Below are 288,358 nucleotides of genomic sequence, written 5' to 3' on the forward strand. Positions count from 1 at the left end.
TCACTGACAGCACACTGTTGTGATCTAAAGTTTTTAGAAACTAAGCTGCAAGCCTTTTTCAGTGGTATTTCAGTGATATACCTCTCTGATCTTCTTTTTTAATAGAAATATTTTCTACACATCTATTGTATTTTTCCAGTAAGATGAATATGAATGAACAATACATTGTCCTCATAACTGTTTAGACACCATACTTCGCTATTTTAAGGTTCAGAAAATCTCTCACCTTATTTTCGAAAACTAAGTATCTATATCATCCCCATGGTTTTTTATTATTCTTTGTTTAACAGAGTTATTATTCATTGATCTGTCTCCTTTACAAATTTTATATTAACTAGCAAAGGACAGTTAATGTAGAGAAATGTATCAGTGATGATAAGGGTGTGATGGCAACTATGACAACAACTATTACAGGAAATGTTAAGAGAGCTGGGAAGAAACTTTTACTTAGCAAGAGTGACAGGATACAAGCTGCAGAGTATCTGAAGAGTCAACATTACATATTCAGTAATGAGAACGAAGATGTGGAGCACAAATGGAAATAAATTCAGAACCATCATTCAATATGCCTTAGACAAGTATGTTCCAAGCAAGGTCTTAGGGGATAGGAAAGACCCACTGTGGTTTAATAGCCGTGTTAAAAAACTGCTCTGTAAACAAAGAGAGCTTAATCTTAGATCCAAGGGAAGTCAAAACTTAGATGACAAACAAAAGTTGAAAGAAACGAAAATGAGCACAAGGAGATCAATGAGAGAATTGTTCAACGACTTTGAAAGTAAAATTTTGTCAACCTATCTAGTAAAAAACTCTAAAACGTTTTGGTCTTACGTGAAATCAGTAAGCAGTTCAGAATCATCTATTTACTCACTTAGAGACCATACCGGCACTGAAATGGAAGATAACACAGAGAAAGCCGAAATACCGAATTCAGTCTTTCACCATGAAAGATCGTAACACAGTCCCTCCTTTCAGTCATCATACAAACGTCACAACGGCAGTTATTAAGATAACTAATCATGAAACTGAAAAGCAACTACGGTTGTTTCATAGTGGAAAGGTATTAGGACCAGATGACATGTCTATAAGTTTCTACAAAGGTTATGCGAAAGAACTTGCTTCTAACGGCAGTTTATCGTAGATCACTTGAAAAACAAAGGGTACCTAACGATTGAAAGAAGTGCATGGCATTCCCATTTTCAACAAGGACCGCATGACAGATGCACACAATTATAGACCTCTACCATATACTTGCTGAGCAACCTTTACATGTTGAGCAAGTCAGTAATGCATTGGCCCACCCCTGGCCCTTATGCAAGTGGTTATGCTGCTTGCCACTGATTAATAGAATTGTTAGATGTCCTTCTGGGGAGATGTAGTGCCAAAGTTCTGTCCAATTGGTGCCTTAGGTCGTCAAAATCCCAAGCTGACTGGAGGGCTCTGCCCACAATGTTCCAAAAGTTCTCAGTTGGGGAGAGAGCTGGAGATCTATCTGGCGAAGGTAGTATTTGGTAAGCATGTGTGAGTAGAAACTGTTGCCGTCAGTGGGCGGGCATTATCGTCCTGAAATGTAAGCCCAGGATTGCTTGCCAAGGAGGACAAGAAATCGGGCCATGCGGGATTACCCGAGCGGTCTGCGGCGCTGCAGTCATGGACTGTGCGGCTGGTCCCAGCAGAGGTTCGAGTCCTCCCTCGGGCATGGGTGTGTGTGTTTGTCCTTTGGATAATTTAGGTTAAGTAGTATGTAAGCTTAGGGTCTGATGACCTTAGCAGTTAAGTCCCATAAGATTTCACACACATTTGAACAACAAATCGGGACATAAAAATATCGTATATGTACCGTTGTGCTGTAAGGGTGCCACAGATGACAACCAAAGAAGTCCCGCTATGAAAAGAAATGGCACCCCAGACCATCCCTCCTTGTTGTCAGGCCGCATGGTGGGCGGCAGTCAGGTTGGCACCACTCAGCTATATGGCGTCTTCAGGCACGTCTTCACTGGTCATTATGACACAGTTCTAAGCAGGACTCCTTACTGAAGACGATTCCTCTCCAGTCAATGACATTCCAGGTGGATGACGTGCTCAAAGACGCACTGGACAAAGGTGGTACACTAACCTGACAGTTGTCCAACATATGGCCCAGCAATTAGGAGTGATAGTCTGGGTGCCATCTCTTCTCAAAGCAAAACTTCTTTTGTTGTATTCTGCGGCACCCTTACTGTACGGTGGTACGTCGATGGTATTGTATGCCCCATTTTGTTGCCCTTCATGACAAGCTATCATGGGTTTTCATTTCAGCAAGATAATTCACCCCCCCCCCCCCCCCCCCCCCCGCTCACGGTGAGAGTTTCTACTGCTTCTCGTCGTGCTTGTGTGTGTGTGAGTTCTTAAGGGACCAAACTGCAGAGGTCATCGGTTCCTAGACTTACACACTACTGAAACTAATTTAAACTAACCTATGCTAGGAACAACACACGCACCCATGCCCGAGGGAGGACTCGAACCTTCGTCCTTGCCAAACCCGACTATGATCAGCATTGTGGCTGGCTCTGTGCCCAACTGAGAACATTTGGAGCATTATGGGCAGGACCCTCCAACCGTCTTGAGATTATGATGATATAACGCGACAGCTGGACAGAATTTGGCACCATATCCCTCGGAAGGACATACAGAAAATCTATCAGTCAGTGCCAAGCTGAATGACTGTCACATAAAAGTCATATATGGACTGACGCATTTTTGACTTGCTTAACTTGTGAATCTCCTTCTCGTGAAGAAAGCATGCAAATTTTCTGAAACTGCAATCAATACGTCCAGTCCATGAGAACATATATTGCATGAATAACTATCAGTGGTGGAACACAGCTGAATGACTGTCACATAAAAGTCATATATGGACTGACGCATTTTTGACTTGCTTAACTTGTGAATCTCCTTCTCGTGAAGAAAGCATGCAAATTTTCTGAAACTGCAATCAATACGTCCAGTCCATGAGAACATATATTGCATGAATAACTATCAGTGGTGGAACACAGCTCTTCTAATTTCTCATTTTTACAGAATGTGGTTACCAGTGATATTCTTAGATGAGACTTCTTGTAGGAGTCAGAAGTAGTCGTATACTGTGGATGATCACAGTATTCCAACAGGGACACGTAACAAAAATTACTCTGAGCAGTAGTTTACAATGGAAGACGTTGGAACACAACAACATATAGTTAGCTATATGTAAGTGGGGACCATCATGTTAGTCCAGGTAGGCAGCTTGGTGTCATCCATGATGAACTATACATGACTACCACTACAAACAATGCAGGGGAGGGACTGTCAATAGGACGTGGCCCAACCAAGGAACAACACTGGCAAGTGACAACCGTTGTGCATCAGTTCTCGGGTACATTGAAATCTGGAGAGAGAAAAGATAGACTGAACGGCCCATGGTAAAACACTGCATCAACTGTGGGAATCATCTACTAACTAGTCAACGCTCATATAGAGTGCCGCAAGGTGTACATCGAATAATCGCCGAGGAAGTGGAGAAGATGCTCCAAGATGACGTCATTCAGCTTTCAGAGAGTCCTTACTCCTTCTCTGTGGTAATTGTGAAGAAGGACGGCACATGACGTTTGTGTCGACCACTAACGACTAAACAAAATCACAAAGAAAGATGTTTATCCATTGCCCTGCAATGATGACACCCTAGACTGCTTGAAAGGAGCAAAGTATCTCTCAGCTGTGGACATGCAGACAGTCTAATCGAGTTTGATTAGGCTGACCAGGAAAAACTGGCCTGATAATACTTGATGGCCTCTTTGTTTAAAAATCTGCTATTTTGACTGTGTAATGCACCGGACACCTTCTAGCGTGTAATGGAAAACCTTCTTTGACACCTTAAATGGACGGTGTGTCTTTACTACCTGGATGGCTTTGTCGTTTTTTGACGACATTTAAAGAATATCAAAGATGCGTGACAGCTGTGTTGAAGCGTCTTCGGACTGCAAGTCTCCAGCTGAATCCTCTTTGTCGCCTAAGAATTAGAAATATTTGGGCAACTAGTGGATGGCGATCCAGAGGAAATAAGAATAATCACACGTTTCCCAATTCCTCAGCACATTCGTGATGTAAAAAGACATCTCAGAAAGTGCTCATACTACAGGCAATTTATGAAGGTCTTCTGTACCAAGTCATGCGCCTTTCAAGAACTACTGTAGGGAGGTGTCAAATTTTCGAGAAAGTAGATACAAGAATGATCTTTCCTTACCCTTATGGGGGAGCTAACATCTTCTCCAATTCTAGCATTGTATGACGAGAATCCCGAGACCGGACTACACAGTGACACAAGCGGATATGGAATGGAGGAGGTTCTAGTACAAATTCAGAAAGATGCCGAGAAGCTGACAGCTTATCATTCCCGAATACTCTCAAAGGCCTAGGTAAACTGCTCTTCAACCAACAAATAGTGCCCTGCAGTTTTTTAGGCCATCAATAAGTTGTGGTAATATTTATTTGGCAAACGATTCACTGTTGAACCACTGTGTTCTGTGTTGCCTCATTAACTTAAAGGACCCGTCAAGTCTACTGTGATCCAGAACTGCTGAAAACCATAGATGCCTTGAAGGAGGAGAAACTTAACAAAGGAGAATTCCAATTACCAAACAGAGCATTGTGTAAGAGGAACTGTGATTGAGTGGTGCAGAAGTGGTTGCTCATCATTCTATCTCATTTAGGGCTAGTTTTCATGAAGTACTTACATTGTGTTCCCATGTCTGGTCTCCTGAGATTCATGAAGTTTCTGGACAGAATTAGGCGCAGGTATCTCTGGCCAGAACTTCACTGATACATTAATATACTATGTGAGTCACTGTAAGAAATGACAAGAATGGAAGCAAGTGTTACACTTAGTACGAATCCTATCTGCAGCAGTGTCATTCTATAGAAATGGAATCGATCTTTTGGTGAGGTTGCCAAAGCATACAAATGGAAATCGTTGGATAATAGTCTTCACAGACTGCCTCACCTGCTATGCTGTTAGCAAGGCTGTGGCAACTGCTGAAGGACCAGAAACTGCGAAGTTCCTTGTAGAAGAAACCATTTGGAACACAGAGCACCCTGTATGATTGTCTCTGATCATTCAGTTGAGACGAGTATCAGAGGAAATTTCGCGTTGCGTCATCACCCACACGATGAAAACTGCCTATAATTCACAGACAAGTGGCATCACAGAATGGTTTCTTAAGATATTGGAAGATTTGCACATTGATGTGCACTGATGTTGAACAGAGAGATTGGAATACAATACCACGTGTTGTGGTATTCACATACAATAGAATATGGCAAGATTCTACAGGCTGCACGTTGTTCTTTCTTCTCCACAGTCACAAGGATAAAACAGGAATGGATACACTGTTACCATTTCAACTGGATGACACTAATAATGACTGCGTGAAACACCTCGTACCAACATGTATGAAGCAAGACAACTCACTAGCATATGGGCACTCTACAGCTAGGAGAAAGACAATGAGTGCTATAACTCCAACCACCGGCCAGTGAGATACAGTGAGAGAGACTTGCTATGGATTTTTACATCTGTGGGGAAAGTGAGGCTATCAGAAAAGGTACTAAAGCGCTACTCTGGGCTGTATTGTATCCTTCGTGGCTTGTCAGACACCACAATGAAGTCAAGGAGTATGTATCTTCATTAAGAAGACAAAAGCTCAGAGATGTCCATGTCCACTTTATGGGGCCCTACTACATTCCAAAGGTGCAGATCGACGATGGGATGGCCTTGGAAAGTGAAGACCCATTCAACGATTGTGGAACTTCAATGGGAGGGCTTACCTTTCATGTCATCATAGTGAAGATGATGTAACTTAACAACCCGAACAGAATGTGAGGATCAAACAGTACAGCCATACAGAGGGCCATTGTCCAGATCTATATCCAGGATTCTGTACTCGGCTCGAATGAGAATTTCTGAAACAGAAGGTCACTGTTTCCCTAGAAGAGGGAGCAGTGCAGTGAGATGCGGTTTATGCCATGTCATCATAGTGAAGATGATGTAACATAACCCGAACAGAATGTGAGGATCAAACAGTGCAGCCATGTAGAGGACCATTGTCCAGATCTATATCCAGGGTTCTGTACTCGGCTCGAATGAGAATTTCTGAAACAGCGGGTCACTGTTTCCCTAGAAGAGGGAACAATGCTGTGAGATGCGGTTTATGAATCATGGCGTCGTGGTTAGCATAGCTTAATGTCATACAACTGGTCCCCAGATCAAACCCGACCATAAGCAACTATTTTTTATGTACTATTAACATTTCTGGAAGGTTTTTTAAATATCTAGTGCTTTTAATGTCTTTATATTCTGGAATATCCAGATTCAGTCATAGCTGGACATTCTATCTTCACAGGATGGTCTATAGATTATTCTGCCGTGGGAATCTTCATCCCAACGAGATCTGTCTAGGAGTAAGTTATTGAAGAATCTGTGGAAATACATTTGGTGGAAGGTCTTATTAACCACGACAGTGGCTTTCAACTGGATAAGGTAGCAAACCCAGTAGTTACCGTACCTTAATATGCAACAGAAGAAAACATTTTATGCCCAATGAAACGGCTATTGGCGATTAATTTCATTATCTTGACTCCTGAAATTTAATTCCGTGGGCACGAATTCTGACAGATGGTGTGCATGTAACATCACCATAAGGCATGCCCTGTGACTTGAGATGGAGCGACATTTGAAGAGAGTGATAAACTAGACAGAGGGCGCACATGCAGCGGAAATCTACGCACATGTGCCAATTTCTGATGTAAATATGGCTATGTGCACCAGCCATCTCCAGTGCAAAACACTCATATGAAGATGGCTGAATGGTTGTCATTCGAAACATTTTGGCAAGCTGTCAGCGTCATCTGGCTGCAATCCAAAAACTAGATATCAAAATGGTTCAAATGGCTCTGAGCACTATGGGACTTAACATATGAGGTCACAGTCCCCTAGAACTTAGAACTACTTAAACCTAACTAACCTAACGACATCACACACATCCATGACCGAGGCAGGATTCGAAACTGCGACCGTAGCGGTCGCGCGGTTCCGTTCTGAAGCGCCTGGAACCGTTCGGCCACAACGGCCGGCAAAGTAAATATCATATCGACCTCTAATTTAAACCTCTGGTTTGGGTTTTTGGATACACCTGGAACGAATTTGTGATAATCAATCAATGAAAAAGACATTTTAGAGGTATTTTGGAACTGAAATTCCATAACGCTGAACTAAAGGTATTATTTAATTTTGTAAAATGTTACTGTACAATCTGTGCTTTAATTCATTGCTGAGATTTAAAAAAGTTAAAGAAATCGAAATTATTAAGGTGCCAGTATTCATCATGCTTTATTAACATAGCTATCAACAACAATTCTTAAAAATGAACGAAAAGCTGACCAAAAAATTTCATCAATGCTTAATTCAAATGCAGTACTTTCCCAAATATATATTTCTAAACCTGTAAAAGCAATTTTAAAATACAAGTAGAAGAATAATCTAAACAAAGACGAACATATTTACGAAACTAGAAGGGGTTGTGACTATCACATGGCAAGGAATAACATAAAAGCCGCAGAAACAGCTCCTATTACTTCTACATCTATATTTTTCAAGACACTGGATGACAAAGGGTGCTTCCATTTGTATCATTTACTAGGGCTTCTTCCCGTTCCACTCACATACACATCATAAGAAAAATGATTGCTTATGTGCCCAACAGTGCACTATAATAAGTCAAATCTTGTCTTTGAGATAGCTATGATAGTGATTCTGGGGACTTACGTTATATTCATAGCTTCTAAATTCCTAGCTATCTCACTTCATGGTGGTCCTTGAAATTGGGTAATTAGGCTTTTAAGGAATAATTGACGTCTTATCTTAAGGTGGCTACCAGTCAGATTATCTAACAAATACTAAAACGGTGGAAGTGGTCAAAATTGCCCCTGTCATACTTTTTTCTTCATTTTAATATCCAGTTACATACTTCGTTAATAAAATAATATGGCTTTTGATAATTTTGTCTGCTCTTTACGATGATGTCTTAGGATTTGCAAAATATTTATATCTTCTTCGACATTTCATCCGATATATACTATGTGATCAAAAGTATCCGGACACCCCCAAAAACATAAGTTTTTCATATCAGCTGCATTGTGCTAGCACCTACTGCCATGTACTCCATATCAGCGACCTCAGTAGTCATGAGACATCGTGAGAAAGCAGAATGGGGCGCTCCGCGGAACTCACGGACTTCGAACGTGATCAGGTGACTGGGTGTCACTTCTGTCATACGTCTGTACACAAGATTTCCACACTCCTAAACATCCCTAGGTCCACTGTTTCCGATTTTATAGTGAAGTGGAAACGTTAAGGGACACGTACAGCACAAAAGCGTACCGGTCGACCTCGTCTGTTGACCGACAGAGACCGTCGGCAGTTGTCTAATAGGCAGACATCTATCCAGACCATCATCACACAGGAATTCCAAACTGCATCAGGATCCACTGCAAGTACTGCGACAGTAAGGCGGGAGGTGAGAAAACTTGGATTTCATGGCCGAGCGGCTGCTCATAAGCCGCACACCACGCCGGTAAATGCCAAACGATGCCTCGCTTGGTATAAGCAGCGTAAACATTGGACGACTGAACAGTGAGAAAACGTTGCCTAGAATGATGAATCACGGTACACAATTTGAGGATCCGATGGCAGGGAGTGGGTATGGTGAATGCCCGATTAACTTCATCTGCCAGCGTGTGTAGTGCCAACAGTAAAATTCGGAGGCATGGTGTTATAGTGTGGTCGTGTGATTCACGGAGGGGGCTTGCACCCCTTGTTGTTTTGCGTGGCACTATTACAGCACAGGCCTACATTGATGTTTCAAGCACCTTCTTGCATCCCACTGTTGAAGAGCAATTCGGGGATGGCGATTGCATCATTCAACACAATCGAACACTTTTTCATAATGCACGGCGTGTGGCGGAGTGGTTACACGACTATAACATCCCTGTAATGGACTGGTCTGCACAGAGTCCTGACCTGAATCCTATTTAACACCTTTGGGATACTCTGGAACGCCGACTTCGTGCCAGGCCTCACCGACCGTCATCGTTACCTCTCCTCGGTGCAGCACTCCGTGAAGATTGGGCTGCCATTCTCCAAGAAACCTTCCAATACCTGACTGAACGTATGAGTGCGAGGGTGGAAGCTGTCATCAGGGGTAAGGATGGGCCAACACCATATTGAATTCCAGCATTACCGACGGTGGGCGCCATGAACTTGTCAGTCATTTTCAGCCAGGTTTCCAGATACGTTTGCTCACATAGTGTACCTAGAACAGTGGAAGGGATCAATTTGACCCCACTGTGATTTCTGTTCTGAATATATTTAAATTATCCAACAATGAAGCGGCAGTTGTAAGCAGTCTTACAGAGCAGTTGCTGCTCATGCTTGCAACTTGGTGAGTGTAAATTCCCATCTACCACAGTTACTATCGTACCTTCCGAATAATAGCCGAACGTTTTCGAACACGTATCGTCAGCGTGGTCATTCTGAAGATCAAGTGTTACATATCTTCGTGAATAACGAAGTTGAATCGGAAATTGACTTCACTGATGAAGATGATGATTATGTACCTGAGATAAGTGAAGATGAAGAAATTGTGAACAAGGAGCGATTAGTGGAAGAGATTCATATGCTTTCACGTCAGTCTTCTCCTTTTTATCACTGCAGGCACAGTTCGAAGCGACTACAAAGATGGTTGGTTGCTACGGATAGAACCGTGTGGGAGAGTGTCAGTTTTTCATCTTGTGGAAGAAGGTTGGCTGTGAACGTCTTGGAGGAGGGACGAGGTTCCATTGCTTACACTTCCCATCGAGTAGACGGCTCTGTCACCTGTGCCTTCCGTCTTATTTTTGACGAGGCAATGCTACATCTCATGAAGAAATACACAGAATCAACTGTTCGAAAAGTGCTAGAAAAGAATGACTGGACTGTGTCACTTGAGGAACTGGAGAAACTGGGAGCCGTCATGTATGCTCAGGGTGTCATTTGTACAAAAGTTAAGTCTGTGGATGATCTCTGATCCCACCCTTGGGGTCCTACTTCTATCATTATGTCAGGGGTAAGATTTCAGGAGCTTCTCAAATTTCTCAATTCGATGAAAAATCAACCTTAGCTGAACGCCTGGCAGCCAACAAATTCGCTTTTGTATCTGGAATTTGGTGAAAGTTAATTGAAAACAGTATTTGTTCTTACCGCCCTAGAGAAAATATAGCCATTGATGAACAGCTATTACCAAGCAAGACAAGCTGCACATTCACTCAATTCATGTCCAACAAAACAGAGAAACATGGTCTCAAATTCTGGTTAGTTATCGATGCAACAACGAAGTATATACATGTAATGCTTTCCCATACCTTGGCGAGGAGGACATGCATGGAGAGAAGCAGCCGCTTAGAGAGTATGTTATTCTGCGTCTCATGGAGCCATTTGTAAATCAAGGAATAAATGTGACTACAGACAACTTCTTTACGTCCCTTGAACTTGCTGAGAAACTCAAAGAAATGAAAACTTCATTAGTTGATACAACGAAAGATCCACCGTGAACTCCCCAATGAAATAAGGAAGCCCAATGCTGAAATACACTCCTCACCATCCTGCACCATAGTGGGAACACAGACTACACCATGACTGTACACCAGGAAAATAAGAATAAAAATATCATTTTTCTGAGTACTCTGCCTGTTCAAGTAGCAGTAAGCAAGGAGGGAAAGAAGAAACCTGAAATTATAACATTCTATAATGCAACAAAGCATGAAGTGGACATGGTTGCTCAAATGACCTGTAAATATACTATAAAGGTTGCATGTAGGAGAGGGCCAGTGCATGTCTTCTACAACATCTCGGACATGGCGGTAATAAATGCATGGGTCATCTACAACGTAGTTATGAACAAGAAAACGGAAAGGGAGAAGGTTTTACCTTCAGCTGGCAAAAGAACCCAGGGGAACGAAACAGCAAGAATATTAGACAAAGGAAGAGGACACAGGACTCAAACCACCTATAAAGCGGAGGAAGTGATAAATTAGCCTCTGCAAAGGCAACAAGACCAGCAAAAAGTGTGTAAAGTGACACAAAGCAGTGAACAGAAATCACCTGTGCTTAGTGCGTCTAGCAGATTCCATTGACTTGGGTGAAAAATGATACAAAGCCATGTGTAGAGCACATGCGAGAGTAATGTGGACTAAATATACTAAACGTATCTAGAAGATCATACAAATAGTTAATATATGAAAATCTACAGTGTAGGGAACTTGTTAGCATTAGCAACAATAAATTTATAACGTTTTGGGGTGCTGAAATAAATAATTATTAATTATTGTGTTAAATAATTATTGTCATTACTAGAAAAAAGGTATGGATTAACAAACACTAAAACAAGGTTCTTGTTCACGTCAAAAATGAAAATATTTTTTGTAGGGTTAATATGATCACTTTCCACCATTTTAGGAATGCAGAAATTCAGTCATTCTCGTGTTAAAAAGTTTAAGATAAAGCTGCTATGATGTGCACAGTAGGAGTTTTTCCTAATAAGTGTTTTGATAGTATTATAATGAATTCCTTTCAGAGATATAGATTATCTCCATCTGGACTATATTATTTATAAGTCATTTTTAGGCAGGTTTATGACACGAATTGTAACATACTCTATGTGATCAACAGTATTTGGAAACTAGTGTGTATTGTGACACTGAGAACTAGATGTCACAAGAGGTGGAACCACAAGCAAAAAACGTTTCAGGAAGTATTGCATTGTCAGTAAAGTAGCAGCTACAGTAGAATGGGTCGGTCAGAAGATTACAGTGAGTTCAATACGCACTAGTCACTAGACGACACCTAAGTACCAAATCCATTAGGGACATTTCAACATTTCTACTGTTGCCTAAGTCGACTGTTGGTGATGTGACTCTGAAATGGAAATGCGAAGGAACACACACAGTTGAACCAAGCCCAGGTAGATCTCATATAGGGACGGACATGAAGTGCCTAGCATTGTGGAGGGCGTTTGCAAAAATTTGCATGAACTCAGAGGAAGGAATCACTCAGGAGTTACAAAGTGCTAACAGCAGTCTAGTTAACGCAATGACTTTGTGTAGGGAGTTAAAAATAATAGTGTATAATGCTGGAGCAGTCCCTCTTATGCTACACATCTCTGTAGTCAGTGCTAAGAAAAGCTTGAGTTGATGTAAAGTGCGACGCCACTGGGTAGTGGATGACTGAAAACGAGTGATTTGGTGTGATGAGTCAATCATATGGAACGGTCTGGATTTGGCGAAGGCCTGGAGAAGGTTACCTGCGTCATATGTAGTGCCAACAGTGATGTACAGAGGAGGTGGTGTTACAGTGTGGGTTCTTTTTCTTTCACAGTTAGGGTGTGGCCCCTTAAGAAAATGGTACATACGAAAGGCAATGAACACATGTTACAGCATTGTGTGGTGTGTACTGTGTATAACAAATGAAAAGTCCAGAGATAGTGATTGTTTGTATCAGTATAATAACGCAACCTGTCAGAAAGCCCCATCTGGCAGCCAATGGTTTGCAGATAAGAACTTTCCTAAGTTGAACTGGCCTGCTCAGAGGCCTGACACGAACCCAATGGAACATCTTCAGGATGGGTTAGATCATCGACTTCGCTTCAGGCTCCAGCGTATCACATCACTACCTTCTCTGGTATCGGCTTGTGAGGAAGAATGGATTTCCATTCCTCCACAAACATTCCGACACCCCATTTAAAGTATCGCCAACGGAGTTCAAGTCCGGTCATAAAGATGAAGGGAGGACATACCCCATATTAATGCCCCTTGATATGTGTCCAAATAGTTTTGATTATGTAGTGTATGATCACTATCCAAACTAATACTGTATTGCTGTACGGAGAACATAAAAGTAAATTCCAGACCATGACTCTTATGACGCTCTCATAGATGTTACTTTGTCTTTGAGGCACTGTTTTGCTTATACTGCTTCTAGGTTTCCTCGGTGATTGTCTAGTATTAAATTTTTTTAAGTGTGGTGCTGTTTCTAAAAATGAAATTTATTGAATTTACTGAAATGCACCTTATTCAGTTCTACTTTTGAGCTCATTGTAAACTCATATTGATGTAGTGACCATAAAATTCCGTGTATGTGAACTCAATAGAACACCATCGAGTACCAGCTTTGTGGCCACGAACTCGAACTCGTAATTTATGAGAATTGGGTGACCTGAGCGAAGACATCTGGCTCCACATATCTCAAGGAATCTTGCAAGGACCTGTCGAATCCATGCCATACAGAATCAATGCTACACCGCAGGTGGCTTTCGTTTATCAGTGTACATACTTCATATATTTGTCTCAATATTCAACTTAATCTTGTAATGTAGTTATGCTTCATATTTCATTTATTTTCTCTTGTCGATAAGTCTGCATATTTCATATTGCCAGCAGAAATATACAGAAACAGAACAATATCCTTTCATTTTCATGTCTATAGTGGTCTCTTTTGAGTTTGAATTTATTCATATTACGCTATTGTTTAAATGTATACTAATAATTCACTTCCCTTGGCAGGATGTGCCATTCTGTCGGATGCTGGTGGGGCGATTCAAGCAGAATCGAAAATCCAGGAAGCAACTGACAAAGCTCCGCACACAGCCACTGCGTCAAGCCATTCTTAATAATTACATGTGTAAGGTAAATCCTCCCAAAACATGGAACAAAAAGAGGGTGATACGGGAGGCGAAGAGGAAGGAGAAGGAGATACATCATTTGGTGGAGGAGAATCATTATGATGAGCTAGAAGATGATTGGTTTCAGGTAGTGGGAGATGTAGCTGGAGAGGTAGAGATAGAGGAAGAAAAAGTGAACGCGGAAAAGGAGGATATGTATGAAGAGGAAGAGGTGGAGGACACATTAGAGGAAAAGGTAGAGGAAGAAGAAGTGGAAGAGGTAGAGGAAGGAGAAATGGAATATCAAGTGGAAGAAGAAGATGATGATCTCCAGCAGGAGAAGGTGGAGAATACACAGGTAGTGGATGAGGTCGAAACGGAGGAAATAAAAGAGAAGGAAAGTGAGAAGGTGAAAATGGAAGCAATTACAGGAGACAAAGAGACAGATGAGTACTGTTACTTACAGGAAGACATCAACACTAGAGAACAGAATTTAGAGACTGATGAAGACCTGATAAGTTTGACCCCTGTTAAGGTAAATGCTCCCAAAACATGGAACAAAAAGAGGGTGATACGGGAGGCGAAGAAGAAGGAGAAGGAGATACATCATTTGGTGGAGGAGAATCATTATGATGAGCTAGAAGATGATTGGTTTCAGGTAGTGGGAGATGTAGCTGGAGAGGTAGAGATAGAGGAAGAAAAAGTGAACGCGGAAAAGGAGGATATGTATGAAGAGGAAGAGGTGGAGGACACATTAGAGGAAAAGGTAGAGGAAGAAGAAGTGGAAGAGGTAGAGGAAGGAGAAATGGAATATCAAGTGGAAGAAGAAGATGATGATCTCCAGCAGGAGAAGGTGGAGAATACACAGGTAGTGGATGAGGTCGACACGGAGGAAATAAAAGAGAAGGAAAGTGAGAAGGTGAAAATGGAAGCAATTACAGGAGACAAAGAGACAGATGAGTACTGTTACTTACAGGAAGACATCAACACTAGAGAACAGAATTTAGAGACTGATGAAGACCTGATAAGTTTGACCCCTGTTAAGGTAAATGCTCCCAAAACATGGAACAAAAAGAGGGTGATACGGGAGGCGAAGAAGAAGGAGAAGGAGATACATCATTTGGTGGAGGAGAATCATTATGATGAGCTAGAAGATGATTGGTTTCAGGTAGTGGGAGATGTAGCTGGAGAGGTAGAGATAGAGGAAGAAAAAGTGAATGCGGAAAAGGAGGATATGTATGAAGAGGAAGAGGTGGAGGACACATTAGAGGAAAAGGTAGAGGAAGAAGAAGTGGAAGAGGTAGAGGAAGGAGAAATGGAATATCAAGTGGAAGAAGAAGATGATGATCTCCAGCAGGAGAAGGTGGAGAATACACAGGTAGTGGATGAGGTCGAAACGGAGGAAATAAAAGAGAAGGAAAGTGAGAAGGTGAAAATGGAAGCAATTACAGGAGACAAAGAGACAGATGAGTACTGTTACTTACAGGAAGACATCAACACCAGAGAACAGAATTTAGAGACTGATGAAGACCTGATAAGTTTGACCCCTGTTAAGGTAAATGCTCCCAAAACATGGAACAAAAAGAGGGTGATACGGGAGGCGAAGAAGAAGGAGAAGGAGATACATCATTTGGTGGAGGAGAATCATTATGATGAGCTAGAAGATGATTGGTTTCAGGTAGTGGGAGATGTAGCTGGAGAGGTAGAGATAGGGGAAGAAAAAGTGAATGCGGAAAAGGAGGATATGTATGAAGAGGAAGAGGTGGAGGACACATTAGAGGAAAAGGTAGAGGAAGAAGAAGTGGAAGAGGTAGAGGAAGGAGAAATGGAATATCAAGTGGAAGAAGAAGATGATGATCTCCAGCAGGAGAAGGTGGAGAATACACAGGTAGTGGATGAGGTCGAAACGGAGGAAATAAAAGAGAAGGAAAGTGAGAAGGTGAAAATGGAAGCAATTACAGGAGACAAAGAGACAGATGAGTACTGTTACTTACAGGAAGACATCAACACTAGAGAACAGAATTTAGAGATTGATGAAGACCTGATAAGTTTGACCCCTGTTAGAATATGCCAGGACAAGAACTGTAGCTGTTCCACTTTATGGTCTTCTAACGAATTACCCAATAGTTATCAACAGTATTATTACGAAAACTGGCACAGCAGCGCTTTTCCTGAAAAACAAGTGTTCACTGATCTGGCAGAGTGCATGTCTTCGCCCGTACCTACTGATGGTGAAGACTTTAGGTATTACACGTATCTAGAGTCAGAGGACGAAGAGATGTTAGAAAAGTCATGGAACGAATGTTTTGAAACTCAAGAATCTCATCTAGGGCAAGATGCGGTAGAGGCAAACATGTCTACTGGATCAGTTACGGATAATGAAGGTGTGAGTATTCCGACTAGAAACGAGTTCGAGGATTTGTCAATCACATTAACGACAAGATCTTGCAGAAAAGAGGAAGAGGGGATATGCAGCATGAGCAGTTGAACAAACGCTATTCTCCACTACTTTCTGAACATCACTAAACCATTTACACTAATGCCATTTCGAAACGACTGAAACATGCAAAAATTGTGAGATACACGAGTATTTACCTCATAAAGTGCACTATCCAGAGACGTGTTAAGGGTATACTGTATCAGACACATACGGCGAAGACACTAGACCTCAGAATAGATGTAGAAATGATGGACATTCTGTTATGTGACTGTTTGGGGAGGCACAGGTTATATCAGATACAAGGTTCAAGTACCCTGACTGAGTGCTTGTTGGTCATGTCTCAAAAATTTTTTGTATGAATCTTTTGAAAACGACACATCATGTACATTGATGCTCTGTGTTTTCGCTGTATAAGAAACCTATGACAAAAAACGATTTGCTTTATTGGGAATACGAAAACAAGGCAAGCTTCAAACAGTATGCATTTTGACTCTAAAACTTATTCCACAGTATTGCACATTAAGCAAATTATGGTTTCTGAATGTGTGAAATTTCAAGCAGGTTCATTGAACACTAACAAAGGGAGGGCCTCAGACATGGCCAACCCATTTGGGTCATTATTGACAGGTCGTTTGAGCGGCACCTAAAATGAAAGACTCTGAAATGTTCTGGCTCAACATATCCTTCCCTGTCCTCCCTCAACCCTGCCTTTGACAAAACCATCCTTAAAGTTCATGACGCGCAACCGTCTCTAAATTGACAGAATCGATAGATAATTGAATATATACACGAGTGTCCACAAACGAATATTTTCCCAGAAATCGACTAAAGAAATTTTTACGACTGCTTCTTACGTACATGTAAGTTGAGTAAGGTGAGAGTACCACTAAACATAAGCCGCGCTGACGTAGCGAACAAGATTCCTAGCTGGGGAATAGAGAACACCTGCTCGATCCCACTTGGGTTTAGCAGACTTTTTTTTCATTTCTGTTTCTTTTCGTTTCGAAACTGGTAGTAATAGTAGGGTTAATAAAGTAACTACATTAATAGAGATAACGAAGAAGTAAGCAAATAAATTTCCCAAACGACCTGCATTAGTACAGAATAGAAAATTTAATCCTAGTCGCTTTACAGCGGCTCTTTAAGTAACACAGTTTCATGTCCTCAGTTCCCTCGAAACAAGTAGAGGAATGGTACTTGTCATTTAAACAATCCAAGCAAATCCTCTCGCATGACCAAGAACGTCTAATAAGTGGGATCTTCGCGCAACAAGACAAATCGGTCCAAAGATTAGAGAATTAGCTTTGATACGTACCACGCATACCTGCATACCTGCTTGAAAAATCGGTACTGGAAGTTGGTTATGAATTATGTTGTGCGTCGTTATTGAATCCGTCCGTGTCGGTTGACTTTCATCATTATAAAGATGCTATCATACAGGTCAGCATTTGCTTGTCCACTCTAGGAATCCGATATCAGACAAAACTTGTTCTCAGCGGCTATGGGTTTACAATGTGTCAAGTTCCCAGGTGGTGCAAGTGAGGTAAACTTTTTTTTTAACAAATCTGTTATACGACTGATTTCTTCCACACACTGAGAACCAAATTAATCACTAGTCTCTTACAAGCACAGGAGAACTGCAGGCAATAGTTTTCCAGACGCTGTGATGCAATTTTGCGCCGTGTGCGAATGCGTTATTTTATATACACACGTATATCTAAATGCATTATTTTATCCATAGTTCCACCTGAGTGTATGAGGGACAGTCGTAACAGTTTCTTTTCTAGATTTCTAAGAAAATATGTGTTTGTGGACAACATATGTAATGGTGAAAAATGCTCAATTTCCAGTTATTTACCGATTCAGTAAATTTTGAATTGATTGCGCGTCATGGTATTTAGTGGTGATTTTCTCAAAAACGGAGGGCTGTTGAGCCAAAATATCTTAAGAGTCTTTCATTTTAGGCTGTACACACAAGCGCTGTACAAAATATGAGCCGAACTGATTGGTCGTGCCTAAGGCTCTCCCCTTGTAAGTATACATAGAGGGTGCACAAAAATACAGAAACACCAAAAGACTAAGACATTACGAAGTTAATACGGTGTAGGAAAACTACTAGCGTTCGAAATAGTTTCCAGTTGTCTCGAAACGAAGAGGTACAGGTCCTTTTGGTTTCAAGAGAATCTTATACCATTCTTCCTGCAAAATAGTGACAACTACAGGTAAGTGTGCTGGAGGTGGATAACAACCACGCACATTTCTCTTCCAAGTTTACCAAACACGATCAATACTATTGAGATCTGATGACGGTTATGACTGGGGGAGATGCAACAATTCATCATCGTGCTCAAAAAAATCGGTACTGGACGCTACGATCTACATCTACATCTACATCCATATTCCGCAAGCCACCTGACGGTGTGTGGCGGAGGATACCTTGAGTACCTCTATCGGTTCTCCCTTCTATTCCAGTCTCGTATTGTTCGTGGAAAGGATTGTCGGTATGCCTCTGTGTGAGCTCTTATCTCTCTGATTTTATCCTCATGGTCTCTTCGCGAGATATACGTAGGAGGGAGCAATATACTGCTTGACTCCTCGGTGAAGGTATGTTCTCGAAACTTCAACAAAAGCCCGTACCGAGCTACTGAGCGTCTCTCCTGCAGAGCCTTCCACAGGAGTTTATCTATCATCTCCGTAACGCTTACGCGATTACTAAATGGTCCTTTAATGAAGCGCGCTGCTCTCCGTTGGATCTTCTCTCTCTCTTCTATCAACCCTATCTAGTACGGATCTCACACTGCTGAGCAGTATTCAAGCAGTGGGCGAACAAGCGTACTGTAACCTACTTCCTTTGTTTTCGGATTGCATTTCCTTAGGATTCTTCCAATGAATCTCAGTCTGGCATCTGCTTTACCGACTATCAACTTTATATGATCATTCCATTTTAAATCACTGCTAATGCGTACTCCCAGATAATTTATGGACTTAACTGCTTCCAGTTGCTGACCTGCTATATTGTAGCTAAATGATAAGGGATCTCTCTTTCTATGTATTCTCAGCACATTACACTTTTCTACATTGAGATTCAATTGCCATTCCCTGCACCATGCGTCAATTCGCTGCAGATCCTCCTGCATTTCAGTACAATTTTCCATTGTTACAACCCCTCGATATACCACAGCATCATCCGCAAAAAGCCTCAGTGAACTTCCGATGTCTTCCACGAGGTCATTTATGTATATTGTGAATAGCAACGGTCCCACGACACTCCCCTGCGGCACACCTGAAATCATTCTTACTTCGGAAGACTTCTCTCCATTAAGAATGACATGCTGCATTCTGATACCTAGGAACTCTTCAATCCAATCACACAATTGGTCTGATAGTCCATATGCTCTTACTTTGTTCATTAAACGACTGTGGGAAACTGTATCGAACGTCTTGAGGAAGTCAAGAAACACGGCACCTACCTGGCACCTGTGTCTATGGCCCTCTGAGTCTCGTGGACGAATAGGGCAGTGAAGAGGGGCCCTATCGTCTAAGAACATAGCATTATGATTGGGGAACGAACATTGTGGCGTGGGAGAGACCTGAATAGTCAAAATGGACACATAATTCCTGGCAGTAATGCGACCTTGTAGAGTAACCAAGGTGTCCATAGAATACCATGGTATGGCTGCCCAAGTCATCACCAAATTCCCGGTATTGTTCACTCTTCGGACGTAAACTCGTCCAGAAGATGTAAACAGTGTGAAAAAAGACTCCTCCGGTCGAATGACTTTCTTCTATTGGTTTATAGTCCACGTTTTATGCCCTCGGAACGCTTCCCTGTTACACGTATTTGCTTCACTGATGACTGGTTTTGGAATTCTATCTCGGCCTGTAGTTCCCTACTTATGGAGCACCGTTAGCGTTGTTTTGGTGCTGACAGGGTTCGTAATAGAGGCATTCAGTTATTCAGTAAGTTTGCAAGGGTCGGCCTCTTAGTTTTCCTCACAATCCTCTTCCATTACTGTCAATCACGAACACTCAACACTCATTTTCGTCAGTGTTGTGACTTATCGGGTGGTGTTTTTACCCTTTCCAGTATGTGGTATAAATCTTCGATATGGTGGCTCTTGAACCATCAGTCACTTCGGCTACCTCAGTTAAGGATGATGATGATGATGTTTGGTTTGTGGGGCGCTCAACTGCGCGGTCATCAGCACCCATACAAATTCCCATTCTGTACACAGTCCTGTCTAGCCATTTTCACGAATGGTGATGGAATGATGATAACAGCACAAACGCCCAGTTCCCGGGCAGAGAAAATCCCAAACACGGCCGGGAATCGAACATGGGACCCCGTGATCCAGAGGTAGCGACGCAAGCGACTAGACCACGAGTTGCGAACTTAGTTATGGAAGTGCTCACCATAAGAGCACCAACGATTTACCTACATTCGAATCCAGTTAGCTCCGACATAAAGCACTCACAACAACACAGACCACCGTTCTGACTATGACAGACACACGCAAAGCATTGAGAATGTTGCGCAGATGCCGATTGTGGACAAATGCCATAGTGCAACCTGCAGGCGTCGCTAGCGTCTACATTTATGTTAAAGCATGCATTTCTTGAGGAGTTTCCGTAATTTGTCCTCAAACCCCCCCCCCCAACCTATGACACGTATTTTGGTCAACAGATGCAACGTCTCAAATAAAAGAAAGTCCTTAGCAAACTGCAAAATATTTCTTCTCTATTAACTAAATCATTTACGTAAGTTTAGAAAGTGAGGCAGGTTTCTCCACTTGCGATTCGTACACATGATAAGTGGCCTCCTAGCTGTCCAACTCTGAAGTTCGTTGCATTTCAGGTAGAATGCTAAATATTGTAGCGTAGACTATTTTTAATAGAACTTGGCGTGTAACGTGTCCAATTTATATTGATTACAGTGTAACAGCTGTTAGACAGAAATCCAAACAAATGCCTCACAAAAAATGTTGAGCAAAGCAGATGATTAAATTCGATGATGATTTAGAGAAGTTCACATACTTCGTTTATTGTGTTTATTTTTTTTTTTTTAACATCTCGCTTTCAACCACCCCCAGAGCCATAAATCGAAATGGGTAAGGACAGGGGATTTTGGTGGCCTACAAACGTGACCATTCCTACCGATCCATCTTCCGATAATTGTAGATATAGATATAGTGTCACCACACTGGAAGAATATAGCCATCTTTGTAGCTCTGTAAGTTAATATGCCATACTAGTATTAGGGCAAGGGGGGTTTTGGCGAGAAGTACCGTTACCCAAGATATCCGCGATGACGTCATCCAAGATGGCGGCGATAACGTCATTCAAAATAGCGGCGATGACGGTATTCAAGATGGCGGATTTTGGCGGGAAGTTTCAATTTTGGCGGGAAGATAGGTCAATTGGGCAACCTCTACTAACCTAACCCCTCAGCCCCTCACCCAGAAAAACGGCGAAAAGTTCAAATTCCAGCAGGATAATGCATCACACCTCTACTAAGCTAAGGAAATCGCGGGAAGATAGGTGACTTGAACGTGATATGTTAGCGGTATTTGCGACTCCCTCACGCCGCCCCAAGTAGATACTTCTATAGGACTTGTAACGTATTCTGACTCAATGCCATTTCAGAGATTCTGTGATATATCCACTGAGTTATAGGAGATGGCTGATTGAGAAGATCACAAACAGTAATAGTAGATGATGTGCTGATTGAGGTCGTAAGAAAATGTACACTAGCTTTTCAGATGTCTGGTGTTACGCTATCCGCTAGAAATGATGTCCATTGTTTGGAATCAAGTCTTTCCATTCAAGCAGATACTTGCACGGATCACAGCCACAAGTGAATCGTATTTCTGGCATTCTCATGTCAAGAAACGAGTCACCTTTCTCGAACCTGGCTGCTGCAGTAAAATTCCAACGTGGTTTTAGCCACCCCCTACGCACCTTGCAACTGCTCCCATTTCTAGAACTTTCCGCATGTGATCGTTCCAATTTAAGTCGGAACTGAGCAGAAGTCAGAGAAAGCCATATCCACCACCTTCTGCAACCCGTGTAGAAACAGAACGACCGGAATTTGACGATTCGGTGGAAATGCACTCAATGTGGTACGTCCCCAAACCAAATAAAGGTACTACAATCCGAAGCAGATCCGCTCCCATTTCTACAACTTTCCGCATGTGATCGTTCCAATTTAAGTCGGAACTGAGCAGGAGTCAGAGAAAGTCATATCCACCACCTTCTGCAACCCGTGTAGAAACAGAACGACCTGAATTTGACCATTCGGTGGAAATGCAGTCAAAGTAGTACGTCCCCAAACTAAATACAGGTACTACAATCCGAAGCAGATCCGCGTCCATTCAAATTTATCAGCCCAACATGCCATCATCGTTGTTCTCTACCCCCCAACAGAGAAAAATTAAAAACATTAGACGGTCCACTAACATAATCTGATATAGAACGCACCACGCGATGACGTGTAGCTGCGGTGCGGCCCAGTGCGGAGAGGGAGATTTCGCGATGCTCCACAGAATAGCGTTCCTAACGGGACACCCCATCGGTCATGGCAACCTTCTGCTGCTGCCTATGCAGAAAGATCCTATTAAGTATACAGCTTTTGATCCAGTGCAGAGGGCAGCTTAAGATTTCATCACCCATACTGTAGGGTGATAACCGTATCCCGCAGGCTATACTGTAATTCGCAAGATGCGCACCCTGTGACCACATGTCGTTGTTTGAAACATTGTTTTCTAACACGCTTTGTACACTGCCATACGTTTTGTTTTTCTGCCACGACTTCGAGGTCTGCGTCAGGTCATTAACTAACATTAAGACGCTCTGATCCACGGCCTCTCGCAAAGAACTAGACATTTCACACTGTAAATCATTTTCTTATGGCGGCTACCATAACATCCCATACACTGGACGGATCTAAATAAAAGGCAGTTACAACATAAGGAAACTGGAAGAGTTTCACGTCTTTGTGGAGAGTTTCCAATCCGAAAGTGATTGACGACCACTGTATTTAAACTCATCTGTCACAATGACGGAATAGATGATGGCTCTGCGTTCCATTTTGACTGATTCCTCATATTGCACTCACGTGAGCGATTACAATTTGGGTGTAATACAACCCAGAAGGTGCTGTCCATCCACCAAAACTCTTTCCCCAACTCAAACAAGTGCTGTCAGTCAATCATGATGTGGTAACCAACAGCATGCCAGTCCACGGATGGGACGGAAAAGACACCAGCTATGTACTCCGATAACAGCCATCACAGTTGATAGTGCGAACAATTTTACAGTAATTTCAACACCGGCCAATGATGTGACAGCATGTTTCCCCAATTTCAGTATTATAGCTAAACCGCCTCTTCTCTACTTTGCAGGCATCATTGAAAATGCAGATAGATGACTGCGCAGTACGTCTATTGAGTGTTAATTCTCGAACGCATAAATCATCAAAGTATACCAGACTGCGCTCTACATATTTCTGACACCTTGAGTGCATTGCTTAATTTATGATCTATCTCCCTGCGTATGACAGTCGCAGGGCATTCTTGCTGTCTTAGTGTAAAATTAGAGAGTGAAAGACCCTCCTCACACTGTCATTGACCAATCTGCCCTGCAGCACCGTTACCGAATTAATCTGCAACCGATCAGAAGTAGACAGCTACACTGGACGTCACGTCAATGAATAAAACTTTCCGAGTCCTCACCCATCCAAGTGCATGAGATTTCTTGAGATGCGCCCATCTCGAGGAGCTTAGCACTCCTTATCTATGTATAGTAACAGATTTCAAAGTGTCGTGATGCAATAGCAGACAGTTAAGAACAACAAGAAACAAATGATTTTTGTGCCTGATGGAGCTCCACACGGAGGGAGATCGACGCATTTTTACGTAAATCAACCAGCCTATCAACTCTTAACTATTGTTCTAGAGTCTAAGATCGGTACCTGCACTTAAAACGGGCTATAATGTTACATTGCCTGCGTTTCCAGCCTATCAGTTGTATGGAATGTAGCGCTGTTAATATTCGAATGTAAGAAATATATTTCAAGAGCATGACATACACCGTTCTTCCCGGTTTCTCTACGATAAACTATGTTATCGAACCGTAAAACGAAAAAACTACTTCAGTAAAACATTTGCTCTGCATGATACGAGCACAGTATAGCTTTCCGGAGACATATAGCGTCCACTATTCACATCCAGTCACAGTTCAGAAATTATACTATGCCTGCATCAGGCCTATATAAAATGATCGTTAGTAGCGGGGGATACCTCCTACAAGGAAACAGATAAACGCATAGCAGCAGTGTCCGACGTGTGAAAATTGAAAGTCATTCCGTCACTAACTCTGTAAACAGTACATCTGTCAGGCAAATGTGTACACGAGGAACTGCAGCACCTCACAAGCAGCTATCGCTAACTTAGTTGTGATGCTGAAGTCTCGATTTTACACCCACGAGGCGACAGGGGGTATGGAGTACATCGCGTAAGTCAAAGTTCATTTAGAGTAATATGTCAAGTTTCATCACACATGAGATGGAAGTCCTCTGATGACCGACAGGTTTACCATTAACGATCGCATGTAGACAGTGCTTTAAACCACATACAGAACACATGGCTCTATACGAGTAGAACGCAGGCTATGTGACACAACTGATGCATCTGGACAGAACAGTGGAAAAATTGACCTGCAGCAACTTCTCCTTCTCTAGAATGCATCAGTCAACCATTAAATCGTACATCGTTACAGCTCCATCTCAATCGATCACTCCATCCACACTCTGTTATCCTTTAACGCAGATGCAAACAAGCTTACAGGTGCATGGTTCTCTGTCTTCCTAAAAATCATCAAATACAATAGTCAACTCGCGTGTATCACGGGTACCTCAACAGACATACAGTATAATGCTGCCTCGATGGAAAAAATTTCTGCCTCCCTGATTCCCTTCGTTTCGATGTCGACGTTTTCTCGGATTCCTCTTGTTGCCGTATACTTGTTCCCATGTACAAATTGTTCGGCGCGAACCAGAAGATATAGAAGTACTTTGTCAATTTTCCAGCATTTTGGTGTATATTCGGTCAATTTACACCTATTCCCTCGTCATTTCTCGCAATTCTATCGACTTTATGTCAGATCTATCCATGCAATCATGACATAACCTCGTGTTCTGTGTTCTAAAACTGCTTGTAAATGTAGCACAGGTGCCAACACCTAGCCCAAATGCACTGATCTGGAACCGTAATGTAGAACTATATTCGACTGTATCAAGTCTCCTCCACATTCGGAGAGCGTTTGCACTGTTTTCTGTGTGCCTGTGTATATGCGTGGGTTATGGAAGTCTCCAAGGACCCGCAATAGACCTGTGTTAGCGTTCAAATGTGGGTCCACTGCATGTTATATCCGGAGTGATGTTGGGCTGCCAATCCACAATATGCCAAATCCGAGTTAGCATTCGAGTGTGGATCTCATGTGGACTATATATCCAGACCTATCTTTGGAGGCGGATCCACCGCACGTCACATGTGCAGCAGGGTTTGCGGATGGACGAACCATGCGTTACGTCTGGACACGTATTATGCGTTCGAAGTTTGGTACACCAGCGGAGGGGACTAGGTCTTGGGAGCTGTCTTTATGTCAGATTAGGACCTGACACAGACCTGGAAGACGTTGCAGAAAACAAAACGTATGGCAGTGTACAAAGCGTGTTAGAAAACAATGTTTCAAACAACGACATGTGGTCACAGGGAGCGTCTCTTGTGACTTACAGTATAGCCTGTGGGATACGGTTATCACCCTACAGTACGGGTGATGAAATCTTAAACTTCCCTCTGCACTGGATCAAAAGCTGTGTACTTAATAGGCTCGTTCTGCATAGGCAGCAGCAGCAGTTTGACAGGTAAATTCCATGACCGATGAGGTGTCTCGTTAGGAATGCCTGGACCGAACCGCAGCTATGCGTCATCGCGTGAGCGACGGTTGCTAGGTGTGTTCTATATCAGATTAAGTTAGTGGACCTTCTATAGTTGTTAATTTTTATCTGTTGGAGGGTACAGAATAACGATGATGGCATGTTGGGCTGATAGATTTGAATGGACGCGGATCTGCTTCGGATTGTGGCATCTGTATCTAGTTTGGCGACGTAACACATTGCGTACATTTCCACTGAATGGTCGAAACACGCTCCCATTCCACTTACTCAGGTCGATCCGTTTCTACACAGGTTGCAGAAGGTGATGGATATGGCTTCCTCTAACTTCTGCTCAGTTCCGACTTAAATTGGAACGATCACATGGGGAAAGCTGTAGAAATGGGAGCAGTTGCAAGGTGCGTAGGGGGGGCTAAAACCACGTTGGAATTTTACTGCAGCAGCCAGATTCGAGAAAGGTGACTCGTTTCTTGACATGAGAATGCCAGAAATACGATTCACTTGTGGCTGTGATCCGTGGAAGTATCTGCTTGAATGGCAAGACTTGATTCCAAACAATGGACATCATTTCTAGCGGATAGCGTAACACTAGACATCTGAAAAGCTAGTATACATTTTCTTACGACCTCAATCAGCACATCATCTACTACTACTTCTTCTCAATCAGTCATCGCCTATAACTCAGTGGATATATCACAGAGCCTCTGACATGGCATGGAGTCAGAATACGTTACAAGTCCTATAGAAGTATCTGCTTGAGGCGGCGTGAAGGAGTCCCAAATACCGCTCACATATCACGTTCGTTAGCCGAATCACTTTCAAAATTCAGTGATGTTATCACGAAGTTGTATCGTGGGCTACGTGTAACCAGAGTGCTGGTCCGATAATACACATTCCTACAATCACCGTCTCGGTGTTTGTCCGGAAAAACCACCTCATTCAGTGGTAATGTCGTACCTCCATTTATAAAGCCAGTATAGCTTTTAACATTGATACTTGTGTGTACCTGTAGAACCAAGACCGCTTGTGACAGTAACATACAGTAGTTGTTGCGATCGGGTTTTTTAACATCTGGCCGATTACGGGTCTCTTTCTAAGATGCAGTGGTAGCACTCGGAAGAAAAACTTTTTGTATCGTAGGTAATCAGTTATTGACGAAGTATTTTACTTAGTAGTAGGGGATGCGTAATAGGTTCACCTTGAGCATCAGGCTTATAAAGTATGTGTTTGTGTTCCAACATATGCAAAGGAAATGACTATGTCCATTCATAAGGAAGGTATGGATTTGACGTCTAGTAATGTGATACCAAAGGGAGAAGTATGTCAAGTCATAGCAATGGTACTGATATTTCTATTTCCAGAGCCACAGCCGTCAAAAGGGTGTCTTTCTGATACTTTGCTTATTGTCAAATATCGTTCAGCTGAGGCCGCGATTGTAACATTTAGTTGTAAGTACAGGAATAAAATATATATTTGAGTGATTTCTTAGGATGATTGATTCTACCCGTGCATGCTCGGCCTGCAGCACACGTGACCTGAGGATGGGTGACTCACGTTTCCCATAAACGGTAGGAGCTGTCAGAATGGAGACGCCTGTTGGAATGTAGGAATGTAGATGAATTAACTTGTTATCTTCTAGACTACCGAATAGCGAACTACCACTTGGTATGTGTTGGATAGCTTTCTTGATCGTGTGGCAATTTGAGAAGATTGAATATGGAAGTGCATTTGCAATGGACCGTTATTCCCTCCCATGTAAATTGTTTGGCTGACTGCTTCTGCACATTTCGCGCCTTTATTTAGTTGAGAGAAGATCGATTGTGGCGTGTGTACATAGAATGTGGAAGACGCGTTTGCAGGTCCTCTAGACATGAGAAACACCTTAGTTGACCTTGTAAATTATAGGGATGATTCGGAATCTGCTACATGACTGACATCATTATTCGAGAGTAGAAGTATCAGTTTTCTCTATTTTTTGTTTTGTTTTTGTTTTTTGGAGTTTCCGAGTAAAGGTCTTCACAGACGTGATAGGTTTCTAATTAGTCAGTGGTTTACAGCATGCCCCACCTAGCTAAAGTTTCGGGTTTCTAGAGTAATAATTTCCGGTCCATATCTTCAGAATTATATCGCATGAGCGGTACTGCCATGCAAGCGATATTGATATGTGCTTGATATCGAGAAGTACTGGGAAAATGGTATGATATTCTAGCAAACCATGCGAAATTAGATATGTTCTTGTAATCCCAGAGTCTGGAAATGGGTGTAGAAAAGCGAGCAAGCAAGCAAGCAGGTCCTGACCAGGAACAGTAATGCGCTTTTGCCCAGGGGCGAAACGAGGCTGAATTTGTAGAACAGTTCTAAGAGTAACTTCAATCCACTAACGGCTTTCTGATGTAAAAGGGATGATTTTGTATGGCGGAGGATATGAATTGTATGTTTACTACATTGACACGGTACACGGTTATATATTGGTGGGTTGAATATTGTTTCAAGCTCTCACATACAAGCTCCTGTCCTCAGTGTAAGAGCAGTGTAATTGAGTAAGAGTCTTTCCATATTTGACAATTGTATGACAGTTTGTGAGGTTTAGTTGTCAGGTGCAATATGGCGATCAGTTTTTTTTTCGGGGGCTGTACAGATATGAAAGGTCACTGCACTGTTTTCGTAAAATGTTTATATATTGCACTGTAGAGTTGCTGTGGCTTATGTTGTGTAAAATGTGTATATATTGCATTGTGAAGTTACTGTGGTTTATGTCCAGCTGCCGTGGGCGAGCGATTCGAGGCACTTCAGACTCGAACCGAGTGACCCCTTATCATCGCGGGTTCGAATCCTGCCTCAGGCATGAATGTGTGTGATGTCCTTAGGTTTACGTAGTTCTAAATTCTAGGGGACTGACGACCTCAGATGTTAAGTCCCATAGTGCTCAGAGCCACTTGTGGTTTGTGCTGTGGCATGACTGGAGAAGGTAACTGTGTGTCCTATCGTGAGGGATGTATAGATTCGCCACATCGATAACTGCGATGGTATGAAACAGATTTTTTACGTGGAAAATTATGTGCACTATCGATACTGAGAATTGTTCCAGAAGCACCGCCATCAAGAGGAGACATTGCCTGTACATCAATTGGTGTCAGACTGTAGCAGCTGTCATAGTATTTAATTGTAGTTACGCTGGTAAATATGTTCCAGGCTTCCAAAATTCTTGTGAGTCTCGTATGTATTTGATGATCTGTAGGCAACATTGTGGGTTTAACTGTCAGTGCAATTTAGCGCTCTATGCAAAATAATTTTATGTCTGGAAGTCTCGTTTGCAGAAAGAAAGAAAAGGTGGATGGTGCTTCAGTACAGGCAGCATCAGAAATTTGGCGAGTAAATTCGATAATAGCCAATGATAACGCTCGATTCATTCACAAGACATCCTTTGTGCTGGGATATAGGAATCTCTACATAGAGGTGAGAACGTTTGCGTATGTTGAGAGTAGGAAGGGTATCACGTTAGGACCGCTGGGAAAAGTGCATTCGATGTTATTCTGCGCTTTTTTCGTAAACAGGTTCTGTTAGGGAAACAATTTCCGTGCATACAAGCTAAGACATCACGAAAACTCCTACAAAAACGCATGTTAGGTATTTCTGGGACACTGCGATTTACTAGAGTTCGACTTGGTTATTATTTTAGATAGCCATGTGGCTTCAGTATAACATTGAGAACATTGCTAGACGTGCTTGCGATGGTATGCGCGGCGATATGTCAGCCACACATCATGCATGGTCCGTTACAATCACTAGGCACAAAGCAGCTTGTGCTATTCTGAAACGGATTTCTGCAGCATTGCTCGGCAATAAGCTCTTCGCGCTTTGTATATATGTCTTTACTCCTGTCCGGTCGTGTCATCAACAGTGCCTAGGTGAACATATATTTTGAGAGAAATTTCTCTGGTGTTGAGTATGAAGGGGATGCCACCACCTCATGTGTGCAGGACCTGAAAGGGTGCCAGAGTGTGGTTTGACAGCTGACAGACTCATCACTTCGCGGGGCTGCCGGTGCATCCTGACTTCAGGGAGTGTGTGCTGTCCAATGGGTAGGGGGTGGCTGGCGGTGTCTGCTTGTGTCTGTTGCATTATTTTGTTAGCAGTTCTGTATACTGTGATATGCGCTATTTGGACAGTTTACGAGTACTGAGCGTGTCTACACATCACAGTGCTGCATTATTTAGGAGCAGTTTGCAGATCTGTACTGAAATTATTTCGGTAAATTAGGAGTTGTTTGCGTGTCTGCAGAGCGTTATTTAGGGGTAGTTTACAGATCTGCAGACTGTGTATTGTGACCCCAAGCATGTGTTTGTATCAGTGTGATAAATATACTCCATCCCTAAATCAATTGTGCCAAAATAAATAAAGTACACTCCTTCCTTACTATCTCCAGCAGCCCAGCACAGGCTGAGTCATTTTTGCTCCATTTTTCCCCTCCAGACCACCATCTTGGATTACATCACAGGAGGGATGACAGCACCCTCTCGTTTCAGTACTATGTACTAGGTCAGTTGGACTCTAGATCTCTTGGTGGAGACACTGCCTGCAAAATAAAGACTCATATCCAGCACAGGCAGAGTCCTTTTCCCACCATTTTCCCCCACTCCAGACCGCCATCTTGGGCTACATCACGGAACAGATGACAGTGTGCTCTGGTTGCAGTACTGTGTACTATGTCAGTTGAACTCTAAATCTCTTGGTGAAGACACTGTCTGTCGCCATTTTCCCCCACAATCTTGGATTACATCATAGATGAGAGCACCCTCTGGTGGTGGTAGTGTGTACTAGGTCAATTAGAGTCCAGATCTCGTGGTGAACACACTGGATGGCTGCGCTACATGAAATTGTTTAAATGAAGACTGGTGCATAAAAAATAAAGACTTATGTCCACCACTGGTCGAGTCCTTTTCCCGCAAATCCCTAGGAGGAGGCGGCGGTTGGGTGACTGAGGTTAGTCAAAGTGTCCTTTCTTTCGCGCCATTTTCTTAGCTTAGTAGATATACGCGAATTGACCTTTCTTTACCGCCAGAATTCAAACTTGTGCGTCAGTTCATAGGAAGAGGTGACTTAGGTTAGTGGGGGTGGCCCAAGTGACCTATCTTCCCGCGATTTTCTTAGCTTACTAGAGGTGTGATACATTATCCTGTTGGAATTTGAACTTTCCGTCATTTTTCTGGGGGAGGTGAGGGGAGGGGAGGGGAGGGGGGATGACGTCATCGCCACCATCTTGGATAAGGATACTATGCGCCAGAACCCTCTTGCCCCAGTACTCATGTTACATATTTTCAGAGAGGTGTTCTTGTAAATCTCTCTCCACTAAAACATGTGGGTTTCTCATGATGATATGGTGGTGTGGGTACACACAGCAACATCTCTAAGCACCAGTACTAAAATGGAATGAGGTAAGTATAGATAAAAATGGCAAAGGTTCAAAATGGAACTGCAAATGATAACACACACACACACACACAAAACAGGGAAAGTCATCTTACACACAGTAAAAAGGGAAAAAGCAGTGGAAATAATTAAAAGACTACAATATGTAGCTATGGCTGACTGAATGGAATAAAAGGGATGAGTCAGACACGCTGTAACACACGAATTATTCAAGCCAGAAAGCTTTTCCCAGAGTCTAGACGCATCCAAAAATCTTAAAAGCTTGACCACACTCATCTGGTCATCAGGTAAAATAGGGAGCACATCCTAGCCTAAATTTGTTTCTGCCTGTGTATCACAAAATAAAATGCAGTCAATTAACGCACACAGCGATTTGCAAGCCACGTTCATCACAGATTTGGAAGCTCCTTTCGTCGGTGGAGGAAACCATGTATGAGAGGATAATGCAAATTCCAGAGTTGGGTCAGGGCCACTTCATCCCGTCAGAGTGACCTACATAAGAAACACCAGATAGTAGGCTTCACTACCTGCAGCTTATTGTCCCTCACTGCCAACCACTCCTCCTGCCACATCTGTATGGATCACTGACTCACCAACGACATCACAGCCTGTAGAGGTACACTGTGTCACGTCATGTTCCCTGCAAACGTCCTTGATGAATTGGTCTGCTCATTTCCAGCAGAACGATACCACCTTCGTCGGATGTTGAACGAAGTACAGCTGTTCATGTGGTAAATGCATCATTTTCTCTGCGAGATAAATGTGCTGCAGAGAGTGGAGGGCACTAAGGGAGTTGGAGCAACTGAGAAACGGTTTGCTCTGAACAATTTTAATCTGCTCCAGTGCCTTCAAGATCACATTGAGTTCTGCTGAAAATGCAGTATAGTCATGTGGAAGGCGACTCCTCAAAAGACAGTCGGTAAATACGACTAAACAGCCAAGGGAATCACCTTGATGGGAGAGATCAGTGTACACCACGTTAAAACCTTGATGCCCATCTAAAAGGTTAAAAAAACGGATACTGAAATTGAAATTCTAGAACGCAAATTTTCTCAAAAAATCCGACAAGTCTAAAATAATACTGAACCTCTTTAGAAGCCAAAGTGGAAATATGCTCCTACCTTGATGTAAAACGTTAAACCAGCTATACCTATCTCTTAAAAGCAATCATTCACACTAATCCCATAGGGTCTTATCGCTTGGCGTCGAGTGTGACAAAGCATTTCCACTGATGGCCGAGCAATCGAATGGTGTGCAGATTTGTATGGTATGAAGAGTGTTTCATTGCACGAGGAGTCACTGCCTGACGTGAAGCATCGACTCACTAGCCACAGCGCAAAGCCTCCGCATGGAACTGATTCTAACCGCCCCAGTGGCCAGCTAAATTCCTTGACTTGTTCACAATATTCAACATTTTTAAATAAGAGGGTCGTGCATACCGATACTCAGGCACCCATATTCAAGCTGCATGTGAATGCTTAAAAAGAATGCCCACAGACTTTTCGGTGGAGAAATTAAGACTTCTTTTCTCTTCTCATCCTTCCAACCATCGAAGATTGAGTTGGCACTGACGAGTTATAGATTCCAAGGCTGAAGGAGGAACAAAAGACAGAAAGTTACCAACAAAGAAAGAACATTGGACAGAACTGACATGATACTATTAATAGCAATGGAAAAGACAGTCGCACTTAAAACTCGACTTGGGAGGGACAGTATTCTCACGCTCAAAGCATTCAGAGAGATTGCCGCTGACTAATATGTAAACCAGTGTGGTGACGAGAGCGTTTGTAGAAAGTTGGGAAGACATCAACAGAACAGGCTGTGCCAACGGTGGTGCAGGCTTGCATTAACAGATGCAGGTTAAGTGCTCTACTTCCCTGTAAAAGTATGGGCGCCACCACTAGTCTTCTGTACAGGCTGTTTCACTGCTGTTACAAACAACTTCACGAAACAAGGTAGCGGTATTACCTTAAACGCCTTCTTCAAACCGGAATAAGATGTGCTTTCGATGACTTTAATTTCCTGGACAGTCTTCTCTTCTGCAAAGACAGGATATTTCATGCTGCAAACAGAATGGGGTTGGGAGCAGTTAGAACACATGGGTAGCGCAATATATTGAATACCTGGTTCGTAGGCAGTGGAGCTACGTGTAGACTGACCTTTACAATCCATGGCGGTGTGATTGAAACATTGACACTTACAGCATCACATATGATTAGGTACACAAGGACTAACTTTGAGGTGGAGAATGCCTGATGTAATATACAAGGGTTGGAACTTAAATAGTGGCAACTGTTTATTCACAACCTATACAAAAGAGTTACATGTTTGCACCTGTTACTGTCCTTCAAAGTAGTCACCAGCATTGTGTAGAACCGTTGCCAGCGATGTAGAAGACGTAGTATACCGTTGGCAGAGCCTGTTCTGTTGATGGTGCGAATGGCGCGGTCTACTGCCCGTCGAATCTCTGGAAGAGTTCTGAAGTGAATGTCACGAAGTGGTTCCTTCATCTTCGGAATCAAATCAATGTCACAAGAACTTAAGTCCAGGGAGTATGGTGGATGGTGCTGTATGTCCCAGTCCCACCGACCGAACACAGCAGCCACAGTCTGCGCTGTATACGCCTGCGCACTGTCGTGCAAAATGATGGATGGGTTGCGCAGACAGTGTCACCGCTTCTTTCACAAAGCCTTGATCACAGTGTCGTACAGTATGACCTCTGGCACTTCAATCTTGATCCAATTCCGTTGTTCCTGTTTCGAAAACATAGTGACACCGTTACGTTAGACCGCTCGCTCACTAGTGACTGTTTCCCTAGATTGCGCGCACACCGGTGACGTGGGACGGACGAGTTCATTTGCTCGGAGTTAAGGTAGGTATGTCAACAACGTGTGCTATCAACGACAATAGTAGATTCCGCTGCATAGTGTCTTCACAAAGGTGTTGCCACTATTTAAGTTCCAACCCTCGTATTCAGGCAATTCTGCACACTGAATTTCCGAATAAAAGAAGTTGGCTTCTGCATCTCATCAACTCTTTTCATCAAAGCTTCACATTCACGTTCCAATTTCCTTTGGAGTTACCTATATCCAATATGTCCTGGTACGTCAAAACTCCTTTGCAACAACTTAGACCAATCTGCATCTCACTACTGAGAGCAGATTCCCAAAGTAATTTCTCATTTTAATATCGTGTTCACTTGGGTAGCCTTCAGTGCCTCGATCACAGGTGCAGAATCGTTCAGGTGGTTGATAGATTTAAGCTGCCCTGCAAGTTCCTTTAGAGCGTTATGGATATATAAAGGCAACAGTTTTTTCAAGGAACCTTCTAGGTGTTTAACAGTAAACACATTATCTATCACAGGATGAGCTCTGTTACTGTTAGTGTTTTCTCTTATATTCACAGTTATCACAGGTGAATGAGCCACATGATGCCTCTTTGGAAATTTGGATGTTAATACTGCCCAAAAGACAACCCGAGCTGCAGGGAGTACAGAAAAGTCACTTAGGCTTGATGGAAGTTCCATGAGCAGCTCAGGAAGTAAGCATCCACTAAGACAAAGCTTCACATGCCTTGGAACAACCAAAGTGTGGCAGGTTTCCAAGTGGTTGGTCATTAACGACTGTTCCAGCTCAACAGCCATGCGTCACAACAGTGCACAATACACCATGAAATTGAGGTTTTTTATAGAGGTTTGCATCATCCTCACCATAAAGGCACTTAAACCAAGATCCCTGTTCCCTGTAACACACAGTGATCCTCTGCCGACACACACTGGGCGCTGAAACATGCACATATCTCACAGTTTCAGAGAACTTGGAGCACTCACCATTCCCTGGCTCAAGAAACTCGAGTTCACCAAGCCAGCAGCAAGCAGACGACTGCTGAGCTTCCTGAGGTGCCTGTCATTTAGAACCCCATGGAGGACGTGGGACTTTACAAAAAATACTATGGACACGGCTAGCGATACCCACAATGTGAGCTTTTAACTGACCACCAAAATAAGTTACCAGCGTTACTGTGTAAAAGTGACAGTAGATTTATCAGTGAACACCAAATAGCTAATGATAAAATTCCAGTCATTTAACTTCATCTCATTTTCGAAGTTGCTGAGTCCACTGTAAATATCTTGAACGTGGAACACTGACAGATGTAGCACCTCTGCTTATCCTTGTTGAACGATTACAATCATCCAGCTAAATAATGCCTTGTATTTCATCCACACTTTTCACTTTCCACGTTCATAAGAAATATGACTGCTGGGCACTGCACCAGTCTCACGCGGAAACATGTATAAACACTCATAGATCTGTTACACTTCCCTTAGTGAATCGCCTAACGTATTCTCTACAAGCAGAAGGAGGGTTTCCCTTACAAAACCTACAAACTGATAGTATATCGGCGTCCTCAGAATATCGAATTACATGTGGGATGCCTAAGTGATACAATAGAATAGGTCAACAAATCACAATCAGAGTTGAAAAATTCAGTTATGTCTACTCAAGTACGACTTTACATCTTGAACTTCAATATGACTTTACATCTTGAACTTCAAAAAAATATTGACAATCAAGAGCTAAATCCACCGCAACTTGAGTACCATCAAGGAAAATAAAACTTAACTATGTAACTAGTAGTATATCCGAAACCAATAAAAATATTGGAGGCATTTTATGTGGAATGTCAGTTGGAACCAGCCTATACTACCACCTCCTAAAAGACAAATAAACGACGCACCAAGAAGGAATTATCCGAATGATAAGGAAATTAGCAGATGCGATATACATATACAGACAAAGAAATGATTACAATTGCAGAAAAATTGAATGATTTATACAAGAGAAATAATCCCACAAATCGAGCAAGTCAATAATGCGCTGGTCCACCACTAGTTTTTATGCAAGAAGTTATTCGGCTTGACATTTATTGACAGAATTGTTGGATTCCTCCTGAGGGATATACTGCTAAATTCTGTCCAATTGACACATTAGATCGTCAGAATCCCGAGAAAGCTGGAGGGCTCTGCCCATAATTCTTCACACATTCTCAATTTGTCAGAGATTCAGCCACGTTACTGGCCAAGGAGGGTTTGGTAAACATGACGACAAGCAGTAAGAACTCTCGATGCGTGCATTCGGGCACTACCTCACTGAAATGTAAGCCCATGATGGCTTGCCATGAAGGACAACAAATCAGGGTGTAGAATATCATCGACATACCACTGTGTTGCAACGGTGCCACAATGACAACCAAATTGGTCCTGCTATGAAAAGTTTGGCACCCCAGACCATCACTCCTTGCTGTTGGGCTGTATGACGAGCGACAAACAGATTGGTACCCCACTGCTGTCCATGGTGTCTCCAGACATCTCTTCACTGGTCATCGGGGCTCAATTAGGAGTAAGACTCATCACTGAAGAGAGTTCTATTGACGTCGATAAGATGAGGCCGAAGGTGTGTCTGGAGAAGCTCTGGACAGTGGTGGGATACCAATCTGACTGTCATATGGTCCGACAACCAGGAGTGGTGGTCTGGGGTGCCATTTCTTTTCATAGCAGGACCCCTTCTGTTGTCAACCGTAGCATCCTTACAGCACAGCGGTATATCGACGCGATTCTACGCCCGTTTTTGTTGCCTTTGGTGGCAGGCTATGCTGGGTCTACATTTCAGTAAGATAATGTCCGTCCACACGCAGTGAAAGTTCCCATTGCTTGTCTACGTGCTTACCAAACCCCATCTTGGACACCAAGGGCGCCGATCTCTCCCCACTTGAGAAACTTTGGAGCATTATGGACAGGGCCCTCTAACAAGCTCAGGATTTTGACCCTCTGCCTCAGTTGGACAGCGTATGGCACGGTGTCCCTCAAGAGGATATCCGACGCCTCTATCAGTCAAAAAAAATGGCTCTGAGCACTATGGGACTTAACAGCTGTGGTCATCAGTCCCCTAGAACTTAGAACTACTTAAACCTAACTAACCTAAGGACATCACACACATCCATACCCTAGGCAGGATTCGAACCTGCGACCGTAGCAGTCGCGCGGTTCCGGACTGCGCGCCTAGAACCGCGAGACCACCGCGGCCGGCCCTCTATCAGTCAATGCCAAGCCGCAAAACTGCTTGCAGGAGGGCCAGAGGTGGACCAACGCATTTTAACTTGGTGAGTTTATTAATTTTTTGAATATATTACCCAATATTTCTGAAATTGTATTCATTTGTTTGAACGCACATGTACATCACATCTGCCGATTCCTGTTTGATTCGGATAATTCCTTTGTGGTGCGATGTTTTTTGTCTTAGAGTGTATTTACCATCTATATTATGAAGTACCTAAACAGTCACCCAATCCTAATTGCAAATTAAAGATCTAACTGCTTCCTGAGGCAACAGATACTTAATTTTCAGCATTTCATATAATTATTGATCAAAATGAAAAACATAAAATGATTTCATAATAGAGGTATAACATCATGAGGAAGATTTAACACAATAATTATTAAAGTTAGAAACTGTATTGATTCTTCTTTTCTCTAGGCATTGTAGCTCATGGTGCGCAAATAATACAACTATATTCATCCAGTATTAGAGACTGAGATTACTTAGTGACCTCCAACAAATTTTAGACATAATTTCAAACCTTTTGGAAACTTCTCATTGACAGCATCCCCCTACACGCGCGCGCGCGCGTGCACACACACACACACACACACACACACACACACACACACACACAAGTAATGAAGGGAAGAATGCTTATCGCATACTACATTCTCACTGTTGATACAGTAAAAAATCACCAACAAGACGTTTCATTTATTGTTTTCTTATTGCTCAAACTATTCACAAAACATTTTGCAGACAGCAGCACATGTATCATTGAATATACAGGAAAATTATGTCATCGTACAACACAGAGTTTGGGAGACAAGACGCCATAAACACTGAGACGCGTGAAAAACTTGCTTTTATTAAAACGGAGCCATTTTATACATGCGAGTTCGATTCTTTAAAGACTGGGTGTTAGGAGGGTTGGGGGAGGGGGTGACGTTGGTTCCTCCAGAAACACCAAGCATACAGATGTTCTAAATTTGTTATCGTACGAAACTCAGGGGGAAGATCTTTGGGTAAGTATTCGTCATTTAAAATCTTTAATCTTACACACTGCATTTAGTTTCATCTTAGGGGTTGAGCCTTGTGAGTAACATGCCAGTATCTAAACCCTTCTTGTACCCTCATTTATTATCTGACCCTCTACATGTAAAAACATAGCAGAACGCTGGAAATAAAAGTAGCAGTTATTATTAGAAATATCAATACACGATCTATATGGCACCACGCGCAAATAACCGACACATTGCAGCAAAGGCTCCAGACTACTCTACAGATTCAAATGAATGGCCTGCGAAGAAGACTTTCAGTTCAGTTTTGAAAAATTGGGGTTAATTTATTTGTACAGTATGGCAGGAACGAAACTGAGTTGATGTCCTGATCAGGATGGTCAAGTAAATTATAAGTCCCCCAGTTTTCAAAACAATAACCTTGAAGATTTTATTTAAGAAAATGGATATGCAAATGAGGCCCCTACAGAGGAGAGATGGCCACTAAGCTCAAAATGTGTAGGATGGCTTGGGAAGCAAAAGAGGAACGTGTAAACTGGTCAGGTGCTGGCGTGGAAGAGAGTGTAGTGTCTCTATTGAGTTTTGTGCACACTCTTGTCTGAGTCACCAAGTGAGCCTCTCATGCTACCCAAAGGATGGCTAAAAGAGGCCACGGGAAGATGCCCCTATTTCAGCAATCCTTACCATGAGAACCGTAACAAGTCAACAGAGTACGAGTATCGACGTCGCAAAGCTAGCCCAGCCACCACGGCATGGAGAAGTGGCCACTAAGACCAAAGGTACAGTATGTCCTGGGAGGATGGAAGAGGAACGTGTTAGCTGGCTAGGTGCTGGCGTACAATAGAATGTTGTGTCTCTACTCCGTCCTCAGTGTGCCTTCTTCTGAAACACCACATGATCCTCTAACGCAGCCCCAAATACCAAGGATGGATAACGAAGTCCACTGAAGGAAGGCATCCCTTATTCAGCAGTCCTTATTGTGAGAACCTTAGCAGGTCAACAGCATGTTCTGTAGCCATGGATAGACTGTGGGCAGTCTGCCCATCATCAAAGCTTGCAGCAACGAATTAAGAAATCTCAATAAACATTTTAAAAATCTACTGCCTCTACTATTTCCAAGCAGGTGATCCCTACACACTCCTTCCCCCTGCCACAGGAGTGGAGTATCAATGTTTAACAAAATGATTGAATAATGTATATTCAGACTCCCTTGGACAGACAGTGTGGAGTGGGGCCTTAAGTGTGGGTGTACATGGACATATTTAACGTGCAGAAAAGTGCACGCCATTCTGCAGAATGGCTAAGGAGACCTTGCCAACTTCAGGTCGTTTATCATTGTAGTTTCAACAGAGAGAATGTTGTATGTGATTCTATAGTCTCCAGTGACGGCTCCTGATTAATACAACTAGAGGTTCAAATGCTGCTGTAGACTTTTTTAATCCAAAAATCAAGCTCTTTCTTTTTTGTATGTCAGGCGTGAACTCCCATTTAAGAGTATCTATTTTTAGATTTAGTTACCTGCACTATACTGAGTGGGGTTTGGTTGTGCCAGTAGGTTTAATATCTACTGTTCTTTCCAAACATAAACTGGAGACAGCTAGTTTTTCGGTTCTGAAAGTTTCAACACACTGCAGGACCTTATATACGCTAACTCAGATTTAAATATGATACTCCTCATAATCTTCTCTGTTTTAACACAGAAAGCATGTCTGTAGTTGAAAACAACATTTCAGGAAATAAATCTTCCACAGCTACAGTTTAGTTCTATTATTATTTATTTATTGTGTCATACCTCGTTTCAAGGCTAAAGCTTCATTATGAAAAGCTCATCATCATGCCATGCAAGACTGTATTTTGGTACCCACTTCGATACTTTGTGTCCTCTTTACACTGGCTAAGTCTTTATTATAAGGGGCCCCTAGGTTCGAAACTTACTCTGAGAGAATAATGCATAAAGGAGCCAGCTGTAGCTGTGGAAGATTTACTCCCTGAAAAACATTGCACATTTAAATTCCAAAAATATATGAAAGCACGGAAGACGCGCAATTCATTAACAAAACACCTGTTCCTTTCCCACCACCAAAACGCAGTTGAGTCACACGACTGAGGCATTCTACTTCTTCATTTGATAACCAACGTGTACTCAAATATTACAATTCTTTTATAATGATTACCGTCTCATCGGACAAAGAATTGGTCAGCCTTTTAAAACAACATACCGGTCGCTCAGGGGGCGTGTAGATAGTTCAGAACTGGTACCAGGTGGTCACGTTACCCTCTATCGCTGATGTACAGGGGTGGACAAAAATATGAACACATCAAAAACATTAGCACATCTAACATGATTTAGGAAAATCATTGACCTTCAGAACACTTCCAGTCTTCTCGAAACGGATGAACACAGATTCAGTATGGTTTTCGACAAAATCGTACATAATTCTTCCTGCAAAATAGTGGCATGTTCAATTAAAACGATGGAGGTCGACAGCGACCACGTACCCTTCTCTCAAAAGTAGACCATAAAGTCTCAATGATATTGAGATCTGATGACTGTGGTGGCCAGGGAAGATCCAACAATTTATCCCTGTGCTGACAGAAGCAGTCCTGGACGATGCAAGCCGTGTAGCAGGATGCCTGTCGTCTTGGAAAGCAGGGTCATCATTGTTGAACAGACATTATACTGTGGAATGGACCTGATTAACCAAAATGGTCACATAATCCTTGACAGTAAAGCGACTCTGCAAAGCATCCGTGGAGGCTCGTGGAATACCACGATATGGCCGCCCATATCAACACCGAAATCCCTCCATATTTCACTCTTGGGACATAAACTCGGATAGAAGTGGGAAACAGACAACGACAAAACTCATATAATGAAAATAATGTCTTCCAGTGCTCCGTAGTCCAGGTATTATGCTTTCAGTGCTATGTTTTCCTGCTAGTGGCATTTACATCACTGATGAGTCATTTTGAAATTCCAGCTCTCCCTGCAATTCCCTATTTCTGGAACTCCCTTCATGCTGATTTAGTGATAACATAGTTCGTGAATATGACATCCAGTTCTGCAGTGACTTTTGCAGCTATTATCCTCTTATTTTTTATCAAAATACTCTTCCATCACCATCTGTCATGACCACTTGACTCACCACGTTGTGACTTAGTGAATGATGTTTTTCCATTTTCCCTGGGTTTATTATACACCTTCGACATGGTGCCTCTTGAAACTCCAAACACTTCAGCCACATTCATTATGGAAGCACCCTCATAGAGCACCAGCAGTTTCCCACGTTCGAATTCACTTACCTGCGACACAGGGCACTCACAATTACCCAGAACACTGTTCTGATCATGACTAATACTTGCAACGTATTGAGGATGCCGTTCATTGTCCAAAGCAACACTGTAATCTGCAGGCTTGTTTAGCATCTACATTTGCATCAAGCGTGCATTTGTAGCGGGTATCCTATGTTTCTGTCCAACCACTGTTACTCATGTCAGTAAAATGGTGTGTATGTGCCAGTCGGTTGTATGGATTCAGCTCAGTAAAATGGGCAGCGTGGAGACATGTCAGAAAGATCACAAAGTACTGAAGTTGCCTGATTTGTTAGCGTATCGATGCAGTGTCCTGCATGCTTACTAGGAATACTGTACCACATGCAGAAATGCAGCACGCCTTAAGAATAGTGACTGATAGGGACTGGAGATGAGTGACACGCCTTGTCAATGACAATCAGCTACAACCCGACAGGAATTGTTACTATCAACCAGTGCAGGTCAATCTCAACCAGTTTCCGATTGACAATGGCATAGGAAGAGACATGTTTTGGGCATTTGTAGTCTAGTGTCTCACAGAAGGCCATTGCTCACAGCAGCACATACATGACTTCAGTGTGTGAAACAACACTCGACAGTAGCTTTCTGGAGGCATGTAGTGAGGTCTCAAGGGTCGCAGTTTTGCCTCTTTTCATATGATGCAAAGCGACTGTAGTTCAGGCAAGAAGTGGTTCTGTGATACTTTGGGTGTACCTTTGTACCATGATTTGGGTGCACCCGTTCAGGTTACTGAGAGCATGAATCAAGACATTTATTTCATCATTCTAAGTGGGCAAGTGTCGCCTTTTCTTTCTACGAGTATGCTGTGGACACTCTCGTCTTCCAGTATGGCAACAGCCATGTTTACGGGGCTTCACATGTGCATTCAGAGATTGGCAAACACTTAGACACCCTACCACATCCCTACCAATCCTGTATATCACCTGATCTTAATTCCATAGAAATAACTGGGATTATTTGGAGCAGCAGTTGAAACATAGCCGTCAGTATCCTTACAGTTCCGTAGCTCTGCAGGATCTAATCACCAAAGAATGGTTTCAGAGAAATATGGTGTACCTGAAGGAACTGGTGGACTCTCTCTTCCCCATCGAACTGTGGCTGTTAGTTGTAGGGCAAAGGTGGCATGGGTGCATTTTGTTAGAGTGGCTTGCATACATTAAGGGGCAAACATACATTCAGATGATTGTTTTATAACCCCTCCCCATCCCCTTAACCTACTGTTATACTAATTTAATTTATGAGCCCCTGTGGTTTGTTTTGTCACCCCCTTGGTGAAATTCATCATTCTTAGGAACCTGCCCCCTCGCCAATGCAAGCACATTTTTTCTACTGCACTCATGCTCATAAATTAAGGATAATGCTGATACATGGTGAAACAACGCTCTGATGGACGGTTTGCGGGTTTGAATCACCTCAGGGTATGATCATGCAGTGCATTTGACCTGCGGTCGTAGCACGGTTGCGCTAGCGGCAGTCCACATATGAAGAGGTGTGTTGGTGCATGTCAGAGTACGGTGCAGTGAGTAAGTGTGCAGACGTTTTCAGACTTGCTAATGGTGACTGTGTGTTGAAAATGGCTCAAAAACACATATTGATGATGTTACGAGGCGTAGAATACTAGGCGACTGGAGGGTAGTCAAACACAGCAGGTCATAGCACAGGCCCTCCGTGTGCAACAAAGTGTGATCTCAAGATTATAGCAACGATTCCAGCAGACAGGAAACGTGTCCAGGTGCTACAGTACGGGACATCCACAGTGTACAACACCACAAGAAGACTGATATCTTACCATCAGTGCCTGCACATGGCCGCGGAGTACTGCAGGTATCCTTTCTCGGGACATTACCACAGCCACTGGAACAGTTGTCTGCAGACATACAGTCTACAGACGACTGAACAGACATTGTTTATTCGCCCAGAGACCTGCAAGGTGCACTCCACTGACCCCTGGCCACAGGAGAGTCCATGAAGCCTGGTGTCAAGAACACACAACATGGTCATTGAAACAGTGGTCCCAGGTTATGTTCACAGACGAGTCCAAGTATAGTCTGAACAGAAATTCTCGCCGGGTTTTCATCTGGCGTGAACTAGGAACCAGATACCAACCCCTTAATGTCCTTGAAAGGGACCTATATGGAGGTCGTGGTTTGATGGTGTGGGGTGGGATTATGATTGGTGCACGTACATCCCTGCATGTCATTGACAGAGGAACTGTAACAGGTCAGGTGTATTAGGACGTCATTTTGCACCAGTATTTCCGCCTTTTCAGGGGTTCAGTGGGTCCCACCTTCCTCCTGATGGATGATAACGCACAGCCCCACCGAGCTGCCTTCGTGGAGGAGTACCTTGAAACAGATGATATCAGGCGAATGGAGTAGCCTGCCGGTTCTCCAGATCTAAACCCCATCGAGCAGGTCTAAGATGCTCTCGCTCGACGTATCGTTGCAGGTCTTCAAACCCCTACGACACTTCAGGCGATCCGACAGGCACTGGTGCAAGAATGGGAGGCTATACCCCAGCAGCTGCTCGACCACCTGATCCAGAGCATGCCAACCCATTGTGCAGCCTGTGTACGTGTGCATGGTGATCATATCCCATACTGATGTCGGGATACATGGGCAGGAAACAGTGGCGTTTTGTAGCACATGTCTTTTGGTACGCTTTTCTCAACTTATCACGAATACCGTGGACTTACAGATCTGTGTCCCGTGTGTTTCCTATGTGCCTATGCTATTAGTGCCAGTTTTGTGTAGTGCCACGTTGTGTGGCAACACATTCTGCAGTTATCCTTAATTTATGAGCACGAGTGTAAATTAAATTACTAATTAATAAAACTGATCAGCCGGCCGAAGTGGCCGTGCGGTTAAAGGCGCTGCAGTCTGGAACCGCAAGACCGCTACGGTCGCAGGTTCGAATCCTGCCTCGGGCATGGATGTTTGTGATGTCCTTAGGTTAGTTAGGTTTAACTAGTTCTAAGTTCTAGGGGACTAATGACCTCAGCAGTTGAGTCCCATAGTGCTCAGAGCCATTTGAACCATAAAACTGATCAATTCATTACCCTCTCCACCTCCTGGTTGGTTAATTTGGGGGAGGGGACCATACAGGAAGGTCGTCTGTCCCTCTTTATTAGGGAAGGATGAGAAAAAAAGTCGCCCATTCCCTTTCAAAGGAAAAATTCTGGCATTTGCCTGCAGCGACTTAGAGAAACCACGTAAAGCCTAAATCAGGATGCCCAGATGCGACTTTTAACCTTCGCTCTCCCACATGTGATCTGTGCTGAGCTGCCAGACTGGGAGAATCAATATAGTATTTATTTAAATAATTACAACCAGTTTATTTATTTATTTAAACAATTAGAAACAGTTTCACACTCACTATCAAGTATTGCTGTAGTGTCTCTGTGTGCTCAATAAAAATATCTCATCAAATTGATTTCAGTGTGTGGAATATTGTTTATTTAAACAATTTACAGGATACAAGGCAGTTTGTGGAATATTTAAACAATTTTTGGCACTTTCTTTCGATTGTGCAAGGAATACCATCAATATAAAACACTCATCACACATAATTACATTGCTGTCTCTTTCTTCTCCGATAAAAACACTTGCGCTGCAACTGCATCCTAAGACCAGAAACATTATGGGTTCCTTGTAGTATCAGCACCACCAGCGGCACCATGAGGTGTACACGCGCGTGAAAACTGCTATCATGGCTTTGCCACCGAATTCATACACTGGGCTCACACCACTGCAGCAGCTGCTGGACTGCGCTAGTCCCCTCCCCCCCCCCCCCCCCCCAACAAAAGCATCAGGTGACAGGGTCCCTTTGATACTAGACTCATGTTCTGCCACTCTATGTCTCTATCACCTTCTGTCTCTGACTCGCTCTCTCTCCCACCCTCCCTTTCTCCCTTTCTGCGTCTCAAGTGGCTACTTCCTGTTTTTGTGTGAACCAATATGTGCAAACTGACACAGGCAAAGACGTTCCCCCACCCTCCCCACCTCTCATGCAGTATATCCTTTTGTCCTCACACTTCCAGTGCTATGGAAACCTATAGCAGATGGAAAAACAGTATTCCAGAAGAATTAGGTAGTGTCCGTTATGTGCCACCATACTAAAACCTCCTTTGACCTGAGCAAAGTGGCGAATACCTGGGAAACCCCGAGTCCTTCAGAAAATACTCGGCTGTGAATGTCTTCGAAATAGGTCCCCCCACTCTATGAAATTGATTGACTAATTAAGTAAATGGATACGCACTGTGTGGGACAGTGTTTCCTTGTGTCCTGTTGGTTGATACTAGGACTGGTACATGTGGCTGGTCGCTCTCTCTCTCTCTCTCTCTCTCTCTCTCTCTCTCTCTCTCTCAAGTTTGTGTGTGAATCAACGTCTTCAAACACACACGTGGAGGTTTTCATCTCTCCTCAGAGTACTGTGTGTCTATTGGCTAATACTGGGAAGAAAGGGGAGGCTCAAGCAGTTTCGATATAAAATAGAGCCAAAGAGTCCATTTGCACTACACTGTCAGATTAATTGTTTAACAATTTACAGGAGTCAAATAGATCGCTTAAAGCACTAACCACTACTACACCTTACGATGACTCATCTTTGTCATAAAACATATTTTCAATGTTTGAGAATCTCACGCACACAGTTTTCAAATCAAGTAATTAAATTTCTGCCCTAAATAGAACGTAACGCTAAATATATTCGAGGTCTTGTATGCACCGACGTTTGACAACATAAACACCCTCCTCCACCACAACATTTCCAGTAAGCAAATCTGGTGAAAAAATCCTACACACTCGCGATTTTGAAGGACATGTCATCCTCTGACTGTCGGTAGCCATGCCCATGACGCAGCACGAGATCCACAAGCTGGCCTCACAGAACACTCCGCACAGGAGACATTGCATCATCATGTAGGCGCCAGTCAGGAGAGACCCACACATGCATCAGCAGATGCACGCAGATCCCTGGCATCCAGACGCTGGCCTCACAGAACGCTCAGAGCTCGGAGAGAGTGTCACCAACAAGTCATCAGATCAATTTACATTGGGGGAATAGTTGTCTAGCGCAAACACGCAGCATACTGAATATTCTCACGCAAAACACACGTCTGCTTCTGTCGCCGCTCACACAGCATATTGGTCATTACGCTAGTCAGTCATCCAGAGAGTGCTCCCACCGGGACCTCTCCCCGCAGCTACGGGCAAGAGTCGACAGGTTGGAGCAATCTTTGTACCCAAATACTCGTCACAGGCTAAGCTAATCTGTGACTTCTGGTCTACCGAAGACTCGTGCCCATTCGTGTTGCCAGAAACGGCGCACTGCGAGACAAGCAGGTGTGGCTTGGCCACATATAGTAGTTCTAACCAATTCCTACCCGACATAGGCCCCCTCCCCCGGTTTCAAATATCCACTTTCCCCAATCCGAGACATGCAAGTTGTTGACCATCCACTTCGAATTTCTCAAGTGAAATGTAGATTTCTCACTTTTATTCGAGTTATTTTCAAAGACAGAAGAAATCTGGTCATACACGCGTTTTCGTATCGCTAAAGTATCGTCTTGTTGCGAAAATCCTGCAAAAGTATGACGTAGGCTGCATTACGTCTAAGTATTAACTCATCACGTGAAAAATCTGTTCTAATCAGCTTAATATCTTTTATGTCCTACGTCACATTACTAGAATATTAAACTCATTTTTGATTCATATCGAAGTGCTAAGAATATACTCTACCTCTGTCACAGGATGCTTCCTCACTTTCGCACTCTCTTAAAGAAACCAAATGCATCGTCACATACGAAGTGTCTCAGGTAGCAGCACAGAGCAGTTGAAAATATCAGATTTATACTACATATCACATTCAAAATACGATAATGCAGCTGATTTTATTACGATGGTCATCTCTCCCGGTGTAGGTGAGAGATTGAAATTTCGTTAAAAGATCTCTCCGCAACGAAAAAATGTCTAATTACCAATCCAACTCCCGTACCATACCTGTGGTTCTCTAGTCCTCGCTACATTCGACCGACGACACATCATTGATATCAAAATGATCATGATAGTCACTTTGCATGGTGAGTAGGGAAGACGATGTTCTTTTCGAGAAACACTGTTGAGAACCGACATTTGAAATTAACCGCAGAAGGAGTCCACCACCAACATACATTTCGCATAAGGACTACGAAGATAAGATACGAGAAATTAGCGGTCACATAGAGGCATATAGGCAGGCTTTTTCCCTCGCTCTATTTGCAAGTGGAATAGGAAAGGGAATGACTAGTTGTGGTATATGATATCCTCCGCCACACACCGTACGGTGGTTTGCGAAGTAAGCATACAGAGTTAAATGTAAATATAGTCTACGTATTAAAATGTCACTCCATCCATTTATAGACACACAAACCTCACAGAAGTATGTTGTCTCTTATTTATAGAGAAAACTAAAAGACAATTCTTCTGCTGCTGATTGTCTCTTGGTAAAAATCTTCGTATTAGCTCCAAATTTTCTCATCGCAGTTACTTGGCGAGGCGTATGTGAGAGGTTGCAATGTTTGCCCACAAGACATGGAAAAGGCTCCCCTTTCGTCAGAGTATCGCTTACCTGCCGTATCCTCAAGAATCTTCAAGTCTTCGGATATAGCATTTGAATCCACATGATTTCCACAGGTAACAGATGTCCCCCGCAAAGTCACAGACCCCTGCCGATTCTCTCGAAATTCCACCACGTTCCGACAACACTGTTCCATTAGTTAGAAGGCTGATGTGTAGAGACCTATCACAACGATAAAAATAGCATACTAACGTACAGGAGGAAATTCACAATGATGCAGAGTATATGCGGACTGCACAGAGAATTTCAGAAACATAATACTTAAAATTGGTCAATATTGAATGATGATCTATAAATATCAATCTGTACATGTCCTGATCTCCTTTATCTTATTCCTATGATTATTACGTTAGAAATATGACAGTGTAATGGGTCAGAGACTTCACTGACAACACGCTCTCTCTCTCTCTCTCTCTCTCTCTCCTCGTTATTTTTATATCATCCAACGGAGTAAAACTACGGACTATAAAAAGTTTGCTAACATCATCTGGCAGGGAACTCGATAAGATATTACCATGTCTCTCTCTTCTGATACATCTGAAAGAAATATCGTCCTCGTGTTGATATCTACCATATGTGGTGATCCTATTAAATATGCCCATATCGGTCCATTGGAGCAGGTGGCCAGTAATCGAAGTCGCTTGTACTGATCTGTGTAAAGTTTTGTCCCCCATACTGTAGGTGGACCATATCCCACAGACTATCAATCACAAGCAAGAGTTCCTGTGTTGTTCTTTCATAAGCAGTTTAATACATTGTTTTTCTGCTGTACAACATTCAGTCAACGTATGATTGCAGATTTCTGCATCGCCATACATTTTGTTTTTCCACCATGACTTTCAGGTCTGTGGTCAACTGCTAAACGAGCATTAACATGATTCAATGAATCGGCTTTCACAGAAAGCTGAACACCGCATGGTGTAAATTAAGCTGCTCCCATAACACAGAGGATAGTTGACATAAAAGACAGAGGCGATGTTTCTTATTGACAAGAATGTGGAAGACATCGCAACATACGGAAACTAAAAGAGTTTGCGGCATTGTGGAGCGTCTCCAAACAGCTTTCCAAAGGTGATGACCTCTACATTTAAACTCATGTTCCACAGTGATGGGGTGGCAGGGTCTTGGTGTCTCGTTTTTGAGACCAAGGGCATTGATTCCTTACATTGGAATGGGCATATCGTACCCAGGTATATGATCGGTGTCCTTGGTGGCAATCATGACTACCAAATGTTTCACTGTGTTTCATTTTTATGGCTTACAGTGCATAACCACATGTGGAACCAGGGGCTATTCTGCTGGACTTAAACCCATACAGAACCCATAGTATGGACCATCAGCTGCCAATCGTTCTGGTGGAGGAATGGAATGATTTCCATACGCCCAGGCGAACATTTAAGTACCCCCGTTGATCCTCATTTTTTTCGTATTTACCTCGTTTTTACGTATTTTCTATCAGTTTTCGTAATTTTACCAGGTTTCCCATACTTTAAATGCATGTTACCGAATTACTGGAGTTCCAAACCACCACTCTCGATGACTTGTCACGTCAACAAAATATCTCATCACATCGTGATGCTATCAGCCAATGACATTGCAGCATGATTCTCGATTTCTGTATCATTACTAAACCACCCCTCCCCCCAATTACTTTGCGAGGGTTACACATATATGGACACATCACAAACCCTGTTACACCGCAGAAACCACATAACGAAAATATTGTTTCTTAGTGTAGCAAATAGCCATCAACAGAGAGGAGGTGCAAAAACTACAATCCTTGACCGAAACACCTTATAAATTCGTAATATTTTATTACGACTGACCAGCTCTTCCTATGTGGATGAGAGTCACAATGTATTCTCACACTCGTGGATCCTGAGCAGAACTCTAGATAGTCTCTCTATGAATCTTGTAACTGTCCCTCTGTCTTTAACCAATCCTCCCTGCAATATCGTCTCCGATTTAATTTCGAACCGACCAGAAGTTCGAGCATACTGTACCCATTACATTCGACGTCTCATGAAGGAACAGAACGAGCTCTTCCATGTCATCAATACACTTTGATATCTTGCTTTTGGGAAGAGCATAACACGTGTTCCAAGCTTGCACAGCTGACTGACACCTCTGGTATAGACCAGTATTCCCATTCCAATACCGTAACTTCTGTCTCGTTAAGACTGTTATGTACCAATCTTACTCACGTCACTCATACAGCTACACTCAATTTCTCTAGATGAATGCATGCTGAGGAGGTAAGCAACCTTTATTGATGTATAGTAAATACGAGCCTGATTCATTTGTGAGCGCTGTGGTGATCTAACAGACGATCAGGAAGATGAAGAAATGTGTAGTTTATCCATGATCGTTCTCCAGACGGAAGGAGTTTGAAACGTTTTTTGTAAACCATTCTTGCTGTCAGTTCTGTAGTATTGTTGTAGTGTTTGGACTCCATACGAGGAAGATGTTGGAAAGAGAGAAATGATTGTAGGACAAACACACACACTCCTAAGGCTATAGGCGGTTCTGCATTTAAACATGCTATAACGTGAAAGCAGTGTGGTTTCCGATGTATTAGCTGCGTGGAATACAACGCTATTATTACCCCACTGCAGGAAATATATTTCGAACACCTAACATACATTCATCATGCAAGTCCACTCACTATGGCGAGAAACGTTAATATGATAAAACTACTTCCTTCTACACGGAAGGAAAATAACATAGATTCTTTGTGATACATGACATTAAACAGCTCTCTGGAGCTCTCACTGCTCACATCTCGTAACTGTTTAGAAATCATGCTACGCTGGCGTCAGTCCTACAAAATTATCATCAGCAACGAAAAATGCAAGAAGCTATGGCACCTTATGAGGAAATATAAAAATGTGTAGCAGCAGTGTTTGACATGTGAAATTACATGCAATGCAGCACTAACAACGTGAACAGAACACAGTCTCTTCAACACACATAATATCGGTCAAGCTAATATATACACAGAGATTGCAGTACCTCACAAACCCCTGTTACTACCTTAGAATCACTGTAGTTATGAAACTGAAGTCTCGATTTATGTCCGAGATGTGGCAGGGGCATGGAGTACTTCGTATATATCTTTGTTCATCTACAGGAGGGTGCCAAAATGGGTTTTTCATCGGTCTGGTAGACATGATTCATCAATGTGCGCTGGAAATCTTTTTCTGACTGTGGTATGGAGGAGATTGCTGTCATTGATCGCCTATAGATAGTGCTCTAAGTCCAGTACAGAGCATGCAACTGTATACAAATCAAACGTAAGTTATACCAAACAGCTGATAGACCCAATGCAGTGTCCAGTTTTCTGTGAGAGCCAATGGATCATAACGTGTTAATGCCAGTTTAGCACTTGACACAGATGTCAAAGTCATGGTGGAAAAACGATATGTATGGCGGTGTATAAAGCTGTAGTCACGCGCTACTTCCATGTGTTACAGCAGAAAAACAGTGTATCAGACTGCTTATGAAAGAACAACACAGAAGCCCTCTCTTGTGAAAGATTGTCTATGGGATACGGTCCTCCCACACTAGAGAGAGAAAGAGAGAGAGAGAGAGAGAGAGAGACAGAGAGAGGAATTGTGCTGTCAACGAAGTCTCTGACACCGTTACACTGTCGTACTTCTAACGTAGTAGTCATGGGAACATGATAATGGACATCAGGACATGTACAGGGTGATATTTATAGACCATCATTCCATGCCGATGAATTGTAGGTGCTATGCTTCTGAATTTCTTTGTTCAGTCTGCGTGTATTCTGCATGCTTGCGAATTTCCTGGTGTACGTTAGTGTACAATTTTTCTCACTTTGATAGTTCTCTACCTAGTCAGTGATGAGTGGCGGAAAAGACAGCCCTCTAACTAATGGAGCAGTACTGTCGGAAAGTGATGGGATTTCGAGAGAATTAGCAGTGGTCTGTGACTTGATGGGGGACATCTCTTACTCGTGGGAATCATGTGGATTCAAATGCTACACACCGAAGACTGGAAGGTTCGTGGGAACACGGCACTAAGGAATACTCTGACGAAAGAGGAGTTGAGGGGTGAGCTCTGTACTGCTTCTTCTATGTCTTGTGGCAAACACTACAACCTCTCACATGCGTCTCGCCAAGTAACTGCAATGAGAAAATTAGGAGCTAATGCGAAGATTTTTACCACGAGACAATCAGCAGCAGACGTATCATCTTTTATAGTTTCCTCTATAAATAAAAGACAACATACTTCTGTGAGGTTTGTGTGTCTATAATTCAATGGAGTGACATCTTAATAGGTAGACTATATTTATATTTAATTCTGTATGCTTACTTCGCAAGCCATCATATATTGTGTGGCGGAGTCATTCCCTTTCTTATTCCAGTCGAGTTTCCTCTCGCATTTCTCGTATCTTATCTTCGTGGTCCTTATATGAAAGGTGCGTTGACGGCGGTGGAATCCTTCTACAGTCAGCTTCAAATGTCGGTTCTCACTAGTGTTCTTCGAAAAGAATATCGTCATCCCTCCAGGGATTCCCATTTGAGGTACCTGGCTAGTGTAACCCGAAAGCTGGAAAAGAATTACTCACTGTGAAAACTGATTATCATGATCGTTTAATTAAGTAGCCTATCAATTTGATACCAAGAACATCCCGCCGGTCAGGTAGAAGTGAGGGCTAGAGTTCCACAGATATGATTTGGGAGTTGGAGCAGTAATCAGGCACTTTCTCGTTGTGGAGAGATCCTTTTAACAAAATTTCAAGCTCCCATCAATTCGAAGTGAATGGCCAACAGCATTCCTGACTCGGATTAGGCAAAGTGGATTTTTTAAACAGGGGGTCGAAAACATTCTGTTGCCACCCTCCTCCATAGGGGGAAATGATCACCACGATAAAATAAGATAAATCAGGACTCACACAGAAAAATTTAAGTGCGCGATTTCCCCGACCGCCGTTCGAGAGTGGAACGGTAGAGAGACAGCTTGAAGGTGATTCACTGAACCCTCTGCCAGGCACTTTATTGTGAATAGCAGAATAATCACGTAGATGTAAATGTAGATGTATGTCTGGTGGAACTGGTAAGAACTACTGTGGAATATTTAATCTGTGGTATTTTTTTCTGATCCTCAAGGAATAACTTCAGCATAAAACACTCACCACACGTATTTACATTGTAGTCACATTCCTCTGCCAAAGAAACACGTGTGCTGCAACTGTGGCGTAAGACTGGAAGCACTATGCATCCATTGCAGCCGGCTACAGTGGCCGAGCGGTTCTAGGCGCTTCAGTCCGGAAGCGCGCGACTGTTACGGTCGCAGCTTCGAATCCTGCCTCGGGCATGGATGTGTGTGATGTCCTTAGTTTAGTTAGGTTTAAGTAGTTCTAAGTTCTAGGGGACTGATGACCTCAGATGTTAAGTCCCATAGTGCTCAGAGCCATTTGAACCATCCATTGCAGTATCTGCGTTACCAGCGGAACTGTGGGGTGTGTGCACGTGTCGAAAGCGCTGTCGTGGCCTCACCGCCGGATCGATGAGCTTGGCTCGCTCCGCTGCAACAGCCACTGGACCACACATCACCTCCAAACAAAATCATTATGTGCTGACATACCTTTTATATCAGACTCACATTGTGCCTCTCTCTCTCTCTCTCTCTCTCTCTCTCTCTCTCTGCACCTCACACTATCTCTCTCTCCCTCTCTCTGTCTCAAGCGGCTACTTCCTGTTTTAGTGTACCCAACGCCTCCAAACACACAGATGGAGGTTTTCATCTCTCCTCAGATTACTGTGTACCTATTGGCTAATGCTGGTGACAAAGGGAGGGCTGACGCAGTTTCGATATCAAAAATAGAGGGGAGTAGTCCATTTGCATTACCTTATCAAATTAATTGTTTAACAATTTACAGGAGGCAAGCATATCGCTTAAAACACTCAGCACCAGCTTAAAATGATTCTTCTTTATAATATGACATATTTTCAGCGTTTGAGAAGCACACAAAAACATTTTGCAAATCAAGTAATTAATGTTCCCACAAATAGACTGTAGTGCTAAATATATGTGAGGTCTTATACGGACCAATGTCTGACAACACAAATACCCTCCTCCACCACAAGATTTGCCCTAAATATATCTGAAGAAAAAATCCTACCAGCCACACACACTCATTATCTTGAGGAGCGCACCACCTGCCGACTAAGAATCTGCAGCTGCGTCGCTGGCCAAGGAACCGCGCCATCACGTGAGCACCAGTCAGGAGAGACTCGCACATGCATTGGCAGCTCCATGCCCATCCCCAGCATCCACTTGCTGGCCCTATGAAATGCTTAGAGATTGGAGAGAGTGTCACCAAACAGTCAACCGATCAGTTTGCATGGCGGGAATAATCGTCCAGCGCAAATATCCGGCATATTGAATCTTCTCACGCAGCACACACATCATCTGCTACTGTCGCCGCTCACCCACCATAATGGTCACTTCGCTAGTCATTCATACAGAGAGCGCTGCTGCTGGGACATGTTCCCACAGCTGTGGGCGAGAGCTGACAGGTCGAACAATACTTTATACCCAGCTGCTATCACAGGCTAAGCTAATCTGCGACTTCCAGTCGACCGAAGCCTTGCGCCAACTCATGCCACCAGCCACGCTGATTGGACATGTCCTGTAAATTGTTTAAGAAAACAATACTGCACACACCGCTATATATTTGATGAGACATTTCTATTGAGTATAAAAAGACATTCCAGCATGACTTGGTGGTAAGTGTGAAACACATCTCTCAAATCGTTTAAATAAATAAATAGTAGGAAATTTTTCCTAATTGTTTGAATAAATAAATAAACTGGGTGAAACTGTTTAAATAAATACTATATTGATCCTCCCAGTCTGGCAGCTCAACACAGACTGAGCAAGTTTCCCTCCATTTTTTTTTCTGGAGGCAGGACTGGGAGGAGAGGGGTCAGAGAGGGGGAGGACTGGGGGATTTCCCAGGAGGGGGATTGCGTAATTAATTGATCAGTTTAACTAATCAGTCAATTAATTTGATATCAAAAACGGTTCAAATGAATCTGAGCACTATGGGACTTAACTTCTAAGGTCATCAGTCCCCTAGAACTTAGAACTACTTAAACCTAACTAACCTAAGAACATCACACACATCCATGCCTGAGGCAGGATTCGAACCTGCGACCGTAGCGGTGGCGCGATTCCGGACTGTAGCGCCTAGAACCGCTCGGCCACCCTGACCAGCGTGATATCAAATGTGTACTTGTATTAGCGAGAAGGAGGGGGAGGGTTGTGGATTCCCCAGATGGGCAGGAGAGGGGGAGGGGTGGAGTGTTCTCAGAAGAACGTATTTTGCCCAAGGGGTTATAAATCAACGCCCAGAGGTCATAAATCAACCGAATTTTCCCCTGACAGAAGGCTTGCCCCTGAATGTCTGCAACCCACACTAACAGAATGTACCTGTGCCACTCTTTCCCTACTAATACTATTATCAAGACTAGAGGACGTGTTGCATGGTATCAGCTTGATGTCTCCTGGGAATCACCATCTTTTTGTCCAGCGAGCTTACTTCACAGCCGTCTATAATGGTATTACCTGAAAGATCACATGTGAATATGCTCCAGAGGTGAAAGTGCCAGTATATGAGTCCATATTATTAGTGGCAGACATAACGAATGGGATCTACATCCACATACAGAATCTACATACATACTCTACAAGCCACCATACGGTGCATGGCATAGGGTACATTGTACCACTAACAGTCACTTACTCTCCTGTTCCACTCGCAAATATAGCTCTAATTTCGCCCATATTATCTTTGTGCTCCTTGCTCTAAATGTATGTTGATGGCAGTAGAACCGTTCTGCAGTCAGCTTCATATAGCAGTGCTTTAAATTTCTTAACAGTGTTTTATGAAAAGAAAGTCATCTCCTTTCCTGGGATTCCCATTTGAGTATGAAGTATTGCCATAATATTTGTGTGTTGTTTGAACCTACAACTGAAACATCTAGCAGCCGACCCCTAAATTTCTTTGAAGTCGTACTTTAATCCAACCTGGTGCACCACCAAAACATTCTAGCAGTACTCAAGAACAGGTCGCACTGGTGTCCTACATGCGGTCTCCTTTACAGATGAACCACACTTCACTAAAACTCCCCCAATAAACCGAAGTCCATCATTCGCCTTCCGTACTACAATCCTCACATGCTCTTTTTCATTTCATAACGCTTTGGAACGTTACCCCAAGATATGTAATTGATGTGACATTCTCAGGCAGTACACTACTAATGTTGTATCCGAACATTACAGGACTGTTTTTCAGACTCAAAAAATGTTCAAATGTGTTTGAAGTCTTATGGGACTTAACTGCTAAGGTCATCAGTCCCTAAGCTTACACACTACTTAACCTAAATTATCCTAAGGACAAACACACACACCCATGCCCAAGGGAGGACTCGAACCTCCACCGGGACCATTTTCAGACTCAGCTGCATTACTTACATACAGGATGTTTTTGTAACTGAAGACATTGAAATATCTCTAAAATTACACATTGGATCAAAAAAGTTATAATTCCAATTTGTTTGTTTTGGAGCAGGACATCCAGTGATAGCACACTCGACCTGCCACACCACCTTGTGTGCAGATGGCTGGAAGCAACTTTGAAATCATCTATGGGTACCCCCATTTTTTATTGCAGGTGACGATTCTACTGCAAAATCTACATCCGTTTTGTCTGAAGCTTCCCTGTTTTTCCAATTAGGGTTAGTGTTCAAACATAGTACCGCCAATTTCAAACAATTAGTGAACCGCTTTTCAAATGACCGTACACAGGATATAAGCATATCTGCGGTAATGTCAGCACAGGCGTTTCGGATGTGGTCGACCATGGCTTCATTGCAAGTTGGCACTTACTGGTACACATATCTTTTAAATATCCCCAAATCCGTCGACCTTGCGAGTCAGTTAATAGGTCCACCTCCACCAATACACAAGCCAGCGTAAACACGGTCTCATACCACTGGTGCTTCAGTTGTGTAATGTGCTGGCAACCATCATACCGAAATCACGTACGCTGTTAAACGTTCAAGGCAACATCATGAAGTACTACCAGTAGTTCCTGTTCCAGAAAATGCGATATTTGTGTCCATTCAACGTGTCATTGATAAAATACGGACCAACGAGTTTTTTCCCCTTGATGCCACACCATACATTAGCCGACCAAGGACACTGACAATCAAGTTGGTGGAGATTGTCTACACTCAAGTAATGCATGTTATGGTGGATAAAGCTACCATGGTTCGTGAATGTGGACTCAACGAAAAACAGCACCTCGGGAAAGAATGTGGGTCTCATATTTGTTGACATGCCCATTCACAAAACACTACCCGGTTATGGAACTTGGAGCCATTAAGTTCTTGATGTAGTGACACGTGGTATGGATGCTACTTATAACAATCCAGTATCGTGACAATACTTCCTATAGACAACAGAATCGTGGTGTAATTACCAAGCGATTATCCGTGGGTTGTCGTGCGCTGCTGCTAGTACAGCTATTTCATTAGATTCTCATGTAACACGTTTGCTTCGTTTCCTTTTGCCAGTCTGTCAGCTGGCATCAGACATAAAGGTGTCATAACCTTATCAAAGAAAGAAAGAGAGTGTACTTTCTCTGGAAAACGCACGGCGCACAAGGCAGCAGGAGCCTCAACATTTCTCCTACACTGTCCATAAATCATGATCATTTCAATTTTTTCTTCTGTGGTTGCAACATTCATCGTCCACTAGCACGGCTGTTCTACAAATAATAGGTAGGTGTGCTGGCAATAAACACTGCACAAGTATTTTAATGTTTAGAGCCGCTATCTGTTCTACATCTACACGATACGTGAGCTCCTGCCGCAGTGTACTGCTGGATCTGCGGCGGGAGAGGGGGGGGGGGGGGGTGGCATGCAAATATGCAAACAGGGGTATAAAGCCCGTACGGCAGTGGCAATTTCAGGGGAAGCTAAATTCATATTCTTGGAGAAAAAAATACATTCAAAGTCGATTTATTTTTGAGTGCGTGCATGGTGTGCGTGATGACTCTCCCAGTGGAATTCCTGTCGTATCAAAAAATAAAAAACTTTCCAGCAGAGTAAAGGGGACGGGGCTACACAAGCTGAGCCGAATAAATTTGAACGGGTGAACACCAATCGCTGTTTGTTTATGTGGTTGATTGGGTGTGCGAATGATAATCGTTGTTATAATTATTAGCGAAATCCGTAGATTCAGATCTCCAGAGTGGAAATAAACGACTTATAGGAATAACAAGCAAGGAAGATTACATATTTCGACAAAAAATTTGTGCCAGATTGCTATACTACTAAGAGCGAGTTTCACAGTCCCCGGTTGGCAATCACTTAAGCCTTAGCTCTACTCTCGGAATGACCCGAAAAACGCGTTGTACGAACACGTAATAACGTCTAACTGGAGAATAAATGCGGGATAACTAAATTGGTGATGTGGTAGGGTTAGTAAAGTTAACCGGAGAGTACGTTTTGACAATGGCAGGAATAGTTACAGCATTACTGATGACGAAATTATTTGTTAGAACGAGGAAGAAGAAGAAACGGGGACGTCACATAAATCGTATGTAAGAATATGACGATTCCAAATTTGAATAAAAATTTCGTACTACCACTACTTATCGATCTCATGCTTGAAAAACTGGAGCATATGAATGAAATGTGAAACTATTTCCTAACATAAATCTTTTTGCTTGTAATAGGCCTAATAGGAATTCGTTATTGGTACCTCGTGAATTACATTTTGGGGTGTTATTTACGAAAATGACGCATATAGAAATGACCGTTTGTGCCAAAACAGCCTCGCTTGTTTGGCGCTTTTACTATTGCTACAGTATCAGAAAGGCCTATTTCATTTCATCTAGCAGTGACAAAACAGACGTAAACACATCGTGAAACCGCACCGCTCTTGGGTACTATTGGCATTAACAGCTATTTCAACGTTAGGCAATGACATTTCAATTTCTCATGTAGCAAAACATTTGACAATCTTTGATGAGGTAATAAATCCTTTCGCAGAAAGGAAAGGACCCCGTTTAAAGCTGTAGCAAGATTATAGAGAAAATAATGCTGGGACCTAAGGACTGAAGAAATGTGTAACGTCTTGCTTGTCTCTCGTCTTTGCTGATTTCATGTTTCCTATATTTAACTTTATGTCACACAAAATAGAAAGTTGTTAGCTAATAGGCAATAAAGAGTACCAAATGTTCTGAAGAGTTCTTACTCTCCCGCTCACAAATAATCCCATCCAGTATTTACTCCGAGCTTTTTTTCTCTTTCTTTTTTAAGAAAAGTACCACAGGAAATTTTAATTCCCACTGTCCTGAATGTAGGTTTGATGACTACCATTAAAAAATATACACGTTTGAATTGCATAAAGCGAAATAGAGTGACGTGCGATTGAAGACTGCTGTGTGAAAAGGCGTGGCACTGCACTTTGGCACACTTAAGACCAAATAACGTGTCTTACATTTCCTCTTATATACAGGGTGGTCCATTGATCGTGACCGGGCCAAGTATCTCACGAAATAAGCGTCAAACGAAAAAACTACAAAGAACGAAACTTGTCTAGCTTGAAGGGGGAAACCAGATGGCGCTATGGTTGGCCTGCTAGATAGCGCTGCCATAGATCAAACGGGATATCAACTGCGTTTTTTTCAATAGGAACCCCATTTTTTATTACATATTTGTAGTACATAAAGAAAACTGAATGTTTTAGTTGGACCACTTTTTTCGCTTTGTGATAGATGGCGCTGTAATAGTCACAAACACATGGCTCCCAATTTTAGACGAACAGTTGCTAACAGGTAGGTTTTTTAAATTAGAATACAGAACGCAGGTACGTTTGAACATCTTATTTCGGTGGTTCCAATGTCATACATTTACCTCCGTGAAGTTCTCGTTTCTGAGAACGCATGCTGTTACAGCGTGATTACCTATAAATACCACATTACTGCAATAAATGCTCAAAACGATGTCCGTCAACCTCAGTGCATGTGGCAATACGTGTAATGACATTCCTCTCAACAGCGAGTAGTTCTCCTTCCGTAATGTTGGCACATGCATTAGCAATGCGCTGACACAAGTTGTCAGGCGTTGTCGATGGATCACGATAGCAAATATCCTTCAAATTTCCCCACAGAAAGAAATCTGGGGACGTCAGATCCGGTGAACATGCTTCAACGACCAATCCATCTGTCATGAAATATGCTATTCAATACCGCTTCAACCGCATGTGCCGGACATCCATCATGTTGGAAGTACATCGCCATTCTGTCATGCAGTGAAACATCTTGTAGTAACATCGGTAGAGCATTACGTAGGAAATCAGCATACATTGCACCATTTAGATTGCTATCGATAAAATAGGGGCCAATTATCCTTCCTCCCATAATGCCACACCATACATTAACCCGCGAAGGTCGCTGATGTTCCACTTGTCGCAGCCATCGTGGATATTCCGTTGCCCAATAGTGCATATTATGCCGGTTTACATTACCGCTGTTGGTGAATGACGCTTCGTCACTAAATAGAACGCGTGCAAAAAATCGTCCCGTAATTTCTCTTGTGCCTCAAAACTATACAGAAGGCAGAGGCTTCTAAACTAAGTAAGGGAGGCCACCCACCAATCGTCTTTCAGTTTTAGTTTTGTTATACTTATGGTATGTGAATTTCAGAACTCAAATATCAATAACCTGTAATAGTTCCATGCAACTATCGAAAATTCTCGAGAACACCTACTTTGAGGTTTTCCAAGAATCTTGAGGAACTTTGATTCCAGAAAATGAAGTCAATTTTTCACGACAGGAGTTGACATGGTAGCTCAGCGTGTTTGGGCAAGTGGCTGGCCACACTCTGTAATAATAGATTTAAAGAAAATAAAATAAAAAGGAAAAACTGAGTGAAATTTTCGACGATGAATTTAATGATACATCATGTGACATCCGCACAGACCTAATGACGAATAATAACAAAAAAACTGATAGACAGAACGAGCAGAAAAAAATGCAGCGTAGGTTACTCACTAGCTTTGGAGAACGGGGATCGGATAGTAATCAGTGGATTGCTGGATCGAATCTTTCTATGCCTTTTTTTTCATTTCATGTTTTTCTTCAGATACGAATATGTAAATCATTTAAATATAAATTTCACGAAATGCTAATTAACATACATCTAATCATTATTTTAATGAATTGCAGGTGTTCACGTTTCTAATTAGACACTGCATGCAAAATTCCAGTTTTAATTGCAAATATAACTTATCAACATTTTATAAATTATTCTTAATAAAGGTATAAATGTCTATATTTTAAATAGTTTTGTTAACAATTTGTTCTAAAATACTGATAATTAAGAATTTATATTTGCAATGAATATTGGAATTTTTTGTGCGATATGTAATTACAAACAAGAAGATGTGCACTTTCCATAAAAATAATCGTGAGATACGTTTAAATTAGCACAGATTTGACGAATTTTATATTTATGTAAGCTTCGAAAGTAACGAAAAAATAAAATGAAGAAAAAAAGAGACCATAGCAAGATCCTTAGATTATCCGATTTCAGTTCTCCAAGACTACTGAGTCAACCTTGCTGGCTGTCCTAATAAGTTGCCTGTATTTTAGAAAATTAAATAAGCTGAAGTTCCTTGAAAAACTGGAAAATCGATTTTCTCGAGAGTTTTTGGTACATACCTCGCTCTGCTTTAGGATAACAATATTACAGTTCTGAACTTCACATACGATAAGAAGAAAAAAATTACAAAAGTCGTATTGCTGGGGGATCTCCTTGTGAGATCAAGAACCACAAGTCCAAAATAAATATTCCAGACAGTGCAATGACTTGGTTCAAATGGTTCAAATGGCTCTGAGCACTATGCAACTTAAATTCTGAGGTCATCAGTCGCCTAGAACTTAGAACTAATTAAACCTAACTAACCTAAGGACATCACACACATCCACGCCCGAGGCAGGATTCGAACCTGTGACCGTAGCGGTCGCTCAGCTCCAGACTGTAGCGCCTGCAATGACTTGAATGACTAATGCATGTGAAGCACATACTTATGTGAGACATTATTTTCAACAAAATATGTGTGAACACCAGCTGTAAATTAATCTCTTGTCTCGTTTTCATCTACACCTGTGCTCTGGAAGCCACCTTAAGCAATCCTCCGTGGGACCAACACAGGTGATCCTGGTCCCCTGGCAGGACTTCTAAAGCTGCCTACCCCACCTGGTTCCCGGTAATACTACCTTTCTGCAAGTTTTTCTACTTTCAGACATGAATATACAAAATATATGTCCATAGAGCACTACTAGGTAGACTCAGCGAAATCGACTTTATTGAGATTTGAAACAAGGACGGCATGAGTTAAACCTTTAGCATAGTCATTAGGAACGAAGCTTGGTTTTCGATATTCTAACGTGTGTCACAGATTCACTCATGTTGTAACAACAAAATACCTTAAAGATAAGAAGGCCTACTTCCAGTGGTGTTAGAACACTAGATGCTCGAGCAATGCAGCCAACGACCGGTGGTAGAGCATATGTTTGTTCACACGAGGGCTCAACACAGATGAACAGAGTTAGCTGTCTTTAGACACAACGACTCAGAACTCCAGTAACATTATTAGTCAACCACAGAAGGCTTATACTTCAATTCCTTTTTATTTACACTGCAGATCATTCCAGCCAAAACTTGGGAGCAGCCATTGTACTGGCTGGAATATGAAATGTATCTGGGGATAGACAAAATTCCTTTGCTATAGTAGCCGAGCTAGATGTTTGATATGCATCTAGATATGGACTTATGTCTGTATGATCCAATGCAGGCGATCTCACAGTAGTATTCATTTCATTCAGTATGTGTAGTAACTAACACTTCTTTTGGGTTACTGTCGAATACAATATGTTTGTTTAACATATAGCAACAAAGGTTCGCCAGCTCATCATTTTTTTGCCACAGAGGAAGTATTTGAAAACAAAAACAAAGAGCAAACTCTGACTTGGTCCCATCTGTATAAATGCAAAACAAAGCCTCCTCATGTCACCCCAGAGCTCATCATCCCTGTCTGTCCAGTAGATGATCCCATCCACCCAAACAACTCCCTCCACCTTCATCCTACTGCAGAGGACATCATCCGTTTCTTCACCATTGTGCTACAAAACATCCACCCATTCCAACGCTCCCACACCATTTCCCAAATCACCCTCACTGCCCGTTCTGTCTTTCACTTCACCACCTATGCCACCTACTCCCACAATCAAGCCCACCTCACCTTCATCCCACTCACCAACCGCAACTAAATCTCTCCTATCATGGCATGGCAACATTATAGTATCCTTTACCATAGTATACACTCCCCGCCAACCCACAAACACCTCTTCCTGCACACCCTCAATCAATAGTGCGTGTATGCCTTCATACTAAATGAAACTTTCCTCCAACCCGGTCTCTCCATTTCCACAGCCTCTTACACCCTCCGCTGCACTGATAATTCGTACCCCCTAATGCATGATGGGGTTGCTATCAGCCACCTTAAACACTTCCCTTTTCTGCTCCAACTTCTCCTCAATAATCTCACCCTCAGCCTCTTCTTTACCACCCTTCCTGTCACATGTGCCACCATCTACATCTACCCTCGCACCCCCATGCCGTATAATTTTCTGGCCCATACTGATCGCAACTTCTCCAGTTACTTGTTGCCGCAGACCTCAATATCAACAGCCATGCTCCTGCCGACCTCCAGCAGTGGCATCAATTTATCACCACCCTCCAAGGAGACGGTTCCCCTCCCCCAACACACCCACCCCGAATCCAACACCACTCCTAACATAATCCTAATCACTCCCAACCTCTTTGGGAGCATCGCTGCAGAAGTCCTTGACCTCATTGGCAGCAACGACGCCCCCAACCTCCTCACTGTCTCTGATGCTCGCCATCCCTGCCCTGTCCCTCGACCTGATGTTCCCCCTAAAGGTTTCCATGAATACTCCCATGCCAACTGGGATGCCTATTGGGACTCCATACACACCCAGGTCGAATGCCACAACCTTACCAGCCAATCTCCCAATGAAGTCTCCCGTACCACTACCTACCTCCACCAGACCTTGACTGACGCCATACCCACCCATATTCCTGCCAAAGCCATCCACCCTCACTGCCCAGCCCTGCCCCCACAGGGCATGATCCCATTGAGTACTGATTCTTCCTCCACACTCATGAGCGGGATGCACTCCCTCGCCACCAGCAGTTACAATGACACATCCGCAATATGTTTACTGCAACGAAATGCCATACCTGGTGATAGACATGCACACAACTCAATGCCACACTCCCAATAAACTCTTCTAAGTTTTGCCTGCTTTCCAACACCTTACTGGAAACCATCCTACCCTGCAATACCCTCTCCCCCATGATAAGCCTCCCTTTCATGACAACCTAACTTGACTGACTTTGCCTCCCACCTATACGAAGTCTTTTCCATTCCAGATGATCCCCAATTTGATTATTCCCTTTTACCAGATTCATTGAACACTTCTCCCTTTGCTCCAAGCTTCCAGTACTTGGGCCACACATCACCATCAGAACTTAACACTCTCATCACTACAAAGGACATCATCCTCATACTCCGCACTAAATGCATTACTGCCCATGGCCATGACCACATTACCTACTGCCACCTCAAACACTGCCCTCCCTCCCTCCCTCCTTGCAGTCCTTACCGATCTCTACAATGTAATCCTTGCCACCAGCTTCTACCCCGACCTGTGGAAAACCTCCCATATCCTGATGTTCCCCAAACCTCACAAGCCTCAATCTGATGCCTCTTCCTGTCACCCTATATGTCTCACCTCGGTGTTCAGCAAACTCTTAGAATCCATCCCTACTGGGCAGATTCATCGCCACCTCCATCAACACCACCTCCTCCCCAACACCTAATGTGGCTTTCAACTTTCCTTCTCTGCCAATGACCAACTCCTATGCGTCACCCATCTCCTCTCCCTCCAACTTAACTCTTGTCACTTCGCCATTTTTGCATTTATAGACCACGAAAAGGCCTATGACTGCATGTAGCATCCTGGTCTCCTGTTTAAACTCCTGACCTACACAAGAGATAAGTGCTGTAGAATTTCGCATAAGAAGAGGGAGTAAGTGACTGATTCAGCAATCAATTAATTTGATGTCAAAAGTGTGCTATCATCAGCGAGGGGATTTCCAAGAAGGGTGGAGGAGCAAGAGGGGAGGGGAATGGAGGGGGTGTTTCTCAGAAGGACAGATTATCCCCAGGGCATTATAAATCAACCCACAGGGTGCCATAAATCAATTAGCATAACAATAGCTTGGCCTCTGAACGTATGCTTGCCCCCTGAATATATGCTTTCTCCTGACTGTATGCAACCTGCGCAAACAAAATGTTCTCGTGCCACCATTACCCTGCTACTATCATTAACCCACCTTATATCTCACATGAACTTCTGAGCCAAAGTATTTTCCTTGCATGTGTCGACCCTTGATGTTTGAAGTGTGCTGAGCCTGAGGGCGGTGTCACAGGGCGCTATGCTTTTGCCCCATTACATAGAATGGTTGTAGGCACCTTTTAGGGATATTCGAACTTGTGTTGCAGTGGAGGAAAATGTTGGGGTTTCAAAAAAGTAATCCTTTAGTTTTTTTGGCAGTGTATTTTCAACGTGTTTTCATGCACTGTAAATGACATTCTCACGAGCCCCAGGTTTCATGACCACCATCCCTTCTCTGTTATTCCAATAGAGAAGAGTGTGCATAATTAAACCCCTGAACACCTATCCAACTTGAAGTACTCTGTATAGGTTCTTCTGATTTATAATTACTGGCAACACTGGCATAAATGATGAATTTCTGGCACCAACAAAAAACTCTCAGTAAAAATTCGCACTATTATTTGTTATTTCTTGTATTTTTAAGACAGTGGTATTAACTGGTGCAATTCCCTGCCCACAACATCCAACATATTCAACTTCGCTTTTGTCCTCTAGGTTTATTTCTGTATCGCTCTTAGATGCTCCACCTGCATCATCGTCATGTAACACAACTTTCTCTTATACTCATCACTAACCAATCCTACAACAGCCCAGTTAACAAAGACCAAAAAAGCTCAAGTACATTAAAAGATTCGTCTACTCATAAATTTTTGTATAATGGTAGGAGAAAAGGCCCTGAACTACACATTAGAAATCCTAACCATGAGGTGTCAATGCAGGGATGGGGGAGGGGGCATTGAAAGGTCAGTTTTTACAGTTTTACTTCAATAAGTCAAAAACAACAGCTTCTAGCGAAAATGTTTCCCAGTACAAAATTGAACAACATTAATTTTCCTATAAATAAGATTATATTCATTTTTTCCTTAGGAGTGTTAGTTTCTGCTTTGCAGGGGTAGGAGAAATTGTAGTGTTAAAACAGTGTTTGAATAGTATAAGATTAATGTTTATTGTTAAATTAAATGAGTAAAGGACAAATGGTAAATGTATTAGCTCATCTGAGTAGAGGAGAGCCGTATTAAGCAATAAATTGGGTTTTTGGTGGTATGACATTCTGGAGGGGAGTGGATGGCGGAGGGTAGATGCAGTGTGGATGGTAGATTGACAGACTGTGTATAAAATTAATGTTTTTTTGTTAAATGAAACGGGTTAAGGACAAATAGTAAATGTGTGCACCTCATCTCAGTACAGTAGATCCATATTAAGTGATAAATTGAATATTGGGGTATGACATGCTGGAGGGGAATGAGTGGTGGAGGATAGATGAGAGAGCATAGGTTAACAGATTGCAGACTCACACTTCTCTCGCTCTTAGATCTCCAAGCTAAAGAGTGATTAGGTGAGTCCCCACTCTCTACCCTACTATGTTAAAAGAAGCAACTATAGGGTGTTACACAAAGTTATACCAACTCTTTCACAGCTTGTCTTATGAATCACATGTATCACACTGGATAGACACACCGATGGGGACATTATTTTATACAAAGTGCTTTGATGCAACACAGAATACAGATATGAATAACTAATAAGATTAAGAAATACATAATGACTGAATCTATGTAAATCTCCCCTCACTTTTCTACACTACTGGAGGGAAATTTGATTCTTAGTCATTCTGTAGAGCAGTTTTAGTTGTCTTCTGGGAAAGGGAACTTCTCACATTATTTTTTTATTTTAAACAGTCTATTCATTCCCACCATATCCTGTCCAGCTTTCTTATGTAAGTGGTCGAATTGACTGAACTCATGTTTATACACTGATCAGCCAGAAAATTATGATCACCTACCCAATAGCCAGCATGTCCACCATTAGCATGGATAACAACTTCGACGGATCAGGTCATGGAAGTAATAAGGCCTCGGTAGGTCACTGGAGGGAGTTGGCACTGCCTCTGTACATGCATGTCACCTAATTTTGGTAAATTCTGGGGAGACTGGCAATGAACTCTGACACAATGTTCAATCACATCCCAGATTTGTTCGATCGGGTGCACAACTGGTGAGTTGGGGAGCCAGTACATCAACTGGAACTCTCCACTGTGTTCCTCAAACCACACCATCACACCCCTACACTTGTGACATGGCTCATTATCTCAGTGAAAAATGCCACTGGCATCTAGAAACTTGATGGTCATGAAGGGGAGTACATGGTCTGCAACCATTGTACAATAATACTTGGCTGTCATGGTGCCTTGCACGAGCTCCATTGGACCCATGTGAGTGTTCCCCAGAGTATAATGGAGCTGCTGCCAGCCTGTCTCTGTCCCACAGTACAGCTGTCAAGGGGCTGTTACCCTATACGACGATGGATTCAAGCCCTTCCATCAGCATGATGAAGAAGGTATGAAGGTTCATCAGACCCTACAGTACTGACACTGTGGCAGCATCCAGTACTGACGGTTATGTGCCCATTTCAGTCATAACTGCTGCTGGCATGATGTTAACATTGGCACATGCATGGGTCATCAGCTGCAGAAGCCCAGTGCTCAGTGCACAATTGTACTCTGCCCAGCATTAAAGTCTGATGTTAGTTCTACCACAGTTTGCCACCTGTCCTGTTTTACCAGTCTGCCAACCTTAAAACATCTAATATTTGTTATGTGGAGTGGCTGCCCAATCCCATGACATATGTATGTGGTTTCACTGTGGTTTCACCATGGGTTGACGACACTCACCACAGAACTCCTTGAGCAGCTGGCAAATAGTGCAGTTTCTGAAATGCTTGTGCTGAGCTTCTAGGCCATCACAATTTGCCCTCTGTCAAACTCAGATAGATCGCATGCCTTCCACAGTCTACACACAGACAGCATGCACACTGATACTACATGCAACGTACATGTGTCCAACTAGCAGTCATTCCTCACCAGATGACACTGCTATCACCTTGACAGGTTTATATCGATAGAATGTGATCATAATGTTCTGGCTGAACAGTGTGTAGCGGTGTTACTTGCAGTTTATTGAGTACTTATTTGCAGTTGTTAAGTGAGTGTTATGTGAAATATGTTTGCTATAAACAACGGCTGAGAAGTATTTCATTTGTGTCATGTTGTCAGTGACCTATATAGTGTTGGATGGAAAAGGATTGGATTGGTAAATGTAGCATCTCTCTATTGTCTATTATTGGCAGTAAATTGTAAAGCTGTGTTACTGTGTTATAGTCACTTGGAGGTGAATTAATGACTGACCAGAAAGTTACTGCACTTCTCTGACCATTAACTGTGTTACTGGTACACTACACAAACACCTTCCATTCAGGAAATCCTGGCACTTGTAGAGTCAGCTATACTGAGACAATCCACTGACCATACTGGATTACTAAGAATCAATTTCCTCTCAAACAGTGTGGAACAGTTTGCAGAGATTTAGGTAGATTCTATGAATATGTGTTTCTTGCTTTTCTACTATTAATAACACATACTTCTATTCCATGTAGCGTTAACACACTTTGTGGAAAGTAAACATCCCCCAGAGCATGTCTGGTACTGTGTCGCCAGTGATTCATAAAACATGGTGTGAATGGATTAGTATAACTTTGTAAAATACCTTGTAGTTGTTTTTGTAACATAGTGGGGTAGACTAAGGCTCCTGTAAGTACAAGCTGGCGCATTCAACCTTTTTGTTTCCCAGAGCTCTGAAATGTAAATGTTCTTCGGTGCTATAGGATTTGCGTCACGGCACTTTAGGATGGAAATTATGGATTGTTGTGCTGCCATAAACTCTTTTAACCATTCTAGAAGTGGATTTAGAATCGTTCGTTTCCCAGAAGATTCAGAGAGAAGAAAAAAATGGACTGTTAACTGGTGTCGCGAAAACTGGGAACCCAGATGGAGCGCAAGTTATGTATTGCAAGTAAATAATATTTATTATGACCTGAAGCAATATTTAATAGTAAAAATCGTATGTGATATTTGAATGTATGTTTCTGTTTAGCTATTTTGAAAGTACTGCCTCTTAACAGAAATTCTGCATGTGGGGAGTTAGCATCCCCAAAACATCATAACACAGAAAAACTTTTCTTAACATAAGTATTTAGAGTATAGTATGTGCGTCTTGTAGTATATTGACAGTCATTAATCAAATACAAGCCACAATCGCTTAAGACTTTTATTTAGATGACCGTTTTTTGCAGAATTAAGCCTTCATCGGATCTGTATCACAATAGTAATCATAATACTTCAGAACTACCTGCTATTTTTAAAGTTGAGAAAGCTCGCCAGTTCCACCATTGGCGTTTCACAATAGGAACACATAATGTAAAACATTAAGCCCTTGGGTTGATAGTGCCTAGGTCACGTCAAAAGCTATACTCAGTTTAATTCGGCTGAAACCGGTCATCTAAACAGTTTTAAGTGACCTAGGCTTGTATTTCAATAATGTCATCGATATCAGATCGCCCCCCGGAAGTCACAATGACGAACTTCGATAATGACAGTGCCTCTGCAGTAATGTTTGTTGCTGTGTCTGTAGGGTTAGTAGGCCTGTAGTATGTAGTGGTCTATCTTGAGATGGGCATTTGGTATTGCCTGAAATAAGTACCTCATATCATTCAAGAAAAGCTAATATACAGAAACATACACAAGTTTACATCACTATGAGAGGAAAATAAATGAGCTCAGAAAATACTCAGCTGTGTGGTATTGAGCTCATCCTACAACAATGTATGTACCAGAACTTGTCTAGTCATATATTTCAGTTTGAAACATAGTACTGAAAGTTTAGCAGAATCAGCTGGTCAAAATCTTTATTTATATACTTGATTTATATTACTTGTAAATGCTGACCTATATAATTTTTTTACACACAGACACACACACACACACACACACACACACACACACACACACACACACACACACAGACACATGCACATGCACATACACAAAAACAAATTACTTAAATAGAGTTTGAAAGCACTGATAAGTGTCAAACTTGTGTTTTGATTTTCTTGTGAGATTGTTCCTTTGTATACTTCCACATTTTCTTGTGTTAATTATGTATGCATAAGCAGTCTTTAGTGCAGTGTCTTCAGAGTTGTTAATTTCTGTGTTTAGCTTAAGTATTTCAGTTATCCTCTCTCTAAGAGTTTTTTATCACGATAAAAACAACAGTAAAATTTTATTTATAGTTCTTAGTTACAAGAATTAAAGAAAAATTCAACAAACAACAAATTACAGGCACACATTGAAGAGTCTCAGTTTGAGCCTCACAGACAATATGGCTGGAAAAGACTAAAATTAACAGCAGTTTCAACAGTTTTTGATGTCCTTAATCCTCCGCAAAATCTGTCCAATAAGCGTAAGAAAGGAATTGGCTTGCCAAAACCAGGGATACTTTTGAACAGAACTTCAACAGCATCAACATCTAAAGTAAGTGCAGTTGTATTGTGCATGTTTTCTTTTTATCATTATTCAGGATATTTAATTACTCAGTATTTAAGTAGTGGAAGAAAAAAATTTAATGTATTTTTCCATATCCAACTCCATTCAAATGTGACCCTCATCCAGTCACTCATATAAACTTCATTCTCATAAATACTTGTAATTTTTTATTTTGGTAAATGTATGTTGTTGTTGTTGTTGTTGTTGTGGTCGTCAGTCTGTACACTGGTTTGATGCAGCTCTCTACGCCACTCTATCCTGTGCAAGCCTCTTCATCTCAGAATAACTACTGCAACCTACATCCTTTTGAACCTGCCTACTCTACTCATCTCTTGGTCTCCCACTATAGTTTTTATCCCCACACTTCCCTCCAATACTAAATTGGTGATCCCTTGATGTCTCAAAATGTGTCCTATAAATCAATCTCTCCTTTAATCAAGATAAATGAATAAGCAGTTAAACATTTTGAAACACAAAATTTGACTATTAGACCTATTGCACCTGCTTATTACCATTATTATTATTATTATACCTAAATTAAAACGCACAAATAACACCTGATCATTATATTCACAGAGATTCACTTCATACAGAAGTTAAATTTTGATTATTGTGTGTTTCATGTCTTGGGTTTTAACTGTTATTGCATATTTATTCATCATATTAGATCACTTTTTGTCGCTAGATAAATGTATAAAATTTGCTAGATAAATGTATAACTAGGGATAAAAAGTGATCTAATATGATGAATAAATATGCAACAACAGTTAAAACCAAAGACATGAAACAGTCAATAATCAATTTAAATTCTGAATGAAGGAAACCTGTGTGAATATAATGAACAGGTGTTATTTCTGCTGTTTAAGATTATGTATGATAATAATAATAAGCAGGTGCAATAGGTACGATAGTCAGACATTTTGGCTAAAATCTGATATTGGACCCCTTCAAATCCATGTTGTGGTAACTGACTGATCTGTAGTGCAGCCTGAGATTTAGGTTAGGTTTGGAGGCAACAGTTTGATTGTGAGATGGCAAAGCCAGCGAATGTGAAAGCCACATGAAGGCAGTGGTAGCACAACTGGCTGGTTTGTAAGAATAACCTTTACATCTGCATCATTTTGAAAAATCCAATAGGGTTCCAATACGTAACTTTTACTGATTTTGTGTTGCAAAACGTTTAACAAAATATTCTTAGTACCAAACTTACATACATACACAAGAAGATCAACAACAATTTATTGTTTGAACCAAATAATGTTTTTAAATGTGTATGGTTGGGGAAATAGGATAAAGCTGGTTTCTTTTGTGAGTGTTCCTAAATGGCTATTTTTTCATTTTTTGCACTCCTCCTTTGAAAATTCATGATGGTATTACCCCACCACAAGATAGCTTTTCTTTGATTCAACAAAATTAGTTCATAATACATTTCCTTACTTATTGTTCTTTTCACAGATAAAATTAATGTAATTCATTAATATACTCATGAATACTCTGGTTTTGTGTGTGTGTTTCTGGTGATGGGAATTGCTGTGTGATTGGTGACTGTACAAAGTATCATTTGTGCATGAAAACCTGTCTAAAAGTACTCTGCTTACAAAGACTTTCAAAAATGTCTTCATGACACTCTACTTTTGAAAAACAAAATGAAAAATAATACATTTTTCTTTATAAGACATTGTATTTTTTTGACATGTCATTTACCCACAACAATGAGTCCCACTTCTTCTAAGCAAAATGTAGTGTGCAATATATAGGAATGACAGTTTGCTAGATAAATGTATGAGATGTTGAGCTGTGACAGACATATACAAAAGACTATTTGCATGCTAGCTTTAGGCCATAAGGCCTTTGTCCAGCATAGAAAACACACGCACACACATTCACCCAGCTCACACACATGACTGTTAGCTCCAGCTGCGGAGGGCAGACTTGAGCTCGCAGTCAAACCCAAAATATTCCAGATGCTTGCAGTGTGAAGCAATCTATTAACATTACTGCAATACTGCCTTCAAATGAAGAAACAGCTGTATGTTCTTGTCTCATCTTCACAACTGAAATAAATTGATATATACATTCCACTTTACTAAAATTTGCTCCTTAGGTAGTGACCACATATAGTAAATTTGAAAAGAAAGAATTGCAAAATAGTGATGTAACAATTTTTAACAGATTAAAATGTTAAAAAATTATAATGCGGTGTTAAATACAGGTGTAGTTATAACCTAAATTGATTGGACGTGAATGAAGTATGTTTTAGGCAAAAATATATTTTTATTGAAGTGTTCAAGTGATTTGTAACATTCTTGTATATTTCAACATCGCTTAGTTACTATTTCAGTATAACATGTGTAATAGTATTATTATAAAGTGATGTTTCGTTTGATATTGTGATACAATTTTTTTGTATGTATGCATTTTCTTTTGTATTTCTAGGCTGCAGAAACAGAATCAGTGGCTGCATTAAAGCGAATAGTAGCAGAATTGGAGGCAGAGCATCAAAAGTTAAAAAAGAAGTGGAAGAAGACAAGGGAAGCCTCTCATTTCTCTCAGAGGAACAAATTTCCAATACAAGAAAAAATGCAAATGCTATTAAACAGTGGTCTGATGCAGGTATTACAAAAGGACTCAAATGAGGTTTCCAGTTGGGGAAGACAGGATATAATTATTTGAGAGACACTAAATATCCATCATCATGCAGCACTCTGAATGGGAGAATTTAGGGTATAAAGGTAGATTTTGGTGTTATTAATTCACTGATGACACTTCTGCAAAACTAAGTTGAAGCAGTGGATGAAAATAGTAGAATGTGCTGTATGAGCATTGATGAGATGGAAATTAGTGGTACAAAGGATTTTGATAACATAAGCAAGAAGTTTGTAGGAAATGTAACATTAGATGCTAAAGAAGTAACAGGAAACCATTACACAGGTGTTCTTCTCTGAGGATTAAAAACGCCATGGAAGCAGATTGTGGCCTACAAAATAACTGGTACATCTACTAATGGGTCAGATATAAAGACGTGTATTGTCCACTGTCCAGGCTGCTACAGCTGTAGGGTTAAAAGTTAAAACAGTAGTCTCAGATGCGGACATCTACAAGGAATTGTGCAATGCTTTAGGTGTGAACGTTAATAGAAGGGACAAAAATACTTCTTTCACAGCAGATGATAAGGAAACAATACATGTTCTTTCAGATCCACCACATTTATTAAAGAATATTCGTTCTTCTTTCACATCTCATGTCCTAACTTTACCAGAAGATATTTGTAAAGAACATGATTTGCCATCCAAAATTGTTCCATCATCGTTTATGAAAGAATTATGTGAAATAGAAAACAGTTCAAAGGATGGATTAAGGTCTCTGCACTACATAGACGAGGAACATTCGTTTCCTTCACATTGTACCAAAATCAATGTTACAACTGCAGTTCAGTTGTTTTCTGTCGAAAACTGCTGCAGTTTTGGAAAAAGCAGTATGTCTCAGAAAAATGCACAAGGATGCTCTAACCACTGCGTGGTGGATACAAGTGATGAATGAATGGTTTGACATAATGTCTGCCAGGTACCGTAAAAGGTCCAATGCTCTAAGGAATAACGAGAGGAAGTTTGAGTTGCTTGAAAGTGTTGTGAATATCTTCCAGGACATGGAATTCGGCAAAGGTTGGAAGCCTGTGAAAACAGGTGTCATATTATCAACAATCAGTGCTATTAATTTGGGAAAGGAACTATTGAGTATGGGATATGAATTCCTTGTACCTGGACGACTTCCCCAGAATGCCTTAGAAAATGTGTTTTCAAAAATAAGGAAAAAGGCTGGAATAAAACCATCTGCTTTACAGTTGAGGAGAATAATAAACATGATTTGTGTGTCACAATTTGTTTCCCATGTGCAAAACATAAATCATGCTTTGGACAGTGATATTTATTTACTGGATTATTATATATCTACATCTACATTTATACTCCGCAAGCCACCCAACGGTGTGTGGAGAATAGTCTCAATAAGTGTACTAAATATGGGGAATGTCGACAAAATGATCCCATAATGTTTGCCACTTAAGAAGAGAATGATACCGAAGATATAGAAGCTGAAATAGCTACAGGTTACAGGTTACTTGACAACTCCAGTTGAAAATGATATGTATTATATTGCTGGAGCTACTATGAGTGCTACTTTGAAGCAGAAAATATGTGAATCCCGCATTGGTGCTACTAATTGTGTTAAAGATCCAGAAATGCCTAAAATAAATGAAAATATCACATATCATACAAAACTCAGATTTAGGAGGACTTAAGGAGCCATCATCTGGCATTTACAGGTTATGTAAAGAAGCTGAAATTCTTTTTCAAGACTCTGAGGAATTCCTTGTAGAAGGAGAATTATGTGTACATGAGCACTGTTGCAGTGTAAAACACAAAAAAATAAGTTATTATTTGAGTGTAAGATGCAAAGTCATTGCAAAACATCTGTCTGAAACAAAGCAACGAAATGGGTCCTTTGGATCTGCCTCAGTGTATAAGAAGCAGAAAATGGCAAGAGTTGTATATTCCATAAATGATGGTCATGTGCAGATGCATTTAAAATTAAGAGTTTTATTATATGTTATGTGTACTGTATATCATGTTTAATTTTGAGAAGGAAAATTATTATGAAATCTGAAATATTGTACACTTTTTTTCATGAAAATAGCTTTTCAATAACTCTTGACAGCTTTAAAATTTCTCTTATGCTACCACAAAATTTGTACTACATTGAATACCTGTAACTATTATCAAATAAAATGTAAAGAACTGTAAAGCAACTATAAATGTCTTTTGAATACATTTTTTATATTAGAATGTAATGCACACTGTTATAAGCAATAACTTTGTGATAATTGACTGAAACCATTAGCTATTAGCCCAATAAATAAACAGCTTTTGGTCCAACAAAATGAAGTTTCATGGAAGGACCAGGGCCTAAAGCAGAAAATAAGGTGGAATGTCAGCATGATGACAGCAGCCACAGGCATATCATGAGAGATTAAAGCTTACAAAGGACTGTTGGTGCTCCAGGATGGTGGAACAGCTGTATTGTGAATCAATGTTTCATATGATCTGTGTTTTTTAATTAAATCATGGGGCTGGGGAGGTAGATAGGTGATGATAAGTGATCTTTCTTAGACTAAGATCAGTGTCCACTGTTTCAACATTGAGCAAAAATTAAGCTTACTGAGAAGCTCTGACAGGCAGGTACTAGAGATGTCAAAAATCACAAAATTCTCATAAAAGTACATTGAAAAATAGTGTCAGTATATCATAGCACAATATCAGGTGATTAAAAAAATGAGCTTCTTGTTTGTATAGAATATTTAGAAACAGACGCACTATGCCTGTCTAGACATCATGTAGTGACAGATATGCAAGAAGTAGATGTAGGTGGATATAAGCTTTGAGCACTTGTAAGTAGACACTATGGAAGGAGGAGGAGTTGCCATATATGTTACAATTTGTCATCGTGTGACAAAATGAGGAAACTGAAAAATTATGTGTAGAGCAACATATAGCAGCATGTGCCTGAGAGCTTAAATTAAATAATGTTAATTTTATCGTTGTGGCTGTGTAAAGCTCCACACTGGGAAATTTTCAGATATTACTGAAAAATTTACATTCTTTGTTGTGCTATCTGTCAGACAGAGGGAAGGAAATGGTTTCTGGGGATTTCAGTGAAGATTTTCTGAAAGAGTCTGATAGTTAACCAAATAAAAATTTCTAATGTTAAGAATGGTCTTTCTGATCATAATGCACAGCTAGTTACAGTATATTACATAGCTCCACACAGTAATGCAAAACAGTACTCCAAAATAGTGCATTCAGTTAATGATTTAACAACTGCAAATTTTAGGGAAAGCTTGCAACAGTTAGACTGGGATGAGGTGTACAGGGAACCTAATGCTAATTTAAAATTTAAACGGATTCATGATACTTTTGTGAGTATATTTGAAAGCAGTTTCCCTAAGAAAACACTGAAACGTAACTGTAAGAAACCATCTAATAAGCCTTGGATTATTAAATGAATAATAATATCTTGTAAACAGAAAAGGGAAATGGATCTTTTAGCTAGAAGGAATAATGATCCAGAAAGAAATATTGTATTCACACTGTATTCAGAAAAGTTATTAAAATATCCAGAAGTATGTGCATTATGTCTGAGATTAGCACCTCTGATAGCAAAATTAAAACAATCTGGAATATTGTTAAAAGGGAAACAGGACAACTGAGAGCACAGTAAGACTGTATTTATGTCAAACTCAATGAAAAGTTTGTAAACAAAAAGTCAGAAGCAGAAAATATTTTTAATAATCAGTTTTTAACTGTTGTAGGGAAAATAGGATCCAGCTGTTCATTACCAAATGCAAGGCTGTGTTTGGAGGAGGCAGTACCTACGCAATTTGATAAAACTGAAATTCAACCAACCTCTCCTACTTAAATTAGGAAAATTAAAAATTCTCTCAAAAGTAAAAGCTCACCTGGAACTGATGGCAATTCCAACAGAGTACTAAAAGCTTGTTTCCAAGAGATAAATAGGATTCTCAGCCACATATGTGGTAGCTAACTGAAAAAGAACATTTTTCCAAATGGACTGGAATATGCTATTGTTAAATCATTGCATAAAAAGGAGGATATGTCTGCTGCTAACAACTATCATCCAATCTCTGCTCTGACAACTTTAGCCAAAATTCTTGAAAAAGTAATGTATTCAAGAGTATCTTCATATATTTGTAAAAATGAAGTACTAACAAAATGTCAGCTTGGTTTTCAAAATGGCTTCCAACACAAAATGCTATATATGCTTTCACTGATCAAATATTAAATGCTCTGAATAACCGAACACCACCTATTGGGATTTTTTCTGATCTCTGAAAGGTTCTTAACTGTGTGAATTATGAAATTATTCTACGTAAGCTTAAGTATTGTGGTATGAGTGGGACAGTGCACAAATGGTTTACTTCATATTTATCTGGAAAAATGCAGAAGGTTGAAATTAACAGTACAGATAGTCAGCCCATTGTCAACTTTAGGCATTTTCCATATTTACACGTAACTTGTGCTTTACTTTGGAGAAGGAACTGTGTAGTGTGTGAGTCTTAAGTGAGTTCTTGTGTGTCCTAGAAACTTAACAAAGCAAGCCTTCATTTGTTTAGAAGTGCCGTGTTGTGCGATGCACATACCGATGCAAACATGAGTAAAATGAAAGTTCAAAATAGCATGATCTAAGGCTCCATGGAGGCCACTTCTAAAATATTTCAGAAAACTTGAACAAAACAATACAGTTCGCATAAGCTACGTGCTGTGTTTAGCATTGGTCGGTAAACAAAATGGCGGATGCGCCAGCCTGTGTTATTAGGAGCGCTATGATAGGTGAGGAATCGGCTGCTCAGGCCTTGGTTTGCAGATCTGTGAGGGATGAAAGTGCATGACCATAATACAGCAGCCTCACACATCTCTCATCCACCCCATCCATCCTATTATATCCCCAACACGTTATAGCCGGCCGGGGTGGCCAAGCGGTTCTAGGTGCTACAGTCTGGAACCGCGCGACCGCTACGGTCGCAGGTTTGAATCCTGCCTCGGGGCATGGATGTGTGTGATGTTCTTAGGTTAGTTAGGTTTAAGTAGTTCTAAGTTCTAGGGGACTGATGACCTCAGATGTTAAGTCCCATAGTGCTCAGAGCCATTTGAACCAATACGTTATCCCTTAATTAGAAGCTAGTGCACTTAGATGTATGCACATTTAATTTTTTTTTTATCCACGCCATTCAACAATTAACATTAATTTTACACCATTAAAACATTATTTTTAATAATCTGTGATGTATTCAGCTGCTGCAGTCTTAGAGGAAAGACCACTAGGATATTTTTGAAGAAAATTTAATGTCGTTTCATTTTGCGCGGAGAGCATTTTCAGTGGAAGCAGCAGTTTTTGAATTATTCAAGAAATGCATAAAAACTGATCTTTTAATGGCCCTTAGCCTCACACCCATACCCCCCTGTTTGGCATTATTAGTATGTTTTTTGTGGTACTATCGCTTACTACTGTACAAAAATTTGCAACTACATGAACTTTTCCCCCTAATTTTCCTTCACTGACTGGACTACAATGGACAGCTTTAAAGAAGTTTTGCACTGACATTCAGCAAACTAAGTACCACTTAGCTGCATAATATGTCCTTCTCTTAAGCCACCAGTGAAGATGTCATGACCCATGAACTTGTTCTTTAATGTAGCTGCCATTACAGTCTAAGGTGACTAGCCTGCAATTTACTTAGTGTGGTTATTGCTCACTTTCTACTCACCTGTCATTTATAATGTGGGACCTCTGTTCATTTCGTATCTTCATGGTTACACGCACAAATAGCACATAATCGTTTCACCTTCACTGTCCAGAACAACTGATATTATTTTCCACACTGACATATGGCCGACCCCACAGAATATGGAATGCGTACTCATTCCTGCTACATGAGTGACAACTAGCCATCACTACATTACTTGATGTTGCCTTGGGTCAGTGTAACTTGAATTATTTCAAGCGGTATTGATGGAACTATTAGTTACTAGCTGAGCATTATAAGCAAACTGACCTGCTCCTACACTGAGTCTGGACTGGTCAAGAATATTGTAGTCAATGGTATGGTTACTTTAGCTGCTTAGAGAACAAGACTGCAGTTGTCCACTCTGCATTAATTTTTAACTGTACTCATCTGCATTCCAGTGAAGTTTTTACTGCTCCCCATCTGTTAACTCTATTGCCACACCATTGACATTGTTCTATCACCAGTTCTGTTTAGTTTTACATCATATAGTTTCTGACATATTGATCTCGGTAAGCTGGAAGAGACTAATTCCCAGAGAAGTTGTGGTGTAAATACCAGAGACTGGGTTCTGACACCCATCTCTTGAGTGCATAATGCTGAATTCACATCCCAGGTTTGGATACACGTGTCTCCGTTTACCAAACCTGATCCTGCATCTCATGCATACTGGTGCCAGTGTTGATGTCTTGTTGTTGGACACTGCTATGTTTCACTGAAAAGAGCAGATGCTGTGTCTCACCTTACAAGAGTGGCCCCAGGAATGTATATACTTGTACTTTTCAGCACCACCAGTATGGTAGTTCTCTCCTCCTCCCCCCCCCCCCCCCCCACACACACACACACACACAATCCTCAACTCACTGCCATCCCTCTTCTCTCTCCTTCCCACAAGACCCCAAACAGACAGATTTAATTCATATCTGTTCCCATTCCGAGGCTACCACTGAGCCATAGTTGCACTCACTCTTTCTTCCAGAAGCTCTGCAGAGTAGTAATGTTCTTCTCTGTCACAAATGAGATGAGTTTAAGAGTACTTCCTCTTTGATTATACACTGCCACATTACTGTTCTTTGGCAGGAAAGGCTTCACATCGTTACACTTTTATACCAGCACGCAGTGCGGCATTTTAACTTTCCTAGTGATTGCTGCCTTGAGAGTGCAACTATTCCATATACAGCCTTCTGCTTCAGGGGTATTTTTCAAATGCCTGAATAATATATTTTATGTCTTACCTTATGCGCTGATTTTCTCTGGAGTTAACCTAAACATCTTCCAACAAGAAGAATTTAAACTATAACAAGAGACCAGGCAACTATTATACTGTGCACCTATTCTGAAATGTTCTGGTCAAGTAGGACCCCTCTATTCCCTGTAGAATATAGCTCAGATAATTCTTAACATTCAGGAGTGGTTGTGTAACATCACTGATGATGTTCGATATACATGAACAAAATGAGCTTGGTTTAATGCTGGTGGAGTTATCCTCATGACACTGTTTGGAACCCCTAACCATACTGATGCAGAGTGATGCAACTGTGCTATCCACTGTGCAACATCACTTGTTGCAAACATTCAGAATACCATCACCCAGAAAACATGCAGTTAGTACTCTTACAAGATGGTCTGGTTGTTAATCCAGTACCCAACATATCAGGATGGTAGCAGCCATCTTGGTACACCGTTATGAGTGTTTCAAGAAATTTGTCAATCTAACCACTGAGCTGGAAATTTCTAAGGCTTTACAAGTCACATCTTTCAGTTAGGGTTGTAGCATAAGCTCATTCCTAGTGCGATGCCTGCCTAAGTGTTAATACACTACACCACCGCACAAATAACGGCTCCATTATGAATGCTTTATTCTTTCAGATAATCTTTCTTACCGCACTATAACACTACTGCTTGAGTGCAACCATGGACATCTGCAGAAATTTTTCCATGACAGGGCAAAATTCCAAACTTGCCTTTTTTTTATGTCACTGGCTAGGTGAGTTTGAAAACATGTCCCACCTGTAGGTTCAAATCCTGCCTCGGGCATAGATGTGTGTGATGGCCTTAGGTTAGTTAGGTTTAAGTAGTTCTAAGTTCTAGGGGACTGATGACCTCAGATAAGCAGTACACAAAACTCATTCTACTAATTGATAGTTTTGGTATTTTTACAGTAGGTTACTTTGGTATCTGAGCAGCAAGTATATTTCAACAGTATTTGAAAAATAAATCTTTTTACGCTCTTATTGTGGATATGGATGCCAATTGTTTGCATCAACAATCTGAATTTACATCATCGTATGAACCCTGGGGTGATTGCGCGGCGTCTCACAGACGCCAGGCACACTCACTATTGTTCATCAGAGATACTGGCGGACTTGTGGTGCCATCTACCTTGCAGTTAACTAAATGCAAACATATTAAGCTCATCAACATTGCGCTAATTGGAGTACAGTTTTGGAGGGAAGAGATTATTTCCGAAGTTGCATTGCTGGAGTCTAGCAGATGCCTGTGACCTTTGCAGTTACTAACAGTAAATATTTTTTTAATTTAATCTACTAAAGTAGGTGTTTACTTATCTTTAGATCCTATATGACCTCAGAGAAGACCTACTTCAGTCTGACAAATGCATGTGACAGGGAAATTGTACTGCAGCTATAGGAGCAAGATGATCAACTAGATGATGACTTCGGTGTTTATAGCATTGTAGAAGAAGACAGTGTGGAAACAAGAGAAGAAAATCCATCACTGGGAAAGACGCAGACTCCGATAGTGACAGTGATAATCTTGTTTAGGAGGAGAAATGCGTACCATCACGTTTCCGACTTTGATAAAGGTCGGATTGTAGCCTATCGCGATTGCGGTTTATCGTATCGCGAGATTGCTGCTCGCGTTGGTCGAGATCCAATGACAGTTAGCAGAATATGGAATCGGTGGGTTCAGGAGGGTAATATGGAACGCCGAGCTGGATACCAACGGCCTCGTATCACTAGCAGTCGAAATGACAGGCATCTTGTCCGCATGGCTGTAACAGATCGTGCAGCCACGTCTCGATCCCTGAATCAACAGATGGGGACGTTTGCAAGACAACAACTATCTGCACGAACAGTTGGACGACATATGCAGCAGCATGGACTATCAGCTCAGAGACCATGGCTGCGGTTACCCTTGACGCGGCATCACAGACAGGAGCGCCTGCGATGGTGTACTCAACGACGAACCTGGGTGCACGAATGGCAAAAAGTCATTTTTTCAGATGAATCCAGATTCTGTTTACAGCATCATGATTGTCACAGCCGTGTTTGGCGACACCGCGGTGAACGCACATGGGAAGTGTGTATTCGTCATCGCCATACTGGCGTAACACCCCGCGTGATGCTATGGGGTGCCATTGGTTACACGTCTCGGTCACCTCTTGTTCGCATTGACGGCACTTTGAGCAGTGGACATTACATTTCAGATGTGTTATGACCCGTGGCTCTACCCTTCATTTGATCCCTGCAAAACCCTACATTTCAGTAGGATAATGGACGACCGCATGTTGCAGGTCCTGTATGGGCCTTTCTGGATACAGAAAATGTTCGACTGCTGCCCTGGCCAGCACATTCTCCAGATCTCTCACCAACTGAAAACGTCTGGTCAATGGTGGCCGAGCAACTGACTCATCACAATACGCCAGTGACTACTCTTGATGAATTGTGGTATCATGTTGAAGCTGCATGGGCAGCTGTACCTGTACATGCCATCCAAGCCCTGTTTGACACAGGATCTATGCACCTAAATTGCGTGAAAATGTAATCACATGTCAGTTGTAGTATAATATATTTGTCCAATGAATACGCGTTTATCATCTGCATTTCTTCTTGGTGTAGCAATTTTAATGGCCAGTAGTGTAGTTGCCTTCACCAAATCAGCCAGCCCAGAACTGTCAGAAATGAAGCGGAGTCTTTAAGGTGCCCAGCAATGCTCCAGTGGTCAGTTGACTTCATACCTAATGTGTTCTCTGAGTTATAACTTAGAATTGATGACAATTAAATTTAGAGAGACGATGAAAGAGAATTACTGTAATAAAAAAATATTCTCCTTATAAAACAGTAAGGGGGCGGTGTAGCACTAGGAAAAAAAGTGGGGGCCAGCGTCACCCGCGTTCCCTCTCTTATACACCCCTGCCTTTGTGCTATCAGGAACTAGGCGTGATCTAACCACAGACAATTGGTATACTTCCTTACAATTAGCTGATGACTTACTTCAGAAGAATCTTACTCTGGTTGGAACTACGAGGACGAATGTATTTGAAGTTCCCCCAGAGTTTACGCAAACAAAGAACGAGAAGGTGGGAACAACACTGGTTTTCAAACACACTGAACTCTTACGTCATATGTCGCTAAGAAAAACAAGGCAGTTCTGATACTCTTCACAATGCAGCATGATAATGCAATTGCTGCTACAGCTGGTGATGAGAAAAAGCTAGAAATGGTAACCCCTTACGACGATATAAAATCAGGAGTCGACACTGTCTACCAGCTGCATAGTACTTATAGCGTATCCAGAATGACCAATAGATGGCCTATGATGATTTGTTATAGCGTGTTGAACATTAGAACAATTAATGCACAAATAATATACCATGCAAATAATACTGATGCTAGCACCAGGCACTCTTAGTTTCTAAAACTTATGGCGTGTAATCTTGTTGACGATTATTTGTGTCGACGTTCTCAGCATTCATCATTGTCAAGAGATCTCAGACAACACATTCAGAGTCTTTTTTGCAGATGAAGGTGCTGTCCAACCCACATAAAGACGACTGAGGCTCAAAAAGACGGAGAAGCTGCGTATGCGGTTGTTCAAAAAAACGGTAGGCCTATCCCAAGTATAGATGCCACAGGTGTAAAAAGTTCCTCTGTTTAGAACATGCACGAAAAGTGTGCGCTTACTGCAAATTGTACGGCTCATTGAATGCGATATTTCTGTTACAGGCTGTACAGTTCATTAAGTATGAATGCTTTCATATAAGGACTATCAATTTTCTGAAAAGTGTGTTATAATGGTTCATCACCTTTGTGATGAACGAGACTGAAAACTGCGTAATGTGACAATCAACAGCTTTGTCATGTATATTTATACCTAAAAATCAGAAAAATAAAATGTATTCCATTGGTCAGAATGTGCACACCTCTCTCATTCTACTTAATTAGTACTGCTCCCTTATAAATTTTGACAGATGGAACGAAATATACTTTCTTACCGCAAAAATTCAGTTGACATCTGCAAGATGCCACCTGACCTATTATGAAACAATATCCCACGCGACCACTGCAGGGTTATTCAGGATATCCAATACTTTATGAAAGAAAGCTAGAAAATATTCACAAAAGAAATTTATTCACATTTCCATAATGTTAGGTTGAAACTGAAAATTAGAAATCTGCAACAGGAAAAAATTCAGAATCACTGAGAAAATCATACTGCATACCAACAAAAATTCCACATTAACACTGCCTGAAGTGAATAAACATGAAATAAACTTTACAAAAGGCTTATTTATCTCCTATGCCATCCATAACACTTTGTTTACAGAACTTCACTCCTGCTGATATTAATGGATTTCTTTTGCATTACTTTCAAGGTTTATATTTTTTAGTGTCGATTGGCTTAACTGACATAAAACAAAATGTGTATTGGAAGTTACATTTTGTTAGGTTGATTATGTGAAGTGTGGGCCAATATATTGCCAGATGAATGTGGGACGCCTCCAAAAATCGTTCTCTAATTGGCTGGCAGAATCAACTTTTAGCAGCCTGGGAGTTCACAAAGATAATTCTCATATGTCCATCTTGTCAAACTATTGAAGATCACATCAACTGCAGTGCACAGTTCATAGCTCTGTGTTTGTGTGATGTGCTGTGTTGCACCCCTGTGCACCATTACTGGAGCACGTAATTTATTCTTTTTCGACTTCTGGCAAAGAAAATGTTTTTTTTTTTTTTGACTAATTTGTTCAGGATTAAGTATAAATGTACACACCTAAAATATAGCATGGCTGTGTTCTCCCGAATGTATTACAGTAGCTCTGCCATGTACAACTCAGATTTTCTTTTCCCACAGAGAAACGATAAAGTACTTTAGCGATTCCATTTTGCATTAAGGCACATATACAGTTGTCACGTTTATTGTGTTTGGAAGAGGCGATGGAAGCCATGCTCCATGGTGTTAGCTGCAATATTTCTCGACTTCTGTAGTGAATAAAAAGGCTGTACACAAATTCCAGGCGGGATGCAGTAAAATACTTTTATATTGGAGTCTTGTCTACTGTAATAATAAGCAGTTCCCCCGTCATCTGTAGTGCTTTACATATGCATAACACCTGGAAGATGCATAATTTTCTAATTGTCAGTAGGGATCGTCAGAGGCACTTGACAATGTCCCTAGCTGACCTCCATTGTTGTATTCAGGCTTGGAATCAGACACGTTCTAATATAATTTCCCCAACTAGAGTCCACAACTGAAATCACGCTCTTATTACCTGAAGCTTCCACACCACCTTGTCCATGCGCAGTAACTTCTAAACCGTACCGACTTCTGTAACTGCCACAATGGTGTTCTACAAGTTACTTTCTTCATTTACTCATATCACATCAACTTACCTGACACCAGCCTATTATTTAAATGTTTTTTTTAATTATTTACTGCTCCTGATGTGATGTATGAGGGAAGGTCACACAAGATAATTTTTTCCTCCCCTTTTGTTTATATTTGAGTCTTGTCTACTGTAATGATGAGTCATCAATATGGATGAAATCATGAATAAGCTTCACTAGCTGGGTAGTACTATTCCATTCATCTGCCTTACATTTAAGGACAAAGTGGACAGCTGCAGATTTTTCACTGAGGCAGCATGAATTTCGAAAATCCATATTTGTGTGCTGTGCATATGCACACTGGGATATGAGGAAAGTACAACTTCACTATTTTGTCACTTTACGACACCCAGCTGTTTAAAAAAATTGTGCTTGTTTAATACAATAACAGATGTTTATACTCATTTGTCGAGGTTTGTGTATTTTACAACATCAATGAGAGAAATGTAAATGTGTCCTATCATTCCCCCCCCCCCCCCCCCCCCCCCCCCCCCCGTCCCACACACACGCCAATCTTGATTACTTCTGTTGGGAATCAAATACTGGATGAACTCAGGAGTATTGTATACCTACCCCCAACAAGATGTGAGTTTGCCTGTTGTATTCAAAATAATAAGAGTTTTAAATTGTAAGGTATGTTCTGCTTAAAGTTTGAAAGAAAACAAAGGAAAGAGAAGAGATTAAATTTGTTATTACTTTCACTAATAGCTATACCATTTCATATGTTGAATCTTCCTTATTGACATGAGGTTTTGTGGAACTTTAACAGCTGCATAGGAACATTGTTTTCATAGCAATTTAGTTTGTGTGTGAATGCAATCCCAAATTAAACATTCTTGTAGGAAATGTAGTGATGTCAAAGTTCTTATAATGTTATCAGAACTGTTAGAAAACAACACATGAATAGAAGAGTGTGTGCCAAAATGGTCAATGTATAAAACCCTTATACATTTATGTAATGACTATAATTGTAGTTTTAAGGGAAATGACTATACTAGCAATAAAGGGTGGAGGAATCCAGTGTCAGAGATTGTTGTAAGATACTAAAAGCATTTTATTATCTTTACTTGGTCTAATGTTAAGTTAATTCAGCAAGGACTTGCCGTGGAAAGATTGGAAACCACCTTCTAAATGGTGCATTTGAAATACACCCAACATGAAGGGTGACTTTTTGGATTTATTTCAAAAACACATTATACTTCAATCTTGCTGAACACTTTAATAGAAACTTATCATGCTTCAGCATTTTAAGTCAATTATCTCTAATTTGTCTAGTTTAGTTTTGTACTGAGCCTACAGTGCACTGGGTATGGTAAATTATTGGGAATTTTTCACCATGGTTCACTCTGAAGGAAAAATGTGTCAGATACCTATTATTTCCATCAAATTTTGAAAAACTTTGAATTTTAAGACATAAACTGTCATACTTAATTACTAATATCTATGGTTAGTTATTTAGGTTTTGATACTTATTGTTGTTACAACTGATAACTAAATGTAACTCCTGTGCAGCTCGTAGCTGAGGCTACTGCGCCCCTTATATGCTAAGGAATATTTTAGCCTAGCAACCAGTGCTCTAGGCTCATACTAGTTGTACAAATATTGCAGAAGAACTCTGTGGTCATCTCTTGAGCTAGCCTGCTGCTATATGAGGCACCATCTTGCCCATGACCCAACCGCCTAGCCAACCCTTGATCCGCTTAAGCTACCTCACTCCAACCACATCATATATTACCATAAAGGCCTGCATATTAATACGAACTACATTACTCTTGTTGCCAATTATGCATCACCTTCTGAAAAATTCTGAGAAATATAATTGCATGTAACCCTTATTATTAACGGCCCTCATCCAGGTAATCTATCTGTCCATGGAAGCTTGTGATGAGCTACAAATGTTGTAGTCACCACTTCTATGGAAAGTGAAAGGATTTCTAAGCCACTGTCAGACTATGGAGTACTGGGGTAATTTACTAACAATTTGAAAATTTTTCTTAACACTTGATTTCACAGCCAGTCCTTGGCACTCCCTCGCATGTACTCTTATAACAAATTTAACTAGTAATTCAGGCTAGAAGTGTTTCACTAATAAGGATATTGACAGGATAAGCTTTCCTGCATGGTGATGTAGCCAATAGAGTGAGTGGAGAAGTCTCATGTATTGGATGGGGAATGTGAGCAGAGCATGGATTGTGGCTGCAATGCACTCTCAGCTCTTGAACCAGCATGAAAAACTTGTCACTTCTACTCCTTTCCCAGTTTTGGACTTTTTTCTATAATTTAATTGGTCATTATGAATGATTAGTGGCTAATTCACTATCTCTAGGGCACATCCAATTGCATAGTATATTATTATTTTAATTCTTAAACTTCCTGTTCCATTTTCACATGGATTGGGCACCCCAGTCCTTGTATATACAGACAGTTTCTTACAATTTGGCCCATTGTACACTTGTACAGAACCTTCTGCAGCAGCAGTTTCTTACATTTTGTGCTACTGGTCAGAAATAAAATGTTATTCCATAAATGATGGATGTTGATATTGCTCATCCATATTTCTCACTAGATACCAAATTACTGGCAATTATCTCCCATCATGTCAGTTTGCAAAATTTCACCTGGGCATCTAAAACCACGTTTAGGCATTTCCTCAGGTTTTATATGCCTTCTGATACAGTGAACATGAGTTGCTTGAAGTGTCATTTCAGGCAAAACAGTAGATTATTGCATTTGCATGGCAGATGAGACAGACGTTTGGATTTTAATTGCTGATATCTGTACACTAAATATGACAATAAGGGGATGAGGAATACAGCATATGTTTGTGATGGTCTTTGTTTCCATAAAGTCAAATGTTTCATTGGGCACCAAGAAAGGAATTTTGCCTGCCTTTTCCAAGAATTTACAGAGAACATTTCATTGCTGTCTTTCTTAAAGCAGGTAACACACAGCAAGTCAGGTGTTACTGTATATTCCACAATGGCATGTGACTCTTTACTGTATCACCTTCACATAGGACAAGGACAAGGCACTTTTTCTAAGGAGTCTCAGCCCATGATACATTTATAGCATTGCAATAGTAAGAAAAACATAAAAACTTCACTTCTTTATTTGCTAAAGTTATTGTCACAACACTTGGAAATGTACTTAATTGTTAACTAAAATGGTATTCTGGTACATAAATGAATAAATTCTATGAGAAGTAAGGACATGTACAATACAATATTTTATAATCTCATCCCAAGGAAGACTCATACAATTACATTGGTAAGGAAGTTACATGAACTATGATTCTTTACTCGCTAAAACTATTACAATAACATTTATAAACCAATTTTTTTACTTACTAAAATAGTATAATTAAATGAATAAATGCTACTAGAAATAAAGCTGTGTATAACAAAATATATTATAAAATTTGATATTTGACATGTGTCTTACATTATCACATAATTGCCACTGACATCACATCAAAGTTCCTTCAGCAACTATTATAGAACATTGCAGCACTGTGCAAGATGACATACAATGAAAAATTCCTATCACTACTGCTGAAGGTACATGCTGTAGGAAGATTTATTGAACATGCTGTACGAATAGTTTATATGACACATGTATCAACAAACTTACTTTGGGTAGCATATAACTTGAAGTAATTGTGAAGAGTCATTATAATTATACTAAATTCCTTGAAAGTTCAGATTTAATGTAGTATATTATCAAAAAACGTGATAAAAAATTAAACTTTTAAAGTTAATATATTAAACTACTGCTGGTAACAATAAACATTTTTGCATCACCAACTTAGTGTATGTCAAAAAGTCCTCTTGCTCCATGTATTCTGCATTGAAGTCTGAAAAATAGTAATGCCTGCTTCAGTTAAATGTATATAAGTGTAATGTAGCTGAATTATGAACAAAATTTATCATTTTGAGAAGAGTAAAGGCTAATGAACTGTCAGAAAGGTCAAAATCAATTTTTCAAATCATACCATTACTGTGTTGGAGTGAGATGAAATAAAGTATCCTGTAAACTATGCAGCAGAAATGAAAACATAATGGGAAATGAAAACAAAAACAACATACGAAAGATGAGACAAATAAAAGCTCTACATGATACTTTTATATTCCACTGTAAACTCTCTTTCCACCACAGTCATTCAAAAACACTTCATAGCCCAACTCAGAGCTTCCATCTGCCCCTGCTCAATCATGTTCCTAATATTCAAAGCTCCATGGAAGTCTTGCTGCGTAACTTTCTGGATGAGTGCTATCCTGCAGAGTGTAATTTTATGTCTGAATAAAACCCTACTCAGTTGCTAACCCAGTCTCCACAATATCCTTCATCCAAGAGATGTACTGGAGAACTTCTGCAATGTTTAGAAGAGTGGAAGAGACATTCTGGCAGTTTTGTGAATCGAGTAGGAGATTGGGGAGTTTTTAAATCTCGTAGTTGACAAGCCGAAGGTATGGGCTTGAATGTACATTTTATTCTCCAGGAGGTACCAGTGCAGTTCATGCTCTGATGCAGAGGAAACGTTTCATCTAACTTCAAACATATTCCTGACAAATATTTGGGCCACCAATATGATGTCTCATTAACAGGTATTCTGCTGGTTTAAAGGAATGCAGACCACTGATTTACAAACCCTTTGAATTTTAAGTATTAGCAAATCTCGTAGTTTATACACTTGCGACAAAAGTAAGTAATTTTCACTGTGATTCCCACTGACTCATAGTTTAATCTCTGGAGATGCCAGGAAAGATACAAATAAACAAAACTACTTTCAAATAGACTGTCAGGCACCAACAAAGATCCACTTTAAGATATGTAAGACAGTGAGTATACAGGGTGAGTCACTAACTATTGCCACCTAGAATAATTCCGAAAGTATGATAGTAGCTGAAAAGTTTGTGGGGCAAATGTTGCATGGGACAACAGGGGCCATAATATGACGCTGGTTTTTTGGTGCTAGGTGGAGTATGATATATGAAGGTCAACTTTGTTTTTTTTTTTTTATTTGGAATGCTATAATTTGGTACTTATTTTCTGATAGCAGCTATCAAGATGAGTCCAATGACGTGTAATAGTAAGGTCTTTGATGGTCAATGATGGTCAAAAAGGTGGCATGAACGTCCATTTGCAGAAGGTGTTCAAAGTGATGAGCACTGGTATCAATGCATTGCTGCAATCTTCATCATGGATTGAATGGTATTCCTTATCACTTCAGCACTTATTGAAGCACATGCTCTGAGAATTCTTTCTCATATATAGTGCAAATAGTAAATATTCACCAAATATGATGTATCCATCTAACATGCCATTGACATGTAAACACCATTTGATAGTTTCACAATACAACACTAATAGGAATGGTAAGACTAGTACCGTCGAATCAATCAAATGTGAATGATGTATTCCTTTGAAGAACAAGTCGATATGCTTCTCAGTTACAGAGAATGCCAATGAAATTCAGTGAGAGCTAGAGACTTATATGCTGAATGATATCCTCAGTGTACTCACCCTACACGTCATACATTTAAATATGCGTAATGTAAATTGAGAACAACTGGATCTTTAACGCATCGACAGCATATCTGGCAAAGGAAAGTTACTAATGAGAAAACAGAAATTGGTACTCTTGCCACTGTAGTTCAAGATCCTTGTAATAGTTCACATCAAATTGCAAGGGAATCTGGCATGAGGCAGAGTAGTGTTGCTCGTGTTCTGCATCACCATAAATATCATCCTTACCATATCAGTCTCCAGCAAGAATTAACTGGTATGAATTGTATGCATCGCACTGAATTCTGCCAATGGGCTCAATTTCAGATTCAGAGGGATGACGCATTTATTAATTTGATTTTATTTACTGATGAGGTTACATTCAAGATCCATGGAAACGTTAATTTGCGTAGCATGCATTATTGGGCAACTGAAAATCCATGCTAGCTGCGGCAAGTTGCACACCAAAAACCGTGGTCGGTCAGTGTATGGTGTGGGATTCTGGAGGACAGAATTATAGGCCCATATTTCATCAATAGAAATCTTAATGGTAGGAAGTACACCACATTCCTGCAAGAAACATTAGGTCTGTTATTGGTAGAAATACCTTTAGGAACAAGGGACAGAATGTGGTATCAACACGATGGATGTGCAGCACATTTTTCACTGATGGCTAGAAATGAGTTGATGAGGTTGTATGAATGTAACCTCATTACAGAGACAATTCCTAAATCATTGGATTGGACACAGAGGAGATGTGATGTGGCTGGCTCATTCACCAGACTTGACACCTCTGGATTTTTTTTCTTGTGGGGATTTGTAAAAGACATTGTTTATAAAGACGTTCCAACTACGCATGAAGATATGCGAGAGCAAATTGTCAGCGCATGTGCTTCGATAAGTGCCGATGTGTTAAGGAATACCACTCAATCCATGAAAAGAAGATAGCGGCACTGCATTGACATCAATGGTCATCACTTCAAACACCTTCTGTAAATGGACGTTCATGCAACCTTTTTGACCTTCGTTGATCTCCAAAGACCTTACTGTTACACATCATTGTAGTCATTTCGATAGCAGCTATGAGAAAATAAGTACCAAACTATAGCATCCCATTTAAAAAATCAAAGTTGACCTTCATACGTCTGAAGTGGCCCCACCTAGCAACACAAAACCAATGTCATATTATGTCCCCCGTTGTGCCATGAAACGTTTGTCCCACAAACTTTTCAGCTCCTATCATACATTCTGGGTTATTCTTGGCAGCAATAGTTAGTGACTCACCCTGAATAGTAACAGAGTGAACAGCTAATTTTTGTGTGAAATAAATTCTCAGATAGGTCAAAATCAATTTTTCAAGTCACACAATTACTGCGTTGAAATGAGATGAAATAAAATATCCTGTAAAGTATGCAGCACAATTTCTAGAAACTCTGAATTAGATTACAGATACATTTTTTCATCTGTTGTTAGCTGTGAATCAGTTTGTATCATTTTAACTTTTGATGAAGTGTATGACATGCATATGTAGCACTTTGATATCAAAAGTGCATTTATTAATGGGAAGCTATAAGAAGAGATTTTATGAAACAACCTCAGTGTTTCAGTAGCAATAATACAAATTAATATTGCACATTAAGGAAAAGTCTTTATGGGCCAAAGCACTCTCCCTGGTGTTGCAATTAAAAATTTGTTCATTTTATTAAGGTTTCTGATTTCAAACACAAGATTCATTTCAGTATCACAGTTGATCCCAAATACTTTGTTGAACTGGAAATCTGACAAAACTGTGGCAGTAAGGAACTATTAATTCGGCAAGAGGGCTACATTAGACACCTCTTAGAGAAGTTTAAAGAAAACAGTTATAATCCATGTGTTTCCCCTGTTGATTACATTTCACAGTTACACTTAGGACAATTGCCTAGCTAATGAATACTCAATAACTTTCAAATACAGATACATGTGAACAGGTAGACATGATCTTCCCAGATTTCAGAAAGGTTTTCAGCAACATATCCTATCATAAACTAATAACCAAAATATGATCACACACAGTATAGTCATATGTATGTGATTTTCTTGATGAATATTTGTCTAACAAGAGTCAATACATTATACTCGATGGTGAATCTTCTACAGAAATGAAAATAACAGTAGGTGTGTCCCTAGAAAGTGTAACTGCATCTTTAATTTATGAGAGTCAGCAGCACCATGAGATATTTCACTGACAACACTGCTGTCTAAAGGAAAGGGTCATCATTAGGCAACTGCAAGGAAATGCCGAGAGATTTGGATAAAATTTTCACTTAGTGTAATAAATGGTGGAACATAAGATAATATATGTAAGGAAGAGAAAGAACCAGATAGTATATAATTACAAGTAAAGTGGTGAACATCTTGTGCATATCATACCATATAAGTATTTAGGAATGACATTGAGAAGCAATATGAAATGAGATAATAATGTAAAAACAGAATTAGGGAATTAATCTGAAGAGTCAGATTTGCTGGAAGGGTTCTGGGATAGTTCAGTGCAAGCCTAAAGGTGGGGTCCTTATCTAATAAGTCTGACCATAGACATCAAATAAATTAAGAGTCTCACTACTAAGATAGTAACAGAATGGCATAACCAAAATGAAATTGTACCAAAGAAGCTGAAGAAACTTAAATGGAGATCGCAGGACAAAAGACATGATGGATAAGTGTAGCGAACCCGTATTTGAGGAAGAGTTTGTGACCATCCTGCTGACACCATTACATGTCTCGGATAGGGATCTAAAGAAAATTATGAAAGAAATTAGGGTGTACACAGAGGCACGTAGGATTACACTTTTGCCTAACTCAACAAGTGAATGGAATAGAAAAGAAAACAGCTTATACTATTACAAACTACCTTCCAACATGCATTGTACACTGGCTTACACAGATTTAGAAGACAACTGAAAAATATCCTTTTATCGGGCAGTAGATCAGTTGGTTATTACAGTTACTGTAAGATGAGATGGTATGTTTCAAACAGACAGGGTAGCAATTTTCTTAACAACCATGGATCTGAACACTGGCCTGCTTTTATACACATACTAAAGAACCTTCAAAATACAAGATGAAAGGTAAAAAGTAAAGCAGTAATAATCTCAAATTTGGTGTACAGTCACACTCTGAATTTTTGGAGGATAATGGTACTGATGTATGAACAACAAGGTAAAAAATACATTAATTTTAAAATTAATTATTGTCTTTTTTAAATAAATGTAATTTTCCCCTCAACATGCCTAGAAACTATTAGAACAATGAGTGATGGCTGTATGGCCTTCAGAAAAAATGTCCATGTGAGTGTATTGTCTAGTGGACTTGTTACCTAGTTGCCTCACAGATAAAATTCTACTAGCCAGATTCCCTCCAAAGCAGGTTGTGTTGTAGTGTGTGAGGCAGCTGATAAAATAACATGGGTTTGCATACAGTTCTAGAAGCCAGGTGTGAAAACATGAAGCAACATTCAACTCTTTATGGACAATGAAAGTAATTTATGATTGATGAAAATGAATAAGTATCATAAAATGCCAAATAATTGACACAAAATATCACTCTACTCATGAAAGTGAGTCTTATGTGGTCTTATGTCAGATCAGAACTTCAACTAGTAGACATATTTACAAAGTCACTATCAAAAATGAAAGTAGGAGACAAACTGCATATTATTATCAACTGCTTCTTTAAAATCAGCATACCAGAGTGATAATGTAGCATAGTATGGCTTCTTGTCCTGATTATCTTTCACTGTCGCTTTGCAACTTCGAATAACTTTGATTGTATCTTTGGTAATGTTTACAGCTTAGACACACTTTATCCCAATTTACTTCAGTTCTTTTTTGTAATAAGGCATGAAGTGTCCGAAGTAGTCATGTGCTCCCATACCAAAATAATAAAAGCAGTGATCTATGAACCTGTTACAAGTTACTGCCACTCTGACAACAAAACATCACACCTAAGAACATTTGTAATTCTGTTAATGTAAATCCTTTTGCTATAAGCTATAGTTGAAATACGTAATGCCTGTGGCTTACCTTCTATTTGGATCCCAAACTCTGCACATCATTTGTCATTATTTAAGATTTTTGCTGGAAGCTGCAGTGCATCCACTGATCTGGTCCATAGTTTTTTAAAAATTTGCATAGTGAAGTATTACATTATTCAATGAATGGGTGGCCATTTATCATAATAAATCTAATGTCTGATGATCTGGACTTTAATGTTTAAAATAATCCTGAATGGTTACTTTAGTCCCCTTGGCCAAGTCACAATTGACTAATTGACCTCTGCCTCCAACTCCTTCACCTCCTTCTCCTCCAGTTTCTTTTCCTTCACTTTCTTCACCTTTCCCTCATCATCCTCAAACAACTTCTTTTTCAATTTGTCCTTCTCTAGCTCCTCTTGCTCCAACTGATTCTCTGTTTCGAGCTCCTCCACCTCCTTTTCCTCCACCTCCTTTTCCTTCACCTTCTCCACCTTGACCTCATGCTCCTCAAACGGCTTCTTCTCCTCTCCCTCCAGCTGATGTTCCTTCATGTCTGGCTTCTTCACATTCACTTCCACCATCTTATTTCCTGTCTCTCCCTTCTTCAGCACTCTTGCCACTTGCTCATACCTCTTTTCCTCCTCCACACCTTGTAACTTACACCAATAGCCCACACGCAGCATCTTGATATATGCCACATTCTGTCAAAAGGAATAAATTGTTAGTATCCAAATAAGCAGCAGTACAATATGAGCAATTATAAACAGAAAAGAATGAGCTTTAGCCTCAGAATGAAGTGTATGTGTCTGTGTTCCATATAAGCTTTAGAATTCCTGAAGAAATTTCAATAAAATATGCTACACATATGATTTAGTGCCAATAGACAATTAATACAGGAGTATGACACCTCTAATATTAAGGGTGTGGTGGGAGTCAAAATATTATATGTAAAAATAATTGAAAAATGAATATATTAGTGTTGGAGTTTTTCAGGATGCTACGTTAATTGGTTACAATCACAGTGATATTTAAATGCTGCAGATGGACATGGTGGTAGGAAGCAGTGACATGTATTTTATTTATTTAAGCTGATATGAAAAGAGTCATTAGGCTCTCTCTTACGACAGAACAGGCTTCCACACATACAGTATCTTTTTTACATCATAGTTACCTAAGAAATAACAATTTTAATATGACAAATATAAAATGATTTAAGTCACTATAGTGACAATGTGAGTAGATAATGCTGACTACAAACTAATATAGTTAATACTGGTAGTACATCTACTATTGCTGCTGCTGCCACTACTAATGATAACAGCATTAATAATAATAATAATAATAATTATTATTATTATTATTATTATTTCATAATAATGACATTAATAATAACAACAACAGTGGCAAATATAAAAAGAATTATTGGTGTACAAAATAGATGCTTTCTGATACAGTGAATCCTGGAGAAAGGAAATTTAAGGAGTCTGTACCTGCTAAGAGTACTGGGAAAGGATGAATAAAGGTAACAGGTGGATACAGGAACAATGGTATTATTATTGTCACTTTGGTAGATGTGTGATTAACTGACTTCTGAAGCTGGAGATACTATCTGATTCTCTATTATAATGCTGGAGGCTATTCCACACTCAAGTTCCTGCTGCTGAGAAGGACTTCAAGAAAGTGGGTGAACAATGGATTGGCACAAATAGGACTTTGCTCTGATAGGAATGTTCTTCAGATAAGAGTGTCAAGGTTGATGAGATATATGAGGGACAGCCTAATTAGTAAGAAAGCAGGGAAGACAGAGTGTCTGGAAATTTCTGTCCCCATCTGCACACAGCCTGGATAGCTATCTGTACGATGGTGTAATATGATCAAAGACTTGAACATCACAGATATAAATAACACATCTGTTAATAACCTGTTCCAGGCACCATGAGTTATTCTGAGAAAGACCTGTAATCAATATTTGAAAGTATAAGAGTTTTACAAGTTTCTTTTTTAGGTCAAAAGGGAAGAGCTTATTATATTTTTGCCGAGCATGGAGAGCTGTCAATGCCTTCTTGCAAACTGCAGTTATGTCTTGTCGTATCTTATAATGGATATATATTGGATCTAATGGCAACAAACAGACCTGAGCTCTTAGATATGTTTACATTGAAACTGGTATCAGTGACCATGATGCAACTGTGGCATCAATGATCACCAAAGCACAAAGGAGAACTAAACCAATCAGAAATATATACATGTTCACTAAATTAGATTAAAAAAAAAACATTGGTGTCACATGTCAATGAGGAACTTGAAACTTTCAGCACAGGGGAGGAGCATGTAGAGGAACTCTGGCTCAAGTTAAAGAGAATACTTGGTCATGACTGGGTGGATATGTACCCAGTTCATAATGGGAGGGAACCTCCATGGTATACTGTCACCATAAAGAAACATCTAAAGACTCAGAGATTACTGCATATAGGTGCAAAACAAAGCATAAGGCTATTGAGAGGGAGATGCTGAATGAAATGAGTTTGGCTGTCAAGTGAGCAGTGCATAATGGCTTCAATGACAAACATAGTAAAATATTTTCAAGTGAGCTTTCACACAAGCCAAAGAAATTCTGGTCATGTGTAAAGGCTGTTAGTGGCACCAGAGTTAGGGCCCAATCCCTAGCAAATGAGACAGGAACTGAAATTGAGGGCAGCAAACCAAAAGCTGAAATGCTTAACTCCATTTTCAAATGTTTCTTTACAAAGGAAAACCCAGGAGAACTGCCCCAATTTAATCCTTGTACTATTGGAGACATAAATGGAAAAGTATTAGTTTCAGTGGTGTTGAGAAACAGCTGAAATCATTCAAACTGAACAAAGCCCAGGTCCTGATGGAATCCCTGTGAGATTCTTAATGAGTCAGAGCTGAAATCTACCAACTCATATAAATTATTGGGCGTAATGTTTTGGAGGGATATGAAATGGAATGATCACATACATTCAGTTGTAGGTAAAGCAGGTGGTAGACTTTGGTATATTGGTAGAATATTGGGGAAGTGCAATCAATGTACAAAGGAGTGTGCTTACGAATCACTCATGCAACCTGTTCTAGAATATTACCCAAGTGTGTGGAAACTGTGGCTCATAGGACTGACAGGAGGTATAAAATGTATACAGAGAACGGCAGTGCAAATGGTCATGATTGTTTAATCCATGTGAGAGTGTCACAGAGATACTGAAGGAACTGAACTGGAAGACTCTTGAAGACAGACATAAACTATACTGAGAAAATCTGTTAAAAAAGTTTCAAGAAGCAGCATTAAATGATTAACCTAAGAATAAGCTACAACCTCCTACGCATCGCTCAGATGGGGATTGTGAGGATAAGATCAGAATAATTACTGCATGCACAGAGGCATTCAAACAATCATTCTTCCCAAACTCCATACATGAATGGAACAGAAAAACACTGTAATAACTGTTACAGTGGGACATAATCTCTGCCATGTGTCTCACTGTGGTTTGCAGAGTACAGATGTAGACATAGATGTAGATATGCGGTCAGTACACTTTAGATTTTGATGTATTATTGCTCCTAGACTCTTTTCTGAGGGAGAGAAGTTGATATGTGTTCTAACTATAAAATATCATAGATCTCTGAAACAAAAACCATGCCCCACTCTTGAAAAAAGGCACAACTCACACCTATCTACAAGAAGGGTAGATTACCCATCCTCTTGGAAAAAGGCACAACTCACACCTATCTACAAGAAGGGTAGATTACTCATCCACAAAACCATCATCCAATATTCTTGACATTGATTTATTGTATAATCTTAGAACATATTCTAAGCTCAAGCATAATGAGGTAACTTAAACAGAATGATTTTTTCAATACCAACCAGCTGGTATTTCAAAAGCATCGATGATGTGAAAACCAACGTGTACTTTTCTCACATAACATACTTAAAGCTTTGAATCAGGCAACCAGGTAGATGCAGTATTTCTTGATTTCCGAGAAGCATTTGACTCAGTACCACACCTAAGCTTATTGTCAAAAGTATGAACATATGGGGTAGGAAGACAATAGTTCAGTTCTTGGTCTTATGTCAGATCAGAACTTCAACTAGTAGACATATTTACAAAGTCACTATCAAAAATGAAAGTAGGAGACAAACTGCATATTATTATCAACTGCTTCTTTAAAACCAGCATACCAGAGTGATAATGTAGCATAGTATGGCTTCTTGTCCTGATTATCTTTTACTGTCACTTTGCAACTTTGAATAACTGGATTGACAATTTTTTGGTAGGGAGGTCATAGCATGTTATCTTCGATGGAGAGTCATTGTCATATGTAGAGGTAGCTTTGGTTGTCTCCCAGGGAAGTGTGTTCAGAAACTTGCTGTTGATGTTGTATGTTAACAACCTTGCAGGCAATATTAATAGTAAAATCAGGCTTGAAGGTGATGCCGTTATCTATAATGATGTACTATCTGAAAGAAAGTGCATAAATAATCAGTCAAGCCTTGATAAGATTTTAAAGTGGTGCAAAGATTGGCAGCTTGCTCTAAATGTTCAGAAATGTAAGATTGTGAACACCACAAAATGAAAAAATGTATTATCCTATGACTATAATATTAATGAGTCAGAGCTGAAATCTACCAACTCATATAAATTATTGGGCGTAATGTTTTGGAGGGATATGAAATGGAATGATCACATACATTCAGTTGTAGGTAAAGCAGGTGGTAGACTTTGGTATATTGGTAGAATATTGGGGAAGTGCAATCAATGTACAAAGGAGTGTGCTTACGAATCACTCATGCAACCTGTTCTAGAATATTACCCAAGTGTGTGGAAACTGTGGCTCATAGGACTGACAGGAGGTATAAAATGTATACAGAGAACGGCAGTGCAAATGGTCATGATTGTTTAATCCATGTGAGAGTGTCACAGAGATACTGAAGGAACTGAACTGGAAGACTCTTGAAGACAGACATAAACTATACTGAGAAAATCTGTTAAAAAAGTTTCAAGAAGCAGCATTAAATGATTAACCTAAGAATAAGCTACAACCTCCTACGCATCGCTCAGATGGGGATTGTGAGGATAAGATCAGAATAATTACTGCATGCACAGAGGCATTCAAACAATCATTCTTCCCAAACTCCATACATGAATGGAACAGAAAAACACTGTAATAACTGTTACAGTGGGACATAATCTCTGCCATGTGTCTCACTGTGGTTTGCAGAGTACAGATGTAGACATAGATGTAGATATGCGGTCAGTACACTTTAGATTTTGATGTATTATTGCTCCTAGACTCTTTTCTGAGGGAGAGAAGTTGATATGTGTTCCATTCAGCGTTAAGGATGGTAGGGATTCCCCATATTTTGGGCTAATGACTCTAGAATGGCCAACCATAACGCTTGGATTTTGGATGGGTTGACTTTTGTCCTATATCATGCACACGTTTAGATGGTGCATGTATATCAGTATTGAAATTCTTTACAGCTTTCTTCAGATTTGTTGGTTTTTCACTTAGGTATACCTGGAGGTCAGCATCGCACATGTGGTATTTGCAGTATGATAAAAATGATGACACATCACTGACATACAATGAGACAAGTATAGGACCCAGTACCAAACCCTGCAAGATGCCTGATACTTGCTACCTGCATTGTGACTTCAAGATGATGGACATAACTCATTGCTGGCAAAACATCAGGTATGAGCGAAACCATTGAACTACACTCAATGAGAAACTTAGGCTGCTGTATTTGTCAAGTAAAATGTTAAAGTCAGCAGTGTCCAAGGTTTCAGTGAAGTCTAGGAAGTGCATGATAGTCCCTTTTGTGCATTCATGTCAAGCTTCAGATAGTTTCTCACCTTTAGTAAGGCAGATGTTGTGCTGTGATGTTTAGGAAAACCCAATTGTTATTCATCTCATAGGCTGTTTGTATTTGGTAGTTTTTTAGCTGGACATAAACTATATTTTCTAAGGCTTTGGACAGTGCAGGAGTTTTGGAAATAGATTAGTAATCAGAGGGTGCTGTGGCACTGTCCTTTTTAGATAGGGACTTAAGTATCCTTTATGTAGAGGCCCAAGGAAACACTTGTGTCTAAGGTGTAGTTGAAGATATCTCTAATAGTGGACAGTAATGGGTCAATAATAGGCTTCAACATTTGGACTGTAATGCCATTGTGTACGACAGATGCTCATCTGATATGCACAGTAGCCATTTGATGGTATTACAAGCAGCATGCTTTAGTCAGAATTTTTCCAGGATACAGTTGCATACCCCTCTGTCACAGTTGTGGTGGAATTGTGGTTGTAATTAATGCAAAGTACCTGTTCAGCTCTTCACCTGGGACAATTGGATCAGTTGCAGCTTTTACTTTACCTACAATAAGACCACACAGGTTTTGTCACAGGCCAGCTGGTCTATTTCTGTTGTTGGTTAATGTATGGGCATGCCTGAGTTTTGCATTCCTCACTGCTTGACTGACTCGGCTCTGCTTATACTTGTAAGCAACATGATTTTCAGGCATGGAGTGCAGTTTGTATACCCAATATGTGACCCCTCTGAGATTCATGAGCTTTTTCAGTTTTTCAGTTAGCCAAGACTCAGGTTTCTCTCTTACTTTTCTGGCCTTCACAGGACCATATCTGTCATATAGTGGAGAAAGTTTGTTTGTAAATTGATGAAATTTTTTGTTCATGCCCGAGAAGTGAATATAAGACATCTTCCAAACTGTTTCTTGCACCTCAGTTGCAATTTCAGATAACTTAATGCATTTCAAACCTCAGTTTGTAGTAAGTTGTGGTTTCTTTCTGGGACATTGTAGCAAGAATGTCATGAAAATTGTCATGAGCAGAGGTGTCATATAGAATCAAACTATGGAATGATTGGACCAATTTCAGCCAAACCTGGAGCACCTGTGGCTTGCATTTTACCATCCCCATTGTGGAAATTAGGATGTGAAAGTGGTGATGAGGATTGAAGAAATTTCAGTTAAACTTGATGTGGCATTTCTGAACCTGGACAAAATGACTATGGACCAGGACACCCATAGCACTCCTAGAGATGGGGCTGGGGATAAGAGACAAAAAGGTTAATATGTTATCATAACATTTCATTAAACTTTTTTGCAAAGTGTCATAATTCTCATATAGCTTACCAAACTGGACTGTATACTTGTAAAAAGGCATCAGTCAGTAATATGGTGATTTTGAGTTTGCTGTTCCTTAAGGTATTACATTTGTAACCACACAAACTGACAATAAAGAGGTTATCAGTCTGTCAGTTAGTGTACATTCTTTAGTATTCCGAAAAATAATGTGATTTTTACAGGGGCATCAGTCAATGACACATGCCATTTTGAAAGTAGAGTGTGGCACCAGACATGACTTATTCTCCTTTGAAAATAAAGCTTAGATAACAGCATTGACCATGCTGCATATCATTTACTTTCTAGTCATACCCAAAAGTAGAGTTACCAGCAGTGTTTGCAAAACAACAGTATACTGCAATTGTTTTCACAGTTGTACAGTGTTGTTTTGTTATCCACACACATTTTATTATAGGTTTGTGATAGGATTTACTAATTATTAGTAGTACAATGAGATCTTCCAAGGCTATACCACAAGATACACTGAACTTCATCTGTTCTAAGAATACTATTCAGCTCAGGATAACATCACAGTCTCAGTATATTTCTGTCATATCTAACCTACTCTGGGAAATTCCACATTAATTTATAGTTAAAGGCCACAGTTTGTTACATTGAAACAGAGGTTTTGGAATTATAAAAAGGAAAGAGGACAGACCATTTACTGTACCTGACATCATGCAGGTGATTCTTAGAAATTCTAAGCCAGGTAAATTTTTCATTAGAGAGATTGCTGCTACTGAAATATGTCATGGTGATATCCATACTACATGAAGACCAGAATTTCTGAAGGGACTCCAAGTAGTGGAACACAGGGGAAGGTAAAATTCTCTGTCAGCACTTTTTCATATTCTGTTTATGATAACATAAGAAAGGGTTATATTATACGAGGGTCGGTCAAAAAGTAATGCCTCCCATTTTTTTTCTACTTAAAGAAATTAAGTTAAGTGAAAAATTTGAATTTGGCGCCATTCCTCAAACCTTCTTCTGCAATCCACTGCAGTAGTAACTTTCTGTGTCAACAGGTGGCAGCACAGCAGAAGTTTGTAAGATGGCCGACATCGATGTTCGTTTGAGACAGCGTTGTGTGATTGAATTCTTGAATGCAGAAGGTGAAACGCCCATATGCATTCATGAAAGACTGAAGAAGGTGTATGGTGTTGTGACAGTGGATGTCAGCACTGTTAGACGATGGGTTCGTCGTTGTAAGGAAGCTGAAGGGCAAACACCGTTGACTGACGAAAAGCGGAGCGGCAGGCCGGTGAGTGCAGTGACTCCACACAACATTCAGCAAGTTGATGACATCATTCGTGGTGACCGTCGGGTGACTGCAGATGAAGTGTGTCGCATTATTTCTCTTAGTAAAGGCAGTGTGATCACGATTATTAAACAATTGGGGTACTCAAAAGTTTGTGCACGGTGGGTTCCAAGAATGTTAACCGATCAGAATAAAGAGGCAAGGAAAACAATAGCCTCCCAACACTTGCAGCGCTTCCGTTTGGAGGGAGATGAGTTTCTGAAAAAAATTGTGACCGGGGACGAAACATGGGTGCATTTTTTTGAACCCGAATCAAAGAGGCAGTCAATGGAGTGGCGTCACACAAGCTCGCCGAGGAAGAAAAAATTCAAAACTGTGCGATTGGCAGGGAAAGTTATGGCAACAGTTTTCTGGGATACATAGGGTGTGATTCTGGTTGATTTTTTGAAGCAGGGATGCACAATAAATTCTGTTCAATACGTCACAACCCTCAACAAACTTAAAGCACGTCTTCAGCGAGTTCGCCCAACAAAATCAATGGCAGATGTTCTTCTTTTGCATGACAATGCAAGACCACACACCAGTCGTCACACCTCTGACGAGATTGTCAAAATTGGATGGGAAGTTTTGCCTCATCCCCCATACAGCCCTGACCTGGCACCATCAGACTTCCATCTGTTCGGGCCACTAAAAGAAGCTCATCGTGGGATTCATTTTGAAGATGAGGAGGCCATCAAAACATCCGTGCGTCAATGGCTTAGGAAGCAGAGCTGTGATTTTTACCGTGCTGGGATACATGCCCCTGTTCAAAGATGGACCAAAACTGTAGAGATGGGTGGAGATTACATTGAAAAATGACAAAATGATCCTCAATGTTGTGGTTTTCAACCTATGTAATTGCATTTAAATTTCCTGACAATTAAACGTAGAAAAAAAAATAGGAGGCATTACTTTTTGACTGACCCTCGTAGCTTCTACAACAATCAGTGGACTGATTAGTCACACTAGTCACCGGGGCCTCCAATATTACCTATTGACTGTGCCAAAGAAATGAGCTCATCAATCAGGAAAGATTCCAATTAAGTCTAGTACAGCAAGGATTTGGAAAATCTGCAGTGTTATCTGCCTGATTAACACTTAACTTTCTACAAAAGTTGAAGTGTACTGTTAAGAATGACAACCAGTATGAGTGAATGGACTGTCAGACACTAATTACTACTGTAGAACAATGCATTAGTATTGTGAAATGTTGAAATATGTGTGTTATATTGTATGCAATCAAGATAATGCTAATCTGAATGGAAATCAGTGTGCAATTTCAGTATCTTTTACATTTATTTTTTAAAGGTGTCAGTTTCCAGTCTTTAATGATTAATTACATCAACAAAATATAACATTAGGAATTCAGTTTCATTTCCGACAGTAACACTTGCTTTATATAACATGAAAATTCCAATAAATATGTCCATGTAAAGTTACTAATGAACCTGGCAATGCTTCGTAAATGCTAAATATGTATAGGAATTGGATACACATCCCAGAGTCTCCCCCCGTTCCCCGAGCCCACCTCCTCCTCCCCACTCTCTTTGTCTCCTCCTCTTCTCCCCCCTCTCTATGCATCTTCTCCTCTCCCCTCTCTGTGCATCCACTCCTCTCCCCTCGCTATCTCCAATCCCCCTCAATCCACCTATTCTTCTGTACTCATACTTCTGTGTCTTACCTTTTGTCCTGTTTATTGTTACTGCTAACAAAACCTTCACTGGGAACTGAAATCACTTAAAGTGAGTAGCTAAATTGGTTGGGATCATTGGTATATGACGTATGACAGATACCTCGCCAGCTGCTGGATCTGTGAGGATAATAGCTTCAGTGACAATATTTTGCATTGTTTTAATCTGTGAATGGATAATATTACAAAGTTTCAGCCCATTCGGATTCCATAGTAGCATTTCAGTCATTAACCAAAAACCATAAATACAACTTTTCTGTTTTCTGTAATGCCAATGATGAAGAAGAAAACAGACAGCACATTTTTGTGTCTCTGTTTGACAATATATATGTAACATGGGAGAAACAATTTGCCTAATTGTTTACATGCCCTCCTATCATAGTTGGAACTGAATGTGAGAAAGAAATCGAAAATTAAAAGTTTCACAGCACACCACAGCATTTTCTTTCTCGCAGTCAGTTTTAACAGAAAGCATGTGCAATGTTTTTTGAAGAAATATATACCCAATGTCTGTCTGAATGTCCATTAGAGCGTTGGGTAAAAATTTAAAGTACATCTGTCAAGAACCTTTCAAGATTCTTGGTAACAAAGTTTCCCTTTAATATACCACATATATTAAAAATGTCCCCCCCCCCCCCCCCCCCCACGAATAATGGACCTTGCCATTAGTGGGGAGGTTTGTGTGCCTCAGCGATACAGATGGCCGTACCGTAGATGCAACCACAATGGAAGGGTATCTGTTGAGAGACCAGACAAACCTGTGGTTCCTGAAGAGGGGCAGCAGCCCTTTCAGTAGTTGCAGGGGCAACAGTCTGAATGATTGACTGATCTGGCCTTGTAACACTAACCAAAACGGCCTTGCTGTACTGGTACTGCGAACGGCTCAAAGCAAGGGGAAACTACAGCAGTAATTTTTCCCAAGGGCATGCAGCTTTACTGTATGGTTAAATGATGATGGCGTCCTCTTGGGTAAAATATTCTGGAGGTAAAATAGTCCCCCATTTGGATCTCTGGGCGGGGACTACTCAAGAGGACGTCGTTATCAGGAGAAAGAAAACTGGCGTTATATGGATCGGAGCGTGGAATGTCAGATCCCTTAATTGGGCAGGTAGGTTTGAAAATTAAATAAGGGAAATGGATAGGTTAAAGTTAGATACAGTGGGAACTAGTGAAGTTGGATGGCAGGAGGAACAAGACTTTTGGTCAGGTGAATACTGGGGCTATAAATACAAAATCAAATAAGGGTAATGAAGGAGTAGGTTTAATAATGAATAAAAAATAGGAGTGTGGGTAAGCTACTACAAACAGCATAGTGGACTCATTATTGTGTCCAAGATAGACACGAAGCCCACACCTACTACAGTAGTATAAGTTTATATGCCAACAAGCCTTGCAGATGATGAAGACATTGATGAAATGTATGATGAGATAAAAGAAATTATTCAGGTAGTGAAGGGAGACGAAAATTCATGGGTGACTGGAATTCAAGAGTAGGAAAATGGAGAGAAGGAAACATAGTAGGTGAATATGGATTGGGGGTAAGAGATGAAAGAGGAAGCCGTCTGGTAGAATTTTGCACAGAGCATAACTTAATCATAGCTAACACTTGGTTCAAGGATCGTAAAAGAAGGTTGTATGCATGGAAGAATCCTGGAGATACTAGAAGGTATCAGATAGATTATATAATGGTAAGACAGAGATTTAGGAGCCAGATTTTAAATTGTAAGACATTTCCAGGGGTAGATGTTGACTCTGACAACAATGTATTGCTTACGAACTGTAGATTAAAACTGAAGAAACTGCAAAAAGGTGGGAATTTAAGGAGATGGGCCCTGGATAAACTGACTAAACCAGAGGTTGTACAGAGTTTCAGGGAGAGCATAAGGGAACAATTGTCACGAATGGGGGAAAGAAATATGTTAGAAGATGAATAGGTAGCTCTGAGGGATGAAGTAGTGAAGTCAGCAAGGGATCAAGTAGGTAAAAAGTCGAGGGCTTGTAGAAATCCTTGGGTAACAGAAGAAATACTGAATTTAATTGATGAAAGGAGAAAATATAAAAATACAGTAAATGAAGCAGTCATAAACGAATACAAACATGTCAAAAATGAGATTGACAGGAAGTGCAAAATGGCTAAGCAGGGATGGCTAGAGGACAAATGTAAGGATGTAGAGGCGCATATCACTAGGAGTAAGATAGATACTGCCTACAGGCCAAGAAAGTCTTGAGATTTTTGGTAAAAGTTTCCCCTTAATATCTGATAGATATATTTACCTATTAAATATATTAAAGAAATATATGGCCTATGTCCATCAGAGTGTTAATTACAGTATCACATAAAAATCTGAAGTAATAAGTCATCAGGTCAAGAATTTTTCAAGATTTTTTGATAGCCCCTTTAAAAATATATGATTCAGCTATGAAACACAGCAGATACTTCAGCCAAATTTAATACACATATAGCTTACAATTTAAGAAAAAGTATTGTATGACTATGACAACCTGAGCTCCTCTCTTATTTGTGGTGCATGTAGGAAACTAGTGTCACATTTGGTTAACACTGGAATACCTGGACCAATACCAACCTAATTTGCTACAAATATGAAAAACTACCTTGAAAAAGTATTGGTGAGAGGTGAAAAACATATTCCTAACATCCCTAGGAGGAGAGGAGGGATAAGAAAGAGTTGACTTGTTAACATAATTTTAAGCAACCAGCGTCAACAATTAATGTCTAGTTTTCAGTGTTCCTAGGTCTTCTGGTGACAGTTATCATGACATTTCACCTCTGGGGGATTTAAGGAGATGGTGATGTGGGTGGGAATGGAGTCACACAAAAGCGGGCAAAAACAATGAATATTTTTGTCATATCCATAATATTTATGCTTGCTAGGCTGAACAGTAACAGTCCTGATGATGACTGACTCATGGGAGTTTGTACAGTGGGAAGAGAATGTGAAATATGTTGACTAAACTAACTACATATGTCACTACTATCTGGAAAACACTGAAGGACACACTTGTGTATATAATGCACCAACCACAAATAACATTGCCTTCTACCATTCTATTGTTGTTTTAAAACTGCAAGCCCGTACCTATTCCTTCATTACTGCTTCAGTTAACACTGTGATACATTGTGTTATCACACATCGAAGTGAGCAGCAGTAATATAAAATAAAAAGTGTGGTAGAGAGAAAAAATTTACGATTCATGCAAGAATATGATGTAGATTCAAAGCTAGCAGCACAATCCCAAAATGAGACAGTTGTCTGTGAGGTAATTAGTAATTGAATAAACATTTGGCTGGGATCTGATGCAACTGTGCTGTTTAATGTTCTGAGTGGGTCACTACATTGTGGTAACACTTGTACACAGCAACAGAGTGAGACAGTGAAAGTTTATTTTACTATTGTTTAATTAAACAGTGATTTAGCTCATATAATATAACTATATTTTATTATTGATTAATTAAACATCAATTAAACTGTGAATATGCACATACATATTTACCATGATAATATAAAGACAGCTATTCTTTACATGTTTACAAAATATGCCATGTGCCCGCTCATGTTATGAAAATTGGTGCACCCGTTCAAGAGTTAATAGTGTTACACCACAAGATCTACAGGGTTGTTGGCTAACTGATAACAGCCTGATGACAGTTAACACCTCCTGTTAGTGTTGGTGGGAGTGACCTGATACAAATATAAATAATAGGGTGATACTTCTTAATCAATAGGACTGGTAACACTGAGGAGAAATAAAAATCAAAGTGAGTAAAACCGTATCACAAGATGACATTTAGGCAGTGACTTAATGCTGATAATGATGGAGTGTTTAAGGAGATCAAACAGTGGAGGTTATCAGTATCCTATTCACATATCACTCCTGCTCCCAGGACAGAAGCAGTAAATTCAGTCTATTTTAGTATATAGCAAATTCTGTATGCAAGTGTAAGAAAGCATCCTAAATGTTTGTGCAGAATGTATCTGAGATGGAATGTGTAAAACAACCCAGTGTTCACCTAGCGGGATTTGGGAAACTGCATTAAACTGATTCCAGAAGCAGTCGCACTAACGTTTCCCGCTATCCATGCAGGTTTCATTTATTGACCCTACCTTTGACACAGAAAGAGATCAAAATGCAGAAATAAAATATCTAATAGATAGCAGAAGTGTTTTCAAGTGTGGTTTAAAGAGCTTTCTCCTAAACAACTCATTCTATACCATAGAGAAATTCCTGAGTATAAATAACAAGTGATTTCAAAAAATTGTAAATAGATAGCACACACCCTTTCAAACATTATTATTTTTTGTTTAGTTGTATATAAGTGTTCTACGTTTGTTCTGATGACACATGTCACATCATAAAATTCATTATGAATAACTAACTAATCAATGACAGAATTGTTTGTGTGGTGAATGTTGAGTTTTTTAGTGCCCATATAATCAGGTATTGGTTATTGGGGCCTGGTGCACATTTTTTTAAGTTACCATGGGACTGTAGCCTTTGTAAAAAAGACAAGAGACTCTCTGAACAGGAGGGAAAGACTTGTGCCCTTTAGTCTGAATTAGAACACATGACATTTGAAGTAGATAGGCTGAAGGGGAAATAAATAGATGGACTGGGCAAAAGCAACAAGGAATGGGAAAAAAGAAACAGCTCTTCATCTTCTACATCTACAATTGAGTTTACAGATCTTCTTTTTTTTTCTTCAAATTTGACTTATGGCTTGAAGTAGGAGTGGAAAAGCCTCAGCCAGATGTAGGGTGCAGCAGATGTCTAGCAAAGAAACTAAGTATAGGTTGGTACCCTAAGGAGTTGGAAGAAAAGGGTCTCACTGCTATGTAGTAGCCATCGGAGGAGTGTCGCCCAGATGGTACAGGACAAATTAGGAACAGGGTACCAGGTCACAAGTACTATGAAGCGAAGTGATGAGTGCTGGCCTTAACCAGGTGAGAGAGGACATAGGGAATTTGTACAAAGATTTTTACATTGCAGATCAGGTTACTGATCAGTGGGTGGAGCAGGGAACTGTCTGGCTAAGAAAAGTAATTACAGAACATGGTCCAGCAATGACCAAGTTGAAAGCTATACGCAAAAATCATTCTACAATGGAATGTATGTATCACTACTCCTGTTGCTAAGATTGTCGGGTAGACAACTTTCAGCGGTTGTAGTATGGACCAAAAGAATAAAAAATATCTAGTAAACATCAGCTGTAAAATGCATACCTTTAGAGCTATGAGCACCTGTTCATCTTCAACATAGTGAAACACATCTGTTCTACAGAACTAATCCCCATAGCTCTTAAGGTATTCATTTTAGAGTCCGTATCTACTGGGCATGTTTTACAGTTTGCAGTAGGAGAAGTGTGCTTCACAAGATCAGCAACACTCAATACCTAGCTGAGGTAGAGCCATTGTTGTTGCCAGAGGTGGCAGTGAACTAAATTTTGCACACTGCAAACTCCCAAGTCAGCTGCAAATGTAGTCATGTATACTTCCTTATCTATTGTATGTGTACTATAGCTAAGATTTCTTGATTTTCTACCCCTTCATGTGTTGCAGTTTTTTGGCAAAAAGTGTGTTTCAAAAGACATGAGGATTTCAACAGTATGACTCTAGGGACAAATGGTGGTGTATCCTATAGCACATTATATGCATTTAAGTCTCAACAAAAGAAGAATAGATGTGGAATCAGTGAAATGAGATACTTGAATGCCTCTGGAACTAAACTTACATGACACCTGCACAATTGCAGCAATTTCCTGGAAGATTGATTTAAGGAGGAAAAGTGACTAGTTACAGTTGTCCCTGATGAATATGGTCACACCACCTTTAGCCCTCTTCCATGGAGACTATACTTTTGCGGAGGCTGAATCCCACAGTACAGGATTAACACACTCATTAACCTGAGCCATGTGCAGGACTGCAGATGTTTAACATTTGAGGGTTAAGAGAAGATATTGTTGGTTCCTATTAACAGACTTCATACTCCATTACTTCTTTAGATGACCCCTTTTCTGCCTTATCAGTTTACATGAATGTGGGATGGTATGGTGTTTTTTGAGTTGCCCTTTTATGTTACTGTATATGAGTTTGGCGTCAGATTTTCAGTGGTATGTTGATGGTAACTGCCACTTTGGCATGCTGCTTGCAGTACTTGTGCCATTCTTTGTTGTGGTGTATCCTACACTTAAATGCCCTGAGTACTTAATGTGAATTATCTGTTTGTTGACAGAAGGCAGGTAATGGTTGCTCTGGAAGTACACTTACATGTACACTTGCACTGCTGAACTGCATCGAAGTGGACATCTCACCTTGTCTTTAGTGACAGCTACTTAAACACTAAGGAAAATCATGTCATAAATGTTGATGAACTCACTGACCTATATAATTTTTGCCTCACTGCAATTCACTGTCCTGGTTACTTCACCTCTTACACTTACAGCTTCTTTTTCTATTGAAGTATTTGACCATTCTGTTTCTATTCTACTTGACCAGCAGAGCATTTAATGCAAAATACTGGAAGCATGTATGTGACTCCTGCTTTGTGGACTGCCTTAGCACATGTGCCATAAATTGCCTTGCATTACATGCATATGCTGTTTGATCATATCAGAACACCCCAGGAGGTTTTGTACAAATAGCAGCAGTTTTAGACAGAAGAAGCCTGCTTTAATCTACTTCAGCAGGTACTACAGGTCAAAAGGTACCTTACAGGAAGCAGTTTCTTCAAGCTCCCTATTGACCCATTTCATTATGTGCTTGAGGTACGTTGCTCCTTCATCAGATCATTTCTCCAGCAGGCAACAGCATCAGTGATCATAATGTTGCTGCAGGGAAAATCATCTTTGCTGAAGTTAAAATAATTAGTGCCCCATTTCTAAGCCATTTCACTGATAGCAGTCATATGTTATACGCTCTAGCACTTTCTGAATATAGAAAAATGGCTGATATCTTGTTGAATGTTGCTTCTTCCCTTTTCATGATAATAAATACATTTTAGTACAATTTTACCTGTTACTTCTCACTCTTTTAATCAATCTTGGTGACTGCTCTTCAAGACTACCCTGTCAAGTTCTCTTGGAAGATTAGGTGGTAGATACAGTTCATCTGACTCACTAGAGTATTTATGGCTTTGAGAATTATGAACCATTTTGGTCCCATGAACAGCTGCAGAATAAGAGTCCACTCCACTTGCCTCTATAAGCCTCAAAAAGTGGGTTGCAGTAGATTCCCTAAAGGTTGCCTGTTATTCACTGTTTCATCTCAACTACATCAGCTCACAGCACTCCATGAGATCCAGCTTTTATTTATTTATTTTTAATATACAGATATGTGGAGACTTGTACCAGCCTAGTCCATTAAACTTCGGGCATACAGCCACGCAAATAACATTTTATCCACTGAGATTTTGGCTGTGTATCATCCGGCCATCCTCAGAGCGAGTCACAAGACTGACAAAAGGATGCCAAGCATGGTCTTATATGCTCTGCCGCGGTGGTACTGGGCATGCGGGTCACAGATGCTGGTTGGCGGCAAAGAAATATGCTTACACATGTGCCGCCTGTGGCAAAGGCATACCATCCTAACAGTTCAAGCACTCAAGCTAAGATCATTTCTCCTTGTGACACATTACATTCCACTGCCAAGCCCCACAGTGCTTGCTGAAGTGTGCACAGAGCTCATGGTTACAGATGACTGGTGGCACTCACCAGTACCCGTATCTGGAACCCTTGATTTTCACACCTATACTTGAGGTGCCCATCATTTAGCACAAACCAGGGGATGCATGAAACTTATCAAATGCTATGGACATGGTGAGAATTACCCCCTGCAGAAGTGAAAACAAAACAGTTTAAATTCATTACTGAAAATATACATTGTAGCAGATCTGCTGTTGGAATTGTGCCAGTTATAGATATGGAAAAGAAAAGAAACAAAATGTTTCATGTGCCCTGTGGATTCAGTAATAAAGATAAAATTGAAAATAAATAAAAAGACAACTGAAGTAATGGTGTAGGAAAAATATTAAGGAAACCTTCAGGAAGACAAAGATGAGGCTATTATTTTTCAGCTATGGAGTACATTTATCTTCGAACAGGAAACATGGACACTAGGGAAACAAAACAAAACCTAACTGGAAGAAACATAAATATTGTTGTGGTGGAAAATTTGCCTGAAAATTCTGAATGGAAAATAATAAAATAAAATATCTACTAATACTACACAAATTAAAGACCAGCAAAACAGTAATAAATGGAATAGACAGAAGGAACATGCAAAATGGGTGAGACATTACCTTAGATGCGACACTTTTGTCATAAATATATCAGAAGGCAAGGAACGAGACAAGACAGTAAAGGGGTACCTGAAAAATTCGTATTTTAATGACATTGAGACCATAATATGAAACAAAAATTATGGAGAGAACAACAAATTCTTGAATAGAGTGGTTGCTTTGACACATTACAGTCTATACGAAATGAATGAACTCATCACTGATGGGACCCCTCAGGCTTGTCTCCCGTCAATATCCCATTTTATCTGGAAATAGTGATATATCGTAAGATAGTTTTTTAATGTATTAAGCAGTTTTATAAACACAGTTTGAGTCCACTGGGATGCTAGTTTGTTCTTGTTCATAAGCCATAGTCAAACAAATGTAAATAAAGGTTTTCATACTTTTTAACACTTAAGATGTCATGAAAAAGAATACAGTTTTAGGGAACTTCAGTCACAGTACTTCACAAACACACTTTTGAATATTTAATATACAATCATAAAAGTTCTATGAGACTTACCATAATGTCTGGTTTCCGACGTTTCGATTTGGTTTCTCCTAGAAAGGAAAAAATGATTTGTTAATACACAATCATAAAAGTTCAATGTGAGTTACCATAAAATCTGATTTCTGACGTTTCACTTTGATTTTTCCTAGAAATGAAGAAAATGATTAGTTAAATAATTTCGTTTTTTGTTAAGTAAGAAAATGCATACACAAAATGTCAAATTATTACGAAAAATTTGCAGCACTGTAAGAGCCGGTTTTATTTCTTTCAACTCATTATTTCAGTGGCAGTGAAAGGAATATGAGTGCATCAAGTAAACTTTTCAAGAATAGTTTGTATACTAGGCAAAACTCAAAATCTTTTTCAACAGCAAAAACTACAGAAGTGTCTATGCACACCAATACACAACGAAGTAGCAGAGAAGAGAAGCTGGTCAATAAAACACGGAAAGTGATTTAATTGCCAAAAAGTATTCATCCTCATTCAAGAATTATACTGAGTGGCATATCACACAGGATATCGGCAAGTGAAAAATACATAGACAAAATAAACTGCAATATCTTTGATCAGTGTGAGGAACAAGGAGCAATATTTGTAGAATCAAATAAGTTTATCAGAGAGGACTATATTCAACATGATGGGTTGCATCTCAGTTGGTTACATCCTGTACCTTTTTAACAAAATGTTTAATGATGTACGCAAAGTTACGTGAATCAAGGGAAACTAACAGACAGTGATGAAGGTAATAAATTAAAAACCACAGCAAAAAAGAAAAGGAATTTAGGAAAGCTGTGGTCAAAACTGTAAATTAGCATAAGTCTTCATTATTAATGCATGGGAACAGCTTGCGAGCAGAGTATCCATAGAGCAAAAACCGTAAAAATTGACAAAATGCAAATTATCCTTTTGGAAGGAAAGAATATCAAAATACTTTCCCTAAACAAACACTGGCTTACAAAACATTCTATCACAGTTTAAAATAATTAGAAAACTTTTGGGTTACTAGCAGCTTTGTAGGAAAACCTGAATGCATGAGGCTTTTACATGTTGGCCAAGAACTTGTTAGAGTATAAAAAAAGAGATAATTTCAATGTATGTAAATTATATTTTAAAGCAGCTGTATAGAGCTAGAAAAATGGAATATTATTAGTATCTCAGTATATAAGATTCCCTGTAGTGACGCAACAAAATTATTTTCAGAGAAATTCCAGTGTCCACTACATAAACTCACAAAAGAAAAGAGGAAAAAAATGCAATTGCTGCTGATTTTAATATAGATAAAGCAATTAAAACAAACATGACAATTAAGTTCATTGATTTAATTCTAAAATCTCACCTTGGACCAAATTTAATTGATTTTACTAGCATATATGAGTGAACATCGACACATATAGACAATATTTCAACAAATTATTTATTAAATGACACTGTTAAATTTTCTTTGAACCTAGGAATTTCAGATGACTTATCAAGTTATTAAATATAAATATAGAAAGTGGAAGAAGATATTTCATAAAAAGACAGTTCATAAGAAACAACACACACTAATTCTGTTCTAGAGCAAATGGGGCAGATTGGTCATTGAATGAGAGCTCAAGTTCAATACGTTTTGGTAAGTTTTAAAAAGATTTAATATATATTCAATTAAAAATTTCCACCCATAGTTTGTCAAAGAAAGGCAACAAGCAAACTAAAGGAGACTACCACTAATAGAGAGAAAGAAGTACATGCTTAGCTGAAATTCGATAAGCGTCCTGAGTTTATGAACTATGTTAAATCAAATAAAATTGTGTAGGAAGATTGTAAAAGTATCAAAGCAAAAAGCAAAAACTGAAGACATTAAAAAAACATAGAAATAGACTAGTATTAGTCTTAGTCATAAGAAATGAGAATTTTTTTTTTTTTTTAATTCAGAAAAGGTGAGGTTGGGCGATGAAGTCGGGGGCCGCCGGCAGTGTGTGGTAATAGTCGGCAGCCAGTAGGCCACGCAGAGTAAATATGGCGGGGAGCTGTAGCAGCATATTGCACGTATGGTTTATTTGGAGTGGAGCAACAGAGAGTCAGGGAACTGTAGCGTTGCTTTAAGTTATGCCGATGTATGAGGTGAGACAGTTGGCCAGAGCCGGGAGTGGCAATGTGTAACTGGCTGATGTATGAGAATTTACCCCTGCCATAGTTTCTGTCTCTCTCTGAAATTACATCAGAAGCGAGGGGAAAAGCAGGAAAAGCAGTATAAACAGTCAGGCACTTTTAGCTTGAGAGAGGTGTGCCAGGTCAGTCAAGAGTCGGGTCGGACCTGTGCTGGTCTATGCTAACAGGGACCAGTCTGGCAACGATGCTGTAAATACTTTGTGTAAACCTGCACTTTGTTTCTATGTACTTGTTGGAGCTGTTTTCCACCTCCGGGGACACAACACCAGGATGGAACGGAACGGCAGACGGGTACTTGGACATTGCACGATTTGCCTGAAGGAGGGCAGTGACAGCGATCTGCAGCGGGTCCAGGACGGGCCACGTTCGCTTCCCACCTGGTGTACTGAGGTCCAGGCAAGGCATACGCTGCAAGAGGTGCTGCAATGCTGAAACAGTGTTAGGGACAGCGGTGGTTGTTGCCATCCAGCAAGCACCACTAGAGGCAAATTGCGGCACGCCGTCCAGGAGGGCGCAAGTTCGAGACTGGTCCTGACCGAGGGCCACGGGTGACCAGTACAACCACCTTCGTCCGATGGTCGGACAGAGCAGGACAAATGGGGCAGAGGGCAGTGGGGACCAGGGACTGTTAACAGTCTCCGGAATCGCAGGCAGTAGAGTGGCACCAGTTGCTACGCCTCGGCAGATGGCGACCAGGCGAGTGCAGTTGACTTCCATCGTCGGGTGTCCTTGATGACCACAGCAACAGTGTCGGCAGTCCAGGAGTGCTGAGACAGCTGGACTCGTGGAACAGCAGGCAGCAGGCGGGTGACGCACTGATAATATGCTTCTGTGAACTAGCCGAATAAAGCAATACTTCTGAATACCGCTGTATCATTCTGCACTGCCCCCTGATGCTATGAACTTGCTCGGTCTCCTGACAAAATACAGCGCAGTGAGTCCCAGCTGCAGCTTGGCCATCTGGAGTCCCAGGTTCGACCACCGCCAGTCCGCAGCAGTGGAGTCAGAAGTGGTGCTGGTTACAACGCTGGTACCGGATTTCCACTCCGACTTATGTCGAGCAAGTAGCATTGAGGTGTGTCTGTGTAGAGGGGTAGTTGAGGTATTTGGTTGCATTCGTGATGGGTGGTTGTACACTTGTTGTTATGTCTTGTTGTCGGGGAAGTGTTCGTCCGTACAAGTATAGGGAGAAAAGCAGGACTGTCACTGCACACGAGTACGAAGGGGATGGGTGAGTGATGTTTGATTTATTGTTTATGTGACATTCTTTTATGTTTTAAGGGGTTAAGTGTTAATTAGGATGGACTTCTTGAAGGTGTCTTTTGTAAGGCCGGAGGAGCCTGTAGAATTATCTGAATTCAGGGGAAATGTGGGACATGATGACATAGCATCTAAGCAATGTAATTTTTGTAACCTGTTAGTTCACGGATTACCGTGCACAAAGTGGGTCCCAAAGAGTTGTTTTATTTGTAACAGATTTGGACATTTGGCGCACAATTGTTCAGAAAGTAGATGGGCAATGATTCGCTGCAAGAAGTAAGTTTTAAGAGTAGCAGAGTGGAATTAATACTAACAGTAGAGCTACAAGCAGCGGAGGCTGCGGCAGTGACTACAGTGGAAGCTGTAGCCATTCTAACTGAGCAAATTCGAGTATTGTTGGAGACAAGGATAAGGGACAAAGAAAAATATGAAGAATTAGGAGGGAGGTTTGAGGCATTGCAAGCAGGGGAAGGGACATCCAGTGAAAGTAAGTTGCAGGTCAGGGAGTGTCATAGAGCATCTGACCCGGCAATCGCGGCATTGATTAACCCCTTTTCGGGTAAAACAATGGAGGATGTGTCGCTATTCCTTAATGACATTATCACAATGGCTGAGGCCAATGGATGGTCGGATGTTGTAATGTTGAGAGTGGTGAAGTTACGGTTAATAGGGGATGCCAAGTCGTACGTACTGTGCCATGAAACGTTGAACAATGTGGGGACGTTTGCAGAGCTTGAAGCTGGGTTATACCAGAGGTACCAAAAACAGAATAGTACCAGGTTATTTTAGGAAAAATTAAATGTGTTGGTTATGAGAAGAAATGAGACTGTGGAGGTTTTCTCAGACAGGATTCGAAAGCGGGATGTACAATCATTCGAACTTTTACCTAATGGGGAGACGGATAGAGTGCTGTTACAGGAGGCCAAGAACAGGGCGTTGGATGTGTTTGTGCAGGGAGTACTGAAGGAGATGTCATGTCAGGTGAGAATGGAGAATCTCAGTGATCTTGTGGCGGCTCTAAGGATTCCCACATGCTCAGAGGAGGTAGATTATGTGATGAAGCAAAGGGTGGAGCATAAAGTCCTGGCAGCGGAAATTAAGTGTTTTGGTTGTGGCCAGGTAGGGCACATTAGGAGGCAGTGTAAGCATCAGTTGCGGTATTACTCATGTGGGAAAATGGGTCACCGGTCAGTGACCTGCAGGAGTAAAAGTAGGGGGGAACCTCAGCAACAGCAGCAGATAAACGAGAACGGGATTGCTTCAACAGTTGGAGGATGGTCCCAGTGAAATTAGGTAATGCGCTTGTAGGTGCACAGACGGAATGCTGCTTATTAGGCTTGCTGAATGGAAGGGAACAGAGGTTTCTGGTTGACAAGGGGACACACGTGTCTGTTATTAGTCTAGACCTGGTTTGTAGGAGAAGGCTTGGGCCACCACATTATAGGTTACGTGGGGTGAGGGATAATAAAGTGGAGTCATTGGGTACAACGGTACTTCCATTTCTTATCGCAGGAACTAAGTTTAGTGAGCGAGTAGAGGTGTTACCATGTGTGAGTGAAGGGTATTCAGTGATTCTCAGACTGAACTTCCTTGACAAACATCGTGTGAAGAGAGATCTTTGGCAACAAACAGTGGAACTCTGCGGAACAATGTTTTGCATAGGGGAAATGGTTGCAAATGGATGAATGTCACAAGGCGCACTTAACGTGAAGGTAATGCCAGCTAAACTGCGAATGGATTCATTAAAGGTCAATCAGCAGGATAACGTACCAGCAGGTACAGGGAAGGTAGTCTGGGTTTCAATAAATGTGGACTTACCAAAGGAGACGTTGCACATAGTGGAGCCACTCTTGAGTAATGAGGAGTTGGATAATGTTTTGTGTGGAGGAGTTTAGCTCACGCAAGTTATGTGGAAGGAGATCATAGGGTTCCTGTAAGTATAGATAACTTTGGCAGAGTGGACTTTAGTTTGTTGAAAGGGTTGTTATTGGCCACATTGGAGGTTTTTGATGAAGATGACCTTGATAGGGTGGATTTAGAGGCAAGCCATAAGCAAAATGTCGATGCAGTGCAACTGAGGGGAAAATTACAGAATTTGCAGAGAGACAACAGGGTCGCGTTGGAGGAATTGTTATTGACATTTAGCAATTTATTCAGAATGGAGGGTAGGTTACCGGCAACACCGATTACGAAGCATCACATACCAACGGAGGATAATACACCAATGTTTAGGAAACCATATAGGGTAGTACGTCATATGCAACCGCTACTAGAGGAGTTTATAGAACAACAACTACGAGATGGAATCATAAAGCATAGCGATAGTCCGTATTCAAGCAATGTAGTTCTCGTACCTAAAAAGTCGGTGGATGGTACAAGGAAATATAGGTTTTGTTGTGATTATAGGTTTCTGAATGTGAAAACCATTTCAGACTCATATCCGATTCCGAATATTACAGACACTGGATAATCAGGGACAACATAAGTATTTTACGATGCTGGATTTATGAACTGGATACCACCAGTTGGAAGTAGTGCCAGAGGATAGGGTAAAGACAGCTGTTACTGTTCCTGGGGGACACTATCAGTATATACGTATGCCGTTTGGGTTGAAGAATGCACTGGCCACTTTTCAGCAATTATTAGATGAGATTTTAAGGGGATTTAAACCAAAGACATGTATGGTTTACCTAGATGACATTATAGTATTTTTGAAGGATATAACAGAACATGTATCACATTTAAGAGAAGTACTTAGAAGCTTGTGGTCAGCGTGGTTAACATTAAGTTTTAAAAAATGTAATTTTGCGCAGACGCAGGTCAAATATTTAGGTCATGTAATCAGTGAACAAGGGGTCAAACCATTCCTCAGTTGACAAAGGCAGTTCAAAATTTTCCGACACCGCATTTATTGGTTATATTGGGTTATGTTCATATTACCATAAATTTGTAAAGGATTTTGCTAAAATAGGCGAGCCGTTAACAAAGCTTTTAAAGAAAGGGGTTAAATTTCAATGGACGGAGGAAAGCTAGCAAGTTTTCGATGAATTAAAAATGAGATTAATATCTGGTCCGGTGTTGGTGTTTCCGAATTTTGAAGAAGACTTCATCCCATCATGTGATGCTCCAAATGGCGCAGTAGGATTTGTTCTGGCGCAAAAGGTAAAGGGACAGGAGCGTCTGGTGGCGTATGCTTTGAGACAGTTAAATAGAGCAGAGTGGAATTATTCCACAATGGAAAAGGATATGTTAGCTGTAATATATGGAATAACATATTTTCGTTGTTAACTTTGTGGTAGGAAGTTTAAGGTCGTGACAGATCACGCAGCATTGAGATGGTTACTGGGACTCAAGGATCCTTCTAGTTGGTTAACACAGTGGGCTCTACAATTAAGTGAGTTTGACTTTGAAGTAATTCACAAGACAGGGAGGAAACACCGGAATGCAGATGCATTAAGTCGCAAGTTAGACGCATTAGAAGTAATGGGTAAGAGTGTCGCGGAATGGCAAAGGGCACAAGCAGAGGATGAGGAATGCCAGGGTTTTAGAACTCAATCACATTTCATTGTGGAGGGAAATTTGTTGTGTAGAGTTACCAGGTGTGGACCACGGGTAGTGGTACCAAAGAGTTTGAGAGAGGAAGTCTTAAAACAGGCCCATGATCATGAGCTTCCAGGCATGAGGGTCATCAAGCAATGGAAAGACGAGTAGCACAACAATTTTGGTGGCTTACTCAGAGAAGGGATGTGGAACAATACATAGCAAACTGTGTACCGTGTGCGCAGCGAGCGGATGTGATGTGTACAAGAATTCCATTGCAATGGTTACCAGAGGCTTCGAAACCTTTCGAGTTTATCAGGCTAGATATCTGTGAGCCATACAACAAAACACCGGCAGGGAATCATTACGTTTTAACTATAATTGATCACTTTTCACAGTTTCTAGCCATGGTCACAATACCAGGCCAACAGGCAAGTACAGTAGCACAAGCTTTAGTCAATAACTGGTTATTGAAGTTCGGGGTGCCTGATACCGTAATTACGGATTAGGGAACTAACTTCATGTCCGAATTAATGACACAGTTGTGTCGGTTACTGAGGATTAAAAAATTATGGACCAGTCCATTTCATCTGCAGGCAAATGGGAGAATGGAGGGAGTACATAATACATTTTCATAAGTTATTATGTGAATGGAAACCATGATGACTGGGACATTTATCTTTCATATGTGGTACTGAATTATAACACCAAGATGCATTTGCGGGTCAGAATGTCAGTGTTCGAGGTGGTCTATGGAAGAAAGATGACATCACCATTTGACGTTCTATGTCTGGAATCGGGAGCTAAAGGAGACACAGTGAGGAAATATGCACAGACACAGAAAGTCTGGAAGAGGGTAAAGAAGGCCAATACGAAAGCGTTGGAAGGGTAGCAAGAACAGAATAAGCGATTGTGACCTTTAACACAGTACAGGGTAGGTCAATGGGTACTGATCACAAATCCATATACACCCAAGGGAAAGAAAAAAAAAAACTTGACAAAGTACCACGGACCATACCAGGTCATGGAGATGACTTCGCCTGTAAATGTTAACGTGTAGCTGCCAACAAAAACATCCGTTATCCACATAAGTACAGTAATGCCTTTTAAAGGAATGTTGGACAGATTATCTCAAATACAAAGAAGTGACCCAGTTGCAGAGGCTAGGCAAAGAAAACGGAAAAAGAAAGTCACGGCAGAGGGACAACAGCAGACGCATAATGTTCCGTATGGGTTATGGTCACAGAGGGAGTAAATTATTATATGTGTAATAATGTATGGCATGTTTACATTTTGTGTTTTTGTATCAAGGGATAACTTGTGTTTTTTTGCGTTTTGGTGGGCCAGATAATAGTTGCGTTTTTCTTGTTTGTTCTTTTAGTTTTGTCATTGTATAGCGGAGACTATTTTCAGAGAATTTGATAGGGGTGTGAGTTTACCTCACTGCCAATTTTCCAGTAGTCGGAGTTGATTCACGTTATGAGTGTTACACTATTCATCCATACCCTGCAAAATGGAAGGAGATTGGGAAATGGGTGCAGATTAGGACGCAAGACGTACTTTTTATTTCGGCGAACAGAGAAGCTCACGGAGTACTACCACTGGCGGGGTTGGAGCATTGTACGCAAGGACCAGTGATGAATTGCCCTAATCAACCAGTTTTTTTGGATAGTAGTACGTGCGAAGTTGGATTGTTCCTGGAGATTACGAACGGTTCAGATAATAAGAAAGAGGTATTATTGACACATTCCTACTTCCAGAAGGTAGGGAGACATTGGTCATATTTGGTATTTATGCCGATATGGGTGATGGTCACTTGTTATACCAATCAGAGAGCGGATAAAATAAGGAGGTTATAACTGGGGGGAGAGTGGAATAATTATAAATGGTATGGTTTGTGAAATTGTGGGGAAGGATTTCTGTCTTCCAGCATCACGTATGGGTGAAACAGCTTTAAATTTGTTACAGAGCATGTTGTTTTATACAGAAGGGGTTCTGGAGATATTACCAATGCAGAATCTGACATATTTAAACTACACGGTAAATCCAGAGTTTTTGGAAACATTGCATTCCTTTATTAATGCACAGGAAGGATCTGTCACGATTAATAAAGTATTGGAACCTGTTCAAACGTTACAACAGCATTGCACTGACAGAATAATGACAGTGAGCATTTCAGCAACAAGCTGTACTGTTTTTCTATTTTTCTTGAGTATAGCTTTGTGCACCAGTAGAGGAGGTGCTAACACATCAGTTGCCTATAGCATGGGTAACCAGTGTAAACAGTGTATAGGTGTAGCATTAATGTTTTTATGTTCTTGTTAGTTTTAGTCTGTAGCATATAAGTTTTGTGAACAAGGTATGTTTACGCAGCCACAGGCCACGGCAGTTATATTTCGATTAGGGATGAATCTTGTCGAAAGGAGGGAGGTGTGCTGTGCTAGTATTACTCTTAGTTGTAGGAAAGGGTAATTTTTTTTTAAATTCAGTAAAGGCGCAGTTGGGTGATGAAGTCTGGGGCTGCTGGCAGTGTGTGGTAATAGTCGGCAGCGAGTAGGCAGAGTAAACTTCGCGCGGAGCTGTAAAAGCACATTGCACGTATGATTTGTTTAGAGTGGAGCAACAGTGAAGCAGGAAACTGCAGCATTGCTTTAAGTTATTCTAATGTATGAGATGAGGCAGTTGGCCAGAGCCGGGAGTGGCGATGTGTAACTGGCTGACATATGGGAATTTACCCCTGCCATAGTTTCCGTCTCTCTCTGACACTATGTCAGAAGCAAGGGGAAAAGCAATATAAATAGTCAGGCACTTTTAGCTTGAGAGGGGTGTGCCAGGTCAGCCGAGAGTTGGAACGGACCTATGCTAGTCTATGCTTATAGGGGCCAGTCTGGCAGCGATGTTGTAAATATTCTGTGTAAATCTGTACTTTTTTCTATGTACTTGTTCGGGCTGTATTCACCTCTGGGGACACAACACCAGGGTGGGGCAGAATGGCAGCCGCGTACTTGGAGATTGCACAGTGTGCCTGAAGGAGGGCAGTGACAGCGGTCTGCAGCGGGTCCAGGACGGGCCACGTTCGCTTCCCACCTGGTGTACTGGGGTCCAGGCAAGGCGTACGCTGCGAGAGGTGCTGCAGTGCTGAAACAGCATTAGGGAAAGCAGTGGTTGTTCCCATCCAGCAAGCACCACTAGCGGTAAGTTGCAGTATGGCGTCAGGAGGGCACAGGTTCGAGTGCAGTCCTGTCCTGGGAGCAGCAGTGACCAAGGGCCATGGGCGACCAGTACAACCACCTTCGTCCCACGGTCAGACAGAGCAGGCCAAACAGGGTGGAGGACGGTGGGGACCAGGGACTGTAACAGTCTCCAGAATCGCAAGCAGTAGAGTGGCACCAGTAGCTACGCCTCGGCGGGCGGGGGCCGGGCAAGCACGTCTGACTTCCATTGTCGGGCAGCCTTGATGACCGCAGCAGCAGTGTCTGCAGTCCAGGAGCGCTGAGATGGTCAGACTCGTGGAACAGAGTGCAGGGGGCGCACTGAAATTATGCTTCTGTAAACTAGCTGAATAAAGTAATACTTCCGAATACCACTTTATCCCTCTACACTGCCCCTTGACACTATTGAACTTGCTCGGCCTCCTGACAAAATACGGAGCGGTGGGTCCCAGCTTTGGCTTGGCCATCTGGAGTCCCAGGTTCAACCACTGCCGGTCTGCAACAATTCTTGAAGAGTTGGAAATAAATATGCATCACTAATCCAGTCTCGATGTCATCAATGAGTGGCAAGTGCAGACACTGGTTTTTAAATATTTTTAACAATTTGGTGGTTCATTAATCCATCTCCTTTCATGCTTAATTATTTAACAATTATTAGATAATAAACATTTTATTTTTATTCATCTTTTCTTTCTATTACAAATAAAATAACATTTTTAATACCATTGTAATTTTTTAATAATAATGTCTACGATACTTTTTCTATTTTTCTACTTTATTGCATCTTTTGTTATTAGTATTCCTTTTGGTATGCATTTGTATAGATGATACTGTTTCTGACATTCTAAAAGGGGAGAAGGGGAGTTCAAAAAGAAATGAGACAGAGGCATAATTACAGAAACAGTACCTGTATGTTAGAAGTATTGACCCTGGCTGTTGAGACACTTGTCCCACTGTGACACAAGGAAGTGAATGGCTGTGCATAAAATTCCCAGGTCCACGATGTTAACCAGTTCTGCACGTACAGCTTGACATCGCCATTCGCACAAGTTCAGGAAAGGTACTGCTGATATTCTTCTTTGACTAAGATGGTCCCCTTCCGATTCACTTCCTGCAGCACAGGTCAACAGTGAATGCTCAGCGTTACTCGCAAACCTTGACCACCCTTTGCCAAGGGATCAAATCAAAATGACCAGCCAGTCTCACCTGTTTGGTCAGTCAGCTCCATGACAATGAAAAGCATCATATGGCCAACACAGTCACGGCACTTCTGCAGAAATTGAAATGGGGAGCCACCCTCCATACAATCTGGACCTCTCTCAATATGATTAGGCCATTTTTTATCCCCTTTAAAAGGCTCTGAGGGGCAAACAATTCACCTTGGACGACGACTTCCAGCTGTATGTGCAGAACTGGGTAACATTGAAGCCCTGGAAATTTTATGGGACAGCCATTCACTGCCTTGTGTCACAGTGGGACAAGCGTCTAAACAGCCAGGGGCAGTACTTCTAACATACAGATACTGGTTTCTGTAATTATATCTCCGGCTCATTTCTTTTTTTAACACCCCTTTAACACACATCTTCATGCATATGGGGAAGTAACACATAACTGTGTTCATTTATATTTTAGCAGAGTCACGTTGTTTTATCAGTTTTATTACTCTGTAAAGTATTTTTACACAAATATTTTTACAGCTTGTACTTGGTCATTTGTTTTTAACACCATCTGGTAATGGATTACATAACAGTGTATTTACCATTTTAGTTACTTTCCTTATTTATTTGTTGGTTGTCATGCACCATCATATGGTTGTTTCCTTGATTTCTTTGGAATTAATCACAGCATTTTGCAGTCAAATGTAATGAATAAATCTAAATAAAAATTAAAATTTCTTCTATGTGCTTATGCAGTTTCACTGGCTGGCAAGCTATCTTTTGTGTTCAGTTGTTAATTTTAATTTTTGGCAGTATTTCCTTCAGATATGTACTGATATTGTTCTTGTTCACTTGGTGCTAGTAAATAATAACTTCAATTTTGTATTTGCCACATTGTCTCTGCTTAAATTATTCCATCAAGTTTGTTACTTGGTACGTATCATTTGTTCTACCTACACTATAGTGTGTTAATGCATATGATCCCACTTCTGGTCACCAATTTTAATGTATATGGGCAGGGAAGGGGGCAGAAGGTTGTTACATACGCCTCGTGATGACAGTGTGTAGGAGGTCGAGCGGCCAGGATTTGAGAGTGGGCATCCAGGGCTGCCGTTAAATGACAAAACAGGAAATTAGGTACAATAAAGAGGATATATGTGCAAGGGGTGCGTCTAGGGTCAGAAGTTACCAGGTCTAGGCCAGTCTAGGAGGTTGATCAATTAATTGCAATGGGCAATGGAAGACGAACCAGTTCATGTTAATTTATGTTGGTGGCCATTCATAAAAAGCAGAGCCAGAGGCTCTGCCTTCCAAAAAGACATCTATTCTGCTCGAGGTCTGGATTACGAGAGAAAGAGGCAACTGTGTTCTCAACCGCAGAACACTCCAGCGTCCACACACCTAACCTGTATCCCACACACACTATTGGGTAAAATCAATGGTGTGAATTGGCTAGCAGTTTCAGCAGAGTCCTCAGGACATCTCTTCACAGCAGCTTTAACTGGACAGAACTGCCTCGGTTTTGAAAGACAGGCAACTTGTGTCACGTCGGCACAGTGTAAGTTGCTCTAGGAGAAAACTTGTAAAGATTTGACTGGACCTTTGAAATAAATTTTTTAAACCAATTCCCTAAAATATTCCGTGACTGGCTGTGACCATGTACAAGTGTTTGACATATATTTCTGTATTCTGTCTAGATGTGGATTACCATGTGCTTACAGATCTTTCATAATATATTTTTTGACAACAAATTAATGATGAGCTACATGTGAATGTGTAATGTAATAAATAAATTCCACTAACATGAGTTAAGCGTTACTGGTGACCTACCAGCACTTTGTTTTAATTTCCATACATTTCAGTATGGCTGCAAGTCTCTTGCATGACTCTGTGTCATGTCTGAAATATATTATTATTCTACTACATATCCATAATCAGTAAATGAAATCAAAGACAAACTACAAGCCAAATAAATTTTGAAGCAGAAGACATTAAAGAAAGAATGTTCATTTCCAAATACCACAAGTTCTAGGATAGAAGACTTTCTTCTATTTCAAGGTAAAACATGTTACACAGCTGACAAAGTATGTCTTTAACATGAATAACTATATAACTAGTTTTAAAATTTTATGGAATTTTACTCACAACAAAATTCTGTAACTGAAGAATTAACATCTTGCCAATAACTTCTATATGTTACATAGTACTTAAATGTGGAGAACTAACAATATTTTGAAATACTGCACAAAACACAATCTCATGTTTCACAACAAAAATTGTTAAAAAGTCAGAAACTGCTTACGGCAGTCTATATCGTGAATTCCTTCATTTGATTGTAAAATTAATCACTAAATTGAAACACTGACCAAGAAACATCCTGTACTCTTAGATACACTACTCTCAAGGTATAACACTGTCCCCTACATTTGTTTGGCTCAAGTCAGAACAAGACTGAGGAGTCTAATTAAAGTTGTTAAAGCAACAGAACAATATGTAGAAAAAGTTATATTAATCCCTAAAAATGAAAGTTGTTAAAACAACTTCAAATGTGCTAGCACAACCTCAGGCCAAAATAGTTAGTCAGCCATGTGAAGAAGACTACTTTCCAGACCTTCCAAAATACCCAGAAGTGAAACCAATATTTAAAAAGACTCCCAAGAAAATATGGGCAATTATCATTCAGTTTCCCTTCTTTATGTGTTTTCAAAATATTTAGTACAATCATTGCAATTCAAATTCAAAACTTTAAAACAGACAAAAGTACAGTTTATGCCATCAATGAATTTCTTAGTTTCACTTTAGATAAACGACAGAAATTTACAAGAATCTTTTGTGACTTATTGAAACTGCTCGACTATGCAGAAAAGTTATTACTGTTACATAAAATGATGAAATATGGAATTGTGGTTAATGTCTTACAGTGGTGTAGGTAATATATGACAGAGAGAAAGCAAATGGTTGCAATAATATCTAGTAAAGGAAATTATTACTCGAAATGGAGAACTGTTTTACAGGGAGGAACCAGAAGGCTCAATTTAGGCCCAGTCTCTCTCTTTTTGTTATGCACATGACTTACCCATAAATATAGTCATTCAGTTTTATTTGCTGATGACACAAGCATTGATAGTAAACTAAAATGCAGAAGAAATTTCTGAAAATGTCATAAAGACCCTACAAAACAATAAAATAGCCCATAACTAAATATTTCAGAAAAACAGCTAGGGTAGTTTAAGAAAAAATAAGTGGTATCCATTCTGTGCTCAGAAGTAAGGAATTGAACTAAGCACAACTTGTTAAATACTTATGAACACAGATATAAATATATCATTGACGTCACACAGAGACTATCTGAAAAATAAATTAAACAGCTTGGCATTTGCTATGATAGTCTTAGCCAATGTAGCTGGTATAGACACAAAAAGATAGTGTTCCATAGCTACTCTGTGGCATTTGTAAGAAATGGTACTGTCTTTTGGCGAAATGCTAGGGTGACATTTTAGGCTTTAGCAGTCATCATATACAGCACCAAGATTTTTTCCTCAGGGTAGCAGATTTTGCAACATCATGCATATGACATAATCAGTGGTGTGAGGTATGTGTAGCAGATGGTATCTTCCTCACAGGAAAGACTGCCAGGATTGTAGTCTATCAGAATGACTGCGTGATACTTTGACGCTGTGTGTTAAAATGCTAACTTTCTTTCATTAACATTTTAATAATGGTGCATTAAACTAGCTTAACATCCTGGATTAGGTACCTCTAAATAACAAGTTATCACCTACTTATCTTGAAACTCAGAAATGCATGTCAAACTAAAACCAAAAGCTAAGTGACAAGGCAAACTAAGCTCTTTGGGTATTTTTGGAGCTCTGCCTAGACCAGGCTCCAAAGTGAAAGAGTGGTACTGTCTTATCATGGGGTACAGATATGTTGTTGGGTCTGTTCAGTAATATTACAGTTTTAATATACATTCAGTAAAGTGCTAATCAGATATATAGGGGTAGTCATGGGAGACAGACATGTGCCTGATGTGGACAATTGTGTTTCAACTTTTATGCAAAATTATTCCACTTTAATCATTTTGAACAAAATTTGTCAACTTAACCATTGTACAATTATTTAGGGAAAGGGAAAAAGGATGTTTATAGGTGGTGTGGTTTCTAAAAACTGTTAACGAACTGTTATGATGAAGTAGACACATACTATTGACATGGATGAAACACAACATAAAATTATGACAATCTCACAGAGGACATAAACATGGGATGATAATATTTGGGTATGAGCCCACATGAGATAAAGTAGACAAAATAATGTTATGCACTTAACTTAAGTAATAGAAAAACAAAGCAAAGATCTAACTATGAGAAACATACTCAGTGGCAGAATACATTGTAAGAATAACTGTTGGTAGACAGGTAGACAGGTATACTAAGTACACATGAAATTAGATCCACTGGCAATGTTGATGACAACAATAACACATAAGTGACAAGGAGTAAGACACTCATACTGTAGAGAGAAGCAATGTGGTTGTAATGAAGTGTTGAATTTTGTGACAGATGGCAGTGCACCGACATGTAAGTGGTGATAAGAGTTTAAAGACATCTGAATAACGCAAGTGTTTTTGAAACTCCCTGGCAGATTAAAACTGTGTGCCGGACCGAGACTCGAACTCGGGACCTTTGCCTTTCGCGGGCAAGTGCTCTACCAACTGAGCTACCCAAGCACGACTCACGCCCCATCCTTACAGCTTTACTTCTGCCAGTACCTTGCCTCCTACCTTCCAAACTTTACAGAAGCTCTCCTGCGAAACTTGCAGAACTAGCACTCCTGAAAGAAAGGATATTGCGGAGACATGGCTTAGCCACAGCCTGGGGGATGTTTCCAGAATGAGATTATCACTCTGAAGCGGAGTGTGTGCTTATATGAAACTTCCTGGCAGATTAAAACTGTGTGCCGGACCAAGTTTGGAAGGTAGGAGGCGAGGTACTGGCAGAAGTAAAGCTGTGAGGACAGGGCGTGAGTCGTACTTGGGTAGCTCAGTTGGTAGAGCACTTGCCCGCGAAAGGCAAAGGTCCCGAGTTCGAGTCTCGGTCCGGCACACAGTTTTAACCTGCCAGGAAGTTTCATATAAGCGCACACTCCGCTTCAGAGTGATAATTTCATTCTGGCAAGTGTTTTTCTTTAAAAAGTAACTCAAAGGAAGGAAATGTGCTGATCGTAGAGCAATTCTTGTAACAAAAGTTCTTTTACAATGTATTTTCATAATATACCTATTTCTAATAAAAATCACACATCATTAAGTGAAACAATATACTGCTCACAACTTATGCGAGTAGAATAATTCACATTTTATAACTATTAATAATGCATTAACGGGATGCTGAGAAGATGGGATTATTATCAGTACTGAGAGATGTGTCAACTTTCAGTTATTCATGGTGTAAGGGCTATAGAAAGAATGACATGTTCTTATTACAGAATTATTAATGATCATTACTTAATGATGACAAATGAATTTATTTGTAAAAAAAATTGAATCTGAATATCAGGTTAATGGGATAGCATGGCTACTGGGAGATACTCACTTTCAGCTTTATTCAAAATTCATTAAGTTTATTTATTTCCAAACTGAATGTTGTCTTTGAGAACATCCCTATTTTTGGAAATCTCAGAAGGAAGGGGATGTGTGATATTTACAGCTTTAGTACCCATCATATCTAGTTCCAAGTTTCTTTCCTCAGTGCTGCAGAGGTTGCAGCATTACACATATGACGTAATCAATGATGTGAGGTACCAGTAGGAGATGGTATTATTCTCATGGGAAAAACTGCCATATTTCTAGTCTATCAAGTAACTGACTGAAACATTTGAGGGCTGCACAACAAAATGCTACCTTTCTTTCATTAATATTTTAACAATGGAGCACTAAACTTCATCAACACCCCGTAATACGTATCTCTAAATAGCAAGCTATCACCTAATAATTTCAAAAGTCACAATTACATGTTACACTAGAAACAAAAACTAAACAAAAAGGCAGATGAAGCCCTTTGGGTTGTCTTCAAAGACCCACCTAGACCTAATCCCAAGCAACGTAGTGTAGCTGCCTAAACAGATTGGAAGGGGTAGTTGGGGGGTACAGATGTATTGATATACACAGACACGAATATAATAGAGGGAAACATTCCACGTGGGAAAAATATATCTAAAAACAAAGATGATGTGACTTACCAAACGAAAGCGCTGGCAGGTTGATAGATACACAAACAAACACAAACATACACACAAAATTCAAGCTTTCACAACCAATGGTTGCTTCGTCAGGAAAGAGGGAAGGAGAGGGAAAGACAAAAGGATGTGGGTTTTAAGGGAGAGGGTAAGGAGTCATTCCAATCCCGGGAGCAGAAAGACTTACCTTAGGGGGAAAAAAGGACAGGTATACACTCGCACACATACACATATCCATCCGCACATACACAGTCAGAAGCAGACATTTGTAAACGCAAAGAGTTTCGAGATGCGCCTCCTACCTTCCTTTGCGTTTACAAATGTCTGCTTGTGACTGTGTATGTGCGGATGGCTATGTGTGTGTGTGTGTGTGTGTGTGTGTGTGTGTGTGTGTGTGTGTGTGTGTGTGTGTGTGTGTGCGAGTGTATACCTGTCCTTTTTTCCCCCTAAGGTAAGTCTTTCCGCTCCCGGAATTGGAATGACTCCTTACCCTCTCCCTTAAAACCCACATCCTTTTGTCTTTCCCTCTCATTCCCTCTTTCCTGATGAAGCAACCGTTGGTTGCGAAAGCTTGAATTTTGTGTGTAAGTTTGTGTTTGTTTGTGTATCTATCAACCTGCCAGTGCTTTCGTTTGATATACACAGACAGTAATATCACAATTTATATGCACATTACTGAAAAGGGTACTCATACTCATGGAAGACAGATCTGTGTCTATTGTGGAGAGTTATGTTTTTTTTAATGCAGGTTCTGCAAAGTGTTAAGGATACAGGGTGCTTATCAATGGTGGAAAAACTGACATTTTTTATGATTTTATTAAATTCTATAGTCTTTCCTGGTTACATTGATATATACATTACAGGGTTTCAAATGAAAAATGACCTATATATACCAAATTTTAAAGTTACAGCCATGTATGCCACCACGCCCCCTTTATTTCTGTTACAGAAACCAGTATTATTTCGAAAAGAAGTGTGAACTTTCTGTTTCCAGTTATTACACATATGATACATTGCATATGTTGGTAACAGTGCAGGTTTCTACTGTCTGTAAATGATTATCTGTGCTAGTATTTACTTATGTTTTGCTTAAGCAGTTTGTTCACTAGTAACTGAATGTTTGTTGCCCAAGTGCTACATATATTTGTGGAAGTACCTATCCTTTGGTGTGCAATAAATACAAACTATGCTACACATCAAGAAATTCAACAAAAGGAAATTCCGTGGTAACCAGTTCACAAACAAAGCAAGCCACACTGTTGAAAGTAACCTATGTATCAGTTCTCCAGGAAAGAAACTCCTACATGTCACACCTCCTGGTGATCAAAAATTTTTGTGTTCACAATAATGCAGATTGTAGTGGATTTATTGTTTTTGATGTGGGCATCTTATCTTCTTTGATGAAGGAAGTGACAAACTGTGAACAATGTGATGGTCCAGGCTGTCTGGAAATAACTGAACAACAAAGTAGTAGGGTGGGTTTAGCGTCAAAATTAGTTGTTCTGTGTAGATCCTGCAATAAATCTACGTCATAAATGACTTAGAACATTGCGCATAATTCATATGATCTTAATTTGAAATTAGTGTATGCAATGCATGCAACAGGAAAAGGAAAAAAGGCTGCTCAAGCGTTTTATGGTTTGATGGACCTTCCTCCTCCTCTCAGTAGGTTCAGCAAGTACATAAAAATACTCTTAGGTGCCTTGACAGTTGTGTCTAAAGCATCTATGAAGCATGCAGTAGAAGAAACTGTAAATATTAGTCGTGGTCGTGCGGTAGCGTTCTCGCTTCCCACACCCGGGTTCCCGGGTTCAATTCCCGGCGGGGTCAGGGATTTTCTCTGCCTCATGATGACTGGGTGTTGTGTGTTGTCCTTAGGTTAGTTAGGTTTAAGTAGTTCTAAGTTCTAGGGGACTGATGACCATACATGTTAAGTCCCATAGTGCTCAGAGCCATTTTTTGTAAATATTAGTCGAACCAGGACCTTGCTGTTGCACTTGATGGGACATGGCAATGTCGAGGACATCGTTCCTTGAATGGTGTTGTAAGTGCTACTTCTCTGGAGAACGGAAAAGTTGTTGATGTTGAGTGCTTATCTAAGTAGTGCCACACCTGCCATTGTAACACTGAAGGACATATTGAACATCAATGTTCTAGGAACTATGATGGTTCCAGTGTAGGTATGGAGTGTGATGGAGCTCTAAAAATATTTCGGGGGTCGGTGCTCCTTTATAACATTAGATATACAAAGTACCTAGGTGATGGGGACTCTAAAGATTTAAATAAAATTAAAGAGTTCAGTGTTTATGGTGATACCTTAGTAACAAAACTGGAGTGTTGTGGACATGTGCAAAAGAGTATGGGTGCTAGATTGAGGAAGCTACAAAGAGAAATGAAAGGAAAGTTGCTATCTGAAGGAAAATCTCTGTCTGGCCGAGTCAGACGGACAGAAACTAAAATAGACTTTCTTCATAGTTATTATGGACTGGCCAGTACATGAACTGCACCTCTGAATGATGTTACAGCAATGAGAAAAGCTGTCCAGGCCACTGACTTTCATAAGTTGTCCACACATGACCACCCTGCTCACAGACATTGCCATAAAGGAGCAGATTCTTGGTGTGGTTACCAGAAAGCAAAAGGAAGTGGTCAAATATACTATCATAAGCATTATCTTCCTGAGCCTGTTATGAATGAAATAAAACCAACTTTTAGAGACATGATTGACCCTGTTTTGCTTAGTAAATGTCTTCATGGGGGCACTCAGAACACAAATGAAAGTTTCAACCACTGCAAATGGGAAAGATTACCCAAGAATGTTTTTGTAGGACTAAATACATTAAAAGTTGGTGTACTAGAGGCTGTGATATGTTTCAATGATGGAGTGAAAGGAAGGTTGCAAGTCCTGAGAAATTTAGGCATAAAATGTGGCTCTAGTGTTGAAGATCAGTTGCTTGTGTGTGACAGACAACAGGTGTATGAAGCTGAAAGATTCACTCTTCAATTTATCAAAGAAGCAAAAAGTGTTGAAAGGAATGCTAAGAGGAAGCATGAAGATGAAGAAATGCTACAGGATGAAGACTATGCTTCATGAATGTTCTGAGGCATTAATTGGACTCTATCTTCATTCGCAATTTCTCACAAGTTGTATTTTTCAGAATTCAGGTACAAATATTTCCTAAAGTTTATAAAGCAGTGCCCTATTTTTTTTCTGTAGCTTGCAATAGTCCATATTTATGTTGTAGACCTAAGCTTTATTGCAGAAGCAACTAAATTATAGAAAAAATAACATTTTTCTTAGGAAAAAAATTATAAAAATTAAAATGTAAGCTGTCATATTTTTTATCCTTTTAATTTACATGATAGGTGGAATTAAATAGGCCTAGTACATCAGCCATCATGTCATGCAATTCTGGTAAAAATTTGCTCTCCTTCAAATGTATAGCATTGGATTACATGGTATTTCAATTTGAGGAAGCATTTTGACGAAAAAAAAAAAAAATTGCATCGACTTCTTTGTGATTTTTTAATAACTATAAGCAGGTTCAAAAATATTCAAAAGACTTCTAATTTGTTTACGAAGTGTGCTACATTACCTGATATCAACAAAAACTCTGTAAAACACACACATTATAGACAGTGCTTGAAAGAAACAGGTGTTGATTTTTACATAACATTGAGCCAGAGAAGTACCCTGTATTCTTAATCAGATCAGAAGGGGCAGTCATAATGGACAGATGTGTGTTCTGATGCAGACAGTCAAAACTTAATTTTGTGCAGCAATAATGTACTAGAATATTTTGAGAATCCTTAACACGATATCTGTTACTAAAGTCACAAGATAAGTTTTGTAAATATATTAATAATATGTGTCTTGTTCAAAAGATGGTGGATAAAGTTTGTAACTTGCAGTTTCTCACATTCTGTTTAAATAAATAGATATGACATTCCTAAATAGTGAATGAACCAGTTATTAACATAACATTGGTTCCTCGCCAACAGTTCATTACAGCCTGAAGGTAACACATCTTTCATCTACACACTGCTGTCTGGGCAGATATCTGTAGAAGAGTGCAGGTCGGTCAAAACTAACAGAACTCTCTGCATTTCACTCAGGGCAGTGAAAACAACAAGGTACCTCACATGTAATGCATTTCCAGAACAAATGGGGTCATTAAGAAGAAATCTGTGGTAACATAGAGGAGTGGATATGATTCATTTTTGATAAATCATGTAATTTTTTGCTTGCTAACGACATAAGAAGCATATTAAGCTGACACAAAAAGTTATAAGAAACATGTGCAATACCAGGCTAAGAGAAACTTCTTGATCACTGTCAAGAAACCTATATATACTAACTGCTTCCTCATTGTACGTATATGAAACAATTCTCTTTACAAATAATAATCCTGAACTATTTCTTCCAAGTAACTTGTGCCAATGGTATGAAACTACGAACAAAGAAAGTTTCATGCTTCCTACACACAGAGTTCATCTTTCTGCACAGACCCAACAATATCGGGGAATGCAAACATGCAGAAAGCTGAAAGACACAAATTTTCAAAAGTTTGAAATGGAATAGACAAAAAGAAAGTTATGTTGCATTCTGGTAGAGAAATGCTTTTAACCTCTTGACGTAATTTTTTATGATGACTTGACCATTTGCTCAAGAGAAAAAATTAAATTCAGATACTGGTGTTATATGATGATAAATTTCGCATTCCATGAACAATCAAATATTATTATAAGGTGACACGTCTCCTGTATACTAGACCAGTGACTTGACTTGTATTTTATGAAACAATGATATTCTGATTCTGCACAAGAAACACATTTTAGCTGGATAGTGTACCTGACCAACATTATTTAATTCAGCATATGTATTACAAATAAGACTGTCTCATATCCCCATCTTGAAAACTAGTATACTATTTATTCTGCAATATGAACAGTTTTACACCTGGGAGGTTGCTACTACACATTAACTGTGTAGATAAATGCACATAACATAATTTTCCTCATTTTTGCCTGGCTTATATAATGGTGTTAAATTTACTCAACAATCTAGATTGAAAACTGCAGTAACATTTAAGTCCACAGAGGTTATAAATTGCTGCATATAATATTATATATACTTAACAATAAGAAACAAACCATTGAGTGGTACAGCTCTTGGCATGGAGGCTTTTTGGCGCGCGACGGGTGGTGGAGACTGAACCAGCTCTCTAGGACGCTTTTTAACTGGTTGAACTCTCTTAGGGATGTTCTTAGCAAGAATTCGCTGAATAAACTTTTCAAATGTCCCTTCTTCATCACACCAGTTACTAATGACTTCAACAGCATTCTTTTTGGAGAAGACCTGGTCGACCCACTTCGTAGCACTGTTGGTGGCAGCGTAGCGAAATAGGAGCTGCCTTTGAGGACAGGTGGCCATCCTGTGGAGGCTCTCCCACTCTGCCATTACAGATAGCTGGCCCTGTGAAAACCAGCTACTGTAATCACACAAACACTCACGAAAATATGGTATAAGAATATCCATATTACATAAAATACTAGAGGAAAATGATAAATGGCATCAATCAACTCCTGCTGTACCAGCAAGGCTCCACAACCTTTCTGGATTATACACTTATGGAAAATGAACACCGTGAAGCTATGGGAATACAAGAGGGTAAGTTTTATTCTGATATTGTTCTGGCTCTTAAATTGCAGCTCCAAGACATGTCCAATATCCTTGTAAAAGTGATGTATGGACCAATATAACCACATGTATATTCTGTATGATTAACATCACAGGGTCATATGTCTATGGTCACTAATTTTTGCATCTACACCTGCAGTGCCAATCTGTAGTTGTGGATGAATTCAATCACAAGGACATTGGATGTCATCTTCAGAGGCAATGTTCCACTGTACTCCTAATGTTAGCACAACTAGTCAAGACAAATTACAGATATTGTAGAACAGACAAGTTAGCAACCTATCAAGTCTCACACATATGCAGTGTGAGGCAACTCCCTTGGTTATGTTACCTAGAGTTGTTGATGGTCATCTGGGAGAGCATACTGGGAACTGAAAGAAGAATATGCAGTTGTCCTCATACAAGAATTCATTTTCCTGGCACTGTATTCTGTATTTATCTTATACTATTTTCTGTTCCCTCTAATATCACATATATGTCTTCATTTTAGGCTATGATTTGTCACATAATGCATGGAATATGGTCTGCACACCATTGTCTGACAGACTGGTAGTTTTTGCTCTCATGGTCAACACCATATTTGTGTTTATTGTCACTGTCACCAAGAAGGGAACTTCCATTATTACTAAACATAGACTTGTACCGTCTGCTATTCTAGTGGTTTATTTCACTATACTGTTGGTGAAAGGCTGCACGGTAATGATGTGTGATAGGTATTCCAATGATCAGCAGTCTCACTCATGGCCCATCATTCAGCACATTGTTTTTGCTGCAGATGCCATTCAATCAGCAACGGCTCCTGATACAATGCATAGTCCAGGTCTGATCCTATATTCTGTTTCTAACCAAAACTGAGACACACACCTTCCTTGGGCTATTAACACCAGTAATGATACAGGGATGTTGTCTCATGACCAATGTTTTGAGTAATTCTTCAGGGACATTCTCCATAACACAGACTGATTATATCGCCTTGTTGAAATTCAGTTAATTTCAGGAATGTTACCTATCAAGAACATTCTGCTTGACTATGTGGCAGCTGTCACCACTGCTGTGTCTGGCAGCAAAACAATTACAGACAACACACCTAATGGGCTGACATTCGCCTGCTTGTGCCCCTGAGAAGAAGTACCGTTGGGCTGTAGTTCGGCAACAATGCAGCCCCCACAGGTGCATAGACACAAAGAGAGACAGCAGTGTGAGCTATCAACCAATACCTTATGGACGTCAACACTGTTATTCTGTTGCATGAGTCATGGTCCACATGGGTCGACCACAATGCATGCTCTGCACCATTGCACATGCAAACTGGACAGCCACCGCTCGTTTGCTGTGTTTCTTACACCCATGAATTAAATGGTATCGGTGAGACATGCATTCACATGCTCGGTTGGTCATGTGTCCATTGTGCTTCCACAGCCACGAGTCTGCCATGTGTGCTTGATCACTGAGGAGTGTGTACCCTCCAGGATCAGTGGTCGAGCCATTCACCACGGGCATGCAGTCACCCTTGGAGACATTTAAATGTGATTATTACGAGTTTTTCAGTGTGTATATATATATATATATATATATATATATATATATATATATATATATTATTGTTACAGCTTAGACTTAGTGCGTGGGCATGGCATTAAGCTGGCTCAAGTATGACAGTTTTGAAAGCAATGAAAAACCACTCTTTGCACATTTCTGTGGTGACCCTGACATGATTACAATCAGGCAAAAACACCTGGTGACAGACTCCATCAGCGTGAGTGACCAGGAATCGTGAGTGAGCTCACTTTCAAATGTTCCTCTGCTCGCCTGTAGTCCTGCACGGACAACATTTGGGCCTTGAAATATTTATTCGTTTTCTGTGTACTTTCCTTCCTTGCATATGTCTTGGTACTTTCATGTGTCCCCTTTTGCCTGAGATCTTAGTGCAATAGGGCAATGGCGACCATGGAGGATCTCCAAAGGCAACTAGAGGAGCTGTTGGCATGTAATCAGTTCCTGGAAAGCAAGCTGCAGGCAAGGCCCTTCTGCCACTGCTGGAGTGGCACCCAGCACTGGATGTGTATTGGTTAAGCTTCCCCTTTTTGGCCCTGTGACCCATTCATGTGGTTTAGCCAAGAGGAGGTGGTTTTCCTAAGCAATAATATCACATGCCACCTCGTGAAATTTGGACATGTCGTGAGCCAGCGGGAACAGAGTTACACGGGCAAAGTACAGGACGTAATAACTTCCCTGTGGATTTAATCTTCCTACAAGCAGCTTAAGGAAGAGTTGATATGCCAGATTTTGTCATTCGACGAGCAGCAAGTATAGCAACTCTTGTGCCAAGAAGAACACACTAACCGGAGGCCTTCACAGTTCCTGCGCCACATGCAGAGCCTCGTGCAGTCAGACATGGTTCCAGATTAACTGTTGGGCACTATTTAGGTGCACAGCCTCCCCCTGCTCAGATGCAGACTGCGCAAACTGACATGCAACTGGGCACTGTAGGAGACCTGGTAGATAAGGTGTATAATGCACTGGCAACAGCACCAAGCACATACACAGCTGCCTATGACCCCTTGACCTCCCCCCCCCCCCCCCCCACTATCACTCTGCAGTGACATACACCTCCAACAGCCGCAGCAATGGACACCGACCTACAGCACCTTATACAGAACTTGGCCACCCAGGTGGCAGTATTCAGTACACAGGTCGAAAGTTTGTGGCGCGTTCATGGCAAGAGGGCAGCAGGCATTGCAGCAGCAGCAGACCAGATGATGGGCAGCAGAGCTCGTGCTACAGGTAACGCAGTAGCAGCCGCTCTCACAGTACCCTGCCAATGTATTAGCAGGCTCCAAGTGGCGTCTGCTGGTAACATGTCCATTTCCGCAATGAAGCAACCCATGCTGCACCCATTGTTCACACACAAACACCAGTTGTGAGCAGGGCCTAGATGCACCCTGCTGCAGTACTATATCAAAGCATCTGTTTGTGGCAGAATGAGGTTGGAGCATGAAGTACATCATTGATATTGGGTCAGAATTATCAGTTTTTCGTAGAACCACGCTAAGAGATCCCACAATGAATCCATAGACATCCCAGTCTATACTCATTAGGTTAAAGTCGCGTCCAGCTAATATTCCATGATTTGGGTATTTACAACAAACATCTGCCATGCAGTTATCAAATGCATTTGTAGTTAAGGCAGGTACTCTCCCTTTCCAGGCACACATGTGGAAGTGTTGCATGATGCAACTAGCAAATTCTGCAAATTCATGTGAAGAAGATTCTTTTCATAATCAACATGGTGAAAACTCCATTTCCTTTTGCTGATGTCCACCCTTTGTCCCACCTTCTCCAGGCATAACACATATATGAGCATGCATAACAACTTTGATACGTGTTCTGAGGTCTGTATGTCACATCACATATGAGGATCCTGGGATCCACCTGAAACCACCTGCAGCTACCAATTGCTAGGGTATTTGTTTCTTATCGGGTGACTGGTGACCAGTAGACAGTAACATTCTTTGGGGTGACCAGCCATCTGGATAATTCCTGGCATGTCCTCCTTTTTATCTGTTTGTCCGAGGTCCAAGTGGATTTTTACATCGTCCACTTTCTTCGCGAAGTTGATCATAATAAAATTATGTTTGCTATTATTCCCATTCTACTGCTCTTTTCTTATATACCTTGTCTACAGATGGCAGCAGGATCGTCAGTTTTATCGATCACATTTTACATAACGTAGCTCAGCATGGAGCTGACAATCTTTCTGTTGATTTGGAGCCTGTCATAGTGAAAATTAAAAGCTATTTTTTCTCTTTAAGCAGAACGGAACAGTTAAAAAGCATTTTGTATTTGCAAGATAAATGTAAAGCTTTTGATATTTAAGATGTAAAACGTTTTAATCAATTCTGTAATTTTTGGAAGAGTGTAGTAGAATAGTAATGATCCTGAATTTAGTGCGTTATCTTGTAGTAAAAAAAAATGGGCCAAGTATTTTTGTGAATGTAAGTCTGTTGATTGTCACTCAGAATTATTAAACATGCCAAGTACATTTTCAGTATACCAGGGCACAATGTACATGCAGAATTAGTATTCTCACTCATTACGACACAATAGACAGATGACAGGAATAGGTTAATACTTGAATCTGTTAAAGGTCTGTTGATGGTCCAGTATAACTAAAAATAATTCTCCTCTGTATTTTTTACAACTATTTGCTAAGCAAGCCTACACTTCTACAAGAAACTGGATGTTCAGGGAAGTACCAATAAAAGTTAAGAAATGTGTGTTACATCATATAATTATATCATTTATTAAATTTGAACATATGTTTCTGCGTGTCCTCTTTTTTATAAATTTGTCCTCCTTTTTGAAGCTGTTTGTCCTCTTTGTAATATGTCTGCATCTGGTCACCCTAACATTGTTGCATCTTAGGACAAGTATATGACAGCAATGCAAAGGACACAGTCCAAGCTCTACTAGGTGTGTATGAGTTCTGAGGGAAATACAACTTTAAGTAAAAATTGTCATATGTTATTAAAATTTAATCTGCTCCTACACAAGAGATATAGTCACCAGGGCAAAAGAGGCATGCCCCACTGAAATAGCAAAACAAATTAGTGATCATGGAGCTCTATTTGGCTCACAAAGATGAAAAAGGGTACAACTATACAGACACTGTGTAACGGGTTTCCTGATGTTGGTATTGCATGAAACATACGAAGAGGAATAGCTCCACTAGCTATGACACCACTTCTAATATAGATAATATTTTTTTCCTTGCTGTTCTCTTTCAAATACCTAATCTATGTAATGTCAAAATTCCTTTTATAGCTACAATTTTCAACACCTTATCACTCAGTGTACAATTTGCTGGTTACTGATCACAACAGTGAAAATAGTTCATGTAGAAACAATTTACTTAACCAAATACTTAAAATTTAAAATTTCTAAAAGTCATGTATACCTGAAAATTTGCCCATGCTAATAATTATTTGTTATATGACCGTCAGTGCTCTGAAAACTGCATAATTAAAAAGTAGCCTTTACTCAAAATTATTGTTATCATAAGACTATGAGAACGTTTCAACACTGAAATGTCATCCTTTTAAAAATACAGTATCCCAGATCTGTAGTCCCGATTTGTCTGTTTCCAAACATGTATACTAATAATACAATAATTATTTAGTTAATGATTTTTCTCAGTATATTAAGATCTGAGTTTCCAGAAATTTCTTGGTGGGCTTTTCTAAATACCAAGGGTAGAAATATGTGCCTAAATATCCAATACGTAAAATAGAACACATCTTCTAGCCTAGTCATATGTAGACAATTGCTATTGATCTATAGTTATATAGCCTCACATCTGTAAATTTCAAGCAATCATTCATAATATGAGCCTAGCATTATTGCCATATGCTCATGTATTTTAGACTCTTGAAGTCTATGAGGTTTAATCACCTGTATTTTAGTTTTCAAGTTTACTACATAAAGATGATCTCCACCAATTAGGTGAGTGATAACAAATATTCATAAATGGGGAACTCTACTTTCATTCTGTTCCATAAAGACATTTGAAGTTCAGTCAAAGCATCTAGCAATCACTTACTGGACATTCAAAGAAGAAAAAGAAAGAATTCAGAGGCACCACTTTGGCAGTTCAACAAACTCACAAACAAATCAAGGGATACATTAAGATCAGGTTGTCAAGAAATCTAATTAACAAAAGATGGGCTTCATTGAAAGCAATAAAGAGATAAGGAGTGTGATTTACTTGGTCACTGCAAGAGGTGGAATTTATTATCAATCAAGCACTATCAAATTGAGTATTGATGGCAGAATCGTAGCAGGAAGACAATGAGGATCCTCTCAGTGAACACACAATAGGCAATTGTTGTGTTGTGAACTGCTACTGCCACTGAGAGTTAAAATTTTCCAAATACCAATGAGATGCTACTGAAACCAGAAATCAAAAGAAGATGATGCAGAAAGAAATTAAGTGTATAAGAAATGACATTACAACTAAGACACTTCAGGTCACTTGGCAAAGATTAGGCTAATTGTCCATGCAAAAAAATAAACACTGCAAACTGGCAACATACATGTACTTATTAATAGGTTGCCATAACCTGTAACTAATGCAACTAATGCATTGCAGTAGCACTTCCTAATGGTGATGTATCAAAAGATGGTGAAGTAATTATGACATAAGGTTTTGTGGAAGTTCAGTACAGTGTGTGAGTATGTGGGGGAGTGAGGGAGGGGAGAGGAAATGGTGGAGATGGGGGTGGTGGGGAAGAGTAGGTGTTTGTGTCTCCGAATAATGATGTACTGGAACACATTTTTTGATAAATGAATCTATACGAGTGCTTAACATTTGCTTTTCAGTGATGTGTTTGGCACAGTGATTCTCAGTTGTGATATACTAAACCTTCACTTATTTCTGTACTGTTTAATGCTGTCACTGAAAATTTGGACATCACACTAATTTCCTAAAAACAAGTGTCATTGTCATCAGGTGGATGTTGATTTAGAATATGATTATATATTTAGATGGAAATATTCTTAACAGAGCCCATTACAAACAGTATTGTAAGGTGCTTAAAAATGTTATTAGGAAGGCAAAAAATATGTGGTATGCAGATAGAATAGCTAAGTCTCAGGATAAAATTAAAACCATATGGTCAATATAATAGAGGGAAACATTCCACGTGGGAAAAATATATCTAAAAAGAAAGATGATGAAACTTACCAAACAAAAGCGCTGGCAGGTCGATAGACACACAAACAAACACAAACATACACACAAAATTCTAGCTTTCGCAACCAATGGTTGCCTCGTCAGGAAAGAGGGAAGGAGAAGGAAAGACAAAAGGATATGGGTTTTAAGGGAGAGGGTAAGGAGTCATTCCAATCCCGGGAGCGGAAAGACATTTCTGCTTGTGTCTGTGTATGTGTGGATGGATATGTGTGTGTGTGCGAGTGTATACCTGTCCTTTTGTCCCCCTAAGGTAAGTCTTTCCGCTCCCGGGATTGGAATGACTCCTTACCCTCTCCCTTAAAACCCATATCCTTTTGTCTTTCCTTCTCCTTCCCTCTTTCCTGACGAGGCAACCATTGGTTGCGAAAGCTAGAATTTTGTGTGTATGTTTGTGTTTGTTTGTGTGTCTATCGACCTGCCAGCGCTTTTGTTTGGTAAGTTTCATCATCTTTCTTTTTAAACCATATGGTCAGTCGTAAAGGAAGTGGCTGGTCTGCAGAGACAGGTCGAGAATATAGAATCAGTGCATAGTGGGAATGTCCGTGTTACTGATAAGTCGCATATATGTACAGTATTTAATTATTACTTTCTGAATATAGCAGGTGAACTAAATAGAAACCTATTCCCAACAGGGAATCACACAGCGCTCTTAGAAAAAAGTGTTCTGAGACTGATTAAAGTACTTGGTAGTGAAACCACTTTATAAAAAGGGAGACAGGGATAATGTTGACAATTTTAGACCTATTTCTATGCCATTGGTGTTTGCTAAAGTTATCGAGAAGGTTGTATATACAAGGTTACTGGAGCATTAAAATTCACATAATTTGCTGTCAAATGTACAGTTTGGTTTTTAGAAATGGTTTAACAACTGAAAATGTTATATTCTCTTTTCTCTTTGAGGTTTTGGATGGATTAAATAAAAGGTTGTGAACGCTAGGTGTTTTGTTTGATTTAACGAAGGCTTTTGACCACAAAATATTACTGCAGAAGTTGGACCATTATGGAGTAAGGGGAGTAGCTTACAATTGGTTCGCCTCTTACTTTAAGAACAGAAAGCAGAAGGTAATTTTCCGCAATATTGAGAGTGGTAGTGATGTTCAGTCCCAATGGGGCACTGTTAATTGGGGCGTTCCCCAAGGGTCGGTGCTGGGGCCATTGCTGTTTCTCATTTATACAAATGATATGCCTTCTAGTATTACATGTGATTCAAAAATATTTCTGTTTCCTGATGACACCAGCTTTGTAGTGAAGGATCTTTTGTGTAATATTAAAACAGTATCAAATAATATAGTTCGTGTAATAATTTCGTGGCTTGTGGAAAATAATTTGATGTTAAATAACAGTAAGACTCAGTTTTTACAGTTTCTAACTCACAATTCAACAAGAACCGATATTTTGATGAGACAGAATGGGCATATCATAAGCGAGACGGAACGGTTCAAGTTCCTAGGTGTTCGGATAGATAGTAAGCTGTTGTGGAAAGAACATGTTCAGGATCCTGTTCAGAAACTAAATGCTGCTTTATTTACCATTAGAACAGTATCTGAAATAAGTGACAGTTCAACACGAAAAGTAGTCTACTTCGCATACGTTCATACGCTTATGTAGTATGGTATTATTTTTTGGGGCAATTCTTCTGATGCGAAAGGGGTATTTTTGGCTCAAAAACGGGCTGTTCGAGCTATATGTGGTGTAAGTTCGAGAACCTCTTGTCGACCCCTATTCAACAGTCTGACATTGCCCTCACAGTATATATTTTCTTTAATGTCGTTTGTTGTTAGCAATATTAGCTTATTCCCAAGAGTTAGCAGCTTTCACTCAGTTAATACTAGGCAGAAATCAAATCTGTATGTCGAATACGCTTCCTTGAATCTTGTGCAGAAAGGAGTGCAGTATTCTGCTGGATCGATTTTCAATAAACTACCACAAGAACTCAAAAATTTTTGCAGTAGCCCAAACACTTTTAAGTCTAAACTGAAGAGTTTCCTCATGGCTCACTCCTTCTATTCTGTCGAGGAGCTCCTGGAAGAGCTGAAAAATTAAGCAAATTCCAGTGTTACATTGTTGATTTTCTTTATTTAAATTTACGACTTGTCGTTTGAATTTGTTTCTTATATTTCCTTTTATCTGTTTCTACTATCGTGTTATAATTTCATGTATTGACTCGTTCCATAACCGTGGAGACTTCTCCTTAAATTGGTCCCAGGGAACAATAAATAAATAAATAAATAAAAGAGAGACCAACATCAATACTGAGGATGCTCAGGTATAGAAAAAGGGTATCATGATGAGGAGATAATCAGAAGTGGCACTACATGGCCATCTTTACAAAGGTCCAAGCTTTCCTCAAACGGTCTTGAACCACAATCATACAAACACTTCAATGATCTGTTACAAATACTCTGACATGAAATACAACCGCAAGGCAGTAACAATATTGCTGTACGAATATCTGATGACAGACATATTCATTTTTAATAGTTGAATTATTTAAACTTAATCAGTCAGATGTTACTGAAAGTGTCACTAAATGAGGGATCATAATGAAGCATCACACTTAACTTTCCTAGGTGCACAACTAGACTGTCACGCATTTTCGACTTAGCAAAAAAAATGGTTCAAATGGCCCTGAGCACTATGGGACTCAACTTCTGAGGTCATTAGTCCCCTAGAACTTAGAACTAGTTAAACCTAACTAACCTAAGGACATCACAAACATCCATGCCCGAGGCAGGATTCGAACCTGCGACCGTAGCGGTCTTGCGGTTCCAGACTGCAGCGCCTTTAACCGCACGGCCACTTCGGCCGGCCTCGACTTAGCAGACTGGGAATTGCTTATGATATAAAGTTCAGCATGCCATATACAAATAACTGTTATCCACTGAACTCATATTCTGGTTACATCACATGACGAACATCAATGTGTTGTAGCTACCTTTCCGGAATGTCTACTTTCGGTTGATGTATGAATATTATATTTCAGTTGAAAAGGTGGCGACATTAGCTGTAATATTCAAGAGAACGAGTCCTTTTTAGCATTTTTTGTGAATGTCAACTTCGAGGACTCATTGAGAACAAATCGTAAGTAGAAGAAAACTTCCTTTGCGAGGTTGAAAGATACAACGTTTTTCTATTTGCAAGCGAATTTTCATTATTTTCTGACTAGCCGTTTTATCACTGTAATGTCAAACGCAAGACATTGTGATTGATCTTACCGTTGCAGCTATTGCAGCGGAGAAAGCAAGGTTGTAGCGCTTGAACTTACGTTGATTGCGTGGTATGCCATTACTAATGAATATCTCTAATGACCTCGATGTCGGTGGGACGTTAAACCCAGTCTTCCCCCTTCTAATCCGCATGTTTTTCAGTTAAAAGTTTGTAAAGCAGTTACGGTTAGTAGCTGGAATGTGTGCGAGGCTGAGCGGTCATACAAATAAGTTGCATTAGTTGCAACGCAAGATAAGCGCCTGTTCACTACTATTTTGTTCTTGATACAAAAGTCCAGTAGCGTTGAATTCACAGTGTTGCACAGGCAACCACAAAAGTTTAATTTTCTTGTCCACTGAGCGTAATATACTGTACCTTCCACAAGGTAAGTGTGGTCGCGCGTGTTCCAGTAGGACTACTTTAGTAAATTCCTCATCTGAAGGGACAGATGGAAGTTCTACGTTGTCGCATTCCATCTGTTTAACAACAGAATTCTTTCTCCATTTCACAGATGGATTTCGTGATATGGGCTTTAGCACTGTGTGGTATGGAGACTGATACATAACAATCGGAGATCTGTTTGGTAATTTTTCGAGAGTGCTCCTAAACCAATCCTCGTAGTGTCTGGCATTCATCCCAGAATCATAATCTGCACTTCCTTTTAGCCCAACAATAAATAAGAGGGCATTTTGTACGAATCGATCTTCGTGTGCAATGTGACACAATGTAATACTTTTTTCCAGTCCCAGGCATAATTTGAATTATTCCTTTCTAGCCATTCCAATGTTGAACCCTTCCTCTGAGATAATTGTATACATATTCTTGTACGTAAGTTATTTTTTGTTCCTGAAAGCCAAACTTTCTGGAATGATTTGCACCACACCAGCTCTCGTCAGGGTGAATGATTGAAGCGCACACAGGCGCCTTACCGACTGTCGGCTCCATTTTATGAAATGAAATATTTAGAAATGTCATAATTCGCGTGGCAGCATTATGAGTCATTGGTAAAATTAAATTATATGAAGTTGAGAAAAATGCAGTATTTCAATACACATGTATAGTTGGCACAAGAATAGCTGTCCAATGGGCCCTTGGTTCGGTTTTGTCGCATATCGGTTCATTACAGACCACTTTGCATTGATTGTCCTCTACTTTGCCATTGCTTCCAATGCCAGGGACCTACCAATTGTAGCTTCATACTTCCGTTAGCATCCATTTGTTGGTAATGCTTCATTTTTGTCTTCCAGTGCTGCTAAATCACAGGTGCATGCGCCTAGCACTGATCACCTTCTGTGCTATAAATATCACACGGTAGTAACATTGCTTTGCGATCCTACATGTTACAACCAATGAGCTGCATGTGTTAGGGATGACTGATGAACTGAGACAGTCACCCTCAAATGAGGTCCTTTGTAACAAGGAGTATGAAATTAAATGAAAGCTGTTGTAATGTAGGCCTTGATGCAACGACTGGAATAAAATCTGACACTTTCGTGAGTTTCGACGCAATGGGCATGAAGGGTTCTGAAAGGTTCTGACACTGGAGCCTCTAGTCGCCTGTTTTACGCTTTTACACTACACACAGTTTCGATAGCCAGCCACAACTATCAGATCGTATTTTCCTACTGTGATTACATGAGACTTAATCACAATATTTGGTTATATGGAAACCTCTCTGAACAGGTTTTAAAGGGGCCGCTCATTTTAGATCCCAGCTTGCAACCATCAAAATTTGAATAAACAAACACTGCCTCTTAAGTTAATCTCGAAGCAATGTCTTGCTCAGTTTTGGTTTAATAGTTTTCTTGTGGTACCTATGCTAACAAACCTTCAGATAGTTAAAAACTCTAGAAACTAATGAACCTTCTTCTGTTTATGTTATAGAGATCTCTGATGTGATTTTTCTCAATTAAACGTAAAAACAAGGGCAGTTTACTGTTTTATTATATGTTTGGTACTGATGAGACGATTTTTTACTATCGAAAACTGGGATAATACATTGCACTTGTTAGTTTGTTAGATTCTTTTATGATTGGTTAGTTATTTACTAATTAATAGAATGGCTTTGTGGTGACTCGTGCAGTGTAATTGCTTGCCTAGAGGAGTATCAGCTTCAGCCTCTTAGTTCTGATGCATGTAGGTAAAAATCAGGATACTGTTTTACATTTGCAACTGCTAGCTACTTCAGAAATCTGTATACCAGTATGGTGAAGTCTTGTTGTGTTGTGTGTATGTTAGATGAAAAGTAAATTATTAGCGTACAAGTAATACACCAAATACGAATGATCTGTAAAGTGCTTTCACAAAACATTTTACTTTGTGCGCAATTTATACTTTAATTGCTGGTTCATTGCGCCTAATGGCAGCACTGTATGAGAGGCCGAAAAAACATATGTAGTAACCTTGGACAAATAATTCCGCCTCTCAAAGTTTCCACATTCTGCGACAGCGTGATGCTTTTAGGAATCGTTCGCCGTCGAATTTTTCCTCACGGAAGTCCCACACATACATTTCTCCACTGAACAATTCGTATTTTCATAACGTACAACATTTCAACTACGATAACCACAATGGCAGATACATGTCATGCAGTTGCAAAATTTTGAAGAAGAGAGATCTAAACTGGATCGGATTAGCAATTCTGGTTTCATAAAATTCAGATTATCTGTCGCATCATAGAACCTAAGTTCATTTTTTGAAAATACACGTTCTACTCAGCAATTAGTTTTTTTGTATTCTTCATATGAAGGGCACTACTGCAAAGAAGTTTCCTGTACATTTCTTTACAAACAACTAATAGATTTGCTACAATTATTAGGACGGTCCATACGTTTGTAGCGTTTTTGTTTTTCATGTCAGTATTCCGGTTCCTATGGGTTTATATATCAATTGCCATTTTTTATTTGTAGTTGACTGTTGATCTTTTAGTTTGCATATTGTCATTTGGAGATAGTGAGTAGAATGGTGGACGTTCGAAAATGGAGTGCCAAATGATGAATTCGAAACATTTACAGCATATTCTTCTGTTTTAGTTCAGGGTTGACAGCATCGGAGGGGGCCAGAAACATTTGCGCCTTGTATGAGGATAATGCTATTGGACACAGATCGGCAAGAAAATGGTTTTCTCGCTTTAAGGAGGATTGTTTTCACGTTAGTGACTCTCCACATTCAGCAAGATATTCGGTGTTTGACGAAGATATTTTAAACGCATTAATCCACAATGACAAACTTCAGTTTACTCGACAACGAGGAAGTGCGATGAACTCTGATCATTCCACCATCGTGTGACATTTACATTCAATGAGAAAGGTTACAAAATCCAGTACATGGGCACCGCATGTTCTAAGCCAAAATCACAAGAATCAGTGAGTGGCATCAGCTGGCTCGTAAACAAAACTAACCACTCAAATCCTTTATCGCTACCGGTGACGAGAAATTGTGTGTTTAGCCGGCCGCGGTGGTCTAGCGGTTCTAGGCGCGCAGTCCGGAACCGCGCAACTGCTACGGTCGCAGGTTCGAATCCTGCCTCGGGCATGGATATGTGTGATGTCCTTAGGTTAGTTAGGTTTAAGTAGTTCTAAGTTCTAGGGGACTGATGACCACAGTAGTTAAGTCCCATAGTGCTCAGAGCCATTTGAACCATTTTTGAACCGGAACCGCGCGACTGCTACGGTCGCAGGTTCGAATCCTGCCTCGGGCATGGATGTGTGTGATGTCCTTAGGTTAGTTAGGTTTAAGTAGTTCTAAGTTCTAGGGGACTGATGACCACAGATGTTAAGTCCCATAGTGCTCAGAGCCATTTGAACCATTGTGTGTTTATGTTAATACAAGGAAAAGAAAGAAATGGTCGAACCCAAACAAAGCAGCAACTCCCTGTACAAAGACTTGTGCGCATCCACAAAAGATAATGTTATGCATCTGTTGGAACAGCGACGGTGTGGTGTAATACGAACTGCTTCCCCAAGGTTTAACCATCACTGTTGACATTTATTGTCAGTAACAGAGACGTCTTGCACAGGCAATCCAAGAACAACGTCCAGGAAACGTACGTGAAGTGACGCTACTCCACGATAACGCCCGTCCTCATTCTGCTAGGCTGACAAAAAAACACTCTACAGGAACTGAGAAGTCATTGCACATCCATATTATTCACTTAATCTAGTGGGGGACTGATGACCTTCGCTGTTTAGTCCCCCTTAAACATCCAACAACCACCACCACCACTTAATCTAGGTCCTTCTGTTTTTCCCTATTCCGCTCTCTATCGAACAACCTTCAAGCAACTTCCTTTCCGAAAGAAAACGAGCTCTGAACATAGCTCGACGAGTTCTTCTCATCGAAACCACGTGGTTTCTATAGTCAAGGAGTCGAAAAGTTACTACAACGTTGGCAGACTGTTTTAAATAATGCAGGAGAATATGTTATTGATGATTGAGGTCTCTGTTATCAGTAGTTGCTTTGTTTATTAGACTTATGAAAAAACGCTACGAACTTATGCACCAACCCAATATTATTATGGTGGTGACGTGGTAGATTTTTGTGCCCTTGAGTACACTGAAGATTTCAACAAGCTGAGTTTCTTATTTACCGTATCAATCGAAAATTTTGTGAAATATATTAACAAAAGCATTCTCATTGGTCTCGAAACTCTCTTTTTAAAACTTATCAAGAATCAGACGAGAAGGTGAAATTCGCCAACAAACGTCGCCCACTTTCCCGTGCAAATCCATTGTTAGAAGTATTATTTCAGTATCATGTTCGTATGTACTTCTCAGGGGATATCGCTTTATCTCGGAGCGCATCATAATTTTGAATGACTCCAAATGTGTTACTCTACAAACATTTCACTTCCGTTTCATGTACTGGGGCGTATTCGTATAAAAAACTGTCAGAATAGGACAACGGGATAGGCGAAAGTAAGACATTTTTGAGGGAAGATAATGCGAACAAAATACTATAAAGTTTTATCTGTGTGTGCGACGAGGAGGGGAGGGGCGCCTGAAATTATCGCACGGGGCTTCAAAATCCCCTTGAACCAACTCTGCATGTCGACTCCATTCGGCACACTTCAAGTCGACTATCTTGTGTTTAAAATTGTTACCGGCCTCAGCGATGAGTAGTGTCTGTTTTTCTCCTATCTTCTGTGTTGCACAAGAGCCTCAACTTAATTTCACATTCCTCGCTAAGAATGAGAAACATACTTGAAAATGACAGGCTCTACACTGGACATTTCAAATCTGTATTACCGACTGAAATTTAAACCATAACGGTTCATCTGTAACGCGTGCCTGTTAGTTGGTAGTGCTCAGCAGGAAACATCTAACCACTTGTGCTTCTACGTTCTTTCCTCACCTGACGGCTTAGCTACTGTACCTCTGCATCTCACTTCTCCCCTGATGATTTCGGCTGACCTTTCGTGTGCAAGTGTTGGGGATAAATCAGCTTCTTACGTGTACTCTATGATCAAAGCCTGAAACCATTGTTCCCTTTGTGTTTGAGGTTGTTTTAATTCCTCAATTATTCAGATTCATCAAGTCATTTACATAGCAACGAAAAAGATTTCTGTCTAAAAGCTTTATTCCTAAAAGCTTTCAACTGAATTTAAAGAGTTAGTAACACACTTTATCTCTTACAAATCAGCCTACACGCTGTACTGCGTACTCTAATGCCTAACACCGAAGTTCATTGCTTAGGTACTATAAGGCGTCTGTGAGTGAAACACGATAGAAATTTTCAAATTATTTCTTTATCAAATGATAAATATTATAAAAGATGAAATGTTTGAGCTAAATACACATTTCTTTCCACACTTTTCAGGAATATCCCACAAAAACCATGTGCAAAGTTTCATAAAAATAACTTTCGGACTTTTTGAGAAAATGGTACCTAAAGAGGACTAATTTTTATACTTAATATCTATTAACTAAGTATTTTTTATATTTTGAATTTGAAACCCTATAACGATGAATATTTACACCAATGTTGCTTACGATATATACCTTGTATAGTAAAATATTCATGAAAATAGAACTTGAAAGAGATATAACGATTTATGTAAGAAGCTGCAAATGCAAGCTTGTGTATCCTACACAGTTCCTTTAAGGGGACAAAGTCATTTCAGAGAGTAAAAAGAGCTCTGTTTAGTACTGAGAGCTCGTTTCTCGCATTTCAATTGTTAAAAGCTATCCAGTTCACGTATACGGAACGAAGGAAGGAAAAACGTTTTATGTCCAGTCCACAGCTAAAGTAATTAGAAACGGAATTTTGTTTACTGGAAGAGAAGGGAGTGTGTACTGCCATTTCACTGACTCATGCCAACATTTGCTTAAAATGGTAGAGAAAACCATGGGAAACCCAAATTTGGTGGCTAGCCTGGGAATGGAACCCGGGTCCCTCAAATACAGGTCCAACCCCACTGCCACAACATCTATCTAGGTCAGTCATGCTTACGTGTATGAGAGCGGTCGCGACTGTCCGTTTTCTTTGTCTTTCTTAAAATACTCACTAATAATACATCTAATACATAATTTATATCTCTGTATTAAATTTTCAATAAGAGCTAGAGTGTTTTTTCCTAAGTGAACCAGAATATTTTGCGTCACTTGATACTGGGCCATGCTTTACTCGCCCTATCAACTTCAGCGCACTGGATTACTTAGAAAGTAAAGAGAAAAACTGTTTTTAATATCGCAGTTTTCCTGACTACTGACGAAGATGGTAAGTTAGAAGTCAATGATGTCTGCGGCTTGTGTAAGAGTAGAAACGCAACCGCCAAGACCACTGTCTCCAAGGGTACCAAGATCGATACCATGTATTACAAAACATGATCCTCGACTTTGGCCTACGATTTTAAATTCCGAAGTGGTATGGTATTTGATAGAAAACTCACCCAAACAAATCAGGAAGCATAATTATGCGCGTGACACTTGAAATTTAAGGTTTTCAACTTATTATTATGAAAGACATTTAGGAAATGGCAAGAAGTATGGGATTTAATAAACAAACAAATTTCTATTATAACTTTAAAACTATTGTCTGGAACAAGGTGGAAAACTAGAATAGATGCCCTAAGATCTTTGTACAATAATTTACCAGACATTTATGTTGCTTTACATGAAATAACGAACTCTTCTACTTTTGACCAAAAAAACAAAATACGACACGCAGTCTCTAGGAGACAAAATATGTACATTTTCATTTATTTGCTCAAGTTAAGTGTGGCAAAGTATACTGACAAATGTAACCTTTGTTAGTAAACTTTTTCGGTCTATTGCGTGAATACGCAAGTCGCTTTAGATGCTTTAACAGATTAAAAGAACTTTTTGATCAGCTGTTGAAATGATAAAAATTTGCAATAGTTATAAATAATGCCACAGAAATTGCTGCAAAATTAGAGTTTGAAACTTACAGAGACCTAATGTACTAAAAAACTCCGAAAACTTTTGGTCAGGAATATGAAGATCAGGCACCACAAATGGACTCGAAAACCTCTTTCAATATTAATCTATACTTTTACATTTTAGACCAGGCTCTAATGGCAGTAACAGAAAGCTTTGATTTGTTATTTAGTCACAACAGTGTACTAAGTTTTCTGTTTAAACTCAGGATGTTCGAGATAAAAGCCTGCTTATGATTTGTAATCATTTAAATGAAAGATTTTCTATGAACGATGGTCTGTCAGACATAGATGTTGAGGAGCTGTGTGAAGGAACTGTCATGTCAGTCCCTTTCTAAATGTTTCGACAATGACAGAACAAAAATTCTCGAATTTATAGTTTTAAATAATTTAACAGCCATTTGCTGTAATCTCGCAATTTCGTTGTGAATTTTAATAATGATGCTAGCCACAGTAGCAAGCACAGAAAGATCCCTTTTCAAAATTAAAATTAATAGAGAAGTATGTACACTCAACAATGTGTAGTGAAAGACTGTCTAACATGACCATAATATCGATAGAAGAGGACATTTTCGATAACATAGATACTCACAACATTATTAAGGAATTTGACATATAAAAGCTAGGAGATGTGATACTGTATAACTGTGCTGAGATTTTCCAACAGCCTGAGATTTGTAGACTTTTTTTTACTTATATTAAAAATTAAGTTCTAGATACAGGGCAATAACCCACAAGAATCAAAACCCGAGAAAAACTGCAAGACAAATTTTGCTGTTTACACATATGAACATACTTTTTTTATTATTTTATGTTAAAAAGCAGCTGAGAGAGGTAATATTTCTCATGATCCTATAAATATGCAATGTCGTTAAACATAATGGCTAAAAAAACCAAGTCCAATAAATATACAAAAAATTAAATCCTTAGTCTCTTATGATTTGTATTTAATATATATTAGCATGTACATAATAAATAACTGTTATGTAATATTGCTTTTCTTTTACTGTCTTTTTCCACATGATAGTAAACTGGTTCATCCATTTACAAAGTTGAGGGCGCACTTCCTTGGTTTCGCAGACAGGTACTTGCCATGGTCAGCCCGCAACCAACTCTCATTTGATGTTCATTTTATAGCCTCCTTTCAAGACACTGTCCATTCTGTTCAGCTGCTCTTCCAAGTCGTTTGCTGTCTCTGACAGAACTACAATGTAATCGGCGAACCTCAAAGTTTTTATTTCTTCTCCATGGATTTTAATTCCTCCTCCGAATTTTTCTTTTGTTTCCTTTACTGCTTTCTCAATTTACAGATTGAATACCATCAGGGATAAGCTACAGCCCCGTCTCACTCCCTTCCCAACCACTGCTTCCCTTTCATGCCCCTCAACTCTTATAACTGCCATCTGGTTTCTGTACAAATTTTAGATAGCTTTTCATTCCCTGTATTTTACCCCTACCACCTTCAGAATTTGAAAGAGAGTATTCCGGTCAACATTGTCAAAAGCTTTCTCTAAGTCTACAAATGCTAGAAACGTAGGTTTGTCTTTCCTTAATCTATCTTCTAAGACAAGTCGTAGGGTCAGTATTGCCACATGTGCTCCAACATTTCTACGGAATCCAAAGTGATCTTCCCTGAGGTCGGCTTCTACCAGTTTTTGCATTTGTCTGTAAAGAATTCGTGTAAGTATTTTGCAACCGTGACTTATTAAACTGATAGTTCGGTAATTTTCACATCTGTCAACACATGCTTTCTTTGGGATTCTTCTTGAAGTCTGAGGGTATTTCACCTGTCTCATACATCTTGCTCACCAGATGGTAGAATTTTGTCAGGGCTGGGTCTCCCAAGGCTATCAGTAGAGCTAATGGAATGTCGTCTATCCCCGGGGCCTTGTTTCGACTTAGATCTTTCAGTGCTCTGTCAAACTTAGATCTTTCAGTGCTCTGTCAAACTCTTCACGCAGTATCGTATCTCCAATTTCATCTTCATCTACATGCTCTTCCATTTCCATAATATTGTCCTCAAATACATCGCCCTTGTATAGACCCTCTATATACTCCTTCTATCTTTCTGCTTTCCTTTCTTTGCTTAGAAGTGGGTCTCCATCTGAGCTCTTGATATTCATACAAGTGGTTCTCTTTTCTCCAAAGGTCTCTCTAATTTTCCTGTAGGCAGTATCTATCTTACCCCTAGTGATATATGCCTCTACATCCTTACATTTGTCCTCTAGCCATCCCTGCTTAGCCATTTTATATTTCCTATCAATCTCATTTTTGAGACATTTGTATTCCTTTCTGCCTGCTTCATTTACTGCATTTTTATATTTTCTCCTTTCATCAATTAAATTCAATATTTCTTCTGTTATCCAAGGATTTCTACTAGCCCTCGTCTTTATACCTAATTGATCCTCTGCTGCATTCACTATTTCATCCCTCAAAGTTACCCAGTCTTCTTCTAGTGTATTTCTTTCCCCAGTTCTTGTCAATCGTTTCCTAATGCTCTCTCTCAATCTCTCTACATCTGGTTCTTTCAGTTTATCCAGATCCCATCTCCTTAAATTCCCACCTTTTTGCAGTTGCTTCAGTTTTAATCTGTCCGCCTCTGGTAGCTGAGTGGTCAGCGCAACGGAATGTCAGTCCTAAGGGCCCGGGTTTGATTCCCGGCTAGGTCGGAGATTTTCTCTGCTCAGGGACTGGGTGTTGTGTTGTCCTAATCATCATCATTTCATCCCCATCGATGTGCAAGTCGCCTAAGTGGCGTCAAATTGAAAGACTCGCACCTGGCGAACGGTCTGCCCGACAGGAGGCCCTAGCCACATGACACTTATTTATTATTAGTTTTAATCTATAGTTCATAACCAATAAATTGTGGTCAGAGTCCACATCTGCCCCTCAGATAGCAGTACAAAACGTCATATTAAGTTCTGCACAATGGTACAGCTCTTGGCTTACAGTAGCACAGAGCATAACCCACAGTCTTGCTAAATCCATCTTCTTGCTTAAGATTTTTTTTATCAATGAACTTCATTCTTAACCTCTACTTTTCATTAAACAGTTGTAGGATATGATCCTAGGTCTTCATTGCTACAATGAGTCATGGCTAATCAAACTTCGTAAATGTATCCATAAAATTTAAAAGTTGGATTTCATTCATTTGAAATAATACCAGGTTGAATACATGTTCCTCCATCCAGCAAAATTTTTTTAACTCCTCATGAAAAGTGTAAATGTTTATTGATTCTCTGTAAGCTGGAGAAATATAAGATCCTATACATACACCACTTGCTGATGGATGGCTGAGCAGTAAGAGTCATTTTAAATTACTGCACTGAAATGCAGTGGCACATATCTATTAGAAAAAACTGCATGTTTGCATTCACAAAACTTGGCTTTGCATCTGGTCATTTTTTTTATGTTCATATCAAAAGAAAAGTGCTAATGGAAACCTCTAACTTCTGGAACTTCATAACAAAAAAATTTACTGATATTTAAGTTAGTGAAAGTTGTATCAACTGTCAGTCAGTTACACCCCATAATCCACTCTTCCATCTACTGCAAGTCACAAATGTATAGACAACAAATCGATAATCACATGACAAACGTCAACAAAATTGATGTAACACATATGGTACTGCTGAAAAAAGCAACAATGAGCAGTTTGTATTCCCGGAGTGCTAGCATAGGAGACAAGTGCTAGACTATCACTTCAGTGTGTAGAAGACCTGTGGGACATAAACATATGTAAAGTAATCAGAACAAGTTTTCACTCTGCAGTGTAGTGTGCACTGATTTGAAACTTACTGGCAGATTAAAACTAGTACACCAGAAGGGGATTCAACCTGAGACCTTTGCCTTTCATGGGCAACTACTCTACTGACCACACTCTCCAAGTGTATTTCACAACCCACCCTTACAGGTTTACTTCTCCTAGTAACTCATCTCAGTGGTTCATGGTGTGGGTTCCTGTAGTCATGTCCTAGTTCATGAACCACGGGCAACGTATGAGTGGCCAAGTAAGTGGTCCCGACAGTCGGATAACAGTTACTTTGGAATAAGGCTGAGCATCTCGGACATATTCTGAGTTGTGGTCACCTCTGTGCTCATACGGCAATGACTACCAAATCCACCGGTTAGTCCCTCAACCGTTAGGGGTAAAAAACTCAATGGGACTCGGGGCAAGTAAGGCTAGCAACCTGCTTCCCCGGTACTTTAAATATGATGCTGGCAACAATCAGAGCAAAATGCCTCGGACCTTTGGAGGTGACGGAGTCCCACCTCTAACTGACAAACCAGGCACTCCTAAGATACGACTCGGCAAACAAATGGTAATGAGATGGGGAGCTATTAATATCAATGGGGGCTACTCTGGGAAGAAGGAAGAGCTGGCAGAGGCTGCAAGTAAGATGGGGCTGGATGTTTTAGCTGTTAGTGACATTCGGGTAAGGTGTGAGAAAGAAGAGGAAGTGGGAGAATACAAGGTCTACCTGTCAGGAGTCAAAGCAGGAATAGCACAATGGGGTGTAGGGTTTTACATCAGGAAAGAAATGGAACCCAGCGTAGTTGCAATAAGGTATGTAAACGAACGACTGATGTGGATAGATTTGACAGTGTCTAGCAAGAAAATTAGGATTGTGTCAGTATATTCGCATTGTGAAGGGACAGATCAAGATAAGATGGATAGTTTTTATGATGCACTCAGTGATGTAGTTGTTAGAGTAAAGGACAAGGACAGTGTTCTGCTCATGGGTGATTTTAATGCCAGGATTGGAAATCGAACAGAAGTGTATGAAAAAATTATGGGTAAATTTGGAGAGGATATGGAGGCCAACAGGAACGGGAAACAACTCTTGGATTTCTGTGCCAGTACGGGCTTAGTAATCACAAACTCCTTTTTTAAACATAAGAACATTCACCGGTATACTTGGGAAGGCAGGGGAACCAGATCTGTCATTGACTATATAATAACAGATCAGGAATTCAGGAAGGCTGTGAGGGACACACGTGTATTCAGGGGATTCTTTGATGACACTGATCATTATTTAATCTGCAGCGAAATTGGTATTGTGAGACCGAAAGTGCAGGAGGTCAGGTCCATATGTAGGAGGATAAGAGTGGAGAAACTTCAGGATAAGGAAATCAGGCACAAGTACATAACAATGATCTCAGAAAGGTACCAGTTAGTGAATGTAGTCAATTACAGTCATTGGAAAAGGAATGGACAAGGTACAGGGACACAGTACTAGAAGTGGCCAAAGAATGTCTTGGAACAGTAGTGTGTAAAGCAAGGATGAAGCAAACAGCTTGGTGGAACGACACAGTCAAGGCAGCCTGTAAAAGGAAAAAGAAGGCGTATCAAAAATGGCTACATACTAGAACTCAGGTAGACAGAGAAAGTTATGTTGAAGAAAGAAACAAAGCCAAACAGATAATTGCAGCATCCAAGAAGAAATCTTGGGAAGACTTTGGAAACAGGTTGGAGACTTTGGGTCAAGCTGCTGGAAAACCATTCTGGAGTGTAATTAGCAGTCTTCGAAAGGGAGGTAAGAAGGAAATGACAAGTATTTTGGACAGGTCAGGAAAACTGCTTGTGAATCCTGTGGATTCCTTGGACAGATGGAGGGAATATTTTGAAGAGTTGCTCAATGTAGGTGAAAATACGATCAGTAATGTTTCAGATTTCGATGTACAATGGGATAGGAAATAGGATGGAAATAGGATCACATTTGAGGAAGTGGTGAAAATGGTCAATAGATTGCAGTGCAATAAAGCAGCTGCGGTGGATGAAATTAAGTCAGAACTCATCAAATACAGTGGAATGTCAGGTCTTAAATGGCTACACAGGATAATTGAAATTGCCTGGGAGTCGGGACAGGTTCCATCAGACTGGACAAAAGCAGTAATCACACCAATCTTTAAACATGGAAACAGAAAAGATTGTAACAACTACAGAGGTATCTCTTTAATCAGCATTGTGGGTAAAATCTTCTCAGGTATTGTTGAAAGGAAAGTGCGAGTATTAGTTGAGGACCAATTGGATGAAAATCAGTGTGGGTTTAGGCCTCTTAGAGGTTGTCAGGACCAGATCTTTAGCTTACGGCAAATAATGGAGAAGTGTTATGAATGGAACAGGGAATTGTATCTATGCTTTATAGATCTAGAAAAGGCATATGACCGGGTTCCTAGGAGGAAGTTATTGTCTGTTCTACGAGATTATGGAATAGGAGGCAAACTTTTGCAAGCAATTAAAGGTCTTTACATGGATAGTCAGGCAGCAGTTAGAGTTGACGGTAAATTGAGTTCATGGTTCAGAGTAGTTTCAGGGGCAAGACTAGGCTGCAACCTGTTTCCACTGTTGTTCGTATTATATATGGATCATATGTTGAAAACAATAGACTGGCTGGGTGAGATTAAGATGTGTGAACACAAAATAAGCAGTCTTGCATATGCGGATGACTTAGTTGTGATGGCAGATTCGATTGAAAGTTTGCAAAGTAATATTTCAGAGCTAGATCAGAAATGTAAGGACTATGGTATGAAGATTAGCATCTCCAAAACGAAAGTAATGTCAGTGGGAAAGAGATATAAACGGATTGAGTGCCAAATAGGAGGAACAAAGTTAGAACAGGTGGACAGTTTCAAGTACTTAGGATACATATTCTCACAGGATGGCAACATAGTGAAAGAACTGGAAGCGAGGTGTAGCAAAGCTAATGCAGTGAGTGCTCAGCTACGATCTACTCTCTTCTGCAAGAAGGAAGTCAGTACCAAGACTAAGTTATCTGTGCACTGTTCAGTCTTTCGACCAACTTTGTTGTATGGGAGCGAAAGCTGGGTGGATTCAGGGTACCTTATCAATAAGGTTGAGGTAACGGATATGAAAGTAGCTAGGATGATTGCAGGTACTAGTAGATGGGAACAATGGCAGGAGGGTGTCCACAATGAGGAAATCAAAGAAAAACTGGGAGTGAACTCTATAGATGTAGCAGTCAGGACGAACAGGCTCAGATGGTGGGGTCATGTTACACGCATGGGAGAAGCAAGGTTACCCAAAAGACTCATGGGTTCAGCAATAGAGGGTAGGAGGAGTCGGGGCAGACCAAGGAGAAGGTACCTGAATTCGGTTAAGAATGATTTTGAAGTAATAGGCTTAACATGGGAAGAGGCACCAATGTTAGCATTGAATAGGGGTTCATGGAGGAATTTTATAAGGGGGACTATGCTTCAGACTGAACGCTGAAAGGCATAATCAGTCTTAAATGATGATGACGATGATGAGTAACTCATCTCCTACCTTCCAAACTACAGAAAAGTTCTCCTGAAATACTTGAGAGACTAGCACTCCTGCAAGGAAAGATACTGCAAGGACATGGCTTAGCCACAACCTGGGGGACTGTTTGCAGAATGAATTTTCACTATGCAGTGGATTGTGTGTTCATTTGAAATGTCCTGAAAAATTACAACTGCGTGCTGGACTGGGATCCAAAACTGAGTCCTTTGCCTTTTGTGGGCAAGTGCTCTACTGACTGCACTATCTGAGAATCACACACAACCCGCCCTCACAGTTTTACTTCCACCAGTAACTCATCTCCTTTCCTCCAAATTTCAGCAAAATTCTTCTGCAACATTCTGAAACAGTCCTCCAGGATGTGGGTAAGCTATGTCTCCTCACTGTCCTTTCTTCCAAGAATGCTAGTACCACAAGGTATACATAATTGACTGACAATTCATACAGCACAACAGGTGTTTAAATACAGGTCTTAAAGCTATTAAAATACAAAACTAAATGAAAAGTCTCTTAACCCACTGTAGCTGTATTTATTCATGTTGATTAAAGACCCACACAACTGGTTTCGCAACTTTAAGTTGCATCTTCTGCTGAACTTCAAGTTGCATCTTCTGCTGTATATAAATGGTATGTCATATGGTATAGGGAATTAGGGAATGCCACAGAGTACTAGTTGGCGTGACTAGGCAAAGTTCTCAGTCCTCCTCAATTGATAAAAACTATCATCAATGATGAATTCTTATGTGTTTTTGTCACCAACATAATAATAATTGCAGCAGCTGATTACACAAGCTGCAAGGCGTCCTGTGTATTGTTGGAGCATGTGCGAAGGCTGCCATCTGGATACTGAGAAGGTTAGGGAAATCATCTGTATTTACCTGCTGTACTGTATGAATTGTCAATCAGTTATGTACAACTACTTTAGCTGTGGCTGCCCCAGTTTTAAAATTACCCACAAGGTATGCATGAGAACGTCTGCAAAATTTGGATGGTAGGCAATGAGGTTCTGGCAAAAGTAAAGCTGTGAGGGTGGGTTATGAGCTGTGCCTGCGTAGCTCAGTCAGTAGAGCACCTGTCCAAGAAACACAAAGGTCTCAGGTTCAAGTCCCAGTCTGGCACACAGATTTAAAACAACAGGAAGTTACACATGTAAGGTAAGATTGCTCCAATGCATACACTGGGGAACCCTGAAGAAGTGAGGATAATTCTAACTTCATTAACCTTCAGATACATAAAATATGATAAAACATGCCAGCTGCATTTAATTGCAAATAACTGCATGTGCATGCACTGCAGTGAAGCAAGCATGTTAAGAACACAAGGGTATAGCTCAACTTCATCTGTTATATGTTCATATAAGTAAAACAGTTCTTCATTTCAGATGCTCAAATAACACAATTAAATGATTGCTTTGTTCAATGCCCAACACAGTTAATAGTGACAGCTACTAATTTCTTATTTCCCAGTCAGTGGGATACTGAACTATAATCTTCCTTCCTTCCTTCTTATTTCCTTGTTTTGTATGCCACATGAAATAAAATACAATACAAATGAAGTACCAAAATACAGAAACTATCAACAAATTCACAATAACAGACCACAATTTGAAAAGTTTTTAACTTATCTGCAATGTGACTGAATGTAGACCAAGCAGGAAAAGATATGATGACTAGATCTTGCACTGAGTACAGTAAATTTACTGTAGTGTAATGACAGTCCCTTCATAGCTCTTGTGATATTTCTTGTAGTAGTCACAGATTTAATGAGGTGTCTAATGGTTTCAGTGCACTGTTTGATACAGCTGAAGCAAAGAAGCATAGATCCAGCTAGAGGCTACCTCATTATTCATAAACTTAGGAATGAAGGTACTGGTGATCACTTTAGGCTGTATTCATTTAGCTCACACTCTACTTAACATGTAAGACTGTCAAATAGTTGTCAAAGCATCATCTGTATCCCGCCTCACAAATGTGTTAGTGTTGTACAAGTAGTCACTCTTGTTAAGACAAAAAGCAAAGACCATATAACGGCAGCCACAGTCATAAAAATTTTCACATACATTCTCCATCTGTTCATACCATTGTCATAAGTAAATAGTATTATTACAATATTACAGTCGATGGTATGAAGATGCCTGGTTGATTGTGAGGCTAGTAGAATGAACCCGTCACCAAAACACAAGTTAAAATCTTCATCCAATTAAACTGGGCAGAAGTCCTGATGCCATACAAAATGTCAACAGCTTTCTCATTATTGTCGTGTCATCACCTAATATTGAGCGTAAGTCATTGGTAGACTAATGGTGTCCCTTTTATCAGTATAAGAAGAATACAAAGTTAGAACATGATTCACCATACAAACACTGTATTCCAGCAGATCTTTCTGCCACAAGAGAAAAGAATTTTTCATTTGGTAGTGTATGATACAATGCAAAATGTGGACTGCTCCACCCCTTCACTAAAAGGAAGATGCATCATGGTTGAATCGCTAGTGTGATCAACCACAGCTTGTTGGCCACTTCTAGCTACTGTCTTTCCCACTCAGCCATTACTCTCCTTGACATGACATGATAGCCTAATGGGGGGTGGACATTATGGTGAACTGTGATGTTTTCCTGGCAGGCTGCTTTAGCTGCTCTGTCAGCTCTCTCATTCCCCTTGATTTCAATGTGTCCAAGTACACAGCAGAAGGCCAACTCTTCCTTCTGCTTTTGCAAGAAGTTTGTAGGAAATGAAAGAAAAGTTCGGAGTAGGTATTAAAATCCATGGAGAAGAAATAAAAACTTTGAGGTTCACCAACGATATTGTAATTCTGTCAGAGACAGCAAATGACTTGGAGGAGCAGTTGAACGGAATGGATAGCATCTTGAAAGGAGGATATAAGATAACATCAACAAAAGCAAAATGAGGATAATGGAATGTAGTCGAATTAAGTCAGGTGATGCTGCGGGAATTAGATTAGGAAATGAGACACTTAAAGTAGTAAAGGGGTTTTGCTATTAGGGGAACAAAATAACTGATGATTCTCGAAGTAGAGAGGATATAAAATGTAGACTGGCAATGGGAAGGAAAGCGTTTCTGAAGAGAAATTTGCTAACAACGAATATTGATTTAAGTGTCAGGAAGTCATTTCTGAAAGTATTTGTATGGAGTGTAGCCATATATGGAAGTGAAACATGCGACGATAAATAGTTTAGACAAGAAGAGAATAGAAGCTTTCGAAATGTGGTGCTACAGAAGAATGCTGAAGATTAGATTGGTAGATCACATAACTAATGAGGAGGTATTGAATAGAATTTGGGAGGAGTTTGTGGCACAACTTGACTAGAAGAAGGGATTGGTTGGTAGGACATGTTCTGAGGTATCAAGGGATCACCAATTTAGTACTGGAGGGCAGCGTGGAGGGTAAAAATCGTAGAGGGAGACCAAGAGATGAATACACTAAGCAGATTCAAAAGGATGTAGGCTGCAGTAGGTACTGGGAGATGAAGAGGCTTGCACAGGATAGAGTAGCATGGAGAGCTGCATCAAACCAGTCTCAGGACTGAAGACCACAACAACAACAACAACAACATTCTAAATATCCTGTAGAGCAGTAAGAGAGTCTCTGCAAACAAGAAACTCATCTCCACCAAGAAGTCTCATCTGCTCAAGTGCCTTCTTGGCTGCACACAGCTGAAAAGTGGCTTGGTCTGTTAATTTTAATCACATGATGAGGGAAGATAACAGAGCACCCGACACTGTCCATTGTTTACATCCATCAGTAAAATCTGTCATGTATTCAAGATAGTCTGACAAAATGTTGTTGAAAGCTGTTTTAAAGCTATTGGGGGTCTAGATCTTACACTCTGCCATGTTCAAGTTGTGTGATAGCATGGCAAGTGTCCAGTGAGGGTATTTGCTCCGTGCCTATTTAAGGACTGGTATGAGGGCCATCCACATAGTAAGTTCTGTTTCTATTTCTATACACGGCAGCACTATGATCACAGTTCTGAGCATGCACGGCAGCTACTCTGACTCAAGGAGAAGACATGTATGCCATTTTTAGATTGCTGCTGCTGACATGTGCTTTGTAGTGCTTCTTTATAATGTCAGCTGTAATTGAAAATGCTGCCGAGTGTGAAATCAGATCTGTGATTCATTTTCTAAATGCAAAAATGGCTCTGAGCACTATGGGACTCAACTTCTGAGGTCATTAGTGCCCTAGAACTTAGAACTAGTTAAACCTAACTAACCTAAGGACATCACACACATCCATGCCCGAGGCAGGATTCGAACCTGCGACCGTAGCGGTCTTGCGGTTCCAGACTGCAGCGCCTTTAACCGCAAGGCCACTTCGGCCGGCTTTCTAAATGCAAAGAAAGTTAAACCAAATGAAGTTCATCAGCAAATCTGTGAAGTTTACGGACAAAATGCTATGAGTAATTCAATGATTAGAAGATGGATCAGAGTGTTCAATGAAGGATGTGATCAATTGCATGATGAAAAATGAAGTGGACACCTGTCTGTGGTTACTGATGAACTGGATCACACAATTGAAGAGAAGATTAAGCACAACCATAAGTTTACACTTAGTGCCCTTGCTATGCGAGTTCTGCAAATCTCACGATCAATAATTCATGAAACTGTTACTGAAAAACTGAAATTTTGAAAACTTCGCTCATGTTGGGTACTCAAAATTCTTACTGAACAACACAAAAAACAATGGATGGGCAGAGCACTTTGGTTTTTGTCACACTATAATGAAGAAGGCGATGGTTTTCTTTCTCAGATAGTCATGGGGGATGTAACTTGGGTATCGTACGACAACCCCTGAAACAAAACGGCAATCAGTGGAATGGAGGCACACTTCATCCCCAACGAAGGTTAAGCCTTAAAAGTCATGTGCACCATTTTTGGGATAGAAAAGGCATTTTGCTGATTGATTTCTCACCACGAGGCCAAACAATGAGTGCACATTGTTACTGCGAGACCATTTAGAAATTGCGCCGTGCAATACAGAATAAGCGCCGAGGATTACTGTCAAAAGGTGTTGTTTATTTCCATGATAATGCCCGATCTCACATGATGAATGTGCCCAAAAAACTCTTATGGGAGTTCCACTGGGCTGCATTTGATCATCCTCCGTACAGACCAGACCTCGCTCCTAGTGACTTTCATCTCTTCTTACACCTAAAATCTGTCCTTGGTGGTCAACACTTCAATGATGATGACGAGCTGAAAGAACATGTTACCACATGGTTGAATACACAGGTGGCAACCTTCTATGAAGAAGGCATACAAAAACTTGTGCCACGCTATGACAAGTGCCCACAAAATTTTGGAAGCTTTGTAGGAAAGTAGTTTAACAGTCGTAGATTTTTGTACAATAAATATTTTTTCTGTATCTGTACACATTTGTTTTATATAACCAAAGGAACTTACTTTCTGGATGACCCTCGTATATCTACTACACCAAGCTGCTTCAGATATTCCTCTTAATAGATATAAAAAGGCTTAGTTGTTTGACAACTGGTAAACCTTCATTGTATGGAGTGTTTAGCCCCAATACCAACAATAGAATGTCTGCAGGTAGACCTGTCTTGTGTACATGTTCACCAGACTCTGCACAGTGACTAGGCAAGGGACTTGTTTGGTATGTTCCTGTGGCCAGTCTAATGCCTGCATGGTAGACAGCAGTCAACATGTTTAAATAGGAAGGTCTAGCTAATCCATACACCATGCTGCCACAGTCAAATCATGTATGGAGACAGATTCTGTAGAGTATGAGCAGACTGAACTTATAACTTATCTGCAACCCCCCCCCCCTCCCCCTGCCCACCACCACAGCTAGTACTACTAAGACATTTTAAGATGACAAACTAGTTCACACAGTTGACGTCAGTGCCCAATGGCCACAATATTTCAGCAGTGACCACATTTCCATCTTTAGGTGATTTCAAGATGTTTAATGCCTTCATATATCTGAAATTCAGATCATGGGGGTGTGACAGCTTTGTTAATATCTGATCAAAGGTGATACCCAAGAACCACACTGAGATCCTAAAATTCAAAATTGTGACCTCATCTGAAGTTCTGTTATGGGAAAAGATTGACATCCCTGAATTGAGAAGTGATATCAGACTCGGTTCCCACTGTGGATCTGAACAGTAGGCTTCATCCCAAATTTTTCTGAATAGGCTTTGGAGTACTTATTGCACCTCCATGTTCAAATGTTGTAGCATGGCATAGCAGAGCCTATCAGGTTCTGGAGCAGCATCATGTTCAACAGTTAGTGCAGACTGCAGTTCACACATAGAGAAGGTGTAATTATATTGCTCTGAGTTGTTAAACAAGAAGTCTAGTCTTTGTTTCTCCATGTGTTCCCTATGGTGAAGGAATCAATTATTTATGTTGGAGGTGGGAGTAAAATCACAAATGTGTTTACCCATTGTCTGTGCTATATCCCTGTATTCTGTTTGGAGGATACCATTGTTTAATATGGCAGATATTGGACCTGGACTTTCATTCTCTGATATCTTCTGAACTGACTCCCATACCTTTGTTGCTGGTGTGGAATTATTAAGGGTTGTGAAAAACTCTTTCGATGCACTCCATTTTCTCTCCTTGATGATTTGTTAAGCTTTAGCACTCACCTGCCGGAAGGTTGCAAGATTATCTGCATTTGGCCAATTCTGGAAGCTGTGATATACAGCTCACCTGCCTTTAATGGCTACCCAACATTCCACATTGCTCTAAGCGATCATTTTTCTTCTAGGCTGGCTAGAAGACATAGAAGTGGAGGAGCCATCAGCATGGTACATCACATTTGTGATTTGATCCATCAGCTCCTGGGTGCTACCATAAAGTTGGAATACAGCCATTTTAGTTTTATAGTGGCCAGTTTGCTCTGCTGAATATCCATTTAAGTGGCCTTCATTCAGCTGCTGTAGACTCACCTACATGAAGCCAGATGGCAAGATGGTCACTCGAGTGTAAATCCCTGGCCCTTGCCTGCAAGGCAAGAGGACACAGGGAGGGATTTATAGCTGACAATGACCCAATGGCCATGCAGTAGTGCATCATTTCCCCAGTATTAAGTATGCATATGGGCACTAACAGGAGCAGCTTCTCAATTACTCAACCCTTGTGGCAGACAGTAGAAGAGCCGAAGAGTACAATGTGTGCATTAGTGTCACCTAGTAACAGAACTGGGCAGGGGAGCTGTTTCCTGAGATCAGTAAATGCTGTGCTGTAAGGGGTTCATGTGCTGGTATGTACATAGAGCATACTAGAAGAGCATATAATGGTACTGCAGTTACTTGTTCAAAATGGCTCTGAGCACTATGGGACTCAAAATCTGTGGTCATCAGTCCCCTAGAACTTAGAACTACTTAAACCTAACTAACCTAAGGACAGCACACACACATCCATGCCCAAGGCAGGATTCGAACCTGCGACCGTAGCGGTCACGTGGTACCAGACTGAAGCGCCTAGAACCACACGGCCACAACGGGCGGCGCAGTTACTTGTAACTTAGTGATGAGATGATGAGTGAAGAGTAGTGGTGTACTTTGTTGATGAACACAGCTACATCACACTTTGCTCATTCACCCTTTATGTCATCCTTCCTGTTATGGTTAAAGCCTAGCAACACAACATTATCTGTGGCATGTAAGTGCATCCCTTGGAGGCACATACACGTAGGCTTTTTCTGTAGTAGGAGTTTTCATTCCTCCAAATGAGCCCTACAACTGTTCACATTCTTCTCAAGGATGGGAGCCATTTTAACCATTGAGCTTAACTTTTACTGAGTGCTTAAGTATAGGAGTGGAGTTAAAAATATTGTGAGGAGGGGCAAGATGGGCTTCATATATTATCCAAACATGTTTCTTCCCCATCAGATGTTACTGAAGATCTGTGGTGTGAGGGTTTGACATCTTGCTTTTTAGGTCTGGTCTTTCTGCTTACTCCCTTTCCTTTCTGTGGGAAAGGTGGTGAAGAAGTAGATGTAGATATCTTGTGACCAGACTTCCTCAACAACACTGGTTTGTAAGCCAAGCTAATAAGTGCAGCAATGCGTTTGCAGTTGCAGCTACAATTATGGATGAATGAGCTAGTATCTGCATTGGGCATTTTGATCAAGGTATCTGCCTTGACAACTGATTGCTATATGATGGCAGAGAATGAGGTTGCATGGTCTTGAGATTCTAATTTGCCTCCATGTGCAGTAGCTGCCTTGTGATCCAAAGCTGCTGAATCTTCTGTTCCTGTACATAGAGAGTATATTTCTTTGACCAGCCTGAATGAGCACCTGAGCAACTAACACAGCACAGTGGCAGGATGTATGGTGACCCTGGATCATGAAGATCTAAAGCACATCTTTCACAGGTTCGCTTCCGTTTGCATGCTCAGAGTGTGTGCCCAATACACTGGTATTGAAAGCAGAACATCAGTTTGGGGATATATGGAGGGACTCTAAGACTTATGAAACCAGCCTTTATATATTCATATAACGTGGGTGAATTAAAGGTGAATATGAAAGTAGGTGTTTCTGCTAATTCATCATCTACCTGTTTCAACATGCTTCTCATCTCGATTGAATCTTTGCTTCGCCATTCCACTAAAAGTTCATTGGGGTCCATATACATGAGGTCATTACTTGATTCAACCCCTTTTATGTAATTAAGGGTCTTGTGTATTTCAGTAACTATAGGATATTCTCCAAGTTTTATGCTTTGAATTAATTTGGGCACTTCACTGGACATCACTGCATCTATTAGCAGGATACCTCTCTGTAATCTGTTGATAAACTTAGGAGCCCCAGCAATTCTCTCTACACCTTTTTGTATATAGAATGGGGACATTATCTCAAACATGTTGTTATTGTGATACATTGTGGTCCCACTGCTGCTAGGGAATCATTTGTCCACACAGACAGAGCTCCACTTGCCTAGGTAAGCATTTTACAACTGAGGTGCTGTTGGTTTCCCAAAGGTCATCCACTAACAACTGTTCAACCTCCACAGCCATGCATCTCATCAGAGGGCAGCGCACCTTACTACTGTTTTTTTATTTTTCAGTTTTTTATTTAGTATTATTATTATTTTATATAAAGCTTTGTGCTGTCTTTGCAACCTGCACCAGCATGCCCATAGTGTATCAGTGCTTCCAGTCCCCAGCTCATGAAAACAATATCTTGTAATTGACTGCAATTACAAGATCACACACAGCCTGTGAGTACAATTTGTAAGCTGGTGTGGCAGATTTCTCTCTACAGATAAAATGTTTTCACACCACTAGGTCTTTGTATAATACAAACCATTCTCTACACCATGACCCATTGTGACAATTTTGCCACTTGAGGTTATTTATTTATAAGGCTTTGTGAAACCATGAGAGCAAAAGCTAACTGGTATTGAAATACGTCACTACATAATTTACAGAATGCTGAATAAATTTTTTTTAACAAATTAATTCAACAATTAATTAAACATGAAAAATAATTGTGAGAGGGTAGATGAATATGGTAAATAGCACATTACAGAATAAAGTTCTGAATTCCTGTGAGAAACTCCTGTCCCAGGGAGGCCCCATACCTGAGTGCAAGAGGTGGCCATACTCTCTCCCTTCCTCCCAGCTCTCAGAGAAAGAAAAAAGGATAGTGTTAGTCATGTATTTTTCATTTCAAGAAAATGATTTAAAAGTTGGTATCACACAGGCTTTTAAGAAGATTGGAAATGAAACTTTTTTGTGGCTACTTACAAGTTGCCATTTGTCTTCCAAATTTTGAAAATATCCATACTCCCAGGCCTAGCTGCCCCCCTTACAACTATAATATGGGCACCCTTGTCCTGTGTAGAATAGAAGGAATGTGCCACAAGGAAAGCTTTCAACTTGGATTTGAATACTTCTGCATTTACACCTGCATACATACTTTGCAAGTCATGATACAGTGCAGGGCAGAGGGTACATTGTACTACTACTATCCTTTCCCTCCCTGCTCCACTCTCAAACAGAGCAAGGCAAAACAGCTGGACCTTGCACAAAATGTATGTTGGCAGCAGTAAGATCATTCTACAGTCTGGTTCATATGACGATTCTCTAAATTTTCTCAATATCGTTCCTTGGAAAGCATGTCACCATCTCTCCAGGAATCCCCATTTGAGTAGCTTTGTAACACTTATGCGTTGATTGATCCTACTGGTAACAAATGTAGCAGTCCACTTTTGAAAAGCTTTGATGTCTTCCTTTAATTTGTCCTGGTGGGGATCCCAAACACTCAAGCAGCACTAGAGAAAGTGTCACACTAGTGTTCTATATGCAGTCTCCCTTACATATGAACTACGGTTACCTACAACTCTCCCAATAAACTTACAATTCTTACCTGTTTGTTATATTTCATATCATTTTGCAGCACTATGCCTAGATAGACAAGTCACCTGACTCTGTCAAGTAGCACATATTAATGTTAAGTTCATACATTACAGGATTGTTTTTCCCACTCATCTGCATTAACTTACCTTTTTCTACATTTAGTGCTAGCTGCCACTCATCATACTACAAAAAATTTTGTCTATATCATCTTGTACCCTCCTATATCTATTGTCTGCACACACACTCACACTCACTCACACACACACACACACACACACACACACACACACACACACACACACAGAGGTAGCAGATGTCTACGCATAATGGCATCCACGCAGGCCGTGGCACTGGGATGTGACACTGCATTTTTAAATTTAGTATTAGTGGCATAGTTCCACCAGTTGGGGGTAAATTTGACATCTATGCAGACCCAGACTGTTCCAGTGAGCCAGCTTGCCATTTTAAACTTGAAACAACTGGGATATTTAAATTTTCCACCATTTCAAACTGAAGACAAGTGCCTCTCAAGTAATTTTGGACATTTTTTTTAAGTTTTAAACTTAACAAAAGTGGGTTCGAGGGGACCCAATGTGGCTTTTGAATTTATTGCCAGTTTAAAATGTGATTTTTTAAATTCCTTCCCATTCTGAACTCAATTCAAGTGGTCTAGTCCATCCACCCTATTGGATTTTTTTTTTTTTATTTTACTCCATTTTCATCTTAGAACACGTGAACTAACCCCACCGCCTTGGATTCTAAGCTTAGCACAACTTACCTAGTTAAACTGACAGATCAGAGGAGTGGGGAACAGATTTGGGGGAAATCTGGCAATGCTGTATGATGCCATCAGGGAAATTAAGTGATTGGCAATATAGTGACAATGCAGGTTGGGCTGAAACCAGCAGTTCCCCTCTAGTTGCAGCAACCTTGTAAACTGAGACAATATTTTACAAATGCGTTCAAAAATTTTTTCATTTATGGTTTTAGAAAGAAGGGTAAGTCTCTGAGAATTATAGAAAATAATTTCGACATGTAAGTCAGTTTTAAATCTCTTTAGCTACGTAAAAAACATGGGAGCATACAACCAATTGATTTAATGGTTGAACCATGACTGACTAGTGAATCATTTCTCCAGATTTTGCTAACAATGCTCCATATAACAGTCAGCAAAATGGGAAAGGGAAAACTGAGTCAGCAAAATGGGAAAGGGAAAACTGGTTCGTATTCTGATGTTGCAATAGCTGCTGAGCACGGAACTCAGCTATCTATCTCATTTTCCATTGACTTACTAACAATGGCAGCAGACCATACTTCACATAACAAGCTTTCCCCTTCTTATTAAACAGCAAATGTGCCCTGGTGTTAAACACTGCAAAAAAATAGCCTGCACATCATTATTGACAGCCTTGTCCCATTTTATATTTTTGCACACTGTGACATAGGAATTAGCCATAACTTTATAATTAATAATTCTCATTTCATTTGTCTGTCACTGAATCCAAATAAATTCAGTATTAACTAGCTGCCAAAATATTCAGCTTTTTCTAACACAAAGGTGTTACGGCAATTTTTCTCACAGACCTCGTACTCACACTATGCTCTCTTTCTGCGTTGACCTATAGGTAAAGGTAAATCACAAGCACATTCTTAATCAAGGATGTGCTGAAAAGCATTGCTTAAAGCTTTTTAAATGAAACAAGCTTTGTTAACATTACGAATAACATTTGAAAAAATTTCATAATTATCTATCATATGGCATGCATATGTAATAACAAAAAAACAGATTTTATTTTTGGAAATGTTTATTAGTGCCATTTCACCATACTTCATAAATTTCCTGGTTGCCTATGTCCTGCACAGCATTTTCAGTTTTTATGTTTCATTTATTTAATTTCTGCAGAGTGACAGCATTTGGTTTCTATAGTCAAATCTAACATCCCATTTTGAAAATCCTACTGGCAATCTTTAAGGAGAAATTGTTGTGGAGGTACCTTGTATCATAAATATTGCTGAGATATCCAACTGCGCCAAACAAAAATACTTTTTTGGGAAATGGTAACATCCTATGAGTGACAGCACATTCACATGTGCTCTTATTTATTTCACTGATATCTCAGTTTTCTTCACAAAAGTGGCAATGACACCACAAACCACACCACTACCTACATAAGAAATAAACATTTCTTGGAGACTGTGGCTATCGACACATCTGGCCTGTCACTGAGTATGCCCAGTCGGCTGCTGTGGTTGACAGAATATTAACTCACACAAGGAACAAATCATTTGCCCCTCCCTCCCCCAATACATTAGTTGTCTATCCTTGGGCTCTTGGTAAGATCTTCATAAAGAAATTGGACTGTAGTGACCACAAAAATTGGTCTTTTTGATTTTTACGTGAGTACTAAGGAGACATTCCTCTGTAACAGAAATGAATTTCTAAATCTTATTCTAGTGCTGAAGACTTAAAATAAGGAAGAAGGCACAGTAATTCCTGGAATCTTTAAAAGCTTTTAATAAAATCAGAAAGAACTAGACCCATTGTAATGTTCTAGCTTCAATAAAAAAAAGTGCTATCTGTTAAACTGAATGGAAAGATAGGAAATACTATTTTTCACTTCATAATACAACTTTTAACTATAAAATTTGCAAATTACTTCACTGTCCATTTGAAGAATTTCACAGAAATACAAAAAAATTATCTCATTTTATACTGGCACGTTAAACATAACTTAATGTTCAAACACTGAAGTTGTATATTATATGTAAAGAAACTTCACCATTAAATTGCCACATAGGATGTGCTGATGGAGTATTGTATTTCTTGTTAATATAGGTATGTGGTTAAATCTGTGACTTATTAGGCAGATACTTGATTAAAAAGTTCACACTTCAAACACATTTGCAGTAATTAGGACAATATTTCATACTGAAACTGGTGGCTGTTCCATAGCCAAACATTTGCAGTTATATAACACATTGACCCATATTGGTGCAATGGTGTTAAAAGGAAAAATAGCTTTGTGTAGCAGACTGAAAGTGCAACTGATAAGTGAGACAGAGAAATCTTCATCATCAAGAGTAACAAACATATCTGTGGAAGCCTAAAGAGCTATCAACCATTTATCTGAGAATAAAGGTCTGAACTATGAGATCTTCTTAGTATAAATGCAGAAACCAAACCAAAATCCAAACTCTGTTGCAGAAGAACAAACAATATCACTGCAAATTAATGTAATAGACAAACCCAGTGATGAAGAGCAGTAAGATATAGCTAGGCCTAATAAGGCGGAGTGCAATTGTAACATTTTCCTCAATAGAAATGAAGACAATAAATGAAACTAAAGAATCCTCTGCAGAACAAGAGCATATGTTACTGGCACTAAGTCCAAAAAACAAAACCAACCATCTGATGAGCAGCAGCAAGAAGCAGTTGTGCAAAGGAAAAAACAGAGAATGACAGCTTTATCATTACGGAAAAAGAAATTATGCTTGGAATCCCAGCATCAAAATATACAATACATGAGCAATAAAAAAGTTGGAAGTAGAAGTACTCATAAATGAAACATACCCAGTTATAATGTATATAAGTGAACGTGGAATAAATGAAAATGAAATATGCACGTCTACTATAAACGATCATATTATTGCAAACTATTTCTGCAGAAATCTGCATAATAGTGGATTAGTAGCAATATTTGTTAAAACAGCTGAGAATTACTTAGCAGTATGAATGATATATACAAAAATTTGGCCATGGATAAAGAAAAGGTTATGAAATTACAAAGAGAGAAAAATTTGTGGAGATGCTAATACAGTACAACATGAAAGCAACTGTAATGGAACCTACAAGAATAACTTTAGAAACTGAGTCAATTATTGATATTATCACTAATATAGACAGCAATGAATATACGACAAGGGTTCTATAAACAGGACTTTTTCATCATTTTGGAGAACTATGTGAAGTATATGGAAATCTACACTCACAAACAGAAGACAAAAACATAGAAAGAGATATTACGTTTTCCAGCCAACAAAACATCAACATTTTTAAAGCAATATTGAGAAATGAACACTGGACAAACATTCTTCAAGCTTAAGGAACAGATGAAAAATACAGTTCTCTTTAAGAAACCTTAAAACATTACTTCACTATAGCATTTCCAAAAACCAAGATGGAAAGAAAAATCCTCCAGAACAAGCAGTGGATCATAAAAGAAATAAAAGGGCTGAAGGCTACCTTAAAGCGATGAAACAGAGGGAAAGTACTGAAACCTACAAACATCATCAGAGGAAGTACAGAAGCTGATAACATAAGGGAAACCCAAATCAATAAACGAAATTATTTCAAAATCAACAAATATACTGAAAACTGCCTGGGATATAATTAACTCTCAGGAGCCATGAAAAATACATGCAGAAAACAAATGAAAGTGAATAATTAAGTCATTACAGACAAACAGAAACTGCCAACATTCAGCATAATAGTTGCATAGAAACAGTGGAAAATCTAAAGCATGCAAGCAATAACCAAGGAAGTCATCAGGCCACAGTGAAAGTTAAGCCAAGCCACTCAATGTTCCTGAAACTGTTATCTAAAGAAGAAGTGACGAAGATTGTAAAAAATGGTAAGGGAAATATCTGTGCTGGACATGATGAAGTATCAGACTACCTGATCAAGCAGGAGACAGTAGAAATAATTACTTCACTGTTGGATACTATCAACTGCTATTCCAAGAAGGAATAATTCCTGATCAACTTAAATTAATTAAAGTAGTGCCAGTATACAAAAAGGGAAAAGATGATGATCCTAACAATTACAGAGCAGTATCTTTAGTATCAAGGTTTCTCAAAATATTAGAAATGCTTATGCTCAACTGACTAACTGCTTATCTGTAAAAGCATATTATTCTAACTTCAGCACAGCATGGATACCAGAAAGGGAAATCACCAAGAACAGTAATAATAATGGCGTGTGACGAGGGCCTCCCGTCGGGTAGACCGCTAACCTGGTGCAAGTCTAACTGAACCATAAACAGAGTTTATTGTACAGGCCTTAGACAACTGTCTTTGTTTTTCTTGACTTATCCAAATCTTTCGACATAATTAATCATGTAGTTTCATGGACAAGCTGCAAATAGGATAACATCATATCTCAGTAACAAAGTGGAAGCTATGCTACTGTCAATTAAAATTACTACACAAAGAAGAAATGCAGTTGATAAACGGGTATTCATTGGACAAATAAATTATACTAGGACTGACATGTGATTACATTTTCACGCAATTTGGGTGCATAGATCCTGAGAAATCAGTACCCAGAACAACCACCTCTGGCCGTAATAACGGCCTCGATACGCCTGGGCATTGAGTCAAACAGAGCTTGGATGGCATGTGCAGATACAGCTGCCCATGCAGCTTCAACACGATACCACAGCTCATCAAGAGTAGTGACTGGCGTGTTGTGATGAGCCAGTTGCTCGGCCACCATTAACAAGACGTTCTCAATTGGTGAGAGATATGGAGAATGTGCTGGCCAGGGCAGCAGTCGAACATTTCTGTATCCAGAAAGGCCCCTACAGGACCTGCAACATGTGGTTGTGCATATTCCTGCTGAAATGTACAGTTTTGCATGGATCGAATGAAGGGTAGAGCCATGGGTCGTAACACATCTGAAATGTAACATCCACTGTTCAAAGTGCCATCAATGCAAACAAGAGGTGACCAAGACATGTAACCAATGGCACCCCATACCATCACACCACGTGGTGCGCCAGTATGGCGATAAGGAATACACGCTTCCAGTGTGCGTTCACCGTGATGTCGCCAAACACAGATGCGACTATCATGATGCTGTAAACCGAACCTGGATTCATCCGAAAAAATGACGTTTTGCCATTCGTACACCCAGGTTCGTCGTTGAGTACACCATTGCAGGCGTTCCTGTCTGTGATGCAGCATCAAGGGTAACTGCAGCCATGGTCTCCGAGCTGATAGTCCATGCTGCTGCAAACGTCGTTGAACTGTTCACGCAGATGGTTGTTGTCCTGCAAACATCCCCGTCTGTTGACTCAGGGATCGAGACGTGGCTGCACGATCCGTTACAGCCATGCGGATAAGATGCCAGTCATCTCGGCTGCTAGTGATACAAGGCCGTTGGGATCCAGCACGGTGTTCCGTATTACCCTCCTGAACTCACTGATTCCGTATTCTGTAACAGTCACTGGATCTCGACCGACGCGAGCAGCAATGTCACGATACGATAAACCGCAACCGTGATAGGCCCTCAATCCGACCTTTATCAAAGTCGGAAACGTGATGGTACGCATTTCTCCTCCTTACAGGAGGCATCACAACAACGTTTCACCAGGCAACTCCGGTGAACTGCTGTTTGTGTATGAGAAATCGGTTGGAAACTTTCCTCATGTCAGCACGTTGTAGGTGTCCCCCACCGGCGCCAACCTCGTGTGAGTGCTCTGATAAGCTAATCATTTGCATATCACAGCATCTTCTTCCTGTCAGTTAAATTTCATGTCTGTAGCACGTCATCTTTGTGGTGTAGCAATTTTAATGGCCAGTAGTGTATATGTAACCATGAACAACTCAAATACCAGTACATCAGAAGTTAGCGGCATTAAGTATAATGTACGTCAAGAATCTGATATAGGACCTATCCTCTTCAATTTATTTGTAAATAATGTACAAATGTACGAAAATAAAAATAAGTTACTCTATGTAGATAATATGATTGTGCTGAATGTTTCCAACAACAGTGAAGCACTTGAGAAAGCACTTTCATGTCACGTCAACAACATAGCACATAGACTGTGAGTTAATTATTAATTTGAAAAAAAAAACTATGTGCATGGTTTTCAACATTAAACAAAAGGAAGAACACATAGACGTTTTTCTAAGTGAAAAGGAACAGGAAGGAGTAACCTCAGTTGAAGTTTTACACTCAAGATCAGACCGTGAGCTAAACTGGAAGTAGCAGAAAAAATACGGTATCCAACAAGCTAAGCTCAGTGATATTTATAATGAAACAACTGACTCAATATACACAACAAGACCTCTTGTGCATTGTCTATCACGGACATTTTGAACCATTCGTGCAATATGATATCACAGCATGGCAGAACGCAACCATCACTTGACTGAAAAGACTATCCACAATACAGAAGAAAGCCATTCCAATTATACTGAAAAAGAAGCAAAAAGAATCTTATTGCAACTGTTTCAAAGACCTGGTTGTTCATCTTCATAACACAAGGAACAAGAAACAATTGCAGTCCATTTCACACAGACTTCAGATTTTAGAAAAAGGGCCTCAATATGCTTGTATAAAATTAATACAAGCACCTCCAAGGGACTTACAAAACCTCAAAACTGAGAAGATTTTACTGGCAACCCTAATAATGTTTTTGAAAGAAGAAGAATGACACAAAGCAAAAGTATATGACCAGACAGTGAGGAAAAGTTCATACTGTGAATAACACACGTCGTGTACGATATTGAGATACTATAATTACAAATTAGTGTAAGGAGCTTAACTAGAATAAAAACTATTCATGTACAATGTAACATTCATAAAAACATATTTATAACTCTGATGTAAATCATTTAGCTTTATGCACATACTTTGCACGCAATTGTGTGTTATTACTGTCTAGCCTATTATATTATATAGTATAGATACAAGCAAAATGACATATCCTATATTATAAGTTCAAACCTGTACAAAAGTTAATGTATGGGACCAATAAAAATCACGATCACAACTACTTGCTATGGGGAAACAACAGGAAGTTGAATAGGCAATAAGGAGAGGGAACGACGGTCCACTTAGAAAGATATAACTGAAAGACTGACCCTCTGAAACATAGGCAGAGAGAACTGAAGGGAATTGGATTCCCCCAGTAAATAATCCTATAGACATTGTCTGTAGACCTGTGTAATGCCTACAGTGCCATCTCAAATACTGGCAATGGTGAGCACACAGTTAAGATTTTCTATTGTTTAGATTGTGGTGATGTCAGATTGATGAGAGTTTAATGCTATGAAACTTCTTGAAGCAATTTTGTGACACACATACCTCTTAGATTTTTCAACAAATGTTTTTCAAGCATATTTCTCTTAAGTGTAATTTTTTGGAAGTTATGCTTAAGGTATGTATTAAGCTCCAATGTAAAAATTATTATTCTATTAAAACATTTTACAAATTTCATTGTTATTATTAATATCCTATGCATATGTAGCACATTATAATTGATGATGATGGCAAGCTGTATTTAAAGGTATTGGGGTGAGGGAGGTGATGGGGGAACAGATAAGCTAACACATAATCTTACATATGAGTTATCATACTTGACTTCTGTATGAATATACAGATATACATATATTTCAGTTTTAAATTACGTAAGATAGACAAAGAATGATGATTAGACCATAAGGCCACTAAGATAGATTAAAGCATACTCAGTAGGTATTATGCAGTTTTGCTTAGAAATTTGTCTATACTATAATAATATCCATCTAGAAGGAACAGATTCAGCTTTTCTTTACACTTGGGTATGTTTCCAACCAGTTCTTTAATTATTGGTGGAAGGGCATTAGAAATCTGTGTACCACTGTATAAAACCCTCATTAGCAGCACGCTCTTTGTTGTTAGATCATTATGAATATCAAGTTTCCTTCTGCTGTTACAATTATGGTACAAACTATTAGCTTTAGGTAAGTTGCTATTTTTTCAAACAAAGCACATCGGGGAAAAATATATAGATCAGATGTTGTAAATATTTGAAGATCTCTAAATAGATTTCTGATTGAGTGTCTGGAATGTACTCCAGACATAATTCTTAGGGGTCACTTCTGTGCATGGAATGTTTTTCTTGCTATTGGTTGATTTGCCGAGAATATTACACCATAGGCCATAAGTTGATGTAAATAACCAAAGTATGCTGTTTTTATTATGGTCATCTCCCTCCTGTCTGCTATAATTCTCAAGGCAAATGTTTGCACAGATCTCGAATGTGATGGTAGTGCCACTTATGTTTGCTGTCTATATGCAGATCCAAGAATATGGTGGACTCAACATTTAGAATCTCGTGTTCACCCATTTTTTGATTCATTTCATTGGTAACATTTGTACTACGGGAAAAAAGAACATAATTTGTCTTCGTTTAGATCTTTTCCCAGTCTCACCTTTCACATATTCCCATACGATTTTCATTTTCTCATCAGATTTATCAATTTCCTCTTTTAAGTAGACGCTTTTTGAATTATTTATCACTTCCCTTAATATCTTAGAGTACACTTTATAATGCCTCATCATTTCAGTATTGTTAGACAATCTGGCTGACACCTACAATTCTCTTTTTGTTTTACATGAAACTTTAATGCCTTGGGTAATCCATATGCCACCATGGTTCTCGCCATGTGCAGGATGCCTCACAGATGCATGCATGACCCATGCTGTCTCGTCAGTGAGTCTAAAAGAGGGTGTATTATTGACATGAGAAAATGTGATGCATCCATCAGGGAAACTGCTGCTCCTGTGAGATGAAGTGTTTCAGCAGTGCAACAGGGTTTTGGAGAATGGTTAACAGAAGGCAGTACAACATGATGAGATGGATCAGGTGGCACCACCCAGACCATCCCCCAAGGAAACTGACACCTCATTGAAATGGCAGTGGAAGAGATACGCATCCTCTTCATCTCTGGGGCAACAGCAGAAGGCTGTAACACATCGTATATTATTAGGGGTGAGAGCACGTTACAGTTTATTAAGGCTTGGGTTACATGCGCATTGTCCACCTTTGACTAATATGCAGAAATATGCTAGATGCCAATGGTGTATGGAAAAACCTCACTGGGGCAGGAATGGTGTCATATAGTGTTTCTGGACCAATCCAGGTTCTGTTCATTCCACATTTTGATATGCGGCAGACAATGGGACCAGAATCACAGTGACTGCATTTGCTCAAGATATACAGCACCAAATCAAGGCCTTATGGTGTGAGGTGCTACTAGGTATAACCACAAATCACACGTAGTGCATGTTCTTAACACTGTGCCCAGTGCGACCTAAATGAATGACATCCTGTAAACCATAGCCTTACCCTTTCTGCACAACACCCCAGACTCCATTTTTCAACAAGACAATGCATGAACACAGGCTGCTGCAAGAACATCTGCCTTCTTGATGTCACAGTGCGTCAGCCTTTTTTACCCTGTCCCACCAGACCATCAGACTTGCCGCCTTTCAAAAATGTGTGGAACATTATTAAAAGCCGGGTACAGCACTGTGACCCAACGCTGACCACCACCGGTGAACTTTGGAACCAAATGAATGCAGCATGGTTAACTATGCCACATCACCATAGGCATCAATGCCATCATGCATGGAACAAGTTGTCAGGCCCCATGGCGGATCCGGTGCCTATGCAACAGGACACATGCTGAATCAAGGTGATTGAAACGATAATCATTTCTGCAGAACATACTAGTGTACACGTCCCATGAATATGAATGTCCTATCTCTAGTTCTTCCAGGTGCTCTGTTTTTTCTGAACATGAGTGTAGATGTCTTCATATATAACAATAGTCTGGATAAGCTGTGAAAAATGGTAAGATTTTTACTGTTGATGTATCGATTGTGATAGCAAGCTGTGGAACTAGTAATAATGTATTTCTATCTTCAAGAAGTATTTAAAGGTTAACATCACAACTAGTACATTAGATGCCCAATGAAGTTAAAAGCAAAGTTTATTGGTTTAGCTAATCTGTGACATCAACAGACACAAAACTACATTTGAAAGATGACTATATGCATCCTCTTTCATCATTACAGATAGAAAGAAGACAATTTCACACTCGGGAATAAAAATGTCCTTAAAAACAATTCCACATGATGACAAATACCTGTAAGAATTTGAAAAGCAATTCAAGGTGTTATATGATCTTCATATATTTGGAAATGTAAGCCATAATTTTAAAGAAATCACTTGCACTCAGATATTGCCATACATAAGATCACTTTATGCAAGCTCTCAAAAATATGGAAGTTCATTGAGCCACACATGCACAAAACTTCGAGAACAGATTAAGTTTTCTTTAAGAGACACAATGGAGGAGTGATACCAGTGGCCTGGGAAGCATCAGTTTTATACTTCTCAGTTGCATCCACTTCCTCCACACACTGTTACGGCAGTGTAGAAGTAATTGTTAAATTTTGCTCATTCATACTGGTCATTCAGACCTTTACTCACTGATTTCCTAGATCCTTCTTGTTGTTAAACATCCTTTATTCAGTGATCAACTTCTGATATAGACTACTGCTGTTCATTAATCAGTTGAAGGACATGTTTCCAGACCTTACTTAGATGGTACCTTATGTCATGGCTAATCAGATTTTGATTGAATTTTTTCGTTATGAGAGTACTGGAGGACAATCAGTTTTAAATGTCAAAAACCATTCAAAAGCCATAACATAAAAATATATATTTTTTTGCTCAAGGCAACCAGTTTCAACACTCTTAACTGTAATCTTCAGGTCTTAAACATTTTTGCTAATAAAACATGTTCATTTTACTCTGGACCTCATGCACAAGATGTCAAGTGGTTAAAGCTCAGCATGTTATAAACGTTTGTCACATCTTAAATATTTAATAACACACAGCGTCTTGTCCAGAAGGCCATGCCCATATACATATTGCACACAGATGCTTGTTATGTGACACAAATATGGTATACAATAGCACATCTGTTTACATATGCTGGACACATACTAAACAGTGCAAATCCACTTGCATTCCTCCCATCCAGCGAAATTTGATTTCGTTTGGATAATTGAGATGTTTGTCTGAGTCTTTGAAAGTTCGAAATATAAAAGATTCCATACATGTATCACATGTCATAGGACAACCCTGATGTCTGAGCCACAAAAGAGTAATGTACTGAACTTCAGATGTATGTATGTACATACCAGACAGCTCCAGAAGTTGGCAGTCATGAAATTTTGCTTCCAAGCCGAATATTTCATACTTTTTATACCAGTCAAAGTACAAATGCAAAACTCTATGGTCTGCAAATTTATGATAAAAAAAATCTACTGTAATGAAACTTACTGAAATTCCTATTAAATACAGAGAGAATATGGCACACAACATACCCTTCCGTGTAATTGCAGGACAACAGAGATGTATATCAGAATTCAATAATCATATCACAGTTGTTCAAAAACATGATAGATGTACCAATTCCAGTACTGCTGGAAACAGCAAAAGCAAAACTCCACAACAGTGTGGAGTTCTAAAGTACTATCACAGAAGAAAAGTCCTGCTCCTACATTGTACAGAAGACCTGGGAGACATCAACATGTGTAGGGCATTTAGGAAGGCTACTCCACAACATTAACAGATGGTGACTTCAGGATTGCTTCAGATTCATTAAGCTACAACTACTAAAAATATGATAATAAAGGCTAACTGATATCGAAGATAAATATTTCCATATATATGTGTGGCAGTGAAGGAAGCATAGACTAAGAGTGCAGTGACATGACCAGCTTTATATGTTACACGTTAACATGAAAATAAGGAAAAAGTTCCTTATATGTACTTAAAAGCAATTTACACTAAGCAGACTAAAGTTATGTGATAGTGATATACACATACACACATAAAAAAAAGTTTTGCATTACCTCGGTTCCGAGAGTTCTGGAACCTGTACAGATAATTGGAATAGAGATCAATATAAAATCATTTCCACCCTTTTTATTGCTCATGAGAACAACACACTGCATATTGTACCACCATACAGTGAGGCCTTCAGAGGTGGTAGTCCAGACTGCTGTACACACCGGTACCTCTAATACCAAATAGCACGACCTCTTGCATTGATGCATACTTGTATTCATTGTGGCATACTATCCACAAGTTCATCAAGGCCATGTTGGTCCAAATTGACTCACTTCTCGACGGTGATTCAGGGTAAATTCCTCAGAGTGGCTGGTGGGGCACGTCATCCATAAAAACCCTTTTCAATATATTCCAGGCATGTATGATGGGGTTCATGCCTGGAAAACATGCTGGCCACTTTAGTCAATCGATGTCATTATCCTGAAGGAAGTCATTCACAAGAAGTGCATGATGGGGGCATGAATTGTCATCCATGAAGACCAATTTCTCGCCAATATGCTGCCAATATGGTTGCACTATCAGTCAGAGGACGGCATTCACATATCATACAGCCATTACGGCACCTTCCATGACCACCAGCAGTGTACGTCGGCCCCACATAGTGCCATCCCAAAACAGCAGGAAACATCCACCCTGATGCACTCGCTGGACAGTGTCTCTAGGGTATTCAGCCTGACTGGGTAGCCTCCAAACACTTCTCCGACGATTGTCTGGTTGAAGGCATATGCGACACTCATTCGTGAAGATAACATGATGCCAACCCTGAGCGGTCCAATCGGCATGTTGTTGAGCCTATCTGTACCACGCTGCATTGTGTTGTGGTTGCAAGGATGGACCTCGCCATGGACATGGGAGTGAAGTTGAACATCATTCAGCCTATTGTGCACAGTTTGAGTCATAACATGACAGTTTGTGGCTGCACAAAAAGCATTATTCAATGGGGTGGCGTTGATGTCAGGGTTCCTCTGAGCCATAATCCATAGGTAGCAGTCATCCACTGCAGTAGTAGCCCTTGGGAAGCCTGAGCAATGTATGACATCAACAGTTCCTGTCTCTCTGTATCTCCTCCATGTCTGAACAACATCGCTTTGGTTCACTCCAAGACACCTGGACACTTACATTGTTGAAAGCCCTTCTTGGCACAAAGTAACAATGCGGACAAGATAGAACCATGGTATTGACCATCTAGGCATGGGTGAACTACAGACAACACGAGCCGTGCACCTCCTTCCTGGTGGAATGACTGGAACTGATCGGCTGTCAGACCCCTCCATCTAATAGGCACTGCTCATGCATGGTTGTTTACTTCTTTGGGCGGGTTTAATGCCATCTCTGAACAGTCAAAGGGACTGTGTCTGTGATACAATATCCACAGTCAACATTCATCTTTAGGAGTTCTGGGAACCGGGATGATGCAAGCCTTTTTTGGTGTGGGTATAAAGGTGGTAGAAGTATTGCACCAACAAGGTATATAAAAGCAGTGCATTGGCAGGGGTCAGATGATACATGTGAAAATGTTTCTGATGGGATTATGGGAATTAACAGACTTAGAACGTGGAATGATAGTTGCATGTATACATATGAGACAATCTATTTCAGATATCTTTAGGGAATTTACATAATATTCCAATGTCCGCAGTGTCACAACAAGCAAGTTTCAGGCCTCACCTATCACCACAAACAACAGAGTGGTTGACAGCCTCCACTTATCAATCAAGAGCAATGGCATATTCTTAGAGTTTTGTCTGTTATCAGGCAAGTAGCACTGCATGAAAAACCACAGAAATCAATGTGTGCTGTGTGGTCAACATATCTTTAGGACAGTGCAGTGAAATTTGCTGTTAGTGGCCTATGGCACAAGACAACTGATGCACATACATTTGATAATATCATGACATCACCTGCAGTGCATCTCTTCAGCTTGTGACTGTATAAGATTGACTCTAGATGACTGCAGAACTGTAGCCTGGTCAGATGAATCCCAGCCGCACTGAGTGGCCACACGGTTTGTGGCATCATGTCACAGACTACGCGGCCCAACCCGCCGGAGGTTCGGGTCCTCCCTCGGGCATGGGACTGTGTGTTGTTCACTGCATAAGTTAGTTTAAGTTGTGTGTAAGTCTAGGGACTGATGTCCTAAGCAGTTTGGTCCCTTAGGAATTCATACACATTTGAACATTTAGATGAATCCCAATTTCAGCTAGTAAGAGCTGATAGTAGGGCTCTAGTGTGGCAGACACCCAACAAAGCCATGGGCCCAAGTTGTGAACCAGGCACTGTGGGAGAAGGTGGTGGCTTTCTAATTGTGTCTAGTGGAACTAAACCAATCAGTGACTGGAAATGGTAATGTTAGGCTACTTGGACACCATCTGCTGCTATTCATGGACTTCATGTTCCAAATCGAAAGCAGAAGTTTTATAAGTGACAATGCATTATGTCACCACATCACAATGAGTCATGGCTTGAAGAACATGCTCAGTACTTCACGCAAATGATTTGGCCCCCCATATCGCCCAACATGGATTCCAGTGAATATTTATGGGAGATAATAGAGAGGTCAGCTCATGCACAAACTACTGCACCAGCAACACTTTTGTAATTATGGACCACCATGGAGAGAGCATGGTTCCATATTTCTTCAAAGGAGTCCCAAAACTTGTTGACTCCATCCTGTGTCATGTTGCTACACTACACTTGGCAAAAGTAGATCCCACATGGTATCGGGAGGTATCCCATGACTTTTGTCATCTTAGGGTAGTTTTAAAATGTTTGGTTCCTTTTTGTTTCTTTTTTTAGTAGACAATTAAGATTACATTTCAAAACTTAGACAACACAGTAAAATGATTGCTTTGCTCAGTTAGATTGCATTTAGAATTTTCTGATTTATTATGTCCTAGTTTTGTATTACATGTTAATTAAATATACAGAAAATAAAATTTCAATACTCACAAACTGTCAATCAGTTCCCTGTAATTGTTCACAATGTTAGGGTTATTTAGATTATTTTCAACATGGCTAAATCCAACCAAGCATAAAAACAAGTTATGATCCAATATTGCACAGTATACAGAACATTTACTTTCACATAAGGGGGATAGAAGCTGCTAGCTCTTGCAGCACATGCTGAACTGGATGAGAAACCAAATGGTTTCAGTGTTATAAATAGCAACAGATGAAATAAAGAGGTAGAGATCATAATAGTGACTATCTGAGACTTGTTCAGCTAAGGAATGAAAGTCTTCTTTATAAATGTAATCTGCCTACATTTACTTCATTTTGTATTGAACATTTGAGATTTTTGAACTGTCTAACAAAGCATCAATAAGACATACAATCTTGATGAAATTTAATAAATCCAGTAGGACCTGCTGTAGCAAAGGATTGAAATGACACATTCTTGTCACCACTAGCAATGTTATTCCAACATTCCTTTTAACCCTAACAACCACTGAAATTCCCTAACACTTACCAACTAACTTTTATCACATCCAGAGGAGACTTACAAGTGCTTTCACTGGACATTGTCAAGAAGAAACTTAACTACAGACACTAGAATTTATGGGCCGTCCTCATACTTTCCAGGTGAGTAGTTTGCAGGAAGCATTTCAGTGTATTACTTTAGATCATAAGTGTAATGCTAATTATAGTGTTCATTCATGACATTACATATGTAGACAAAGTAACGGTCTACAATCAGACATTTGAACACCTACCAAATCTCCATTTGCTATTAAGGTTCTAATGATATCAGTAAACATCCATCTCAATAACATATATGGTACCATCAATGATGTAAATTGGAGAAGACACTAATTAATAGGGAAAATCATTTACATGTCTCTCAATTTATCAAAAGGTATAACCTTTCCCTTATAAATTAGCAGGTGTATTAACCAGGAACAGTTGCACAGCCATACAGATTATGTGTATTACCCCGTTCTCTTTAAAAGCATACACATATATATTTAAATTGTTTCAACCAGGAAGTTCCTTCTTCTTTGTGGAAGAACTATAGTATCTCACTGACTGGACAGTTTTTTAACAATCAGGTGCACTCTGATATTGTCAAATGTATGATGTTCATAAAAGTTTTTAAAGAAATAGGCAGTCTGTTGCCAAATAAATACATACTACACTTGGGCAACACATACAAAGAAGAGCAGCACAAATGGTCACAGCATTGTTTGACCCATGGGAGAGTGTCACGATGATGCTGAAAGAACTGAGCTGGCAGGCACTTGAAGATAGACATGAAATATCCCATGAAAACCTATGTAGAAAGTTTTTATAGCCAATAAGTGTTTAATCTAGTAATACATTAAAACCTGCTTCATACAAGGGTTAGTCAAATGAAAATCCTTAATTTTTTTTTAATATTATTTATTGTGCAGAAGTGGTACAAAGGTGTACCACCTTTCAACATAATCTCCCCCATGTTCAATGCAAGTCCTCCAGCACTTACGAAGTGTATAATTTCCTTTAGAAAAAAATTCTTTTGGTAGTCCGTGCAATCACTCATGCACTGTGTGGCATACATCTTCATCACAATGGAACTTCTTTTTCCCAATTGTGTCTTTGAGTGGTCCAAACATATGGAAATCACTTGGTGATGAGGAATGACACCATTTCTTGCTCACTCTCTTCGTTTCTGGTTGGTGGAAGTGAACCCAGGTCTCGTCCCCAGTAACGATTCTTTCAAGGAAGCCATCACCTTCTCGTTCAAAGTGCCGAAGAAGTTCTTCACAAGCATCAACACGTCGTTCTCTCATTTCAGGAGTCAAGTGCAGTGGCACCCATCTTGCAGACACTTTGTGAAACTGGAGCATATCATGCACAATGTAATGTGCTGACCCATGACTAATCTGTAAACATGCTGCAATGTCATTCAGTGTCACTCGGTGGGTTTCCTTCACTATGGCTTCAACTGCTGCAATGTTCTGTGGAGTCACAACTCGTGCCTGACCTGGACGAACAGCATCTTCCACTGAAGTCACACCATTTGCGAACTTCCTACCCCATTCATTGACTTGCTGCTGTGACAAACATGCATCACCATACTGAACCTTCATTTGTTGATGAATTTCAATAGGTTTCACACCTTCACTATGCAGAAACAGAACAGCAGAATGCTGTTCTTCCCTGGTGCAAGTCGCAAGTTGGGCGGCCATCTTTATACTGATACTGTGATGGTATGTGTGCATCTGCATTATGCTGCCACCTACAGGCCATACTGCATGCTGTTTGTAGCACGCTTACCAACTTACAGGATAACGGCTCGAAATTTCGATTTGCTGTTACAAATTTAAGGTTTTCATTTGACTCACGCTCATATCACTCCCACACTGATCACAAAGATAGGATTATACTAATTGTACTACACATTAAGACATTTAAACAACCAATTTTCCATCATCAATCCACACATGAATGGAAAAGGAGAAAGCCCTAACAACTAGTACAATTGCCCTTCACAGTGGTTTGCAGAGTATAGATGCAGATGTAGAGCTAGATGTAGATGTAGATGTAGGGTCTTATCACCATTCAGACCATTATCTGCATGTAGGTCATGTAAAAGCCACTACATATGAATTGTGTTACTTTATTTGTTCTTAAATTCCAATACTATGACACATCCAGCACCTTTCTAAAAGTGAACTATGGTTGAATGAAATTACTACTACTACGACTACTTCTACTACTGTCACCCACAGTTTTCCTCAGGCTGTATTATTATTCAATATTTATGCACTCTTAACATCTGCTCTTCATTAAATATCTATTAAGACATATCATCTGTTTTAAATGATAACTGTGGATAGTCCAAATGGGTTTCTTTTAACTACAAAACGTTCTTTTAGGTGTTGTGGGACATAGTCAGAAATATCAGTAAAATGGAGTAGTACTCATTACAAAATACTACCATTAACAATTTTCCTTTTAACCAAACACTACCACTGTTTTTAATTTTCCATCATGCAGTTCCCTTTTCCATGCAGTAACTGGCTGAAAAACATGTTGTCGTGTTAAAAAAATCAAAAATGCTTTACTAAACCTGGCATGGGGAGTAAGTTTCTATTCCTGGTTTCACATGAACGAGCATCTAACCTAATTTCATACATGTGAACAGACTGGTTGGGATGTATCAGTACTCTGAGTTTGTAGACTGAAGGCTGTAAGGGAGTTGTCCTCAGCAACGTCTTGTCTACAAGAATTTGAGCTACTAAAACACAAAACATATCTTGAGCCTTTCTGATGCCACAGATGAACTTTCATTGCTCCAGTTCTCAAAGTAGTATTCTGTAGAATACATGGGTATGGAGAAAGGCATGATATCCACAGACAATTTTTCAGTTTACTTAGGTAGTACAACACTGTTGCTAACTTAATGTCAGGCTTTCCTTTGTGGTACTTACAGTATTATTTTATGTCAAGATAAATGTTTTTGAGGTAATTTTGTCCGTTCTCAGTATTTATATGGCAAAAGACGATGTGTTCAGATTTTTTTGGTGCTTCATAATAACACATTTTTCTCTAATCATTTGATCTGTCTTTTCCATCATGGGGTTATTTATTTGTGTCATAGTATTCACATCATTACATGATGTGATGTACACTGTGTCATCAACATATTTCACTGTATTTTGTAGCAGTAGCAGTAGTAGTAGTAGTATTTGCTGTTGTAGCAGCTGTTGTATTCACTCATATATGAATTGGGCATGGTGAAGTATTCAGATTAAAACAAAAACATAACTCATATATACACAAACATTTCATTACTTATAGGTATACTTTCACAGCTATGGGACAGGTAGTGAGCCATGAACTTCTAGTGGTGACCATCCAGGCATTTGCATGAAAACAGTTATGTAAATAACAGAGATACAAAATCAGGAAGGCAGGAAAACTCGTCATGCTCTCAACACAGTAATTACAAATATATAAGGACTTTAGAATATATGGTATACATGTCATCCCTAGGTAAGACTATTACCCAACAGGAGTGGGGAATTGTTAGAAAGGAGTACTCACTTCTATTACAGTCTGGATAACAAGATGCATTGCAGCATGCAATTGAAATTATGTGGCACCAGGAACTGTACTCCAAAGTTAAAATATGTGGGACAGAATGATTCTCGTGGGCAAAAGCCTACATTGTACACAAATTCACAGTGAAATTCTGGAAGTATATGGGCCAAATGCAATTTTGCCTCCAGTTATAGTGCAATGGTGCCAACATTTTCAAAAATTCCACATGGTGTACATTTACAAGTAAAATATGGAAGGATGCACATGTATAACAACAAACAGCTTATAAGCTAATAAGGCACCTAAACTGTTGCAGGGGAACGTAACTAACTAAAGGTTTCATATCTGAAAGAAAATAGATGACACAATAAAGAGAGTTATGAAACATGAAAGGTGCACAGAATGTGCCAGATATGGAAACCCTAGGAGAAACAGAAACCATTCAGATGACGTAGTTATACAAGACTCTGGCTAAGACAAAGAATAGAATGGTTCTAGTTTAGATGGAATAAGGACCCATTTCATTATGTATGAAGCTTCATTCTTAAAACATAGTATTTTACTTCTGCATAAAAATTACAAGGGAAGACATGACATATGTGTAAAACGTGGGACAGCAAAACTACTATTTTTTAAGAGCTGACCTCAATGATGACATTCACTTCAAAGATATTTCTTTTCTGAATGTAGAGTGTAAAATACACTGTCCAGTCAATACCTGTCAAAAGTCTAAATAACCACCCGTAGCAATGCAGGCCACTGCAGGAGATGCAGGAAGAGAGTCACTGGGGTTCTGAAAGATACTGACAAGGGTGTCAAGTCATCCAGACTGCATTGCTGTGGACAGCTGCACTACATTTTTTGGTTGAAGATCCATGGCACGAACAGCCCAATCGAGGTGGTCCCACATTTCCTGGATTCAGTCTAAATCCTGGGAGTTTGGTAGTCAGGGGACTATGGTAAACACATTTTGATGCTCTTCAAACCACTGTGAGCTGTGTGACACATTGAATTGCCCTGCTGGTAGATGCCATACTGCCAAGGAAAAACAAAATGCATTTAGCAGTGGATGCAGTCCCCAAGGGCAGATGCATACTTTCGGTGATCCCCTGTGACTTCAGAATAATGAGATCACTCAGTAAATGGCACAAAAGCATTGCCCAGACCATAATGCTTCCCCTTCCAGTGGGAACCATTTAACGAATGTAGCAGGGTGTTTGATTTTAGATGTTTCATGCTGTATAGGCGACTGCCATCTGTCTGATAGAGTATAAAACATGTTTCGTCTGAAAATGCCCCCCCCCCCCCCCCATTAGAACTCAGTGGACATCCATCTGTGGTACCAACATGCAAATGCCAGCATCCATCTCCAGTGAACAGCAGTCAGCATGGATACATGAACCCGGTGCCTGCTGTGGAGGCCCACAGATAGCAACATTCGCTCAATAATCTTGAACCACAAACTGTTGTTAGCCCCTTCATTTATCTGGGTGATCAATTGTGCAACAGCTACACATCTATTTGCCTGTACACATATCTGCAGCTATCATTCACCACTGTCATCTATGGATCGTAGTGCAGCACAAATTCCTCAGCAACAGTTTTGGAAGGTTCCATTTTGCATGCACAGAACTCTTTAACCACAGCGGCCAGTCGGCATAGGTGCATCAACCAGGTGTCCACTGTGGAGGCCCAGGAGTCTGCTGTGGAGGCTCATATGCAGCAATGTTTGCTGAATAGTTGTTTGCACATGCTGCTGGTAGCCCCTGGGTTCATCTGGATGGTCAACTGTTCAAAATCTGTCCCATGTCTATTCGCCCATACACATATTCACAACTGTCATTCACCCTCGTCATCTATAGTCCCTGGTGTACCACAGATGTCTCGGTACCAGTTTTGGATAGTGCCATTTTGCCATGAACTGTATATATCAACCACTGTGGCACACAAACAGTTTACAAATTTAACCATTGGGAACTGCTTCCATCCTAGGCCCGAAAGCTTGTGCACTATTATCTGCATCCCCCAATACACATTATATTCCCTCTGCTGCTAATGCTGCCCCTGTCATCTGTTAGTGGTTTTCTCACATTCATGCTGAACATAGAAAGTGGTTACGTTAATGTGACTGGACTGTGTATATGAAAATTGGTAAGTGTAAAGCTCAGAATTACCTCTGACAATACTTGCACCGAACAGCTAGTAGGATTCTTGTAAGGTAAAGCCTTTAATAACAATGTTTTGTATGTGAAACAAACAACTCAAGAAAAAAATGGCACTGAATTTGGAGACATATCAATAATACACTGTTTATTTGAAAGCATTTAGTCACACAGACAGGAATGTGCTACTGGAGAAGCAGAGCAGAAAGTGTACCTGAAATATAAGTTTTATTCAATATATCTATACCAACCTAAATTTTGTCACTAATATTGAAGGAATGGAAATCCTGACACCTTTGGATTAACAGTCAAACAGTTAGATAAGATCAGGAATGCTGTCACCCATTTAACATACATAATTATCAAAGATTCATTAAGATAGGTAATATCTGTATGATTATAAAATGGGAAACAAAAGATACTTCAACTGTCCACTTTACTTTGACATTCAAGCTACAATGAAAGAAAGTATGAAGAACTGCAAATACGAAGGACATTCAGTAAGTAATGCAACACTTTTTTTTCTGAGAGCAGAACGGTTTTGTTCAAGATTCCAGTTCACCATATTGTTCCCCACTTGTTTGCCTACAAAGCCCCATTTTTCAATATAATCTCTGTTGAACATGACTGCCAAATGACACCCTACTGATAGAGCACATGTGGCCACATAGTACCACTCTACTGATTGATGTTGGAGTGAACATCTTGCTGCATCAGTGACCCCCATCATCACTGTACTGCTTCCCACTTGCTGCATTCTTCATTGGGCCAAAAATACGGAAGTCTGAAGGTGTGACAGTCAGTGCAATGCAGTTTTGTGAGCTCCACTCACTTGTGCAGACCGTTGTCAGGCCTTACATCATCATGAAGTAGGAGTAGTTCATTTACATTTTTGTGGTGATGAACACACTGACATCGTTTCTTCAATTTCCTGAGTGTAGTGCAATGAACTTCTGAGTTGATTATTGTACCATGAAGGAGGACATCCAATAGAATAACCTGATCAGAGTCCCAGAAGACTTTCACCATGACTTTACCGGCATTTTCTTCAGAGAAGCATTGGTGTGGTATCACTCCATTAACTGCAGTTTTGTTTTTGGTTCCATATGATGAACACATGTATCAATGACTGTGACAGTGTTTACCAAAAAATTATCACAGTCAGCCTCTTAATGTACAAGCAGTTCTGCGAAGCTTGTCCTTTGTTGCTCTTGCTGGTTTTCTGTTAGGCAACAAGGAACACAGTGGCCAAATACCTTTGTGTGCCCCAACTGGTGGATGAATGTGACAGCACTACCAACAGAGTTGTGCAGCTGGGTATTTGACTGGGATCCATTGATCACCTGGAATGGGAATGTCCGCACATTCCATCATTGGAGGAGTCACAGCTGCGTCCAGCTGTTTGGCATGAGGAAGGCTGGACAGGTTCGCGTGACCTTGTTGCGAAGATGACAGACACCTTGCCCAATGATTAACCATGTACCCCACCCGTGCTTTTGTTCACAGGCACATCTCCATAGACATTCTGCAAGAGCTTATTAATATCTGTGATGCTCTGGTTTTCCACCAAAAGAAACTGAATGCCAGCTCTCTGCTAGGAACACACCTCTGCTACAGGTGTCACTTTCAATACTACATATAGCAGTGCCACCTACCAGAACTTCTTGAAACTGCAGTGGCTGAAGCAGGAATAATCCATGGTGTCCCACAACAAATTCCACATTTTTTCAACGAAAATTGCCTGAGAAAAATATGTGTTGCATTACTTATTGAATGCCCCTCTTAACAACATACGCAAGTGGCATCAGGTAAGCTCCATATGTTTACTGCAGATGTTCCAATATATAGGGGCAGTATTGCTCTGGTTTTGATCTCCAAAATGTATTCATGATAAACTATACAATTAAAACATTCTGCAAACCCTTAAGATACAGAATATATTGTGTTTCTTATTAATGGTACAGGCAGTACTGTTTTCCCAACTATAGCTGGGCTTTGGGATTTCGCTTCTCAATGAACTCCTAACCTTCAGTATATGCATTCTACATAATACTTCTTTGAGAAGCCTATCAAATTAATGTCATAATGCTGAGGAACAATTTTGCTCAGAGAAGTGTCCATTATTCAGAAATACTCATTTTCAACTAACTTGTCAGAAACCATACATACTTTTGACAATAATAATGTATAGTTAAAGTGAAGCTTAGAGGACTTATTGTTGACTTTCTCCTTTACTCCTGTTACGAATTTCTTTGCAAAACCAATTGATGCATATATTATTACCTATAATATGTAACATTAATGCCATGTAATGACTGATTGCAGCACAGTTTTGCCATTTACATAAATTAGCCAAGGAACAAGTACAGGAGTTTCATGCAACATAGCTACTGAGAGAACTTGCTCTGGCGCAATAGCGCTGGTTATGTGTGTTACATACGGTGCTATCAAACATGGGGTTGAAGTTATGGAATAGAATGCAACACAGAGAAAGGGAGATTACAGAAAACAGTGTGAAGTTAGATTGTTATTTCAAGGGCAACAAACCAAAATGTTAAGACAACTATATTAACAGGAATCTAACAAGGCCAGGAATGACTTAAGAACCAGCAGAAGCTGACTGACTGGCTGAAATTGTCAGCAGTGAGTCACCAAGAATAAACAGGACAACAACAGCAGGAAGCAGAGTTTGAAAATGCCACTTCAGTTGAAAGTTTTTTTTTATCTAAAACATGGCCAGTTTCAGGCTCTTATATGCCCATCACCAGGTGTTATACTGGACCAGAGCTAATAATAGCTTTTACACATAGAAAAAACAAGTATCATATAACTCTTTAGAAATCAGCAGTCAGGCTAGTTGTGGTAAAACCTAAGTCAATGGCAAAGTAGCACCAGATAGTGCTACAGATGGCTGCCTGTGTAAAGAAATATGCAATGAACACCAGGACACTTACACTTTGTGCAGTGACCCTGAGCACCACAGTGAATGAGTACAGAATGCACAGAGCATGAAGTGGCGTACATGAAGGGGGAAGCAAACTGGTAAACCCGAGTGACAAACGTGCTGTCATTTTTTGATGGGAAGAAGAACATGGAACTACTATCTCATCCATTCTCAATTTGAATTATTCTCCTGTAGTGAGGTCTGCAAGGTCTACACAGTTTATTTTACATAGCTGTAAAATGTCCTCTTTTCATAGAAGTTTGCATATTTTTCATTTTTTGTTCTATGACTATGGCACATTGTTGTGCATCATTATCTGTGTCCTCACTAATTTAAAATTTATCCATCTTTCTTGATGTAAAATTTGTGTTAGGTCTAATCTTATGTAAGCCTTGGTTAGTTGTCGGCTTTTAGTTAGCAGGTTTTACACTGATCACACGTTTAATGTGTTGCTTTAGTGCTATTGCTGCTGTGTATTAATTGATAGTTTATGACAGTATGGACTGTAAGCATTTGCTAGCTTTCATTTTGTTCAGTACCAAGATGCTTTTTAATAGGAGTGGCACATGTGTATGTTCTTTTAACTCATGACTGTGGTGAGTTGGTCCATGTATATCCCCACTAAATAAAAACCTTGCATGCCATGCATGGAAAGGGAGAAACTTGTTTTGTGCTTTATGGTAAGTATGTAAATTCTATGTTGCCAGCTTCCAGTTTGTTTTATACCAATCTACACTGCTGATGTTCAATATGTTCCTTTACCATTCATATTGCACTTAAACATTTTTCATGTAACATTCTATGCAATGATTTTTCTCATTTTGAAAGTAAATTACTGTGGCAGACATGCTCATCCCAGGTGCTGGACTCCATGACGTCATTTTGCGTTTTGCATTTAAATTTCCTGGGAAAAGCTCTAGGTGAAACATATTGTGTGGTGGTTACTGAGGGTGCCAACAACAGTTTTGACCATAACTTCAACTGAACAGTTAAGGATGATATTAGGCATATTGCTGGGAATGCTCCTAACAGAAAAGTGAAGATTATTTCATTCTTTTAGCAAGCTAATAAGCCATGGCTGAAATGATCTGTTGAACACATAAATGCAGAGCTTCAAGAGTAGCTCAAAAGAGTAATCAAACAGTGGTGTGACTAATGTGTCACTTGTCACATGGTCACACAACCCATGGTATGGTCTACATGTTAATAGTTCTGGTACAAGGTTACTTGAGTGACTAATATTCAGAAGCATTTTGTGTAACCAGAGTGGTGTGTGTCGAGTCCCTGTGATTTACAATATTTTCTCTAAGCCTTTTTTAGGTAAAAGTTTCTGAAAGACAAATATGCCAGATAACTATAGACTTTGTTGCAACAATCATTAGAAAAACAAAAAACTATATGAATCAAGTTTTTGTTTAACACTGGTCAGTGACATTTATAGTGCCAGCCAAGAAAACAGATGGCTAATATATTGGATTGAATTATCTTATACTAGGAGCACAGAGACTTATTTAATGCAAGAGACTCAAAAATGCATTAGAAGCATTTGTTCAAAAATCTTCGTCACATCATCAAAAATGTGAAAACCACGCACTATGCCAGAAAAAGACGAAATTATGCAACCAATGTCATGAAAATTTGGAGTATTAATAGAGATGAAATGTATAAACTAGGTGTGGAAAATTATACTAAAATCCCAAATGACAATATCAACAAGACAAATGATAAGAAAGTCAAATCATTGGCTACCAAATTCAATGTATTCTAACTAACAGTAGCTGAAAACGTGGGTTAAAGTGGTGCACTGAAAACAAATGCAGTAAACTTACTGAGACGGACAACATATCCTTGACCATTATACATGAGCTTTCCTAACTCATCATTAGGTCAGTAAAAAATGGGAACTCCTCTGGGTACCATGGTATCTCAGCTAAAGAACTAAAATGGTATGTTGACTTGGTAGTGCCACATTTGAGTTACCTTTGTAACCAGTCCGTGAGTAAATGATTATTTGGTGAAAGATTGAAGTAAGCAGTAGTAAAAGTGACATACAATGTGTGGGTAAGTGACTACCTCTAATTATAGACCATTCTCCCTACTTTCTGTGTTGTCAAAGTTTTTTGGAAAACTGGCTTACAAAAGAATACTGAACTATCTTCCTGAGAATAACCCTTTGACAATAGTTCAGCTTGACTTCTGTAAAGGCTTACCTATTGTGCAGGCTATGAATCATATCATAAACACAATTATAATAGATCCAAACAATAAAAATTATTGGGCAAGGATTTTTTTTGAACTTCATAAGGCCTTTGGTTGTCTAGATCACAAAATCCTGCATGGATGGAGTCAAACCTGAATAATAGAAAACAAGAGGCTTGCGTGAGCAAATGATATGTCAGGAATAATATTGAGCTTCAGTGCTCTGCCTGCTCCTGTTCTCACTCTACGTAAGTGAATCATTGGGATACTGGAGGACTCTTGAAAAACTGGACTTCTCCATTATAACGCAAGTATATTGATAAAGGGCCCAAGCACACCACTACAACACATAACCAGAAGAACAATGGAACAGTCTTACAACTGGTTCAGTGGCACTTATTAATAATAAATCTCACAAAAACTCTTATTGTGCAACTTGAAACTGAAGACAGTGACTTACAAGTACCAAAAGCACAGATCACTGCGCATCCTCTAGATCAGACTCTATGTTTGAAGCTAGTCAGCATCCAGATGGATAACAAACTAGGTCTGACACCAGCATGTGAATAAGATTACCACGACCCACAGTTCCACCTACTTTATACTCATAAATCTCTCTCACTGCGTTGACCTGTAGACAGGACTGCTAGCACACTTTATACACTTTCATTCTGTTCTGTTCTATGACATAATCTTCTGGAGCACTGCAACTAATGCAAAACAAGTATTTGCTCTACAGAAGCAAACAGTAAGAATACTGTGTTAACTGAAAATCTTGCAGAAGCCTCTTCAGGGGTCTACAGTTTCTTACACTTATGTGTCAATGGGTATACATCCTACTGGTACGTGGTTAATAGTTAAGTGTGAATTGAGGAAAAACTCAAACATTCAAAATGAAAATAGTAGATGTAGAAATAATTTCCGTATAAACTACACATCTCTTTTTAGAGTTCAGTATTTAAAATTAAAGCAAAAGAATATCTCATTATCAATCCATCAGTAACATGTCAGAATATCTGGACACAGCAGTGTGAAGTCTGCGTAAATTCAATATTTATATAAGATAGACACCGATTTGCCAGCAAAAAAAGGCAGCAAATAGTCAACTGTGTAAAATTACATAAATACATTTTTTAAAGTAAGCAAAGGCAGCAGCAGGTGAATAGTGGCATTTCTCCAAGTAGCTATTTTTCTACCAAGACACATTCATCAAATAATCTAGGCATCTGTAGTTCACAGACACTGTGAACTACATGAAGGCATCTGAAAGCTGCTATTGTGTTAACAGATTTAGTATGTATTATTTATCACACCTGCATACATTTTTTGGACCATGTCATTTTTGCTGTAAGCACTTTATCATTCACACTCACAAATAATGCGATAGGTGTAACAGTCTGAAGAAGGGCGGTATATGCCCAAAACTGGTAAAGAAATTAAATTTCCTTTATACAACTTATTGCTTATTATTTCATTATACAAATATCTATTCTAATGTAGTACTCTGAAGCAGCACTGGCCACCTCATGTTTCTTAGTAAACTACTCCCAATATCATTATTACCATGTCATTTTATCTATCCAATTGATTTACAGTGTTAGTTTTCACCATTCTTTTAGCATGTTGATGGTTGTCATTCAGTTTTAGATCTTACATTACTCTTTGTTACAAATCCATCAAATGTCCAATCACCATTCTGAACTCCATGAAAGCTGACTTGTCAGATTGTCATATGTCCAGCTGCTGGTTAATACAGTTCTCCACAGTTCTATTTTGCAGTACTATAATACTGGGCGCAGACAAGGACTCTGATATATATATATTCCTTTCAGAGTCAGGTCATCATTTGCACTACTTGGGAGCAACCCAGTTTCTGTAGGTAACAGAAATATGCACCAGCATAATGCTTTTCCATAATGTATGTGATCCAGCCTGGCAGAAGGTTACATGATAGGGTTCATCGAAATTTCAGTCACTTATTACCGATGACTGAGAGCATATATAAGTAAGATGCAGGATCTGATTTACAAGTGTTTAACAGGCAGTCAAGGTAATGACCATGGTACAAGTATCAAACACAGATGGCTGTAGAAATACTCAGGTGGCTGCTCCGAGTGACTGTAAGCCAATTGCAGTGTGATGAGTAATACTACAATATAACTTCTATACTGCTGTCACATTGCATTTAAGAAATCAAGGACATCAGCATGTATGAAGTATGACTGGTCCAACATGATGTAATCAGACCATAACAACTGGCAATGCCAATTCAGTCTGTTGTCAAAATATTGGCCTTATATCGCACAAAGGTAACTTCTCATAGACTGAGCCTACATTAGGCTTAAAAAAATTTGTTAGATTGTTGAAGAGTGTGGAATTTTAATTTGCTTTACTGTTATCTTATGTCATATAGCAGAATAAAGAAAACTTTTTTTCCTGACTGTTAGACTCTTTCCTTTTGTGAAATGTGTTAAATTCACAGAAATGAAATTAATGACTTGATAGGAATTAAATCAGTGAAGATGCAGTCACACAAAATAAAGTGATTGCAAACCAGTCACATATTCTGAACTAGAGTTTTTGATATGTAAGAAGAACTGAAAACTCGTGCCAAGACAGGATTCAAACGCAGAGGTCTTCCTGGTCATGAGCAGACTCAAACCCAGATTTCTCCCTGGTCATGAGCACTTTTTTAGCCATTAAGCTGTGGGAGCATGCCTCCTTGCCTGTCTCAGACTTGGCACAGACTTAGCACAGATGTTTCCATCAATGATTTCTTAACATTACTACCAGATTTTTTGCCATGAGGTATGTGAGAATACCATCACAGGGTTATCAGAGTCAGTATAGGAACATAGCTTACCCTTGCCACCAGGGGCACACATGCAGTGAATTATATGAACTGAAATGATATAAATGTATTAATGAGGATGAAAACAGTACAGATGCAACCACATGAAATGATTTGAATACAAACCATTCCAGTTTGTTGAAACTGTAATGTAATGAGACTGATGACCCCAGCGGTTAAGTCCGATAGTGCTCAGAGCCATTTGTAATGTAATGAATATGTAGTGGTGGTCTAAAATTTGTACATGTTCCTACGTTTAAAGAATGAATTACTTTTGAAATTTTTAATATGTAGGAAACTCTCCTACAAAATGTAACAAATTAGGAATGGTTATCAAGGTAATTACAGCTAGTGACTTATTTTAATTAGAAGTAAAACTAGTACTTCATTTACAAAGGTTGCCAATTTGTGTTTCAGCTTTTTAATTAGTTTTGATACTCCATTTTCACTTGTTGGAACTGTTTCCAAACTAAAGGCAGTTCTTGGAGCACTGCTTGTTACTGCAATTGGGAGACGGGGATGTACTAGACTAGACAGAGTTTATGTCTGAACAGCAGAGGGAAACGTAGAATAGCTGAGCTTCTTGCAATAATATATGGGGGGAGGGGGGGGGGGGCACCGTTACATAATCCTGGATCCCTTGGTAGTTACTGGTGTCAGATAGCCATCTTTTTTAGTTTAGAATCAGGATTCAGTTACCTTGTTTTGAAAGAAGCCAAAATAACAGAAGAGCTGCACAAAATGCTTAAGACTGCACAGAAAATTAAGGTTAATTTATTTCATCAAAATATTAGTGGGTTCAGTAATTAAGTAGAAGAGCTTCTTGTCTGTTTGGAAAACTTAGACTTAAAAGATAGACTTTCCCTGCATATCTGAGCACCACATGACCACAGTGTTAGACAAGTCACATATAAAAGCAGCTTATACATGCAGAATTAATATGGGAAAACAAGAAGTTGTAACATATGTTAAGAGAGAACATAAGTTCAAAGCCACTGAAACATATAGTTTTTGTAGTGAACAGCACATAGAAGTTTGTGCTTGTGAATTAATAGCGAAAAGTAGTTCACTTTTGACTAACTATATATAGACCAGCAGTGGGACATTATGAATGGTTTATGAAGTATCTGGATTCCTTACTGTTCTATAGGTCAGACAGCAGCAAGCAGTTAATAGCTTGCAGTGACTTCATTGCAGATTCTCTGAAGGATTCTGATACCAAAAAGTGTTCTGGAAACCTTATTTGCATCCTACAATTTTATATCAGTAAGTAACTTTACAGCCTGTGCAAACAGTTCAAGAATCAACAGGAACACTACCACAAACTTCAACTGCAGCAACAGTGATCTTGTAATCTTAAAACATAGCCATCAAACATACTAATACTGTCTCCCTGCATTCATAAGCAGCAGTGTCAGAAACTTCACATGCTGTTGACCTTCCATCAGTGGCTCAAGACCTTTCATTAGTATTAGTCCCCTACAATCTTCAGCCGTGAGTCTCCACCATGTTCAGCAATAATAAGGCAAGCAGAAGAAGCACAAGAACCAGTAAATGCAAAACTTTACAGAATGTTTGGTACATGGCCTCGTTTCCAGTACCAACGTAAGTCATAAACCAGCCGATACATTACCTATGACCTCTAATTGTAATTTACAGTGACATCATAGCAAAGAGTTTAGGAAGTAGCATACTTTGTATTTCGCAACAGAGTCCAACAAACAAACTGGACCAGTTAATTGCATTAATGACAACACTGCAATAAACAATACCTATTTATTATGTATTACTGAACATCATCTGAAGGAAGGGATTGAAACGATGCAGGTATACAAATACAGCTTAGCAGCTTCTCACACTAGGAATACAATGGGTTGAGGTGGAGTAATAATGTCAAGGTTGCCACATTAGTGCCAAACAAGAAAAAAACTAAAAAAAATTGCAAGCAGACAGTGTTTCCTAATGTGAGCAAAAAATCTTAAGTACTAACATCAAAATCTTTTTTAATGAACTGATTTTAGAAGGAGAAGGTATGTCAAATGGTGTACGTGTTTCATTAAGACCACTCACGTTATTTTATTCAAAAAAAAAAACATGCATTTGGTGGCTAAAATACACATTCCCTTGCAGTCACAAACAAGGTTAAAATACCTTCACCAATATCAGAAATAAACTCAGAAAGAGATAGGCCTCTTGAAAGAAATGTACAAGATGAGGAGGAGTTGTGTAAGTCAACAATATATGTGACCGCCTATAATATTTTGATTCTACTATATTCATTACAGTCAGTACAAACCACCAGGAACTGCCACAATTTTCTTCTTCTTATCATCCATACTTTCTGCTAATAAACTACTTTCCAAGAGTCAAAATGTACCAGAATAAATAAAAAGTTTATAAAACATCACACTATACAACATACTTGCAGTGAGACAGTTGCAGTTTCTGAAATCCAACATCTGTGACCTTTGGCCTTCCCAGGAGCACTGCAGTCCTTGATTCATGGATAAAACACGAAAATCCACTGCATAACACCACACAGCAACAGAACCATTCTGCAGGCAGTTCAGTGAATATAGATCTGATAGACGAGACCTGCACAATAGTGGGAAACAAAGGGCTTCAGATCGGCAGTCCCGATCTGTTAGAGATATCCGCAGAAATGGCCTGTGATTTTGGCTTGGGGTGGAAACCCAGTCGTTTGGTCAGCTATTCAGGAGTCACAGGCAGCATGTTGATGAAATGTGACCACGGTGATCAATCCATGCAACAGATAACTTGAGCAAATACTACAAGAATCAATAATAATGAGGAAAGGTAGCAACTCACCATAAAGATGATTGCTGAGCTGTAGACAGGCATGTAGGAAAGACAATCACACTCGCACAACTAAATTTTCAGCTATAGCCATGGTCAGGAAATGAGAGAACACACACAATCACACAGACACAACTCATGCACACACCACTGCTGTCTCCAGCCATTGCGTCCACAGTCTCTGAGAATCAGATCCAACAAACCACTTCTCATGCCTCCCAGCCTCTCATCAGCAGCTGCTAGGCTAGTGGTGACAGCGCTGACTGCAAGATGAGGGGAGTGGTAGGGAAGTGAAGCATGTGCTCAGCTGCACCCAACCAGTGATGATGCAACCACAAACCATTTCATCTACAGAGACAAAAAAAAGATTTTTCCAGTGTATTTCTCAAATATCCCTGATTTCCCTGACATATTTGAAATTCCCTCATATTCCCTGATTTCCCTAATTTCCAGAACCTGTGGCAATCCTAAATGTGTGTTCCAAACAATATATAGATAAAAAGAATTACTGTGTTGATCAACATTTTTAGGCTTGCTCAACCATTCTTGACAGTAGAGGATCAAATTGGTTCTAAAAGATCTGTGGTTGAAACCATCAACCTTTGTTAAAATGCAGTGCAGAACAAAATTAGTCAGACACATATACCCTACATTACAATAGATGAGACTGAGAAGGTAATAAGCCAAATGAACAATAAAAATTTTACTGGTGTGGATAATTCTGTATGAAAGTAATGAAGCACTGCTGCAAATTTATTCTTAAAGTTCTCTGTCACATATTTAATGAGACTACAAATCAAGGGAGTGTCCCTAAAAGACTCAAATATGCAATTGTTAAACCACCATTCAAAAAAGGTGATAAAGTTGAAGTTTCCAACTACTGGCCAGTTTCACTGATAGCAAGTCCTTCTAAAATCCTAGAGAAACTTATGTCCAAGAGAATCATTGATCATTTTAATAAACATAACATCCTTATAAAAAATCAGTCGGCTCCAATAGGGTAATTCAGCTGAACATGCCATTTTCTCATTTGTCAACCAAATCCTCAAGTCCACAAACAATAAAATGACACCACTTCAAATCTTGTGTGATCTGTCTAAATAAAGTATTCAGTAGTGTAGATCACAGAATTCTACTTACAAAGGCATTATAACTTACATGGTAAAGTAGAGATGTGGTTTGAATCATATCTAGATGACGGAAGGTGGAAGGTAGTACTGGATAATTCTGCAGTGGCACCTGAATGCTCTGACAGGAGCACAGTGAAATGTGGAATACTACAGGGCTCAGAGTTTGGTCCCCCCCTCCCCCCCCCCCTTTTCTTAAATTCTATCAATGATCTGCCATGACACAAAAAGCACACCTCACCCTATTGGCAGAAGACACAACCATTATGACAGACAAAGTACCAAACGAAACTCCAGAGAGCTCTGCAACCACTATATTCTAAGAAACTTTAGATTGGTTCACTGCAAATGATCTGTCCCTCTATGTTAACAAGAGTCATTCCATTCAGTTTCAAACTACAAACAAAGAACTGCAAACTACTGAAATAAAATGTGGTGACAAAGAAATATTGAGAGTTGAGTCTTCCAAATTCCTGGGATTGCACATTAACAGTTCTCTAATTCGGTCAGTTCATCACATGAATCTACATAAAGGAATGAATTCAGCAGCTCACTTTAATCTGCTTGTGACTTGAAAACAATCCAAGTTTCATAGTTTGGATGTTTTCATTCACTTATGACATGTCGCATCATGTCCTGGGCAGACGAGTCAGGAGTAAATAAAGTCTTATTGCACAGAAGAGAGTAATCAGAAATATGGGTAGAGTGTACCCTAGATCCTCTTGCAGAAATTTATTCAAGAAACTGGAGATCCTCACCATGCTATTATGCCTGTACATTGCTCCACTCATGTGCTTAGTGAATAATAATCATACAATTTACAGAACAAACTATGAATATCATGAGCATGATACAAGAAGTAAACATGATCTTGAAACAAAATAAATGTCTTAGCATGGTATAGAAATGGGGACATTATTCAAGCAGAAAAGTATACAACAAACTTCCAGTTCATGTTAAATAACACTAAATTCAAAAAACATGTAAAATTTTATCTTTTGAATAGTTCTTTCTATTCTTTATATGATATTTTTGAAAACATGTAATACTTAATGCAATGTGTTTAATTTTAAACATTCCTATAAGAAATAATTGTATAGCCCCGGTATATCCTTTTTTGACAGCGACCTTTGTGTGTGAATTAGAATGTAAGCCCTATAATTTGTGTAACCAATTCTGCTACTGTGATCTGTATTATCAACTGAACACTTGAAGTTCAAGTATCTGTTTACATAAGGTTTAGATTGAAAGCCTCATGACCATTTACATGTGATTAGTACTGAAATTATCTGAAACGTTCTACATCATAGCTAAACCTCACAGCAAGGATCCATGCAACTAAAAAAGAAAGAAATAAGTAAGTTTGCATCTCAGAAGGTGAGAAACACGGATACTTAGGCTATTTTCAGTTTCATATACCACACAGAGTGATATTTTCTCATAAAACCAATTGCTGCCTAAGAGAACTTTTCACATTACACATAAGAGCTTTCATAAACACGAACACTACACTTCACAGGCAAACAAAGTAAGCCGCTATCCAACTGTTAAACAAATGAGGTATGCTTCCAGAATGGGAGGTGGAATGAAAATAGAGTGTATGTGATCATATTACAGTGATTACAAAATCGAATCAAATTAGCCAAGAACATGACTGTATGAGCCCACTTATCAGTAAGATGCTTGGCATGGATGCATTCACTGATTACGTTGGCCATTGCATCCTCTCTTAGGCAAATTTGCCAACAACTGGAAATTCATACCCTGGATATTATTAGCAGAGCTGATGTCTTACCTGGTCCCACATATACTCTGTTGGGGACAGATGTGGATATAATAGCAGCCACAGGAATAAAACAACATCAGGTAGACGTTTCATGGAAACAGGTGCCATGTATGCAAGAGGACTGTTCTGTTGAAAAATGCATCACTATACTTTCACATGAGAGCTAACTCTTGAGGATACAGGAAATTTGTAAAATACTGTTGTACCATTGAGACTTCTCAGTCACTACAACCATGACCTGAAGTCACACCCAATTGCTACCACAACCATGCCACCAAGAGTGACATCCAAACATTATAAGAATAGGAGCTCTCCTCAGGTCGCTGCCATACTCACAGACAATAGTCATCTGGGGTAATGCAGAACAGTGATTCATCGCTGAACACAATGTGATACTGTTCATCAGCAGTCCGTGGATTCCAGTCATGGCACCACTCCCAACACAGCTGTTTGTGTTGTAGTGCTAAGAGAAGCCTACACATTGGAAGGTAATTCCCTACTCCTGATCCAACTAGGCTCACTTTCATGCTGCAGGGTAACACAGGATGTTGTAGGGGGTTCATCACTTGATCTGCAGTGGCCAGCACAGATGTGAACGGTTTGAGTGTGCTTGGTACATAAAATGTCAATCCTAGCTTGTGCTGGTCACACTGATCAACCAGAAACTTGGAAATGAGAATCCTTGCAACATGTTCCCAGGGAGTCCAACATCAGGCCACTCTAAATCCAAATGTCCTACAAACGTGGATATTGCATAATTCGATCAGCCAGCCAAATGGAGACGCACACTGTGGTCTCTTACAAACAATGTCAAGTGCTACTGATGCTGTCTCAGATAATTATGAGGCATCTCCATGTGTTTTTTAGCTACGGTTAGACATCAAAACTCTTTACGTCTTTTATACACCCCACCACGGTTGGAAACAATTTTAAATGAAAACAGCACTAACGCGCTCTTGTAGCTGAGCTACGTGTCACAAAAAATTACAACTCTTAATCATTTATATACACACTGTGCATGTGTGCAAAGTTACATTGACATCCGAGCATGTCTTCTGGTTGCTTCACTTTTTTGTCAGGCAATGTAATTTGCAACTCCTAAGTAACAAATTCTACAGCCAGTTTAATTATGTGAATATACAGCAGAGCACTACTCAACATTTCACAGTAAGTACTGTTCTCATTATTTAAGATGTGCTTGTACTCAAAGAAGATAACAATTTTAAGTCTTGCACAAAACTCTTTTTGTGCTAGAATGAAATAATGTTAGACAATAAAGGTAGGAATACCTCACAAAATATGGAGGAAAAACGATTGAAAAAGGTCACTGAAACGCTATATCTTGTAGGGATAGAGATTCTGAGAAGTGGTCCAACAGATATCTGTGTCTAAGTGCAGTCAAGTAGAAGGATCAAAACTTAGGCGCTAAAGTGACGGACTGAGTACCGGTACCATTTCTCGAGCAGTTACAAGCGTCGCGAAAAGTAACTGCTTAGCTGAAAACTTTCACGTAGTATTGAAGTTGATCATGAGGTTACAAAAATCACAATGAACGCAACAAACTATAAAGCGAAGATTTTGCGAAGCCTTTGTGCTTTTACTCAGTACTGGAACTCGTATTAGGTTGAAAGTGCAAGTGAAATACAGCATTGCAATGGTTGCAAAGAGACGAAACTGACAGAATGCCGCGTTTGTCTAACACCATACATAAAATGCTATTAACTGCAAGCTGTTTGGAGAACGCTAGTTTCTCACCCTATATCTGAAATCCTTACACATCGTAACGGCTACATCTATCCACACACTGCATAATGTGCTTCCACCAAAAAAAAAAAAAAGAAAAATCTATAGGCCTATCTCTAATGCAACAGCACAAATTAAAGTTAATAAACACGGCTGAAAAATGTTGGGTGAAAATTAGTCAGATGAAAACTCAGTTGTGTGACACTACTAGAATACTAGACAAAAGAACACTAAAACTAATAGTAACTTTTTTGCTGCAACACTAACACGAAAAAATTGCATTAGTTATTGTAATTTAAACATAGAACGTCTTTAGGTTTAAGGATCATCACACATTTTTAGCCGCTGTTTATTCAAGTGGAATTCTTTATGAATTTTGAAAAATTTGTGAATTGAAAAAGGTTTAACAAGAAGGAAATAAAACCTTACTGTTACGGCTTGTGAGTCTCGCTGTTCCACAAAACCGCAGTACGTCGACTAAACGAGAAAAGATCATATAATTCCACTTACACACAATTGCACAGCGCGCCTTTTTTCCTGAAATTTTAGGCCGGAACCAGTGCCGCAGTAAAAAGCAATACCATCTATGGACACTTATAACAGCTCCTTATCTCTGGCGCACAGATATACTACTGATATTTGTATAGATTATGGCAAAATTTTATGTCTCTGCCGGAATTTAATGAAAGTAAATGCTATCTAAATAAAAAATACGATGGAAGTAATACAACATACTCGGACAAGATGGCATATATCTGTGTCTTATCTATAATGACGCCCAAACCCTGCAAACTGCTTTATGGTCTCTGGTTGAAAGTACTTGATCAGCCATTTCCCCCCAAAATCCCCCCTCCCCCACCCCAGCTCACCTTTGCTGCTCCAGTCGTAACTGGTGCTTATTGGTTGACTCTTCTAGGAACAGACACATTCAGAATTTTAACAAGAAGCCACGCTATGATGCTCAATGGTCTTGAATAATTGTCAGCCATTCAGTCAGTTGAATACCCAGCTGAAAGTTATTCAAGATCCTCCTACTTCAGAAAAACCCAAAAATACACAACCCTTTACTTGTAATGCCTGGCACTCAGGATGGGCGAGAATCTCCACGACATTCGCGCTTCATAAATGGACCTGTGGCAAAGCGCACTTATTTTGTTTGGATCATCTCTATTTCGTATCAATGTGATCTTGGAGGAATCAATACACATGTTATATTCATACTGTAGGGATGCTGGCAGTATTCCTTTCACTAAGGGAGATTAGGGCCTACAGCACGAAATTTAAAATTTCTATTCAAACCGATACGCATTCTCAGAAATTATAGGAAACGGTGAACTGTTTCATATTTGTGAAGTATGTACCAGTATGATTCTGTACTGTACCGGTAAATTTTTGTTTCCATAGATCTATTGTAAATAGGTTGTACTTGAAACAGGTACATGTTAAAAGAGGAGATACAAAATGCACAGGGTGTTTCAAAGACTTTGCATCAAACTTACAGGTGCGATAGATCACATCATGGAGAACAACTTTTATTAGAGGCAAAATGTTCGCCAACGCTAGGTGTCCTTTAGTATTCACTGGCCCAGGGACAACGAGATTTCATTGAACTATCAGGCTCTACTGCCAAGGTGTGCTCCATACCACTTGACACAGTATATTGATAGAGTGATTTTCAATATGAAAATCTTAAGAGTGAGTGTCTCTAAGTGGAGAAAGACGTTTTAGAAGCAAATCAGGAACTTTAATTTTGCTAGGTGTATCCCCTTTTATATAGAGCAGCTGACTGGATTATAGCAACACAAAAGGCATTTATTTGTTTTACATGTAACACAAAATGGCATTGACTGCAGGCACGATGGAGAGATGGAGAATGCCAGCTCCCTGTCTTACCATTGAACCCTTACACATAGAAAAGACCACAGCCATTAATCCACACATAGTGCCTATAAATCTAATAGAATGTGCAGGTCATTACTATTAAAAAAAAGTGTAAAATTGTTAGATGGAAATTAGAGAAATGAGAACTAAAAAGCAGAATTTCTATCTAGAGTTTGTACACTTATATGTTGGTGTTATAGTACTAGGAGACAGAGCACTATAACTACACAAGATAACACGTTTCCTTATGTTAAGACTAACATGAAACATATATCGATTACTGTAATTTAAAAATACAACATATTTATGTATCATGACAGAAATGTTAGTGAAAAAGAATGCTTTCTGAATATTTAGCAGTTTATGAATTTCCAAAGCGTAAAATGGCAGCAAAAAAGCCTATATGTGTTGTACGCACAAACTAAGTTGACACGCGGTACGGTGGCTGATGGGGGCGACAGTAAATGGGAAATGCATTTCCTGCCGCTTCCATCAGCCATGCTAGAATACTTGTCAAGGACAATTGTAGAAGTTCTTTAGTTTCTGGTGTGAAAATACGCTACTGATACTGATTTTTACTTAGATTAACCGCATATGTCTTATAATTTGCTTAGAATAAATCAGTCTACATAACTTAATCATGCAAGCCACGATACTTCACTTAAAATCGTCAGTATTCTGTTTTTCTTTGTAGCAGGTTACATAACACAAAATAACCTCATGTAGGTAGCAACTGACGGTCTGGTAAACTGACATATGGCCGGGAGAACCGTGTGCTGATTTTCTTCTTTTCCTTTATTGTAATTTCACCGCCCTGCCTCATATGGGTAGGGGAGGGCTTGCAGTGGCACAGTCCGCCACGCTTCAGCCGACTGGCTTTTCAAAAAATATAAAAATGGGAACTCATACATAAAAAGGGCGAAAAAAGGGGGATATAAAAAACACAGTAGCTATGTGCTGACTACATGCCCCTCCATATCGGCATCCAGTGAAGCCTGTGGGCTGAGAATGACATGGCGGCCGATCAGTACCATCGGGCGTTCATGGCCTGTCTGGGCGGCGTTTAGTTTAGTTTTAGATAGCAACAGAACTTTTGAGGGAAAGTGTAAGTAAATATCCAATATAATACAGTGAAGCGCCAAAGAAACTGGTATAGGCATGCATATCCAGATACGTGATGACTGGGTGTTGTGTGATGTCCTTAGGTTAGTTAGGTTTAAGTAGTTGTAAGTTCTACGGGACTGATGACCATAGCTGTTAAGTCCCATAGTACTCAGAGCCATTTGAACCATACAGTGACATGTGAACAGGCAGAATACGGCGCTGTAGTCGGCAATGTCTATATAAAACAACAAGTGCCTCGCGCAGCTGTTAGATAGCTTACTGCTGCTACAATGGTAATTTATCTAGATTTAAGTGAGTTTGAACGTGGTATTATAGTCTATGCATAAGCGATGGGACACAGCGTCTCCGAGGTAGCGATGAAGTACGGATATTCCCATGTGACCATTTCACGAGTGTACTGTGAATATCAGGAATATGGTGAAACATCAAATCTCCGGCATTGCTGCAGCCAGAAAAAGCTGCAGCAAGAATGGGACCAATGACGACTGAAGAGAGTCGTTCAAAGTGACAGAAATGTAACCCTTCCGCAAATTGCTGCAGATTTCAGTGCTGGGCCATCAACAAGCTTCAGTGTGCAAACCATTCAATGAAACATTATTGATATGGGCTTTCGAAGCTGAAGGCCCACTCATATACCCTTGATGACTGTACGACACAAAGCTTCACACCCTGCCTGGGCCTGTCAACACCGACATTGGACTGTTGATGACTAGAAACATGTTACCTGGTCGGAAAAGTCTTGTTTCAAATTGTATCAAGTGGATTGGCTTGTACAGGTATGGAGATAACCTCACGAATCCATGGACCTTGCATGTCATCAGAAGACTCTTCAAGCTGGTGGGTGCCCTGTAATGGTGTGGGACGTGAGCAGTTGGAGTGATATGGGACCTCTGATATGTCTAAATACGACTCTGACAGGTAACATGTACATAATCATCCTGTCTGATCACTTGCATCCGACTCTGTGCATTCCGACGAACTTGGTCAATACCAGTAGGACAATGCGACGCTCCACACGCCCAGAATTGCTACAGAGTGGCTCCAGGAACATTCTTCTGAGTTTAAGCATTTCCGCTGGCCACCAAACTCCCCAGACATTGTTGAGCATATCTGGGGTGGCTTGCAACGTGCTGTTCAAAAGAGACCTCCACCCCCTCGTACTCTTTCGGATTTATGGATGGCCCTGCACTTTTCATGGTGTCATTTCCCTCAAACACTACTTCAGACTTTAGTCAAGTCCATGCCACGTGCTCTTCTTCGTGTTCGCGGGGGCCCTACACGATATTAGGCAGATGTACTGGTTTCTTTGGCTCTTGAGAGTAATACGATACTGTTAGAAAATTCTGGCGACGATCGCATATATCATAAATACCGATAACCTTTCAAGTATTCGTATTTTCAGCGAAATACAAACACTAGTTGGTACTCGCTACTGCTTGGTACGGTAACTGAAAAGCATGTACACAGCAGGTGACACAGGATCGGCAAAAGTAATTAAAATGCTGCCGGTATTAAATTGGCGAAAGGCTTTTTGAACGGAATATTGATTGAAAAATGCGATTATAGTATAAAGCCACAAAATTTGTTCAAACCGAGTATTCTTCTAACAGCTAATAGGAATAAAAACAATTCAATTTTGTAAAGTCTAAACAAAATAACGAAAGAACATCTGGATTACACTAGATGTATCATTGTTTCCACAGACGTACAGTAATGTGTGTGGAGCATGTTACAGAAGGCTATATTGGCTATATATTTTACACTAGAACCGAGAAGTTTATGTTTAATGTTCATTACACAGATCCTCCTTACTATAGACCCAGCAAATAGCAGCCTGAATGCCCACTGTGTAACAGATTGATGCGACCATTAGCAGGACATGGGGCTCACACAGGCAGTAGAAAACGAAATGATTCACGAATAATAGAATAACATATTGTTGTAGACTGCTTTATAAAGGATGGGTACAATGGATCTCCCGACATTGTGCAACTATCACCGTAAATGCAATTTGCAGAGTCTAGAAACTGATGGAATAACTGCATTTAAGAGCCATTTGTTTGCTAAATTGGTAAAAACTTAAAGACTTACACTGAAATTCAGCTAGAGTGTTATCGGAAAACATGGAGTCTTGCTACTGACAATGGTAATATCGACTACACTAAGAATGAATTTTCTCCCATTATGGGGCCGTTTTTGCGGCAATACTGTAGTCGTCAAGAACGACTAAATTTGGTTCAGCCTACTGCAAGGTGTTGTGTTATGGTACAGGAACTTAAAATTTTTTCTGATGCGCGTAATGAATAAAATGTAACTGCACCGTATTCGATTTCAGCAAACCAACTTTAGAGTCCTTATTGAAAGTGAAACACAGTAGGTTTACGTTACAAAGATATGTCATTTTTATAACCCGTGCCTGCTGTGTAATTTACAATAAGTAAAATGGATGTGTCAAAACTGAAAGTTACGTAGTTATCTCTTAGTGATTACACTTATATGCATATACAGTGGTTACAGAAGACAATATTAACACCCACATTATATTTTGTAGAACCCTCTTTGGCGGACAGAACAACCGGAATTGTCCTGTGGCTCGAATTGCACACATTTTAGGTATACGTCATGTGATTCTTTTACCCCGGCTCGGAAAGGAACTAGCCGAATTACTTTAGAGATGACGGTGTTAGGCCAGTCATTACTGTTACACTACACACCGCAATGGCCTGTTCATATTCAAAAGTTATAGTTCTGCAGTCCAGAAAACGTGTATTGTGTCATCCTCACAATCAACTATCAAATCTCCAATAATTTCAGTCGTGGGCATATTAATCGCTTATGTGACAAATCTTGTGATACTGAATGAACAGCCACCCAAAATAATATCCAAACCCGTCCTGTGTTGAGGAATAGTTGCTAGACGAAATGAAATCCATTTTGAGACCGAAAGAAAGAAAAAGAAAACACCCACCACCAAGAAATTATCTGATTGGGACGGAAATCGGTAAATGTGATGTGCATGAAAAGAAAGACAAACGATTGCAATTTTAGAAAAAAATGTGTGATATGTTCAGTCGAAAAAAATTGAGGAAGTCAGTAACATGGTGCTCCACTTCTGGCCATTATACAAGCAGCTATTCGTCTTGGCAGTAATTGACAGAGTTGTGGGATGTCCTCCTGGGGAATGTCGTTCCAAATTCCGTCCGATTATCGGATTAGATCGTTAAAAGCCCGAGCTGGTTGGCGGCCCCTGCCCATAATACCCCAAACTTTCTCAATTGGGGAGAGATCTGGTGACCTTCCCGGCCCAGGGAGAGTTTGTAAAGCATGAAGACGGGCAGAAGCAACTCTCTCCGTTTGCAGGCGAGCATTATCTTGCTGAAATGCAAGTCCACGATGCTTTGTGATGAAGGTCAACAAAACGTGGAGTAGAATATCTCCAAAGTACTGCTGCGCTGTTAAGGTGCCGCTGATGATAACCAAAGGATCTTGGTAAGAAAAGAAATGGCACCCCAGCCCATCACTCCTGGTTGGCAGACTGTATAGTGAGAGAGAGTTAGCTTGGATCCCACAGCTGTCCATGGCGTCTCCAGACCATCTTCGGCGTGGAATCTCATTGACTGGAATACAATTGTCTTCAGTGAGGAGTCTCATTTAGATCTGAGCCCTGATCAGCGCGAAGACGTGTCTGGAGATGCCCAGGAGAGCAGTGGGGTACAAATCTGCCATATGGCCCGACAACAAAAAGTGATAGTCCGCTTTTCATAACAGGACCAATTTGCTTGTGATCTGCGGCACAGTTACAGTACAGCAGTACATCGAAGATATTCTATGCACTGTTTGTTGCCCTTCATTGCATGCCATTCTGAGCTTACATTTCAGCAAGGTAATACCTGCCTGCACATAGCGAGACATCCAACGACTCTATCAATCAAGGCCAAGCCGAATAACTAGCTTGCATAAGGGCCAGAAGTAGACCAACACATTATACACTTGTGCGATTTGTGCAGCGCTTTCCCTTGAATAAATCATCCAATTTTTTTCTCAAATTGTAATTATTTGTTTGTCTGTATATGTACATCACATCTACTGATTTCAATCCCACTCGGATAATTCCTTCGTGGTACGTCTTCTTTTTCTTCTATAGCGTATTTTCATTGGTCAGCATACTAAGATTCATTCTTCTAGCGCTGCTGAAGTATTCTCATTTCGTTCACGTGGTTTTAAGAGGTCTGACAACAGCAGCACTACCATGAATTTATGCTTTCTGCAGTATTGTCTCACGCGTTTCGTTGATACGATTCTCTAGACGCATATTAAGCGCAGCTGTCACCTTTGAGGCACAGACCGGTCTCAGTCCTCTTTAATGCAGTCCTGTGTCTATAGATAACTAAAATTGCTTACTCTTACAGTAAAACATTTAGCAGATGAACTTTCTACTTTAATCTCGTATGCTCACATAACACGACACTATATTTGTGACAACTGTCTCCTATTCCTTGGCGAATAATCCTCGTCCAAGGTCTGTTAGATCTAATATTACAGCTGCAGTGCAACTACACAGTATCACTCTAGTTACAGAGGGAAAACAATAAAATTTCTTAAACTTATGTCAAAATTCGCTATTGCAGAAGTTACGCCATCACCTAATTTTTATTACTTGTTGTTGTTGTGGTCTTCAGTCCTGAGACTGGTTTGATGCAGCTCTCCATGCTACTCTATCCTGTGCAAGCTTCTTCATCTCCCAGTACCTACTGCAGCCTACATCCTTCTGAATCTGCTTGGTGTATTCATCTCTCGGTCTCCCTCTACGGTTTTTACCCGCCGGCGCTGCAGCCTGGAACCGCAAGACCGCTACGGTCGCAGGTTCGAATCCTGCCTCGGGCATGGATGTTTGTGATGTTCTTAGGTTAGTTAAGTTTAACTAGTTCTAAGTTCTAGGAGACTAATGACCTCAGCAGTTGAGTCCCATAGTGCTCAGAGCCATTTGAACCATTTTTTTTAACCCTCCACGCTGCCCTCCAGTACTAAATTGGTGATCCCTTGATGCCTCAGAGCATGTCCTGCCAAACGATCCCTTCTTCTAGTCAAGTTGTGCCACAAACTCCTCTTCTCCCCAATTCTATTCAATACCTCCTCATTAGTTATGGCGCCAGCCGTGATGGTCTAGCGGTTCAGGCGCTCAGTCCGGAACCGCGCGACTGCTACGGTCGCAGGTTCGAATCCTGCCTCGGGCATGGATGTGTGTGATGTCCTTAGGTTAGTTAGGTTTAAGTAGTTCTAAGTTCTAGAGGACTGAGGACCACAGATGTTAAGTCCCATAGTGCTCAGAACCATTTGAACCATTAGTTATGTGATCTACCCATCTAATCTTCATCATTCTTCTGTAGCACCACATTTCGAAAGCTTCTATTCTCTTCTTGTCTAAACTATTTATGGTCCTTGTTTCACTTCCATACATGGCTACAATCCATACAAATACTTTCAGAAACGACTTCTTGACACTTAAATCTATACTCGATGTTAACAAGTTTCTCTTCTTCAGAAACGCTTTCCTTGCCATTGCCAGTCTACACTTTATATCCTCTCTACTTCCACCGTCATCAGTTATTTTGCTCCCCAAATAGCAAAACTCCTTCACTACTTTAAGCGTCTCATTTCCTAATCTAATACCCTCAGCATCACCCGACTTAACTCGATCCGGAACCGATTTAGGCCAGGAAAAAAATTAGTTATCATTTTGGCCAGCAGGTGCAAATGTGTCGCTGTACAGCATCTCGTCGACGTCTGCAGTGCTCATTGAACAAATTAAACAAGCGGCGGTTAATAATAAAATCAACGTTCTGAGTTTCTCACTTGTTTGGCCTTTTCTACGCACGCCCCTTTCCTAAACCATTACTCATCAAATGCAAATTATATTGTGTAAGGACATAAAATACACAACAAACTATCACTAAATCATGTATGGTTCTAATTACGTGCAAAACCAACAACCGAACAAAAAATGAGATGTCATCGGTTCCCATTTTTTCTCTTACACATTCATTTGTGTGTCTTTCCCTACCCATGCTACCAATACTACAGGAATCCTACCATTTACTACGCCATTTATATACCTGTGCCAGAACCACTGAACCGTAGTTTTGGCAGAGCGCAACTGTAGTGATGCTACGTTCCAGTGTATGTACGTAATTCGGCGCTGATATTCATCTCATTTAAAATGTATTTGATTAACCTATCGATTACTCAACGGAAATATGCCTATTTATTGGATCGTGGATGACGAGAACTGCTGTGAATGATGCAGTCAGTTATGGTAGGTTTCCGGAATACGTCTCTTTTAACTGTCAGGCCCAAAAAGTTAATACTCCCATTTTCCTCAAATTCTATGGTGAAGCTGATATTCTCTTGTAACTGATTAAATCTTGGGTAACATGTATTAGCTTCGCCAAGAATATCACCGGAAAACGCTTGCGTATCATCTGCATAACGGCGAAAGTATATGACTTTCTTAGGTAGGTCACCGTGATTTTCAAAAAACTTGCTTTCGATACGACCTAAAAACACAGATTGGTTATAATTAAAGTGCAGCTACTCACAGAGGTCCAGTGTGGGCTGTATTAATCGTATGGCAACGAAACTTGGTTGATATGCTAATCCGGAAACGATTTATACCAGAAAAAAATTAGTTATCATTTTGGCCAGCAGGTGCAAATTTGTCACTGTACAGCATCTCGTCGACGTCTCCAGTGTTCACTGAATAAATTATGTAAGTGGTGGTTAATAATAAAATCAACATTCTGCGTTTCTCACTTGTTTGGCCTTTTCTACCCACGTCCCTTTCCTAAATCATTACATATGGAAACGTTTCCATACCTGTATGTCTTTCTCGCATTCACAGCGCCAGATATGTACCTGATGTCCAAATTTACAATAATTATTTTCAAGTGTAAAGCAGTTCCTCATTAACGCTTTAGAATAACTACCAAGTTTTGCTGCCGTACTACAGTTACAACCAACACTAGACATTTGTGAGTAACTGCACTTTGATTATAACCACCTAACATATTTTCAATTGTCCCTGACAGGCACTTCCCCATAGCTAGACCTTCTTTTTATTCATATGTGTGTTCACTGAAGATTAAGCTGTTCGTAGATAAAACTGATTCAATGTGGTCATCTAATTTAGATCCTATCGAAAACAATTTCTTTAAATTCCGATGACCTAACTAGGGAAGACATACACTATAGCCATTACCTAGATGATACATTCTTGTTCGATGGCACTCTTGACGGAGGTAATACATGTCACCAACAATTTAATCAGTTACATACGAACATCAGTTTTATCGCAGAACATAAATAAAATGAGAGTATTTAGTTGTTGGACCTGTCAGTTAAAAGAGAGAGGTAGCCACTTTTCAAACATATTCCGGAAACTCACCACATCTGATTGCAGAATCCGCAGGAGTTCTTGCCATCCACAAGTACATAAATAGTCATATACTGCAGCGCCAGAGAAACTGGTATAGGTATGCGTATTCAAATACAGAGATATGCAAACAGGCAGAATACGGCGCTGCGGTCGCCGACGCCTATATAAGACAAAAAGTGTCTGTCGCAGTTGTTAGATCGGTTACTGCTGCTACAATAGCAGGTTATCAAGATTTAAGTGAGTTTGAACTCTGTGTTGTAGTTGGCGCACGAGTGGTGGGACACATTATCTCCGAGGTAGCCATGAAGGGATTTTCCCGTAGGAGCATTTCAGAGTGTATCGTGGATATCAGAAATCCTGTAAAACATCAAATCTCCGACATCGCTGCAGCCAGAAAAAGATCCTGCAAGAACGAGACCAACGACGTCTGAAGAGAATCGTTCGACGTGACAGAAGTGCAGCCCTTCCGCAAATTGCTGCAGAGATCAGTGCTGGGCCATCAAGTGTCAGCGTGCAAACCATTCAACGAAACGCCTTTCAGACCCACTCGTGTGCCCTTGATGACTGCACGTCATGAAGCTTTACACTTCGCCTGGGCCCGTCAACACCGTCATTGGACTGTTGATGATTGCAAAGATGTTGCCTGGTCGAACGAGTCTAGTTTCAAATTGTATTGAGCGGATGGACATGTACGGGTGTGGAGACAGCCTCACGAATCCGTGGACCCTTCATGTCAACAGGGGACTGTTCCAGCTGTTAGAGACTCTGTAATGGTGTGGGGCGTGTGCAATTGGAGTGATTTGGGACCCCTGATGCGTCTAGGTACGACTCTGACAGATGACACGTACGTAAGCATCCCGTCTGATCACCTGCATCAATTCATGTCCATTGTGCATTCCGACGGACTTCGGCAGTTCTGCAGTACAATGCAACACTCCACTCCTCCGGAATTGCTACAGAGTGGCTCCAGGAACACTCTTCTGAGTTTAAACACTTCCGCTGGCCACCAAACTCCCCAGACATGAACATTATTAGGAATATCTGGGATGCCTTGCAAGGTGCTATTCAAAAGAGATCTCCATCCTTCGTACTCTTACGGATTTATGGATAGCCCTACAGAATTCATGGTGTCAGTTTCCTCCAGCACTACTTCAGACATTAGTCGAGTCCCTGCCACGTCGTATTGAGGCACTTCTACGTGCTCGCAAGAGCCCTACACGATATTTGACAGGTGTACTAGTTTCTTTGGCTTTTCAGTGTATTTCCACACAGCGATTAACAAGTTAATCGAATACCCTTCAGACTAGGCAAATGTTAATACTGAATTACACACACGGGAGAAGGTAGCATCATACAATGGCTATGACCCAATATTAGTTATGATATTATAGAGGAAAAACAGATAGAACGTAGTAAGAATAGAAATCAGATCAATAGAAATCAGATATTATTAGAAAAGAGGAAGCAAGTACAAAAAGATACGTAGATAATATTACCATACTGGGGTCACATTTCTGACAAAATAAGTCTTTTGTTTGGAATATCGAGGCCGTAAACTGGCTTCAGAGCGGAGAGCAATGTAAGATCACGTCTTATACACGAGATGGATAAGAACCAAACAAACAACATGTAGTAAATGTTTTCAATTTTATGTTGGACAAACAGGGAGGAACTCCAAAACTAGATTTGGCGAATAAATTAATGTTAGTGCAACCAGTCACTCAGCATTCAGCGCTCATTGAAGAGAACACAAACTTTCAGCTAATGACACTGACAAAAACATCACCATTCTCCATGATCAAAGACAGGTTATTAAATATTCTAGGACAAACTGATATATACAGCCATATGATAAAACAACTGGACAGCGTACTTAATGAACAAAGAGAGTTATGCAATAAGATGTACATGCAAAATTTCAAAAATGGTTTAAGTAAATAAGTTTGATTTGGAGTCTAAATCCTACATGTAAAGTTGTCTAATTTGACGTGATATGTTGGATTACTTTGCAATTTTATATCTTTTGTATACTAATCCTTCATATGCCAATTGTCGTAAAACAGTAATTTATACGTATGAATAAATGTCGCAGATGTCTATATATGATCTTAGAAATACCAAAAGACAGGTATTGTAGTCCCTTTGACCTGCCAGTTCCATCTTTACACTATATGACAGCTATGTCAAATGTTATCAAGAATTGTCACTGTCTAAGATTTGACAGCAGTAACATACATGACAACCTTCATACTATGTTATATGACAGATTTCTGATTCCATCGTATTAAGTGACATGTATGTCACTGCTGTGGAGGTGCTTAATGCAAATAGACATATATTCAAAAATGGTTCAAAAGGCTCTAAGCACTATGGGACTTAACATCTGATGTCATCAGTCCCCTAGACTTAGAACTACTTAAATCTAACTAACCTAAGGACATCACACACATCCATGCCCGAGGCAGGATTCGAAACTTCGACCGTAGCAACAGCGCGGTTCTGGACTGAATCGCCTAGAACCGCTCGGCCACAGCGGCCGGCTCAGCTTGGCATTTAGGCTGTGGCGTGCAACATGCGTTGCTAGGTTGTAGAGGAGTTATGACGCGCCACTCGCAGCAGTGACACCAGGGAGAAACGAAATTTATGGCACAACCTGACTAAAAGAAGGAATCAGTTGACGGGACACGTACTGAGGCATCAAGAAATCGTCAGTTCTGTAGCTGAGGGAAGTAGGGAAGCGGGGGGCGGGGGTATTATTAATCCAAAAGTAATCACCGAAACTACTCCTACATTTATCCCGCTGTTAGACAAGACGGTCAGTACCTTCATGGGGAAAAATGTTTACAGTTGCCTAGGGAACGATGATTGTACTCAGATGTACACCTCTTCGACGTTTATGACTGTCTTTATTCAAGGCTCAAAGCTCCAAAAATATGGAAATCGCCTGGGGAGAGATCGGAACTGTATGTGTAAGGGCTTCCCAGAGAAACTTCTGCATCGTCGTAGAAGTAACAGTTACACCCGCTCCGTGAAACTCATGATGACCTTTCTCTTTGACTGTGATGGCCCTCTGCTCTTTGACTTTCTGGAACACAGTGCTTCAATTAACGCTCAACGATACGTGGGCACTACTAAAATAACAACTACTACTACTAATCGCGTAGGCTGTTGAAATCCTACATGTTGTTGAAGTTGGCCCTCCTGAACCCAATGATTCCACGATCACAAGACGGTCGCGAGATCTCGGCCAGTACGAGGAGCAATATCGCAGAACGATAAACCCTATTCTCGATACGTCACTATTCTACCAACATATATTGGTACAAATAGACATTTCTTCTTCTTATACGAGCTATATCACAGTCACAGTCTTTACACAAACAAACAACATTCCACTGCGACATCTGAATGAGTAAAGTGTTGCGTAATCTGACCTTATATACAGAATATTACTGACGTTACGCCTGTCTACATCGTACCGCTGCTCTGAATGTAAATTCAGGGAGGGGGGAAGAAGGAAGATTAGAATGTAACGTCCCGTTGACAGCGAGGCATTAGAGAAGGGGCACAAACCATTCTGGCCCTTGCAGAGGTATTATTCTTGCATTTGCCTCACATGATTTAGGGAAAACAAGGAAAACCTAAATCTGGATGGCAGGATGGACATCTGAGCCATCGTGAGCTAACCACTACGCCTCCTTACTCGGGGTTAATACATGGGATAACAAGTAAATTTTAGAGGAATCCGCACGCTTTTGTGAAATTCTATCAACTTTCCGAGAATAACGAGAAATAAAATACTGACAAATTTTCGTTTTTAAGAAGGTTATGATTTCCTTACAGAAACTCATATTATAGGTACAGATAGGTTTTTAGTTTTTATTTTTACTTTTAAAAATAAGATAGGATTGATTTACAAATTAGTATGAAAACTTCCATTTGCTGTCTTGGGCCAATTTTTTATTAGTTTTTATAGTTCCGTTCTCTAGGAGAGCAACTCATGTGAAGAGTGTCTTCACAATGGACGTTCGTCAACTTTGAATCCAATTTATTTTCCAAAACATTGTTTCAAATACCGGTAGAGCCAGACATAGAAGCAATGTAAGTAGTCAGTCTTTTGCAATTTTCATACTTCGGGAAAGATGTTTGCTCCCAAACTCTTTACTATATACAGTTTTGTACATTTTCTTGGAAATATCTTTGTCCAAGTGAAGTGAAGTGAAGCGAATGCTTTGGGAAATAGAACAACTTTGTAGGCACATCAGTCCAACGTGCTGACTAAGAAACACCATGTGGCGATTTTAAGCTTCCCTATTTCTGCAAAGTATTGGACTCCTCAAACTTTCCTGCCTAGATCTGTTATAAAAGTTAAAACTACTGCACTGTCTATTTAGTAAATCTTCCTCTTGTGTTTAAGTATTGTGACAAAATCAGTATATTCTTGATTTTCACATCGTTTTCAACGATATTTATTGTGTGACGGAAAGCAGGCGCACTTTGTATAAGATCACATATTTACTTCCCGTTTCCATATATATCGATAGTTAGTGCATTTAAATATTGGAGAATGTCTTTCAGGAAAGCCACATCCAGCATATTGCCCTCGTTTGCTATGGATTGCGGATATTCACTTGCTTATTGTGTTTCATAAGTTTTCGAAGATTGAGATTCATTGTTATTTTATGTTCCAGGAACGTCGTACTGCTTGTCCTTTGCTTAGCTAATGAAAAAAATCGGTTCAAATGGCTCTGAACACTATGGGACTTAACTTCTGAGGTCATCAGTCCCCTAGAACTTAGAACTACTTAAACCTAACTAACCTAAGGACATCACACACATCCATGCCCGAGGCAGGATTCGAACCTGCGACCGTAGCGGTCGCACGGTTCCAGACTAGCGCCTAGAACCGCTCGGCCCTTAGCCAATGAACCTTTTTGTGTTACAGTAAGTGAGAATAATCCGAATCACATTCAGACAGGAACCCACTGAAATGTCTGTGCTGACGAGCAAAACGAGAACTCATAAAGTTGACCAACTTGACCAAGCTGTCCATTACCCCATCCACCGTAATACCGAGTTTGCCACAAAGCACTGTCTGATCGTTTATGCACTGGTAAGAATTCCTATCCCTGATATTCTCTACCAAGCGTTTTCCTTTGCCCATCGTCGCCAAGGCAATGTCAGTTGTAGGGAAAGTAAATTTACCATAACTAATGTTTAATTTTATAATGAATTCATAAAAAGTCTTTATCAAGTCTTCTTCGTGAGCCTTGCCTGAAACCACAATAATCCTAGCAATTGGCCGGCCGAAGTGGCAGAGCGGTTCTAGGCGCTACAGCCTGGAACCGCGCGACCGCTACGGTCGCAGGTTCGAATCGTGTCTCGGCCATCGATGTGTGTGATTTTCTTAGGTTTAAGTAGTTCTAAGTTCTAGACGACTGATGACCTTAGAAGTTAAGTCCCATAGTGCTCAGAGCCATCCTAGCAATTCATCCTTAAGTACCTTATCTTTAATATCAAAAAATCGCACAAAAACTGATATGCTTCATTAACAACAATGTCATATATTCTTGTAAAGCAATGGGCTAGCATTTGTCTTTTGTAAAAGTTCGAGCAAGTTGCTTTTGTTGACAGCAGCCAAATTTAATGTTCTTCTTGTATTGTTTCTTGCAGACAACGGAACACCTTGCATAGGGGTGACAATGTTTTCTTTTTCCCCATGAAGTGCAGTGGTCACCTCCAACATAACATTTTTTTACTATGTCAAAGTCTGAAAATGCTTTCTGGTTCTCATTAAACTTTCAGCTCGCATCCTGCGGTGCTTTCTTGATCGCTCCTGCACCAAGCTAGAATGGTCTTGCAATTTTTCTGAGATTTTAAATATGCTTGAAGTTTATCTTCACGCCCTACACTGTCAGGAGGAAAGTTTTTGTGGAACTTGTGAGGATCTGTTTTGTAGTATAGCATTAAATTAGTATTTTTAACAAGGGCGAGGCTTTGTTGCATGTGAGGTAAACTGGAACTGTTTTGGCGTTATCAGGCAGTGTAAAATATTACTGTTTGGCTCAGACAGTCAGAAACTTTCTATTTTCACTGTCGACATTAGGCTATTTTGGATACTTATTTATTGATGCATAAAATATTATTAGTACACGTCAATCAAAGAGCCAAACGAACGTCCGCGTCGCATGAGGTCTCGTCGATGAATGTCATCCTCTCCGGCCTCTCCAGGCCCCCGGCCTGCTAGTATCCACATTGCAACACACGCTTTCGGCGACAAGGGTGCAAACACACCTGGCGGGGATCCTAGCAGCGTAGTTTTCGCTGCCAAACAAACTGAAACATTGCTGACTTTGAAGGAAAGTAAACAATGAATCCTGGTCTCCTAGCGCATCAAAGGCGATGCTCGAGAATGCACGCACAGATTTTTTTTTTTTTTTCTGCGAGTAATTTACTTTACTTTATTTCAACGTTAGCAATGTTGAAATTTATCTGCGACATCAGTTCGAATCTTGGTATGCTCGAGCACCCGTACGCCACATAGAAATATGCTCAAGCATGCTGTGATCTGCTCTCCGCTAGATGTGTCATAGCAATAAGGCAACATACAATTGACTAGTCGACAGACAGCCGCCTGGCAGCGTTGTTGAGTTTAGACATGTCATCATGCTAGTGTAAGACAGAGTTACGAGTCTACTCTAAAAAGCTGTTGCGCCTTCTGTTCAGTAGTACTATTGCTATTGTGAAAGGACTTAACGGCACGCGCAACGAGAGACAACGACCTCTTGAATTTAGATTTTAAAACATTTATTCCTGGCACAGTTTTCAGCCTTCCGCTTTATGAATACCGACTGCGGTCCATCAGTTGCCAGCCGTTCTGCTAATCATCTGCATAGAATGTGGAACACTTCATTTCATGCCAGTATGTCGTGTGTCTTTGCAATTTCCGTGACAAACAGCGTATTAGTAGTAGACTCCGATTCGCGAAATTACTAAACGTTACTGCGTAAGATATGAGGAAATTGTTCAGTATGAATGTTTTAACAACAGCCAGTTACTCATGAAAGGAGGATCAGATACAGGAGAAGGATTTTCATCAGTTATGGTGCTGCTTTAGCTAATCGATTGACAAGCACTGCAGTGACGTACAACTTACGATCACAAAACGCATGTAACACGGCAAGGCACTGAACAGTAACATCTGTACAGAGGTTACTGATACTGTTGTCAACCGTCCTCGTGTACTGTTGTTTCATGTACAGTCCTAATACTCGTCTACCTTGTGCAGGTCATTCATCTACGCATAACTAGTAAAAGCTGGCCACTGTTATAAAGTGCTGGACTCCGTCTCCGATTTTGATCCCTCACATTTCCTTCCATCACCAAATTAGCTATTCTCTGATGCCTCAGTGTGACTCGTACCAAGTATCCAACCCACCTCACTCTTTTAGTTAACTAGTGCTACTAATATCTTTTCCTCCGGATTCAACTCAGAATCTCTTGATTAGTAATCCAACATACCCACCCATTCTTCAGCATTCCTCTGAAAAAATACTCTCTCTAGTCTACATCTCATATCTTCTTACCTTGTTCAAAGATAGCAGAACTCTTCTACTTGTCATCGTACTTCTGTCAGCGTCAGTATTAGTATTCGTACTTCCCTCATCATCAACTGACTTAACTCAGTGAAATTCCATCATCTTTTTTTACTTCTCATATTCTTTATTTTATAGCCTCTTTTCATAAAGACACTATCCATTCTGTTCAACAGGCCTTCAGACAAGTTTGCCGCCTCTGACAGAATTGCAGCATCATCGGGAAATCTTGAAGTTTTTTTTCTACCTGTACTTTAAGTACCTTTCTAAATTTCTCCGTGCTTTGTTAACTATTTCCTTAAGGTACACAATGAACAATGTCACGGTTAGACTACAACCGTGTCTTACTCCCTTCTTAGCCCTGCTTCCCCTTCATGTCATTCGACCCTTTGAACTGCAGTCTGGTCTTTAAAAATTGAAGACCTTCTGGTCGCTGTAATTTATTCCTGATAACTTCATAGTTTCTAACAGTGTATTCGAGCCAAGTTATCACAAACTTTTGTTATAAATTTGTGAATGAAATAAACCAGTCTTCTAAGACAAGTTGTAGAACGAGCATTTTCTCACGAGTTCCTGTAATTGTAGGTACGTTTGTCTTGCTTCAGCTTATCTTCTAAAACAATTCGTAGGTTCGGATCCTACATTTCTGCTGTACTCAGACTGATCTCTCACGTCGGCTGCTACCAGTTCGCCCATCCTTCTGTTGTTGTATCTAGGAGGTAGTGTACCTTATCACACGTAATACTTTTTCTTTGGTACTTTAGTCTAGTGACTGATTTTAGAATCACATGAAGGAATGTGCACTAGAGACCTCCATAAGCAGTTTTCTACACTATTTATTGTTGTTCGTCATGAGGTTGTATTTTCTGCAACGTTTGCACATATTTCGCGTTCTGTACATTTAAGTAATGTATAACAAATTAAGGTTACTTGGAATATATTGTTATATCTTCAGTTGCAGAATTTGGCGGTGAGTAAAATGCTATACATTTTTAGAATTGTTTATCTAATGTTAAGCCATAATTCGTCCATCGTGCATGCCTTTTAGCATGGAATATGTAGTACTTGCAGATGAGCCGAGTTTCTTTAATGACTTAGCAATTTACCTGTCTGGAAATTTCTGTTAGTTTCCAATAGCTCCTATTTGAAATTGTGTTGAACTTGTAATTGGTTTTTGATAAGACGCTACTTAATTTGATTTCATTTACTAATTATTACGTAGTTCAGCTTTCCACCATATTTAGTATGGACAGGGACTGCGATTGTTGTGTGCGGATGCAAGCCGAGTTGGTGACACTTCACTCTTAGCTTCAGGCTGTGATGGCTTCGGTTACACAGCTTGAGGCTGCAATGGATGGGCACCACTGTTGTGGGACAGCCGTGGGGATCCAACGGACGTCCAGCACGTCAGAGTCCTCTGATCGGTCCTCACCGGTGGCCAACCCAGTTACTGCTTGCACTGAAGCTGACCCTTCACCTGTGGTCGAGTCGGAGGTCGCCCCAGGGCGAAGCAGGTGGCGGAAGACTTCCCAGGCAGCCACACGTAAGGCCTCCTCGGTTTGTCTGACCAACAGGTTCCAGGTTCTGTGTGTGGCTGACACTGTCACTGAGCCAGGTGCTGTCGCCTGTCCTGTTTCGGAGGAAACCACTCAGCCTGCAAGATCTGGGCAATCGGAGGGGGTGGGATTGTTGGTAGCTGGGAGCTTCAATGTTAGGCACGTTATGGGGCCCCTTATGGACTTGGCTGACAAGGGTAAAAAAACCAATGTACACTCTGTGTACATACCGGGTGGAGTCATTCCAGATGAGGAAAGGATCCCATCCCAAAGGATGCCATGAAGAACATAGGCTCCAGCCAACTGCAGGTGGTTGCTCACGTCGGTATCAATGATGTGTGTCACTTTGGATCAGAAGAGATTCTCTCTGGTTTCGAGCGGCTAACAGAACTGGTAAAGGCTGCCAGTCTTGCTTGCAAGATGAAAGCAGAGCTGACCATTTGCAGCATAGTCGACAGGACTGATTGCGGACCTCTGCTACAGAGCCGAGTGGAGGGTCTGAATCAGAGGCTCAGACGGTTCTCCGACCGTTTAGGCTGCAGATTCCTCGACTTGCGCCAAAAGGTGGTTGGGTTTCGGGTTCCGCTGAATAGGTCAGGTGTCGACTATACGCAGGAGGTGGCTACACGGGTAGGGGCTGTGTGGGGTGAACTGGGCGAATTTTTAGGTTAGAGGGTCTCGGGAAAACACAAGAAGGGCTTCAGTCACAAAGGGTGCAGGCTGAACACAGGAAGAACGTAGATACAGGAACCATTGGTATAACAGTGGTAAATTGTAGTAGCTGTGTTGGGAAAGTACCAGAGCTCCAAGCGCTAATAGAAAGCACTGATGCTCAAATCGGTATAGGCACTGAAAGCTGGCTAAAGCCGGATATAAGCTCAGCCGAAATTTTTGCGAAGAACCTAACGGTGTGCTAAACACGATTGGCGGTGGTGTGTTTGTTGCTGTCAGAAGTAGTTTATTGTTGCGAAATTGAAGTAGATACTTCCTGTGAGTTAGTATGGGCAGAGATCATTGTTGGCAACCGTAATAAAACAATAATTGGATCCTTTTACCGACCTCCCAATACAGATGATACAGTTGCTGAAAGGTTCAAAGAAAACTTGAGTTTGATTTCAAACACGTACCCGACTCATGTGATAACAGTTGGTGGTGACTTTAATTTACCCTCGATATGTTGGCGAAAATATGTATTTAATTCCGGAGGTACGCATAAAATATCACACGAAATTGTGCTAAAAGCATTATCTGAAAATTATTTCGAGCGAATATAAACGGTTGTGAAAACACACTTGACCTCTTAGCAACAAATAATCCTGAGTTAATAACGAGCATCAAAACTGATTCAGGGATTAGTGAACACAGAGTTGTCGTAGCGAGACTGAATATTGTAATCCCCATATCCTAGAAAAATGTGCGAAAACTGTACCTACTCAAAAAAATCAGATAAAAATTCACTTGACGCCTTTCTAAGAGACAATCTCCACTCATTCCAAATTAATAATATGAGTGTAGACCAGATGTGGCTTAAATTCAAAGAAATAGTATTGACAGCACTTGAGAGACTGATACCAAATAAATTAACAAACGACGGAGCTGATCCTCCTTGGTACACAAAACGGGTTAGAACACTGTTGCAGAAACAACGAAACAAACATGCCAAATTGAAACAGACGCAAAATTCCCAAGATTGGCGATCTTTTACAGAAGCTCGAAATTTAACGCGGACTTCAATGCGAGATGCTTATAACAGTTTACGCAACGAAACTTTGTCTCGAAGCCTGGCAGAAAATCCAAAGAGATTCTTGTCGTAAGTCAAGTATGTTAGCGGCAAGAAACAATCAATGCCTTCTCTGCGCGATAGCAATGGAGATACTATCGAAGACAGTGCTGCAAAAGCAGAGTTACTAAACACAGTCTTCCGAAATGCCTTCACTAAAGAAGGCGAAGTAAGTATTCCAGAATTCGAATCGAGAACAGCTGTCAACATGAGTAACGTAGAAGTAAATATCCTCGGAGTAGTGAAGCAACTTAAATCACTTAATAAAAGCAAGTCTTCTGGTCCAAACTGTATACCAGTTAGGTTCCTTTCGGAGTATGTTGCTGGATTTGCTCCATACTTAACAATCATGTACAACCGTTCGCTCGACGAAAGTTCCGTTCCTAAAGACTATAAAGTTGCACAGGTCACACCTATATTCAAGAAAGGGAGTAGGAGTAATCCACTAAATTACAGACCCTTATCGTTAACGTCGATATGCAGCAGGATTTAAGAAGATATATTGTGTTCCAACATTATGAATTACCACGAAGAAAACGGTCTATTGACACACAGTCAACATTGGTTTAGAAAACATCGATCCTGTGAAACACAACTAGCTCTTTATTCACATGAAGTGTTGAGTGCTACTGACAAGGGATCTCAGATCGATTCCGTATTTCTGGATTTCCGGAGGGCTTTTGACACTGTACCACACAAGCGGCTCGTAGTCAAACTGTGTGCTTATGGAATATCGTCTCAGCTATGTGACTAGATTTGTGATTTCCTGTCAGAGACGTCACAGTTCGTAGTAATTGACGGAAAGTCGTCGAGTAAAACAGAAGTGATTTCTGGCGTTCCCCAGTGCAGAGCAGCGATGGTGGTTCAGACAGATTTGTATACCGTTTCCTTATGTTGTGCGCACTCTGTTCAGTTAGGAATGTCTCTGCTGTTTCGTTCTTTATAGGATTTAAAAGGATGTGTATGAAATGGACCATTGCCTCCCTAATCTTCGAAACGTGCTGTCGGTGATGTAAGTGACATCGTCTGCATTACCGTTACCCTCAAAGTTCTTAGGAAGAGTAGCTTCTTTTTTCAATTTGTAATTTGGCGCCAAACGCTAGAGAGAACAAGTGATACCATCGCCTTAGTTTCCGCCGAAAAATATAATGTCACGGACTACTATCGTATTCATGCGTAACGGTAGGTGGCTTGATAGAATGTTCCTTCTTGTATATCTTAACTTCATACCCTTTAAAGTAGACGTGGGATAAAAGCGACACACTTGCATTGGTTCTGCAAAGTTTCGGTCCTCCATCTTGAAATTTGTAAAGGAACTTGTAATCTGTCTCATAAACCCAGTATTCCTAAATACTAAAATCTGACTGGTGATACGTGAATTTATTATATATATACATCACATACATCCAAGTTTTTGTCATCTGTTTTGAAAATATTTTAGAATTCATACAGGGATCGTTAATAATTTATGTCATGAATAAATTGCTGCCACAAACTTTCAGAAAGAGAAGGAGTGGGATTCAAATCTCAATTTGGCCATGCAGATTTAGCTTTCCTGAACCTTTCCTAAATTAAGAGGAATGCTGAGACGGTTACTAACCAAAGGACACATCCCATTCTTGTTTTTTGCGATCTTGTGTTTTGTATCTAATGACATTATTACAGTTACTCTAACAAAGATATTTGAGCATCACTCTACAAAACTTTAAAAAATCACTCACCCATATACACACACACACACACTCCAGACCATTTCATTTACAAAGTTTCATGACCATATCTCTGCCATGTTTTTTCTGGCAAGATACCGTTTTAGGTGAGAGTGTATGAAGCAGACACAGAAGAGATAAAACGCAGATACAATAAAATATAAATGTGCCCGCCAAAATCCATAAGGGACTAGTATAGCACTTTCAAGGGATTAAAATGTGTGTACCAATGTACTAAATGTTTTTTATATTTCTGATCCAAACTATGTTTCCTCTACCACTCTTTCATGTAAATTGGCAGTGTACTGACAAACATGATTTTAGTGAGATTCACATACCCTGAATTCAGATTGTGTGCATTGGTTTTGTATCGAGTGCTGTGCATATGTCTGCATTTTAATTACGATTTCGATAAGAACCTGTAATGTTTTGCTCGTATCATCAAAATACATTTGTATGTGTGTGTAAGTGAAAAGCAGCAAAGTACCAAGTACACTGTTATATTGGATTAATCTCCCAACTTTCACTGTATCATTCCATGTCTCAGTAATGCAGATGATCATGATCAAACACAAGTCTCGCTTTATGGTTAGAATGTGCTGTTGATGAGCAAAGAGGCACATGGTACACTGTTTTTGTTTCCATTGCATCAGACCATTAACACAACCATCTCTAAGGTGCATAATTGTTATCAGGTACCAATCTGACTTTGTGATTAGAATGAGTTGATGTGACTTCCACAACCAATTAACAGCACTGAGGGCTTTTGAGACATCAGTATGCTACTACTTCTCTTTTTACTTGGTTTATATAGTTTTCGTAAGTGTTATCTGATACTGTTTTCTCACACAGTTCGACATACTCAGTAACCATGAAGATTACGGTTCAGTAACTTACAGTCACTGAAGAATTTTGCGATGCATCGTTTTATCAGTCTAACACATAGGTACTGTGGAGAATGTTGGGAAAATAGTATGAGTCAGTGTTTTTCAATGTTTTATCTGTTTCTGCTTTCGAATAACAGTATTATTTCTGAATTTTGTAAAGTTTGGAAGACTTCATCTCAGGATGATAAGTATCAGTAACTTATGTACTAAGGACTTTGCAACTTATGAAATGGCTTTATTTACGAGTGGTGCTGGTAGCTCATCTACACTTGCTCACGTTTTGAATTTTAATAATTTAATCACCTTAACACACAATAATATTTTTTTGGGAAATATCTTTACACTGCACCTAAGTGATAGACAACGTAGTTTCTTGTCATTTTTGAAGTTCAAGCTTAAAATGTAACACAAGTTAATACAGTTATTAATGCATTCATGAAATCCATCCAGTCTTGTTTTCCCCAGCACTATTATGATTACTTGGTATTCACTTATTCTTCCTATTTTCTTCTTAAAAGTTCTCTCACGCGTTTCGATTTTAGTCATTTTTTTCGTCTAAGAAATTTAATCGAAAATGTTTGTCATTTTGGGCTGGTTGGTACCGTACAAAGGTGAAACATAATTAAAGAGTAAGTAATTCACATATTATTGCACATGATTGCTTGTGCAGTCTACTTTCAAAAATAATTATATATTGTGGGCAACGTTTTGCTCCTTACATACATACTTGCAAACAATCCAACAAATAATTCCCTAACTATGTTATATTGTTCGCTTGTATCTCATAATTAGTCACTACACATTTCCACTCACGTACATGTACACACACACACACACACACACACACACACACACACACACACATTCAACAACCATGATGATATTCACAACCTTCCATTACATTCCCTTCGCGGTCACATATTTCTATTTGAAACATTGAAATGGGAACCATCGAAATATGAAAGTAATGTTGAAATTTGAAAGGTGACAGGAATTTGGTATTATCCATCCCAGATCTAGGGCAGTAGGGATACCAACAATATGAATTATACTTTGAAGATATAGGCCAAACTTTCAAATAATAGATTTTATTAAATGCTTTACTGTGTACTATGGACAGATTGTTTTATATTGAATTAAGTTTTTTCTTTATAATTTTGTGGAATCTAAATGTGCCTCTGTTCATATTATAATGGAGACAGTGATTATTGTAAGAAACACATTTTTATGTCCACAACAGATTAGGTAATGTAGTCACATGATGCAATTAACATCTACTGTTCTGTAATATATATTTTCTTTGAGCTGCATTAATTGTACAGTTTTTTTTCTTTTCCTGTGTGATACAGTTAAGAAATTTTGCCCTAGTTTTGGTCAGCTGAATCTTAAAATGTGATTCCATAACTAAGGACTGAGTGCACAGAACTATTGTCTTATTAACATATCATTTATGATAAATCTGTCCTTCACTACTAACATTGACATCTTCTGCAAACAGGACACCTTTGTATATTTTCATTTGAGAACTGAGTCTTTTTAAAGTTCAGCCTGAGTTTTTTACAGGCCATTGTGTTCTAGGTACTAGATTTAGTAGTTATATGTGTAGCAGTAGTAGCAGTACCAGTCAGATGTTTTACTCTTGTTCATTAGAGTGGTGTGGGTTAACTCTAGATAGTCCTTTTTAACACCAATAATAGAGCTTTGTTTAACAGATATAATTTAGTTAGTTCTTTTACTTGTAGCTTCAACAGTTTTTAATATTGCAGTAGGGCTGTAGGTTTTTTGTGAGTTTCTATCTCCTAAATTTGGTTTTTAAGAACTATCTTCTGCAACACTATATTTTCCTTCTTTAATCCTACATGTGTTGATACCTAAGAGTAACCTTATTTTATTATTTATAAAACTGCATCATTTACAGTTCTCAATGAGTGTGATGCCAGAAGTATCCATTAAATGGTTTTGTTAATGAAAACCTATGATAACAGGTAGCAATGGAGTTAAAAAAGAATAAACGCTAAGAAACAGAAAAAGTTGTTTCTAGAAGGAGAACTTTTCAAAAACTAAGTGTAATTTTCAAACTAAGAAAAATGCCACCTGGATGTTCTACAGCTACCAAGATTATTATGTCTGTCTTCTTTTTGGTACAGAGGCAAGCAGTCAGGAAATGTGCTTCCTCTAGATATCCTACTTGTAACTAAAATTGGGGGATGACTGATGGTACCCAACTCACTTTTGAGGATAAACTTAGAGAAACTATAGACATCCTTTTCTTGAGGTGCTCAGTTTGTTGATACCAGCAATATCTGTTATATACTTGGGGTAGAGGGTTTTTGACAGAAATATTTCCAAGCATATGTGTCTCTCACAGTGCAGCTATAACATAATCCAAAATACATAAACTAAACAGTAAATAGTTTAGAAGGGAACATACCAGAAAACATTATGACTAAAAACTGAAAAACCTGTGTATGGTCAGTAGGCTGAGGTGAAAGGAAGGGAGGACAACATGAGGAAAACATGAGGAAAAATCACACTACACCTGTGTGTAACTCTTTAACTTTGTAACTCTTATAGGTATTTCATAAATGATATTTAAATTTGAAACTATGAAGATCTACAGTCAACAAAAGGAATAGTAAAATAACAGAATATCTAAAAATTTAAAGTAAACTAAGAATCGAAATGAGATAAGGATAAGATACATGCTCTTGAGTACCAGAGAATAGCTTGAAAAAGTATTATATAAGAAAGGTAATACAGAAGTAAAGTAGAGAATATCTTAACAACTGTAATACAGCTGGAAATACATAAGCTAAACTGCATGTCAGTAATCATCAAGGATTGCTATTTACTATAGGAAATATGTCTATATTATCAGGCAACAGACTACATAACAGTTTGAAATACATTAACAGTAGCAATAAAATTTATAATAAGGTGTGAGGTAAACTAGAGTAAAAGGGAAAGAAAAGACATTGCTGACAGAATTAGAGATATTTAGAGCTTAAATGAAGTTTAAGAGAGGGGAAGCACTAATCTGAGTTTATTATTTAACATTAAACAAAAACTGCATGGCAGATTTTCATCAACCTCCAGCACTTGCAACACATTCCGTTTCCTCCCTATGTTTAACACATGGAGAACCTGGTACTGTGGATGTTCAGGACATATGGAGATAGAATTCTGCAGCTTACAGCTATGTTCATGTTCAGCCAATGTAGCTCCTGTTCCTCCGCCTGATATGCAAATATGAAATGTATTGTAAGTCAAGACAAGTATACAACATGTTGTCCAGTAACTGAGTCTTATTCTTGGTGATAGAAGTTTACTGTGCTATGGTGTCCCTCACAAGGTATGATGTTTTATAGTTGCAGAATTTCAATGTTTTGGCTACATACTCTGATAATCTGTGCTTGGTAAGAGATAGTGCACCACTCCACTTTCTGGAAACATTGAAAGGAAGAGCAGAAAGACAATACAGGAGGGGTATAATTTTCAATTTGTGGTTTTCTTTTCTGTAAGATGTGGTCAGTTGGAACTGTGCTATTGGCATTTGTGGAGGTAATAAATGTCATGGTCTCTAACTCTGCTTGGAAATATTATTTGTACTATGGAACAGAAATGAGGTTGTTAGCATTGTAAATAGAAAGCTGACTCAAATAATGGAAAGTTCAGGTTGTAATATGAACAACATTATGCAAAAGACAAATTGCTACTCACAGTAAAGATGACACGTTGAGTTGCAGACAGGCACATATAAGCTCTCAGCCAAAGCTTTCTTCAGAAAGAGAAATGCACATACATTCACACAGACTAGCACACCTCACATGCATGTGACTGCTAACTTCAGTCATTCCAGCCAGACTGCCTGTCATCTTAAATGGAAAGTTGCACATTTGTGTACCATTGGCTATTGAGAGCAAGAAGGCAGGCTGTTATGTTGGCTGTTGCAGTTTCTCTGTATGCTTTGAGACAACCTCTTTGTTAACTGATGTCAACATCAATATGTAGCAAGTTCGTGTGTTTACTGTCAGTCTATATTTTGAACTAATGTTTGGATGTTGACTGCTCATGTAATAAAAAATTGTGTTGAACTGTGTTGTAGTACAATATATGTGTATGGTACATATTCTACATATCTGAACCAGTATTACTGTTTTCTGATATGTTCTCATCACATTTATTTCTTACTGTTTAGCACAGTTCTTTCAATTATATTACAACTGCACTATCAACGACAACATTCACTCCGTTCTAACATCTCAGCCTCCACATGTATTATCATTTTCAAAGTTATTCATGAGTACTGTATCCTCTTTGATGGTGACAGTTATTGTCTGATGATTGCCTTGTAGGATTAGAACTTGTTAACTAACTTACTGAATACTGTAAAACATCAAAATTTTTGATCTTTTATTTCTAAGCATAACATTGCCCTGCCAAGCAGCAACAAAAGGAATTAATTACTTAGTGAAATCTTTGGATTATGAAAGTAGGGTGTAAACAAGTGGACAACAGATATCTTTTGTTTCTTGCCATGCAACTGATTTAATTTTGGCTTCAGTGGACAGCATTAATTAAAGATCTAGGAAACAATTAAATGCTTCAGTATTTGCATGATTTTTCCATAGCAGTGAAATACTTACACATATTAATAAATCTGAATGAAGATTTTATTGTCCGTATCATTTATCTACCTCATAGCCTAGGATTGTGTTGTTTGCCCATGGTCATTATGAAGCCCAATTAGATTCAGATATATGCCACCATGATCTGACAGCATAGGTTTCACAACATTCAAACACACACCCTCTCAGCTAAATGGTTGAGATAACATGATGTAAGTATCCTTTCTGCCCTGATGATATACTGTTCAGCCAGTAGAAACTGATCATCTCAAAGTATGTAACTGAAGGCTAACTTTAGAATTATCCACATTAGTATTAATATTACCAAAAACAAAACTTTTATGCACATTATATCCAAGTAAAACAATGATAATTTCTGTATATGACCCACTGTGACTTTGAATCAGCATTATAATTATAGCGTATCCCTCTGCGGTATCAGTCCTTTCCAAAGCCCTCACTGCTTGGTCCACCCCAAAATTCAGTCATGCTGGACTTTTTAATTGCATATCCTTCCCATTTTGTCCTACAGTGAAATCATGTTTTTTTCTCCAACCTTAACAATCAGACTCGACCTAAAACCAATGCTGCTGAACCTTCCCTTACTCAGTATACTGCTCCATCTAACTGTTATCCACCCCTACTTCTACTGAATCATTCTCTGGTAACTTTCCAGAAGTTCCTAACCTCAAACCGTGTCTCACCATTATTCACCAAATCCCTCAACAAGGAAAACAGCATCACATCATTAGAAATAAGTACAATTCATCACCTAAAAACTGATCCTGACGAAACAATCTTACCTGCCAACAAAGGCTCCATCACTGTGAATATGAACCTGGCTAATGGTCTTCAGCAGCTGTCAAACATGTACACCTATAAGTACTGCCAGAGTGACCCCATTCCAGAAAACCAGCATGATCTTCCTTGCATCCTCCTCATCACAGATGGTATGCCACATCCCACTACACTAAAATCTCCAATTCCCATGGCCTTGCTGTCACTGAGCACAACCTTCCCCAATGCCTGATTGACTGCATATCTACGAGTTATTTCCTGTTCACCAAGGCCAATTGTATTGTCACTCATAATTACTTTCCATTACATATAAACAAATCTGTGCTGCAGCTAGGTGCATTGGCACTATCATATGCTAAACTACTGTATTTTGCAGACTGTAATGCGCATTTTTTTCTCAGAAAAATTGCCTTCAAAATTCAGTTAAGTCTTATACTTGAAATAAATATAGAAATGTCCAGTGTTTGATATAAAATTCCCACCTGTTTTAAATTGGTCATACACTCATGCTGCAGAAACCCATCTCTATCTGACAACAATGGATACAGCTGGCAACAGAAGTGCACTGATGCGATGAACATGAGTTGTGGGGATTCATAAGCTTGCTAACATTGTCTCCCTCCTGTCCTGCCATCATAAACACAGAATGCTGTCTAGTCTATAATGCATCATGGCAGTCTGTGGTGCCAGTGCACTTTAATTGAAAGTGATCTATGTTATTGGTAACAGTACAATATTTTTGTTAGTAGATGGTTTCATAATGAAATAAAAGATATTCATGTGATGCAGTCTATAAATTAAAAGTAATAACATATGCAGAAGAATATGGAAACAGAGCAACTGAGTGGCATTTCAGCCCTCCACCAGCAGAAAAAACCATTAGCGATTGGCCAGCTAGTAAAGAAAAACTGAAAAAAATGAGGAAGACTAAATGTGCAAATAGATGATTGAATGTAAAATGGGCAAAACTAGAAGATGATGTAGTGAAGTGGGTTCAAGGACACTGACAAAAGGCATTGGAATTAATACAAAAATGATTCAAATACATGCCTGTAAGCTAGTGCTGCAGTGGAACTTAACAGACTTTAATGGTGGAGTTGGTTGGTGCTGCAGGTTTATGAAACATTGTAGACGTAGCATTCAAACCAGAACCAAAATATCCCAGAAAAAGCCACAAGAGTATGAAGAGAAAATATTATCTTTCCATTGCTTTATCATTCAACACCTAAAGAAAACCAGTATGGAACTAAGCCAAGTAGTAAATATGGGCGAAACTCCTCTGGCATCTGATGCCGAGTAACTGAACTGTTGCTGTGAAAGGTGCTAAAACTGTAATTATAAAAACAAGTGGACATGGAAAAAATGCACTCTTCATTATTTATTTATTTGTTTGTCCATGTAAATCTCTTTCTGAGTACATATATAGTACAAAGTTTATTGGACAGAAACCTTTTTGCCTATTGGTTTTACAAACATCAAACATACGGTATATCATTTAAATTTTTATAACAAATTTGATCTATGCAGCTAATAGTTACAAATGTTATTAAACACTGTATATTTATAACTTATTTCTACAATTAAAGATACAAAACCCATTATTTCTTGCATAAGATTCTGTGACATTGAATAGTAGCAGTTTTTCAGAAGGTAGGCTGTCACAGACTTTTTAAAGCTCTGTAGTTCAGGAAGAGATTTTATAGGTCTTGGTAATCTGTTGTATAGTTTTTTCCCTTCATGATATACTCCTTTTTGGCATAATGTAGTGTTCCAATGACTGACATGTATTCACTGTCTGACCTAGTAATGTAATCATGGACACTTTTGTTTTGAGGAAAAAGCTTTTCTTTTCTCAGCATACTTTTTTTTTGACATGCATGGCTGCTTCCAGGATATAAATGCAGGGAAGGGGTAAGATCTTTGGATCTTTAAAGAAAGGTTTGCATGATTTTCTGCTGCTCACTTGTTTCATTATTCTTATAATTGCCTTTTGTTTCCTGAAAACTGTTTTGGCCTGGTGTGCATTTCCCCAGAAAATGGTACCGTACTTTAGTATTGAATGTACACAAGCAATGCATACAGCCCTATGATCACGTTGTGCACCAAGTGGCATGCCACATTGTTATGTCAGGTGCTGTGCATGTATATTGATTATAAATGTAGTCTGGCAGTTTTCATTCCCCTTAAAAGTTCTGCACATGGATAAATCCATCACAATGGATTACATAGAAATGGAGCTCATCTGAGAAGACACATGGTGCCATTTCTGTGTCCTGTGTTGTCACTGGGTGCATCACTGTCAGCTATCCTCTAGCTGCTTCTACATCAAAGATAACTGCAACAATGGTGGCAGTGCTATCAGTCCATTGCAGTCGATACATCATACACAGTCCACCTGGATAGTCCATTTCCTGACACAAGGTATGTCGCCTAACTGTACAGTGCTGCATGGCTGGATACACAATATGTCTGTTCTCTCAGGGGCTAGTTGAGGGGGCCAATTAAGCACTTCCCTTTGGGAAACAGACATAAATTACAAAACAACATGAGCAGATATTAAAGAACGATAAAATGCAGTCTCAATAGGCCACAACCCTGCTACAGTGGAATTCTGACATATGCTGGTAGACGTTTCTTCTTCTTACATAAGGCATGACATGACCATCTCTCAGTCACCATTTCTGAATGAGAAACCTTCTGTATACTCTCCTTATAGACAATATGTGCATGGCATTACTCCTACCTCTCTGAAGTATCAATTCTAGCAGCTTCAACTTTCGTAACTTCATCACATAAAACATCATTACTACCTTCCTTCAAAAGTAATTCACCAATATCAGCCGACACACACACAAATTCATCAATAGCTGACAAGACTAATGCTACACCGTCCTTATTACCCTCCTTAACAACTTTCGGCGTCACAACATCACCTGAAACATCATCACCTTCATCACTATAATAGGTACCGCTGGTTAGTACCTCTTTTGCGTTTTCTATACCATCTAACTCCACCAAATTCAGATCCACGTCAGGTTCCTTTTGTGAAACACAGCTAGCTCCTTATTCACATGAATTAATTATTGCTATCAACAGAGGATCTCAGATAAGTCCATATTTTTAGGTTTTTAACAGGCTTTTGACACTATTCCTCACAACTGGCTTCTAATCAAATTATGTGTCCATGTGATATTGTCTTAGTTGTGGGACTGGATTTTTAATTTTCTGTCCAATTCATAGTAGTCAATAAAAAATCATCTAGTAAAACAGGACTGATATCTGGTGTTCCCCAAGGAAGTTTTATAGGCCCTCTGCTGTTCCTTATCTGAATAAATTGTTTATAGATAGTCTTAGCAACACTCTAGACTATTTGCAGATGACGCTGTCATTTACAATCTTGTAAAGTCGTAAAAGGACCAAATCCAATTGGAATATGAATTATAAGGGCACCAGTATCAAGGAATTACAATTACAAACAGCTTAAATAGAAAGAGTCACATAGGTAATGTTGTTCAAAGACAAACAATAGACAGCGTTTTATTGGCCACACTGTTACAAGACGCGAGAATTCTTCTGCATAAACTTCACTTGTGCATCCTCTTCTGGAGTACTGCTGTGTGATGTGGGACCCTTACCACATAGAATTGATGGAGGACATTAAAAATGTTCAAAAAAAGGCGTCTTCTTTTGTGTTACACACATGGGATACATGAGTGGGGTGTGGCAGTCATTAAAGCAAAGGCATTTTTCATTGCAGTAGGATGATTTCATGAAATTTCAACCACAAAAATTTTCCTCTGAATGTACAAATTTTTGGCGAAACTCACCTAGCAAGGCAGAAGTGATAATCACAATAAAATAAGAGAAATCGGAGTTCACACAGAAAAAATTAAGTATTTGTTCTTCCAGCGCACTGTTAAAGTGTGGAACAGTAGAGAAATATTGTGAAGATGGGTGAATGAATTCTCTGCCAGGCACATATGTGTGAACTGCAAACCATTCATGTAGATGTAGGTGCAGATTTCTGAAATTGCATATAAGCTTAATTTAGCTGTTGAGCAGCCATTAATATCTATACTTAGGGCTAACATGTATTTCCTACATATAAAGCTTAATAAAAGTATAAAACCATATGTCAGAGAAAAACTCCCTTTTTATATTGCAGGCATAAATCCATTCATTAAAATATCTTGCAATTATTTAAAGAATGAAAGTATTTATAGAAATGGGTTTAAAGTATGGATGTTAGATTTTGGTACAGCTTCATATTATTGTTTGCATTTTCCAGTCAGCATTATTATAGGAAAGTATTGGACTGCAATACTGTGAATTAACTTGGTGTCAAATAGAAGTGCCTGCACTAGATTGTATTACATTACTTAACACTCTGTCATATTGAGATGAGCAGATAAATCTTCTTAATACTCCCTTTTTACAGAAAAGCTGTTTATATTTCAGTCCAATGTCTGATTTGGGTGCTAACAACTGTAATAATTTGTGTGGATGGAGTTCCTGGAATTTGGTAGCTCTGTGAGTTGTCTGATTGTTGCATCTAAATGTAACACACTGAAAGCAGTTTTCTCTTTTAGTCAGTTTTCTCTTTTAGTCACACTTTACTCATTAAATTAGCAGATTGTGTTTTCCACAGTACTGTTGTTCTCATTTGACTTACCTTGTCTTACAGTAATACTACTTAACTTTGTAGGATGTACCATTCTCTCATGAACATTCAATATTGGTTTCGGAGATTTGTCAATTTGGGAACCTATTAAGCACAAATACACATTCAGGACACTAAGAAAGTAACTCTGACATTCAACTGTTAAGATTGTGCTCTAACTTTCAGGTTTCTCTGCTCATGCTGAACCATGATTATAGCAATGAATATGCCCATTTTTCTGGTTTGGTGTCTGTATTTTCTTTACAGGTTGGTGCCTGTATTTTTTTTATCACATTTGATTATTAAGCTTCATTTACTATGGCGAACTTGTGCTGTGCCACTCTGCCCAGAGATAGAGAGTTTTAATGCGGGTGGAAAAGACAAATTTCATCTCCAAAATTTGTCTGACATGGAAAAGAGGCAGGCTAGTGTACAGTTCTAGATCATTAGGCTGTGCACATGGATTAAATTTCAAATCTCTCTACAGGGTGTTATGAAGTGAGGGCATGGAACATTGTTCACGGTCAGTTGTCTGCCAGTTGGGAACATCAGTATTTTTAGAGATAAGTAGGGTATGTCCTAGCCCCAGGTTTCAACATCTTCCTTCCCTCACCATCAATATTGATAAATGAAGTGTTATAATGTGCATGCACATCCACCTACATAGAAAAGTGGCACAAACTACAATTGCTTGCACCAAGAATGAGCCAGTTCAGGAAATTAAAAACGTCAGTTAACAATCCATACAATTACCAGTTTGAAACTTTGTTATTAATATGTGTGTTTTTCATTTATGTTACAGGACAAATGGCTTTAACATAATATTGCCTTACTATTCTTCCCATCTGCTTGTCATATTGTGATGGCAATATGTATATGTGTGCACAAATATTTCACTTTCCTGTCAGTAGCCTTCATATATTGTATTAAAGGTCATCAACAGAAGAATGGCGACAATAATACAATATCCCTTTTAGTTTTCAGATTTTCTTTTGAAGTTGGCAATGTGTCTCTAGAATTGATGCACCACCTGAGAGTCTTTAATAATAAAACTGTATCTGTACATGCCCATTTTTCCCTTCCTGCCTTTGCATGATGATTAGTTTTCACAATCATATACCTCTATATTCAAGATCCTTTGTTAATGCACATTGTTTTTTTTTTTTTTTTTAATTTTAATTTTATGGTGGTTATAACAGCAAGATTTTACCAACATGGTGATGTACTTTGTCACAGGGTACATGTTATGTCAATGACTTTTTAACATTTGATGGTACAATACTTCAGATTCCTTCAGCCTGTTCATGAATGAGATATGAATCAAACAGGCTTCAATTCCACACAGCAATAATTATGAAGCATATCACTTCATACTTCATTGGCATTTGTGTGACTGTAGATCAAGAGTACATGTACACTGTTTCAGTGTTTGAAATGTTGATCACCCCCAGAAAAAATTCCTCTCACCAAGTTCCAAGTATTTTACTAGACAGCACCCTGGCTATTTAGTGTACCAATGTTTTTGGTGACCATAATGTGCTTCATACCAAATGAATTCGCAATTGCAAATAAGGACTACCATCAGCTGTAGAATGGAATGATGACAACAAAAATTTGTGCTGGACCAGAACTCGAACCCGGATTTCCCACTTATTGCAAGTGGTTGCCTTACCATTTGGCTATCCATGCATGACTCATGGTCAGACCCAGATTTCCATATGTCACCCACCATGTGTCTGTAACCGCTCACGATAAGCAGGAAATCCAGGTTCGAGTCCTAACCCGGCACAAACTTTCATTGTTTTCATTCCATTCTACAGCTGATGGTAATCCTTATTCGCAGTTGCAAGTTCATTTGATATGTTTCATTACTGATGTCACCACTGTGCCTAGGGCCTTTCCATCATCATCAGGATAACACAGGCATTGCAATATTGTATAATGTGCTTCAGTCACCACAAAGGAAACCATTGCCAAAATCCATAATATAATAATGTAAGACTGCTGAATAAAAATTAGTAAGATTGTTGGGATTTTAGACATCTCATCTTAGTCTGGGCACAATATCGTGCACAGAGAATTGGCTATGATGAAGCTGTGTGCAAGATGGGTGCCACGACTGCTCACAGTCAACCAAAAGTGCTCTGGCACATTCATTTCAGTACAATGTCTGGCTATGTTTAATGGCAATCTGTAGAACTTTTGCCTCTACCAATTTGTGGCTGCGATGAAATCTGGGTCCGTAATTACACACTGGAGTCCAAATGGCAGTAGAACCATGGACAAAAGCTGGTGAAAGTACACCAACGAAGACAAAGACCATTATTTCAGCTGGTAAGATGATGACCTCTGTTTTTTGGTTTCTCAAGGAATGATCTCCAAAAATTACTTGGTAAAAGGTGAAACCATAAGTAGATCATACTGTGCTTCGTTGTTGAATCTTTTGATACCTGCAGTGGCTGAAAAAAGACCAAGATTGAAATGAAAAAAGTAATCTTTCACCAGGATGTTGCATCACACCACACGACAGTGGCAACAATGGTGACAGTGCATGAACTGGGTTTTGAATTGGTTCATGATCCACTCTGTTCACAAGATGGAGCCCCAAATAACTTCTTCCCATTCACTAACTTGAATCTTGGGCTTTCTGGGATGAAATTTTCATCAAACGAGGAAGTGATAGTTGCAGTCAATGAGTACTTTACAAAGTTTGACAAAGCCTATTTTTCCAGTGGGATGAAAAAACTGGAGGACAGGTGGACCAAGTGTATATCCATCAAAGGAGATTATGTTGAGAAGTAAGGTAAATTGCTTACCATACAAACATTTGTTTTTGTTCCCTACCAGACTTGCAACCATTACAATGGTTCTTGCACCAAAATTAACTATTGACCATGATAATTTTATCAACACCATTCAGCACATTTTGAAAAATTACTTTAACTACAAACTGAAATGTTAGTTTCATCATAAAAATGATTGTGAAATAGATGACGACTAAACAGATCAGTTGACATATTATGTGGATTCAGAATCTTTGTTTAGAGAAATCTGATGCATAACCCAACAAATTGTACAGTTAGGTATTAGGTGATGTTATTCTTCTACTAACAACCTCAGACTGCTGGTTAATGTATTTTAAATAAGTCCATACCTTTACTTGTGAAAAGAGTAAGTCAGATGATGTGTCCACCCAAGAGCATAAGTTGAAGGTTAATACACCAACTGTTTTTGTAAGGAAATATAAAGTAGTGCTGTATAAACTAACAGTGATGTACATCATATACTACAGTAATCCATTCACCATTACACATGATTGCCATACCATCAATGTTAATGACAATTATGGTTGCAAGTGGTGTTACAAACTGACTAAACCCAAGTGAACATGGAGAGCCAGTTGACTTGTAATGGTGCATTGGCCTAATTATCTGCATTCTGTCATAAATGGTCATGAAATTATTATTATGAACTAAAGGTCCACATTTGAAAGCTAATTAGAATTTACCCATCCAAGGAAAGTGCTTATAAGTCTTATGTTTCCCTTGTTGTATGTTTCTGTTTGCCGGGTCCTTGGAACCACCAGAGTAAGTTATGAATAAAGATAATGATTGTGTAGAAGGAATGACTGAAGAAAGTTTGAAGAATTTCCTTTAGAGCTGTCACATTCAGCCTCTATAAACATTAGTACCGGAACATTTGCCATATTTTCTATGTTATGATTGTCAACTATCTGGTGGTATTAAATTTTTGAGCATAAGGGTATGGTCAAGAGCCTAATTCTCTGGATAATGTTTTGTATTCCACTGCCGGAGACATCATCAGAGGCCTTAACAACTCAGAAAGCTGTTACAAACTCAAGCAAGCCCAACAGAGTTGGCTCTTTATATGTATCCATGCAGAAGTTGGTTCATGACACCATCAGACAGCTGTCTATGATCAGAGAGCTGCGCTAACAAGCACAGTGCTTGTAGTTTGGAAGAGTTGGTGCTCTTTGTTTTATTTAACACCATGTGCCACAACTAGCATAATGTCAGTTCTTCTTTTCTGTTGAAACTGCTCCAGTACTTTTTAATTTCTACAGCCCTGTGTACTTCCTGGCATAGTAATTATTAGATCTTGCCAAAACCCCAGTGTCAGAGAAAAGAATTTGATGGTTTCCCAGTCCTAGTGCATGATATCCTGTAGCTGATTTATCCATCTCACCAAGGTGACATATGCTTTTGTGTTTCTTAAGGTGGGTGTTAATGCTTCTTTGTAATTCCTCTGTATGCTTGGCCGCAAATGCAAGGGATTTTATATACCCCTGCTGTGGCAAGTGGCAAATGTAGGTTCTTTGTAGTGTTCAAATATTTGTGATACTTTTTTGTTAGTTTAAACATTGTATAAACACCATGTTTACTGAGTACTTTCTTGTTGTGATGTATGAGAGTTTTTACAAATGGAAGGCAGCATTTCCCTTTAGTTGGTTATTTTTCATTAGGAGCTCTAGACCTTTTAGGGTGTGGTGCCATATTTATCTGTTTGTCAGAGTAGCCATTTCTTCTGCAGACAGTCCTTACATGACCAAGGTCATCCACCAAGTAGTGCAGTTCACAGAATCTTTTAGCCTGGTTCACTAATGTTTTGGTCACTCTTCTTTTCTGCTTGGGATGGTGACTGGAATTCTTGTGCAGTATCATTCCATGTGAGTGGGCTTGCTGTATACTTTTTATTATAAAGATCTGTTACACTTTCTAATTGCTTGTACATCTGAAAATGAAATTTAATCATCTTTTTTTTATTCCAAAGTGAACTTTGCACTATAGAATTATTATTATGTAGAAAATTTAGAAATTCAGATATAACAAAAGTATCATCCACATACAGTAGTCAACATGAGGGTTTCTTCTTCATTGTTTGAAAGGCCTTTGCAAAAATCCTAACTGCTGCTCCAATGAGAAAAGAGTGGTGATTAAAACATTAGTGGACTGGGCTACTGCCTTCAGAAGAAACGGCTACTCTAAAAAAGAGATATACAGGGTAGCATATCCTAAAAACTCTAGTGCTTCTAATGAAACATAATCAAGCGAAGGGAAAGTTATCTGACCATTTACAAAAAATTTTGCATATCGCATCATAAAAGTCCTCAGAAAACACAGTATTGATACAGTACTTAAACCAACAAGAAGGAAGTGTGAATATTTGAACGTTGGAAAGGGCCTTCCTTTGCTGCTTGCATAAGCATATACAATCCCTTTAAATTGTGTCCAAGTGTACAAATCAACTATAAATAAGCATTAACACCCACCTTAAGGAACACAACAATAAATGTCACATTGGCAAGATGGATAAAGCAGCAGTAGTAGATCATGCAATAGGACCAGGAAATCATCAACTTTGTTTCTCTGACACAGGCACAGTCTAAAGAAATATCTGTAACTATAATCTTTGACAATTGTTAAGGGAGAGCAAAATTTCACTGTGGTGGTGAACTGGTATTTGAAAGAAGGAAAACAGAGAGAAGAGAAATAATAGAAGATGTACTGGGAAAAGGAATGTAATAAATGAAGAAGGTAAATGGGAATACACACATGTAAACAATGACATTAGCTGAAAGTAAAAAATGGCAAAGCAGGAATAACTAGAGGAACATGGAGAAGCAGACATGCCTGTGGGTAACATAGCTACCACATATAAGCAAATTAAATAACCATTTGATGAAAAGAGAATGGCCTGTATCAGTATTAAGACCTCAATTGGTAAGCCAGTGTTAAGCAAAGACGGGATGGCTGTAAGCTGGAAGGAATATATAGAAGGGATATACAAAGGAAACAAACTTAAAGGCAATATTATGGAAATAAAAAAGGAAGTACATGAAGATTATGTGAGAGATACAATACTGTGAGAAGAATTTGACAGAGCACTGAATGACACTGAAATAAGGCCACTGGAGTAAACCACATTGCCTAAGAATTACTGAGGTCCTTGAAAGAACATAACAGGATTTAACCATCAAATTTGGTACTCAAGATACATGAGAGAGGTGAAAGACAAACACTTCAAGAGGAATGTAATAATTCCAGTTCCAGAGGAGGCACGTGATACCAAATGTGAATATTATTGAATTACCTATCTGATGAATCATGGTTGTAAATTGCTGACATGAATTATTTGCAGGTGAATGAGAAAACTGGTAGAAGCTGACCTCAGGAAAGACCAGTTTGGATTTCAAAGAAAAGTAGGTACATGTGAGGAAATTCTGAGACTATGACTTATTTTAGGAAATAGACAGAAGGAAGGAAAAACTACATTTGGCTTATACCATTAGCAAATTTGAGCATGTTTTTGACAGTGTTGACTAGAATACCATCTTTGAAATTATGATAGTAGGAGGAGGAGAACAAGTACAGGGAGCAAAGAGATATATATATGCAACTTGTACACTAACCAGAGTCAAAGAGTTGAAGGGCATGAAAGGGAAGCAGTCTCTGGGGAAGGAGTGAGACAGTGCTGTTGACTATGCTCAGTGATCTTTAATTTATACTTTTATCAAGAAGTAAAGGAAACTAATGCTCAGGAGAAGATATAAAAACTTATGCATTTGCTTATTATATTGCAGTTCTGTCAGAGACATCAAATAATTTTGTAGACCAGTTGGATGGCATGGTTAGTGTCTTACAGAGAGGTTATAAGATGAATGTCAAAAAAAGCAATGGAATGTAGTCGAATTAAATCAGGTGTCACTAAGGAAATTAGATAGTAAATGAGACCAGAAGTAGTAGACAAGTCTTGCTATTCTGGAAACACAATAACTGATGATGGCCAAAGTAGAGAGGATACAAAATGTAGGCTGCGAGTAGCAAAAAAAATAGTATTTTTAAAAATGAGAAATTTGTGAACATTAAAACACAAGTTTAAGAATCAGGAAACCTCTGTTAGAAGTGCTTATCTGGACTCTAGCCCCCATAGGAAGAGAAACATGGATGATAAACAGTCCTGAAAAGAAGAGAATAGATGCTTTTGAGGTGTGTTGCTGCAGAATAATGCTAAAAATTAGATGGGCAGAGCAGAATATGAACGAGAAGATAATGAATTTAATTTTGTGAAAAGAAATTTATGGCATAATGTGACTACAAGAAAGGATTGGTTAATATGACACACCCTAAGGCATCGATGAATAGTTAATTTGGAAATGGGGCTGGGGGTAAAAATTATAGAGGGAGACCAAGGCTCTGCTACAGTCAGCACACTGAAATGGAAGTAGGTTGCTTTAGTTCTGCAGCTATGAAGTGGGTTTCACTGGATAGACTAGCGTGGAGAGGTGCATGAAACAAATCTTTTGTTTCAAGAGCACAACAACAATACCAGTCTTTGCCTCAACTGACTTCAGAGCAGCTGATTGAAAGAACCTAGTTTCCCTGTCTTAACTAATAAAGTGTGCAGTTTGGAAATGATCAAATATCACCTCTACAACTATATACTGAACCTAAAGTCACCCATGTAATTCTGTAGTGTTGACATTTTGGAACTGATAATAACAATAACTGTATATTGCAGTAAATCCTTCTTGGTGAATTACCTTTAGAACTATATACTGAACCGAAAGTCAGTCTTGTAATTCTGTAGTGCTGATATTTTGAAAATGATAATAACAGTTGCATACTACAATATGTCCTTCAATATGGACTGACACATTTCATTCACACAGTTATGTATTTGAGTACATTATTTAATAGTCTTTCTTCTGTTTTTCTTAGGGAATAAACTGAGAGCAGTTGTCTCTGAGTATGTGGTAAGTCAAATAAAAATACTATTGTTCTGTATTATATTTATTTAAGAATACTTGATATATATTGTGGAAAGAGTTTGTAAAACTCTGAGGTTTTGTTCCTTGTCATAAACAGTGGCAGCTTAACCATTACACTATTAATAATAATGAGACTCTACATCTTATGTCTGAATTTGGCTACATTTCTATCAATAAGTTCTTTTTTCTGTCTAAGAAAACGTCTATATTTAGTTTGTCTAAAGCTGAAACATAAAATGTGTTTATCTTTCATTGTTTAATTATGAACAGAGCTGTACTGTAATTTTCTATAATATAAAAAAAATCCTGGTCAGTTCCAATTTTGAAGTCAATTTAGTACTAACAGACTCCTTTGTTGTCTGTGTTTTGTTAGATTAAATTAGATGTACTTTTTGTTCCAACTGATCCATAGTGAGGGGTTCCTTCAGAATTTAGAAAATGTCAGAAAAACAAGAATACACAATAAATATATAGAATGAAAAAGAAATATGCTAATGTACCTTCCACAGATTAAAACTGGAGAGATTGTCATGAATGTGGAATAAGTCAAAAAAATTGTAAACTTATTTTCATTTATGGAGTAATAAACACTAAATATAAAAATCATTTTACAATGGTTATTTACAATAATTGTATTATGGCACTGAATGTGTACAGAAGTCAGTATGTACTAATACTCACATTAATTTAATATTATTAGTAACACACAAGCACATGCCAGTTGGTTTTGGTAAGAAATTCATCAGTGTTGTAGTGGGTGGCCACGCCACCAAGAAATTCCTTAGGCTCCTCTTAAACTGAAAGTTACATGTAGTTAAAAATTGTATGGCTGCTGGCAAGTTATGGAAAATCTGTGTTTCTGATAATGGCCACCTTTTTCCACCAAAGTAAGTGACTTTAAATGTTTCTGAAGATTATTCTTATTTTTGGTTCTGATTCCATGAACTGAACTGTTTGTTTGAAAAATAGATACGTTTTCAATGACAATTTTCATTGATGAATAAATATATTGTGCAGCAGTATTTAACATCCCTAGTTCCTTAAAAAATGGTCTGTAGGATGTTCTAAAGTTCATGCCACAAACAATTGTTAATACATGTTTTTAAACCAGGTAAACAATTCCATATGACATTATGGAATGAAACTAAGCATAGTATGCCAGCTTTTGCTTTTTTGCACCCCAAGCATCTGAAAACATTTACATTGCAAATATAGATTTTTTTAGATGCTTCAGAAGTTCTGTGGTGTACTGCTCCCAGCTAAGTTTATTATCAAGCTGTAATACCAAGAATTTAACACTGTCCACTATTTCTATCTGTTTGTCATTGTATTTTACGTATATACTGGTGGGAAACTTCTTACAAGTTCTGAACTGCATGTAGTGTGTTCTCTAAAAGTTTCGGGGCGAAGAATTGCCTAGGAAACATTTATTGATCTCCATAACAATTTCATTAACCAATCTTTCTATGACTACATTTTATTTGCTATTTATTCCTATGTTTGTATCATCTGCAAACAAAACAAACTTGGAATCTGGTAATGTTACTAATGAAAGGTAGTCTGCCCCATTATCTGAGTTGAAAGTGCATCTGACTGTCATACAGCAAGCCTAGGTTAGATTCGCAGAGTGGTCAGAGATTTTCTCCGTTTGGGGACTGGATATCTGGATATTGTGTTGCCCTCATTCTCATTTCAACATCGTAATCATGCTAGTCACCCAGAATGGCAACAACTGAAAAGACTTGCAACTTAGCAGTCTAACTTTCCCAGCTGGAGACTCCTGGCCATCAGTGCCATATGATCTTTTTCTCTAATGAAAAGTCATTATTATTTACAAAAAAAGTAAGAGCCCTGACATGGAAGCTTGTTGAACGCCAAGTGTAATTAGTTTCCAGTTGCTTGATGCCTGATAGTATAAGACATATGTCTTTCCTAATTAAACCTTTTTTTCCTGTCAGAGATACTGTATTTGAACCATTTTGCTGGGTTTACTGAGACACTATAATATTCAAATCTACTTAAAAGTATATTGTGAATTACAGTGTCAGATGTTTTTGGTGGTTCTACATCTACATCTACATCCATACTCCGCAAGCCACCTGACGGTGTGTGGCGGAGGGTACCTTGGGTACCTCTATCGGTTCTCCCTTCTATTCCAGTCTCATATTGGTCGTGGAAAGAAGGATTGTCGGTATGCTTCTGTGTGGGCTCTAATCTCTCTGATTTTATCCTCATGGTCTCTTCGGGAGATATACGTAGGAGGAAGCAATATACTGCTTGACTCTTCGGTGAAGGTATGTTCTCGAAACTTCAACAAAAGCCCGTACTGAGCTACTGAGCGTCTCTCCTGCAGAGTATTCCACTGGAGTTTATCTGTCATCTCCGTAATGCTTTCGCGATTACTAAATGATCCTGTAACGAAGCGCGCTGCTCTCCATTGGATCTTCTCTATCTCTTCTATCAACCCTATCTGATACGGATCCCACACTGCTGAGCAGTATTCAAGCAGTGGGTGAACAAGCGTACTGTAGCCTACTTCCTTTGTTTTCGGATTGCATTTCCTTAGGATTCTTCCAATGAATCTCAGTCTGGCATCTGCTTTACCAACAATCAACTTTATATGATCATTCCATTTTAAATCACTCCTAATGCGTACTCCCAGATAATTTATGAAATTAACTACTTCCAGTTGCTGACCTGCTATGTTGTACCTAAATGATAAGGGATCTATCTTTCTATGTCTTCGCAACACATTACACTTGTCTACATTGAGATTCAATTGCCATTCCCTGCACCATGTGTCAATTCGCTGCAGATCCTCCTGCATTTCAGTACAATTTTCCAATGTTACAACCTCTCGATATACCACAGCATCATCTGCAAAAAGCCTCAGTGAACTTCCGATGTCATCCACAAGGTCATTTATGTATACTGTAAATAGCAATGGTCCTACGACACTCCCCTGCGGCACACCTGAAATCACTCTTACTCCGGAAGACTTCTCTCCATTGAGAATGACATGCTGCGTTCTGTTATCTAGGAACTCTTCAATCCAATCACACAATTGGTCTGATACCCCACATGCTCTTCACGGAATATACCAGCAGCCTTTAATTTATTGTCAGATGAATTAAGTTCATTGTAGGTGCAGATAGCTTTCTCACTATCAGGGCTCTTTAGAAATATGAGAATGCTTGCAGAGGTGACATTGGATAGATTTGATGGTACTTCTTTATCTTCTTTCTTAAACAAAGGCTTAACTGCAGTATATTTCAACCATTAAGAAATTTTTCCACTGATAAATGACTTGTTACACAGATTACTTAATGTTTACTAAACTGAGAAGCACAAACTTAAGTTAACTTTGTTCTATTGTATAATCAGCCTACTCTTTCCTGTCTTATTAATAAATTAGCTTGATTGTTTATCAGTTATTTACTGATATTATCTGTCCAATTACAGAGGTGACGGACTGATAATTGATTAAATGCCACAGTGAAATTGCTGTAGAATACCACATAAAGGTATGCAACTACTAAAAGAAAAGAAAAAAATTACCTGTGATCTACTATTTCATTATGCACTGTTTAGAACTCTATGGCAAAATCGTCAGAGAATAATTCGACAATTACTGTCTGTTTTATCCAATGATACGCTAGCACTTTGAAAATCCTGATCATAAGTGATGATTAGGCCCTAGCTGCATCTGGTCCAGCCAGAAGTTGACCCCTTCCAGATTTATGACCACCTAATAATGAACCTGCACAACATATAAGGTCCCTTCAACAAATTGGTCAGGTCTGTTTAAATGTAAAAGTGTCTCTCATGATGGTTTATTCCTTGGTAATACTATACAGAGACATTAAAGCAATTGTCTTCAGTTATCCATGATTGTGTCGAAAATATAAATAGCCTCTGCTGACTTTTGAGTCCCATAAAACGCACCTTAATTGAATACTGATTACACACCTTCATTGTGTTTAATACAAAATCAAGTCTGTGCTGTCACATTAAATGTCTCATACAGTCATAAAAATTGTGACATTGATGACTTGTCAATACATACACTCCTGGAAATGGAAAAAAGAACACATTGACACCGGTGTGTCAGACCCACCATACTTGCTCCGGACACTGCGAGAGGGCTGTACAAGCAATGATCACACGCACGGCACAGCGGACACACCAGGAACCGCGGTGTTGGCCGTCGAATGGCGCTAGCTGCGCAGCATTTGTGCACCGCCGCCGTCAGTGTCAACCAGTTTGCCGTGGCATACGGAGCTCCATCGCAGTCTTTAACACTGGTAGCATGCCGCGACACCGTGGACGTGAACCGTATGTGCAGTTGACGGACTTTGAGCGAGGGCGTATAGTGGGCATGCGGGAGGCCGGGTGGACGTACCGCCGAATTGCTCAACACGTGGGGCGTGAGGTCTCCACAGTACATCGATGTTGTCGCCAGTGGTCGGCGGAAGGTGCACGTGCCCGTCGACCTGGGACCGGACCGCAGCGACGCACGGATGCACGCCAAGACCGTAGGATCCTACGCAGTGCCGTAGGGGACCGCACCGCCACTTCCCAGCAAATTAGGGACACTGTTGCTCCTGGGGTATCGGCGAGGACCATTCGCAACCATCTCCATGAAGCTGGGCTACGGTCCCGCACACCGTTAGGCCGTCTTCCGCTCACGCCCCAACATCGTGCAGCCCGCCTCCAGTGGTGTCGCGACAGGCGTGAATGGAGGGACGAATGGAGACGTGTCGTCTTCAGCGATGAGAGTCGCTTCTGCCTTGGTGCCAATGATGGTCGTATGCGTGTTTGGCGCCGTGTAGGTGAGCGCCACAATCAGGATTGCATACGACCGAGGCACACAGGGCCAATACCCGGCATCATGGTGTGGGGAGCAATCTCCTACACTGGCCGTACACCACTGGTGATCGTCGAGGGGACACTGAATAGTGCACGGTACATCCAAACCGTCATCGAACCCATGGTTCTACCATTCCTAGACCGGCAAGGGAACTTGCTGTTCCAACAGGACAATGCACGTCCGCATGTATCCCGTGCCACCCAACGTGCTCTAGAAGGTGTAAGTCAACTACCCTGGCCAGCAAGATCTCCGGATCTGTCCCCCATTGAGCATGTTTGGGACTGGATGAAGCGTCGTCTCACGCGGTCTGCACGTCCAGCACGAACGCTGGTCCAACTGAGGCGCCAGGTGGAAATGGCATGGCAAGCCGTTCCACAGGACTACATCCAGCATCTCTACGATCGTCTCCATGGGAGAATAGCAGCCTGCATTGCTGCGAAAGGTGGATATACACTGTACTAGTGCCGACATTGTGCATGCTCTGTTGCCTGTGTCTATGTGCCTGTGGTTCTGTCAGTGTGATCATGTGATGTATCTGACCCCAGGAATGTGTCAATAAAGTTACCCCTTCCTGGGACAATGAATTCACGGTGTTCTTATTTTAATTTCCAGGAGTGTATTATACATAACTTGGATAAAATCTAAGCTATGTTTGCTGTCATGATGCCGAGCTCTCAAAGAAGTCAGCAGGATATAGAAATGACTGTCTTGTACCTGGTGTTTGTTTTAACTTGAGATAACTAAATACTCAAAATAAACAAAACACTGTACAAAAAAGTGTTGTAGGTGAAAAGTTAATATTAGTTAAGGAGACATCAGTGTATGCTAAAACTGGATACCTCCTAAACAGCCCCCATGCATGGGTAGGATCAACATTGTATTTTCAAATGGGAGACCCCCCCTCATTTTTGTTGCATGTTCAGATTCTGTGTCAAAAAATACATATCGTTTACTCAAACCATTGTTTCCCACTCATGACAGATGACACTGTAGTTGACAAATTTCAAGTATACCTGTTTTTACAATTAATAACTAACATATTTGATTCTATAGTTCATTTATGATATAAATGTAAAGCTTAGTGTTATAACAGTTGATTTTGATGCTCAAACATTACTTGCATGTTGGAAATGTGATTGTACAGTACAAATAATATGGCTAGCCATTGGCAGTTCTGGCATATAAGGTAGCTGTATGGTAACATAGTTTTGCAGTGAGTTCTCAAACCATCACAATGCTTGTTTTTTCATTGCTGCCCTTGAACCCCACCATCAGGATGGCTGATTTTGTGCGTGTTTCCATCCAGCTCCCATAACTCTCACACTGGCTGCTACACAACTACTGGCACAACACAAACCACAACCATTGTAATAAGATAAAATGCCCATGAAGTGATCGTTACAGGTGCACCTGCCATGGAAATGCACCAAAATGAAGCACCCCAGTGGTGAGGGGTAAGGGGACTCACCAAATACAAGCACTCCAGTGGCGAGGAACAAGGCAACTCACTAATATCATACTTCCCAATGGAAACACAAACCCATTGCATGCACATTGTTGTCCTTGGATCACAATAGATGTAGATTCTAACCAGAAATTTACCATGTCTTACTGTACAATCAAATTTTGCAACACTAAAGTACATTTCAAACATAAATATCAACCAGTAAAACACAAAGGTTCACATTCATATTGTAAATGAACTGTAGAATCAAATGCGTAAGTTGATATTTGCAAAACAGGCACACTTGATAGTTGTCAAATACAGTGCCATTTTCCATGATTGGGAAACAGTGGTTTGAGTAAACAGTATGTATTTTTTGGCATAGAATCTGAATATGCAATAAAAATGGGGGGCTCTCATTTGAAAATGTGAAGTTGACTCCTACCCATGCAGGAGGGGGTGCCTAGGAGGTATTCAGTTGTAGCACAAACAGATGTCCCCTTTGCTAATATTGACTTGTTGCCTATAAGGTTTTTTTTTCATACAATGTGTCAGTTTTTGAGATATTTGTCTGAAGTTAAAATAAAGACCCTTATACAGATTGGCCAAAATTTTTAGGGTGATGGAGTGCCCTGAACAAAATATTTTTAGATACAGAACTAGTCATCACTGATAAAGATTACAGACAATAGGAAGTCTTGAATGAGCAATACTGTGAGGAATGTGTTTGAAAACTGCTTTTGTTTTATAATAAATTTCCTGTTTTATTTCCACTGTTTGCACTACCTCAAAAATCAATATATAATTGTTTTTAGTGTGTCAACTTTGGAACTGAACTTTGTCCAACCTGAAGGATTACACATTAAGTTTATCAGAATGTAGTACTAGGAATTCAAATTAATATATATAGTGAAAAATTTTCAAACAGGTGTTATCTTACTTAGAAAAATACCACTAGACAGCAACCTATGAGACAGTATACCATTCAAGCCAGAAAGAATTGGCCACAGTTCTCAAAAGAACTATTCACAGAGTAGAATTTGTGGCAAATGTGTTGGATAGTGTAGGAAGTGATTCATCACTAAGCACATGTCAACCTGCTTGTGAAATACACACTTCAAACAGTACGTTGTGGAGACTACAGGTGGAGGACCAGTTACAACCATATGATGAAATACAAATCTTTCGCATTTTAATCTCTATATTATGAAAAAGTTTTCACACCAAAGAGAAAATATTTTGAAACTGACTGCAGCATCATAATCAATATAAAAGATAAAAACATCAGTTTTCACACATACAATATATAGCTCCAGGTTATCCAGTAAAAGCACACACATTTATTTAATACAATACAATGAGCAATCATTAAAAACATTCTAAAAAACTTTAAACTGTATCGGTCTGATGACACCTGCTGAATGTAACTGATTTTTTAATGGAGTAGTCTGTTTCTTAATGTTGCTTAACATGAGCAAAAGTTAACCTGCATACTTTGGATGATGCAGGACTTAATTTTGTAACATTTTTTTATTATTTGCTTATGTACTCTCCGTCACAATTTTCATGTGCTTGGTACTTACATTTAGTGGGGGGTAAAATATGATCTTTCAGTGAATCATGCTAAGTCCACACTAATCTGCCACAGTTCACAGTCAGCAGTACAATATGTAGTGGTATCTGGATATTGTAAAACAGTTAAGATCCTTAGACGACAGGAAGGCTTCTGGCCCAGACGGTATCCCCGTAAGATTATCTGTTGACTATGCTACAAATATAGCACCATACTTATGCATCATCTATCAGAGATCATTGGAACAGTGGAATGTTCCACGGGACTGGAAGAAGGCCCAGGCCATAGCAATCTATTAAAAGGGTAGAAAATCGGATGCACATAATTTCTGGACAATTTCACTGACTCGATTTGTTGTAGAATCATGGAACATATTTTGTATTCAGACATAATGGCCTTTCTAGACTCTGATAAGCTCATCTGCAGAAACCAGCACGGTTTTAGGAAACAGTGGTCACGTGAGACACAGCTGGCCCTCTTTGTGCACGATATACAACAGGCTCTAGATACCGTCTCACAGGTTGATGCCATATCATATTTCTCGACTTTCGAAAGGCGTTCGACTCAGTTCCGCACTGTCGCTTGGTCCAAAAAGTGCGCGCTTACAGTCTGTCCGATGATATATGAGATTGGATAGAAAGTTTTCTAACAGAGAGAGAGCAATATGTCGTCCTGAATGAGGTGACTTCAACAGAAACGAGCGTAACTTCAGGTGTACCCCATGGTAGCGTAATAGGTCCGCTGCTTTATACATTTTACCGTCCACCCCTGGTAGCTGAGTGGTCAGCACGCTACGGTCGCAGGTTCGAATCCTGCCTCAGGCATGGATGTGTGTAATGTCTTTAGGTTGGTTAGGTTTAAGTAGTTCTAAGTTCTAGGGGACTGATGACCTAAGATGTTAAGTCCCACATAGTGCTCAGAGCCATTTTTTGACAGATTGTCAATCCCAAGGGCCAGGGTTCGATTCGCGGCTGGGTCGGACGTTTTATCCGCTCAGGGACTGGGTGTTGCCCTAATCATTATCATTTCATCCCCATCGATGCGCAGGTCGCCAAAGTGGCGTCAAATCGAAAGACTTGCACCAGGCGAGCGGTCTATGCGACGGGAGCTCATCGTCACACGCCTTTTTTTTTTTTTTTTTTTTTTTTTTTTTTACGTAAACGATCTGGTAGTATCAGACGAAAGTTGTGAATAAATCAACGAGGATTTGTAGAAAATAAATGTGTGGTGTAATGACTTAATATTAGTAAGTGTAACCTACTGCGTATAACAAGGCGAAAATCCCCATTAATGTACAAGTACAAGCGGTAGACCTAACATCCGTCAAGCATCTGGGTGTGACTATTCGAAAGGATCTCAAATGGAATGATCAGATTACACAAGTAATGGGCAAAGCGAACTCTAGATTGCGATTTATTTGTAGAATCCTGAAGCGATGCAGTCGTTCAGCAAAGGAAATTGCTTACAATACGTTAGTTCGTCTAGTCTTAGAGTATTGTTCGTCTCTATAGGACCCTTACCAGTTGGGTCCGATTCAAGAGCTTGAAAAGGTCCAAAGAAGAGCGGCAAGATTCTTGACTGGTACATTTAGCCATCGCGAGAGCGTTACAAATCTCATAGAAAGCTTGAAGTGGGACACACTTGCAGATAGACGACGCGCTAAACGGACGGAGCTGCTCACTAAATTCCGAAATCCGATCTTCGCCGAGGATGTAGAGCATATATTATTACCACCAGCTTTCAAATCGCCCAATGATCACCATTTGAAGATAAGGGAAATTAAAGCTCGTACTGAGGCGTTCAGACAGTCGATTTTCAATCGCACGATCCGCGAGCGGAACAGAGAGGTGGGGGGGGATATGACTTTGGCGCGAATTGTGCCCTCCGCCACACCCCGCTTGGTGGCTAGCGGAGTATATATGTAGATGTAGACGGTGTTCCGCTCATATACCATCTAAGCTTGAATTCATCAAATAATAGGAGCACTGCCACTGGAGTTAATTAAGTTAATTAAGGCATGTTCTTGTGAGTTTAGTACAACTCCAAGTTACTTGTGTAACCAGTCAATTATAACTGCGACATTTCCTGACTGGCTAAAAAAAGCAGATATTAAGCCTCTATTCAGGAAAGGGGATAAAAAGATACCATCAAACTACAGACCGATTTCACTTTTGCCAGCATTCTCAAATTTTTTAGAAAAAGTAATGTACAGGCAGTATCTCAACCATCTGACCACAAATAACATATTATCAAGAACACAGTTTGGATTTCTGAAGGGCTCTGATATCGAGAAGGCTATTTACACCTTCAGTGAAAATGTACTTAATTCATTAAATAACAAATTACAAGCACCAGGTATTTTCTGTGATTTGTCAAAGGCATGTGTGAACCACAACATCCTTTTAAATAAATTAGAATTCTATGGTGTCACGGGCAGTGCTGCAAAATGGCTCAAGTCATACCTCACTAACAGGAAACAAAGGGTGTCAGTGCAAGAGTCTAGTGAATTAAGTCATCAGTCGTCATCAGAACGGGAAGAAATTATATGTGGTGTCCCACAAGGATCCATCTTAGGGCCATTGCTTTTTCTTGTGTACATTAATGATCTCTCATCAGTTACACTGCCAGAAGCAGAGTTCATTTTGTTTGCAGATGACACAAGTATTGCAATAAATAGTATGTCGAGTGTAGTTCTATAAAGATCTGCTAATGATATTTTCATGGATATTAATAAATGGTTTGAAGCCATCTCACTGACATTAAACTTCGAAAAGACTCACTATATGCAATTCAGAACTTGTAAGAGGTTTCCACCCAGCATATGCATAAAGTATGAAGAAGAGCAGACAGAAGAGGTTGACAGTCTTAAATTCCTGGGATTGCAACTTGATAATAAATTCAGTTGGGAGGAGCACACCACAGAACTGCAGAAACGCCTTAACAAATCTGTATTTGCAATTCGAGTGTTAGCTGATATAGGCGACATAAAAATGAAAAAGCTTGCATACTTTGCCTACTTTCATTCCTTAATGTCATACGGTATAATATTTTGAGGTAACTCTTCAAGTCAAACAATAGTTTTCAGTGTCCAAAAGCGTCTAATACGTATTATTTGTGGAGCAAATTCACGGATGTCCTGTAGAAACCTCTTCAAAGAACTGGGTATACTAACTTCTGCCTCTCAGTATACTCCTCAATGAAATTTGTCCTAAATAATATATATCTCTTTCCAACAAACAGCTCAGTTCATACATACAATACCAGGAACAAAAATGATCTGCATAGGGACTTAAAACACTTACTTTAGTTCAAAAAGGTGTCCACTACTCAGGAACACTTATCTTCAATAATTTTCCAGCAAACATAAAAAATTTAGTTACAAATAAAGATCAGTTTAAAAGGAGCCTGAAAGACTTACTAGTGACCAACTGCTTCTACTCCACTGACGAATTTTTTTAGTAGAAACAAATGATGTATTGTATATATTCATACTATTAGTATTGTTATTTCAGCTTAAAAAAAAAATATTGACATGTTCCACATCCACGAGGATCTCCTGAGTACGGATCTATGGAACGAAAAATTAATCTAATCTAATCTGGAACACAACAGTTATCTGTAATGAAAATGCCATTAGAAATCACTGACAGCACACTGTTGTGATCTAAAGTTTTTAGAAACTAAGCTGCAAGCCTTTTTCAGTGGTATTTCAGTGATATACCTCTCTGATCTTCTTTTTTAATAGAAATATTTTCTACACATCTATTGTATTTTTCCAGTAAGATGAATATGAATGAACAATACATTGTCCTCATAACTGTTTAGACACCATACTTCGCTATTTTAAGGTTCAGAAAATCTCTCACCTTATTTTCGAAAACTAAGTATCTATATCATCCCCATGGTTTTTTATTATTCTTTGTTTAACAGAGTTATTATTCATTGATCTGTCTCCTTTACAAATTTTATATTAACTAGCAAAGGACAGTTAATGTAGAGAAATGTATCAGTGATGATAAGGGTGTGATGGCAACTATGACAACAACTATTACAGGAAATGTTAAGAGAGCTGGGAAGAAACTTTTACTTAGCAAGAGTGACAGGATACAAGCTGCAGAGTATCTGAAGAGTCAACATTACATATTCAGTAATGAGAACGAAGATGTGGAGCACAAATGGAAATAAATTCAGAACCATCATTCAATATGCCTTAGACAAGTATGTTCCAAGCAAGGTCTTAGGGGATAGGAAAGACCCACTGTGGTTTAATAGCCGTGTTAAAAAACTGCTCTGTAAACAAAGAGAGCTTAATCTTAGATCCAAGGGAAGTCAAAACTTAGATGACAAACAAAAGTTGAAAGAAACGAAAATGAGCACAAGGAGATCAATGAGAGAATTGTTCAACGACTTTGAAAGTAAAATTTTGTCAACCTATCTAGTAAAAAACTCTAAAACGTTTTGGTCTTACGTGAAATCAGTAAGCAGTTCAGAATCATCTATTTACTCACTTAGAGACCATACCGGCACTGAAATGGAAGATAACACAGAGAAAGCCGAAATACCGAATTCAGTCTTTCACCATGAAAGATCGTAACACAGTCCCTCCTTTCAGTCATCATACAAACGTCACAACGGCAGTTATTAAGATAACTAATCATGAAACTGAAAAGCAACTACGGTTGTTTCATAGTGGAAAGGTATTAGGACCAGATGACATGTCTATAAGTTTCTACAAAGGTTATGCGAAAGAACTTGCTTCTAACGGCAGTTTATCGTAGATCACTTGAAAAACAAAGGGTACCTAACGATTGAAAGAAGTGCATGGCATTCCCATTTTCAACAAGGACCGCATGACAGATGCACACAATTATAGACCTCTACCATATACTTGCTGAGCAACCTTTACATGTTGAGCAAGTCAGTAATGCATTGGCCCACCCCTGGCCCTTATGCAAGTGGTTATGCTGCTTGCCACTGATTGATAGAATTGTTAGATGTCCTTCTGGGGAGATGTAGTGCCAAAGTTCTGTCCAATTGGTGCCTTAGGTCGTCAAAATCCCAAGCTGACTGGAGGGCTCTGCCCACAATGTTCCAAAAGTTCTCAGTTGGGGAGAGAGCTGGAGATCTATCTGGCGAAGGTAGTATTTGGTAAGCATGTGTGAGTAGAAACTGTTGCCGTCAGTGGGCGGGCATTATCGTCCTGAAATGTAAGCCCAGGATTGCTTGCCAAGGAGGACAAGAAATCGGGCCATGCGGGATTACCCGAGCGGTCTGCGGCGCTGCAGTCATGGACTGTGCGGCTGGTCCCAGCAGAGGTTCGAGTCCTCCCTCGGGCATGGGTGTGTGTGTTTGTCCTTTGGATAATTTAGGTTAAGTAGTATGTAAGCTTAGGGTCTGATGACCTTAGCAGTTAAGTCCCATAAGATTTCACACACATTTGAACAACAAATCGGGACATAAAAATATCGTATATGTACCGTTGTGCTGTAAGGGTGCCACAGATGACAACCAAAGAAGTCCCGCTATGAAAAGAAATGGCACCCCAGACCATCCCTCCTTGTTGTCAGGCCGCATGGTGGGCGGCAGTCAGGTTGGCACCACTCAGCTATATGGCGTCTTCAGGCACGTCTTCACTGGTCATTATGACACAGTTCTAAGCAGGACTCCTTACTGAAGACGATTCCTCTCCAGTCAATGACATTCCAGGTGGATGACGTGCTCAAAGACGCACTGGACAAAGGTGGTACACTAACCTGACAGTTGTCCAACATATGGCCCAGCAATTAGGAGTGATAGTCTGGGTGCCATCTCTTCTCAAAGCAAAACTTCTTTTGTTGTATTCTGCGGCACCCTTACTGTACGGTGGTACGTCGATGGTATTGTATGCCCCATTTTGTTGCCCTTCATGACAAGCTATCATGGGTTTTCATTTCAGCAAGATAATTCACCCCCCCCCCCCCCCCCCCCCGCTCACGGTGAGAGTTTCTACTGCTTCTCGTCGTGCTTGTGTGTGTGTGAGTTCTTAAGGGACCAAACTGCAGAGGTCATCGGTTCCTAGACTTACACACTACTGAAACTAATTTAAACTAACCTATGCTAGGAACAACACACGCACCCATGCCCGAGGGAGGACTCGAACCTTCGTCCTTGCCAAACCCGACTATGATCAGCATTGTGGCTGGCTCTGTGCCCAACTGAGAACATTTGGAGCATTATGGGCAGGACCCTCCAACCGTCTTGAGATTATGATGATATAACGCGACAGCTGGACAGAATTTGGCACCATATCCCTCGGAAGGACATACAGAAAATCTATCAGTCAGTGCCAAGCTGAATGACTGTCACATAAAAGTCATATATGGACTGACGCATTTTTGACTTGCTTAACTTGTGAATCTCCTTCTCGTGAAGAAAGCATGCAAATTTTCTGAAACTGCAATCAATACGTCCAGTCCATGAGAACATATATTGCATGAATAACTATCAGTGGTGGAACACAGCTGAATGACTGTCACATAAAAGTCATATATGGACTGACGCATTTTTGACTTGCTTAACTTGTGAATCTCCTTCTCGTGAAGAAAGCATGCAAATTTTCTGAAACTGCAATCAATACGTCCAGTCCATGAGAACATATATTGCATGAATAACTATCAGTGGTGGAACACAGCTCTTCTAATTTCTCATTTTAACAGAATGTGGTTACCAGTGATATTCTTAGATGAGACTTCTTGTAGGAGTCAGAAGTAGTCGTATACTGTGGATTATCACAGTATTCCAACAGGGACACGTAACAAAAATTACTCTGAGCAGTAGTTTACAATGGAAGACGTTGGAACACAACAACATATAGTTAGCTATATGTAAGTGGGGACCATCATGTTAGTCCAGGTAGGCAGCTTGGTGTCATCCATGATGAACTATACATGACTACCACTACAAACAATGCAGGGGAGGGACTGTCAATAGGACGTGGCCCAACCAAGGAACAACACTGGCAAGTGACAACCGTTGTGCATCAGTTCTCGGGTACATTGAAATCTGGAGAGAGAAAAGATAGACTGAACGGCCCATGGTAAAACACTGCATCAACTGTGGGAATCATCTACTAACTAGTCAACGCTCATATAGAGTGCCGCAAGGTGTACATCGAATAATCGCCGAGGAAGTGGAGAAGATGCTCCAAGATGACGTCATTCAGCTTTCAGAGAGTCCTTACTCCTTCTCTGTGGTAATTGTGAAGAAGGACGGCACATGACGTTTGTGTCGACCACTAACGACTAAACAAAATCACAAAGAAAGATGTTTATCCATTGCCCTGCAATGATGACACCCTAGACTGCTTGAAAGGAGCAAAGTATCTCTCAGCTGTGGACATGCAGACAGTCTAATCGAGTTTGATTAGGCTGACCAGGAAAAACTGGCCTGATAATACTTGATGGCCTCTTTGTTTAAAAATCTGCTATTTTGACTGTGTAATGCACCGGACACCTTCTAGCGTGTAATGGAAAACCTTCTTTGACACCTTAAATGGACGGTGTGTCTTTACTACCTGGATGGCTTTGTCGTTTTTTGACGACATTTAAAGAATATCAAAGATGCGTGACAGCTGTGTTGAAGCGTCTTCGGACTGCAAGTCTCCAGCTGAATCCTCTTTGTCGCCTAAGAATTAGAAATATTTGGGCAACTAGTGGATGGCGATCCAGAGGAAATAAGAATAATCACACGTTTCCCAATTCCTCAGCACATTCGTGATGTAAAAAGACATCTCAGAAAGTGCTCATACTACAGGCAATTTATGAAGGTCTTCTGTACCAAGTCATGCGCCTTTCAAGAACTACTGTAGGGAGGTGTCAAATTTTCGAGAAAGTAGATACAAGAATGATCTTTCCTTACCCTTATGGGGGAGCTAACATCTTCTCCAATTCTAGCATTGTATGACGAGAATCCCGAGACCGGACTACACAGTGACACAAGCGGATATGGAATGGAGGAGGTTCTAGTACAAATTCAGAAAGATGCCGAGAAGCTGACAGCTTATCATTCCAGAATACTCTCAAAGGCCTAGGTAAACTGCTCTTCAACCAACAAATAGTGCCCTGCAGTTTTTTAGGCCATCAATAAGTTGTGGTAATATTTATTTGGCAAACGATTCACTGTTGAACCACTGTGTTCTGTGTTGCCTCATTAACTTAAAGGACCCGTCAAGTCTACTGTGATCCAGAACTGCTGAAAACCATAGATGCCTTGAAGGAGGAGAAACTTAACAAAGGAGAATTCCAATTACCAAACAGAGCATTGTGTAAGAGGAACTGTGATTGAGTGGTGCAGAAGTGGTTGCTCATCATTCTATCTCATTTAGGGCTAGTTTTCATGAAGTACTTACATTGTGTTCCCATGTCTGGTCTCCTGAGATTCATGAAGTTTCTGGACAGAATTAGGCGCAGGTATCTCTGGCCAGAACTTCACTGATACATTAATATACTATGTGAGTCACTGTAAGAAATGACAAGAATGGAAGCAAGTGTTGCACTTAGTACGAATCCTATCTGCAGCAGTGTCATTCTATAGAAATGGAATCGATCTTTTGGTGAGGTTCCCAAAGCATACAAATGGAAATCGTTGGATAATAGTCTTCACAGACTGCCTCACCTGCTATGCTGTTAGCAAGGCTGTGGCAACTGCTGAAGGACCAGAAACTGCGAAGTTCCTTGTAGAAGAAACCATTTGGAACACAGAGCACCCTGTATGATTGTCTCTGATCATTCAGTTGAGACGAGTATCAGAGGAAATTTCGCGTTGCGTCATCACCCACACGATGAAAACTGCCTATAATTCACAGACAAGTGGCATCACAGAATGGTTTCTTAAGATATTGGAAGATTTGCACATTGATGTGCACTGATGTTGAACAGAGAGATTGGAATACAATACCACGTGTTGTGGTATTCACATACAATAGAATATGGCAAGATTCTACAGGCTGCACGTTGTTCTTTCTTCTCCACAGTCACAAGGATAAAACAGGAATGGATACACTGTTACCATTTCAACTGGATGACACTAATAATGACTGCGTGAAACACCTCGTACCAACATGTATGAAGCAAGACAACTCACTAGCATATGGGCACTCTACAGCTAGGAGAAAGACAATGAGTGCTATAACTCCAACCACCGGCCAGTGAGATACAGTGAGAGAGACTTGCTATGGATTTTTACATCTGTGGGGAAAGTGAGGCTATCAGAAAAGGTACTAAAGCGCTACTCTGGGCTGTATTGTATCCTTCGTGGCTTGTCAGACACCACAATGAAGTCAAGGAGTATGTATCTTCATTAAGAAGACAAAAGCTCAGAGATGTCCATGTCCACTTTATGGGGCCCTACTACATTCCAAAGGTGCAGATCGACGATGGGATGGCCTTGGAAAGTGAAGACCCATTCAACGATTGTGGAACTTCAATGGGAGGGCTTACCTTTCATGTCATCATAGTGAAGATGATGTAACTTAACAACCCGAACAGAATGTGAGGATCAAACAGTACAGCCATACAGAGGGCCATTGTCCAGATCTATATCCAGGATTCTGTACTCGGCTCGAATGAGAATTTCTGAAACAGAAGGTCACTGTTTCCCTAGAAGAGGGAGCAGTGCAGTGAGATGCGGTTTATGCCATGTCATCATAGTGAAGATGATGTAACATAACCCGAACAGAATGTGAGGATCAAACAGTGCAGCCATGTAGAGGACCATTGTCCAGATCTATATCCAGGGTTCTGTACTCGGCTCGAATGAGAATTTCTGAAACAGCGGGTCACTGTTTCCCTAGAAGAGGGAACAATGCTGTGAGATGCGGTTTATGAATCATGGCGTCGTGGTTAGCATAGCTTAATGTCATACAACTGGTCCCCAGATCAAACCCGACCATAAGCAACTATTTTTTATGTACTATTAACATTTCTGGAAGGTTTTTTAAATATCTAGTGCTTTTAATGTCTTTATATTCTGGAATATCCAGATTCAGTCATAGCTGGACATTCTATCTTCACAGGATGGTCTATAGATTATTCTGCCGTGGGAATCTTCATCCCAACGAGATCTGTCTAGGAGTAAGTTATTGAAGAATCTGTGGAAATACATTTGGTGGAAGGTCTTATTAACCACGACAGTGGCTTTCAACTGGATAAGGTAGCAAACCCAGTAGTTACCGTACCTTAATATGCAACAGAAGAAAACATTTTATGCCCAATGAAACGGCTATTGGCGATTAATTTCATTATCTTGACTCCTGAAATTTAATTCCGTGGGCACGAATTCTGACAGATGGTGTGCATGTAACATCACCATAAGGCATGCCCTGTGACTTGAGATGGAGCGACATTTGAAGAGAGTGATAAACTAGACAGAGGGCGCACATGCAGCGGAAATCTACGCACATGTGCCAATTTCTGATGTAAATATGGCTATGTGCACCAGCCATCTCCAGTGCAAAACACTCATATGAAGATGGCTGAATGGTTGTCATTCGAAACATTTTGGCAAGCTGTCAGCGTCATCTGGCTGCAATCCAAAAACTAGATATCAAAATGGTTCAAATGGCTCTGAGCACTATGGGACTTAACATATGAGGTCACAGTCCCCTAGAACTTAGAACTACTTAAACCTAACTAACCTAACGACATCACACACATCCATGACCGAGGCAGGATTCGAAACTGCGACCGTAGCGGTCGCGCGGTTCCGTTCTGAAGCGCCTGGAACCGTTCGGCCACAACGGCCGGCAAAGTAAATATCATATCGACCTCTAATTTAAACCTCTGGTTTGGGTTTTTGGATACACCTGGAACGAATTTGTGATAATCAATCAATGAAAAAGACATTTTAGAGGTATTTTGGAACTGAAATTCCATAACGCTGAACTAAAGGTATTATTTAATTTTGTAAAATGTTACTGTACAATCTGTGCTTTAATTCATTGCTGAGATTTAAAAAAGTTAAAGAAATCGAAATTATTAAGGTGCCAGTATTCATCATGCTTTATTAACATAGCTATCAACAACAATTCTTAAAAATGAACGAAAAGCTGACCAAAAAATTTCATCAATGCTTAATTCAAATGCAGTACTTTCCCAAATATATATTTCTAAACCTGTAAAAGCAATTTTAAAATACAAGTAGAAGAATAATCTAAACAAAGACGAACATATTTACGAAACTAGAAGGGGTTGTGACTATCACATGGCAAGGAATAACATAAAAGCCGCAGAAACAGCTCCTATTACTTCTACATCTATATTTTTCAAGACACTGGATGACAAAGGGTGCTTCCATTTGTATCATTTACTAGGGCTTCTTCCCGTTCCACTCACATACACATCATAAGAAAAATGATTGCTTATGTGCCCAACAGTGCACTATAATAAGTCAAATCTTGTCTTTGAGATAGCTATGATAGTGATTCTGGGGACTTACGTTATATTCATAGCTTCTAAATTCCTAGCTATCTCACTTCATGGTGGTCCTTGAAATTTGGTAATTAGGCTTTTAAGGAATAATTGACGTCTTATCTTAAGGTGGCTACCAGTCAGATTATCTAACAAATACTAAAACGGTGGAAGTGGTCAAAATTGCCCCTGTCATACTTTTTTCTTCATTTTAATATCCAGTTACATACTTCGTTAATAAAATAATATGGCTTTTGATAATTTTGTCTGCTCTTTACGATGATGTCTTAGGATTTGCAAAATATTTATATCTTCTTCGACATTTCATCCGATATATACTATGTGATCAAAAGTATCCGGACACCCCCAAAAACATAAGTTTTTCATATCAGCTGCATTGTGCTAGCACCTACTGCCATGTACTCCATATCAGCGACCTCAGTAGTCATGAGACATCGTGAGAAAGCAGAATGGGGCGCTCCGCGGAACTCACGGACTTCGAACGTGATCAGGTGACTGGGTGTCACTTCTGTCATACGTCTGTACACAAGATTTCCACACTCCTAAACATCCCTAGGTCCACTGTTTCCGATTTTATAGTGAAGTGGAAACGTTAAGGGACACGTACAGCACAAAAGCGTACCGGTCGACCTCGTCTGTTGACCGACAGAGACCGTCGGCAGTTGTCTAATAGGCAGACATCTATCCAGACCATCATCACACAGGAATTCCAAACTGCATCAGGATCCACTGCAAGTACTGCGACAGTAAGGCGGGAGGTGAGAAAACTTGGATTTCATGGCCGAGCGGCTGCTCATAAGCCGCACACCACGCCGGTAAATGCCAAACGATGCCTCGCTTGGTATAAGCAGCGTAAACATTGGACGACTGAACAGTGAGAAAAGGTTGCCTAGAATGATGAATCACGGTACACAATTTGAGGATCCGATGGCAGGGAGTGGGTATGGTGAATGCCCGATTAACTTCATCTGCCAGCGTGTGTAGTGCCAACAGTAAAATTCGGAGGCATGGTGTTATAGTGTGGTCGTGTGATTCACGGAGGGGGCTTGCACCCCTTGTTGTTTTGCGTGGCACTATTACAGCACAGGCCTACATTGATGTTTCAAGCACCTTCTTGCATCCCACTGTTGAAGAGCAATTCGGGGATGGCGATTGCATCATTCAACACAATCGAACACTTTTTCATAATGCACGGCGTGTGGCGGAGTGGTTACACGACTATAACATCCCTGTAATGGACTGGTCTGCACAGAGTCCTGACCTGAATCCTATTTAACACCTTTGGGATACTCTGGAACGCCGACTTCGTGCCAGGCCTCACCGACCGCCATCGTTACCTCTCCTCGGTGCAGCACTCCGTGAAGATTGGGCTGCCATTCTCCAAGAAACCTTCCAATACCTGACTGAACGTATGAGTGCGAGGGTGGAAGCTGTCATCAGGGGTAAGGATGGGCCAACACCATATTGAATTCCAGCATTACCGACGGTGGGCGCCATGAACTTGTCAGTCATTTTCAGCCAGGTTTCCAGATACGTTTGCTCACATAGTGTACCTAGAACAGTGGAAGGGATCAATTTGACCCCACTGTGGTTTCTGTTCTGAATATATTTAAATTATCCAACAATGAAGCGGCAGTTGTAAGCAGTCTTACAGAGCAGTTGCTGCTCATGCTTGCAACTTGGTGAGTGTAAATTCCCATCTACCACAGTTACTATCGTACCTTCCGAATAATAGCCGAACGTTTTCGAACACGTATCGTCAGCGTGGTCATTCTGAAGATCAAGTGTTACATATCTTCGTGAATAACGAAGTTGAATCGGAAATTGACTTCACTGATGAAGATGATGATTATGTACCTGAGATAAGTGAAGATGAAGAAATTGTGAACAAGGAGCGATTAGTGGAAGAGATTCATATGCTTTCACGTCAGTCTTCTCCTTTTTATCACTGCAGGCACAGTTCGAAGCGACTACAAAGATGGTTGGTTGCTACGGATAGAACCGTGTGGGAGAGTGTCAGTTTTTCATCTTGTGGAAGAAGGTTGGCTGTGAACGTCTTGGAGGAGGGACGAGGTTCCATTGCTTACACTTCCCATCGAGTAGACGGCTCTGTCACCTGTGCCTTCCGTCTTATTTTTGACGAGGCAATGCTACATCTCATGAAGAAATACACAGAATCAACTGTTCGAAAAGTGCTAGAAAAGAATGACTGGACTGTGTCACTTGAGGAACTGGAGAAACTGGGAGCCGTCATGTATGCTCAGGGTGTCATTTGTACAAAAGTTAAGTCTGTGGATGATCTCTGATCCCACCCTTGGGGTCCTACTTCTATCATTATGTCAGGGGTAAGATTTCAGGAGCTTCTCAAATTTCTCAATTCGATGAAAAATCAACCTTAGCTGAACGCCTGGCAGCCAACAAATTCGCTTTTGTATCTGGAATTTGGTGAAAGTTAATTGAAAACAGTATTTGTTCTTACCGCCCTAGAGAAAATATAGCCATTGATGAACAGCTATTACCAAGCAAGACAAGCTGCACATTCACTCAATTCATGTCCAACAAAACAGAGAAACATGGTCTCAAATTCTGGTTAGTTATCGATGCAACAACGAAGTATATACATGTAATGCTTTCCCATACCTTGGCGAGGAGGACATGCATGGAGAGAAGCAGCCGCTTAGAGAGTATGTTATTCTGCGTCTCATGGAGCCATTTGTAAATCAAGGAATAAATGTGACTACAGACAACTTCTTTACGTCCCTTGAACTTGCTGAGAAACTCAAAGAAATGAAAACTTCATTAGTTGATACAACGAAAGATCCACCGTGAACTCCCCAATGAAATAAGGAAGCCCAATGCTGAAATACACTCCTCACCATCCTGCACCATAGTGGGAACACAGACTACACCATGACTGTACACCAGGAAAATAAGAATAAAAATATCATTTTTCTGAGTACTCTGCCTGTTCAAGTAGCAGTAAGCAAGGAGGGAAAGAAGAAACCTGAAATTATAACATTCTATAATGCAACAAAGCATGAAGTGGACATGGTTGCTCAAATGACCTGTAAATATACTATAAAGGTTGCATGTAGGAGAGGGCCAGTGCATGTCTTCTACAACATCTCGGACATGGCGGTAATAAATGCATGGGTCATCTACAACGTAGTTATGAACAAGAAAACGGAAAGGGAGAAGGTTTTACCTTCAGCTGGCAAAAGAACCCAGGGGAACGAAACAGCAAGAATATTAGACAAAGGAAGAGGACACAGGACTCAAACCACCTATAAAGCGGAGGAAGTGATAAATTAGCCTCTGCAAAGGCAACAAGACCAGCAAAAAGTGTGTAAAGTGACACAAAGCAGTGAACAGAAATCACCTGTGCTTAGTGCGTCTAGCAGATTCCATTGACTTGGGTGAAAAATGATACAAAGCCATGTGTAGAGCACATGCGAGAGTAATGTGGACTAAATATACTAAACGTATCTAGAAGATCATACAAATAGTTAATATATGAAAATCTACAGTGTAGGGAACTTGTTAGCATTAGCAACAATAAATTTATAACGTTTTGGGGTGCTGAAATAAATAATTATTAATTATTGTGTTAAATAATTATTGTCATTACTAGAAAAAAGGTATGGATTAACAAACACTAAAACAAGGTTCTTGTTCACGTCAAAAATGAAAATATTTTTTGTAGGGTTAATATGATCACTTTCCACCATTTTAGGAATGCAGAAATTCAGTCATTCTCGTGTTAAAAAGTTTAAGATAAAGCTGCTATGATGTGCACAGTAGGAGTTTTTCCTAATAAGTGTTTTGATAGTATTATAATGAATTCCTTTCAGAGATATAGATTATCTCCATCTGGACTATATTATTTATAAGTCATTTTTAGGCAGGTTTATGACACGAATTGTAACATACTCTATGTGATCAACAGTATTTGGAAACTAGTGTGTATTGTGACACTGAGAACTAGATGTCACAAGAGGTGGAACCACAAGCAAAAAACGTTTCAGGAAGTATTGCATTGTCAGTAAAGTAGCAGCTACAGTAGAATGGGTCGGTCAGAAGATTACAGTGAGTTCAATACGCACTAGTCACTAGACGACACCTAAGTACCAAATCCATTAGGGACATTTCAACATTTCTACTGTTGCCTAAGTCGACTGTTGGTGATGTGACTCTGAAATGGAAATGCGAAGGAACACACACAGTTGAACCAAGCCCAGGTAGATCTCATATAGGGACGGACATGAAGTGCCTAGCATTGTGGAGGGCGTTTGCAAAAATTTGCATGAACTCAGAGGAAGGAATCACTCAGGAGTTACAAAGTGCTAACAGCAGTCTAGTTAACGCAATGACTTTGTGTAGGGAGTTAAAAATAATAGTGTATAATGCTGGAGCAGTCCCTCTTATGCTACACATCTCTGTAGTCAGTGCTAAGAAAAGCTTGAGTTGATGTAAAGTGCGACGCCACTGGGTAGTGGATGACTGAAAACGAGTGATTTGGTGTGATGAGTCAATCATATGGAACGGTCTGGATTTGGCGAATGCCTGGAGAAGGTTACCTGCGTCATATGTAGTGCCAACAGTGATGTACAGAGGAGGTGGTGTTACAGTGTGGGTTCTTTTTCTTTCACAGTTAGGGTGTGGCCCCTTAAGAAAATGGTACATACGAAAGGCAATGAACACATGTTACAGCATTGTGTGGTGTGTACTGTGTATAACAAATGAAAAGTCCAGAGATAGTGATTGTTTGTATCAGTATAATAACGCAACCTGTCAGAAAGCCCCATCTGGCAGCCAATGGTTTGCAGATAAGAACTTTCCTAAGTTGAACTGGCCTGCTCAGAGGCCTGACACGAACCCAATGGAACATCTTCAGGATGGGTTAGATCATCGACTTCGCTTCAGGCTCCAGCGTATCACATCACTACCTTCTCTGGTATCGGCTTGTGAGGAAGAATGGATTTCCATTCCTCCACAAACATTCCGACACCCCATTTAAAGTATCGCCAACGGAGTTCAAGTCCGGTCATAAAGATGAAGGGAGGACATACCCCATATTAATGCCCCTTGATATGTGTCCAAATAGTTTTGATTATGTAGTGTATGATCACTATCCAAACTAATACTGTATTGCTGTACGGAGAACATAAAAGTAAATTCCAGACCATGACTCTTATGACGCTCTCATAGATGTTACTTTGTCTTTGAGGCACTGTTTTGCTTATACTGCTTCTAGGTTTCCTCGGTGATTGTCTAGTATTAAATTTTTTTAAGTGTGGTGCTGTTTCTAAAAATGAAATTTATTGAATTTACTGAAATGCACCTTATTCAGTTCTACTTTTGAGCTCATTGTAAACTCATATTGATGTAGTGACCATAAAATTCCGTGTATGTGAACTCAATAGAACACCATCGAGTACCAGCTTTGTGGCCACGAACTCGAACTCGTAATTTATGAGAATTGGGTGACCTGAGCGAAGACATCTGGCTCCACATATCTCAAGGAATCTTGCAAGGACCTGTCGAATCCATGCCATACAGAATCAATGCTACACCGCAGGTGGCTTTCGTTTATCAGTGTACATACTTCATATATTTGTCTCAATATTCAACTTAATCTTGTAATGTAGTTATGCTTCATATTTCATTTATTTTCTCTTGTCGATAAGTCTGCATATTTCATATTGCCAGCAGAAATATACAGAAACAGAACAATATCCTTTCATTTTCATGTCTATAGTGGTCTCTTTTGAGTTTGAATTTATTCATATTACGCTATTGTTTAAATGTATACTAATAATTCACTTCCCTTGGCAGGATGTGCCATTCTGTCGGATGCTGGTGGGGCGATTCAAGCAGAATCGAAAATCCAGGAAGCAACTGACAAAGCTCCGCACACAGCCACTGCGTCAAGCCATTCTTAATAATTACATGTGTAAGGTAAATCCTCCCAAAACATGGAACAAAAAGAGGGTGATACGGGAGGCGAAGAGGAAGGAGAAGGAGATACATCATTTGGTGGAGGAGAATCATTATGATGAGCTAGAAGATGATTGGTTTCAGGTAGTGGGAGATGTAGCTGGAGAGGTAGAGATAGAGGAAGAAAAAGTGAATGCGGAAAAGGAGGATATGTATGAAGAGGAAGAGGTGGAGGACACATTAGAGGAAAAGGTAGAGGAAGAAGAAGTGGAAGAGGTAGAGGAAGGAGAAATGGAATATCAAGTGGAAGAAGAAGATGATGATCTCCAGCAGGAGAAGGTGGAGAATACACAGGTAGTGGATGAGGTCGAAACGGAGGAAATAAAAGAGAAGGAAAGTGAGAAGGTGAAAATGGAAGCAATTACAGGAGACAAAGAGACAGATGAGTACTGTTACTTACAGGAAGACATCAACACTAGAGAACAGAATTTAGAGACTGATGAAGACCTGATAAGTTTGACCCCTGTTAAGGTAAATGCTCCCAAAACATGGAACAAAAAGAGGGTGATACGGGAGGCGAAGAAGAAGGAGAAGGAGATACATCATTTGGTGGAGGAGAATCATTATGATGAGCTAGAAGATGATTGGTTTCAGGTAGTGGGAGATGTAGCTGGAGAGGTAGAGATAGAGGAAGAAAAAGTGAACGCGGAAAAGGAGGATATGTATGAAGAGGAAGAGGTGGAGGACACATTAGAGGAAAAGGTAGAGGAAGAAGAAGTGGAAGAGGTAGAGGAAGGAGAAATGGAATATCAAGTGGAAGAAGAAGATGATGATCTCCAGCAGGAGAAGGTGGAGAATACACAGGTAGTGGATGAGGTCGAAACGGAGGAAATAAAAGAGAAGGAAAGTGAGAAGGTGAAAATGGAAGAAATTACAGGAGACAAAGAGACAGATGAGTACTGTTACTTACAGGAAGACATCAACACTAGAGAACAGAATTTAGAGACTGATGAAGACCTGATAAGTTTGACCCCTGTTAAGGTAAATGCTCCCAAAACATGGAACAAAAAGAGGGTGATACGGGAGGCGAAGAAGAAGGAGAAGGAGATACATCATTTGGTGGAGGAGAATCATTATGATGAGCTAGAAGATGATTGGTTTCAGGTAGTGGGAGATGTAGCTGGAGAGGTAGAGATAGAGGAAGAAAAAGTGAACGCGGAAAAGGAGGATATGTATGAAGAGGAAGAGGTGGAGGACACATTAGAGGAAAAGGTAGAGGAAGAAGAAGTGGAAGAGGTAGAGGAAGGAGAAATGGAATATCAAGTGGAAGAAGAAGATGATGATCTCCAGCAGGAGAAGGTGGAGAATACACAGGTAGTGGATGAGGTCGACACGGAGGAAATAAAAGAGAAGGAAAGTGAGAAGGTGAAAATGGAAGCAATTACAGGAGACAAAGAGACAGATGAGTACTGTTACTTACAGGAAGACATCAACACTAGAGAACAGAATTTAGAGACTGATGAAGACCTGATAAGTTTGACCCCTGTTAAGGTAAATGCTCCCAAAACATGGAACAAAAAGAGGGTGATACGGGAGGCGAAGAAGAAGGAGAAGGAGATACATCATTTGGTGGAGGAGAATCATTATGATGAGCTAGAAGATGATTGGTTTCAGGTAGTGGGAGATGTAGCTGGAGAGGTAGAGATAGAGGAAGAAAAAGTGAATGCGGAAAAGGAGGATATGTATGAAGAGGAAGAGGTGGAGGACACATTAGAGGAAAAGGTAGAGGAAGAAGAAGTGGAAGAGGTAGAGGAAGGAGAAATGGAATATCAAGTGGAAGAAGAAGATGATGATCTCCAGCAGGAGAAGGTGGAGAATACACAGGTAGTGGATGAGGTCGAAACGGAGGAAATAAAAGAGAAGGAAAGTGAGAAGGTGAAAATGGAAGCAATTACAGGAGACAAAGAGACAGATGAGTACTGTTACTTACAGGAAGACATCAACACTAGAGAACAGAATTTAGAGACTGATGAAGACCTGATAAGTTTGACCCCTGTTAAGGTAAATGCTCCCAAAACATGGAACAAAAAGAGGGTGATACGGGAGGCGAAGAAGAAGGAGAAGGAGATACATCATTTGGTGGAGGAGAATCATTATGATGAGCTAGAAGATGATTGGTTTCAGGTAGTGGGAGATGTAGCTGGAGAGGTAGAGATAGAGGAAGAAAAAGTGAACGCGGAAAAGGAGGATATGTATGAAGAGGAAGAGGTGGAGGACACATTAGAGGAAAAGGTAGAGGAAGAAGAAGTGGAAGAGGTAGAGGAAGGAGAAATGGAATATCAAGTGGAAGAAGAAGATGATGATCTCCAGCAGGAGAAGGTGGAGAATACACAGGTAGTGGATGAGGTCGAAACGGAGGAAATAAAAGAGAAGGAAAGTGAGAAGGTGAAAATGGAAGAAATTACAGGAGACAAAGAGACAGATGAGTACTGTTACTTACAGGAAGACATCAACACTAGAGAACAGAATTTAGAGACTGATGAAGACCTGATAAGTTTGACCCCTGTTAAGGTAAATGCTCCCAAAACATGGAACAAAAAGAGGGTGATATGGGAGGCGAAGAAGAAGGAGAAGGAGATACATCATTTGGTGGAGGAGAATCATTATGATGAGCTAGAAGATGATTGGTTTCAGGTAGTGGGAGATGTAGCTGGAGAGGTAGAGATAGAGGAAGAAAAAGTGAATGCGGAAAAGGAGGATATGTATGAAGAGGAAGAGGTGGAGGACACATTAGAGGAAAAGGTAGAGGAAGAAGAAGTGGAAGAGGTAGAGGAAGGAGAAATGGAATATCAAGTGGAAGAAGAAGATGATGATCTCCAGCAGGAGAAGGTGGAGAATACACAGGTAGTGGATGAGGTCGAAACGGAGGAAATAAAAGAGAAGGAAAGTGAGAAGGTGAAAATGGAAGCAATTACAGGAGACAAAGAGACAGATGAGTACTGTTACTTACAGGAAGACATCAACACTAGAGAACAGAATTTAGAGACTGATGAAGACCTGATAAGTTTGACCCCTGTTAGAATATGCCAGGACAAGAACTGTAGCTGTTCCACTTTATGGTCTTCTAACGAATTACCCAATAGTTATCAACAGTATTATTACGAAAACTGGCACAGCAGCGCTTTTCCTGAAAAACAAGTGTTCACTGATCTGGCAGAGTGCATGTCTTCGCCCGTACCTACTGATGGTGAAGACTTTAGGTATTACACGTATCTAGAGTCAGAGGACGAAGAGATGTTAGAAAAGTCATGGAACGAATGTTTTGAAACTCAAGAATCTCATCTAGGGCAAGATGCGGTAGAGGCAAACATGTCTACTGGATCAGTTACGGATAATGAAGGTGTGAGTATTCCGACTAGAAACGAGTTCGAGGATTTGTCAATCACATTAACGACAAGATCTTGCAGAAAAGAGGAAGAGGGGATATGCAGCATGAGCAGTTGAACAAACGCTATTCTCCACTACTTTCTGAACATCACTAAACCATTTACACTAATGCCATTTCGAAACGACTGAAACATGCAAAAATTGTGAGATACACGAGTATTTACCTCATAAAGTGCACTATCCAGAGACGTGTTAAGGGTATACTGTATCAGACACATACGGCGAAGACACTAGACCTCAGAATAGATGTAGAAATGATGGACATTCTGTTATGTGACTGTTTGGGGAGGCACAGGTTATATCAGATACAAGGTTCAAGTACCCTGACTGAGTGCTTGTTGGTCATGTCTCAAAAATTTTTTGTATGAATCTTTTGAAAACGACACATCATGTACATTGATGCTCTGTGTTTTCGCTGTATAAGAAACCTATGACAAAAAACGATTTGCTTTATTGGGAATACGAAAACAAGGCAAGCTTCAAACAGTATGCATTTTGACTCTAAAACTTATTCCACAGTATTGCACATTAAGCAAATTATGGTTTCTGAATGTGTGAAATTTCAAGCAGGTTCATTGAACACTAACAAAGGGAGGGCCTCAGACATGGCCAACCCATTTGGGTCATTATTGACAGGTCGTTTGAGCGGCACCTAAAATGAAAGACTCTGAAATGTTCTGGCTCAACATATCCTTCCCTGTCCTCCCTCAACCCTGCCTTTGACAAAACCATCCTTAAAGTTCATGACGCGCAACCGTCTCTAAATTGACAGAATCGATAGATAATTGAATATATACACGAGTGTCCACAAACGAATATTTTCCCAGAAATCGACTAAAGAAATTTTTACGACTGCTTCTTACGTACATGTAAGTTGAGTAAGGTGAGAGTACCACTAAACATAAGCCGCGCTGACGTAGCGAACAAGATTCCTAGCTGGGGAATAGAGAACACCTGCTCGATCCCACTTGGGTTTAGCAGACTTTTTTTTCATTTCTGTTTCTTTTCGTTTCGAAACTGGTAGTAATAGTAGGGTTAATAAAGTAACTACATTAATAGAGATAACGAAGAAGTAAGCAAATAAATTTCCCAAACGACCTGCATTAGTACAGAATAGAAAATTTAATCCTAGTCGCTTTACAGCGGCTCTTTAAGTAACACAGTTTCATGTCCTCAGTTCCCTCGAAACAAGTAGAGGAATGGTACTTGTCATTTAAACAATCCAAGCAAATCCTCTCGCATGACCAAGAACGTCTAATAAGTGGGATCTTCGCGCAACAAGACAAATCGGTCCAAAGATTAGAGAATTAGCTTTGATACGTACCACGCATACCTGCATACCTGCTTGAAAAATCGGTACTGGAAGTTGGTTATGAATTATGTTGTGCGTCGTTATTGAATCCGTCCGTGTCGGTTGACTTTCATCATTATAAAGATGCTATCATACAGGTCAGCATTTGCTTGTCCACTCTAGGAATCCGATATCAGACAAAACTTGTTCTCAGCGGCTATGGGTTTACAATGTGTCAAGTTCCCAGGTGGTGCAAGTGAGGTAAACTTTTTTTTTAACAAATCTGTTATACGACTGATTTCTTCCACACACTGAGAACCAAATTAATCACTAGTCTCTTACAAGCACAGGAGAACTGCAGGCAATAGTTTTCCAGACGCTGTGATGCAATTTTGCGCCGTGTGCGAATGCGTTATTTTATATACACACGTATATCTAAATGCATTATTTTATCCATAGTTCCACCTGAGTGTATGAGGGACAGTCGTAACAGTTTCTTTTCTAGATTTCTAAGAAAATATGTGTTTGTGGACAACATATGTAATGGTGAAAAATGCTCAATTTCCAGTTATTTACCGATTCAGTAAATTTTGAATTGATTGCGCGTCATGGTATTTAGTGGTGATTTTCTCAAAAACGGAGGGCTGTTGAGCCAAAATATCTTAAGAGTCTTTCATTTTAGGCTGTACACACAAGCGCTGTACAAAATATGAGCCGAACTGATTGGTCGTGCCTAAGGCTCTCCCCTTGTAAGTATACATAGAGGGTGCACAAAAATACAGAAACACCAAAAGACTAAGACATTACGAAGTTAATACGGTGTAGGAAAACTACTAGCGTTCGAAATAGTTTCCAGTTGTCTCGAAACGAAGAGGTACAGGTCCTTTTGGTTTCAAGAGAATCTTATACCATTCTTCCTGCAAAATAGTGACAACTACAGGTAAGTGTGCTGGAGGTGGATAACAACCACGCACATTTCTCTTCCAAGTTTACCAAACACGATCAATACTATTGAGATCTGATGACGGTTATGACTGGGGGAGATGCAACAATTCATCATCGTGCTCAAAAAAATCGGTACTGGACGCTACGATCTACATCTACATCTACATCCATATTCCGCAAGCCACCTGACGGTGTGTGGCGGAGGATACCTTGAGTACCTCTATCGGTTCTCCCTTCTATTCCAGTCTCGTATTGTTCGTGGAAAGGATTGTCGGTATGCCTCTGTGTGAGCTCTTATCTCTCTGATTTTATCCTCATGGTCTCTTCGCGAGATATACGTAGGAGGGAGCAATATACTGCTTGACTCCTCGGTGAAGGTATGTTCTCGAAACTTCAACAAAAGCCCGTACCGAGCTACTGAGCGTCTCTCCTGCAGAGCCTTCCACAGGAGTTTATCTATCATCTCCGTAACGCTTACGCGATTACTAAATGGTCCTTTAATGAAGCGCGCTGCTCTCCGTTGGATCTTCTCTCTCTCTTCTATCAACCCTATCTAGTACGGATCTCACACTGCTGAGCAGTATTCAAGCAGTGGGCGAACAAGCGTACTGTAACCTACTTCCTTTGTTTTCGGATTGCATTTCCTTAGGATTCTTCCAATGAATCTCAGTCTGGCATCTGCTTTACCGACTATCAACTTTATATGATCATTCCATTTTAAATCACTGCTAATGCGTACTCCCAGATAATTTATGGACTTAACTGCTTCCAGTTGCTGACCTGCTATATTGTAGCTAAATGATAAGGGATCTCTCTTTCTATGTATTCTCAGCACATTACACTTTTCTACATTGAGATTCAATTGCCATTCCCTGCACCATGCGTCAATTCGCTGCAGATCCTCCTGCATTTCAGTACAATTTTCCATTGTTACAACCCCTCGATATACCACAGCATCATCCGCAAAAAGCCTCAGTGAACTTCCGATGTCTTCCACGAGGTCATTTATGTATATTGTGAATAGCAACGGTCCCACGACACTCCCCTGCGGCACACCTGAAATCATTCTTACTTCGGAAGACTTCTCTCCATTAAGAATGACATGCTGCATTCTGATACCTAGGAACTCTTCAATCCAATCACACAATTGGTCTGATAGTCCATATGCTCTTACTTTGTTCATTAAACGACTGGCCGGCCGAAGTGGCCGTGCGGTTAAAGGCGCTGCAGTCTGGAACCGCAAGACCGCAACGGTCGCAGGTTCGAATCCTGCCTCGGGCATGGATGTTTGTGATGTCCTTAGGTTAGTTAGGTTTAACTAGTTCTAAGTTCTAGGGGACTAATGACCGCAGCAGTTGAGTCCCATAGTGCTCAGAGCCATTAAACGACTGTGGGAAACTGTATCGAACGTCTTGAGGAAGTCAAGAAACACGGCACCTACCTGGCACCTGTGTCTATGGCCCTCTGAGTCTCGTGGACGAATAGGGCAGTGAAGAGGGGCCCTATCGTCTAAGAACATAGCATTATGATTCGGGAACGAACATTGTGGCGTGGGAGAGACCTGAATAGTCAAAATGGACACATAATTCCTGGCAGTAATGCGACCTTGTAGAGTAACCAAGGTGTCCATAGAATACCATGGTATGGCTGCCCAAGTCATCACCAAATTCCCGGTATTGTTCACTCTTCGGACGTAAACTCGTCCAGAAGATGTAAACAGTGTGAAAAAAGACTCCTCCGGTCGAATGACTTTCTTCTATTGGTTTATAGTCCACGTTTTATGCCCTCGGAACGCTTCCCTGTTACACGTATTTGCTTCACTGATGACTGGTTTTGGAATTCTATCTCGGCCTGTAGTTCCCTACTTATGGAGCACCGTTAGCGTTGTTTTGGTGCTGACAGGGTTCGTAATAGAGGCATTCAGTTATTCAGTAAGTTTGCAAGGGTCGGCCTCTTAGTTTTCCTCACAATCCTCTTCCATTACTGTCAATCACGAACACTCAACACTCATTTTCGTCAGTGTTGTGACTTATCGGGTGGTGTTTTTACCCTTTCCAGTATGTGGTATAAATCTTCGATATGGTGGCTCTTGAACCATCAGTCACTTCGGCTACCTCAGTTAAGGATGATGATGATGATGTTTGGTTTGTGGGGCGCTCAACTGCGCGGTCATCAGCACCCATACAAATTCCCATTCTGTACACAGTCCTGTCTAGCCATTTTCACGAATGGTGATGGAATGATGATAACAGCACAAACGCCCAGTTCCCGGGCAGAGAAAATCCCAAACACGGCCGGGAATCGAACATGGGACCCCGTGATCCAGAGGTAGCGACGCAAGCGACTAGACCACGAGTTGCGAACTTAGTTATGGAAGTGCTCACCATAAGAGCACCAACGATTTACCTACATTCGAATCCAGTTAGCTCCGACATAAAGCACTCACAACAACACAGACCACCGTTCTGACTATGACAGACACACGCAAAGCATTGAGAATGTTGCGCAGATGCCGATTGTGGACAAATGCCATAGTGCAACCTGCAGGCGTCGCTAGCGTCTACATTTATGTTAAAGCATGCATTTCTTGAGGAGTTTCCGTAATTTGTCCTCAAACCCCCCCCCCCCCAACCTATGACACGTATTTTGGTCAACAGATGCAACGTCTCAAATAAAAGAAAGTCCTTAGCAAACTGCAAAATATTTCTTCTCTATTAACTAAATCATTTACGTAAGTTTAGAAAGTGAGGCAGGTTTCTCCACTTGCGATTCGTACACATGATAAGTGGCCTCCTAGCTGTCCAACTCTGAAGTTCGTTGCATTTCAGGTAGAATGCTAAATATTGTAGCGTAGACTATTTTTAATAGAACTTGGCGTGTAACGTGTCCAATTTATATTGATTACAGTGTAACAGCTGTTAGACAGAAATCCAAACAAATGCCTCACAAAAAATGTTAAGCAAAGCAGATGATTAAATTCGATGATGATTTAGAGAAGTTCACATACTTCGTTTATTGTGTTTATTTTTTTTTTTTTAACATCTCGCTTTCAACCACCCCCAGAGCCATAAATCGAAATGGGTAAGGACAGGGGATTTTGGTGGCCTACAAACGTGACCATTCCTACCGATCCATCTTCCGATAATTGTAGATATAGATATAGTGTCACCACACTGGAAGAATATAGCCATCTTTGTAGCTCTGTAAGTTAATATGCCATACTAGTATTAGGGCAAGGGGGGTTTTGGCGAGAAGTACCGTTACCCAAGATATCCGCGATGACGTCATCCAAGATGGCGGCGATAACGTCATTCAAAATAGCGGCGATGACGGTATTCAAGATGGCGGATTTTGGCGGGAAGTTTCAATTTTGGCGGGAAGATAGGTCAATTGGGCAACCTCTACTAACCTAACCCCCCTCCCCTCACCCAGAAAAACGGCGAAAAGTTCAAATTCCAGCAGGATAATGCATCACACCTCTACTAAGCTAAGGAAATCGCGGGAAGATAGGTGACTTGAACGTGATATGTTAGCGGTATTTGCGACTCCCTCACGCCGCCCCAAGTAGATACTTCTATAGGACTTGTAACGTATTCTGACTCAATGCCATTTCAGAGATTCTGTGATATATCCACTGAGTTATAGGAGATGGCTGATTGAGAAGATCACAAACAGTAATAGTAGATGATGTGCTGATTGAGGTCGTAAGAAAATGTACACTAGCTTTTCAGATGTCTGGTGTTACGCTATCCGCTAGAAATGATGTCCATTGTTTGGAATCAAGTCTTTCCATTCAAGCAGATACTTGCACGGATCACAGCCACAAGTGAATCGTATTTCTGGCATTCTCATGTCAAGAAACGAGTCACCTTTCTCGAACCTGGCTGCTGCAGTAAAATTCCAACGTGGTTTTAGCCACCCCCTACGCACCTTGCAACTGCTCCCATTTCTAGAACTTTCCGCATGTGATCGTTCCAATTTAAGTCGGAACTGAGCAGAAGTCAGAGAAAGCCATATCCACCACCTTCTGCAACCCGTGTAGAAACAGAACGACCGGAATTTGACGATTCGGTGGAAATGCACTCAATGTGGTACGTCCCCAAACCAAATAAAGGTACTACAATCCGAAGCAGATCCGCTCCCATTTCTACAACTTTCCGCATGTGATCGTTCCAATTTAAGTCGGAACTAAGCAGAAGTCAGAGAAAGTCATATCCACCACCTTCTGCAACCCGTGTAGAAACAGAACGACCTGAATTTGACCATTCGGTGGAAATGCAGTCAAAGTAGTACGTCCCCAAACTAAATACAGGTACTACAATCCGAAGCAGATCCGCGTCCATTCAAATTTATCAGCCCAACATGCCATCATCGTTGTTCTCTACCCCCCAACAGAGAAAAATTAAAAACATTAGACGGTCCACTAACATAATCTGATATAGAACGCACCACGCGATGACGTGTAGCTGCGGTGCGGCCCAGTGCGGAGAGGGAGATTTCGCGATGCTCCACAGAATAGCGTTCCTAACGGGACACCCCATCGGTCATGGCAACCTTCTGCTGCTGCCTATGCAGAAAGATCCTATTAAGTATACAGCTTTTGATCCAGTGCAGAGGGCAGCTTAAGATTTCATCACCCATACTGTAGGGTGATAACCGTATCCCGCAGGCTATACTGTAATTCGCAAGATGCGCACCCTGTGACCACATGTCGTTGTTTGAAACATTGTTTTCTAACACGCTTTGTACACTGCCATACGTTTTGTTTTTCTGCCACGACTTCGAGGTCTGCGTCAGGTCATTAACTAACATTAAGACGCTCTGATCCACGGCCTCTCGCAAAGAACTAGACATTTCACACTGTAAATC

The sequence above is a fragment of the Schistocerca americana genome, chromosome X, assembly GCF_021461395.2.
Source record: "Schistocerca americana isolate TAMUIC-IGC-003095 chromosome X, iqSchAmer2.1, whole genome shotgun sequence".
Lineage (NCBI taxonomy): Eukaryota > Metazoa > Arthropoda > Insecta > Orthoptera > Acrididae > Schistocerca > Schistocerca americana.